This window comes from Periophthalmus magnuspinnatus, chromosome 3, assembly GCF_009829125.3.
Source record: "Periophthalmus magnuspinnatus isolate fPerMag1 chromosome 3, fPerMag1.2.pri, whole genome shotgun sequence".
Lineage (NCBI taxonomy): Eukaryota > Metazoa > Chordata > Actinopteri > Gobiiformes > Gobiidae > Periophthalmus > Periophthalmus magnuspinnatus.
This window is the reverse complement of record NC_047128.1, coordinates 29,699,596-29,985,704: the sequence shown is the minus strand read 5'-3', so window position 1 is coordinate 29,985,704 and position 286,109 is coordinate 29,699,596. Positions and strand designations below refer to the sequence as shown.

The following is a 286,109-nucleotide window of genomic DNA, read 5'->3' as shown; positions in this document are numbered from 1 at the left end:
CAGATCAGCTTTTATTCTTTAATTAATAGATGCTTAGGACTGTCAAGCTCTGGTTTGTTGTGATTATATTAAATGCTGGTCCTGTGTATTTACTTAATTGGTGACAGTGTTAATTTTAGTCACACTATATTAATAGAGAAACAATCCTTCAACATAAATTTAAATGATTGGATTTGAAAGAATATTTGCACCCCAAAACAACCATCTAAAGAATGCAACAACAGCTGTTTCAACTTCTCTTTGTTTAGACTATAGACAAACGTTATTTATCTGCTCTGTATGACTGAATTTATTAACTACAAGATGATTTGTTTTAGCTTTTATTCAAATCTATAAATACTTTCTCTGTAAGCAGTCCCATTTGGTAGTACAAAAGTGTTTTAATTGCAAATAATACACAAGCAAATCCTGTATGGTTAATTACAATGGAGACAGCACAAGGCAGATCTTTCTTTCTTTCTTCTTTCTTTATCTTTATTTATACACGGGAACCCAATGAGAGCACTTGGGCAGAAAAAATAAACAAAACAAACAAGTATACAAGTCCATATAAAACATTAAAAACAGGTGCAGGTGTGTGTATAAAAGTTTGTTACTAGATTATTAAATTGCGATTGTGTCACGGAAGTATCCAGTTTTGCTTCTCCTTGGAGTATATTCCATTTTTGTGAAGCAAAACAGCTAAAAGCCCGTTTTCCCGTTTCAGCTTTAGTCCCTAGCCTTATGCAGTCATGTGATCTGGTATTAAATGTTCCAGTATCAAAGCAGGTGAGGAATACTGGCAGTTTTTGAAGTAGTCCCTTATAGATACATTTCATACAGTGCTGTTCTCTTCTAACAGACAGTTATGGCCAACTCACTTTTTCATAGAGAACACAGTTATGGGTTTCAGATCCATCACCTGTAATAAAACGAAGGGCAGAGTGAAATAGAGGATAGAAACAATTTAAAAGCAGAGGCTGAAGTCTGCATGTACATCACATCCTCATAACCCAGTATGGAAAGAAAGGTTGCTTGACTATTTAATTTCTCTAATTTATTGGAATACAATATTTAAACTGTTACATAATTCACAGATGTTTTTAAAGGGTAAGTTTTCTTCAAGTGTTGAGTCTTACAATCGATGTATCTATACAGGTTTTGCAGCTTGCACGTCACTTAAATGTTTTTTAATGTAAAGGAAATGTAAAGTTTTCCTGACCAGCATTGCCGTGTAAAGAGGTTTTTACATAGACTCATGATCACCAGTTTAACCATTGGATTATGTAGCAGAGCAGAGGGAGGATCAGTGCTCCTTTGGGAGGTCAGTGCATATCTACTGGAGACACCACCCCAAATTGCTTAAGAGGAACTTGAGTGAAGATAAGTCCTCATTACAGCCCGGTGCACAAGAGCTTGTTGAATGATAAATATTACACATTGATTACACACAAATAGAAAGGCCCTCTTATCATCAGTGACTATTGTCTTGCTGATACTATCCTATAATTAAAGCTAACTGGCTCCTAGCGAGGCCTTTTTGTCAAGTGAATGAATTGCTTATTATTCCCACATGAATAAGGAGCAATCAAAGCACTGGGCTAAGGACATGCACACAGGGGTAGTCAATGCTTGGGAATATGAGAACAGTTCATTTGTGTTAGTTAAGAGGGCTTATCTATAACCTGCAACTGTTACTACACTTAATCATTTGGCCTGTGCAGGAATACATTATGCATAAAAACTTATCATCAGGGCCTGTACCATTTGTAAATTTGTGCTTGATTTTGCATATGAAGACTTTTAACATGAGTGAAAATGGATAGCTGCATGACAAGATCCCAAAATAGTATTGTATGACCAAAAACAACAGTCATATTGTAACTGGATCATGATCTCTTGGTAATGGTGTCAGAAAAACAAAGAAGTAACTGCAAAATGCTAAATAAGAAAGATTCTCCTCCAAAGGACACTCAAGCAGTTCATGTTACACCTATACTTAAAGCATTCAACACTAACATACTGGTGCTATGCTAATATCATTAATGTGATTCATACTGAAGACTAGGCCTCAGGTGTCTAACCCAACATGGGGTTCATGCACTGACCTCACCACACTGTCCTCTCCATCTTTCACTTGACACTGAATCACACCAAGGTCACCAAGAATTCATCTCCAAATTTGGATTAAAATACAACGGCTGTACATATCGAACGATCTTTTGCGCCTTTGGTTCATATATTATTTTTGACCAAGCGCTGGCCCACTTGACTGCTGTAACAAGGTATGATGTATTGAGCCCAAGGTGTTACCATAGAGACGGGGATCCTCTCCCACTTGTCATTAGGCCACAAACAAGCGCAGCCCAGCCTGTATCCTGCACTCATGTGGGGTTAATATAGTCCTGTTATTAGGTTTGTATCAGTATAATCTTTATACTGTTGTGAATTTTAGTAAAATGAATGTTAGATCTGTAAATGTATTTAGGTTACCATACACAGCACAGAGTGGGCCTTTGACTTAAAGTGGACCTATGCAAAACTCACTTTTCAGAGCTTTCAACCAGTTATAGTTGTTTCCCCCTCACATTTATTCACCCAAAGTTGTATTTGGAGTAATTTGTGTATGTTTGAGCTATAATCACTTATTTTCAAAAAAAACCTGTGCGAATCAACCACCATGTTGCATTTCGAGTGGGTGACTAAAGATAGATAAGACAAGAAGAAAATGAACCAGTGACGCCACCAGGTTTAACCTGGAAATAAATAAACTAAACAACTTCACTAAACTAATACATAAGGTGCACAGGTTCGCTCACTGAGGGAGGCAAGTGAGTTCCATTTTAAATAGTACCATTTATACATAAAGCTTGAGTCAGGACCTCTGACTGTTATAATTTCACTCACTATAAAAGGGCCAATATCATTTAATTCACTTGAACAGTTTAGTTCACAGGTTACAACTTTCCAGCCATTCAGTTACACTCATTCAGTTTCACATTAGGGCAGGACGTTAACAAAAAAGTGCAGACAAAGCAGGATGCACTGCAGGGTGTTGTTGACCCCCTCACCTGAGAAATAAGTTACAATGTTTTTCATTCTCATGTTAACAATTTAAACATACTTCTTCAAAACTCACAGCCATGTTCAGTCAGTGACATGAGCTCAGCCAGGCCATGGTGCACATGGACAGATCCGTAAAACATGAGCAGGCCATTGCCCACAGCAGAGGGCCATGAGGGCCCTGCAGGACGGGGCCCTCAGCTACACCTCTGGTCTCAATTTAACCCAAATGTAGCTTAAATCAACTGTCTTACCTAGCATCACGGAGGACAACACAGCAGGTAGAATTAAGCAAGTCAGAGAGAGACCAAAGACTGCTGGGAAACCTTTATAGTTTTTTGCTCCACTGCCACCTGCTGGTTACACCACAAAGGCCACCCTATTACACCTGTTTTCACCTTCACAGTTATACGCCCACTGCTCTGTACTTACTTCATTCTCCAATTTTATTTTAGATGATGAGCGTAGGATTCAGCTGCATCACATAGTAATTTTGGTACAAAAAAAACCCAAAACCTGCTGCTCGCCTCCATCGGAGGTGCCAACAGCTCTTTGTTGTGATGACGTTTACGGCAACGTCATTTTCCATTGGGCACCGCAGTTTTCACAGAATATGGAAGTCATTGGCCTTGTTACTTTTATTAAGTTGTTTTGGATGAATATTTGGATTTAAAATCTCCAAATTATAGCATAATGATCCCCGGGTATCATAGATTACAACTACATAGCAGACACAATCACAATACATCCTCTTTAATAAAATCATTGTAGAGAAGAATAATGCCCTGTGTTTATATCTAGTAAGTAAATGTGATGTTTGAGTGAGTCTATTTACTCAAACTAATCCAATTGCAGACACAGCTATTCATACAAAAATACAACTGGTACTACAACTTTTTGCTCCATTTCCCATGAGCCGCTAAACAGAGATCACATGTAGTCACAATGAAAAGCGACTGCAAATTGACCAGCGCATTGGAAATCAATGCAAAGTAAATGTACCCCCTAAGTACAAGTGAGCAGCCGATTGCTTCTATCAGTCCAACATTCTCTCACTTTTTTCACTTCTCTTTCACCTCTCTGTCCCTCATAACAGAAAAACAGCAAATGTAATGTCCAGATTTGGTTGTTTTGGATCTATGGCAGATTTAACCTTGAAATATCTTTCTGTATTTTAAAAAGTAAAATGCCTGTGTATTCTGTAATTGATCTTCAATTGTGTTTTTTTTAATAAGAACCTATTATTAAATCAAAGAAACCCACAAACTTGTAATAATTTTGTTGTTTGTGAAAAGGTCAATGCATAAAACAGCCTTTGCTATAAACCTTTACTAATGAATACATTAGACTATTCCACATGATATGTTAGGAACTCTGGATTATGAAATTACCAAATGCACAGTTTTAGTGTATAATTTTGCTTAAATATGTATACACAAAATCTTGTATACTTTCATTCTCTTGTCCACTTTGCACTACACTACACTCTGGTGTGAGACCGACCAAGTAGGGGTTAAACCCAATGTAACCATAAAAAGGAGCTGTTCATAAAATGGAGGAATAAGAAGCAGAAATAATATTTCAAGTATGATTAGTTCATCCGCGGGGCACCTTGTGTGGATAGACGAGGGGAGGGGGCAGCTAAGGAGAGGGGGGGGCATTGTGCACGGCAAGCAGTAAATTATATCTAGCCTTTGAATGATTCCTGCAGATCTTATTACGACAGTGAGGGTTTGGGGTGGGGGAGAGGAGTGTGGAGGGAGAGAAAAGCAGCAGAACAAATCGGATGAATTCTGTTCCAGCTGTCCGAGTGACGGGGGAGAGGAGTGGGCGTTTGGGAGGGGGTATTGCGCCTCAAAAACAATCATTGTCTATAATACATGCAAACATACAGACAGATTCTTTATAGTGTTTTGATCATTAAATCCACAGGAACATGCAGAGAAGCCAGCCTTACCCACAGACATCTCAGAGAGGAGCCTGTCCACCATTTGTCACTGTGGCGGCTGATATAGTGCCTGATAGCAGCATTAATGTGCACTGCTACAGAGGCAGACAAACAGAGATGCATTCACTTGTCTTTCAGTGCTTTCCAAATGTCCTTTTAAGCTCAAACAATATGTCTGAACCAATAAATATATAAATGTGTCCCTATGACTGCTGCAAAACTTTTCATGAAATATGCATTGACAGTGCTACTTGTCCACCCATACACTGTTCAGAATTCCTGGGCATCAAACTGAATTAAAGTAATTACACACCTATATAAATGACAAAATACCCCAAGACAGAGCTATAAAGTTACATTTACTATGTAAAAAAGACCAACTTTTCTTAAGTTGTAAAATTGCCAAATGATAGATAATAACATTTCTCTAAGCTTGTCTAATGTCTCTTTAGGCCAAACATTTCATTATTTCAATTATTGGTAAAGGAATGAGGTATAGAAGAAGAATTAAAGCATGGACATTTAATGTGGAACATTAATATCAGAGGAGGAGGCACAGAAATGAATGGAAAGAATTCTGTGCCCAGTCTCCCACTTTAATTGCAAATTTAAATTTCCTTTAATGGATTCTGACATCTCAAGTCACCAAAATCCATCATTCTGAAGGGTATTATTCCTCAATTAACCTGTCACCCCAATATAGCACCACCAGCAGTGGCACCAGCTTGAGTCTCTGCAGGCCTCCATGAGAAATGAGGAAATCTAATTATGTTTAAATATAAGGCCGATTGATAAAACTCATCTGTTCTACACAGGTATATATTTGTTTCCCCTCCTTGTTGTCCTTAAATTTGAATATATGTATGCAGCTGTATGTATGCAGTTGTATATATGCAGCTGTATATATAGTTGTATATATGCAGCTGTATATATGCAGTTGTATGTATGCAGTTGTATATATGCAGCTGTATATATAGTTGTATATATGCAGCTGTATATATGCAGCTGTATATATGCAGTTGTATGTATGCAGCTGTATGTATGAAGTTGTATATATGAAGTTGTATATATGCAGTTGTATATATGCAGTTGTATATATGCAGCTGTATATATAGTTGTATATATGCAGCTGTATGTATGCAGTTGTATATATGCAGCTGTATATATAGTTGTATATATGCAGCTGTATATATGCAGCTGTATATATGCAGCTGTATATATGCAGTTGTATGTATGCAGCTGTATGTATGAAGTTGTATATATGAAGTTGTATATATGCAGTTGTATATATGCAGTTGTATATATGCAGCTGTGTGCCTAGTAGGATATTGAACAGTGATTTAATGAAGTAAAACTGAGCAATACTTTTTCTCCCGCAGTCTGCCGTTGAATGTAAAAAACCTCCAAAGGACAATGTTTGCATAATCCTAAACCTAAACTTATTGTAACATGTTACCACAATGAATAAACTTATTACATTAATTGTACTGGTATTTTAATGACATAGTTATTTATTTACTTATTGAGAGCCACACACTGCACATCCAGATGCAGCTTTGACTGTAAGATGACAACAAGGCAATTAAGATAATTTTGAATTGTACATTGTTGTTTTCCATTTCTCTGGTTGTTGTTGTTCATAGAAGCAGGAGGCCAGCTCAGCTAAAGTTAGCCACTATGCTAACTAAGGAAACACGTGCTCCTCTGTAAATCCAGCTAAGACCAGCTCCTGTTAGCATAAAGTCCTCTAACTGTGGCTTTTGTATCTGTCAAGGCTAAATGATCTTGCAGCTGGGGTGAGTGATTAACATTTTATCATCAAATATCAAAATTAGCCTTTACTACAAATACGTATTACTTGCAGCATAAACGTAGCACTAACATTTGCAGGCTATTAGTAACATTGGTAGCCCAAAGTATCGCTGGAATATCGTGAAAAGTGTTTTAAATATCAAATAGGCGTTAAAATTAGTGTTACTTTACTTTTAGCCATGTGTTGTAATACTTTTCCAAGGTTAAACATATTTGTGATTGTCAGCAGCAGCATCTAATGGTGGTGTAGATCCTCCACATTCAATCTGTCAGTGCTATCCTCCTTCATTTGGATTCCCTTAATCCAACCCCAAATATACGACTTGCTCAGTGAGATAAGGCATACTGGGGAATGTTAGTGTAACCAGATGAATTAAACGGGCATCACCTCTATCAAGATCATCCTGCAGGTCAAGGTCCCGTGCAAAAGGATATGATGTGGCCAAGGCATTTTTCGTAAAGTGGCAATTTCTGTCATATTTAGACCTGCAGCTGGGCAGCATTTGGATTCCTATTGAGGCAGATATATCCTGTGCTTATCCTCAGAGGACACAACTGTCTTAAAGACATAATTACTGTATTTTATGGACTATAAATCACACTTTTTTCCATAGTATGTCGGTGGGTGTGACTTATACACAGATGCGATTTATATGTGAAATTATTAAAATGTATAATTTCATATCTTTCTTATTGTTACACACTGACACCTGCGTGAGGGCACTCACTTGTGTACCAGGCTTGTGTACCAGGCTTGTGTACCAGGCTTGTATACCAGTATGGCAGCCATCTACTTCTGGAGCGGCACTTCATCCACTTCTAGAGCAGACAGAGTTGTTCAGACACCAAAGATGAAGAATTCAATGGATTTAGTGATCTGAAGTGAGATCGAGAGTAAACTTGTTAGCTTTTTTTTTATGCTTTAGTTACCTGATTAACTGTTAATATCTTATGTTAACATATCAGACAGTTTGTTGTCTATGTGTTACGTTACAGCATGCTGTACTGCTATTATTGTTATTATTATAACTTGCCTTTAAAGATAAACTGTCTTTTCTTGGTCTTGGATTTTGTGAAATAAATTTTTCCCAAAACACGACTTATAGTCCAGTGTGACAAGTATATGTTTTTTTCTTCATTATTAGGCATTTTTTCGCTGGTGCGACGTAGTCCGGAAAATACAGTACAAATTACATTTTTTTTTTTTTTGTAAATGCAACAGTAATTTTATATATTTGTTTAATTTAGGTATCTCATAAGATGCCACCGGCAAGAAGACCAAAACGACATCTCCACAACATTTCCACTGCTCAGGTATTTAATAATTAAAACTTGCTGAAATAACATAATGATCATTGACCAGGCAAGCTTTTAACTTACCCATTTAGAGCTGAGCAAGGCAAGTTACATGTGAAGAATATAATGCTAGGTAGAATATAAATGGAGGTCATGGTGATGTTTTATGACGACTCTACAGCACTATACAATTAAATGGCATTTATTTCTGCTGAATTGCTGCCCTTTATGGAGGTTGGTCTCAAGAAGAAATGCTGCCTATCAGAGCAGAAACTTTATTAACCTGGTACAGGGTTACTAAAAGGAAGTGTGTCCTGAAAGCCTGACAGTTTCATCAGCGTTGTTTCTTGAATTAACATTTCGACATCAAAAAGCTCTTTGGCATTAGATTGGATTCATTAAATATTTTAAACAGCAACTTAAGTATCACATTTATGGAAAAAGTAGGAATATGAAATATTAGCAATGGCAGTAATTTCATTTTCATGTGCGTGCTTTTAGCCTAGGCATTCATAATTTATCTTGTTCTGTTTCACCTTTCTCCATATCATGTTTTGTTATAATCAGTGGTAATTGAAAGAAATTATGATTCCGGTGGCTACTTGCTTAGTTTGTCTTTGCAATTAAAAAATGACTGGTTTACTTCCTAATAACTAAGGCTGTTATGTGAACTTTTTGTAAAAACTTTTCCATCATATTCGACCTGTGCTTTAATGTTTTTTTGTTGTAGCTATGTCTGTGCCAAATGAGCTCTTCACAGTTATAAACAGGCAATCTGGTGCTTGTTTATAACTTTTCAATCACTTTGGCCTAAACTACATTGTTGCTTTCCTTACCGAAGTTTAATCTCAGCAAAATGCAGTTTTACATTCAAAACTGGTCAATCATCCCCCAAAAGCATGCAAGTTTTACTATCAAAAACTCTCAGACTTGCTCATTTGTTTTTCTGTGCTCTCTCAGTCATTTGACTTTGCAGCTCAGACGTCTTAGTCCTGCTTTCATTGACCTCAGAGAATCACTGGTTTAGTGCAGTTTTCCATTGGTGTTCATACTTTACACATATTTGCACTGGAAAAGCTTTGCTTTTGTCTAAAAGCTGTCCGTGTTGTATTATATGTCAGATATATAAATATATTTATATAAATATAAATGTACACATTACAATTCCAAAGTAGATTTTGCAGTATTTGATCAACAATATATATGCTGAAGAAAGTTGAAAGATTTTGGAATAGCAAATACATCAACACTACTTTTGTAGTGTTATATGTAATGTGCTCTTGAAAATCAAACAAGGCATTTCCACATCTCACAGTGTGTATATCTGTATGTAGTCTCTATATTCACACAGTCTGTCCTCTCGGCTGAAACTCTTCTCCCTGTTTGACACGTGTGTGAAATCCTTTGTTAGATTTTTGATGCTCACAAATTGTAGAATTTTGCTGTTATGTTTGAATTTCTATAGTGAAAGTGACAGTGTTTGAGCCGATGTCCGTTACTATGTGTTAACAGACCTGTATTCATTGATCATGTGTGTTTGTGAATGAGCTGTATCCAGTATTCTGAGAAAGAGCCTGAGAACTGTGTGAACTGATAACAAATGTTCCAAATGATTTGCTCACCAATGTCCCTGTTCAGATACATGTTTGAATCAAATGATCAAACTAAACCAAGTTTCCAAAAATATGCTAAAACAGAAACAAACTAACTGTAATATATGTTTATATAGAACTTTTAAGTCATTATGTAACGGTGGATTTAACATGAGGATTCAGATTGTGAATGCTGCTTGTATCCCCCCTTGCAGTTGTTACAAGTTCAAAATCAACTTTATTCAAATACAGTGGCTGGTATTAGATGTATAGGTGGCAGGTGGCAGTATCTGTTGTCTTTGTGCTGGTCAAACACCTTGAAGGAGATGGAGAGGAGAAGTGAGAGAAAGCTCAAAGCAGGAGCTGTTGTGGTCAGAGGATGTGGTAGACTGCCTGTGTTGGCTGATACTTGATCTGATGTTAATGTGCTGCTCTGTGTGTGGGAGGGAGCGAGCTGAAAGTAAGAGAGGGGAAGATGGGCAGATAATCCCGTCTGCCTGATGAGATTGAATGCTGGGATTGATTGATTGCCTAATCATAGGAGGAAATGGGCCTGAAAATGAATGGGACTCTGCCCTTGGCTTGCTGTGAAGCTGCCTGGTTGGTTTGGAGGATGTTAGCTGCAGAAAGACATGTCCTTAATGCGCATAGGACCTGATTTCATTTGTGTCTGATATACAGTTATATGATCCTGGCTAAATGATCAAATAAAAAGCAGGAGAGGGGAGAGCGAATGGGGATGTAAATCAAGCTTTATTGCTGGAGTATTACTTTTTCATCTCATCTGAAAGGGATGCTGTGAGAAAAGAGCAGGAGTAAAAATCATCAAGGTTTAAATTGATGGGAGTATGTGTAGATTCATAGTTCTGGATACAGATTGTGCAATACAAGAAATTAATGTCACAGGATAATTACAAGTATCTATTTGCACAGTAGTACAAAACCTCTACCTATCAAAATTTGTGCCATTCATTTGTGCTGACTTACACTGACCATGTACAGTCATAGACAATCTTCAATCATAAAAACATTCAGCAACAGATATGAGTGGATATTGGTTCAGTAATCTGGTTTTACATTTGTGGATTTGCTAGTCTGTGTATTACTATTTACATGCAAGCCTGCATACAGTATTGGATAGTGCAGTGTGTTGAACATGCCCTCTTTGTCTCCCTCTAGAGACACTTAAACATACTGCACTTACTAAAGCAGGATCTGAACAAAAGGCCTGTGCTTGTACAAAGCTGGAGTTGAATGAGCAGCAGCCCATTGAGCGAAGTGGTGGAGCCTTGGGCCATGTGATCAATGTCATTGATCGCCCGGTCAGTCCTGGAGTGTATAGACTTCTCTGTTTACATGCTTTCATTGCAACTATGTTGAAGTGAGCGTGCCCTAAGCTGCAGCTCACAAGCCTCTGAAAGCTGCCCCTGCTCATGTCATTGATTGACAAGTCAATTGTCTGCAAAGCCTTTGACAGGATGATTGAATGTTTTTTTTTTAAATTTAATTATTGAAATGTTTGCTAAATTAAAAATGAATTAAGAAGCCAAATATTGTCAGATAGAGTGCATGTGCACTTAAAATGTATATATTATTATCTACTACAGTACATCATCGCATCAATTTAGGACAGTAGACAAAGTGGAAATACACAAGTAATGAACAAATGTGTAGGAAATTCTAATGTAAAATTATTACAAATTCTTGTGGTAAAACAATCTATAAATTCTAATAAAAGATTTAGAGAATCTTTTATTAGAATTTATAGATCTTGTAGTTGGTGATATAGTTTGTTATAATTTGTGATGAGCAGTGAGTAGAGCCTCTTGTTGTCAGCTTACCTGTGGTTGTCTCAACACATTAAAAAGTGCATTGCCTTTTTACCAGAGTGCCTTTAATCTTTTGCCTCTTCCATGTCCCTTGGAAACGTGGTGAGGCTGATATGATAATGATGTGGACCTGTCCAGGGTATTAGAGTTAAGCTGGCTGATTAGGCTGCACATCGATTAGCCCATCACTCAGCACTGGCCAAGCTTGTGTCGGGCCCAATTGGGACAGGGCAACTGGGCAACCCTAGTGGAAAGATGATCTCATCCAGAGTGAGGTAAAAAAAAATCACTAATTCTGAAACGTTATTCTCTTTAATGCATTGTTAAAGAGCTAAAAGGGAAAAAGTCGAAGTTGCAACTACAGTGTCAAGTTGTATATAGAAACTGTCATTTTTCTGCTACCACAATAAGCATCCAACACAGGATATTCACAGTCATTTGGACCAAAGGAACAAGAAGACAGGAATGAAAAGCATTAAATACACTGGGTTCATTGGTATAAGCTGTTTGGTTGTATTACTAAATTCTGTCATACCATCTGATTTTTTTTATTTTTATTTCATTGTCAATAGGTTCAGATTTTTTTACATCCTTAATGCCACAGTATGTAACCTTTTGCCAAAAATATGTTTTTTCACTATGAATGTGTGAAAAATATAGAAAAACGTGCATACTTATTCTGAGCAGGCTTGCATCTCCACAAACTTATTTGACCAGGAGTGCCTCCTCCTGCTTGTTGCCAAGGAAATGTTGTTCCTTTGGCTCTAATATTTCACAGTATGGCATAAAGTGTATCTTATGGAGAGTGTTCTGAAGTATGGTTTTATCTTTCTATTTCTATGGAATTATGCAGTCGACACGACTTCCAGAAAACTACATACTATCACTTTAACAGTGAATGACTACAGTCACATAGACTATGTTTATTATGTATTTGAATTACACGAGAACCTGAGCGATTCAGAGGAACAAACGTGTGGAGATTGGGAGGTGGAGAAAAGGATCAGCCTAGGATAGGTTAGGACCCTTGCCTTGCTTGAATACTCTGAGGCCTTTAATCCTGGAACAAAGTCATCAGGATTCACAGCTACAGTACAGACCAATTAAAAGCTGAGTGCGAGCATACGTCTAGAGGAAGACATGATTTGCTACAAGAACCTGGTTCTTTTATCAGACCAGTAAGAACCGTCTGTAAGGCACCAGGGAATCAAAATGGCTGACAGATGTCAGTCTGATGATCAGATGTTCTATATAGAATCATTCATACAGAAACCTGCTGTTTATGAGCCCAAGTGAATCCTTATGAATTGTACTAATAGCATATTATTTTTACTGATTTGTTGGTAATTTAGGCTCAAAGAATCCTGCCCATACACATATGAACTCCTCTCTTTGTACTTTTCATTAGCTGCATGTCCACAGTGTATAGAAATCCCCATTTATCCCCCACAAAGCCCCATTTTACTCCAATTAGTTAGAGTCTGTCTATGTGTTGATTTAATGGTAGGATTGAATCGGGACAAAGGTTCAATTTTCAGCTTCTTGTTTATTGAAATAATTGATATTATGAGATTCTGGGTGATTAATGAGTTTATACCTGAGCTTGACACCCTTCCCTCAACCCAAAATCCTAGAATCCTCTCTCTCTCTGGAATCAACTAATTTCTCCTTGTAGAAAAAAAAAGATGGTCTAATCTTCGGTGGCACACACTTCATATTTCCTCCTCGTTGTACAGCATATTACATTTATTTATTTATTGCCCATTATTTAACCGGGAAGAATCTGTTTTTCAGGGGAGTCCTGGCGCACTTGAGGAGACTCTATTGTACATGTTTTAGTGAGCTAAATGTGTGTTGTTATCGTAACAATTAGTAATGCAATACTATTTCTAAAACTATTGGTAACACACACAAATAGCTGTTACTAGTGTGGAAACTTATACTTGGTGAAAGTGTTGATTGCAGTTTTGTTTATGTAAGGCAAACTTCTGCTTATCATTAATAATAGTTAGTACTAAATGCAAGGTAAGAACTTGTCATCTGGGTTTGTCATTAAACTTCAAGTGAAGAGCTATGCACACAAAAATTAAAAGGCAGTACGGATTCATCTAAGAAATGCTGAATGGAAAACTGTTATTTCAAGTAATATTTGTATCATGCAGTGTGAGAAACTGCACCATCACCTGCTGTTTGCCTGTCTGCCATTATTTGCAATGCTGATTGATGGCTCTTTCTGTGCCACTCTGCAGCTGTGGTTTGCTGCCTGTTTTGGCGTCTCGTTTTGGATTCATTTGGTCTTTTGCTCGGCTTCTATCACCTTCTTTGTGTCTCTGTAGGCTGGGAGCTGATATCATCCTTTGAAAAGGTAATGATCCGAGTGCGTAGATTCTGTATGTGTGCCGCACAGTGTAATGGCCTGGCTTTTTATTGCCTGCCGCATACTAATCCCAGAACTGAAGCAAGGAGATGACACCTGCAGGGAGCTGTGTGTGAGTTGCAGCCGCACATGAAAGAATGGCCATTAAAAATGATCAAAGAAATGACTGCACTTGGCTGCACAACAGCGCTCCCATGCCCAGATAGGTGTAGCTTCTGCTGCCCACGTGCACTTCACAGGCCACGCGCACACGCACTCACAGCTCCAACTAATTAGTATCTCTCTCTGATGGATATTTTCCAAGTGATCCTCAGTGGAAATGCCCTGTGCATAGTTGCCTTAGGCTTTCTGCAGATCTCGATGCACTGATGCTTGCAGAAGGAAATGGAGGACATGCGTGTGTTCAAAATGATCTGCCTGTTCTCCATACCCCCACCACAAATTATTCATGGACAGAAAACCACCAAGTGTCTAAAACCACTGTTATACCATACATACCTGTACTGTCAGAGATCTGCTCGCTCTCTTCATTGGGATCCCTGCAGGGTCCTGTTTGAGGAGGCACAAATAACATATTACAACAAATACTCCATTTGTATTTGCATTTTTTTATATTTGTAAATTTTTCCTGCATTAAAATAATTACACTATTTCATTTGGCATGACAGTCACTCCTCTGCCTTTTCTCATCAAATGCAAATTTGGAATATTCAATAAGCACAGCACAGAAAAAATACTTTTTTGGGTCAATTACATTTGGGTTTTTGCTTATTTGATTTGGCATTGCTTTCTCAGCCTTTAGTGAAAGATAAGATATCAGTGTATATGTGCATGGTTCTGTCATTATGGTTAAACTGTATTGTATTTGAGGTCCTCGTGGCTGTGAATATGATCCTATTCCTTTGTTTAACAGGCTTTAAGTGCTATTAGGATCAACACTTCAAGAAATCTAGGTCACAGTTATTACAGTTAAAAAAGAGAAATAGCCTCAAGTGTCTTACAAATAGACCCAGTTTATCTTTGTAATTATAAATGATATTATTTCTCTCAGTCTTCCTGCTGAGAACATATTGTGCATGAGAAATGGTTCAGAGATATAGCCCTTTATCCCTTTTGGCTGGATTCCCTCTCTCTAACGTGGTCCCTCCCTTGTTCTCCCTTAGTGATCCGTTTTAGAAGTGTGCAGCCACTGATTTGGTGGGTAATTTCAGTGGCTTTTCATGTGTGGGGGGTGAGAGATCCTCCTCTATTAGGTAGTGTCATCTTCTGATGTATGATGTATGCACAATCTGATGTTTATTCATGACTTCCAAGGCAATGACTGAGCTGGGCCCTATGATTTCCTTTAAAGGAACAAAACTGTGGGATTGAGCCTTGAGTTTTAAGGGCCACAGATCGGTCTTCTGCTGGCTCCCTGTCTCTCTCCTCTCTGTGGCTCAATCGCTCTCGTCTTACCAGCTCTTTTTAAATTTTCCCTCGATATTTTCTCTGTCAGATTTAATTTATTTGACCCTTAGCAAAAGATCACATGCCGTTATTTGCCTGTGATTTGCCTGCCTACTCGTCTGACCGCTCTACATAGGCAAAGTCTTTGAAATGATTAATTTGGATCCGTTTTCTAGTAAATTAATGAGACTGCATGCTTTGCTATTAGGAAAAAAGTCCGTGTGATCATTGTAATACAACATACATGTACACAAAGGAAATTCTCATCTAATGTGAATTGGTGTAAACTTAAGACATTTCAAGTTCAAGTCTCTATTTGGTGTCATGCAGGCACATCCATATTTTTAGTTGTTTTTTAGTAAAAGCTGGAGATTGGTCTCCACTTCCTGAAAAGAGTAGCTCAAACAGTGAACATTGGTTGTTCAGTCACAAACCTGTAAACATGCCATCGTGTTAACTAACGGATACATATGCCTATGTTAAACCATATTTCCTACGTTAAAGCCTGTATTAAAACATATTTCTATTTCACATTGTCTATTACGCAGAGACATATTTATTTATTTATTTATTATGTTATACTGTATGTAGAGCCCCTGTCTACATAATCTACCCTGCTTTGTTTTTGGAAATTCACTGAACATTAAGTGAGTCAAATGACTGCAATTTGTATTTAATGTTTCTAAAGTAGTGTTAATAACCCTAGACTATTGCCTTGAGCAGTGCATATTCTAACCTTATATGATAAATAATGCAAATGTGGCAACCTCTGCAAATGCCACCGAAAATGAGTTGCAAAGCTAAGAGAAGGCCAAAGAGCAGAGAGCTGAGATGGGCACATGAAAGAGCAGGAGCCAGGATAACTAACTGATTGTTGTGCCGTCAGGGATTTGCATGAAAAAGCTGACCTAATTGTGAACACTTAACTGCATCAAACACATAATACAGACACCGATTACAAAAGGCTGCTTGCATTAAAGGATTTGGGAGGCACAGAGGGGTAGTGTATGTGGCTCAGTCTTCTTGTATATGTTTTGTTTATAACCCTATATGAAGATCAGTCTGGTGCCTTGACCTGCATGAGTTACCTGTGCAGTAAAGCTGAAATATGTAGGCGGATGTTCAGATAAAGGCTGCCAACAGAATAACTTCCCATACATTATTCTTTCTTTTTAATAATGACTGATTTATGTTCCAAATTCCAAAACTTTGTGTAGAAGGTATAAAATGAAATTGAGTAGAGCTGATGAACACTGTGTTTTGTTTCCTGGTTGTTCAAGTGAATAAAATGTACTAAAACGGATATTTCCCAAAAAATGTTGTGACTTTAGGTAAGCACTTCAAGGGTAAGTTCCTTGTCCCAGCTCTAATAATCATCTCACCTTAATGAACATATCTTAACATGGGCTGGCTGACCTGTAAATGTTCAGCAGGAAGGCCATAAAAGGCATTTCGCTGTAAAAGGCACGTGGTTCTTGGCCATGATGGAGGTAATTCTTCAGATTTGCACAGAAAATACTGCATAATGTCTTGTAACAAAAATAAAAGTTGGTCTCAAGGTTTTCATTAGAATCCTCTTGTGTCAGTCATTCAGAAACAAGGCCTTCATTCTTCTCCATCCTTTTATACTTTTAAACAAGATCCACAAATAGAAAGTGTATCGTTTAATGGATTTCTTGAGCGCAAAAGCAAGGCAACTCTTTGTACAAGACACAATGCATAAGATGGCATTCGGATTGTACACCTTGAAAAAATTGTAGTTAGTCAAAGAGAAATGTTGCCATGCATCACTGACTGTATTTGACTTTTTGCATGTTTACAAGTGAAATTGATTTTTTTTTTTTTTCTAGTATCGCAGACCGTTCCACAACTTCTCAGGACTACTTTTTTGTTCTTCTTGGGAGGAAGTGTGTACAGCGTCACTATAATGCATGTTGTAATAATCACCACAAATTCAGTACATGCCTCAAATATAAATCAATACATGCCTGAAGTACATCAAATGAATCTCATCAAAATGTGACAAATTGTGCAGCTCTCTGTCTGTGCACAGGGCGATTACTGCAGACTATATGTGATCATGCTGCTTTCAAATGCCTAGCTAAAGACCACCATAAACAAAAGCACATTTATATTTAGTACAATTGTAGCATTTTCCAGTGTTGAGCAGTACAGCGGTTGTAGTCTTTATTAATCTGTGTTTGAGAGAGCTAGTGTTAACTGTCTGCTCCAGTAATGAGAGAGTGAGCTGTCAGAGCCACATAATAGCTCCCTCGCCTGGTGCCCAGTTCAGGCCCAATGGGACAGTGCAGCGACACACCATTTCTTCACACTTGTTTCATGTTCCTCCTCTCATTTGTGCTTCAGGCCTCCCCAAATCTCCTCCCTACCTTCTTTGACCCAGAATAAATTGTGTGCTTTATAGATGATAAAACAAAACCAGGTGAACATTCCTTATAAAAGACACGGGGTGAGACTTAAGGTAGGGCTGCAAGATAAAACACAATCAAATCCATGTCACAATTAGGATGGAAGTAGCAAAAGACTATAATATTAAACAACATAAAGTCCTCCATATAACATCCTGTTGTATTAAATATAAAACATGCAAATCTGCTGACTTCTACAGACATAAAATGCATGGGACTGTTGTCTTAGTTTAGCAGTTCATTTAAGTATTCTCACAAATGCTCCTGGGTGTGTTTAAAATGTGCACCTAAACAGAATCTTACTATTGAAACATAGATCTCAAATATAATCACAATGGCAGTGCTTGCCATAAAATCCCAGTTAGACTAACTTAGGCCTGACTTGTGTGAGAATATGAACTTACTTTATGCAAAAGGCAGGTACGTTTGTCTGAATGCGCAGTGGTTTTGAGTGTTAACGATCATTATCAACGGGCAAACCAACAAGTATATGTCCCTCAACACATTTGTGTATTAGATAGTTCTTATATTTGATAATAAATAAATAGTACAACGTGAGCTCTGAACTCAGCTTTTTCACAAATATTTTTGGTCACAGACTTTTGACAGTAGCAGTACAATGAAACAAATTGATAAAGTGGGTTGTTTTTTGTACATCTTTTCTTATAAATCAGTTGTTCAGATTTAATTAATATTGCTGGTATCCCTGTCTAAGATACTGAACCAGTGTTGCCCGCTTCTGTTACAGCTATAAAGGAATAGGCATCCACCAAATAACCATTCAACTCCCTTATGCTAATGTTAAGAGCTAGTTAAAATGCACTCGGCTGCTCGACAGCTGACCTTCACACTGTGTCCTGTGTGTGCACTGTTAACACTGCTCACAGTTGCAAAAGGTTTTTTGTACTGATCCTTTTTATTTTTTGTTGCTTAAATTACAAACATGTATTAATTTATAAATGATTAAATAGTGTAGATTCATGGAAAAGTATTTGTACATTTTGTAAAATGGTAACTGTACTCCTTAAGACTAAATATTGTAAGCTTTTTGTTTAAAGAACAAAAATTTTGCTGTTTGTAGGACGTCTCTAATTGTTGAGTAATCATACAGAAATGTCCGTGTTTTCCATGGGCTAACGCTAAAGCAATGCCTGAATTAGTCTTAATAAAGCATGAAGAAAGGCTTAACTCATATTGAATAAAGAATGTTTCCAGATCAGTACCTACAAATTTAAGAGGATACGGTAATAATTAAGTATGAATCAGTCTCAATAAATATTTTTTTCAATCATGAATTAAGTCTTGGATTCTAAACCCATAGTAGCATAGGCCCCGTGGCTGCTACACTTGCTTGGTTGTGCCTGCCTTGTTCTTGACCCTTAGCATGCTAGACTTCAGAGCGACGCGTGGTGGAGGTGTGTGATGCCAAACGAGTTTCTCGTTACCTCCGCCCACTCGGTTGGTACGGGCTTTTGGAAGAACTACAGCGACATCTGCATGTGCCATGGCTACAAAACGCCAAGCATATGCCCACCCTCTTTACTGGGTATTCATGCCCGCTGACTCAGTGTCTGTCAGCGCCCCTCCTCTTTGCCCCTGCAGCTCTTATTTCTCATATACTAAACATGGCTAATTGTGAAAGCCATGAAGCGCCCCTTCATTTGAATATTATGGCTTCGGGGGGAATTCACTTTAGCATAGAATTAGGTGTGGGATTAGAAAGAGGATGTTTAAACACACACGTCTGAGCAAAAGCGTTTCATATATATATATTTTATAACCAGGCTTTGTAATATAATTTTTGCATTAGTTGTGCATATTGCTAGTCCCAAAACAATACGTTGGATTAAAAAAGCTCTCTTTTGGCTAATGAAGGTTTCTCTCATACTGTTCTATATCTGTTTTATATCTGTTCTCTTATACGTTCTATATATCTATCTGTTCTGTTCTATAGGAAGTTAAGTCCTGTGGAATAAAGAGCTTCCAAGGCCCTAGATTCTGTTTGTTTTTGGTGAAATGTATCATTTGAAACAGCGGTTAAAGCAGCCTGTTTGATTTTGTATTATTGTATTCACACTTTATCTTTGTGTTATGCAACTTTTACTTTTTGCTTGATCATATTTATTATTGTTTTTTTTTATGCTGATTTTATTCTGAAGTTACAAGTATATTTGCTTTTTATAGATTATACGGCGCTCAATAAAACCATGTCCGATGGGATTTGCGCGGTAATTTCTTAATTAATAGTAAATTATCGTTTTGGCGAAGTTCCACAAAGCAGGCGTGCAGCCAGGAAGATTGTCTTCACATAATGAGTCGTATTTTTTGCTTTATTTGATTCTTTTTTCTTTCCACTCCCACCCTCTCCACCTCCTTTTGGCTGTGTGCCATAGCGATTTAATGATATGTAAATGAAATATGCATAAAACCATTCTGCGGAGAGATGATTAAGCACAGAGCACATTAACCAGTGCCTGCTACACTGTCCGTTGTCTTCTCTCCATTCCGTTTTGATCGTGCGCTAACGCCGCCTTTGATAATGAAAATCAATGCCATTAACAGACTAATTACTAAAATAACACAAATAAAATCCATTTGGAAAGAGAGGCATTCCAGGACGATTTTCCCATTCTCAGTTTTTGTAGGATCCAGGTCCAGGCATGGCAGATGTCTCCAGAGTGAGTGGATGCAGAGCAGACCAACACAGCACAGCTCCTCCAAAAAGCACTGACTGCCACTGCCACCGCACTTCTCTTTTCTCCCATGTTTGTGCGGACGGTGGCAATATTTGACTACTGCCACATAACGAAGGAAGAAAAATATTCCGCTTCTTGGTTTCTCTCTCTCTCTTTCTCACACTCCACCCCCATTCCCGTCTGCTTTCTCGGGCAAGCCATATTTTGTAATCCATTTGTGTAATGAAGAAGCTTGACAATTAAAATCCCCCATGGAATTAAAGAATAGGCTGATGATCCGGAGGTAATTAGCGGCGAAAGATTCCAATTTTTGCTTTTACCGCTAACAACAAAAGACAAATTGAATCGCTGGTCAAAGCGAGCGCGTGTATTGCTAATGCCGTGCCAAGGAAGATGCCATCTTCTAAGTATTTCTTGATTGCAGCAGATGCCAACATATTGTAGCAAGCACAAAGATGGTATAATCCCTCCCATTGGATGGCTTCGTCAATAATTGATGTGCTTCTTGACCAACAAAATCCAGGCAGAATACAAAAATCAGTGTGGGGTGCCAGTGGATAAATGACATTGCGTCGCTAATTAATGTTTTAATTCCCAGCGATTGAATAAATTAAAAATAATTTTGTCAAGGCGCTGCTGTTTTGTTTGAATCGAAGCTTTGGCTCAGTGGCTAATGCCAGCGGACTCTGGAAACCCAGAAATATTCCTTAGACCCAGGTTGGGAACTCAGACCAGTTGGTAAGTCCAAATTGCATTTGTTTATGATACTTGAGCGCTGGGGAAATTCCAGAAAGGGTGGAGTTTGCTGATTTCTGGCTGGCTGGCAAAAAGAGGGCAAAAAGTGTTGTAGCTGTGGGGTGTGGGTGTGGAACATGTCATGAGTTCCCACGGCCTCACTACCCCAGGACCTCCCCTTCTGCTCCTGCTCAGCAGAGCCTGGTCGTGTGCCTGCTGCACCCACTGCTCCAGCTCCTGTTGTGTCTGTGCCAGCCCTCTCGCCTGGCTCACTGCTGCTGCTGTGGCTGCTTTACTGAGCCTATGGAAATGCAAGGCTTTGAATATTGCTGTGAATATAGATGAATGAAACACCTGTATTTTGTGCTTTTGTTTAGCTTGGATCTGCGAAATCGATTTGTCCTCCAATGTGTGCATCCTCTCTGTGCAACTTTCCTGAAAATAAAAGGTCTGCATGTTTCTGAAGATGAATAAAACAGATTAATTGCTATCGTTATTCCCAGTCTAATTAGTTTTGTTTTGCATCTCATCTGGTACGACGCTCTGCTGTTGATCTGAGGGCACAGATCCTCACGTCTCTCTTCACCTGAACACTGGCTGTAGATGTGCTGGCACTCATCCAGAGAAACAAAGCGTTTTGCATTAGAGCCTCTTTTTGTCATGGTTATATATTCCTGTTGTTTTTTTTAATTGCGCACTTTTCATTGATGAGGTTAGTTTTGCTTTTATCCAGTACAGCTTGGTTTGAAGTAACTGAAGATCGTCTTGTTTATGCTAGCTGGATGACTTCTTGAGATCCTGTATTGCTGGACATTGTCATAACTTTTATTGTTGCCACGTGCATTATTACAGTCCTTTTTGGAGTCACAGAAGAAAACTTTGCAGCTGTCTGTCCAGGTGACTGGTTGGCACAGGATTCGCCAGGAGTTTGTAGAAACAGGAAAGTCCAAGTAGGAGGGGCCTCGTCTTGTGCATCTATTGTTTATATCACTTCTGCCATTCCTCACCTTCATGTTTTTTAGAGTTTTAGTCCCAGCTCAGTTTCACATTTAGAACCATCACTTGAATCGTAACTGTAAATATACAGCACCTTGTCTAACAGAGTTGCAAGTCTTCATTAGGCTGTCCAAAGATGAACCGGAGATTAATCAAACAGATTTGAATGTACCTGTATACGATAATTAACAAAAATAAATGATAAAAAATCCACATTTGCGACGAGACCACGAAGGCGCCAGGATGCGTCGGGCGTGCTGTCTACATCTAACCAGTGACCATAGAGAGTGAACACATGTCGGCCCTAGTTCACCACTGAATGGATGGCACTGTGCCAACTTGTGCCTGCCATCAACCGCATTCGCTGCTTGTTTCCCTCATTTGCCCATCCCCTTTCTTCCTCAGTCCCTCTCTTAGCAACCTCCTCCTCTCCCTAGCTCTCCTTCCACAACCAAACACCCTCAAACTGCTCCTCTATGCTCATCAAGCTTAATTAAGACATGGGTCTTGATGATGATTCCTGATTCACATAAGTTTGTTTTTTCTATAACCTTGCCTATTGCTTTTATGACTCTTTTCCCACTAGAAAGTGAAAAACAGCAATGTGAATTTTCTATTTGATATATCTACACAAAATGACTTTGAGCCAAAAGCATGAGGCTTTATATACTATTCTGTATGCTTACTAACCAGTCATTTAAGTCCCATTTCTCCTGTCTTTTCTTTTGTTTTAACATTTGATTTGGCCTCTGAGATATATGAAACTCAATTCCTTTGTCTTGTTTTTTTAAGATTCCTGATAATGGTTTGAACTGTAGATTTGTTCTGTCACCTTAATGTATACTTTATTATGGAAATACAGTAACTGATGGTAAAAGATTATTGCTTGACCTTACTTTAACCTTGTGGGTATACAACATTATACAATAAAAAAAAGTAATTGAGAAAACAAAATGAATCGAATGAATTATGTAGATTAATGATTTGCATAATTTCTTGCAAATGCAAATGATTGCGGCTGCATCTCTCTCAGGGTCCTCTGCACCATTCCACACATGAGTTCTTTCTTCTAAAACAATACTAAAAAGAAGGGGCTAGCTCGGTGCCAAGGGCGTGTGTTAAACTGTTGGAGGGAGAGTCAAAATTAGTAGCATATTTGTTCCAATTGTTAATTTTCCAAATCAAGTAATTCATATAGAAATTATATATTTCTTGCAAACTGTGCACATTTGGCATTTCTTTGATGTCTGTTTATGAGATTTGGAGGTGTCATTGTAGAGGAATTCCTTGTGAAGTATTTGTGCAACCAGAGGAGAACTGGCATGGAACAAGACAAAAGAGAAGGACAGGAGTGAGCGGTACAGAGATGACATCCCTTTACACAGCTAAACTCTGTAGACAGAGGGTCTGGATATACTATTCCAAAACTCTTTGTCTCAGCTATGTCTTCTGCACCAGGATTATTTTGTATCTGTCTGTAGTGTAGTCTTTTGTATAATATGTTTGTTGTTCTTTACATGGCCTGAATTGTGCATTTTTCTTCTGTACCCATTACATGAACACTATATCCATTACATAGACACTATAATGCATAGTAACAGCTGCTGGTCTATACTATGTGACTTATGCGTGTGCCAGCACCACCCCACAGCACAATGTGCCCGCCTCTTTTTGAGTCTGGGCATCTGGTCCCTCCTCGTTTGTGTGTACTAACGGACTTCTAGCTGCATCGTCAACATGCAGCTTAGCCTGCTCTTCTGTACATGCATGTGTGTTTAAGTGGAGCCTTTTTCATCGTTTTGGAGGAGATCGGAATATTACGTAAAGCATGGAAAAAGGACTTGGACATCCACACCTTATTTCTTTGTAATCTCTTGTCTTTGTTTTTTTTTTCTCTTTTGCTTCTTCGGAGGTGCTGTCGCTAATTAAAACCCAGAGCTTCTCTAATTACATTGTCATGGATGTTATACAGCCCTATGAAAATGTTCAAGGTTCACAGCAGGAATTCTTAATTTGCGTTCCTCTTTATTCTGTTGAAGCAGTGAAATGAGTTCTCTGTGTGCATGTTATTCATGCCAGCAATTATATCATTGTTATTATTCAACTGATGTGTTTCATTATTTTAATTAATGCCTCATTTTAATACAACAACTGGAACCTATTACGTATTTAAAAAGGTGCACCACACATTTCACACCAGTACAATATTATTCTCTAATATATTGACAATAAGTGACATCCAAAGATCAATCTTTTTTTGGTTTATTTTTAGTTTATGTTAATAGATTTATTTTACACTAAGCCACATAACATATAACAGATTTAGCAGAAAATGCAGTATAAAGTCTTGTCACACATCCTTTTGATGCAAACCAGCTTCACCAGCTCAAACTTATTTTTCAGCCTCTGCTGAAACCAGACAATAGCAGATATGCTAACAATGACAACTGAAATATCAGTCTGTTTCTAATACCCAGCAGTTCTCCCAATGACTATAATGACACAATATTATAATCCATCAATCTGCTATAAAACACTGCAGAACATTGTTTTATTTTTATTCATTTTTGATGTATGTTGTATGTGTTGTAATGTGTTTGTACATTATCAAAGCACAATCACATGATATATGTCAGAATTGTACAAAACAGACAAACAAAAACAGAAAGGACAGATCAGCCCCATGGATTAAGGATTTTACAAAGTTGACTGTTTAAAGCCATACATTCATACAAAAATATATGACATTTTTAAATGTAAATTCTTAAAAAGAAGGAAAAAAAATAGATCAGAATAATCCCAATCATTCATCTTCAGCATCATTTGCTATATTTATATTCCCTACAAATATCTTGAGAGGACCCCACATACCTTCAAATCTTTCCTAAGCAACCATTTCTTCTCTAACCTCCTCCCAAAAGAGTCCTACCTCAGGACATTGCCACATTCAGTGGAACAAAATTCCTTTAGCATCAGCACATTTTCTACATACAAATTCCTTAAAAGCTTTATAATATATTTTTACTATACAGCATAACAACACAACAGCATAACATTGATGCTTTGTATTGTGCAACTATAAGACACAATTATATATTGATGTTAATAAGTTGAGGTTTTGCTGCTATAGCCTTTCCGAGTCCCATCTAAGCTTTCAGTCAATGTGAAAAAGTGCAGTAAAACAGACGTGGTGTGTCATCCAGCTGGCACTTTTCCCTGAGTAAGAAGTTGAAGATTGTAGGGGAGAGAGTATATTACACTGACCTAGCCTCTTTTAATTACACTTCACAGTCTTCTATACCTCTGCCTCTCTGTCAGCTCTGTTTCACACCCAGCTTTACAGTTCAACACTTGGATAAACAGTGGAGCAAAAGTCACTGATCAGAAACAAAATGCTTGTGTGGGGCTCTTATATTTACCTATCTATTTGACTCCCTCTTTCAGTATGTATGTATTTCTTTGGAATCAACTTGTTTTGTATTTTGTTTTTTGTTTTTTGTTTAGAAATGTGCAGTTGTGAGGTACTTACTTGATTGCAAATGCATATTGCATTATGCATATTTCTTCCATCTCTTCTATTAGCTCTTTGCATAAACCAGACACTCAGGGAGACTTTGTAAACATGAGGGCTGGGCTGCGTACATGTTTTATTTTCCCATGTCGATCTTCTCACAGCAGATAAACCCAGTGTCTTGGCAGCATAATTACACAGGCACACATAACTGTGAGAGCTGTGCTTGGTGCTTGTTTATAGATGGGGATGTCTCCTGCCTGACTGCTCCTACTCCCCTTTCTGCAGCAGGTGCTACACAAGCACTCATTGCTTCACGCCTGATGGACAAGACACAAGTGCCAGAGGGTAAACATGTCCAGTGCTGCTTGTCTCTTTGTGAGGGGTTGCCATCTAAATGCACCACATGCCACTGTCAGTGCAAACATATGCATCATGTGCTCACACATCTTTAATGAGTCTAATCCTAAAACACTCTCTAGTGGAAAGGGGCCCAGGGCTCTGTTAAGCTGTTATGTTAACTATTGCATGAAATGTGTGCCAACGCTGTTGTGAGCAGATTACTGCATTATTTAGATAAGGTAATTAGGAGCTTTGCATTTGCTTCATAATTCATTTGTGTTAAATGCCCCTTATGTTGCAATTAATACTTAACAGCGACATCGTCACTTTGTGTTCTGCTGGGTGTTAGTTACCAGACAATACACTACACAAACAGGAGGAAACTGTCAGATAAGTTTTTAGATGATCTAAACTCAATAAATAATAGGAGCCTATGATCAATACAATACATACCTATAATTTATTTATTTTACTTTTATTGCCACAAATAAATTCACATGAACAGAATGGCCTTCACAGTGTTATATAATAAAACAAATGTTAAGACATTAGTGTCCTATTTGAAAAAGTCAATAATTGGACCCCACTTCGTTCCAAAGATTGTTATTTTTCAAATGTTTTTAATGGCACAGTTAACAAAAAACTAAATGGGAGTTAAGCACATTTTTGTACACCTGAAATTCATTTGGCTATAAAAAAAATCTGAGGATTCAGATTCTTTCAAACTTTATTTGCTAAACCATCTTCTCACCTCATGATATGCATTTGGAAAATATATATTTTCAAATATTTTTAACTCTTAAATATCTGACTTTCTGTCGTAAAGTCAATGAATTTCCAATCACAAAAACAGAAAAAGTGCATATTTCTTCCATATGCTTAAAACTGGATTAAAAATCATTCTTAGACCCTGGTGTATGTAAAATATTATAAGTCATAATGTTTTAAGAGGATTATAATTTTTTTTTTTTTTGACATTGGTCAATTTCATACAAAAGTCACTTTGTGGGAGTTAAGTACAGTTTTGTACACTTGAAATACATTTGCTATATTAAATATCAGAGGATTCACATTTTTAACCCAATGATGGCCAACATTTTGTCATGAAGTCACTGCATGTCTTAGTTCAAAAAGCAGATTATTTTAAATTAATTTAAAGCAAACTGGATATTTTTGGTGCTGGTTCTTACAGTCTGGTGTATACGAAAAATTAGCAGCAACAATTTTTTATATATTTTTTAAAATTTTCACTGATAGTTTAATAGTCAAAAATACACGTTACACTATGTACAAAAATCTTTTTTTTTTACCTGCTGTAATAAAACAGGCATCTCCACTTTTTCTATATCATTTGAACCTTTTGGCCCCAAATTAGTGCTCTGAGGTACATTTTTGCTGTTTGCATAATTTCCTGGATATTTAGGGCAAAGTAAAGAAATCCGACTTTTCCCATTGAAGTCCATACAAAATCGTGCTGTAAACATCATATAAGTAAATATGGGTGACTCTGTACATTTATTTTTACACCGACAGATGCTGTTGACATGTTTCTTTAAAAATGTGATTCTCTGAGTCTTGTAATAATGACAATAATCATTTGATTATTTGGACACTCCAGTCCGCTTTACATTGCAATATTCATTCACTCCACATTCAGTTGTGGCAAAATACTTCCATAAACACACTACATTCACACAAGGCAATGTGGTGAAAGTGTCTTGCCTAAGGACACAGATACAGTATACATTATTCCCATTGGTTTCCCATCCAGTACTAACTAAAATTAGATGAGCATTGGCAAAGAGGTATTGCTACTTTTAAACCCTAAACTGTCATTTTTTGCAATAATACATGAGTTTGACTGTTTCTAAACCTTTATTTAGTATTTTATACTAAATATACATTTCACACTTCTGCTGTTGCCCTTGCGTATGTACCTAGATCTTACAATTACCTCATCAGAAACTCATGTTTACAAAAAATACAGTCTTTTCACTAAAATACAGTCTAGACACCCAAACAAAACAAAACTGTATGTTTTTTTTAACATAATGACATAGTATGATATTTTCCATATAGTATAGTTTATGGATGAGCAGGTTTAGGACTTAAATATCTGATACTGTATCTCTGCTGTTCTTACAAATGCATAGTCAAATACAGTCTTTCACCTTTCTCTGGGACTAATATAGCTCCATGATGTCATGGAGCCCTGAGGGGAGGGGGTAGTACCAATGTCCCCCCAAAGCACTCGCATTTCAACCTCTCACCTTTATAGTGTTAAATTACTTCATTATTCAAAAAATATGCCATGACACTAATTTGAAGTTAGAGGGTTCCAAAAATATATAGAAATGAGATATGGCATGTGTTATACTTTGTATGGGGGAAGATTGAAAAAAAAAAAGGGGATTATAATGGAAGTCAGTGGGGAATTACAAACATTTCTGCTGCTGATCATATAATGACATCATCCTCCCAAAATATGCTAAAACATAAATGTTAGAACACTAATTTCAAGCTAAATGACTCAGGACATGCATGGAATTGATAAGAAAAGTCACCCAAATATGTGTCACTCACAAAATCAGCCAATTTGCATTAAAAGTGTAGAAGTTTTACCAAAAAAAAGGAAAAAGCCAAAAACCACAAAAATGTGGTTAGGTGTGGTAGAGGGTTAACTGCACAAGTCAGCCCACCTGTTTAAGTTCCAACTAAGTCAGTTCTTTATGATCAGACTGTGTTAAAACAAAGCTCTGATTAAAGTCTAACTTGTGTAACAGATCTTCAGACAGAGAAGTGCCTCTAGTTAGCTTTATTCTCCCAAGGACTGTTGTTGACATCATTTGAACCGTATCAATAAACTTTCCTCACACGAGGAATCAGGACTGAGAGGCAGCAATCAATACAGTTTGTATAAAACATATGCAATTAATTACTTTAACTTGATCACCATTTTTTTCATGGTAGTTTTTTGCTGTGGTCATAACTGACACAGAGCCGGCGCACACCCCTCCCTCCAGCCTAACTCCATCCTCTCTCTGCAGTCTTGTGTGCAGCGTGCTCTGGTGGCTAAAGGCGCTCGTTAAAGTCCATAACTTATCTCACGTTTGAAGCTAATGGGAAGAATACTGGCTGCAGTGAAAAATAAATTACATTTTCCCCCCCGCTCTCTTCCTGCCCTTCTAACCTGCAGCGTCATATAGCAGCGGTGAGAGTATGCATTACAGATCTTTAGCATTAGAATTTATCTGTGCTGCACAACGCTGACTGATGCATTTGGAAATAATGTACTTGAGCTGGGCTTTACAGGAACCCCTGTAACTAATGGACAGCTCTCGCCTGCAGCTGCCAATGTATATCATTCAGCCCCACTACCTCATCAAGAGCAACAGTTCTTGACAAGGCCCACTGCCAGAACTATCACTGACCGCCTACATTCAACATATCTGCTACAACACAGTATACTGCTGTATACTTCAGTCAATGGTGCATGTCAGCAGTGCCGTATATGCCTCTTTTAAAAGTCATGGGAGAAACAATGCAAAATGTAAGGGGTTAGCTTATTCATAGAGCAACAAGTCAAACTGAGTTAGCTCATGTGATTGACAGATAAACATCATAAATCATAATCCAGCACTAGTTTTGGTGTCTTTTGAAAGAACAAGACAATACATGGGAAAGAAAGGTAATATCTTCATGGGAAAAGAATGGTAATATTTTCATTTATCCTTAATAAAATCTCTCTCTCTCTCTCTCTCTCTCTCTCTCTCTCTATATATATATATATATATATATATATATATATATATATGTGTGTGTGTGTGTGTGTGTGTGTGTGTGTTTGACTTGCATGCATGACAGTAATTATTGAATCTTTACCTAACAATAGCTACTATAGAATAAAGCACAGTTCAGACAATTGATTGCATTCTGCTTGAAGTCGAAAAGGTCAATATTTTCCACACTTCCTTTTCCTGACGCTTTCCATGTGCCTCTGTGCCGCACATTTTTATTTAATGGTGTTTATGTTTTAATAGCTGCACCAGACACTAGCAGGCAGTCTCTAAAGTAATGTAAAGAACAAGGGATGGACCAGATGAATTCCTTCCACACAGAGGTCAGAAAGACAGAAAATGAATAGCAATGTGAATCCCCCAGCAGGCAGCGATGGAAACCGACTAATAAGAGCATAACAGAGGAGGAGAAGGGGGCCCCCGGGAGTCCGCATAAAGGTTTTCAGTACATTTTTAAAAGAAAGTGGTCTGAAAATATCATGATGCCTTGCTTTGAAATGCATCAGTAATCAGGGAAAGGAATTTGTTCGAGGATATGAAGGAGGATTGAAATTCCCCAGTTGTTTTAAAGAGCAGGGTTTGCAGGTGGAGGCTTGTGTGAGACGGGAGAGTATGGAATAACAAATGCCAGTTGCCAGAGGACGGTTATTACAGTTACCTGCTCTCAACAGGCCATGGCTTCAATTTAAAAGCTGCTGTGTTTTCTTTTTAATGAGCTCTGATACAGGCCTTTGTGATATTGCTTACTTCAAATTAGAATATCTATTACTATAGTACTACCTACTATACCAGTCTTAGACAAGAGAAAGTGTATTACTTTTCTTTGCTGTGCTGTGTTGTCATTAAATGCAGAATTATGTGCCGTTGCCTTTCCTGTCAAAAGCACATTTGGGATGTGTAAACTCTCAGTGGCCAAAACGTGATGTAATTATGCTTCTCTCTAATTGGAAAATGCATGGCTTGTTTAAGCATGAAGCATTTGTATTGGGCAAGTGCAATACAAGGTTATTTTTTACCCCTGTGGATGTGCGGAACTGAAACGTCAGCAGCTGTGCTTTAATCAAGTGATGTGCATACTGTGGTCTAAGCAATACTTTGTGGTGTATGTTTGAGATCTGATCAGAATGTTTCTAATTTAGAGTTGCAGATTTGTGTTTTAATTTAAAACTAGATTCTGTGTTTCTGCACCTCCTAGCAGACTTGGTGACAAACCATACAACACAATGAAGTTACCACTTGTGTAATTGGTACAATTGTGAGTGTAGCTTTTGTGCTTGTTTTATGGATAACTTGGGAAGGTTGCACCAATGCTCTACAAGCCTAGGAGTAAGTTAAGTAGCTTGACCAGATTTTTGTATCAGAAAGAAATTTTTTGCTGCTCATAAACAGTGACAAACATGCCTGGCCTCCACATCTCATACTAAGGTACTCTGTGATGTTAGTTAGCAGGGGCGAGGCTTGGAGCAGCTAACACTTGACCCTGTGAAGGAGAGGTTATGAACTTCATGTTTTTACCGTCAGAGTTATGGGCCTCCTTACCTCTCTCTCTCTGTCACTTGATGAGCGCAGAAAGAAGAGGTATTCATTTGGAACAAACAGTCAGTCATGACCTAACATCCCACCATTAACAGGTTGACAACACCAATGACAGAAATTCTCCCTAGCTGGTCCAATTTGATCTAATAGACACAGTAGGGTGCTTGACTAAAGTGGACATTTTCCACTGTACATTGGTGATTACTTCCTTCATGAAATTTTACAGCTTTTACAGTATTTATAATTTATCAAAATGCGTTGCCTGGACTGGCTGCCTTCAGCTGGCCTCATCAACCCAAAATGTGTCTTTCAGTTTTTCCCCAATAGCCACTAATAATACATCCGATTTTGGAGCAGTAAATTGTCCCATTACCCAATTGTGTGAGTGTATTTTTGCCACAATGTCTGATGGATATCCCCTCGGCCATTCCCCCTATTTTGATATTCCTGTTTTTCCAGTTTTCCTGTTTTTCTTCAAATAAACAGCTTTCAAACTTAGATAGACAGCGCTTCAAAGTTGGCCCACTCCTGGACAAATAAGGGATTACCATCGACTTTTAAACTTCACTTTTTAATTGGAATTATGGACATAATGTCTTTTAGAGTTTTTTGGAGCCTTGGTCACACAAAAACATGTGCAGCCTTTTGGTTGTACTATGTGTGATTAGCATGCTAATGATCAGCACTGCTCCCTGTGCAGATCCAGACAACTGGTGTACTTTAAGGGTGTCTGGAAATAACAAATAACCTGTTGTTCCTGAATTGTTCTGCTTCTATTGAATAAACTCTAATTTTCACTGCAATTTGTGAAAATACTGGCAGTTATCTTTTCTTTTATGTTTTGAAGTCTGCCTCCAGTCTGCCTTATTGCAGTTAATTATACTAATAGTCTATTCTCCTCTCCTCTTACCAAGATGATCTGCATACTTACTCCACAACCTCTTTTGATGATGGTTCTTGCTGTAGAGATCTGGGTTGTGCATTTAGGAGGCCTGTTGTTGGTGCTTTGTCACAGTGGTGAGAGATCAAAGGCTGTACTTAATGTTGAGCTTTAGGAAGAGCTGGAACACCAGTTCAGTGTGTGACAGAAGCCGATGATCAGGCCAGGCATAATAAGCAAAGTATTGCAGCCCCTTTAGGAACATATAACTCTACACCTCAGCTAATAACACTGTGATAAGAAGTCTTTCTAAGATCTCCTTACGCTAAAGTAACTGGAGATCTGCATATTCAAGTAATGATAATGCAAGACTTAACAAAACAAAGTGTCTGAAGACAACTAAAGTGCAAGGAGGAAAACTATTCTCATAAGCCCTTTACAAACAGCACATGCAGGTGATGTCTGGGAGCTGTTCCCAGCTCCTCTCCAGCTCTGTACAGTACATATATATCAGCATGGCTGCTATCAAAACTGAGAAAATTAGAAAGTAGTTTGTTGTACTGGTGGCACACATTGATATTTTCACAACATGTCCATGACCTAACACACACCTTAAATAAATAAGGAAGTGAAACTAAAGCTGTGGTGGAGCGCACAAAGCTTTACGTATAGTGCACTTCATTGACAGCTCCTTTGGACAAACAGTCGACTCACCGGCACGGCACTAAGGCCCTGGAAGTGTCATCTCCAGAAAAAAGTGAGTGTGACTGGGCAGAAATAACCCAGCACTCTGCATCTTAGGAAGCTGAGGTGCATCTAAACATGCTTTATAGTCACACAAATTGCAATTATACTCATTAACCTTCTGTAGAGATACAGTATGTTGTGGACTGTGTTGCTCTTAAAATTTTCCTGTGCAGAAATAGAGTGAATAACTTTTATAGCTTTTTTTATGTCATAATTTCTAGCTATCTTTGGTGTCACACATCCTCCATACAGTTGGCACTTATAAATTACAACATCTCAAATGATTCAGTATAATTAAACTATAATTGGAGCATATTTAACTTATACATGCATCTGATTGATTCAAGTGTGAGATTTAAACCAGAGTCTGCATATAAAATATTTAGAGTGCACTTTCAGGATTGCTCTTTTCAATTGTTGCATAATGTGTACTCTGTAACAATGTTAAATCTATAATGATAGCAATGTTAAAGCTGACTATTTATTTGTAATGCAACATTTCAATTGTGACCTCATTTCGATAACAGTAACACAAAGATGGGTGATTACTGTTACTGATTTCATGGATTAAAGTCATGTGAAATCGTCTCGTATGAATCATGATTCTTCTCATATCGCTTTGCTTCCTGCACCATCCTTCACAGTTTAGCTGTCTAGTTGCCAGCTCTTCCTCCTCTGTGGTAGTAATGCATTGGAGAGGAGAACCAAAGTCACACTACATTAGTTTGGTGGTGGCTGTTGCTTTAGGGAGCCATTACTCTTTCCTGACAGTATCAAAGAGAGTAGCAGTGCTGGGCTGAGCAGAGCCTCTCGCTCTCTCTCACCATGCGCCACTCGCAGGAAATTGCCTCATACTTCAACAGGCAGGAGGTGAAACGCCAGCCGCGGCGATGCATGTGTCACTTTGTGGGCTCAGGGCTTGGGTGGGAGTAAGCTTTGGCTTCACACACAAGTGCTGCCTGGGGAGCAGTGCAGGAGCGGTGCCTAGAGGAGATCGGACTGACCATTCCTTGCACTGCTCTGTGAAAAGGGGCTTTTGGTGCAGGTTTGGGAGGGCAAAGGCACAGCTGACACTGAACTGCATTTAGGTCAACACAATAAGGGGCATCCCTCACTATTGTTAAGGTTGGCAGGTCCATCCCCACTCTGACCAGGAAACTGAATAGAGCTGCTGTAGTGTCCTTGGGCAAGACACATCTGTGTACCCTGCCGCATGAAGGAGTCTGTGTTGTAGTGTATACATTTATATATTGTTTGTTTCTATTCATCTAGTATGAAACGTATAGTGCTGCTGAGACCAGAATGAGGCAGACCTTTATCATTATTATGTTGAAAGCTGAAACAAGGTTGTTATGAATTTAACAATAGCTTTGTCAGCACCCTGGTGTCTCTGATGCATTGGTTAATTATTCTATTGGTTGTATTAGACACTTTATCAAAAAGCCTGCAAGCTAAGCATCATGCTTGGGTGCAGGGTAGATTAATGGACTGCTGTGAGCAGACAGTACTGTGCCTGAGTTTAAGATTTTAAGGGCTGGATGGGAGGTAAAAATGTGTTGATGTGGTTGTATCTGATTTCTTTTTGCCAGAGTGCACCCATCTTTCTGTGCAGATGTCTCGAGAGGACAAATGTTTATTGCTATTATAAAGCAGCCTTTGTTGTGATGATGTGTGCTCTCTGTCCCCTTGTCGTTGTTTCAGCTCTCCTTTCATTTTGTGCAGGGCTGGGGGATTGGTGCAGCCCACCGCCTCTGCGGCTCTGTGATTAGAAAAAGAGGGAGGGGGAGTGCTTCTCAGCAGGACTCTCTGTTTTATATTCATCAAAAGAGCTGCCTTTGATTTGCTCCTTCTTTGACGTGTGACAGCCTGGACTGCAGCCTCACATTGCTGCTGAGGAAATGGTGCACTTACAGCACCTCCTTGACCCCCCCCCCACACGTGTCTGTCCTCGAGCTATGTCCCCCTATCCTAGCACTTTCCCCAGTCACCTCCACCCCTGTAGGCTACACCTCAGGTCTGTGCACCACCTTAATCATTTCTCCATTATCACTGATATTGCTGCTCTCCTTGAATAATCAGAATTTTTCCAAGGTCATCCTTCATGAGCATATGCCCCCTCCCCTTTTGCTCATCCCGCCAAATGAAACTGCCAGACAGGTTGTAAAAATACTGAGCTCACCAGCAGTGCTAAAGGATCTGAGTAATGTAACAAAGAGAATAACAACAGATTTATAACTCCAGAGATAAACCTGTATTAGCATGATCGTACTGGGGATAATGGAGTCATAGTGCTGATCAAAGTGATTAGCTTTGTTAATTGCTGAGAGTTATTTTATTGGTGAATACCTATTGAACTACAAATTTTAAGTAATTTGGACATTCATTGTACTCCATTTGAGTTAACTTATATTTTATTTTTTGATAAATTGACAGGTGACACAATTGCAGATATGCTTTTTGCTACATGCTTGTTGAGTACATCTTGGCCATTCATGTTTCATACAGTATAATGAATGCACTGGTAGTGCATGTGACCTTCAGCTTCCACACTTGGGGCTGTAATCTGGAGTGTCGTGTGTTGACTCAGAGGCACAGCCTATACCAGCGCATCAGTCTATGTGCGTAGTCTGTGATAGCTCAGACTGCAATCACACACAAATGCAAAGATATACACCCTCACTCTTTGTTCAGTTTTCACAGTGCTCTTCTCACATACGCTGTGTTTGAATAGGACATCTTGGCGCCTCAGAGACCTGGTTGGTTATTAACAGCATCAATTATTAAGGAAATTTTCAACTGAGCAAACAAATGTGCTAGAGACTGCCAGGCCCAGCATTCATTTGTGTGTGCATACTGTATGTTCCTTTTCTATTCTGTGTGACCAGGCAATAGTACAGTTAAAAAGGTTATACATGTCCAAGGTCATCTTTATACTTTAGCAGCACAGGGCACAACGGTCAACAACAGCCAAAGGGCACGGAGGCTTTGAGTGATATAAAAGTTGGATATTCTTATGCCTTGGAAATACACTGGAATGGTTATTGCAACTGTTTTTAAATAAATGTATCTGACATCTTAAATATATGTGACTTAGTTGATTAGCTAATGAACAGATGCAAAATTGTCATGGATAATGTGGTCTATGTGTGTATTGTAAAATGGCTATCACTTTGCTGTCTGCGTCTTTGCAAAATGTGGTGTACAAGTAACGGACTGTTAACAAAAAGTTTTGATTCCTTAATTCGGATCACATTTGGCCTTTTGGCTGCTGTTTGTTGGCACAGTGTGTCATTTGAGAGCAGTGACAGAGTTTTTACTTCATCACTAGCTGTTGCTCTTGAAAGCTTTTTGCTTAGTTGACCAATACTGGAATGCCAAATGAAGTGAGAAGGCATCAGAGTAATAGCGAGACACTGTATGAATAATAACAGAGAATGGAGGTCATTGCACCTCTCAACATGAAGGCACAGTTTTCATTTTACTGTCAGCCACGGCGAAGTTTGATTGGAGTTTGATGCTGTGCTCTCAGCATGTGATAGCCCTCCTCAGCCGATGACACCAGACGGTTCAAGGTGAGCACCAGCCCTGTCGACATGCATGCATCTTCTCACCGTTTCCCTAATGGTCCTTCACTTAGCTCTGAGGCATCCTCTTCAGCACTCAAGCCAACGTCACCCTCTGTCATTTCAGATGTTCTCTTGCCCCAGTAAGCAGACACTGATGTTTGGCTGTTTCTCCTGTGTGCAACACCACAGAAATTGCCTCACAAAGAAGGACCTGAGGAAATGAGAGAAAAAGGAAGTCAGTGTGGACTTGTCTTCAGTCTTTGAACATCTAAAGCTTCACTGCTGTGCTTTACTATTTTATAACCCAGATCAGCCATAGAGCTGTATCAGTACTTGTATCAGTACTTGTCCAAAGTTCTGTCTCTCATTGTTGATTTCCTTGGCCCAAAGCCGCCATGCTATCATTCATCTCATTATATGTTTTGGAGAAGTAATCTTTGCATGCTTACTTTTCATGCTTATTATTATTATTAGTCACATCTAGCCTTTCCCTAGCAGCTTCTGGCCATAGTCGAGGTGGTCCCAGGACATTCACCAAGAAAACTGGTAACTCTGCAAGTTAAGTCACAGTGGGGGGAAGTCAAACTAACCAAAGAAATGGGCATTTTGACTTGGATGAGGATTGAACCTACAGCCTACTTGCTGAGAGGCACAAACAAATAAAACACAACTGAGTTGGCCTCTCTCTCTCCATCTTTCCTATTTGTCAGAGCCACTTATCAGTGTAACGTCAGCTATGTAATGAAGTCTTGCTGAGCTGGCAGCGGGTGTTTGTTTGCATTCTTTTTTAAGTACACGGTCTATTGTGTTTTATTTGTGGTGTTTTTTTTGGTGTTTTTTTTTTTTTTCATTTTAAAGGGAGTGCATCACTATCTTGCCATCAGTTTATCTTTAGTCTGCATATCCATTGTCTGCCTTTCTCCTGCTGAAGTATTTGATATGGCTCCTGACATGGCTCAGGCTCGGTAGTGCACCTCCTTTGTTCTCGCTAGAAAGTGTGCTAAATTCAATAGAAGCCTGTAAATGGAAAAATGCTTCAAAGTCAGTGTCTCACCTGATGAAGCAACAGACATTCATAAATGAACACTTAACTTGCTAAAGTTTCTCTGCACTGGTGGAAGAAAACAGAAGATACTGTGTGTATTACATCAAGTCTCTGCGAGGTACATGGACTGTGTACCTGCTGACCATTTGATTTTTATGTTGAACTTTTGACACTTTTTTAAGTCAGGGACTTTGTGTGTCATAGTTTATTCTTTTTTACAGCAAGTTTACGAGCAACTTCACTTTTGGAGATGTGTGTTATGGTGCATGAAGTTGTCCTGACGTCCTCCTGGTTCAGTCTTGGCATGTGGGGTTGGACCTGGTTTAGTTTGACTTTAGTCCAATTAGTTATAATAGTTACAAGCACCATCACTGCATTGTTTACAGGCGACCATATGGTGCGGGTGCTCTGGCTTCAGAATCAAGCTTTGATGGGCTCTTGCCACAGGGCAGTCGGTGTCGTTCCTCAAAGAATATAAAGACAAATGGAAAACAATCATGATTTTGAATTATAGTACAGAGAAATTTAACAGCAATTTGTTTTTTTGTTTTCCAATTTGGAAAACAAAAAAACAAAAAGTGGATTTTTCCCGATTTTTCTCTTTTATGTTAATATTAGAAAACAAGAGTATTTTTCCAATTTTGAATTTCTCTTTTTAAGACAAAGCTCAAATGGTACCCAGACCTAACTGGACATATATTTTGTCATCCAGGGAGTCCTAACTGTAGTCAGCATTTGGTAAATGTGTGCGTTAGCTGTGAGAAGGGTGACCTATAGGAACTGGTCAGCCTTGATACTGCCACACCTGGACTTTCTGTATGACTTATTCTCAGTGATTAAAATAATATTAAAATATAAAATTTTGACATGTGCTAATCTCCAACAAGGTTAGAGAAGGTATGTGACAGTCTGGTGGTATGACCATCTAGGACTTGGGGAATGTTTCTGTGAATGAAGCTGTGACCTTGTTTTGTGCACATTTCTTTGTACCAATCAGCTGACTTTTATACTACTTATTATACTGCAACAGAATCTATAACCTCAGTTATACTCATACATTTCAGTGCTTTTCAGAGCAGTGTATTGGGTTGCAGTGAAGTGTTTACAATATTGTGTTGGCTCCAGCAGTTTGCTGTAGAGGATATTGTAAGAGCTTAGAGCACTACTCACTCATCCTGGCCATCAATCAAAGCTCCACCCTCTTTCTTTTCTTCAAACAGAATTTGCAGAGTCTGCCCTACAAGGCCACTTTAAATGCCCTATTGAAATGCTTATAATGACCACAGCCAATTAAATAGTTGATTTCATTATTCTCACGGTGTTCTGGGTGGAATTGTATAAATGTGTCGGGTCTGGTGTTTGTAGATGTCTGGAACCTCAAGGTTGCTAAAGTGAGTGTTTTTATGCCAGGGTTTCTAAGACTGTCTATTGAAATAAAGACACAATGAGCCAAAGAAAAACTTTTGTGAAGTAGAGATAAAGTGGATTCAAAATTAACATAAGAGCTTATTAGTAAAGTTAGTTAATTGATACCAAAAATGCTGTTTTGGGTGTTATTGAAATGTGCAAACAAAAAATATATAATTTCCCTGCAATTTTTTTTTTTTTTTACAGATCTGTCAAGGTGAACAGGATTATATTTTATACTCGTGATATGTATTCACCTTGTAAATTGTCGAAATTGTCAATCACATTTAGCTGACTTACTTGTAGGCCTTGTCATGCCATCTTTTCATTTAGACTGTCTGTAATAGAATTGGGCAGAATTAATTCCATAATAGCTGCACATTACATACAATGCATAAAGTTAAATAAACCAACTTAGAGGCCAGAATTTGTTCAGAAACTTGCGAATCTTAATCTTGTATTGCTCCAATTTCGCCAGGAGTTTATCCAGGAGTTTTGTCGAAGGTAAGTAAGTACAACTGTTATAAATCTATAATATAAAGGCATTCTGGTTTATTTCATAAAATGAAATGAGAAAAGCTGACTCAGCCCATGTCTGGCCTCAAAACCGAGGGGTCCAGGAAGCAGGTGGCATGATTGTAAAAGGATGCATTAAGCAATTAAAAACTGGGAGCTGGAATATGAAGTGATGCAACCATTTCCCCTATAATTGTCAGAGCCATCACAAGTGATTACTATGGAGCTAAGGAGGAGAGGAATGCCAACAGCCTATACATCAGCTTCCTGTTTTGACAGCTCCTCATAATCACAGTCAACTGAATCTACACAAATGTTGTCAATGTAAAAGACATCATCCGCTCACTGCTGTATTATGACCCAATAATTATATGTATCCCTGAGGTAATTAGGAGCTAATAAGATCCACCAGAATCAAATCTACCTTCATGAAGGCAGAGCTAAAAATGTCTCTGCACTGTAACTTTATCTACACATACTTGATCTGTGCTCTCTTATGCAAAAATAATTATGTATGCATCAATATTTGATGAACAACAAAGGTGTTGGTGCCCTGCAGAATTTTTCAGCTTGAGTTGTGGAGGGATTATGTTAACAGTGTTCACACAACCTCATCATGATTCATTTATACAAAAGCCAAGCCACCACTGTCTTTTACTCCTCTGAGCCTGTGCCTGCCAGATAGCCAGTGGAGAATGGACTTGAAAGCCAAGACGGTAAGATGACAAACAATTGTAACCTTTTGTGGGTGCTTGGTTTAAAAGCTGCAGGATTCTACCTCGCTTTGTGTGTCCTTTTCCAAGTTATATGGCTGCCCTCCCTCCATTCACTGCTGTTTTTTTGAAACATTTATTAATGCTAATTTATGCACCCTGGCTGGCACAAAACCAGCAGGGAGGGGTCTTCTCCCTTGATTACCAGCAGTGAGAGAGGGGGGGTCGCAGAGGGGAGACTGGTGCGAGTGTGACCTGGACAGACACCTCATTTAATTTAATACGTTGGAGCATGCAGCAGTGGTGGGGTGGGTTGGAAGGGGGGAGATAATCAAGAGGCTGGGCCCTTATAAATGTGCTCCGAGATGACATGGAAGAGATTGGATTTGGAAACGACGAGCCAAGGAGAGCAAAGCCAAGCGGAACACGATTGATTGATTCCATTCAAGTGATCGTATGTGCTGATGAGAAATGTGTTTATATATATATATATATATATATATATATATATATATATATATATATATATATATATATATATATATATATATATATATATATATATATATATATATATATATAAATAAATATATATGCATTTTTTTTTTTTTTTGAGAGACAGAGGAATGCAGGTTAGTATATCTTTAGTTTGTGAAATAGTTACCAGTTTTATTGTAAAAAGTGTGAACTGAAAGATGAGAAATGCCTGGGATCCAGAATACACACTTCTTTAATACTCTACTAAGACGTGAGTCTGGTCACTGGTGAATCTCCCCCTTTTCAAATGGCCGTGATTGACAGGTGGATTGGCCAATCAAAGACTCAGTCCGTCTGTATTGGAAAAAAAAAAATGAAAGGAAATAAAAAATCACAGGTGACTGAAAAACGTGGTGGATTTCTGTAGAATCAATGAGCGAAGCACTAAACTCTGTTAATCTGAGGTGAGATAAATTAGATTTATTTGTAAATCATAGGTGACCAATGAACATTTCACATGTGTCCCTGAAAAACACTAATGTGATTGCACAGTCATGTTTGTCTAGGCTTGAGACACAACATAGGAGGTTGGTGTCATTAGAACTCAGTGTTTAAAGCATTAATTATTTTCTTTGCAAAATTTTAGATGGTTAAACACACAGTGCAATTCACAGAAACAGAAAAAACACATGTATGCAGATCAGTGCAGTGTGTGTGCTAACCTCTGAATGGAACAGACAGTACAGTAAAAGAAACATTCAAATGTTTCAACTGGACAAAAAGAGAAGGAGAGAAGACGTTTTGCTGCTCGTCCAAGCCGCTTCTTCAGTTCTGGTCAGATTACTGGTGGACACCCTACATTTATCTGAAGGCAGCGTACACTTCACTTCTACAACTTTTTGTCCAGTCGACAGATTTGAAATTTTATTTTACTATAGATCATACCTGGACAACTGAGTGATTACACAGACAACAGACAAAACATTTTATTGTTGATACCTCTTAACTTAATATTTTTCAAACATGCAATCTGATCGCCTCTTCAAACATACTTGTAGACCCGAAGGCAAAGATTTCACTGTTAATAATGTCTATCAAGAATGAGAGTAATATGAAGATTAAAGGTGACACTTGAACCTTTGTTTTCTTCAAAAGATGTGCACTCACATCCCGGAGCGAGAGCACCTTTAAAATATGTGACCAATGCCTAGAACTCAGAGGTGACTCTGACAGGAAGATGATCAAATCTTTCTGTCTGCATGACTTCTCTGTGTCTCAGCGTTAATTGTTGAATGTGATTAAAGCAAACAAACTAAGCTTTATTAGATTACCAAGAAGGGCACTGAGTCTTTGCTTCTGATCTTTTTTCTTGTTAATGAAATGGTGTTTGAAAGTAATATAACATGTACTGATTTGATTTTGTAGAAAACTAAGGGTGAGTATGAGAGTTTATATATATATATATATATATATATATATATATATATATATATATATATATATATATATATATATATATATATATATATATATATATATATATATATATATATATATATATATATATATATGAGAGACAGAGAGGGAGAGAAAAAACATGGGGTAAAACAAAACTGTGGTTATTGATAAAAATATTCCAACAATGAAATAATGTGAGTATGGCTGCAGTCAGTCAGTCATGTGCTTCTGGGTGAAGAGGCTTGGTGCATCTTCTGAATACTCTTTAGTTGGTGAATGCTGTCAGCATAATCCTGCTTTTATATGGTCATTATTTGCATTTAGAATAGCATATAATCTTCCTAATTCAAGGTCTGCTTTTTGGTCAGGCTCTTATCTACACAAAGGCCAGTTCTTCAAAGGCCACAGGATCAAGCGTGTTCTCTCATTTTCATCTAAATTATGGTAGGAAGCTTGGTCACACTGAATAAATGTAGCGGCTAGCAAAGTGCAGCTGGTGGCGGCTTAAGCTTTAGCCACACATGACGCAGTACAAGAGGCTAACATGTCAGACATACTCAACACCGCTGTCTTTACTTCACACCTGTATGTATTCTTTGATGATCACTTGAAATCAAATGTAAAGACAGTTTGATCAAGTAACCTTGCATGTAGCATGTATGTCATGCATAAGCCTTAAATAGGATGTTCACATAAAATGTTAAATTGCTGACCATGAGCTAAAAAGACTTTGTTGCCTCGATCTTTGTTTAAATCATGATTGTGGATGATTAAAGTGAATATGTATTGTATGATGCTTTCAGCAGTATAATTGTGTCCTTACAATTGTTTTTCTATTTTGTGTGGCTGGTGGCAGGGGGAACTTGCCATGCACTTCACGTTGAGCGCAGAGTATGTTGCTATGGTGGTTGCTAGGGATTTAGCCTGGAGTGACGTTGCACGTCCAAATATTAAAGGTGTCCTACTGTTGCAGAGGCAGAGAACCTATGGGGAATGAACAATCACCTCACAGATTACAATGTACTCTTTAAGTGTCTTGTTTAAAATGTATTCTATAAAGGCAGCAAATACTCTAATGTGCTAATAGACAAAAAAAAGCGTTGCCTACCTTAATAGATTAAATTTATGTAATCTGGTTGTGCTAATTAGGGATACACCGATCTAGCTTTTTCAGCTCCGATGCCAATATCAATATTTTGGTTTGGTGTCAATATTTTGGTTGATATCAGGTATCTGCCCAGCGGGAAGGGACATTACCTTTAACAGCCTAGCTCTGGATTGGCTCTTTGGTTGCTATGATACTCATGGTGAGAATTCCAAATATGGACATTGACTCCAAATTTACCTCTATAACTGCTAGCCCCGATGAGCTTCATTTGACTGGAGGTTATGGGTGACATCCACATCTATGGTAGGGACCAAGAATGATCCTTTTCCCCCAAAAAACAGTTAACTTATTGCCAAATCTTATTACATAAAAATGAAATCGGCTGAACCAATATCATATTTGATCAAACAACATTTCCAGGATCAGCACCGATATCCGATCGGTGCATTCCTAATATTAATAGAAGGATGAAAAGAACTTTATTATCATCAAGTTAAATTACAACAAGATTATCTGTACCTTACTTCACCCTTAGCATAGTATTTATAATCATGTATGCAAATTATGTATCGAAGGTGCATAGAATTTGAAAGCGTTTAAGGGCACAACTTTCCTTCAGTTTTGTCTTAGTTGGATACAATATTATTTCTGATGTAGTCCTGTAGTGTAGTTGGTCTTGTTCTAGTTTAGATCTAGTCTACTTTACGCCTAAATATTATATGGAAGCACCATTTTAAGTGTGGTGTATAATATAAGTTATTTTATTTATTTCTTATTACCTCTACCACAGATGGGCCAGGCAGATTCTATAAGTCCTCTATATTTGTTTCCTTTTATTATAATACTGCACTAATGTTCTGTTGTATGGACAACAGAACTGATAAAGATTTAAGAACAAAGTAAAGAAGAAGGTAGAATAGTTTCATTCTCATTCACCTAAACTCTAAGCTCTCCCCTCCACTCTGCAGCACCATTCAGCTAATCTCTGGCAAGCTAGTTAGCCCCGAGGAAAGAGCCTGAACCCCAGATCAATAACTTTGGTCTTGTCTGTCTAATTGCTCATTGGCCGACATTGGCGACAGACTATATGTAAGTGCATGTTCCCTCGAGTGACTGACTTAGGCTCTATATCCACCACTTCACTCTTTGGCTCATCGTCTGCCCCTCTCTCATCTTCTTTTTCAGCAGATCTCGCCTGTGGTCGGCCATGTTCAGACTGGAGCAAACCTCTTCTCTGCAGCATATCTTTAGCCTGTATCTCTACAACACAAGACCAGCACAGGATCTCAACATGATGCACATCTCTCTCACCAGGCCCGTGTGCCGTGCTGGGCAGGTAAATATCTGGATTTAATGACGGACAGGGAGATTAGCCAGTTACTCTGCTCCGCAGTTTCAATGAGCGCTAGGAAATTAGCCAGTCTTGTTTGGAGGGCTTGGTGAACAAGTCATTACATTAGCCAATGCGGACACGCTTTATGAGCATGGAACAAGTTATGAGAGAGCAGTATTGATTTGGCTCATTGTGAATTATGTGAATAGATAAAAGTGTGAGTGTGCATATATATTATCCAATTATGTGCTCAGGTGCTAATGTAAAAATTCTGCTGAATAAATATGAAATAAACCTCTATCAGCATCCAACTTGCGTCCTCCTCAACACAAGTCATTTCCAGTATAATTGGGATGCCGTGTTTGCCTTTTTCTGATGAGACGATGCAATATTGTGATAGCGCTTCTCATCTTGGATTCAAATGTGTATTGATTAGCGGCGGGGCTTACTTGTTCAAATCACCGCTGCTCCACAGTCGCTACGTGCTTGCATATTTTTCTGTCCATGTTTCCACAATAGATTATCAACCGTATCTTAATGTGCCGCATGTGTGTAACTGTGTCGTTACATACAAGACACTCATTTGTATCCGTTCTCGTTCTCTTTTTCGACTAGTAGTGTGCTAATGTCATGATTTAAATGAAGTATTGATCAGTTTAGGAGGGGAGAATAGAGAGAGAGGGAGCGATTGTGAGGGAAAGAAAGCAGGGCTAGTGTTATCGGAGTGGATCGCACACAGAAACAGTGCTAACGGATGGGCTACGATTTAAAAAATTACATGAAATGGATTTAGATTTTTTAATCTGGACATATTTGTAAGAATTTTTTGTTTTTTACGGATTTCAGGATTCTGGAAAATCTTCAAGGAGCTAATAGCGGTGTTTCCAAGCAGAAAAGAAGCGGGAAAAGTATTTTGAGTATCCTTTGCTGTGTTGATTTTGTAGTTTTGAGCTTAGATGCCGTAGTCATGGTTGTCTTGTATCTAATTTTCTTCTTGCTGTATTTGTATCATTGTTGTGCAGCATAACATAGCTTCAGCTATCCAAGCTGAAGCTAGGTCTGTAGTCTTCTAACGTCTGACTTAACTTTCTCTCAAGCTCCCTCCTCCTCTCCTCCTCCTACTCTCTCTCTTTTACTGCTGGGGTGCCTCTCTCTCTGTCCTGCTTCAGAACATTCTCTCATGCCATTTATTACTGTATGTTTTGGATTAATTAACAGCCTCTGCACATTGTTCAAGCAGCTCTCAAGCTTCAACATTTTTTTACAGCTAAAATACCATTATCTGTGTATTTTATTATGACAACAACCCAACATCTTACATTTAGTCACATTATCAGCCTTTTATTCCTTAGTAATAATAATAATAATATGGTACAATATCAAATGAGACTCATTTGGTGTAGGGAAAGGACAGTATGGTGCATCAATACCCAACCACAGAAGCAGGTTGGCTACGCACAGAGGATAGGCTCTGTGTGCTGGATTGATTTTTCTCCTCCTCTCGCTGCCCTGCCTTCTTTTGTGGTTCAATAGCTGGACATCCAGCAGAAAGATCTCTCATTCGCAACCTGAAATGGAGGAGAGCTAGCTGGATCTCTCGAGGAAGACCACCATGCAGGCAAACCAGAGATTTAGACCATGAGCCAGAGGGCTGGATGCATCTGTGTCAGGTACAGTGCTTTCTGCTAGGCCTAGATTATTTCAGTAGGCCTCAGATCATGTATACCAAGACCACAAGCCTTCATTTTTCAATTGGGTATTACCTTTACTTGTAATGTAAGGAAATTGACAGCAGATGCAGTATTAGATAAGATGTGTATATTTATATCTATAATCAATTACTGTGTTTAGTTTAGTATAAGAAAATGCAACTGACCGCAATCTAATTTAATAACCAATTAGCGTATCATTCCATCTCCTCAATCACTGTGCTGTGTGTTGTTTACTTTGTAACTGCTGCTCATATCACCTGTTGCTAAGCCAAGGAGAGTACTCTGCTTCTGACTACTGCTTGCCAAGTTAGTGGATGATAATAATAATAATATAATAATACTAATGCATAGAGTGCATTTGCAGATTTTCAAAGTTGTTTTACAATTTTTGGAGTTATTCATTCACATTTAGACATCGTAAGGAACTGCTGTAGCCACAGCTGCCCTGGGGTAGACTGATAGGAGAACCTTTATTTGTCCCGTATTGGGGAAAGTCAGTGTTGTAATGCAACGTAGAAGAACAGCAGAAGGACAAAAAATGAAGTCAAATATCAAGAAATAGGCTTAAATCTAAATGCTCAATTAGAACATGAAAATAAATGTTGGAGACATTTAAGATAATTAAGATAAACATAAAACAGCATTGTGCAAGTACAGTAAAATTTACTGTACTTGACTACTTAACTATTATGTACAGTAAGTGGCTATGGTTATGTACAGTGCAGCATATGGACAACAGTATAATTCAGTATTGCACATATTATAATACAGTATTGCACTGATGATGAAAGCAAAGCCGCGTCATCAACGCTCTCAAACCCATCCTACCACTCACACACCACATTCATACACAGGCTTAGTGGGTGAAGTATGTGAAGGGTGAGGAAGAGTAGGGTTCAAACTTCTGACCTTTGGGTTGGTGGACCAGCGCCCTAACCACTGGGCCACTGATATGTGATCAAAATGTGCCTAAACTGTCATCATGGTTATGCATTTTTTTGTGCCCCAATGGGTTGTGGGTCAGACACTTTCTGGAAATAATTTACTTTTAGAATGTAGGGATGGGACAGACCCTCCTCCTCAGGTGTGTTTATTTAATGCTAATGCTGCTTTAATCTCCAAAGCATAGACGTCTCACTCTGACACTTAAACAGAACTAAATGGTTATATAGAGAGTGAAACATATTGGAGCAGACTTTGTGTTCTGGTAGTGGTCTCAGAAGCGGGGTATTGTGGAATGGCATTAATACATAACACATGATTGTATGTATAACTGCATTTCATTTATGCATGCTTTATGCAGGCTTGTCTGGGTGTAGGTAACATTTGTGTGCCTTGTTTGTATGTCACCTTTGTTGACTTTGTCTCTCTCCCTCTGCAGTGTTGTTCTGTCTGTTTTAATGACGCATATATCCTATCTCCAGTCACTGCCTAATCCCAGCGGCGCTGGCTCAGGAACAGATTACTACCTTCTGATGCCAGAGGGAAGATGAACATGGAGGAGGTGGAAGATTGAAGGGGAGAAGGGCACCACGTTGTGGATGGAGAGGTCCACAAGGTCAGAATGGGCATGTAAATGTGCACACACTTCCAAGTATTTTACATCTTAATTGTAAAGGCTATAGATCCCAAAACAAAAGAAATGTCTGATAGAAAATGTGTTTTCATACTATGTGATAATAGTAGAATACATTTGATCCTCCTGTTTAATTGTTAATGTCCTCTACCTGAAAGAGACCTACTTGAAATCTTTAGGTTTGGTCCTTTATGGTGTATAACATATACTGTAACTGCAGTACAGCATAGGGCCGGGTGATAGGATGATGAAAACTCAGTCTTGATCTATTTCCTGTGACAATATGCTATTTTGGTGAAATATCCATTTTGTTATCCGATGCCTCTCTGTTTAATGCAACTCTATGGTCAAACACACACTACATGTACATGCATGCCAGGAAAAATGGATAACTGGTCTTGTCCAGTTTAAATTTTTTTTTTCAAAATGCATGTAAACCCGGGAACTATGATTGAGGTGTCCTAGTCAATCAAGCCTGTGATCACCAAATGTGAAATTGTGCTGCCATTTGCTGCTGCCGGCCTCATCTGTTCTGTGTTATGTCTGTAGATTTTGTCTGTCTTTGTCACAGTGTTTTACTAATTGCCTGCTTACCTGTACTAACTTTTAGAACATTTTACTAATAACCAAACTAACTATTTATACAAACTTTGTATTTTATGTGTGGTGGCATTTTACATCTTGCCATAGGGACTGCAGTTGGAAACTAGCTGTATAGCTAATACTGGCGCATTTACAGAAATGTTGATTAATGTGCATTGTCCCTATTGAAATTAACTAATAAATAAATAGTTCATAGTTCAAATGTCAAAAATCCCAAGAACACATCTGGAGAAGCTGATATTTACCACTGTATGCAACAGCACAATTGAAATTACGTGTAGATTAGTAGAGGCGTTCAACTGCACTGGGTAAAAACAGCCAGAACTTGTACTTGACAAAATATGGCCTTTCCACCAAGCACATGCTATTTTGTTTTGGCCTGCTACGTGAAAGCGAAAATTGACAGCGCTTCGGTATGTTTATTTATGCTGCAGAGAGCAAATAACTTGTGAGTAATGCATTTTGTAGCATGTTTGAAAATCAAATGCTCAACGTAAATGAGCCAAAAGTGTGGCTATTTGTATTATACTTAGAGCTGGGCAATATGGGAAAAACAAGAATCACAATTTTTTCACCCCATATTGAATCTCGATCTTTGATCTTCTTCCTTCTTATTAAAAACATGGACCACGATAAAGAGCAAACAGTTTTATTTTGTGTTGACAGGACCAATAATTCCAGAGAAATCCACATTTAAAGTCTGTACAATATATTAAGCTCGCTACCTCTATCTACAGAGACACGTGCGATGTCCGTGCACTAAATCTGGTCTTAAGTTTCATTCATAAATGGTGAGAAAATAGTTGTTTACTCTGCCGAACTTGGATTATAATTATGAGAAGCACCAGAGGAGAGAAAGGGAAGAGAAAAGGTGAGGAGCTGTTGCTGGATCAGAGAGGGAGGAGAAATGGGAGCAAATACACCACACACATAGAGACAGAGGGAGAGACTGGACTTTTAGGCAAAATGTGCAGATTTAAGTCAAAACTTAAAGTCAAAAGACACGTGAGGAGATACAAAGAGACTGTGGCTCTAACTCAGAGCTTTCACATAAACAGAAGATTGTGACTCTTCCCTGGCACCACACACTAATACGGCCACAGAATTGGCTGTAGACCTGTTGATTAAAATGTGCTTTCTTATCCTCACGATTAACCACTGTTTAGATCGACATTCTGTTGATCTTTTGATTTTTGGCACAGCCCTAATTATTGTCATTATTAAAAGCTGCAAAGTTTTAGCGGTAATGCTAAATGACTAAATGCATCTGAATATCTCATGGGCCCCTGTTCACGCTCACTCAGTTGTTTGAGCTGCATGTAGACTGTGACAACAGTGGTCTGACAGATTTTGAGGCAAAAATGATTTGAATTGTTTTTTTAGTGCACGTAAAGTTTCCTGTAGATACAAATGTACGCAGAGTACAGACACTTCCTCCTATTGGTCAGCCTCTGGTGACTTATGATTTAACCAGTCATAGTGAAGTGTGGACCCTCAGAAGAGGCTTAGGTGTACTTTCCACTTAAGAGTGCTATACCTGATTTTATTGCCTTAAACATGAAATGAAAACCAGTATAAGTTCATTTTAAACAGTTTGCAGTGGTATAAATGTATTTGTCACTTCTGTGTGACGAGTTTATAAGCCTTTTTCACAGCTTTCAGAGGCCAGAGCAGCGTTTACTGTCACTTTAAAGCTAACAAACAATAACGTGCCAATGACACACTTGCTGTTTTGGAGAGAATAAAACGCTCTATAATTATATGTAGAAAGAAGACATCGATCTCGTTTTCACCCTAAGAGCTGCTTTTACAATATACCTGAAGGCTACTGAGGCGAAACAGATTTTACTTAATTACATGAAAAACAGCCCACCTATAGGAAAACCAACAGTACTCTCATAATAAACTTATTAAAACTGTAGAGACTGTTTAACTAACTGCTGGACCTAATCAGTTTGATTTATTTTAAACAAGTACTTCATTAGGTTACACATTTCTATAATTACACATTTCTATCATTTTAAAAGTGGTGCTGTGATTAATTAATTAATTCATGTTTTGTAAAGATAAACAGTCAATCAATAAATAAATAAAGGTTTCAATCTTTCTAGGGCTACCCATTGTCTGGGAGCTCTCTTCAAAGCACATGACTTTTAGGGACAAATGATTGTTAATAAAACATTTGATTGAGGGGGTATAGAGTGAGAACCATAAACTGGCTGGATTCTGCCCTTTAATTTCACCATCTCTGGAGAATTGCTTTTTGCTGTGTCGCAGGGAAGGTCCCGCATGCAGGCAGTTTAGCAGGCTGCCCATGGACTCAAATTGAATTTAGCTTGTGTGCTGTGTGCACTGTGTGTATGCACATGCGCATGTCTTTTTGTCGCACTGTCCGTGTGTCTGACTGAATAAATCATTTTTAGTGTGGCTGTGCAGAAATCAGCCTCACACAGAAATAGTGCCACTGTGCTTGCTTGTGTGTTTTGTCTATTCTCTAGTGATTATCGTTTTACTCTGGCTGCAAGCTCAGAGGATGTTATTTGCTCTTTACTTGTATTTGTTTATGGGCATCTTTTATTATTCCAAATGATACATTTTCTCCACAAACCACGAGTATTCAGCTTTTGCATCACCAGTTGTTGCTTAAACTTGTGGTAGTAATTTTCCTTGGACCATATGCTCATTGCACTTACAGAAGGAAGCCTAGGGAATGTTAAACAGTGGTTGTAGTGGCCTTTCAGAATGGCGAGTTTGTATCATTTCTCTGTATGTGTGTGTTTATGTGTGCAGGTTCTTGATGAAAGCCTAGAGCAGAGGCATATATCAGAGCTCTAGCACTAATAAAAGGCCAGCATGCTGTGCTCCTCTCCTTCTGGGAACAGCACTGCTTTTTACGGCTTCCCTGACAGCAAGATAAAGTGCCCTTCCAATTAGAAAAATATTTGGCCACATACCTACCAACAGCAATCCTGGCTTTTATTTTTTATACCATTTGATCAAGAATTGTTGCTATTTTTAACGTGTGCTTTCCTATCACCCGGTTCTGGGTTTGCATGTTAATATGCACCCCACGTGGTCTCATCTTGCAATATAATGAAATAACATTAACGGGATTTTGGTGTCATTCTTTTTATTTTGGCAATTCTTTCATACGTGAGAGGCTGGATGTGCTCCTGTTTTGGCATGGGATTGTTAGTGAAATGGTATGTGTTGTAGCATTTTGCATAAAGCAGTTCATGCGGCTGTGTGTGGCTGTGTTGATGTCATTTTTGTTTCCCCTGTCATCAATCTATGCCTCTTAGAAATATGTGTGTATGTACTTAACCATTGGCGAAGGATCCATCAGTTTAAGAATACTGTATTTTTTCCTAGTTTTTCAGGGTACATTAAAATTAAATTCTCTCTTGTTGTTGTGAAAAGAGGCACACGTAAAATATAATTGGCTGTAGGAGAGAACAAAGGGCTGGCTCCTCTCCCCTCCATACACACCCTAGCCCGGCATTAATACCAAGCATGCTGCATTGTTCTGCTGTCTGCAGCCATCCCCCTAGCCAGACACTCAGCTCTAGAGAAGTCACTTTTAATGTCTGATAATCAAGGTGAATTTTCAAAAAGCTGCCATTTTCAAATGATGGTGTATATATTATGTGTAGATGGGAGTTCAGGAGCAAGAGGAGCCCACTGAAAGAGAGAGAGCAAGCTGCAGCCATGCAAAGTGAAAGAGGGACACCTGAAGGCCTCAGATGTAACTGCACCTGAGAGCAGTTTAAAAAGGCGACCTTTGAAATAGAATATTACAATGATTGTTAATATTCACCTGATAATATCCTTTGTTTTCTGTCTATATGCTTTAAGTGACAAGTTGCTAGATTCTTACATTTCCATGGAACACAAAGACCAAAAACAACAATGTGTTTCTTCTGTGGCTCTGCCCTACAAAAAGGGAATGCATTGAGAGGCGCTGCCTGCTTTTTCCTGTGCTGAAGGCAGCTTTGTGCAGTTATTGGGGAATGAGGCAGCCAGCAGCAGAGCGCTGGAGCATCATTTCCCTGCTACAGGGCACAGACTCATCTCCCTCTCGCTCCTCCCTCTCTCTCCCCCTCCACTAGGTATGATTATTTCTCCTCTGCTCCACCGCACCATTCTATTCAGGTCCGCAGCTACCCCTCCCTCCTGTCATTTTTCATGGCATGTTTTTGCCCATGTGCAGCTCTGCACATTTGCTCTGTGCCTGTGCAATATGTTAAGGAAGTGAATATATGCAGTGTGCACAACATAATAAGTATATATTTATTTTCTTTGCTGGTGATTTAGTGTTTTTTTCCCAGTGGCTGAGAAAATGCAGGCTTCAGCCATGTATCTTAACAAACATGACTGCTGCGTATGCACTCGCCTCCAAGGCTTTTTACTCACCAGGGAAACCAAATTATACATCTGAGGCAGGGCTGGTTGTGTTTCGTGCTATGACTGTAAAAAACCTGCCCAGTGATGTTGATCTCACAAACATCTGTGATTTGTACTGTTCATGGTTTGATGCACAATAACAAAATTGGCATGCAATTTAATTGCATAGTGGATAATGTCCTATTCATTGCATGTTTTTTTAAATATCTGATTACACATTGCAGCATGCTTCTAACCTTTGTAACAGTGTAATACAACAAAGTACAATGTGTAAATATTTTTTTTTATCTAATCATAGGAGAGTAACCCAGTGAAATACTTCAATCAAGAAACATTTAAAAATGCCTAACTCCTAGTTACAGTGTCTCCCTTCTTTATATTGATACTTTGCAGGTGATATCATCAACATTCCCTGGGGATGTGATGCTATCTGTAAGCACTGCTCTGTATGAAACTGTGTTAGACTTTAATCTGAGCTTTATTTGAACACAATCTGACCAGAAATGGCTTATTTTGTTGTAATTATAACATGTAAGAAGATTTGTGCTCTTAAATAAGTCTATCACACATAAAATTATAGTCACAAGCTAGCTAACATTAGCCAAGAGTTTTTCAGTTACTCACCTGCACCTTTTTTGTTGAAAATCAAACTCCTAAACATCCTAAACCGTGAATGCTCATATTGATTGAGGCTCCTGAAAATGTGATGTTTAAAAATTTGTTGCATTTTTTCTTGAGTTTTCAGACTATTTTGAAGAGGTTTTAGCAATTATTGCTAATGTGTGGTTTGTGCCACCATGGTAACTGCTGAACATTCCACCATAGAGATACATGTAGAACGCCCCCAGTGTGATGTTAGTACAAAGTATCAATACATTAGAAATCATCAGAAAAAGGAAATTGTAACTGAAAATTGAAAACAAGATATCAACAAACAGTCACATTCAAAACATCTCTTGGCAACAGAAACACTTTTAATGTACAAATTACCTGAACCATTTTGTTTTTGTATGATTACATAATAAGCAGGCATTCAGATGTGTGAGAGATCATTTCTTTGTGGTAGTGGCAGCATATTTTCAGAGTGCGGGGCAGAATGGAGCAGAAGGCCAGAGGCGTTCTGTTGAAAAGATGTGAGGGGAATGAGGAGTGTGGAGAGACAGGCAGCCTTTGCCAGTCCTCAGTAGCAGAGCAGGTCTGGCTCTGTGCCAGTCTGGGCCGGGTGCCCACAGGGAGGCACTGTGTGGCTCTGATGATAGCACTGAGAGGTATGTAGTGACTAGAGACTCCAGGGGAGAGAGAGGAGCACATGTATGACTGTGGGGGTCTGCAGCTGACTGTGCAAGAGACTGGAGCTGCATTTGCATGTGAAGTGGTCACATAAGGATACAGTGACTATTCTGATGCAATTCATGCTTATATATTTTAAAAATGTATTTATATATTTGAAGGCCAGAGCAACCTCTCAGCAGCAAAACACCAAATAAACTCATTTACAAAAAAAATTGCATACCCCTGCATTAAACCACAGGCAACTGCATTATCATCTCCACCTGTGAATACTTTCTTGGCTCTACTCAGTCTTGAAGCTTATTTAAACAACCATTGTTAAATGTATGAATATTTTATTCTAAATAAATCTTGTCATGTTTTGCTGTTCTTTGTTACTATTTGAAGTCAAGTTATCTTTTATCTGGAGTTTTTATTAGTCCTGCATATGTAATCTGTATACATCTTCAAGACTCAAAACATTACTTGGTGACATTAGGTAATAATATAGAAATTGCTCCGTGTTTTTTAAGTCCATGTGAAACACCTTTGCCACACTCCTCATTTCAGCTCTCACATAGATTAGAACTCAAAAATGTTATTGAACTGAACACTAAATTACTAAGCTTTTGTGTCTAATGTAGTTAATCATTCAATTAAATCAGGAGTATGTGTATAACGTATGACAACTTGTTTTTCTTTATTTTTTTGTCTTGTTTTTCAGACTTGTGCTGAGTTCAAGCAATGGAAGCACTTGTTTGAAAGTATACTTGAGTTTCTTAGATTGTTTCTATACTTTCCTTATGTTGTGTTCAGTGCTGCTACCTCCACATTGGCCATCAGTATCATTATTTTTCCACTTTGTTTCCATTTATATACACACACACACATATTTTTTTATCTTTCGCCTCTTATTCTTTTCACTTTCGTACCCTAAAATATTCTTCACACCACTCAGCAGTTCCGCATGGCAGACGGCTCTAATATAATCTCTGTGTCTGAATTCTAATTTATACCGTCAGGATAAAATAAATAGTCTGCAGTTAATTATGGAGAGCCAGGTCCTGGCTTTGCCCCAGTGATTTATGAAGTGCACATAGGCATTCTGCATCGCATTTTTCTTAATTTATTTTTAATCTGTCTTTCAATTAATTTCACGCTGAATGTCTTAATGATTGCAAAAGGCTACGCTAATAACGCTGGGGAAGTAAAATGAACCAGTGCTAACCAACTTGGTTGAAAGCTTGGTGTTGTGTTGAAGACCTTGTTAAGTAAAACAGCTCAGTCTTTACATAGAACCAGATATTCACATGTTCATGAATTTTCTAATGAAAATAATACAATACAGTGCCAAATACAATGTCAATTGTTCAGTGATTGGCATATTCACACCCATCCTGCTGCGGCGTAAACAGCTTCATTCAGCGGATGCAGACTATGTCACTCAATTTGAGAACGACGCCCATTTCTCCAGTGATTTTGACACTGTATGATTGTCCAATTCACACATCTCACAGACTTTTCACAAATTCAACCCATAAATACAACTTGTATTCTCAGAAGAGCAGAGCATTTTTGTTCTTCCTTGTTAACACAAAATGTGGCTTAGCCATTACATATTCAGTCTGACTGTTAGCTAACTAAACTGTGTAAGGCTTTTTAGGAGTATGTGCTTCTTCCTGAGGCCTGTGCGCTCTGCCAGGGCTCCTACTGTTGTCCCTATGTGAGCAAAGCAGAAAAGCCACCATCTCGGACAAGAAAAGGCCTTATATGATTAGAAGCATTTCATCCATCGTTTCACCCGCTCTCAAATTAGACCAATCTCTCCTCTGTACTTGTTATGCACCATCATTTTATGCCAATTAGCATGATGCGCTGTTGTCTCTGTGCTTGGAAGGCCTGTGTGGGGTAGGCTCAATATAACAGTGGTGGTCAGTTACCAGACAGCTCACATCAGCCCAGGCCCATTAGGGACATCCACACACAGAGCTCCCTGCATTAGGATGCTCTCATTTACCGCCTCCACGTCCAGCCATTTATCTCTCTTTCCCTCTCTTGCTCTCTGTCTCTCTCTCTCTTACTCATTCTTTCCTCTCTCTCTTTTTAATTTTCCTCTCAAAAACAGATCCCACATTAAGCACCCAAGCATGGCCAGCTTGCAGTGCCTCTCCTGAAAGAGCAAAGGAATGATTTAATTTCTCCTCCTCTCTGTCTCTGTGGCCTCCTCTGGCTGCTCATACACACATCATTAGACACACAGGCCTCATTTTCATCTCCCTGTGAGGGCACACGCAGGGTTTTAACTAGTTCGCCTCACCACAGCCATTGTCGGCGATCAATACCTGTGGTCAGGACAGAGCATGCAGCGCTTCCTAAATAGGCCCTGCAAGTCCAACCATAAAACACCTCTGAGGCCATATATGCCACCTTGTAAATCCTTTTCCCTCACGCTTTGGTCTGTGTACCTGTGGTGAAGCCAGTGTTGCTTAGCTGCCATTGGATTGGTTACACATTTTACACTCATAATGACAGTTAAGAGGTCATGGCTCCAAAGCACAGCTAAATAGAGGTCGTTGCAGTTCACATAGATGGTAGTGGGTGGCAAGAAAGGTAGAGATACATTAGCATTAAACCTAAGTCGCAGAAAGTCGTGCTATTCTTTGCATGTTGCTCATATGAACATCTTGTTTTGATTACTGGCCTGTAGTGTGGGCGTCATTATCCATCTACTTTCCTGATTTGCTTTCTGACAGCTGTCTCTACATACAGTATTTAAGGCTGTGCTGGCGTGTGCACATAGATATCACCCATTTGAATATAATGTAAATCCTGCCTTATATTATTGCATTACTCAGTCTGATATATAAAACTGTGTTGAAATGTGAAAATGCAACAAGTGAATTTTTAGGAGGTGCTATTGTAATGTAGAGAATTACATAAAAAGATACTTGGTATGTAATCATGCACATCATCGAGGTCTGCAGAAGTTTAATTTAAACAGTGCAGTCCTCTGAATATAGACGTGCTAATGAGATTTTACTCACTTGGAACATAAATGAAACTTAGATAAGCTCAGAGGAATAGTCAGTACAAGTTTTCCTATATAGAGAGGCCCCCGTTTGAATTGTGGATAACAGGAGTGGAATAGGTGATGTATGGACCAGATGAGAGTTGGCCTGGGGGCTGGGAGACAGAGACAGAAAAATGGATGTTTTTCTCATTTTGCCTCGCCTCCGAGGCTCTCAGTTGGCCTGATTCCTACATTAACCAAACAGATAGCCAACAACTTTAATTACCTTTGCATCCAGCCGCTCTCCCTATGCACCACTCCCCTCCACGCCTGTGCAAATGAAAGAAAGAGAGGGATAGAAGGAAGCGAAGCATAATTACTTATTTTACTGGAGTGCGCCAGAATGCCTTTTGCCAAATGACTCTAATTCCAAATGGTTAACAAGATTTTTCTTTTTAATAGAGCTGAATCCATGTGACAGCAAATTGCTTTCCTATTTGGGACCTTAATGGCTTTTCATACTTTGCACTTCCAATAAGCAGTAAACTCGGAAATTAATATTGCACACTGTGTTATGATGCAAATGGGACTGAGATAGGAGGGCTGTACCTTCATGCAGAAACCTCTGATTAGATCCATAATTGCTCTGGTGGGATAATTCTGCCCGTTTGTTTGAGTTTATTTATTTATTTGTTTAAATTTGGTCTGCACGCTTCACTCTACCATCATTATCAGCAGCACATCTACATTAATGTTTGTTGCCTTTTACTCCAGAATCACTTTTAATTAGTTGTAGAGGATATTGATGTCATTTCCACAGCTGTCACATGGTATGAGACTGTTGCAAAATTCTCTACTGCGCTTTATTAAGAAGCAGCCATAATTCTGTCTGATTTTCTAGCAGGCTTTGCCCCTGAATGAGACAAGTACCTGGCATTAGGTTGTATCAGTCTAGCGTCAGCTGCCACAGTTTGAACTCATTTGTTCTCATTTGTGAACAGGCACATTCAGAAGAAATTTATATTTTTTGTACATTTTCATAATGAACTTTTGATCCAATATTTAATTTTCACTCTCTTGAATATAAATACTTGCTTTTGTCTCAGGACTGATACCTTTATACTTTTTAAATAGCATTTATTTATTTTTGGGCAGGGGGGCCTAAAATCTGGGATGTTTAATATTTTCTTCAAAAGTGTGTTCTGTATAGAGGGACTTTTGGCCTCAATCCAAAGATGATGAACTGGAGTTTACATATAGATTTTAAGCCATTTTTCAAAAAATAAAACCACTGTAAATGAAAATCCACTGCTGGTGACAGTGAAATGCCGACATGATTAGGCCTGCAGCAAAGAATCTGTTCTGCAGTTTTGAACAGGAAGTAAATTGAGCTATTATTATGTAATTTAATATCAATATATGGCACAAAACTTACTCAAGTAAATGTAACAGGTCACATGCCCATACATATTAAAGTGTAAATTACCATGGCAACCCTTAACATTCTCGCTGGCTTAGTCCCATTTCACCTGTCATCCTCGTAATTGGCACTGAGTCTTAATGCATATTTAGGAAGAAACCCATGATGATCATAATAAGACAATATTTATGAACGTGAAATCTGACAGCCAAGAGCAGGGAATGGAAGAAATTGAAGTTCATTAATCCTGAATATTAATGTAGCAACAGGATGTTTTAGGAACTGATGAAGGTAGGTTTTACAGATAAGCCCTCTCCATTCTCCAGTTTTCATTTGGTTTTAATTGGGTCACCCTCTCATCTCCTCTCTGCTCTTACACCCCCTTTTTGTACAACCTGGCTTAATTAGACCTACATTACAGTGACACAACCAAAACATTACATCTACTTCCAGAGAATGTTCTGTTTTTAGCTGTGTTTTTAGCGACGTAACGACACAACGCTGTGCTGCTGGAGTCATTAATGGCTGTGGGCTCACATAGGGTTGTATGGCAGCACTGAGAAAGTGGATAAAAGGTTTTATGGAAATAAAGGACAGCTCCTGAAGGAGGAGATAGCAGGCGTAATGACTGCTGTACCAGCAGCTGCTCATTACCAAGGTCAGTGGCATCAGGACCAGCCGAGATGTGCTAAGTGGGCCTGAGCTTTTAAATGACCGTGATTCCTGGCCATTGGCTCGCAGTTAGTCAAACTCTTCAGACACATGACAAGCTCTATTTGTGACGCTTCCACTGTCAAACAGAGCAAGAGGTTTATGGTACATTTTATTTCAGCTGTGGTGTAGAGAAAAATGTAGAGAATTACAGAGATATCAGATCTGATATCTTAAATTGTATACTAATACAATGTAAAACTAAATGCACTGTTTCTTTTAAAATGAAAACAATAAGTTCAAAGGTTCTCACTATGCTCTGGGTAATATTACTGGGAAATGCCATTGAAATTGATTATCAGAAATGCCTGGTCTGATAAGATAAGGAAGATAGACGGTTGATTTATTTGGTCAGCTCATACATAAACACACTAGAATAGCACTCATCTGCCCCTGGAGGCACCTGCGTTTTTAGAGTAAAAACACTTAGAGGATTGCCCCAGGCACCCCGGTACTGAAGAGCCTTGTCTTACTTATGAGAAACCCATGTACAAGCCACAGCACACTTGTTCTGGTCCAGTCTCCTCTTCAGACTAGTGCTACAACATGACCCATTCAGACCAGTTTAGAACACTGTAAAAGGCTTTTTTTAATTAATTTTTTTTTTTTTACCAGTGAACACAATCTCTTTTTAATAGAAATAGACTGCTGTATGATGGTGTTGTTCATTTACTTTAAACCTCTTGAATGCCAGTTCTATGTGATAGGGTTTGTGGTGATTAATCATTGATGGACACAGATTTTTCTTATTTGCTTAATAGGGTAACTGCTAATAAACCAGATCTAACCAGGCTATGACATCACATTTTGTTCACTGGAAAGTTTATCAACACACACAGGATAGCCTTTTGTGCTGGAGCTGTGGGTAAATAGCTGAAGGAGACATTTGAATGTCTTAATAGAAGTAACAGCAGCATCTCTAAATGTGTTGAGATGGAGGCGTGAGGAATGGGATCATTAAGGTAATGTGTTCAGGAAGCCAATGACTGCTGCTGTAACCTCTGCTGCTCAGGCTGATTTTCAGTAAGTGCACAATCTAAGGTCACCTTAATCAGAGAGCAGCACACTCACAACACACACATACTCACAGGGCCTCAATTACAATGAGAAATTGCCTTTAAATGAGTTGTGCAACACAAGCCATTTCTTTTTATGCATTTTTATGTCTGTTATGTGACTGCAATAATATAACTCATTTATCTGCAACAATAATACACATTGTTTGCAAAGAATTATGAACCCACAGTTTCAGTATTAATGCAAACTGCCTATTATAAATCACCCTCAGGAAGCAATCATAATGATATTTGTTGCCATTGGCCTAGCACAAAGGTATCATATTTATGTTGTTATGTAGTTTGATTGACATACTTTTGTTTTGTATAGGATATTTAATATGAAAACCCCAATAATACCTCCACAGAGACTCTTTTAGACGGTTTACTTTTCATTACAGTGATTCACTATCTTCATATCGGCCGCATGTAATGAGCAGCATGTAACACTCAAGGCTTTCATTTGTGTGTTTAGCTTCAACTGAAATGTTTTTAGGAATATAATGAAGTTAACCATTGACGTTTTTGTGTTATTTTGAGTTTTGAAGTGAGCCTAAACAAGTCTGTAATCACTTTTACCATGTCATCATTTAATATAAGTGGAAATATTCTACCATGTTTATACTTTTTATAGGTATTATAATGCTGTAAGATAGTTCTCTCTCTTTTGTGTCTTTATTGCTTATACCCTCTCCTCTCATGGCACCTGTGTGACTCTATGACCACACGGGCCTCTCTGAACAGTGGCATTCTCGCCTTTGGGCCTCACTTGCACACCTTGGAATGGATCTTTATTTACAACACAGAACTCGGAAACAGCTGGTCAATCCATTTAGCCTAAGGCCACTGATTTGTTCGTATTTACTACAACAGCCAAAGAAAAGCCTGGGTATTTTTTCCTCTCTCCTTCCTATTGATCCAGCGCTTAGAAAATCTGCCCTGCTGTCTAAACACTATTGATCCTTGCCTCTCAACGACAGGCTCTTGCACCAGTATATAAAGGGACTGGATGAATTGGAATTTCATTTCCGACAACTTGTTCCTGTTATTTTTACCCTTTTTCAGTGGTAGAGAGCGAGGCGGAACATGTGCCAGCAGACCACCACTCGCAGACAGTCGATCAGGGTTTCCCTTCGAGCGGGCAGAGGAATGGGGGACATGTCGGGCAGACTTTGTTACCAGTCTGGTTCCCTTGTTTCAAAGTTTCCCTCGTCAGTGAAAGATCACAAGACTCAGATTGTACTGTATGAGACGATATATTTGTACATTTATTCTTCCTTGTTAATGTGCCTGTCTGATGTTTTGACCATTTCCTCACAATGGTAAGATTTCAATCATAGTTTTACCTTAAACAGGCAAAGTGTTCATGTGCTTAACTAGTGCTGTGTGCCTCTACTGGGCCCACCTTCTATTATTCCCAGAAGACAGAGTGTTACATAAAAAGGGAGGTTGTGTTTTAATTAACTTCAATATTCAAGTAATGGCTGTGAAGCTGGCTCACATTTCATCTTAAGCACTTAATGTTAATGCATATTTTAATACATTATTGTTGCCATCATCATAATTCTTGTGATAACTGTAATTATTAGATTCATGGCAGAATTATAATTGTGTTCCCTGAAGGCACATATTTTGTAGTGAAATAGTTTTTGCTCATGTCTAAAGCTCCCAGCTGTTCCCTCTCCAAAAGAGTGAGCAGACGCTGATAAAGACAAACACACAAACACTGTGTCTGCGGCTGTGCTGTAAAACACTCCATCTGAATTGCATATCCGCCTTGCCACGGAGCTTGTCATAAGTTGTATTAAGAAAAATGGTCACACGGTTTGACATAAATTGGAAAATGACATTTGGAAAATGGGCGCTGCTGTGGAAATTAGAGATATTAAAATTATAAATCAGTGTCGAGAAGTGCAGAGGGTGTGGCAGCTTGGCTTCTTCTCTTCTGATTGCTTTTCTGTTCATCTTCTGCTGTCACATTTTTTTCTTGTTTCCATCCTGTGTTTGCTCGGTAACTCGTTGGAGCCTTGTTGTAAGGTTAGAGCCCTAGAAATATTTAGTAAATTAGAATTTTAAAAAGAGTAGCTCAAGGGTGTGTCCAGCTCTGTTATCTGAGTGAAAAGCAAACTTAACTGGTGGCTGCTGGGCTTGTGAGCTGCTTCACTGTCTTCACTAACCTTCTAATGGATCATCTTTGAGCTGTCATATGTATTATGCAAAGATAAAGTGTGCTGACACCTTTAAAACAGATTCCTTCAGTGCTCTCTCAGCCCTGTATCTTTTCTCTGGCTCTGTGGTGAGCAGCTTTCTGAGCTTCAGGTGGAGACAAGCCCCAGCCACACGCTGGATTAAAAGCTGGAGCTGCAAAGAAAGGTCAGTGGTGTGGCCCACACGTCTGGGAATACACAGAGATGTGTAACTTTCATACTCTGCTGGAGTCAAAGGGTCTGCCTCTACATGTGAACATGCACAATCTTCTTTATCCGGTTTCACAAAGAAATACGCTAGACAAAAAATGGCAGAGTGGCCTCCGTGTTGTCACCTTTGGCCTGCCTCCTGCCAAGGGAATATGGTGCTTTTTGAGGAGCCACATATGCTGCCTTTAAGATGTGGGTCAAAAGCATTTTCATCTGAGAAGAAAACATTCAATCTTAGTGTCCTTGATGGATAAATCTTCAATTCACTTGTACCCTCTGAGTGTTTATACAAAAGTCCAGAGTAATGCCGGGTCTTATAGAGATGTGAAAAGCAGGAGGTCACCCATTTATGAGCAATCACTTCCTCAGACCTGGTTTATGCCCCTGCCGCATGCTCTTCTGAGATTTTCATCTTGAATACCATAAAAACCTTGAATCCCACACACCCTCCCCAAATAGAGAGAATCGTTAGAAGAACAAACTGAGACTGCATTGTACACAGAATTACTTTCTGTGAAATATCAGGAAAAAAAAAAAAGAATAAGTAGGTTGGAAGAATTAAATCTATACACAATACATTTTCATTTGTAGAGTATCCATAACTATAAAATAATCCATTGAACTTTATGGCAAGTGCATAATGCTTGAATGTGCAACAGAAAGAATCTTGTATGCCACCTGCAAAATCTGAGAATGTGCTTTTTACATTGTGTAGATGTCGATTACAGTTTACTGATAGTCAAAGCCCATCTCATTAAATTTTTATGCCATTCCCCACAGCCAAATTTTCTCCATCAGCGACCAGCACTGTGCACATCAACAGTTCTGCACTTTATTCATTTGTGCCTTAAATTTCACTTGCACTTTCTTTCTTTTTTTATTAAATATTAAAGCAAGCATTTCCGTGGAGGTCAAGTCACATGTAAGACAAAAACTATTCCATTGGCCTTAGATGTCCCGTTGATTTAAACTGTAAATGTCTTACAATAGTTTAAAGGGCCCATACTATACTATTTTCTGATGTATGTTAAAATGTTGTTTCCTCACCAAAAATATACTTACATACTTGAGGTTGTGTTTTGTTTCATTCACACATGTTTAACACACACATCCTACATACTTAGGCTGTGTTCTTCCTTAAACAGAAAAAAAAACCTCTATTTGACTTTGTAATGTCATGTGGTAATACAGGAAATGCTCCACTGTGTTTTTAAACTCCACACACCTTCACTAGGATCATTTGGATAAGCCCTGGACTTTCCAGTCTCTACTAAACAAAATGTAAAAGGTAGCTGATAACTTGAAACCTACTGCTTCATGACATCATAAGGTGGATCAGAGCATTTTAAGCTTTGGAGACGTAGACAAATAATAAAGGCTTACTAAAACATGTGTGAATGAAAGAAAACACAACTCCAGGCATGTTTTTAATGAGGTAACAACATTCTAACATGGTTTAAAGCTCACAAAAGTTTGCATAATATACTACCTTTAATATGACTACAATATTTTAGTGGTAGTATTTTTAAAAAAAAGTAATACTTGAGTTAATAAAAAAAAAAAAAATCAACATGTGATCGCTGAAGGACAAGATTTCGGTTTCAAGTTTGTCAACAAGCATTTATTACACACCCAACACAGGTACATGGCGGTCTCTTTAGTCACCTTATGGCACTTTGGGATGTCAGTAAAATTGATTGATTTTAATAACACCTTTCCCTGCTGCTGTGGGATGGGTGATAAGCCTGACCTTTCTGCAAAGATGCTTGTAAAAAAAGTTGTAAATCACAGGTAGAGTAGTCTTTTTCTCCATCCAAACTTTTAGGAGCCATGCTTAAATTGTGTTTTGATGTCAAATTTGATGATTCATCAATTAAAATAAATCACAAATATTGCACAGTGTTTTGCAAACTTATTTATATAGAAGTATTGTCCCAGTTACTCAAAAGCTGGTGCAGGAACGTGGTCTATATAATATTAACATACATAGAACAGTGATTAAAACTCCATTCATCTGGTAGTGTCATGTTTCAAGCTTATATCCTGATCAAGGTGGTTCGTCAGCTATTTAAACAACGATTCAGCTTACTTTTCACATATTACCTTATCTTATAAAACTGTGCACCTTTACCTTTGTAATGATATTGATGAAGTTAAGTTAAAACATATGGCTGTAACTTGTGCGCTGATGAGACGTGAGCGTTCTTGAGGCCCGTGGCAGTTCTCAGTGTGTGGTGTGCGTGAGCCAAAGCAAGTGTTGAGCGCAGAGTTGATCTGTTTTTATACCGCAGTCTTCTCGCTGTGCTTTGGGACGGCAATAAAGTACGGCCTTCAAAGCACAGCCAAGCGCCACTTACTGCTGAGTGCTTCTCTGGTGGTTGGACGAGATTACCCTCAAAACAAAGTGCAGACAGGTTGATTAATAGAGGGGTCTGCAGAGGTGCGTGCCGCAGTATATTTTCACACTCCACCAACACTCGCTCATTTCATTCGCATGGACTTTTATGGGCTGATCCTGTCACTGAAGGAGTTTGTCACTTCATAAAAATGGTCCCCACCCTCACTGTCTTTAAGTAAAAAAAGTTATCAGAGCTGTTACAGTCATGTAGTTTTAACGTCCTGGGGGCACACTTTGACTCTTAAGGGCAGCGATGTTGACGTAACATATTGGACTATGATGTCTATGTATTGACGATTCATATTAAATGGGTAAATGGTACTTGAGCTGCTGGGGCAAAAAAATATTGCACGATATCCTTACTCCAGACAGTGACCATTTTGTATTGCTCCTTGCTCAAAGATAAATGTTGATCTTTGGAATTAGAAAACTTGGAACACTTGGAGCTTACAGAGGGTGTTTTGTCCAAGCTGCATGATAAGAGAAAACATGTATTTGCTAAACATTTTGACTGTAATTGCCATATGTAATGATAGCTGTATCTTTTTGCAGTATGTCTTTTCTCAAGTACACAACAACAGTATGAGCTTGGGTAAGGTTTGTACTGGCTGCACCTTAGTTAGTGGGCACAGATATAACCCTCAAATACTTCATAACTAAGAAAATAACAGGGGGAATATCACACATGGGTTTTATGAAAAATCCTTATGAGAAAAATAGTATAACACACAATAAAAATGAAAACAGTGAGGACAAAAACTCAAAAGCTCAAGAACTTTCATATGTCAGACAAACTTCCACACTATGCCATGGCTGTTGCCCCCTCCCGAGTCCTCACCTCTCACCCCTGCCAGCATCCACTCACATGCAACATTCCCTACTATTCCCTCCCTCCACATTATTTGATTGTTGGTGTGAGGGGCTCTTTCCATCCTTCCTCTTTTCCTTTTGCCATAGTCAGTCTTCAGTGTAATTCGTATATAATATTGCAATACAATTAGTCTGTTGTGAAGGATTAGGTGCTCCATTTTGAACTATACATAATTAATTGTATTGATGTGATGAGGGTATGGCAACAGGGAGGTGACTTTTGATCTGAAAACTATTTGAAACAGTTGGGTGGAAAGGCACTGGTGAGCAAGTCCTACGACAGCCAAGAGAGAGCAGAGGTGGCGTGCCATGTGGTCACCCCCTCATCGCATCACAAGCCCCTAATTAACTTCTGCTCCACATCACATCGCAATCAGCAAAACCACTAAGGAAATGTGATTTTATTTTTTTTCCTACCCTTCTCGCTGTTCAAAAGAGTTAAAATGCATATTAGCCTGGTGTTTTTAATTAACATTTTGTGCTTAGGAGGCATGTTAACAGTATCCCTTAATGAGCTTTGTGGAAGGCAGCCACGCAGAGGACAAAGGGCAACTTCCTCATGTGTTTGCTGATGCGCTGTTCTTTTATGCTAATACAATACGATTTGTAAGTAATTATGCTTTAACTCCTTATTCCATATCACCTGCCTTGATGTATTCTTATTTATTTCTTTGCTGAATTCTGCATATATAGCATTGAGCCTGTGTATATCTTTGAATGGTCTGTAGAGTCACTTAAGCCCTATAATAAAACTCAAATCAATGTATTCTTTCTGTCAGTCTCAAGCTATGTCATATGAAGCGTATTTTACATTGCGTTATTTTCCAGGTGGCTTTGGCCTACAGCTGCCTTGTGTATCTTTACTGTTTATGTCATAAATTACTTCACTCTGTCTCTCACTATACTCCACAGTTAAGTGATGGGTGATAGGTGTGCACAGGTCATAAAAACTTGGATTTATTACAAGCTTTTTTTTAGCATAGAGAAGGTTTCAACTGTGGTCATTTGGACACTGTATTGTGCAACAGGGGCATAACGACCCATAAGGATGTCAGAGAGAAACTGTCCTGCCCTTGGTTTCTAGCTAAAACTCTTCCCTTTGGGCCTGGACTTAAACTCAGAGTAAGATAAATCCCAGTGTTTCAAGCCAGTAATATCAAATTAAAAAGGGCTTCTGGATGGGAGAAGAAACATCTTAATCGCAAAAACAGTATCCAGATGACCACTGTTGAAATCTTCTCTGCATTGAACCGCTCCAGGACAAATGAGGAATTACATAATCTTTTTTTGTTTTATTTTGAAATTATTTTGAGAGTCAAAAATATAGAATATATACCACACCAATAAAGCTGGACATTTTGTTTTGATACATAAACTTCTATATTGTTCATTTGCAGTCAGTTGTTATAAATACACTAGTCTGTGCAGTTTTGTTCCTGCCTTTGACTGGAGGTAAATGTTTGTTTTGAGTGTCCTTTTGTGTTCAAAATGGGACAGGCCTGTTACTTCAATGTTAGCAGGAAGTTTTGAGTTCCTTGAATTTTTATTTATTTAATTTCAGTTCTAGCAGCATAGTGAATAATACATCTCAACTTGCTACATGTACTGTTTTTATCATTAGCATGCAGACCAAGTTATCTCAAGAATACTGAGTACCGGTGAATGTTTGTGATGTTATTTATTTATGTTGTTCCTTTCAATTATTCATTTGTTTATTTATTCATGGATGAACTAACCGAAATTGGAAAATTCATTTTTGCTGAAGGGCACTTGGCCTCTCGCTCCATCCCCTCCTGCACACAGGGGGAGTGGGGTGCCAGATCAGCCTTGTTAGTAATTGCTTTGTGAGGTGTTTCGCTAGACTCTCTGCAGGACATCATTTCTATCCAAGTAGACAGGTCAGCACAGAGCCTGAGACAGACAGGGAGCGAGGCGGGCAAATTGGTGTTCAGAAGTGCAAGAAGCAACACTCTGGAAGAGGATAAGACTATGTTATGACTGTTTTTTGTATAAAAAAAAAAGAATTCTAGATGATACGACATTCAGTGAGGTTACATTACAGGTTATAGACTGAGATAATCAGACAAGATGCTAGAAGGACATTTTGCCCTTGGTTGTATGTATCTCTCATGTCGTGCTGCCTGGCCTCTGTGCTGTTGTGTTTGTTGTAATTATATGGAGAGTAATTCTGTTCAATTTCACACTTGCACAAGCACGTAACAATTACAAGTCACTGAGTATTAAATGAGTGTGGTCTGTACATAGATGCATGTTTACATTGCAGACAGAGGCAAAACTTAATGGCACTTTTCTATTTTCAACATTTCTTAAAGTTGGAAAAGAAATACATCTTTATTATTATGTATTTCTTTGTAAGATAATAGTATATGCAATACTTGTGAACTCACCAACTTTAAGTACATTTTATTTGACAGGAAATTATAATTTCACATTTTTATCTGCGAAGTTAGAATTCAGTGACTGTGACAGATCAATGCAAGTGTTTGCCTTTGCTTAATGAATAGTGGTAAAGATCCAGCTAAAGTGTGCTTCATAACAGTGGTCACGCTCTCTTCAAGGTGTCAGCCCACAGAGCACAACCACAGAATGACAATTTGTATCATTTAATTAGAGAACGCCTCCCTCTGCACAGTTCATTTATTTTAATCTTGTTTATGTACCTTGATTGTTTCACAATAAAGCTTTTTAATTAGCTGCAATTGATTAAATTCCATTGATTCTGTATCCTTATTAAAGTGCCCCCCTTACTCACTGTTTGCCTGCTTTATTTTTCATAATTAATGGCGAGGTGAGGCGCTTTGGGGGAGGCACTAGTGGCAGTGTTGCACATTTTGTAATCATAACAATGGTTGGAATTATTTATTGGTTCAGCTGTCAAAAAGTAGCACAGTGACAAGCGTTTAATGAGTTTGTGGAGGCGCTAGGTGCTAGGTGTTGTTGATAGATGCAGATATGTGACAGGACTGTGGCTGCTGCTGAATAAGTGAAGAGAAGAGTTTAGCTGAGTGCACATGTTTTATAAGGTCAGCCTCAATGGCGCCCCCCCTGCTCTGACCTTGGCTCCTGGGTCTTTGCACGAATAACCCGCATTAGTGTGCAGACATGAATATGTGTGTCTGACTCCCCCACCCCATAAGATCTCATTCCCAACCTGCCCCCCTGTTTAATTTTGATTGATGACTCAGTTTATCTTTGGAATAACAATCTTGCGATTTTGCACACCGCCAACGACACTCTCCTCCCCACTCCCCCTTATCCTCTGCCCATCACTTCCACAGTAAGAAAATGATATTAGAAACAAAATGAGATTTGAAATTTTGTGTTTGACAAGCGACTTGATGAAAGGGTTTCATAGCCAAGCTTGATCCATGGAAATTTTATGCTAATAATACTGCTGGCCATGCAATCTAACTGGAAATTAATCAGAGGGCCTGGATGGAGGAGAGGAGAAAGGAGAAGAGGAAGGTGGCCTTCTCCATAAACACCCTCCCCCCGGTTGCTTCTCTGTGAATCTCATCTCAAATAGCCATAGGCTGTTGTCTGTGTGATGGGTGGAGAGGGAGGCTGAGTTAGGAGATTACACTGTAGCTTAGTACTGATTGATGCAGTAATGTATGCAGCCATGCAGCAAACTGCCATGTGAATTAGACCTATTGTCCTTTGTGCATTTGAGGACAAAAACGTTTAGTTAGTAAATAAAATTATTTTGCCAAGTTAGTTTCTATTCTGTATCACACTGATGTTTCCCTGCATTTTATCAACAAGGATGTCATTGCTATAAAGTACTTACAACAGAACAAAAAAGTAAACACTGAACATAGTCCTCAACATACTCAATTATCAGCTTAATTGAAATAAGTAAAATAGGTTATATATTAGCCGTAGAAGCAACATGCTAAAATTGATTTTCAGCATTTGGGGAAACAAAACTTGGAAATAATTTATCCCAGTATTTAAATCTCTTTCCATCTTTCACAATCTCACAGGCACACTCTTCCTCCACACTCTATTTATTTCTCTTCCTCTGCGTGCCCTGGGAGTCGCCATTACACTCTATCTCTAATGAAGTCATTATCAGATTTTGCTTGCCTAAAACAACACAATTAGTGCTAAGACCTTAATGATGTTTTCAAGTTAAATGCAAACTAATTGTGTTTCCCTCCACTTGTTTCTCATTTCCTCTCTGCTTCTCTTGCCTGACTTCTCCAGTTGCTGTAAAAGGAGTAAATGAATCACAGAAATGGTGGGTGAATGTGGCTGTGTTTGTGGGCGCATATTTATCCTCCATGTTACAAGTTTTTATGATTTATTGTCACCCCATGAGGCATGTGTTACAACAATCTTTATTTTTGTAATGCATCATCAGCTAGAGGGAAAACAATATTATCCAGTGTGAGCTATTGCGCTCTGGAGTATAATGATCTAATGTACACTATAGGTTCTGTCATTAAAGTGCCGGTGGGGTTGTGCAAAGACTAGAGCTACATCTGTCTGTCTCTGCAGCCCAGATCCCTGGACAAGTCCCGCACTCACAAACAGCCTCTGTCTTACTAGCATGGAAACTATAGACAGGTTTAGCCAGTGGTCTGGGTTAGATTATATTGTTAAACTTTATGAGGTGGTCGGGGTCTGGTTGCCAATTTTGCAGTGGATATAAATTGTTCTTCATCTTGCACAGGTTTAAGTCTGATGCTAAAAAGCCAGTTATTTTTACATCCATATTTTGTAGTCCATAACTTTTAAAACCTGATCTTTGGAGGAGGAGACTTTAGATGTATAACGGGAGAAGTTTATTTACTATTAGGACTTGGAGACATGAACACATTGTGGTTGCCCATTCAAGTCTGGCTGGATTATTATAACTTCTGATGACGTAGGCCAGACAGCACGGAGCTGAAGGTGTTCTTGGTGATTGTTTTTTTTTGTTTTTTTTTCTGTTAATTACCATATAATTTAGAAGAAACATTCAATTAAATGTTCATATTTATACAATGATTTTGAATCCAACCACTAGGGAGTGCTGTCTAAATGGAAAGTTGGTCAAGGTATGCGCCATCGCTAAACTCCAAATGGTAAGATCAGTTTGGTAATGCTCACATACAGAAGTAAGAACTCATTGGACATTCATATTTTTGCAGAACGCCTGTGAATGCCCAGACTCATGTTAGGTCCATACCCACACTAGTGACTAATTGTTTGTTATGTCAGTGCTCGTCGTACCCGCTTGCCTTTAATGGAGTGTACTGTGGTGATTCATCAGGCTGTCGAGTGAGCCCCACGTCAGTTAAAGTGGTGGAGTGTCAGTAGGGCCAGCGTGGAGCACACATGTGATTTACTGCCCTGCACTATACGCCTTTGCCTCAGAGCCACAGGTCGTCCCAACCCTCTCCCTGCCACCAGGATTGATTACTAACACAACTGGCTCATGACACTTGCCATCTTCTGGAAACCTTTTAGTGCTGTTTTATAGATGGTTAGCACCCCTCATTTGGCTATTTATACATTTGTAAGTGGCCATGAAATATAGATCTGTCTTGATGGGTGTCAACATCCGGAATGGGAGAACCGTGACAACTTGTTATGTAGAAGATGAAGCAGGCACATGACGGAGCATTTTTTTCAAACATCACTAAATAAGTCTGCTTGTTTTTTTGTTTTTATAATTTATTAAACTTTTTTTTTAATTTATTTATTTGTTCACATTTTGGATCTGATATTTGAAAATTGTAGACAATTGAGTTGGCATGTCAGTACACAGAGAGCAAGTGTCACACATTGTCAGTGACTGCCAATGTATTCAAAGTGAATATTGGGAGGTGTTTCAGTGTGTAAAAAAAGCTTAACAGTAACATGACGTGTGACCTGTCAAGCACATACATATAACTTTTACTCCATTCACAGCACTGTTCTCGTAGATAATTAGGTGCTGGAACTTGCTCGGTGTGATTTGCTGGTTAATTGAATAGTTAACACATTAGAGGAAGGCCCTGTGCCGATTGGAGTTGACACCTGTCTGGGAGCTGTTCTCTCCTGACCCGGGACACTTCCTGCTCTGTCTCAAACACATGTCATCCTGGAGAAAATGCCAAATTAGGGCCAGTGGAGAAATGAATGCATTGCGGCAGGTGCAGCAGGTGGAGAGATGGCTCGGGGGTGAAAGAAGGCAGGTGCCTCTCGGCTCTGTCCTTCAAGGGGATTTGTAAAGCTCCGGGCTCCCATCATTACTTTACCCCAGGCAGTTTTATTTCCATAGATATGGGACGGAAAAGTGACAAAGTGACAGCTTTGTGTGTATGTGTGCAGACCTCTGTGCTGGCAGGCACTCCCCAGGGCCCTCCTCTCTCAGTGCACTATTCAGGAGTTGAGTATGCATCATACAAGGGTGTGTCAACCCAGTCAAGATGTCCCCAATTCATCTTAGACGGCTATGCAAGAGCTTAACTGAAAGCATCTACTTTGTTGTTTTATTGAATCTCCTCTTTGTTTAGTTTCCTTATGACCTTATTATGTTACATGCAGCTGACAACAGTGTTGTTATACACCACTTGTAGCACGCTGAAATCAATAGAACAAAAGCAGAGATTGTAGTTGCTTCTCGTCTATCAGTGAAAAGTAAGACTGAGCGTGTGGTGATGCCACATATCAGAGTTACAGGTTCAAGCCTCAGTTCAGGCCGCATCATTCTCCACCTCTCTTCCTTAGATCCTGTGTATCAATATTCGCACAAATCATTGGCTCTGACATTGGTGTAATTATTTTTTCCCAATACTACCCAAGATATTGTCAAACGCTACATTGCTATTCAAAAGTGGACATTCATCTGAGACCCTAATGTCATTAATGCTTTTACGAGACCATCCTCCTTCAAGTCCACCTCCTTTATTGCCATCCTCCACAGTCCATTTGTGCCGTGTGTGGGCCAGGTACTCAATATAAGGATCATTTCAGGTCGTTGCCCTCGTGTGGAATCAGATGTTTAACTGGCCGTCTGGAGTGAGGCGGGGGCATCTTAACCAGCACCTTACCAAAGGTCTCATGTTCACTCAGCCACTGGGGCTGCTGTTAGTACACCCGCCACCTGCCAATAGGCATTAGGGAGGATTTAGTAATTAAGTGATAGGCTGAGGACTAAATTGGGTGTTTGTGGGCTGGCGAGCCACCCTGAGGCCCTCACAGCCATGCAGATAGGGGATTCTAATTGCCAGGAATATTGATCAGCATGGTGAGGGGGGCACAGGGAATTCACTAGCCATCGATTAGCTGTTACCAGACCTCACTCGTCGATGCAAAAGGGAGGTGAGCATCGTAAAGGCTGCAGGCTTCTCTCACGCTCTACCACACACACATTTCCATGCTGAGGCAGAGAGGGTGACAGAGCAACATGTGGTCAGCACTAATGTGGTCCTCAAATATGTTAGGGCCCACATTTTACTCCATTAGTTGAAAAATATTTATATTACATAAACGCATGACCTACCTAAAATTAGCATTATCGCACCATTTTAACAAATCTATGTATTATTTTTATTCTATATATTGAAGGCGTGTGTGTATGGGGTGTGTGTGGGTGTGTGTGTATATATATATATATATATATATATATATATATATATATATATATATATATATATATATATATATATATATATATATATATATATATATATATATATATATATATATATAAATGGAGGTAATAAATTCAACATGGAGACAAAAGGTCACTATACAATTCAATTAGGCAGCGATACACTGTTAAATATTTAATGTGCTGAATTTGGCATGGGTTCAACATACACATTTGTGATGAAGGTCAGTAGAATCAGAGCTAGTGGCAATTGGTTCCTGGTGAAGACTTGCTAATGACTTACAGTTTGCAGTTATTTTTAATGGTATTTTTGTTCTTGTTCAACTTTGCTGAAATGCAGAAACAGCAAGGATTTCTGCGCAGCACTCTCTAACCTGAGTCATTTAGAGCCTATTACAAAACATCAATATATTGATTGAAGTAAGTGTCTCAGTGTACTGCTCTGTAAACACATGGTTGGTTTGCTTGTGCATGTTTTATCTGCTCCAATCTTATCAGCCTTTAAATCTGTTCTTTTCAAGAGGCCACTGATTCATACGTTTACCTTTGATTTGCTTGGGTAATTCTTCAAAATACTTAACAGGTAGTCCAAGTGTGTGCATTATGAATTAAAGTCCAAGGTCAAAGACAATGTCAGGGTTGTGTGGTTACATAGAAAGGATGGTCAACTGAAAAGATAAGATCCAGTATTTAGCATTACTTATCCTAAATATTAAAAATCAGTCAGTTCTTTGCAGTCTTTCAGTTGTGAACAATTTTAGCAAAATAGATTGTATTTATGTCTACATTGCTTGTATAAATTAGTTATAATACATAATAAATTGTTTTAGCAGCCAGCTTGTTGCTCTTCTTGATTGAAATGTTGATAAGGGAAGTTAGATAATATACCAAAGGCCTTGTTGTAATTTACAAGACTGAAAACTTTAGCTCTACCTGGAATCTATGGTCCCATATCATTTTTGAGCTGTTTCTCAAGGTCATTCTGTAATCTGTAAGGTTTCCTGTGCTTGTCGTGTGATTGGAGTCTTGATACAGCCTTTTTCACTACAAGACACCCTCCAGCCATGCTCACAAATTGAATTAGTTTCAATCAGAATTTCTGTTTGAAAAACTCGTAATTATTTTTAACCCCAGTGGATGCTACAAGAAATGAGTCCGATCTTTACAAGCCATACAGGTTTGACGATGTGAGTCCCTAGACCAGCCATAGGGACAGGAGCCTGAAGCACTGCAATTTACCAAGCATTCATCTGCTACTGAATTAAACCAGAGCACATCTGATATCCTTTAGAAACTCAAAGAAATGGAAATGTTTCTGTCCAAATTAGCGTCACAAATTAATATCTTTAATCCCAATTTGAATTTTCTCATGCCTATAAGGTGTATCAGTCATCTGCTCACCTGCGCTAAGTCTCAAGTGCCCGATTAGGACGGGACATGAATGGGGAGCATAGATGAACCCAATTAGTCTAGATTATATTTTTATACCGACTTGATGGAGACGGTTTAGAATAGGGCTCAAGGATTTTTTTATTTTTATTTTTTAACAAACAGTGCAATTATAATTAGATTTGTAATTTAAGTTTTAATAGTTGTATTCTGTTGAACTTGCATATTTTAAACATGTCCAGACGGAATCACTAATCCAAGAATCAAATACATCTCAGAACATGTTTGCAGAGGTCTAAACTACAAGGTTAGCAGTTTTCATAGATAATAAGACAGGATATTTTGTCATTTGCAGAGGAGTTAAATAATTACAACCTTTGCAATAGCTTGGAGGCATTACGGCAAACATAAAATATTTAGCAATGGAGCACACTTGCCCAGGTTAGCCATCTAACCACATTTTACATGGTCAACCAGGAGATCAAACTCAGTTGCCCGACTCAAACAGCTTAGCATATGTCATCTTAGTGTTTGCATTGCTGTGTTGATTTAAAATTCAGCAGTGGACATTGTGTTTTCTTGAACTTTGGGAGACTTATAGATTTCCTTTTGTACTTTTGAGTCCTGTTGTTATTTGCTCCCCATTAAAGTGAAATTTCTCTTTTCAGATGCCTAAACTTGTCATAGAAAAGTGAATTTGAGGACAAGATGATAATGATCAGCTCTAGGAACACACCAGTGATCCGCTCTTAAGCAGCAGCAGTCAAACCCGCCAGCCCCCTGCCAAGCCCTGAGCACAGTTATGATACTGGGGTTTCATAATAATACCATATCTTAGCTTTAGATGGCTAGGGCTGATCATGCTGCTCCCAGTCCCTTCACAGAGCATTGTGGTCATTAGCCAATGCTACAAAGCCCAACAGTAACCTCCAGAGAGGTCACACTGATCCTTAATGCTCCACTTCAGTGCAGATCCTGCTGTAAAGAAGGGGATAACTTTTGTTTTCTTTGTATTCTTAAAGCTGATTAAAATAGGATGTCTGTTTGGGAATTTTAGGCAGGTCAGAGAGATTTGAGGGTATTTCTTGAAATTGGACGATCAAAATCCAAGAGCTTATAGTGTTACTGCCTTTATAAAGTGTTATTTTATCGATTGTTGGTCACTTTATTTAAGACATATTTAAGACATATTTGTTGCTAGCATTTATTAATTATGTTAAATGTTATGTTTGACCAATGTATAACAACTACTTTTCATTGACATGTGATTTTGTAAAAAGCTAAATATTCCAACGTACTGTCCAGTCAGCTGGCCTCCACCTGTTGTCTACTGTTTGACCAGTAGAATAAATTTTAGACCAGATCCTCTGCCTAAAGACAGTGATACTTTGATTATGCACTCCATAGACATATTCAAGATTCTAAAGCCTTTTCTTATTATTGTGTTATGAGACATTTTATATCATGATAATAAGTCATAACCTGAAGCACATATTAAGATTATCTGTCAGACCAGATTGTTGTGTATATTGTCAATGTCAGATGGAAGCAACAGCAGTGCACCCTTATAATTGGTTTAAGAAAAGATTCTTTGTCATTTTGGAGTCAGTAAACTCAGCTGGAAGGAATGAAGTCCGAGCCCGTTACCTACTGCGCTCCCACACATCCAAACGACCAAAACCGATTACTCTGTGCTGTGTGTATTTGTGTATTTCCTGTTTTTACGTTTTGCCTTTAGAAATAATTGCTGTTTCTTGTGTGGCTGCATCAGAGGATAATGATTCTCAGTGACTGCAAGGAAGCTGCACGGTGGAAGACGGGAGGAGAGCAACTCATTTTCACAAACTAAACACGTGTGAGTTTGTGCCTTAATGCTTTTGTGTTTAGTGGGTTATTTTTAGGTGAGCACGTTGCATTGGGGTCATAATAATTGTGCTTTGTGCTTTGGTGCTATGCTTCTGTATGACTGTAATGCGATGTGTGTGTACTACATGTATGGTTGTCCTTTTGTACAGATTAGCCGGTGAGCGCTGCTGAAGGATAACAGACTTGGGAGCACACGAGGGGCTGCTGGCCGATCACAGAGGGATTATGGGGGATATGGAGCTGTAGAGCATTCCCGCGGCCCGCCTCCAGTTAGACTCATCTCCGCCACGCTTTCCTACACTCACACACACACACGCACACACAACTTTAATTGCCTTTGCTTCTTTCATTACTTTTATTGCCTCTCCTCTGCATTGCGTGCTCCCTGGGCTTGCAGAAAGGTCATTGTGATGGCGCTGGTGTGTGCTCAGCCCTCCATCTCTCTCCTCTGCTGACGACTTACAGGAAATAGCTTTGGGGCTGGAGCCGAGGGGAATAAGGGACACAGAGATGTAGGATCTGACTGGGTTGTGCAGATTAATTCATTATTTTAGCTGTTGAATTAAATCTATAGTAGAAAATTTGAAAATGCCACTGGATGTGTCTCTACTATGAAATGAGCGTTAGCGAAAGGTAGAGATCTAATCATGTCCTCACTGTTATTACCTTTTAAATAAACCCAGGTGCCAGGTTCATAATCATTAAAATGTGACAAAGTATCTAGATTGGTGGAATGTGTTAATCACTTTGTGATATCTTGACTTCAAACAAGTGAAGAGCTGACAGCATTCAAATGAGTACAGGCTGAACAGGCTTTTTATAGACTTGAATGAAGTTCTTCTTCTTAAGTTGGATTATTAAACTTCAGTAACGCAGTGCTGGAAAAATAAGAAAATTAGCAAAGAAGTGAAGTGTACTGAAATACACATTTTTGAAAGAAAAAAAAAAAAAGTTCATGAAATTATATTGGTCTGTAATTCAAAGTGTGCAGATAGCTTTAGACACTCCTGAATCTCAACTATTAGGTGCATCCACTCACAGCTTATCATTTTGTTCTTGACGCTTTGCAAACCCCAGAAAATGAAGGACAAAATTGTTAATGTGCCCTCAATTTGTATTCATTTTATATAGACAAAAATACTTTTTGCACTTATGCACTAATGATTTGTTTTTCCCCATATTTACCCCCCTATCTTGTACTCTTTCAATGCAGCGTGCAGGATTCAGCATTTTTCCCAAGTAGAATTTTGTCCACAATATGTTTTTGACCATCAACAGTCAACTGCTGAACCTTAATACTGCACTGCCACTGAGGTTATGCTACATTTGCACAATAATTGGTTTCTATCCCAACAATAGCTAATGCACATTTTTATCATATCCCAACCACTGCTGCGGGCTAGCAAATGAAAAACTGGCACTGGAAAGAAAAAGAGCAAAGCCACAAAGATCATCCATCTTCGCAGGAAAGAGAAAGTGGACAGAGGGGAGTTATTTGTATGAGCTGTAGTCCCAAATGTGAGCGCAGTGGTTGAAGTAGTGTAAACATTAGCTCATGTGTACATCGGCATACACCTGCAGAACACACAGCAGATTGAGGTCAGGACATCTTAAACCAAGCCTGACGAGAAGTGATTGCATAGCTTCTATTCAGTAATATGGTAAATGAATCTTAAAGGCAAAACTCAAGGTGATGTTGAAAATGCAGTACAAAGAAGGGCTGGGATAAGCAGACTAACTTGCTCTTAAAAGAATTAATTTTGATATCAAGGTGTTAGTATTGAATCACAGTATTTTGAGCAGTGGTGGAAAGAGTACTGCAAATTTGTATTGAAGCAAACGTTCAGTTACATGGCTAAAAATATAAAGTACTGCTTCCAAAATTGTAGTTAAATAAAAGTAAAAAGTACAGATGAAAAATACTAGTCATAGTACTAGTTACCAGTTCCTTTTGACAGATATTTGGCAGCATTTGGAGTATTCTATATAAATTAAACAATTCAAAGCTGAATTTAATCATTTTAAGTCATAATCTGCATTTTCTCTGAGCTCTGACCAATCCGAACAAACGATGCAGTGATGTTTGTTGGTTTAGAAAGGAGGAGATACAACGAGACAGCCGTCATATGATTTTAAACGTAACTGACTACAATTACATGGCTAGAATTATACTCAATTACAAGTACATGTACAATTTTTTTTTTTAAAACACAGTCAAACTATCCTTATTTTTAAATCTACTCTTTTACAGTAATGTGATTATTTGTAGTTAGTTGTTTTTCACCCCTGATTTTGAGATATATTTTATGGTATAATAAAAAGAATGTACATTAATTTATTTATTTGGATGATTATGCTTAACTATGTAATAATCTAAAAACATTGGCATTTAATTAATAACTATAGTCTAAATTAAAATGTAGAAATAGAAATATTTTACTGTGTGCTAAATTCTTCTGAACTTGTTTGACTTCCTGAAATACTTTAGTATGATAATACTATACTGTATATTGTGCTATTAGTGACTAGCAGCACACTTGCATGACAAAACTTTTTCTAAACCAAAAGTTGTAGACCGGGTTCTTTTAAGTAATCATTGAAGTTCTTTGTTTAGTTTCGAGTGAATTTGAAAAGCCCAATTTTGCCTTCTTGTTAGAGTGTCCTTCCACCCACCTCCTTCTGACACAGTCAAACTATCCTTATTAGCACTACTTTTCTATGCATTCCCTAAGTTTACAAGTGAAAATGTTGCAGACTCTTGCCTGGTGTGTGCAGTTTGAGTGACTTTAAGGCTTTGATTTGCTTTCTGTGTTAAACGTTGCTTTGGCAAAGATTCAAAACCTAAAAATCTATACAGTATATGCTTTACTTTTCCTCCCGACAACTTGAGAAACGGTGTCAGTGACAAAGTTGTGAGCTTTCAAACTGAGGGCTTGTGGAGTGGCCTGTCTGATGCACCGGTCAATACTAACACTCACCGCTACATCACAGGCAGTATCAGAGAAAGCAAAGCTGCAGCTGAACTTGCAGGATTTTATTGGCTGTCATGTTGATGTGTCTTGTTTTGGGATTAGCATAGGCCACAATGTGTTTGTGTGACTAATGGCCTGTGTTTTCTGCAGCCCTGAGAGCCCCCAAACAGCCTGTACATCAGTATTTGAAGTCCAGCTCTTCTCTCTGGGGTCCTACCTCTGGGCCACTAATGCAATAGAGCAGAAACTCTCTTTTACATACAGCCATGTTCAGCACTCCTCCAATGACCGCCAAGAGAAATCTGCTAAGGTCTTGTGTCCTTGCTCTCCTCTAGCCCACCTTTAGCTGATGGCTAAAGCTTGTTAACACTAAAGACACATTAGTGCAGCTGGCTGGGAAATGCACAGCCTGGCACTGGGAATGGTAATCAAAGGCCATAGTGGGTACAAGTCATACTTCCTTCTGGAGGTCACACAGTTTCCTAAAGCAACACCAGGACATTATACATTTTCTGACCAGGCAGAAGCTTAACTTATGTTTACAGCCATTACTAGTAAAGTAGTAGAGTTTAATGTATTAGATTCTATATAACTGGTAGAACAGGCATGAATAGCATAATACTATTTAGAACTTTGAGTCTTTGAGATAGAAAATAAACTAAATTTTACATGAATTTATTTCCCTGGGTTTCACAACAAAAAATACTAATATTGTAAGTACCTCATAGCTGAAAACATCTATTTTCTTTATGTCCAGTTTGTGTTAGCTGACATTTGCCTTCAACACATTGCAATCTGATATGCCTCTCAAATGTAAAAGCAGGGGGAAATTGGAGCTGGTTGGAGGGATAAGATAGTTGATGGTGGAAGGACACAGGCTGATGGAAAGCATTTGAAAAAGCTCTGAAGCCAATCTGCCATGTGTTGACTGTACTGATTAGGGGCTTGTGCTAAGAAGAGCCTCTCGATCCCCTCATTTGCTGTGTTTACCTTGAGGCTCAGCACCTCACACAGCAGCAGCGCCAGACCACATGCCATTTCCCAGCCTTCACATTTTCAACCTTACGATATCGCTTTCATCACACAGACAACAAGAGTTGCTCAGGCCAAGTAAAAATCAATAGCGTACTTGCTTTTAATTACAGACAACAGAGTTAAGTAACTAATTGGTCCAGTCTGTCAAGATTTATGTATATTTCTATAGAAGTGCTTCTGGCAGAGTATTTGTGCGTGTGCATCTTGTTATCAGGATGCATATTGGATCAATTGACAGACTTGTAAAGCCAGCTGTTGGTGTGAATACAGCTAAGTTACAGTTTAAATGTTCTTCTGACATAGAACAAGTGGAATTTAAAATTAAATAAGATGAATAATAAGATAAAGAGACTGGCTTGTGAGAGAACTGGCATAAAGTGTTTATTTATGGTATTTTAAGGCCAGGCTAGCGTCCAGGGGCTGAGGGAGCCTGCACACAGGCTTTCCCCAACTCCCCAGCTTTCATTAAGTGTCATTACCAGTACTTTGAGAGCGCTGGTCAGGCTGAGACCCAACATCCCCTCTCAGATATTGGGCCATGCATATGGATGGATTTCTGATCCCTCTTATCCACCACTGAGGAGTGGGAATTAGGCCAGCGAGAAGGAGAGCACTGAGCTTAAAGGGTGCATCCATATCTGGCACTAATGGCAAAGATGGGGCTATTACTTCAACAGAGGGAAAGAGGGTTTATGCTTGGTTTGTTGTGTGTCTTATGGGGTATCTAATTGTGACCTAAGCTTTTCTTTTTATGCAAAACAGAACATGTTTTCTTGTGAATCAAATATTTTATGATCTTGTGTTTTTCAGTTGTAGAATCTTCCACATCAGTGTCTTAAAAGTGCATTTGTAGTGGCGTGTGGTCATTAGTAATTCTCTGTTCCAGTTCACTTACTTTGAGAACATCGGCAGATTGATGGGGAGCTTGTTGTGTTTATTTGTATATCCATAAATGAAATATTCATATTGTCCGCTTTTCCAAGCAGACGTTATCCAGATTTTGTGTAAATGGTACTCAGTATTAGATTTTCACAACAGATTGCTGTTATTAAGGGGAAAAGCCAACTCCTTTGAGCAGTCATCTTCCTGGGAGGCAATCTATTTCTTTTTCATGCAGCAGAGTGCTGGACCAGGCTCTTAATGCACTGAAGCAAAAGTGCCTCGGTCCACAACCTTTCACGCCTTCAGTGCTCCTTTATGTGATTGAATACTTAATAACTATGAGTCGCCATCCAAAGCTTTTTTTGTTGGTCTTTCTGAGCACTTGTGTTCTTTTTGTCTGTGGGGTGGTTGTACCTGCCCAGTGCTGTGTCTGCTTGCCCCAGACACAAAGTCAACTGCTAGCCCACCTCTCCTGCAGCCCCCTCTGACTTTCATCTTTGTCTTCTGCCTCTCTCACTCTTTGTATGCCTGACTGTTGGCCTGTCTTAGTCCATACATCAGAATTTGAGGGCTTGGGACCAGCGTTTCATCTTCCTGTGTACACAGTCACACAAACACACAGCTCACTGCTCATTAGCGTGTCCCTTGCTCAGTGCTCTGGCACAATGTGACCCTGCCTAATTGTGTAGCATGCTCATTTGTTCTCACTGCATGATGTGACGATTGCTTATTTATTCTCCTCAGGGCTCCCGTCCCACATTAAAATGATTGACTCATTTCATTCATTGCACATTTTCAGGCTTTATTTGATAAGCTCATCTCCCTCGTCTTCCTACTCTCATGCTTAAACTTTTAATGTTACCTTCGCACATTTTTATCCGGATGAGCGATAGTTTCTTGGACTAATTATGTGTGTTATAAAATGTTGCCTGTGTGATTGTGTTCATTCTGCTGGACTTGAGCAGCACAAAAGGGTGAGCATTAATGATGTAGCGGAATAGCTAAGGAGCCAATTGTGTACACAAAGCTGGCAGACGCGGTCAACAAGAAGCTTAAGAGGGATTGGGACATTGTGGGAGCACAGCCAGAATAAGCACCACCAATTTGCATTTGGTTACAATTTACATCTGGTCTGAGACTTGTTTTTCTAATGAAAAACCCATAAACCTCTTGGTCCATTCGTGTAATGAGGGAGTGTTTTGACACCGAATGGGGCTTAACAAGTGGCAGCTGATTGGGGATTTAAGAAGCATTGTTACAGCATCGTGTTTGTTCTTGTGATTTTGCAGAAGCTGAAGTCAATCTCATCTCCCTGTGGCCACTGCACCCATTGGTATAAGGGACACAATGCTACAGTATTTCTACAGGTCAGTTCATACAACAAAAAATCTGCCAGTAACAAAACAGCTTAAATATTACTCTAAATCAAAATTATACATCGAAAAAGTTATAAAACAATCACCAAATCTCAGCCCACAGGGGCAAAAGTAAACATTATAGCAAACATACTTTCTGACGTTTTCTCTCTTTCTGGGTAATATAATATCTGCCTGTAAGTTTTCCCCTGTTATTTGATTAATTTAGTTTGTTGCTACATTGTTTTATTATATTGACGACCTCTCAAATGAAAAGCACTAGGTATGACTAGGCTTGCAGCAGTATTTCTTTGTTTGATCAAAAAACATTTAAGTGCATCTTTTGTTTTTAGTAATCTGTCTGCTCTTTGATCTGTTTGATTGCATGTGTTCTCTTAACACCATCTTTTTCTGCTTTAGATGTGCGCTGACAGCTGAGGTCTGAAAAAGTGGAGAAGTCTCTTTACAAAGTGTGTTTCTAAAAAAACTGCAAAACCATGGAGCATTGGAGATATTTTCTAGATCATTATCATAATCTCTTTATCAACAATGCAAGCAAGTATCAAAGCAAACGTTGCAAAAGTTGAATGTTAAGTTTCTAAAGTTCATAGTTGCAGTATTTAATGATTAGCCAACTATAGTGATTGAAAACAGTACCATGTCTCCAACATTTCATAGCTGCATATTTATATCTTTTCTATGTATAGGTCATGTCATGTTCCATTTTAATTCCATGTAAATCGATAGTATAATGAACTAAAATGAGCTGTGATCTTTGCCAGTTACTGCATACTTTATTTCAAAATTTAAAAAAATACAGTGGAGTTTCTGTTTCAAACCCCGCACAGCCTGCTGAGGCCAAAATCTTAATGAATATGGGCAGATAGACAAGAAATTGCAGCCAAATAAAAGAATAATAAAGGCATGTGAACCCTAACAAGTGTGCCTTTGTTCTTCCACTCCACCCACCAGAAGTTGGCCGCGTGAAAGCAGGCATTGTTGCAGCTTTGAGGGCAGCTCTGAGAGTTCCATGCCCATCGGCCTTCAATCACATGGGATGTCTGAGTTTGACAGTATAAAGTCTTTCTTCTACAACAAAATAAGACCCCTAAGCAATAGTGGATGAGCTCTTAGTAACCGTGCAGTCCACAGGGAGGCAGACCAAGAATGCTATTACAGTATATACACAATGTTAGTTAGGACTGAGACAATGGAGAGTGAAAAACCATGCTGGATACTGCAGTTCCCTGGATTTTGTAATAAAAAAAAACTGCTTAGAAAAATATGAACAAGTTTTTGAGTTGATATTTGGTTAATGATGGTTTAAAAGTTCAAACTTAAATTGATTTTGTATCTCCCTTGTTTATTAGATTTATAGATGAGATGCAAAAAAGGTCATCTATAGAAAAAATATACTCAACTGGAGCTACAAGAAATATTTTAGAAGTAGTACTACTATTAGCAGAGTAGTTAGACAGGTTAAAGTGTTGTTTGGATTCTAATTCTTATTTTACTTTGGGTTTCATGTAGAATTTAAAGTAGTGTTACATTTTGTCACAGTATTTTTGACATTACAAAAAGAAAAAAAAACATTCCCACTATACAGATTGGACCCCAACTAAAAATAATATTGATTTGCCTGAAACCATGTAACTTCTGCTTTGAATGTAAATATTTCAGTAAAACCACAATTTTACTGTCAAACCAACTAATAAGTGATGTACAACTTTTCCCAAGCAGTCCCAAAAGAAAATAACATTAATCACTAACTCCCTGTGGTTGTCCTTCACCAGGTTTCACAAGATTGTGTCCTGCCAATGTGAAGTGGAGTACAGCAAGTTCCTAAGCCACTCCATCAGTGCAAGTAGTTATTAAGTGGACAAGGACAACCAACAACAGGCATACATACATTGTCTCCTGTTTCCATCATAAACCACATGTGGGTTCAGAGCTGGTGAAGGTAAGGGACTGCACAAGAGGAGGTTGGGGGGCCTGGGGGGTTGGTGGGGGCTACAACATTCAAAATTCAATCAAGTGAAGGCCGTCTCCAGCAGTGTAACAGGGAATAGAGAGAGAGACAGAGGAAGGAGGGGGTCAGCTGAAGTTTCCATTGGGCCCGCTGCGCTCCTAATGCAGCCTTGGATGTAATTGGGTCCCAGAAGGCTGTTCATTATCGGGGGTGAGAGAGGCAACAAAACATAGAAGGGTGGAAAGAGAAAGTAAATGTCTTTCTTTGCCTCTGTCCCAGCACCATTATGAGACAGGAGTTAATTAAAAGAGCAGTTGATGCCTCTGTTTTTCTCATCAATCTCACTTGTGCTCTTATTAAGTTTGTAATGACAGCCCAGCTTGTCCCCCTCCTGCCACCAGACGCTCAACAAAAGGGCAAGAATGAGAGCAGTGTGGGGGCACTTACTGTGAGGGACAGCTAATCTCCACAATACTTGTAATGGTCAACGACCAACATTCAACAGAATCCCTATATGAAATCCCAGGCTGGCTATAACATGTAGTCACAGGAGAGGAGCTATACTGATGTGTCTTTATTTAGGGTGTGGCAGAGGGGCTCATTTAAAGGCGTGGCTCTGTACCCTAATCCCTCCGCTCCTATCGCCAGCGCCTTCGGAGGCCATTTTAATTCCCTCCGTCATTAAAGGGACCTTCCCTCGAAAGCTTTGGTAAAGGTGACTGCTGACACTGTCATTCACAAGGACTATTTCAAAATGTCAGCCCATAGCTGAGATTTGTCTCATTAAAATTGGCGGAGTCCATTATATGCGTCCCTCCTCTGCCTGCCATACTCAATCAAGGCAACTGGGAGAATGAGGGTGTCAAGGGAGTGTTCAGAATCATTTCTATTTGCATAAGCTTTACAGAGAAGCGGACTGTGCCTGACCAACAAGAAAAGGAGAGTTCCAAAGACAAAAACATTGCCTCAGTGCATTTGAACAAAATCACAGCCAGGACAGCTCCTATCCCTCCAAATTGATACCAGCTACTCAGAAAGGCTTGTGCTGAGAGACTTCAAGAAATGTCAGCATAACCATGATGAAGCCAGTGGAAGACCATCCAGGCTTTTGTTCAACAGTCTTGTGACCTGAGGATTTACATACAGCTTCAATAAAGCCAGAAACAAGATCCACCCACATATTGTTTGGCTCCTCATCTAAAGCATATCAACGTCTTTACAGCTGAAGGCTTTCAGAGCCCTGCGATCGCTCATGTAGATGTGTGACATCTGTGGCTGCCAGTGTCTGACTGAAGAAGGGACTGACTCAAACTGAAGGGTCCATTATTTTTTTATTTTATTTTTATTTCAACTCACACCAACAATAGAGTAACAACACAAACTACCATATTTGTTTTATGTTTACGAATGGGGACCAATGAGGTTACAGTTATACAGTTTATTATACTTTATTTTTCAATTTGGTATTTACAAAAAATCCAAAACACTGCAGTTTTAGCAAAAAAATATTCTAACATTGGGGATCAAATTAATAAAATATGATTATTGATGTGTATTTTAACAGTAACAGTGGATGTGTTTAAAGTCTTTTTCAAAAATATTACTACATATTCCCCAATTTATTACAGATAAACTAACACTATTTGACTGTCTTAAGCGCTTTTTGTGAATACAAATCAGAAAGATTATATTTTGAAGAGACTGGATTGGTCCTGGTGTTTTAATATTGTGGCTTATACAAGTTCACACTCTAGTGGTTGGAAATGAAATTGCAAGTGATTTATCCAATCACAAGAATGCAGTAGCAAGCACATGAAAATCATTGAGTTTGTGTTCCCCCGTATTGCAATCCCCCTCCCCCCATTTATTCAGTCTAAGCAATCTACAGGCCAAAACGGGCGGGCGTTCTTTTTGGCGTCATAGGAGCTTCGTCTTTTCTTCCAGGTGTGCAAATCTTGACACCCCTAAAAACAGTAACAAACATATTAATAATGACAATAAAGTACTTTTCATATCAATTGCCAAATCTCTTTATGTTTCATGTTACTTGGGCAGTGCTTGACTCAAAGCAGCAGAGCTTTTCCAGAGTGGAGTCTTCAGAGAGTATTGTGATGGGGAGCTTGACTCTTCTGACAGCACAATCTATCATCTTTAATTACAACTTTGTGACACACTGACACTGGCTACACTTCTCTTATTTCTCTGTCACACATGCACACACAGCAGCAATTACAACCATCAGGCCATAACCCTCTTCTGTCACTGTGTCCCTGTCTACCATGCTCTGCAGGTGGAATTATTGCAGTTCAATAACGCTACACAAGTTTAGATAAAACTGAATCAGTAATGGTCTGTACAAAGTGAATGTGTTTATTAAGGGTATCTACACTACTCTTACTTTACACTTTAACAGTGAGCTCTAGGCATCACTGGGTTGGTTTGTGACATATCAGCAAATGAAACAAGTAAACCGCCTATATTTTGATATATTCTGACATGAATGAAAAACAATTTTAGCTATCTTATTTTGGATTTTCTATTTTTAAGCTGAAAAAAAGTATCACATTTTTCACTCATACTTTTTTTTATCTTCATATTGATCGTTCTTGTCCAATTCAAAACAAATAAGAATGCCTTTCAAAATTCATTAACTGAACATAAAAAAATACAGACTTTTAAACCTTGCTAATTAACACATACAATTGTCAAACTTCTCTGTTCCAAACCACATACTTTTACTGACAGAGGATTAGCTGGAGATAGGACCTGATGATTAAAAATTACTGAATCTCAATCAAAATTTGATTAATTGCCCATTTTTAGTAGTCATTAAATGTGAAGGAGACATTACTGAAACCAGAAGCTGAAGCCCTGGGAGCAAGTGATGTTGAAAATCACACACCCAGCTTCTATTTACTTGTATTTCTTTTCTTTATCTTGGTGTGTAGTAACTTTCAGTTGGCCTGTCACTATTACTATCACATCAATTCAACTAGATAAATCCACTGGTTAATTAACACTTAAAGCCCCCTTTTTTTCAAAAATAAATTTTTATAACCATACTTCTGCCTGTAAAGCCTTCAAATGGGTGTGAAATTAATTTTTTGGTCTAATTTGAAAATGAAGGTTCTCTGCCTTTCTCAGCTCTGCTATGGCACAATTTAAATTGCTGCTGTAATAGGGGTCAGCCAAGAGTCAATATTATTTCTTTTGTCACGTCTGCGGGGACCAAAGGTGAGAAAAGCTCATCATGAAGAGTGAGAGAGGTGTAGCGGAGCGAGTGCAGGAGGGAGGGTTGATGATATGGATTGGCAACGAGTAGGTAAATTAAACGTTTCTATCTTGGCTCTGGAAATAAAGGCCACAGGGAAGGTGTGGTTGAACAAGGCCTCTGTGTTGTATAGTGCAGAGCAGACTTACCTGACACTGCCCGGGTTGCTCTTCCTTTCCTGCTCCTCTCGACGGGCCCGCATCTGCTCTTGTGCCATGGCCATCTCCTCCTCCATGTTGGTAATCTCCTCTTTGGCACGGCGACGGTTTTCCTAAAATATAAAAAAAATGTAAATGTTGCTAATTATACTCTCTGTAGATATATTACACACTATTATGTATATCATTATTGTAACTACTTTGGTTGGCTTTTACCTGTCTACTTTTGCCTGCATGTTTGATGCTGTAAAACATTGGTCCAAGTTCAGCAAGCCACTCTCCATCAACTGCTGTTACACACTGCATGTATTCCTGCAATAAAGGAACCACACAAGTTACAGTTCAACATTGTACAAATTAAATGATCACAAATGTACTATGTGAAACAAGTGCTAACCTTGGTTGTCATGACAAGTTCGTGGTAAATGATGTAGTCAGGGGTGTAGCCCATTCCAAACAGAGAGCTGGTGGGATGGAGGTGACACGGCATGCCCGTCCTCACATTCACATATTCACCAATGCCCTAGAAGCAAAATTATAAATAGTCAATACAAACATGACAGATTAGCATCTTTTAACTTGCATATTGTAGGGTAATGGTATTCATCAACAGTATAGGAAACCCTTTGCAATGTCTGTCATATAATAACACATAAAATAAAGTAAAATCCGTTATGTGAGCTCCTAATCTATTAATTAACCTAAAAATCAAGTGTAATTGTAGCTCGTACCTTGAGCTTGGCTGCCTGGTGAAAGTAAGCAGCACAGATACACTTCCTGATCACGTCCCAGTCAGAGCCAGAGGACGCCAAATTCATCCTCTGTTGTACCATGATGTCCTTTAACTGTGAGCGCACCTCCCGCACCTAAACAAAAATATGTTACTTTATGGAAGATAATAGTATTGTCTTAATAGTCTTAGTTGGTTAGAAAAAAATAATTTCAAATCAAATACATGTTTCATTCAAATAGCTGAAAAGAGCCATCTGTGTCATACAAACCTTGCGCATGGCCTTGGTGTGAATAAAGTGCTCGTTGCACCAGATGCTGGAGTAATTATTGTTCTTCCACTGCATGTACACATTAAGGTAAGTCAGATGGTCACTCTCTGGGACAGCAAACTTTTCCCTCACTTGATCACTTTCCTCCTCACGACCCTTTGGAAAACAACAGAACATTTTTAAGCATTGTTATATATTTATATCTATTCTTTCTTCATTTCAAAGTAAAAAAAAATATAAAGATATGTTAACTCTTTTAAATGCTAAAATTGCATTAATGACATTTTCATCATGCGCAGGATTTTCATTTAGGGCTGTAAGAGTCTTACTTTTGGTCGGTAAAATATCGCAGGCACAGAAAGCATGGACACAATGATGAGGATGTCTGCGCTGCAGCCCATGTCACATGACACAATGAGCATTTTGGACAGAGCTGGGTCCAGAGGAAACTCCACCATCAGTCGCCCAGTGGGTGTCAATGCCCCTGAAAAGGTAACAGCAGACTATTACAGTATTTATGAGAGCATGATGAAGTGTAAAGTACATATAAAGCGCACGAGATGTTAAGAGACAGGTATGAAGGACAGGCATTAGTGCTTGGCTTCTCAAAAAATGTGAGGAGAAATAGTCAGTAAAAGGCTTATTTATCTAATTATTTATCAGATGGAGCACTGCTGACACTTAAAATACTCAAGAGGAAAACCGCAAAGATCAAAAACTTTCAGTTCTGATTTAAATGATTAGATGTCACCATCTAAGAAGCTTACAAGAAGGAAAGGCAGAGACAGCAAAGTCAGTTTGGGGCAGGTAAAGCTTAATCAGAGATAATCTGCTGTTAACACACCATACAGTGAATCCTCAAAGTCCCCCTTATCCCAAATCCCTAAATCCCAAGGAATCTCAGAGGATGAGACTGAAATGAGATCCAGCCAGTCAAATCAAACACAGGATCAGTTACTAGGCAATTACTCCACAGGCTGAACCTCACGACCTCCTTCACTGGGCCACCTCTCAAAGTCTTAGTTTTCACTGCACTGTCTGCACTGCACTTTACAGTCTTTCAGTTGTACATTGTATCATGCAGTGTGAAATATCTATTATTTGCTTCTCACCGGTGTTGTCAAGAGCACCAAGGATCCAGAGCTGGTACATAGAGTTTAGCATGTTGTCCTCAGGCGGTGGGTCCATAAAGTGGAAGAGGAGAAGGTCCTGCACTCCAAGAGACTTGAGCAGCAGAACTACGTTGGCAAGGTTAGTCCTCTGAATTTCTGGGATGGTGGTGGTTAACATTTCATTCTTGTATGCACTCTGAGTGTAGAGTCTATAAATAATCAGACAAGAATTTAAATTTTGTATTTGTTTTTCATCTCATAGAATATTAATAGGATACCAGAGGTTACCTGTAACACTGTCCTGGACCAGTACGACCCGCTCGACCTGCACGCTGGTTAGCGTTAGCCTGGCTGATAGGATACACTTGAAGAGCATCCATACCAATGCGAGGATTAAACACCTGTGAACAGTCACATTTAGGTCAAATTTTGGCATAGTCAGTGTAGTCCTGTGTACTTTGTGATGCATTACTTACCTTTAATTTACAGTATCCTGAATCAACCACAAACATAATACCATCCACAGTGAGGGAGGTCTCTGCAATGTTTGTAGCCACTATACATTTTCTGACACCATCTGGAGCCTAAAATGAAAAATGTCCCTTGTCAATAAACAATTTTCCGTCAATATTAAGTTAGTTAGTTAATGCAGATAGGGATAGGTGGAATTGACAAAAATACGGTAAATGTCTTTATTTTCAGGGGGGAATATCCCACAACAATATTCAGACAATGTTAGTTTTGGGTTGTTTTTTTTTTATCAAAGATTTTTTTTTTTTTCTGTACTACCAATATTACATTAATCTGCCTACCTCTAAATGCAGATAACCACTAACCTTTTGGAAGATTTTGGCCTGGAGGTCAGAGGGCAGCTGTGAATATATGGGGAGTACAGCCAGAGGGGGAGCATTGTCCAAATCCCCTAACCTCTCCACAATCTGATCTGATGTCACCTTCACAAAGAATGAAAAATGTTTAAATGACCAAAATCAATCTGTGCATCTAGAAGGGACAAATATGTATTATGTATATCACAAACCTCAATATCCTCCTGTCCAGGCATAAAAATAAGAATGTCGCCTATCAAGCCACTCAAATGAATCTGCAGGGCTTGTTTCACTGCAGCTTCTACATAGTCCTCTTGAGGAGTCTGCACAGAACAAAGCAACATGAAACCAATTACAATTACAAGTATTACCAACAAATGCATATAAATACTATAAATATATATACAGATTAAACTGTCAAACCTTGCTGAACAAAATGTCCACTGGAAACGTTCTTCCTGGAATGTGAAATATTGGAACATTGCCAAAAAATGCAGCAAATTTATCCGAGTCCATAGTAGCAGACGTAACAATTAGTTTCAAGTCAGTGCGTCGTGACACAACCTACAATTCAAAGGATCATAGTTTAAATATTGGGGTTCATTAAATATATGCTGCTCTAACCTATGTTTTGTATTTGGTGTTATACAGTAGAAGGGCACTGACCTCTCTGAGCAGCCCAAACAGGACATCGGTATTGAGGGAGCGCTCATGAGCCTCATCCATGATCACTGCACTGTAATGGTCCAAGTCGGACTCTCTCAGTGACTCTCTGAGCAGAATACCATCAGTCATGTACTTTATCACTGTCTGCTCAGATGTGCAGTCCTCAAATCGAATAGCATAGCCCACCTGAGAGGAAAAATAACAAGTCAGACATCTTGTCACTAGATGGCAGTGTTGCAGTTTGAATGTTGTATTGGCTAAATGTCTAGTACTAAGCCAAAGCACATTTAATATAAAAAATACAGATGAATAACATTTTTCTTTTTAACAGATTTTTTAGAAAAAGAAAATTAGTCTCACCTCTTCTCCCAGGTTGCTGCCAATTTCTTCACTCACTCGTTTAGCAACACTCATAGCTGCCACTCTTCTGGGTTGAGTGCATCCCACCATGCCATAACTTGTGTAACCATCTTCATGCAAGTATTGAGTTAACTGGGTGGTTTTGCCACTTCCTGTCTCTCCAACAACAATAACTATGCTATTATCCCTGGAAGGTCATCAGGAGAATCGGGTTAACACAATATAAATTAAATTGAGCATTTAATATCAACTTTTGTGTCCATACCTTATGATGTTAAGAAGTTGTTGTCTCACAGCAAAAATGGGTAGGTATTGCCTCTGCTCTGTAATACTCTTCTTTTTAGCAAATTCACTGGTGGCCTCACTCTTTTCTTTCATGTGCTCGGCAAATTTCTGCTCAGCTCTGGCAGATGGACACAAGTTAATGTATTTAGCATATATCATATTTGAATCTCTGTTCTTTTAACAGTTACCTGTAATCTACTTTCCCATCTTCCCCGATGACCCTGGCTCCAGACTCATCCTCTTCAGTCTTCTTGATCCCCATAATATCTCCCAGCTTAGTTCCAGCCAACTCCCAGTGTTTATGTTGTGCCTAAAACATTATTATTGAAAATAAGTTACATGGTTTTGCACAGCATTTTTTAGATCAAAGAACCAAACAGCACATTTGTCAATCTGACATGTTGGGTCTATAGTAGAAATGTCATTGACTGACAAGTTAGCATAATCGGATGAATTATTCATCAAAGTGACAAAGTTGGCCAGCCCTGGCATTATCATCCTGACAGGTCTGAACAAACAAAACCCATTAACATTTCTCCAACGTAAAGATATCATTCTTACATTTGTATTGTTTACTTCCATAAACAACAAACTTAGTAAATTAGATCAGCTATAACAAATGGGCAAAGAAAAGTTTTGTAGATTTAACACATGCATTAGTCCATTTTACATGATGATTTTAATTACCTTTTTGCGTTCCTTTTGCTCCCTGTGTTTACGAACAAGTTGGCTGCCTTTGCGAGAGATGATGGCCATGTCTGACGTCGGATCTCTAACAGGGATAACTGGCTCTGGCTACAGAGGAAAAAAATAATTCACATTTCAAAAACAATGTATCAAATGGAGGGACTGTTCATGATACTTATGCTCTTACTTACCTGTTTGGTGAAGACTATTCTCCCATCTAAGAAAGGAGGAACCAAATTGTGCACTTGTAAGTGCACCTTGGCAGCATTATCCTCTTCAAAATCTTCATCCACTTCCAGCCTTTGAACAACACCACTGGTCAGCATACGGTTGGTCTCCCATCTTTCATTATCCTGAAATAAGTAATACGACATGTAGATACAATTCCACAAATGACTAATAACACATTTAAATAGGCAACAATTATTAGATTACCTCATTGATCTGTCGCTTTTGGGCAGAAATCCTTTTCTGGGTTTGTTTCTGGAGAATTTGTTCCCTTTTCTTCACATATTCATCTGATGTAGAAGTGAAAGGGTTGTGGAATTCATCATATCCTTCATCCATCATGTACCAATCTCTATCCGCTTGCTACAAAACATTACACAAGAAGTAAAATTATGGATACTAAGACATAATCATTTCTACCTAATAATGAGAAAGGAGGACCGTTACCTTCTGATCTTCCTCCCACTGTTCTTGTTCATCCTCATTATCAAATGGAATTCCACTTTCACCATCTCCTTTTTTACCTACAAACATTGGTGCAATAAGTTAAGCACCTAATACTCACACCAAAATTAAAAAAATCATAACCACATTGTACCTTTTCCTTGTGATAAACGGGGAGTTGAACCAAAATGTCTTCTGTCATTGGCCCATTCATTGTACTTGTATGAAGGGGTTGGGAGAGGTGTGTCATCAGGGTAACGGCCTTTGACTGACCTATATACAGACCAGACATTTTTTCAGGGTATAAAGGGCAGAGTTTCTAAGTAAACATTAATCTCAGGAGTGACCCGCTAATATTTCTGTTAATAGAATATAGTAAAAGCCAAAAGTAAAATCTGTCAGCTGAACAAAAAAGTTACAGGAGTGAAGACGTTTCTGACCAGAAATGAAGAAGTGGCTTGGATGAGCAGTGAAACGTCTTCACTCTTACAACTTTTATGTCCAGCTGACAGATTTTACTTTTGGCTTTTACTTTGGATCAGCTGGACGGCTGAGGTATTATACAGACATCTTAATGGAATAATTTATCACTTTTCAGCCAAAAACGGTATACAATCTATGGACATAATGAACTGTTGTAAAAGGTTTGTTTAGACTATGCAAATAACTTATCATAGATGTTTACCTGTCCCTCCGCTCACTCTCTCTGCCAGACCTATGGCTTCTCTCGGAGCGGTCTGAATCTCGGTGTGAAGGAGCAGGAGAGGGAGACTCCCATTGGGAATGTCGAGTGCTGGCATAACCGCTGTCATCCTCCTCCCAGTTGGATCTGGAAGGTGTGTCTGTTTTCAAAAAGTGAAGTTATGTTGTTGGGTTAAAAACTCGGTTATGTACAAAAAAAAGTAAAACAAAAAACGCCAGCCTACCTCTGGAGTGGGACTGTGGAGTCATTGGCTCATCTCTCCTGCTACCGCGGCTAATTCGCTCTGACCAGCCATCTCTCTGTGAGCGGTCACTTCTGTCACTGCGGTCACCACGCTCCGAGCGCCCCCTGCTGCTTTCTCTGTCATCTAAAAATGATGAACAAGAACAAGAACATTTAATAAAGCATTTAATATTTACAATAGAATAAAACAAATTAAAACAGTAAAAAACAACAACTCTACATTCATGAAGTTTGACATGTTCACACACACCTCGTTCACTGCGCCTGTCCCTGTGTTTGTCTCTACTTCGCTCCCTGTCTTTCTCCCGTTTCCTGTCCTCTTTTGATGAGGCATAAACTCCATGTTCGCGACGGTCTTTCTCTCGCTGCTCATGTCTGCGGCGGAACTCCTCACTGACTCCTCCAGGGTTGGACGGCGTTTCAGAGCCAGTCACACGATACTTTCTGCTATAAGTGAAATAAAAATACAAACATAAGCCATACAGACATTAAAAGATACACTTACATTCATAAGGAAGAATGAATAAATTAATAATAAATGTAGATTGAGAATAACAATATTCTATAGTTGCTTTAATCTAGCATTTAATAACACTGTTTTTACTGTACATTATTTCTTTACCTTTCCTTCTTGGTGTCTTTACTTTTGTCATCATCCTCCTCGTCGGAGCCAGAATCACTTTTTCCCTCGTCCCAGTCTTTGTAGGATGAAACTTTAGATTTCTTGGAGTTTTGTTCTTCATCTGAACCATCAGCTTTTTCCTTTAAATCTCGCTCTTTCCTTTTCTGAGCAGCTAACAGATCCAAGCCCAACAGAGATGTCCGTGGAGTGGGTGCCCGAAAAACGTGAGCTTCTGGAGCAGCACTCTTCTTCTTTACGATCAGTCCCCCAACCTGAGAAGACGGATCTGACCCAGCGAGTCTGTGCATGGACACATCCTCATCCATGGTCTGTGGATGAACAATCACAAAAGGTGGTTGATATGACAATTATATTACAATATGTATTTGTTACTCATATTGATCACAATTTTCTTTTCTTTTTTTTACTGATTTTGTTGAAAACCGATAAAAATGGCTTTCTATTTTAATTTCCCTGAACATAAATAACACAGACTTTTAGCCACTGCCAAATATAAAAATAATTCTGCTCCAAACCACATGCTTTTTCTGGCAGAGAAATGGCTGAGGACCTGTCGATGAAAATGGTAAGAGCTTATCACTGACAATTAAAGTAGACAAAATCGACTAAATCAGATGAATTGTCCAGTCCAACGCTACTGTATTTTAATGGGTCAATCTATTAAAATTTGGACAATCTAGTTTACTCTAGTTTTCTGTCATAAAACCAAAAAAAACATACAGAGCTACGAGATATAATCATCATAATAAATCTGCAATAAACGCAAAAGGATACAATAACAAAAAACAACAAAAAAAACACAACTAGTGCCTTGATAAGTTAGTTGAAGTACTACGCACCGGAGGCTACGACGAACAACAACAACCAAAGGCTTCCCACAGGTCACGTTATGCACAAAAATCAATCCACTCTTCAGTCAACATATGGTAGTACAATTCAATATCACAGATTAAAAAGAAACGTAAATTAAACACAATCAGAATAATATTTCGTAAGAACAACGTGAATGTTTACAGCTGCGGAGGCCGCCATTTCAATCCCACAATCCCTCCTCTTCTTCTTCGACAGGTTTGTCATTCTGCTTATAGACACATTACTGCCCCCTTGTGTTGTCTTGGATAGACTCCTTTTAAACTCACTCCCCTGTACAGACTAAACATTGTGTTTATAGTACAATGTACAAAAAAAGTTGTTGTTTTTGTTTTTTTTTAACCTTCTGTTAAACTATTTTTAAAGAAATGTTTGGTTTCTATGGTTCAGTATAAAACAGTCTACTTTAAAATATCAAACAATAAAATAGACATAGGCATTGGGTCTACTGTATTCACCTTTGAGTTAATACAGTAATGCCTGATAAACAATTTTATGTTGTAAAGGGAATTTGTGCCTCAAATAATAAAACCATAGACTGTAGTCTATGAGGAAAACAACATTATGGCCTAATTCCTGTAAAATATGCAGAAAATGTGGTTTGAGATTATGTTCAGTTCTAATCTGATTAACAACAAATTTCTTTACAATGTGGCTAAAAGATTAAACTGACACACTGACAACACTGAAAATAGTTTTATTTGTGTTTTCTAAATTTTGGGGTAGAGGGTCCACCAGCTTGTCTATTTGGAGATGTTGCTTTGTCTGGAATGTTCCACAGTATGACATGTTCCACTGTGTGGCATTTACCTTATATATCTATCATTCATCCAGTTACAGACAGATATTTTAAAAACATGCATTCTTTCTGTGAGCATGGTCGCCTCCCCATAGATCTGACCTGTAACTTAGCCTGATGGTGCTTGTCTCCATTTAGAATTTAGATTTTCCCACACTCTGGGACCCTCAAATAAATGCCTATGACTCCATGGAGACAAGAAGGTGGCAGACCCTCAAATACATTTCCATAACTGATACAAAAGTCACTGGCTGTGAGCAGCGCAACTCCAAACATCTTATGTAGGGCTGATTCCGTGGACTTTGGCACAAGTTATCAGCTACACGCACGCGGTCTTATGCGACGCTCTTATCAGCAGGTCTACATTTTAGCCTACAGCCTAGGCAGGCCTAGCCACTCTTAAAGGTGCACCATGTAATAATAAGCCACTTTGCACTGTTGTTAATAAGCCACTTTGCACTGTTGTTCTGATGCTGCTATTGTACATATTTTCTCCCTTTTAGTATTTCATTAGATTTTTTTAAGCATATCTTTTTAACTTTGTGCATGCCCTTATTTGTATTTGTATTTGTATTTATTCAGTGTGTTTATGTTGCACTTTTTCACCGTATCAAGTTCCTAGTTTGTGAACTGTGTTCACAGACTATGGCAATAAAAGTCTTCTGATTCTGATTCTGATTCTGGTGTAACTTTTGAGGTAGGGGGATGTGTCACCATAGCGATCCTATCACCTTGTCTGGAATGTTCCACCGGCCTATCCACTACTTCCATGGGAGCAAGATGGTAACTCAACCAGGCCAAATTATTTGTCAGGTCTGTGGAGAGGTGACGCTGACCTGCTCACAGTTAGAATGCATATTTTTAGGCAATGAAAAAAACTAGCCTAATTTTATAAACATTCCATGCAAAGCAATAACATCTCTATATTAAAACAGTCCATCTTATCTATTAAAAAAGCCTTTGTGAAGCTCCCACTCTGGCGAGCATCAAGTGGTCAATTCTGATTGGTTGCGACGCCACAGCGTGAGTTCTGATTGGTCAGTGAGGCAGGTCCCGCCCCAGGCTCAGTTACGGCGCACGCCATTGGCTGGTTTCACATGTCTGCTGATGTGCCGCTTATGGATTTTCAAGTAAAGGTTTCATGGATCTATCTCACCAGCCGTCGTTTTCGTAATTCTCCTTGGCATTAACATTGGCGTTTCTTTCAGTGTTTTTCATACTTTATATGGACACTATTGTTATTTTTATAAGCGAAGGTCTCAGAGTCGAAATTGTTGCTTGTTTCCTCTGGTTATCTAACCCGGTGAAGAGAAGCTAACAGTTAGCATCTCAAACCACTCTGTGCGGAAGCTTTTTATTGCGTTAAAATGGGAGAAGAAGCCAACGACAAACTTTTAAACGCAGACGATGGACCTGGTAATGAAAAAAGTGCAGTAGAAGATGTTAAGTATTACACGTTAGAGGACATAAGAGTGCATAATATGAGCAATGACACATGGCTCATTATCCACGAGAAAGTATATGACATCACAAGTTTCCTTGAAGAGGTATGTGCTGTGTTTTCAACTGCGTACTCAATTATGTCTAATTTTACTCCAAATGACCAAATTACTAGCAAACTGTAAACTGTAATTGTGTGTCTAAGGTGTTAACGGGACACCGACATAACCTGAGGTGACCTATGGATGCCGACCGGGACAAACAAGTTTTGCTAACTGTCATTTGAAATAGTCAATATATAACATGCTAACTGACTCAAGTAATTTGCCTAAATATATAAGCCATTTAATTCAAGCTTTGTTTAAATCCACCTTCAAAAACAAACGCTTCTGTCACGCTCTTACAAATGGGATATTGTACTTGACTCCTCTGTGTGTCAATAAGTATTCAACAAATAACTACCATTTCAGTAATTCTCATAGTTATGATTGTATACTATTGCAGTCAACCCTGTTATGTGTTCACAGCATCCTGGTGGTGAGGAGGTTTTGCTGGAGCAGGCTGGTGCAGATGCCACAGAGAGTTTTGAAGATGTGGGGCATTCCACTGATGCCAGGGAGATGCTGGAGCAGTACTATGTAGGAGAGCTACACCCAGTAAGTGCAACACATTTGGCATCATTTGACTTTTGTATTAAATTTTCAAGTCTTCAGTTTTGCTGTCACATGACAGTAATGATGATGATGACAGCAAGAAACAATGCTATTTAAGAATGTGTCGGGAATCAATACTTACAGGTAAAGATGTATATAATAATGAGTGTTTTCTCTTTACTGACTGTATCAGGGCACTGATGTTGCCCTCACTGCAATCAGCCAGAGAATGAAGGCTACACTTTTAGGACTGGACCTCCTTTCACGCGCATATCCTAACTCAGGGGTGTCAAACTCAAATTCACAAAGGGCCAAAATTAAAAACTAGGACTAAGTCGCAGGCAAAACTAAATATTTATTGAAAATTTCAACAACATCTGCATGTTTTTCAGAAGGGGTGGATTAAATGTGATTGAAGTGACAGGTAGCAGACGCTAATGAGTGTCAACAGAAGTGGTAGGGGCAAAGTATTCTGGGATTTGTAGTATTAGCGGTGCACGTGCTGTACTGGCACGGAGGCCAGCGGGCCGGCTCTAATACATATTTGATATGATCTCGTGGGCCAAATATAATTGTATAAAGGACCTGCGGACCTGAGTCTGACATGTCTGTCCTAACTCGTCACCCCATACAATGCCATATTATTATGTTGGTAAATATTCCCTGTGCATTTACATTACATTCCTCCAAAGAATTGAATTGTGAAAGGCATGAATGAGAAAGGGAGTTACTGGGGGTACCAGGAAATTACTTGCAGCATCCACACTCTGTTCTGTGTATGTGGGAGAGTGTGGTCCTGCTTGACACTCTGGAGGAAAGCAAGGTGCACAACATGCTGCCGTTAGTGATAAGGAGAGAGGGACTATATCATAGCGACCAAGATCATGGTTTAAGATCTGGACATGGGTCCTCAGGCACTGGTGGAAGGATGGATGCAGTGGTAACATGTCTCGATGAGAACAAGTCTAGAAATACAAATAATGTTACCACAAGATGGCAAAGGGTGACAAGGTGTCCTGTTAAATTGACAGTCATTATAATTGCTCTTATTTTTTTGTTTTTACAGGATGACAGGAAAAAGGAAAAGCCAAAGGTATGTTCTAATGAGTAATGTAATATATACATATATATGTAATGTAATCTATTTTGATTTTTTTAGGAGGTTAATGTCACAAATCCAGGAGAAAGCGGGTAAGGGATTATAATCTTTTATTATTTTACAAGAGTTTTACATCAAGAGTCTATCAGTGATATTCCATGTGCTTTTTGTCTCTTTGTAGCAGCAATTGGTCCACCTGGTTGATATCTGCTGTTGCTGCAGCTGTTGTAGGGGTGGTGTATCGTTACTTTATATTTGAACACAAGTCCTCCTGAGGTCTGCTAAGTGCATTCACATCTTGCTTGTTGCATCTGAAAGCCTTGAAATGTTGACCAAAACCTCTTCCTCCTGAATGCACAATATTTGTGTAGGTCTTTTATTCGCAGAGGATTAGACTGTTCATGTCTTGCTGAGAGCATTGGGAACTGCAGGATGGTCTGGAATAATTGCCGTGTGTTTTTAAATGTCTGTCACTATATTGGGTGGTACTTAAGTCTTAACTTATGCATTTGACTCTGATTACCTTATGCTCTTAGCGTATGCTCATACCATTTATCTGCCTGTGAATGATTTTACTTTTCAATTTTCAATTTTTTTGTAAACTGAAAGCCATTATTGAAATAAATGAAAATATTTATCATAATGCAAAAGATTATATAACTTAAAAAGGATCAACTTTTGTTCTTTTAATACACTGGTGAATGGTATAATTGATTTAAGTGATTAATTAAGATTGACTTGTTCATTTTTAGATACATTTTCAGCAGATATTTCCCTTGTGTTTAGGTGAAAGTACCTGGCAGCTCTGTGTTCACTTAAACATATGCATTGTCTTTAAAAATATACATGATGTTCAATTCATCCAGAGAGAATAGTTGTACATTCATTTGCTTGTTTTAGACTATACATGTTATTTAAAACCTTATTGTATAGAGCTTCACTATGGAACATAACATGCTGCTATTTTTGCTATGTTCAATTCACCTGCCGTTACGTTTCTGAATAAACAAAATTTAATGAACTGTGTTTTGACCTTTTTGTCTGCAAAGTGAAATATGAATGAGCACATTGAGTATGTATCTTGACCTTCACCTGATGAGGACTTATGACACAGTGCTATCTATTAATTCTTATCTGACAGTTTCACACTTTATGTAGTGAGTGGAATAGATGGCCATAACAAATAATAATTAATTGGGGATGGCCAATTATATAAATACGCTGGAGTGTAAGGGTCACTTAAAAATATAAATTATGTGGATGCTATGAGAATAAAGTAACATTTTGACATTAAAGTTGTATTTTAATGAGAATATAGGTTAAAGCCTGAAAAAGTTGTTGAAAAAGAATAAAGTAACAAAAAAAAAGGATAAATCTTACCAAAAATAAAGTCGCATTTAATGATTTAGGCCCTGAGCAAATACAAACTACAAAAGACTGGAGCTTGGATGAGTTAAAGTTTACATAAATGCCCCTTAAGGAGGTCAAAATTGGAAATGTTCATATTTTAGAAGTCCCGTGTGAGTTGAAGTATATTAGATTATCCCACCCTCCGGTCTGCTCTGCTTTGCTTCACTACTGTCCTAAACATGGGGACTTTGCACAATCACAGTTCAAAGATGTGTTGCTGTGGATAACTTCAGCCCCTCGTTATGGGCATGTGGAGCCGGGCGCACTGGGCAGCCTCGATTTACGCACCGATTATAATATAGCCTCATCTCTATTGCTACAGCGCTGTCCTGTTTCTGTCTCCAAATGTGCGATTCAGTCCAACACACAGAGTTGAAGCTGGTTTCAGTCTGTCACCCTGAATTCTTTATGCAGAATCGACCTCCGCAAACTGTTCTGCTGTTCCTCAGTGATGGGTGTGGAGCAGTGTGTACAGCCCGTATCCATGGATGTTCCACCGCAGTGTAAACAAGTGTAAACAAGCGTAAACAAGTGTAAACAAGCGTAAACAAGCTTCAACAAGTGTAGAAAGCTCAACGTCAAGGGAACAGAGTTGGTGAAAATGCGCACAGACTTCTACACCTGTATTTGGCTGTGGATCAGAGCGCGGCCGGTGCCCAGGAGTGTGCAGAGGCGCTTGGGGGTCATCCTTAAGAAAATTATTCAATAGTTGTTAATGTTTAAAAGGATAATGTTGTATGTCCATTGTACATAGGTTTTTTATTTCAGTTTTTAACTCTTTAAGGGCCATTCTTTTGCACTCTGATCGTGGTGGCAAATTGCCCCTCTGTGTTTTGACATGTCAGTCCCTAAATGTGGATAAAATAACTCTTTACTCTCGTAAAATTACATTTTTAAAGAGACTCTAATACTCTGTGGTACATAAAGACTGCAAGCAAAAAGGGAAAAAATGATCTTGGTTATCATGTAGAGTAATACTTAGGTCTGAACACAAGATGGCGCTGCGACCATGTTTTATTTTGAGCCTCAGTGTAAATAGTTTCGCTTCACTCAGACATGAATAATTGAAAACACAGGACAGCTGAGTGCTAAAAGAGGGTTCAAGTAACTTTGATTATTACAGATTGTATGTACTGTATAATCATGCACACAGATTCAGTAAAAATGTCCTGAGACCCTGTAAATACTTTAGTGATGTTGACAATCAGCAGGGCAAATGACAGGGTCTATGAGAGAGCATATTGTACCAGTGAGTGTTCATGAAACCAGCAGCCACCTTCTCTGTGACCAAACCGCTTGTTATTTCCATCAGCACAGACCCTCTCAGAGGGGCTGGGCTGCTAATGAACAACACCCCACTGTCCTCGGAGACTGACTCTGCAAAAATCTCTTGAAAGCCTTGAAAAAAAACAAAAACAAACATGTGGCAGTAACAAACATGAAGGGCCGTGGTATTTTATGGAGGTACAAATGATTAAAGCTTATTGGCGTACATACCATTTTATTTGATTTATTTTCTGGCAGCTGGTCATTGTAATTATCAATTTATCACATTTCAACTATACCAAAAGTCTAAATCTTCCAGAACATAAATGTACTACTTTTTAATTTTAAAGAGTACAAGGGATTCAGACGGTTGACTCCTACACTCACAACTGAGACCCCAACTTGCCATGCCTAAGCAATTAAAACATTTGAAAAATATTGATACAATATTTGATAGTTTCATGCATTTCATGAACTTTCCATTAAGAAAATTAATGACTATAGTTAACAAGACAACTCTTATGGTTTGTCATTACAGCTGATGTCAATACCCTTAGAACATAAAGTGAATGTGTAGTGTCCCTGAGGAAGAATGAAGAATGGTGCATTAACTGGTAGCATTAATGACATACTTTATTTACACAATTATTCAAATTAGATTTACATAAACATACAAAAATTAAGATTTTTTGTGATTTGTTTTAACAATGCATCTAACAAGAGTCATCTAAATCCAGCCGTGAGTCATGGGTAACAGCCCTGCTCTGTGCCTAAAAATGGCAACATAAAAATTACCTTTTCTATTGTTTGTTGCTCAGCATTTATTTTGAACCAGGACTGCGTACATTAAAAGCAACCTTGTGGATGGATATAATTAATATCTCACAATCACATCCAAAGCAGCTGCGGGTACCAGAGTTATCTCCAGTTGGCACAAATGTGGTGACCTTTCTACAGTGTAACTGCTTAATTACTTTTCTTAGGTACATGAAACAGCACAACTTAAAAGGTTAACTACTCTCAGCTGATATGCCAAGGCCTTAAACTGGCAGCACGCTCGATGGACTCAATCCTTCAAAGTGCTCCTAATCTCAATGCCAGTTTGCCAATATTTCATATCTGGTCCTGGTAATGGATTTATAAATATCTGATATCCAAATTTTAAAGTAAGAAACACTGACATTTGCAAACACATTACAGTATATAAAAACAGTGGCTTTACATAGATTTGTCAACTATAAAACAACTAAAAGGGTGAATTAAGAGACCATTTACAGTGGGTTCAAATGCAGAGTAAAACAAAAAATCCTAATAAGTTATCCAGACAAAAGTTAACATGTTCCACTTAACGGAACAGAAACCATGACTGAAACTAAATAAAAATATAAAACAAAAATATCAAATTATGAAGCTTGAAGCTGTATATGTTTTCATTACATTGCCACTAGTGTGTTGCAGTTTATTTCTTACTGTTCATTATCAGGTTTGCAGAGTGAGGCAGGACACTGGCAAATTCACAGGGGAAGATTCTCTACAGTTCTGAGGGCTGCTCTTGTAATGTTAAGGTCCTATGCCAAGGACAGTAAAGTGGTTGTGGACGATACGCTGGCCGACCGCCCATGTACACTGTTGTTATTGTCAAAAATATTAGACATAAACTGAATCTGGGATGTAGAGTAGCACCCAAAGATGTGGGCCAGCTTTGGGCATAGGGCCAGGGTGAGCTTCTGCAGGATGTGGTAGAATTTCCTGCGGAAACTTTGGTTTATCCAGAAATAGAAGATACAGTTTAGAAAGCCATTGGAGGTTGGCAGCCACACCACAACAAATTCTGCCCACTCCGGTACACTTCTCCCAGAGAGTGCTGCAAGACAGACAAGAGTGACATGAGGACAGGTAGCAACTGCCTGACAACAGCATGGATACAGTCATCAAAGAGGCTGGAGAGGGAGCATGAGTACATCTATTTTTTCTCATATAAAGAAAGAAGACTGCATTTTTTTTGGTAAAAGGTTGTAATCAGGCTTAATGCAGTAGGCTATATAACTAGTGTGCCTACTGCTCTCTGGAGAAAAGTCACAATAACTGTAAGATGAACTTTAATCATTGTCATTCTTCCTGTATTTCATCAAAAAAGAAGTGTAAATTACCCACTGGATCATTAGTCTACATACCATTATAGATCATAGCGGCCATACAAGGAGTCCAGCAGGTGTAGTATGCGGCCATGACGGGCACGAGCACCCTGGATGCCACATTAGGCCTGCTGCGGCGCGCACAGTCGTATTGGCGCAGTTTCAGTCTCTGTCTTTTGGCTGCGCACCACACTCTCAGGTTGCAGTAGGTCATAATAATAGAACAAGGGAAAAAGATCAAACTAGTCAGGCTCAGGGAGTAAAGCACATTTGTGGAGTACGAGGGATTACACACCAGTGAAGCCGTGGAAAAGTGCACTTGGATAATGTCTGTTGGCAGAGATATTGGGAGGAGCAAAAATGGGGGAAAGCACCATGAAAAGGCTATGAGCAGCAGAGTCCTTTTTCTGGTCAAAATGGCACAGTATTTGAGCGGGTAAAACACTGCTACGTATCTTTCCAGGCTGATAGTTGCCAGTGTGTACATGCAGGTGGAGTAGATTGTAGCGTTGCAAAAAGCCACCACGTGACAAAGCGCATCTGGCCCTTCGTTATAGCCCTTGACCAGACTCACCCACAGATTGAGAGGCATGACCAGAAGTCCAAAAGCAGAGTCTGCAGCGGTCAGGGACAGCAGGAGGTGCCGGGAGTTCCTCGACCACCCGGTCACAGAGGAGGAGATGACCAGGAGAACTGCAATATTCCCCAGAGTAATCATCACGCCCAGAGCCACTATTACGCAGACTTTAATGGAGCGGTGAGCGAGCTCCAGTGATCTCTCAGTGTTGGATGAATTGGAGTCATCAGGAAAAGACGACAAGTTAAAGTTTAGATGCATTTTTTTTTTTTACTCATAAAGCCATGAGTGCGACCAAATCGTTAGCCATACAGTACAGAAAGTTGTAAAGCTGCTGCTGCTGACGTTGCGATGGTCCACTGCAGGGTAAAGATCAGCTTCACACCTGCAGCAATCAGTGCAGGGTGGAACCTTTTCAAAACCTCACACAGGACTCATCATGGTGAACTTCTAAAAGCACAAATGCATGTCTTTATTGGCTTGGACTACTTTTCATTGTTCTTAAAATGAACCAGGCCTAGTAGATTTAAGGCAGTCCTATTCCAGGTGATTTTAATAGCTCCATGAGTCAGGTTTAAAGCCTTTTTGGAGCTCTGCAGTGACGCCTACTCCGGTTCTGGAAGTACATTTTCCCTTCATTTGTTGAGCTCCATTGCCTGATGTCCTATTAGGCTGCTGCCATTTTGCTGAACAGAAAAAGTAAAGCAAAAAGTTGAATAGTATTTATCTTAAAATCTATTGCATTCATTTGCCCAACCTGTTTGCAGTCCAGTAGTTATAAATTTGAGTTTTACGTTATATTACACATCACCTGATTCCTTATAGGGTGTATGATATGGTAAAAATGGCCTTTTGTGTAGTTTGTGTCGTGTTCCTGCTGGTATCAGATGATTTGAGGGAGTAGGTCTTAGCCAATCAGGGATGAAAGGAATAGCTACACCAATAACTATAATTTTCCCTGTGCCAAATGGGAACCTGAGGACATGGGTAGTTTTCCAAAGGCCTAAAATGACCCCTCCATAAGACAGACCACATTCTTTGATTTCTTTGTAGGTTACGTCCATGTTTACCATTTTATTTTACTTGTTTGATTCTTCTGTTTTGTTGCAGCAGTTTTGTTACACCAGATGTTCTCTACAGATGTTTCTACGGTTGTTTTCTCAAAAGTTAAATATAAAGTGTCGTACTCATTCATATTTATATGTTGAACAGGCTGCTTGTGCATGTCACTGATGGAACTTCATCTTGGCAGGTTTAATCAACAACAATAGGGCAAGTCTGTCAAACACTTACACACTGTCACCAGCACAGGATTTAAAGACTGACATCTCACAACCAATCACAGTCCAATTTCTGACTATTTCACCTCATCAGTGTCAGTCTCCTGTCCTCCTCCATTCAGGGAAGAAAGAGCATCAACAGCTCCAAAGTGGCAGCTGGCCGATGCCAAAAGAGAAAGTTTATGACAAAAGAGGGCAAAAGAAAAACTGTCATTTAAAGTATAAGCCAAGAGACAAACAATTCATAGTTAGCCAATGTGTGGTTTATGTATCTATGTATCTATGTATCTATTTCTATGGTTTTGGAGGATTCAGTCTTCAGCCATATCTCATTTGATAAAACATTTTGTCCTTATAGATAGGACAATTCTGGTCCCAATTCATAGACATATATTTCATTTATATTATTATTATTATTATTATTATTATTATTATTATTATTATTATTATTATTATTATTATTATTATTATTATTATTATTATTTTATTGTATTACTGCATGGCTATTTTTTACATACAGCTTTTTTAAATGGATCCCAGGAAGATTAACTGTACAGCTAATGGGGAATCCTAATAAATAAATTAATTAATTAACAATAAAAACAACAGTACATTTTTTATATTGACAGACACAAAGGCAAGAATATGCATTTTCCCCCAAATTGCATAGGATTATATTCCTGTGTCATGTAGATCATAATTGGAAAAGCTACTCTACATTAAAAAAAAAAAAAAAGTTAATGAATATAAAATGGGATCCCAAGGTGCCATTTTATAACCTTGGGGTCCCACTGGAGGAGTTGGAGGACATGTCTGGGGTGAGGGAAGTCTGGGAGTCTCTGCTTATACTGCTATCCCCATGACCTGGCCCCAGATAAGTGGAAGAAAATGGATGGATGGATAAGATAAAATGCAGATCAACAGAACAAAATTGATTCCTGAAAGAAGCTATACTGAATTTAACATGTATGTTTGTTGAAAACCCGTGAAAAACGTACTTTCAGGTATGACTTTGACTGGTACAGGCTACAGGCTACTTTGCAATAGCATTAATGAGAACACACATTGCTGCTAATAATGTGTCTATAATCTATTTGACTGTGTAAAATCAAAGTTGTGAGAGATGAGAAAATGTCATAAACCATAAAAGACCTCCCTAATCACCAGTTATATCTTAAGATTCTAGCTACTACTAATAAGTGAATCCCCGCCCAGCACAGAGCAGCCTGCACTGTGGGGAAAACCTCGTCTATAAAAGTATACATGGATGGACCATGATATACATTTATACAGCACAGTCCTCTGCTGCTACCAGCAGATCCCACAGGGTAAGAACCTGACAGCTTTCTCTGTTTGATATATGTGTTTTGCTGCGTCTTAATGAGCACATCTCTCCAGGAGGTGTCTAAAATGAAGCTGGAGGAGGGGTAAAAATTTGCACTCTTTTTCTCACTAGACTTCTTCATCTTGAAGTCAATTACAAGCACCTACCTGGTTCTGTCCTATATAGTGCTAGACGGTCACAGATACGTCTTGACTTTCACACTTATAGATGCCATTGCTTTTCAGGACTTCACTTTAAATTTGCAGAGATATTTCAGGATGTAATAATACATAATCAGCAGGCTAGCCAAAAAATGTTTACTCTCTTCATTGTATGTTCAATATAGTTCCTACTAGGCCCAAATAATGATCCACTTTTGCTATTAAGAGGACACAGTTTATGTTAAATTCAAAATTGCTGATCAAAATAATAGTAATTGTATCATTAACACAAAAACTACTAGATCAAAACATGATAACAAGGTACTCACTGGACAAGGTTTTTTTTTTTTTTTTTTTTAGCTCATTTTGATTTCTATCTCGAATCTAGAAATCAATCTTTGAATCCTCATCACGATGACACTGATTACCTTTGAAACCTTTACGTCCTTGGACCACGCTTAGATGTTGAGCCTTAACATCGATATATTGAATCATGACTCCATGTTCCCTTCTTAATAACTATGTGCATAGACTCAGTATTTCTTTGTATTTTTATAATATGAGTCAAATTTGTACTACTACTACTACTGTATATGGCTTGTTTTGCCAGATGTCCTCTCAATATACTTTTCCTGTCTTTATCTTCTCAGTATGAAGTATAAAGATTTCTATGCATATTTCCCAAGGTGCATGTGGAAATTTTGCTGGTCCCATGTGAAAATGTTGTGCTTGAACCAGAGCGGATAGATTGTGTACAATTGAATATCCTGTGAGTGGGTGGGCTCCTCCATTGAGCACCCACAGCACAGCAGCATCCTGATGTGCACAGAGCCATTGATCTGATCTGAACTGCATATGTGTGGGCAACTTCATTCTCTGAGTGAGGGATGACGTAAGATATCGAGGATACTGTTAAGCCCAGAGCTTGATGGCTGATTATGTTCACTGTTTGTCTCCTGATAAGGGCTTTTGTGCACGGGCAGCAGTGTTTAGTCCTTGTTGGTCTTCTCTGTATCTGTAAAAAATAAATACAAACACATTTACATTACCAGGGAAGCAGTTAGCAAGAAACACAACATAATTTAAACTGTGATAAACCTGTGATTGAGTATTGTTTTTAGACTTCCTTTGTGTCCTTCAAATGCTGTACACAATGAAGCTTTTATCTACAATTTGACTCCAGCAGCTTGGAAAGATGATAAACCTGTAGTCAGTCATTCGCAGTGGGAGTATATGTATTACACTAAGTCAATTAGCATGCCACACTCATTTGTATGGTCATATTCCTTTTTACAGTGCAGGTTGTTACTCCTCAAAAAACTGTGTAATTTAAGCAGATCATATTGACCCTGTTACACAATGTTTGTATGTCACCATGCCTCTGCCTCTCCGCTTTGTGCAAAAATATCCAAACCAGGATTCAGTGTCAGTCTTGCATAAGAGCTGTTTTACCTTTCATTTGAAGAGACCTGACTGGTCATTCAATAGAAGCACATATTCACTTTAGTGTTCTGAGCATCATTATGGATTTTAGGAACTGCACAAGAACCTTTGGGTCTTGTTATAGAGGTTGGGCACACTGAATGGAACTTGTGTGAAAAGTGTTTGGTTGTACAGTGTAATCACAGTGTCGAAAGGGTGAAATTATGATGCCTACTATCAAAGTATCGATCTAAACTGGAATACACGACTTCTGAATGTTTGTCGCCAGTTGGTTAAATGTTATTAAATATTTTAACTAAGTAGCATTAACAGTTCATAAGCAATGTAGCTTCAGTTTGGCTGAATACCTTCAGTATCTTTGTGAGTGGAGATGGAAAGTATTGAGAATATGTTACCAAAATGACTTCTCATGTTATAGGATCAAATACAGCAATTATTAAGAAAATGTATTCATAAGGAGAAACAGTGGATGTATAAACCAACAGAAAAGACCAAAGAGATTTGGAGCTTGTAAAGTTAGTTGGTATGACAATCCAAGAACACAGTTATTCTGTGATGTATTGTTAGAAAAGTCAGCACGTATTTATTTTTGTGTTTCAACTGAAACCAGCAAACTTAATAAGTTATTTAAAACTACTTTTAACCTCCTGTTACATTACTAAATCCACTTTATATCTTTGCTGCTGGTTGCCGCTTACTCGACACATTTCAGAGGTGTAGCCTTGTTGGTCAGCAGCAAATAGGCTTTATTTTAGCTCCGGCTGCTCCCTTCTGACTTGGTATGAATGGAATCTGCCACATCCACTTCCCTAGGCTCCCCCAGTTCACTGTATCTTTCACTGACAGTGCATAATTCTGCACCTCCTTTAATTTAGTATCTTAGCTTTGTCTATGGCCCCTGTTGTGATAAAGATTAGAGTAGGTCTATGCATTATTCTCTAATGTGTTTTAATGTCAGAGGTGCAGCATTCATCATTGTAAGGGCTACATGTGCAAAAAGCTTCAGATGATTCTTCCTTTTTTAATATCTGCTCTGAGTATAGTGGAAAGGCAGGTCTACAAATAATGGCCTATGTGAGAGTAGTATGGATTCTTAATGCCTCATAAAGCAGTCTGTTCACTAATTATTTAAGCTGGGCTCTGTAATTCATTATCAGTGTTGCTATTAAGGTGGTTTCTTTTTTAGTTTAGTGTATCTCTTTAGTACTATATTGCTTAATATGCAAGTAATATGAGATTGGAATAATTAATTGGTACCTTTAAATATTTAATCTAAGCTTGTGCCACTAGATTCTGACTTGACAGGTTCCCGCTGCTACAATAGGGCCCAGGTGCCAGTGGGTCGGAGACTGAAGGAAGTGCTCAAGCACACCAACGCCGACACATGTACTTCAGTCTATTTGAGCAAAAATACAGACTGCTTCATTTTTAAAAAACATGCAGCACTTTGTGCATTTATGGATAGAAAATATGTTTGTGCTTTTCCCTCAACTGGATTTCACTTAGAAGATAGTTTTCTGATTCGCTGTTGTGACACTTCGACCAATCATCTTGGAGTGTTCATTTGTCCTGATAGGTCCTGATCACTTTCAGTGTGAGTCATCCCAGATTGGTAATATGCAGATCTCAATTCAAAGTGCTACATATCAATATGGTATGAGCCAGATTATATTTGATCAGTCCATAGGGCTCATAATGGCAGGTATACACTCGAGTCAGTCATGCACTATACATTATGTAATAGATGAGTGAGATAGATGCTGACATATGCACTGAGAGACAACTATTTTACACAGTCATTTACACAACACACAAGTAACTATTTATGACCCTATAAAGGTGAAATATGTAACTTTTCTGCCAGGGGTCCATCATCCACTTGTCTACATGGAGATATTATTGCTTTGCTCAGAATGTTCCACAGTATGACATTATATGATCTTTATGAAGACAACCAGATGGTGCCACCATTTTTTCTTTTTTTTTTTTTTCTTTTTTTTTGCATTAAAACACTTATAACTGAAATATATTTGTATATTACCATACTGCGGAACATTCCAGGAAAAGCAGCATCTTATGAAGAAGCAGCAGGTGGCAAACCCCCCACCACAAAAGTTACATAGCGCTCCTTTATAGGCATGTCTTTAAAGTTGACCTGTACAGTAGTGCTACTACTATATCACTATGCGCCCCATAACACAACATAATCATATGTTTGCCATTTTAAACAAATGCATTTTTCAGTCCTAACTATGTTATTTTCACAAGCGTACGTCTGAACAGCTAGTCTGTTTCTTTTTATCACTTGTTCCTGTTGGTAGTGCAGAAATATTTATTGGATTGTCGTCACCCAAATGTGCGTCAACCTTTTATGTGAACTTATTTGCAGTGAATAGAAATGAGCTGCAGGAAAGAAAAGTGTGACTCAAATAACCTTTTATAATCACAGACAGACGCTGTATTTTCTGCAGCATGTGTGGCTCAGTAAACTAAATGATTACTGCATTAATAGGGAACGTAAACAGCATATCAACTGTTCATCAAAGCACTGCCACTTATTAAGCTGCATGACAAATGGCCATGCAGCTACTTAGTATGTCAGTAAAGGTGGAGGTCACTTTGCAGTTTGTTTTTTAAATGTGATTTGGCCTACTTGTTTACATGCAGATTGATACTTTTATTGATATTCCCGGCCAAGCAATAACGTCACCATATGAAGACAAGTAAGTGACAGACCCTCCATCGGATAATTTAAATAGTGCACCTTTAAAAAGACCATAAAACTGGATCATTGTCATGTTTACTCTCATACATTGGTGTGCGTGGTCCAGATCAGCTGTCAGCCTGATAATGAACACTTATTAAACCTGCCTGTTTGCAGTGCACCACTTCATTTATCATGCCAGCACCAAATCTGATTGCTATACAACTGATGAAATATTACTGAAGAAAGACAGGCAGCGCTGAATAACAGTGATCTCAATCTTTAGTTTGAATTTAGTATTAAAGATGTGGTCAGTGTGGAGTTACATGCTGAACTGACGAGCAGAGATTATTGAAAAAAGTGAGTTCATAAAAATTCCGATTGATGAAAAATCAAGTAACGGAAAGCGTTTTCAAGGTTTAAACAATCTGTAGAAATGAATCACATCATAACACGAAGCTTTGAATCAGGAAAAATCTTAATAACATTCAGGAAATTGAGTTGCCAAGCGCCTTTATCAGAATCTTTCTAAGGAACTAGAGGTGATGAAAAAACATGATGCCCACTGACAATGAACAGTGTTGACAGACTTTGTTTTTTATTTATTTATTTGTTTGTATGAATCAATCAATTATAAGTGATTACCACTGGTTCTTCAGAAAGATCCTACTGAGATGAATGTGCTCATTTTCTTTCCTCCGGGCCACATGTGTATAAGATCATGTTTGTTGTGTGCAAATACAGTAGTCCCCTTAAGTCCCTTCTGTTGTTTATCTACACTGTGAACAGGTGCCTGCTGCTCCTGTCTTCTTGCAGTATGTTGTCTTGTTTGTAATAGCTATACTCCAGCTCGTTTTAAGCCTAAAGCTACAACATGTAGTGGAAGAGATAAGCAATTTGTCTAATATTACTGTGATTCTAGCTTTCATCTTTTATATATTTATCTTACCTTCACAGACACACAAAGCATGAGCTGTGGAGGGAACAGTGTGTCCAAGTTTACTGGGACGTCAGTGGTGAGTCACAACACAAGAGAGCCCTTTGTACCTATAAACCATGAAGACCTATGAAGACCTATTAAGAAACTGCACGCAAGATACAAAATGATATCGAGTCCTCTAGTTCACTGTAGGTAGCACTGAAAAGAAATGTTTTTGATAACTGGTAATGTCTTATTTTCTTTCAGCCAGACAACCTTATTAGTGAGATGTTTTTTTTTGTTTTTGTTTTTGAAAGGTTGAAAAATGATGTAGGGAAATATTTCTATTTAATCAGATACTGTTTGTACATCACCTATGCACTCAGGAGATTACATTATACTTATTTTTCTTTTATTTTCTTCTTTAGCCACACCCATAATTAGCTCCATTAGCTAATATCTTTAATATCTTTATATAAAGATCTTTATCTTTATATAAAGATATTAAAGATATTAGCTAATGGCTAATATATATATATATATATATATATATATATATATATATATATATATATATATATATATATATATATATATATATATATATATATATATATATATATATATATATATATATATATATATATATATATATATATATATATATATATATATATATAATAATATTTTCACACACACACATGTATATAATATATATTGGAAAAAGTAGTTCTGTGCTCTTATTGAAATATAATAATATAGATAGAATAAAGAAGATTTAGACACAGTTCTGTGTTAACTTCAGGAAGATGCTAACGTTAATGCATTTCCACTGATAACCCACCTGCTTCACCACAATTCTTTGCTCTGTTTGTCACTGTCTCTTTTTCGATAATAAAGTTAACACAGAGACATTGTCCACACGGCTCATACAGTATGTAACAGCCTGTAGCATTTATTCTAATACTGTACTTACTATTCTGCTGCTGTCCAGTGGCTTATTATTGCAATGTTCTGCTCACACAAAGGGGGTCTATAATGAGGCGATTACTAATGAATGATTTAGACTGAGCAGCAGTCATAATGAATATGGATGTGGCCATCAGGGCTGCTGTTGACTTTGGGCTTTAGATGTATGGATACTCAGTAACGTGTGGTTTCCCACTGCCACACTGTCCCATGTGTCACACATTTGACAACTCACATCCCCTCCATTTACTATCAGGACACTTCCACTGCATCTGTGTTTCATCTGATGCAAAGCTACCAATACAGTTACAACACACACGCAGGGTAGTATATAATGTTGGTGTTAAAAATACAATTTAAATACAATTGAATTTTGAATCCTATTTACATTATGTGAATATTTGTATCATAGGAGGAATCCTAAAATAGCCTATTTATTATAAACACAACTACCGGCAATTTAAATGGAAAGTAATACAATCACTAATTCATCTTAGGAGAATTTAGGAGAAGACCATTCTCCTATGTAACTTTAATCTGACTAAACAACATAGTAATACTGTACAGATTTAAAGAAACCCACACAAATACTGTTATGAAGAATTTGGGAAAGCTCAGCTAATTATCTCTGAAGCTGGAGCTCTACACACTACTGTGTGTGTGTATATGTAATACATATAAATGAACAGCTGTCCCTCATTTACACTTGTAAATGTTGTTTTAATCAGCAACATTAACATATTGACACCATCTGAACACGCCTCTGCAGACAGGTGCTTGGTAAGTTGTATGATTAACACTTAACAGCTAATGGTGTGACCAACTGCATCCATTTTTATAATCTTCCTCTGAGGACGGTTATACACAAACTCTAAGAGTAAAATTGAATAGTGTATTTTTAAATGGTAAACACTGTGGTGTCAAGGGCAGAGTATATGAATGAGAGAGGTTTATGAAGATATGTTTCTTGAAAAGTAACTGCAGTGATATTTCAATAACAAACCTTCAACTGCAAATATATATTGGGCCCATTGTAGCTAACTAACCTTCATGTTATATAATTATTTGCTTCTTAATGTCTACTTGTATGTATGTATGTATGTGTGGATATATGGATTTAAAATAGTGATAAATAATAGTTGCAGCATCAGTGTCAGATGCAGGTAGAGCCTTTTGGCTTCTCCTGACATATTGTCAAGCACTGACCCTTTCTGCAATGAGTGAATAGAGTCAAAGCTTTAAAAAACACCAAATTAATAATTTAAAGTTTTTGAAACTTAGAAAAGACTAATACATTTACAATAGGAAAAATCATCATAATGATATTACAGATCCAGAGCTGACTTACCCACAGAGTTGCCAGTTTGTGCCGAGGTCGTGCCTTTTGTTTTGTTAGATTGCATCAATGCCTTGGCTTAAGTATTGAACTTAAAACACTAAAAGAAGCTAAAAAGGCATCAAAATAAAACACTGTCTAATGTACACCTTCCCTGCACAGATATAGCCCACATTATGTTGCGGTCAAACAGAGCAGACAGTTGCTTTAAGAATGAGTAGCAGTGATAAGACATTAGTCAGTTTTTGGGCTGTCAGCCACATGGAGGATATGAGTTGCCAGTTTCTTTTGAGCAGAGCTGTTTGTGCTGGAGGGAGCAGAACAGGCTTCTTCAGGGGCAGGCTCCCGGGCATCTGCTGCAGCACGGCACGGTAACAGTAACCTTGACCTGAATGTCTGCGAGAAAGAAGAGAGATATGCCATAGAAAAGATTAATATAACAATTTGCTCCGTATATTTTTATTTAAACACAGAATATTTAGTATTTTTCAAACACAAATTCAGTTATTTTACATGGAAATGAATAAAGTATTAGCTGATGGACATAAATGTAGAATAGTTGCCCATTCAGCTTTACCATTTGCATACTTTTTTATAAACGTGATAAATATTTCACTTCCATTTTCATGATATATTGCTACACATCGTTTCCTCGATTAGTCCTTTTCTTTTCCCTTGCTCCTCATTTCATTCATAGACATCTTTTATTATACTCCAAGTGCTTTACAAAAGGTACATTGTGCACATTTAGAATTGGGACTGGAGAATATTGATATGACTCCTGGCGTTTAATTTGACTCTAAGTGAGTGTTTGAAATGTCATTCCCTTTATAACTCTTACCTATCTGTGATTCAATCTCAGAGTGTTTGGATTTAAACAGCTTGAAGATTAAATGCCAAAAGAAATGCTGGAATTTTATCCAATAAGAGAGATTTTTTCCTTTTTGTGATTTGACATATTTACAGGTTCAGATCTTCTATAACTCAAGATGTGTTTTGATATGAGCTTAGTAGATCAAAATGTGTAGATCAAGGTGGTATATTCGCTTCCTGCATTTACTTTGCAGTTTGGTTTGAAGATACTGATTCTAAATGCTTTCACTAAACTTGAAAAGAGAGATAAAAGAAAGTCTCCCTGCGTGTTATAAAATATCCTCTTGGCGCCCTTCACCTGTGTACAGGTCAGCCTTTGGCCCATGTTGATGCTTGTTATTCCCAGCAGGTTGTGGTGCCTTCATAAATGTGATCCCTTTGGTCTGAGGTCAGGCTCATCCCAGCTGGACGCCTTATCCCAGCCCATCAAACAGGTAACACTCACACACCACCACAACACCCGCATTTTAAAGCGAACATTTTCAGAACTTTTGACCACATAAATGATAAATGAAATGTTCAATGAAATTAATATGGCTTTTTTTTTTACCAGGATATCTAAGGCTTTTATTTAAATGTTCTGGGTAGTTTGTGTTTTTATTGGGCCACATTTCAAGAATGGCTACAGACAGAATGTGTAGATTTTCATTTTAGTCATTTCTTCATAAGATCAGTAGCATTCCACAGTGTTGCGAAACACTGAGTTATAATTAGGGCTGGGACGAGACATGGAGTTAGGACCAAGAGGAATGACACAGAATGAGATTTTGACACACAATTTAAAACAAATAAATCATGTGATTTAGTTCACAATTTTGGCCTCAACATTTCTGATTTACTTTTTATATTGTTTTATGTTTTGGTTGTCATTGTAGCACTGCTTTTTGGACCTACAGCTTCTTATGACGTGTAACTCACCAGCTCCTAACCCCTTTTTTGTCCAGTCTAAATGTAAACACATCATTGCAAGATCTTTTGTCTTTCAAGGTCTTGCAAGATCCATTTTGAACCAGATCTTTTGGGATTATTTTACTTAAGATATTTTGTTCATGTAGTTATTTTGGGCGATGTATGTGAGGTGATGTCCAAAGGTAAGTTGCCATCTGGATGATAAATATTTAGATAGCAGATGTTTTGAATGTTAGTAATACTTTGATTACTAATAATCTATAATGTGCTGTAGACTGGTTGTCTGTGATTCATACCTGAAATAGCTCTTCTATACAGCAGTGTAGTCTGTCTAATATGACCATGGACTCCCATTGTTAGATTATAGTTGTGAATCACTAAAGCAGCATTTTTTTTTCTATAGTTTCCATATATAGGGCTATATATAGATCCTGCCTGACAGTATGGCAGGTGAACTATAGAGGCGTTCCCTTGTGATACTAACTGACCTGCTTTTGTCCTATCATCAGATGTATGAGTGTAATGTGCATTAACCACTGAAACCACTTGTTTTTCATTTCCCCTGAATTTAATTGCAGCTCCTACTATGTTTGAACACATGTCATATCAGCCTGTCACCATCGACCCAAATTTATGCTGGGATCCTCAGCTGTTTGCTATGAGCTAAAGCACTCAGTCTGGACATCAGCTCTATAACAAATACAGCTACTATCTGCTCCCTGGTTTGGACAGGAGGACAGCATCTTTACACCCACACAAGAGCAAAGGCACACCAGGCATCCTCTAGGAGTGACACCTAATCTTCCCCAGGTGTTCAATATAGCTGATGGAGCACAGACAGGAGCAGAATATTGAACTTACTCTACATGTGATCTGAAGCACACACTTGACCCACAGAAATTCAATACTATTGATCTTGCGGCATTGTTGTACAGGCCAAATGTTATAGAACAGATCCAAACTGTGCCAATTCTGTTCCTGACTGCCAAAAACACTGCTTATTAAGAGCTTTAAAAGTTTTCAACTAGAGACGGGTTGGATCAATACAAACATTGTGAGAAAATCACATTTTCAAGCTTGACACCAATTAAAGCCTTTTCCTTGTCCTTTGTGTGATTAATTAATGATAGAGAGTGCATTGGGACTGATTTTGAAAGCCTGACTACCTGATGGGGCCCATATATCACAATAGGCTTGTCAATAATGGATATTCAGAAAACAAAAAAAATCCAAAAAGACTAGCACACTGATACATTTCAACAAATCTGGACTCACTCAGAAGTGAAGTGTTCCCTCATCAGTAGCTATTCAAAGCTGTATTTTGATTACTTCATCCATGTTTGAGTAATCCTATTGTCCTGTATTTGAGGCTCGAGTGTCCAGAAAATTTCAATTTACACCATCTCCTTGTCTCCACCCACTGCTCTCTACTTACTTGTGATTATATGTAGGATTCAAAAGGTCACAGAGCAGTTTTTAAACAATGAAAGCATCCACATAATGCCATTTACAATGAACAAAATGTAAAATAATGGTTTATAGTTTAAATAGTTAAATAGTAGTTGAATAATATCAGTGAAAAGAATGAAGGGCTTAGAGGTTTGGATCTGAAGGTGAGAGGACAGGGGCATTCACAAGGGCATTCACAAGGGCATTATGCAGTGTCTCAGATTCAGCGAGGCAATCCTTTTTTAGAAGGTTGAAGGGGTACAGCAGGAGATTCCGATAATAAGAAGCCAGATCCAGGAAACTCTTAATGTTCGAGATGCAAGTGGAACATTCCATTCTCTCCAATCTTGTGGCCCAGGAAAGCAACCTCGGGCCTCATGAAGCAGCATTTGTGGGGGTGGAGTTTGAGTCCAGCTGCTCTAATCCACTCCGGGACCTGTTTGAAGGAACACAATGCAGACACAAAAGAGTCTCCATGTACCAAGATGTTGTCCAGGTAAACAACACACTCCTGACTGGGAATGCCAGCCAGAACTTTGTCCATGAGTCTCTCAGAAGTTGTTGGGACATTGCAATGGCAGAAAGGGAGAACTTTGAACTGCCATAGTCCCTGGACGTGGGGAAGGTGGTTTTTGGACACCTATTTCTACAGGTGGCATGTGGGTGTAGGTGCAATGAGGCCTTCGGTGTGATTTGCAAGTGTCCTGAGCTGTTCACTGGCAAAGCACACTGAAGGTGGAGCAGGACTGGAAACTTCTCTTCAAAGCCTCAAGTAAAGCTCTGTCCTCACATCTGTCTTCAGGACTCAGGAGGAGCAGACTAGACAAAACATCCCCAGTGAGACACATTGCTAATTGGAGAACTCTCTCTTCCATGGACCATCTCCCAACAAAAGCAGTGACATTAGCAGCACATAAACAGTTACAAGAACAAAAACTGTCAAGCCTGAATTAAACACAAAATATCATTAACCCTAACCCTAAACGCCTGACAAAAAAGCTAAAATGGCCCATTTTCACAGTACTCCCTGGCTCTCGTTGCCTTAACAGTGCGGATCTTAACTTACCATTTCATTCATTCTCTATGGGGAATTAGCTGAGTCGAGCAAAAATGAATCAATATTTAAAGATCATGCAGTGGACAGTGAGGATGGATAATCTCTGACGGCGTGTTAAAACCTTTAATATGATGTAACTGCCTCACCGGAGGCAGCTTCTGTGTTTATAAAAGCAGGGGTTTCTGTCTCAAAGTATAAATTATCAGAAACTACAACTTAAAAAGTAAAGACAAAAGTACATCATTTAGGTTAGCATTAGCTTACACAGACTTTTATAAACAAATAGTTTATAAAGGTCATGTTGTCAGTGATTATTCATCTGTAACTCGTTGTCCACTGAGCATTCATTACTTTTTTATTTACTATACATAGCTAATTCTCCATAGAGAAAGAATCAAACGGTAAGTGAAGACTGGAACTAGTGATATTGTGAAAAGGGCCCATATGTCTTCTTTAAAATAGACCCTCAATTCTTCAAGATGTCTTGTGCAGAAAAAGCTCATTTGAGAAAGCCATTCAAATGGGATACAGATTTCAGAGCCAAGTTGTTCATTCATTCAGGATGTCATCATGGATTTCGGATTTATTTTGAGGAATGAAACCCAATCCCCCATGTGTAAACCTGCTGCAGTCTTACACTTCTGTGTCAGCAGCTCCAGTGCCTGACCTGGTTTTCTGTTACCTCTGCAGCTCAAAGCCATATGGTTCAACGTAATGTTATAGTAATTGTCCAGTATTTGGGAAAAAAATAAATAAATAATAATAATCCTGTTGTTTTTTTTTTTTTAGGAAAATGATGAAAGAATAGAACAAGTTTGACTCAAACATAAATGTGGGCACAGATACAGAGAAATCATATTTAGACTTCTTGTACTCTACTGAGCTCTATTGTCTGTCATGGAAAAACAAAATGCCCTGTTTCTTGACAATACTGTCTTGAGTTTTTATGATTCAAACAGAACTATTTATACAAACCAAACATGATATTAAAATGTGGGTCATTGACAGTTTCTTTGATACTTCAAATGAATAGTCAATATCCCAAAACACATGCACACTGTATATTTCATGAAAAAGCATCCCTCATTGTAAATTATAGATCTTAACGCTGGATAACACATTTTGAGTATTTATTAAAGATAGAAAGATTTGTGGAATAGACCCAAGAAAATTACAAACCACAATGGGAGCTGTTACTAAGAAAAATGTTATTATGTGAACAGGTTGTTAGGTGTGTGTAGCACTGGCCCAGAGGCGCAGAGCATCAACAGCAGTGTCTCTGTATAAATACAATGTGATGGCCATTGATGAGCTGTAATCTCACCAGAAAATAAAACAAAAGTGGACTCTCCCTGGTGTGTGGAGGGGTCCATCTAACTGGACAGGAACACCGAACAATTACTATATCATTTAGGAACTAATTTGCAGCAGAATTGCTTTGTGAATTTAGTGGTGTAAACCATCAAGCTTGAATAAATGTCAATTGAATTCAATGGAAGGGTATTGCATAGGTATTTCAAATTAAAGTAGATCTATTGTTTGTGAACAGTATGGTATTACTTGGGCTCTACACTTTTGCAACAAGAATACTTATTTTGAACATTGAACTCTTTTTGTCAACCAGTTAATCTTAGTTTGAGACTGACTGAATCCTTTTGCACTTGAATAATTGTTTGTAAATGGTGTTTTTGTGCTTTGCTGATCCTATCCATCCTCTTCTGAATTAATGTTTGCTTCTGTTAAGAGCACTTGTATTCAATCAAAACAGGAGTATATTCCCAGAAGAGGCAGTGACTTTGAGTGGATACACATGGGAAAACATTTAATGGAGTCTCAGAGCTATTATTAAGCCCTAATGGACAATAAGCCACAGTGTGTCTGTACGCTTCCGTCTCGCTCTAGCACATAATTATATCATTACTGATTTACACAGAAATGAATGGGTTAACACTTAGCTGAAGAAATGAGCCTTTATAATGAATTACACGCTGTAGGGATTAATTAAACAAACATCTTCACAACACTAGTCTCTGCATAGCCCAAAGGCAAATACACACAAAAACATGGTTCATATTCAACCTCCTCTCCTCTGGTGTAGCTCTAAAAGTAGCAAGGCTAAACAAAGAGGGGAAATCTATTTGCTTATTTCCTGCTTTCAGCTGGTCTCTTTTTGAAAATCGAAAGGACACAAGGACTGCTTGTCCTGCGGCAGAACCTTCCCCATGGTTTCAGTCAATGGCACCACATGATACATTCAGTGTATGTCCAATCCCTCCTATACCTGAAACTTGACACCCTTCACATGTCTGCATACAGGAAGGAGCTATAACATCATTAGAAGATCAGTCAGGCAGAAGGGAGAGCTGACATAAAGTAAGAATTTGCACAGCTTCCACTATGGACCATGTAAAATGAGAACATACATGACATTAATGTATTAACTTCATTACGTGATGATCACTGAAAAAGAGTTAACGGACTGTCTCCCAGACACAGTAGGACAATCTCACTCAGTGCACAGCAAAAGCTTCACACAATGGCTTATACTCATAATACAAGTCAGAGCTTTATAATAAAAATGTTAAGTGTGTTTTCAACATTGGAGTTTACAGTTGTCTTGGTTTGGTTGGAAGCTCATGTTTTGCCATAGTTAAAATTAAATATTTATACTTCCAAAAGCATTAACATACTACACAGCTCATGAGCAAGATTTTTGTCATTTTCATTGTATAAGTGGACTAAAGCACTTAATTAAAAGTCTTATAACAGAAATGTAAATGCGGTAATTTGATTCTTTTAATAAACCATTTAACCTGGATGGATGTGATGCAGCATGACCACAGTGCGCACGTCTGATGTTGCTCACAGTGGTCCATGGGACACTCAGGGAGTTTGTGTGTTTGCTCAGACTCGTGAAAAATTAGAGGGAACATTGGTGATGATAAACATTAAAATGCATTTAATGAAAAGATTTTGACTTAGAAATGGTGTTCTCATTCCCAAACTGATGAACTATATTAAAGAAGACCTAGATTACCTGTGTCTGCTCTATAGCTATAATCTATGGCACTTATGGATCATTATGTTATGATTTGCACTTTTTAAATTGCAACATTCATTTAAAACAACTTAAAGAAAGAAATAAGTTCACTAACCTCAAAAAACTGCAGTGACCAGTGGGAGCTGACGTTACTGTCAAAATAAGTTTTGCATTACAGGTCTGTTTTAATTCATTATATGCAGCATACACAAGGTTTAGAGAAGCAAAATGTATGTACTCAAGAAGAAGTAAAATATGTTGAAATAAAATCCTCAAATGTACTATTTAGGCAAGTCACTCCAGTCAGCTTGCGCTTGTTGACAGAATGTGTAACCTGTGCCTGGTTTGAGAGCACTAATCCTGGTTACATAAAAGATGTGACAGGAAACTAGAATTTCCCAACAAAGGCAGAGAGTACTGCATAATCACCAGCCTGGACCTTTCCCCTGGTCACAGTGGAAGTGCTTTATAATTCTTTTCATTGAAAACGACTTCCTTTAATGGAATGTTACTTTTTTTTACATGCTTTTTTAACTGTTGAAATAGGCAAGATTTTTCAGTGCTGTACAGTGCATTTGGTCCAGGGGTACTTTTGTGTGCTAATGTGCCCCTTGGTCATCCACTATTTTTACTAGCTTACATAACAAGCTGCTTTGTATATTGTTGCAAGATTTTCTATCTTGTAAATTGCAAAAATAAAATAGATGAATGTCAAATTTTTGTAAGGCTATTTTGCAAAGCACTTTATGTATCATGGTTAATTCTATACCACTGTGACATATTTGTACACTCTCAAAAATAATGCATTGGAAAAAGTACAAAAACTTTAATTTATAGAAGTTGTGGAAGTAGTATAAAGTTAACACTTTAATCCTGGTGGTGTGTTTAATCATAGATCAGTCCTGTTTCATTCATTTCAGTTTGGTCCATATTGATTTAAGATAAGATAAGAATTATAGGGCTGCCCATAATGACAAAAAAATCCCAGTATCTGGTCAACTTAGTCAGTTTTTTTTCTACAATGTTTATGTCCAGTTTTACCATTTGCATATGTACTTTTCAATATGATTTGTATTTTATAGAGCTCTTAAACAGCCTTCTCTAATGCAGTTTGCAGTTGTACATTGTTTGTGCTGTGATAAAGCCTACTGTGATTAATAGAGACACATTCACACGCTCCGTTCGGCAGAAAAACTATTGACGGATGTATTTATCCACTTTGTCAGCTTTGACGCATTGCTCTTCTGTTTTGGGTTCGCAGTTGGATGCTGATACTGTCAGCGGCCAATAAAACCAAATATCTTGTTGTGAATGCTCTCTCGCTCTTCCTCTCTCACTCACACACACACACGCACACACACACACAGCTGTGGGATAGTGCTTTGTGAAAATGGCCCATACTCAATCATGCAGACAGCAAAAATAAATATTATTCTGCCACAAACCATCTGTCTTGTGAGGATAGTTGGATGACTTTTGTTAGGAAGGGTGATACTGATAATTCTTTAGGGTTTTACCACACAATAGACGAAGGAGAACATCCATGTGAATCAATATAAATGTAAATTCACGCACAGATTCAATAGGAATTGTTCATGTATGTTCACCAATGCCATTTTGCTGCACTTGAGTCCCAATGTCATTTAAACATAACGTCTGCTCAATCATTAAAAGAACAACATGTTTGAGATAAATAAATGTATGTTTTGTATAAATGTTGTTTTGTCCAGAGTATAACATTAAACCAGCAGGTGATGCCACTCAGCCAAGGCCGCCCCGCCCACAGTAATACAATAGGTATATATTTTTCAGCTTCCTCATTATTAGAAATACCTTTTAGTTGAGTAAATCCAAGTTATACAAGTTTAAAATCTGTGGATGTTTAATGTCATTCCATACAATAACAACCCAAGGGAGACAAGCAGGTGGCAGGGACCCCAGAAAAGTTACCTATAGCATCTTTCACCAATATCTAGAAACTGTACAGAAAATATGTAACAGATTTTTTTTCTTCTGTTGTTCTGTTTACTTTTGTCTATAGTGGTTTCATCTAGGACATTTGTGCAGAAATTAATTTTTAAAATAAAGAAATGCATAAAGACTGAAACTTGGCAATGATAACAAACATGAAAACTTAATTTCCTGAAATAAATGAATAAATACATTGTTTGGAAAAAAATTATTAATAATTAATATATGTTGTTACAGTAGTGTAATTACAGTAATGGATGCATATTATTACTGTGCCCTCCGATGGTGCTCTTGGTTGTTCTTTTTGTTGATACAGCACAAGGCAACACACTGTACAAAATTAACTCCATTAATCTCCTGTCACAGGGTTAGTCACTGGAGTCCTCAAGTTATTTACTTGCTAAAACAAATGGAATGAGCTGTGACTTCATTTGTTTTTTAACCTTATAGTACAATTTCATGAATTCGACACATAATATTTGAATGCTGAGCTCTTTTTTGGGTGTGGCATATAGTTCACATGACATCACAACATTGTATAATCCTTGTATAATAAACTAGAGCTGGAGACAGGTTAGAATTTCATGGTAGAATTCGCTGTTTAACTGTCAGATTGCAGATTTATCAACCTTGTCTTTGGTAATTATTATGTGATTTATACACCTCTACTTGAAACAAAAACAGAATGTTTTATCTGTTAAATGAAATTCGTTTCTGTTTTTTACTTCTGAAAGCTATTATTCTACCTCAAAAAGCACGACTGTAATGAGTTTAAAGAACCAGTCCCAAACACATAATGACAAGGTTCAACATTTGTGGATCAAAAAACATTTATCTCCCATTGAGTTACATGGACCCCTGCCATCCATCTGAGATTATGATATCATCAATTATAGAAGATGAACACAGCCTATTGAACATGTTTAATGGGGTTATTATAAATGGACGTCTCCTACAATAACCCCTCTACACTGTGGTTGGACACCAGCTGAAAACGCCAGAAAGACATAACTATTCCTTATACAGCGGGTGTGTCTGAAAAACTTCTGGGACTTTTCAGTTTGAGATTCCAGCCTTTTTGAAACCTAGACACTTTAAGACAGAAACCGGCCCACCAGAAAGACAAAACCTCAAGCCATAAACAAAGTAATGTGGCTTACTCCATTCAGTGTAGTGAAGAATGCAGTGAACGTTACACTGGAGAAACTAAACAGCCAAGAGAAAGTACCAGCTCGAGAGCTCCTCTGGACCCCAGTCCGTCGTACTTCTCCATCTCAAAGACATTAACCACTCCTTTGAAGATCATGAGGTTCAGATCTGAGCCAGAGAAAAGAAATGGTTTGCGAGGGGAGTTAAAGAAGCTATTTTTGTTAGGAAAGACAATTCTTCCTTGAACAGGAATGGAGGTCTTAGATACCCATTATCCCCCATCTATAACTTCATCATCAGACCCAAAGCAAACAAAGGAAACAAAGATAACAATAGAGTGAGCCAGTAGGGCCATTAAAGCTTGAATGTAGGACATTAGGCTGTAAGCAGTTTCAGTGTAGTTAGCTCCTCCCTTCAGATTGATATAAGGCAGTGTCCACCGGCAATCTGACCAGAACTGAAGAAGCAGCTTGGATGAGCAACACCTTCACTCCTACAACATTTTGTCCAGCTGACAGATTAAATTTTTGCTTTTAGTATACATAAAGACACATGCGCTTTTTTCTCACTGTCTGACCTGAAAGCAGACTAATCATTTCCAGTTTTAGGTCAATTAGGATTACTAAAATGATTTCTATTTGCTAAATGCCAAAATAATGAGAGAAGGATTTTTCAGACAATTTTCCATTACTTTCTTCAAAGTCAGAAGTTTACATACATGAAGATTACTATGCATTTAAACAATTTGGGAAAAACCCAGATGATGATGTCATGTCTTTGGAAACTTCTAATAGGTTTATTGACAACATCTGAGTTACTTCGAGACCCACCTCTGTATTTGAAGTCACACCTGAAACACACACTGCTTCTTTGTGTAACATCATGTGAAAATCAAAAGAAATCAGCCAAAATACCAGGAAGAGAATTGTGGAAAAAAAAAAGTCTGGTTTATCGTTGGGTGCAATTTCCAGATGCCTGAAGGTGCCATGTCCATCTGTTAAAAAGTCCACCTCTCGTTATTCTGGCATTTAGCAAAAATAAATAATTTTGGTAAGTTTAATTGATCTAAAACAGGAAATGTTTAGACAGTGTGGAAAAAAAGCATATGTGTCTTTTTATGTAGTGCATGTAAACCTCTGGTTTCAACTTTATATGGAGATGGTTTATAAAAAAAATATTAATCAGGGAAACATAACATTAAACGGAACTCCACAGGTTTAAATTGGTCATTTTTGTGACTGATATTAAATAAAAATTAAGGATAAAATTAAAATTAAGATTAGAAACTTTATAGAAATTTCCAGGGTCAAGAGATCATCATTCATATGCTCCATCCAACAGTGAGTCAGGAGTTCACAAATTAAAAGTATTCACAGATCAATACTTAAATAAGATAACCAACTGTCCAAAACAGCACAAATAGGGCTGGATGTGGTGTAATCATTTAATGTAACTCATATGGGCATTGTTTTAGCATTCTCAGTTTCAGTGAAAAAAGATTTTATGGTTTCAAAAAATAGACAAGTCGATCAATAATGTGGAGGATGTGACCTCAGAGTCAATGAAGAAGCTTACAGATTGCATTAATAACCAAGTGAGAATGTTAGCATGCATGCCAGTCCTGTCTGCACTGTACAGGTTTGTCCTGCATTTGTTTGTTGTGGATCTATGTGACATGGTAATAAACCGCAAACCAAAAAAAAAAAAAGTCAGCGCTTTACAGAACAAGTTGAGACAATTATAGACTATTTTTGATACAAAATGTCAAAATGGACATGCATTAACCATAACCATTTGTCACACTGTATTAATATTTTGGACAATGGAATATTCAAATAGACAATGCCAATTCCACATCCTATTAAGGTTTCACAATTAGATATGTTACTGCTGTTCTAATTTTGGGCTTTACAAAAATAAATTGAATTGAATCATATTGCCCCTACTCATTTTGATTCTGAATGCTTCTCAAAAACAAAGATTCCAATTACAAATAAGAATAATACATTTTATTTTTCAGCTCTGCAGCCTAGAGAAGAAATGATGGAGAGAATGAAGTGGTACAGCACTGAGACAAATGTAAGTAGGCGGACAGCAAGGCAGAACAAACAAACCAGACTGCAGAGCCAGCCGACAAAAACATAGCCAAAAACAACAAAAACAGCAAAACAAGAGGGTTAAACGTTTGCGCTGGAGAGAACACATTTGAAATTCAGAATGTGTTGAAATGGCAGGTGCATGGACACAGGTGGGACCGTTTAGAGAGGAGTATGAGCTCAGGTGGAGAGAGAGGCAGGACCCAGTATAGCTCTATGGAGAAACATCTGAGGAGGCATAGCTGATAAACACAGCTATTTATTTAAAAGATGAAAGTCAAGCATAATGGTATTTTTGGCTTGAGCAGATGTCATTTTCTGATAGGAGGAGTCACGCTGTACTGTAAACCTGAACACTGTGAATTATATAGTAAAACTGTCATCATGTTTACCATAAAGATTTGACACTAAGGTATAGTATGATTTGTTTAAAATACTCGTGATTCATCTGAATAATCTAGTCTTCAATTAAAATAATACTAATCGGATTTGTAATTTATAATAAGATAAGATAAGATAAGATAAGATATGCCTTTATTAGTCCCACAGTGGGGAAATTCTAGAGTAATAATTATAATAATAACGCCTTGGATTTATCTAGCACCTTTTAAGACACTCAAAGTCGTAGTATTGTTGTATTGTAGCCACAACTGCCCTGGGCTAGATTGTGTCTTGCATAAGGGCACAGTGGCAGAACTCCGTCCGAACTGGAATGTGCAAGAGAATAATCAACTAATCGTAATACTGAGCGCTGACTGGTAAGCTACTAAAATAAATGTTAGTTACAGCCCCAGTGGTGACATAAATGTAATATTAATTTGCCTGTTGTTTTCCTCTGTCGGGGCTTTGTCTCTGTTGATCTGTGCAAGAGAGAGGCAAATGTTGGTGACATTTTCTGATGCAGACTCTTATCACCAGATGCTGCGTTCAGAATGTCTTATCACACAGTCCAAAGCTCCAATTATAATAGCATGTTTGTTTACTGTGGACCCTGTGAATCCCAATGGTAAATGCCTCTCAATTATTAGCTGGTGCTAAGTAAAAAGCCCCACATGTTTAATCTCTCTACATTGTGCTGTTTATAGTTTGTGTAATGACATTATTCTCATTTTACAGTGCTGACTTACTTCAGTTGAGAATCTGGATAAATGGCTTGTGGGTTTGTAGTCTAATTACAATGCAGCCATTACTCACCCTTCCACTTGTAGCCTTGCAGTATAATTTTTCAGCTCAAGTGTAGTTTTTTTCCCGGCAGATGTCAAAATGAACAGGTCCTCTTTGACCTCGCAATGACACATCAGGGGCAGTCATCTATTGTACAATACAGGCTGCTTATGAAAACACAGTCCTGAGTGCAGAACTGTGTCAAGATATCACAGTAACTTTAAAAATACAACTTTGCTTTGTACCGACCCAACTCCCTGCTGGCCTCGAAGTGATACAAAATCTACTCAAAATTAGGGCTGTGCATTATATAGCAACTGAGTTAAAATCTAGGTACATTTAGGAAGCACAATGTCCACTGTAAAAAACAATATTCTCTTATTTAAAAGGAAAAAAAAAAAACAGTTAGCCCATGTTTGTTGTTATGGTAACTGTCCCAATTTTAATCACTTTGAAACCCATGGATTATGTATAATTGTCATTTTTAATTTGCATGTTCACCAACTCCGTGTATTCAATGTGGTTAATGAATCTTGATGACCCCACGTTGAACACTCCCACCTGAGTACACAATGCTACTGCATATAACCTGCTTAGCACATAATTGACAATCACAACACAACAGAAACACACTGCAGCCCTTGAAGACTGATTGTTTTAATCTTTTTGCATTATCTCCATTCTGTTGTGAGCCCAACATAAGTATTACATTTTGCACATAGATATCACTATGTAGAATACTGCAATTGGTCTTTTGGAGGAAAAGTATTATTTTATACAGCAGCCAGGGCACTGTCTGCTTCTATGGGGCGGTTTTATTAGTTTGATTCACCTCACTGCTTATTGAAGGCGACATATACTGCATGAAATACTGCATACAGATATACAGATCAATAAGAGGCTCTTGTGATCACGTTTTGACATTTCTGTGATACCTGCTTTATTGACTGGGAGTTATTACTGTGGCAAAGCAGTTCATTAGATTTGAAGTTATTGCCACATATTTTCTGTTTGGAGTTCTAGGAAATAAGAAATTTAGAACTCACACTATCTTAAACATGTTTTAAAATAGTGCTATGAACCTATACGAATATTTAAGTAGCCTATAATCGTGTTTTCTCTTTGGTTTAACTTTCTGGTTTAATATTATAGAGATTGTTGCCTTTCTTTTACTGCTATAGGTTTTTATCTAATCCATTGTTTTTAATAGTTTTATTGTTTAGTAATAAGGGCAAATTATTTTATCATTCCCTGTTTAAATAAAAAAAAATAATGCATTAACCAGAGTGGTGTGTCACACTTAGTAACCCGGCAAATATTTATTATTATTATTATTATTATTTTGTACATTTGATACATTTTGCTTTGTGCTTTTTTGCCTAAAGCATTTAAAACAACACTATCATTGCACTCCTGCCCAGACACAAGCATAAAATGCCAAACTGTTAAGCTAAATAGCCAATAATAAAGCTAATTAAATACTGTAAAACAGATGGCTTGTTGATGTCTAAAGCATTACATTAAAGACACTAATCTCTCCACCTTGGCTACATATTTTCTACATTTTGTTGGAGGACACTTTACAGTTATTGTCAGCCAGGAAATGAGAAAGATGCTAGTCCTACACAGAAACAACAACTATAATCACACTGAAGTCAATGCCAAACGCCACGCAAACTCATTCAAGCAGATGGCAGCTAACCAAAACCTAGATTTAATAGAAAGATTATATTGGATGTGGTCTGTTTTAAAGGAAATAAAGACAAGAAAGGTCAATGTAAAAAAAAAAAAAAAATGTTATAAATACTTTCTTGTGACAACATGGACATGATCACTTTTTAAAATGAGATACTAATTATTTTTGCATTGTCTTGGGTACACACCAAATTTAAATAATAACTTTTTGTACAGGTATTCACTAGTTTCTTCCCTCCTCCAGTTTTATAATGAGGCCCAATTGTCAGGCAGAACATGTTGTTTGCACTGATTGGCGAGAATGCCACTAGGATTGACTATAACCGTGAAATAAGTACCAAACTTAACGGGGCCTTTTGAATAGGATTTGTCGGAGCAGATGCACAGTGAAGCTATTTCCAACTATGTATATCATACACTGTTTACTTTTTACTTGACCACCTTTTCTCTCTTTCACTTTTCATGCCAAGTACCACTTTTATAATATTTGAATTTTTGAGTACCATCAGCAACCCAAAGAAGAACAAAAATAAATAAAGACAGTCTCTGGCTAAAACATACTCACGCTGCAGAGGCCCCCACCAGTGGTACTCATACCACAGCTTGAAAAACATTACTCTAAAGACATGTGCCAATAAATGAGCCTTTGAAATAGCACCCAGGCCTTTTTTGGGGATAGGCTCCTGGCTCAAGTGTCTTGCTCAAGGGCATCCTCTGATTAGATTTTCATAATCGAGCACTACTGCTGCTGATAATTATGCAGATCAATTCACTCTATAGGAAGCTATTAATATCCCATGGGTGGGTATAACCAAATGAAGGAAAGTTGAATATTTTTACAATTAGCTGTCCACCTCACTCATGTTTTGATTCGTCACAATCAAAGTCCCTATGGTGCCAATTGCCAATGACTTTTAGAGATGTCTCATCACCACGGCTGTAAAAACAACACAGTAACAGTACAATGTTCATTTGATGTTGTGTATTTCTCTCCATCAGGCTCTTGTCAAAGGAAGCATCCTTCATTACTGCAGTATCTTCTCATCTTGACCTCATTCTTCAGGTGTGTGCACAATGAGGCACATGGCATGTGTTGTGCATGTCATCCACAAAGCGCCCTGGGACTAGCAGCAACAACATCACAAAGCACTATAGCGATGCAAGAATTTCAAAGCTATGTATATGGCACCCTAGGGAAACCATCGACAGCTAATTACCAGCAAGATTCCTTTTCTGTATCACTTATTAGTCATTTCCTCATTATACACGAACCAGGAATATAAAGTATGATTGTTTTGTTTTGTTATCCAGCCTTTAGCAAAATCCACCCTGAAGGTATATCGATGTAAAGGGAAGCCAAGCTGAGTTTAAAGGCAACAAAGATCATCAGGAACTACTGCACCCTGTCCCGAGGTGGCCATTTTCCATTTGTTTTATTGCAAGTAAGAAATGAGTGGTTAATTGTAGCCATAAATCAGTGGACACGGCACTAAACAAGATCTTTGGGAGAGAGAGTGATACTGCCCATCTCGTTGACCTAAGGATTGCAGTACTGTCGAACACAAAACAGATAGTCTTAGCTTAAATAGGTAAATATAACTATATAAGCATATTCCACCAAAACAAGTGGCCTGATCATTCTCTGTCATACTGTGCCAATGTCCTACACCGCCATTCACTGTCTTTGTCCCTGAATCTGACAAAAAAAAAGAAAAAAATATGAAGGTCTTCGCCCCCCCACAAGTAGACATCACCATGGAAACGGGTGTTATTCAGTGCTCTCGACAATAGACGTTAAATGAAAGGAGCTGTCTGATGGAGATAAAAGAGTGGGCTCGCCTCAGTCAGGGCATTTTTCCATCACCACACCACAACATGAGAAATAGAACTGGAATTTTACTGTCATTTTAATAAGGGGGGTTTGAGTTGTACTGAGCAGATTACTGAGACCAGCCTAACTCTCCCAGATCTAAACTCTGCAAAAATGTCTTAAACGTCTTAAAGTTTATTGGGATATAATTGTTGAATCATAAATTTTAAAGTGTGGTACACTTTAAAATAGTAACATATTTCTCTAATACCACATTCATTTGCCATTTAAAAAGCTGTATATCACCAAAATGAAATCTATCTTTTTTATCTTTCATTCAAGAAAAGAACCGTGGAGACAAACACAGTTAAATGATGAAATTTATTAGCCTATAACTGCAAGACAAAGAGCATAAACTACAATAATAGAGGGTTGTGCAAATGCAGGCTTGCATATCAGCATATTATCAAATCCAAAAGAAATGACTGCACAGCACAGCTCTGTGATGAAAATAAGCATGCAACAGATCCCTTTTGTCCCTTTTGACTTAATCAAATATTGTACATACATGGACACATTTACTGTCCATGTGCTGCAGCTTGAGTTGCATATTAGGGTTGTGTGCTGTAAACTCTATTCTGATTAGCTCTGGATGGATAAGACACAGAGTGGATGGGGATTTGAAGACAGCTTTCGGGTTCAAAACCTATGACTGGCTAATTTAGTCTGACAATAGAGTGTGCAGAGATAAGGAAATATGCAGCTCACTGGATTCTCACAGCTTTTTTTTTATTCCACAGTGAAATATGGCCACAAGGACTACGTCTTATAGACTCCAGTGTCTGTTAACTATTACCACCACTTAAGCACAAATAAAATGTATTTTAAAGATCTTTATACAATGATTTTCAAAATGGCAAGAGAGAGTTCGGTGAGATGCAATTAGGATGAATGGGTCTGAAGGTGAAGCCACTAAACTAAATGTAAGCCAAAATTGAGTTTTAGGACGAGAATGTATCAGTGTAAAATCATGGCCCATAAAAAGGTTCCTGGATGAGGGTAATGAGGCATTTGAGCTGTGTAGCTCATAACCTGAGGCTAAGCAGTAATACAAGTAATGGATTAAAGTGGGAATTTCCATGTAAGGCACGGCTCACACTGATGCCTTTAAGATATTCATAGGAGAGGAAACAGGATCTATTGGCCTTTAAGCAAAAGAAACACTTTGTTATTGGTTTTCTTAATTCTATACAGCCAAAGTCGAAGAAGAATCACGTAGGTTTCATCAAGAAGGAATTTGGCCATGGGATGTGGCCACTCCTATTCTTAATTCAGTTCAATTCTTAATACCTTTCTTGTATTCTTTATCTTGCAGTCAAATGATAAATATTTGTGCTGTTATAACCATAAAATCTGGAACACATTAACATGGCATTAAAACAACTGGCTTTAAATACATGAAAATATATTAAATTATCATATACACAAATGAAGGTAGCATATAGTATATTTCTTATCTTTACAATTTCTATGTAGTGTGGAGATTCTCTGCATTTTTATCATATTGTAAATTCACAAGATCAGCTATGAAGCCAACGTCCCCATTGGTCCTCAACATTCTAGAGTCTTCAAGCAGGCCTCTGAATGTTGGTCTCCTGATAGGTCCACCAAATCAATACGTCCCGTTGTATAATCCGTAGTGAAAGAAGCCTCGATAGTGATCTTCAAAGGGGTTGGAGTCCATCGCTCTCTGTGTGTTAGGGGCATTCAGGGAAATTCAATATTGTGTATCTGGCAATGCGCTGGAGGACACATCAAAGTCAGATTCATATTTGGAGTATGTCCTGTTTCACAAAAACAAGACTGACTTCCTTTGCTTTTAATGACAGCAGTAGTAGCATGATGTGTTCAGAAATCGAGCCATTCATAAAACAACACACTGCTGATATACAAAGCACCAGAGTCCTAAGCACCTAAAAAGATGGGAGATTTGCAGCCTTATTTTATGGGTAACAGTAAGGACTAAAAAGGAAAAAAATAATAATATACAAAATCCATAGCTTCAGCAGTTTTTAGCATTAGAGCCATTTAAGGCCATTTGTGATCAGAAGACCATGACTGCTGAAAACAACTACAAAAATGTTATTGGAAATGTAAACAAGAAAATTTAAATGCTAAATCACTACAGGCAAAGTGTGCCCAGAGATAAACAAAACCAGGAAGAGGTGAGTTAAATATGTATTTTCTAGAGTCTACTAAATACTAAAAACACTGAACAATCAGCCTCTCCTGTAGAAATGCTGTTCATGCTCCTGTAGCTTGGGTTGTTGGTGTGGTATAGAGATCTGGATTCCTACATCATAAATCAAAAGTTTGGGGAAATCCACAACGTTTGCCATTAGCTGGGATCTTAAAATCTCCATTGGCCGTGTGGGATTTGATTGGGGTGTGATGACAATATCTCAGGCTCTATAGTTGAAGAACAAACTGAACATCTGCCTTGGCGTGAACACTGATGGCCTTCGTGTAAACCTTTCCTCTTTTGTGACTTGGCATTATGAGCGGGACAAAAGAAGAGCAGCTCAGAGAGTCATTATGCTGCTGTGTTGTGTCGGTTCAAGACTGTTACACATCAAAACAAAACAAATGTGTTGCTCTGCACACACAGCCATGGAAATGTGGATAAATTCATTTTTACACCAATCTGGCAACCCTCATAGTCATTATTTTTCTGGAGTCTAGAGGGATAATGTAGCTTTAGAATGGACAAGAAATTGTCAGACATAATTTACTGTAATTTTTGTTGTATGGCAAGTTGAGTAGTTTTATTTTTTGTCTATATATATATTTTTTTTTAAATTCATACTATAACTATTATTATTTCTATTAAACTTTGAGGAGATTTTTTTACCGGCAACCCTACCACATTGCATAATCTTATGTTATTCTTTATAGGGCTTAAGTATATATATAAGAATTGTACTGACTTTGGTGGCAGCGAATAAAATATACTGATCAATAAATTATTTCTCAAACGTTTGGCCTGCATGCATGAAAAAAATCCAAGGAGAAATCCTCGAGGACGCATGTGGTGAGAGGCAGATGAATGGAACATGTCCCAGATCCACATGGCACAGACAAACCCACAGCTTCTGGCTTTTATGTAAACATCTTGATCGAAGGAAACTGAGTCTCACAAAGGAATCATTTCTGAAGTCTTTTTGCCACACTGGTTATAGCTGGCATTTACTCTGTGGGGGTGGTGGCAACAGGGCTGAGGATGGGTGTGGTTAAGTCCCGTACAGGAGACATTGGGGCGATGGCCTTGTGGCTGTAGTACTCCACCACTTGTTTAGGGACCTCCGCCAGGACACATTTGGCCAGAGCCGCTGGTGAGGCCTGAGGCAAAACACAAAAGAACATGTGTGAGAGTCATCTCTCATCCTAGCCTCAACCTGAATACAAAATAAGGTAGACTATATTGCCCCTGTAGGGAAATTTTGATTTCAGCATATAATATTATAACCCATTCAAACAATAGCACTGGGGAAATCTGTCAGGAGCAGTAGGTGACTCTTGAGCAGCACTTGAGGAGCTTAGTCAGGAAGCTTTGTGTTGTGTTAGCTTATGAATGTTCTGTTTGTGAGCCTTTGACACAGGGGCCTGGATAATTTATTTTATTTACACATAAACACAGGCTCATCATGTAATTTCCTAAGAATTATATAAAAGGAAAATACAGAACCTTCATATTGTGATTTGTAGACCTTAACCACTTTTCCACCAGGCTCTAATTAGAAATATCCACACACATTAATAAATTGTTAAGATTGTGTCTTAACAGTTATGTCCATGTTGACCTGGACATATTTCATCTCTGAATGATACTAAATCATTTTCCCATTCACACTTCATCGGATAGTTATGAAGGTCACATGGAAAGCCAATGCACTGAAGTAATGTGTCTGAAATGTCAGTGGCAGCCACCATTCATTTTGAAAGACATTTCTGGGTCTGCTTCACCTTTATCAAAGTCATTTTCCACAAACCTGCACGATCCATTTGAAACAACAGTATGGAGGTGTTACTGTTTATCTATATATTTTTTTTTTTTAAAAATGAGCTATGACTAAATAGAAAAGAGTGAGTGAAAAGAAAGCTCACAGAAAGCACTAAAGGACTGACAGATTTACCGTTTTGAATTCCCTGAAGGGCACAAACTGCACAATATCTCTTAGCACAGGCTCTCCCTTTGGTGAGCGAAGGACTCCATCATCACCGTCCAAGATTTGCATGTCTGTGAAGTCTGCATTGCCCACACCCACAATAATGATGGACAAGGGCTGGTAGGAGCCTCGCACAATGGCCTCACGAGTGTCTGCCATGTCTGTGACCACACCATCAGTGAGGATGAGCAAAATGTGGTATCGCTAGAGAAGAAAAAATAACAGAACAAAAAACAGAATTCAAAACCACAAAATGATAATGGTTGGTGCAGTCTGAAGTAGGGCTTTAATGTTGCTTTGAATGATTTAAAAGCTTCCAGTGAGTAGGCTTTTAAGTGTAGAGCCCTTAAAACAAATGATTTTTTTTAAAAAGAAATAAAGAAAAGGAAAAGGGAGATGGAGGAATTGAAGAATAGCAATTTATATGCACAGAAGGAGTAAAAGATACTAAAATGTAACAGCTAGTCAGGAAAATTACTCCTACTGAGCAGATGTTTGCCATAAAGACCACAATTATTTTTTCCATTTACCTTCTTTTGTACAGTAGTGTTTTGAAATTTGGACATTATTTCTATGATGGATGCCTTACCTCATTATTTTTTTCATGCTTGGGGCTGAAACAAGGATTAAACTGCCTTGTGTCCCCTTGTAGCTGGTTTGTTTTCTCACTATGTATTCTCTAATTATTTTGGCATATAAATATAAACTAGCAGTTCAAGTTATAAAATAATGTATAATTTTCTTGACAGATTAACTTTGACAAGAAAACTCCAGGCTCCAGTTTGTCACTGGAAAGGCTCCAGTGACAAACGGTGTGTATTTTATATTCAAAAGTTTCTAAAGTTGCTGAGCAGTCTGAGGGAGATCTATAATTCAGATAATGCAACGGAGCTCGATGTCTTTTCCAATTTTGCTGTAGGGCATTGTTGCTTTAAACATGGAGGTGAACTAGAGGATACAATAGGAAGAATTCAGCTGTAGAGACCACAACAAAGCCTTGTTTTACATCTATATATTTGTGCAGGACACTCACTGAGGCATCTTTTATGTTGCCATCTCCGGCTGCCAGCTTTCCTATCCTATTAATTATTGGAGAGACGTTGGTGGGACCGTACAACTGGATCTTAGGAAGGCAGTTCTGATAGGCCTCAACTACCCCTTGGATCTCTAATCAAAGACACAACAGGAGACATGACTGCAGTTGTAACATACAAGGAGGTAAACAAGAGACAGGCAATTTCAAGTTAGTATCTTGTGGTATATGAAAAGAAAGTATGCTTACTACTTCCAAATACATCAAGTAGTGCAAGAGAATAATAATAATAATAAACACAGCATTTGAAAATATATTGGTACTATTAGATAATCTTAAGTGTGTACTATGTAACTTTTCTGATGAGGGGTAGGATTAAAACTTGTATGTCTTGCATTTATTCAGTTACAGACCATGAAAATCAGCAGATAATGGAGATAAGTTATGTGCCATACTATGGAAGATTGCTGGCAAAGCAATAACATCTCCATGGGACAAACAGTTCCATCAGAAAAGTTACATATTGCACCTATAACAAATGAAAAAATCCTATCATTTCAGATTGTACAGAAAAAAAAAAATGCACATGTGATCTTTTGCCTGAGAGGATTATTTTTCTGTCTCCTACCAAGCAATGACACACATATTTTTGATGAATCCTTTCTGGAAACAAACCAGTTGAATTACCTGGTTTTGGACAGTCAAAATAGAGTAATTTGTGACAAATATACGAACTGCAATATAAATATGGAGATTTGTCCCACCTTCACATTCATCATCCTCCGGGTTGAAATTGATTGCAAAGTCATGAGACACCTGTTTTGGGAAAAGACCAGAGACAAACCATACACATTGAAATACATAAGGCACATGAGTTTAACGGAGCTGCCTTACATTATAACCTGAATGATCACAGCAAAGATTTCTGACAGAAGGCTGCTGGTACTCATCTTGTATGCAGACTATTCTTGCCATCCAAAGCATCAGATTGGTTCTGATGTTTGTCAAAGCTGTTTATTTGGCACAAATGAAATCCCTCCTCTTGATGCCTCCTCTCACAAGAAACTGTTTTTTTCACACCACCAACTGTCAGACAGATCAGCGACAATTGAATGCTCTCCAGCACCAGTTTAAGTAATTTTTACAAGTTATTCTGGGATTAAATGTGACAAATCCAGGAATCATCATAAAAGTTATGTGTATTTTCCACAATAGCTGCAGGGGAATTGGCATTCATCACTGTTAACTTATTAAAGTGCAGAAATGTAATAACTGATTCAGTGCTGTCAGTGCTACTTAGTACAAAAGTATCTGTTAAATGGATTATGCTGATCAGAATATGTATTGTAGGTGTGAAAGAAAACTATACACTGTTTTGTTTTTCAGCATCTATCAAGAGCTCTTTGAGGTAATAGAGGCTGCACTTTGAAATAGAAGAACCATATTATGAGGGCAGAAATAGGTATTGTTTAGTTAGTCTATTACGTCAAAGGAATTCATGATTTTATGGACTGATAAAATGTTACCTTTCTCAATGGTTTCTTCACTCCAGCTCCACACAGCTAATTAAGTATGGGAATCAAAGGGTACTTTTTAATAATATACAATACGTCTTTTGTCCCTCATGCTCAATATTTTAAAAGTGACTTTATTTTTGACTGGCAACTACTGCAGTTTTAGTGGTTATAGCTCTGTGATTGGCTCAATTCAGGTCCAACTTCTATTTTCTTCTGCCTCTGAATAAAATCTAATCTCATACATAACATATTCTAAAGATAGCAATTTGATACTCATTTGCTGGTTTTACAAAAAAAAACAAAAAACAAAACAACAAAACAACACAAAAGACCTTGATAATGTTTTTCTAACATGCTGATATTTCAAGAGTTAAGTTATTCAATACGTTTCCTTAATGTCTATAAATGAAATATATGACTCATTAGCATTCATTATAATTAATACTTGCAAACTGACAAAACTGGTCATAAAAGGGTCAGAGAAATCTGCTAGCTCAGTATGTACAAGAATGCATGAATATAAAGTAGTGTGTCAGAGAGAGGGTCAGTCATTAAGAGAAATGCTCACCTCATAATTTGGAGGAATTCTTGCACCAAAGCCCAAAGCAGAGAATCTTTTATCACTAAAAAGATACAAAACCATCATCTTTAACAGTAAAAATATTCATCTGTGCATTTCACAAATGTTCAAATCCTGAACCACAGTTTTAAATGGGTCCCTTGGCTCTGTGCAGTGGCCAGAGCTTGCACCTGCTTAAAGAGCTTTGTGCTGTCTATATATTTTTTCATTCTTCTTGCTGTATTGCTCCTGCTGCTTTGTAAATGCAGAGAGCCAGAAAAGCCACAAATGCAAAGGGTAACACTGTTTAGAGCAAAGATGTGTGAAATTCCACTGACAGATGACTTTGAAGTGTTTTATGTGAAACCCAGAAGCTCTCTAATGCCATATAGCACCATATGGAGTAGTGTGAATGCACACTTCACTTTAATGTATGCTTAAAATGTATGCGCCTTTTCACTTTCTGAAATATGTGTGCATGATACATGTCAATATACATTTCATTAGAAAAACAAACAAACTTTGATTTCACCTCTAGAGTCTTACTTACAAACTGCAAACCAATATGTATTTTTTACCTCAGATATTTCAGATACAGTGTTTGTTTCCAAATACAAAATTGGAATTCTAAATACGTGTTTTGGTACATATATTTCATTACTTTTAAAGTATTTTTTACTACTTACATAGTTACTCCCTTACACCTCTGTCACGTGAGGCTGTAAGTCCCTCCATACCTGCTTTTTTTCAGCTGGCTTGCTTCTACTACTGATTTTTGTGGTGAATAAAAACTGATGGATTTTAACATGCAAAGAATTCATTAATCTTTCCTCACTTCACTCGTTAATTCCTTTCTTATTTCTACCTTGTACTTCTATGAAAAACTTTTGACTTTTTTTTTTTTTTGACTCTTGACCTGTCTCCAATGTGATAGAGAAATCCTATTATATCTTTACTCTATGTGCACAGCTAGTCCTTCTTTTGTCACTTTTCCAGCAATGTGAAGAGAGAGAGAGCTGTACCGGGTATAAAAGATCTCTCAGTGAGGTAAACTCTACCCACACAGACAAAAAGCCCTGTAATGCACTCACAGCCCACATCACCTATATCCACTGAAGGCTAAAAGGTCTGGATGCGTGCCCACGTGCTACAACAATACAATCCACCTTTCAAGAGAACAACTACCTACATTCATATCCCAGCTATACTAGACGTATGTGTAAATCAGTGTAACAAATCTCTATAACACTGTCTTATGGGCTGCTACATTTAGACAGATGCCTAGTATTTTTAATCTATAAAAACAATCAATACATAGCATATATACATGTGGTACATAATTGAACACATAATACTTGAGCATGAGTAATGGATAATGTCTTCACCGTACTCCTTCAAAACAATACACTTTTCGAGCAAGTCCATGAGAAAGAAGTCATGAGAATCATTTTAGATACACAAGTTGTTATGGTCTAATCTGCCAGCCTTACTGAGCAGGTTAGTATGTGAGCATCTGAAATAATGTCATTATTTGACTCACCAGTGCATTAAAAAGTCCATATGTAAGGCTGAATGGCATAAACTAATAGCAGCAATTTATGTTTGAATATAAATAATGTTTGAATACAAATACCACTGTCCACTTTTGTCCGCTGAGGGTTGTGCGGCTGAGCAATCTCATGGCGCTATAATTAGCCCGACAGCACACTTGTGGGTATCCAGTGGGAGATCTGCATAAATCAGTAGTAAGTTAATCCTCATCTGGATTAGTTCGAGAGTTGAGAGAAGGGTTTTTCCTTTTAAATAGTGCATTTAATAGTAATTTGCCATTACGTTGGCCTGTATGGAAAATATGCATACTTAATACATGTCCTCTTTCACTTTTCCAGTTGCTTTAAGTGTCTAATGAGTTGGACACACTGACAACACACTGTTACACCTTTTTTTTTTGGTATTGTTTTTTGAAGTGGTTGCTATCTCAGTGTTATCCCCTGTCTCAGCATGTGTCCGTCTCAGGCTAATGATGAGAGTATGTGAGCTGTGGAGGACTAGAGGCAAAGAGCTTGCTGTGAGAAAACGGTAGCATCCAGTTATCCGCAGGGGAAACCGTATAGCCAAGAACCACGGTGACTAAAGAGACTGTGAAGAGCTATGAAACTGTTACAGGAACAACTCTGCAGGCGTATTTTAAAGTTTAATTACAATGTACTACTAGATGTGTGATTATAAAGTGTTATTTTTAATCATTTAGAAGCATGCATCTAAGGAGGACTATCAATATTCTATAGGAGTGGTGGCTGAGTGTAGGTTAGATTTATGCTTATGTTATGTTAAACTTTTCTGTGGAGGGTTTGCGACCTGCTTCTGTCTATGGAGATGTTATTTCTTTGCCTAGAATGTTACTTGCATGGCAGTATCGTGCAAGATCATTCAAGTTTTAAAAATACTACGTTTGAAATACATGTTAGTTCATTTAGTTCTATCCTAATTTTGGGATTATACTTGATTGTGTATTTCTATTGTTATGACCAATTTATTTAGTCTGTTTGAGACTGGGGGCACAAGGGAAGCCAAACATTTTCTTTTGATGATACTTGTAAAAACTCATAAACTGATATTTGGTATTATGTAATAAAGGTACTACTGCTAGCGTGTTATTTTTGAGGAATTATGTGACTATTAGTGGAAGGAAAAGCTAAGAACATGCATATGATCTCCATGTCCTTGTGTCAAGTACCAGTTAAGGACATCCAGGTCTGAATCAACCTCATGCATTAGTCATTACTTTACAAGCACAATCATTTCTCATACATATCTTAGCACTGGACACATTAGATTAACCTTCTGTTACTGCTAAGAACAAATATAATAATACAAGAATAACAATGTGAACGACAAACAAGAAGACCAACCAGTAAATGCAGATGCTACTTTATGCAAATTACACTGAATTTATTTATGAGATGTGGGTCAGGGGGCAGCAGTAAAACTCATCATCAAAAATAATATAATAACCCTTCCATTCCACTGTTTCTATTATGTTCTTTTGCTTGGATGAGAGCTACTGAGACATATAATGAAGCCAGTCAGCCATTACAGCCTGATGAGGTCTAGTGCAGAGACATTGTAGCTATATTGTTCTAATAGAAATGACATCCATAGCAGGAGTCTTTCTTTCCGTGAACGTTTAATCCCTCTCCTACACACTCATCCTTTAAAAACTGCACTGTTAGATGTTCTCAGCAGAAAAAAAAAAACTCTTCAAAAGACAAAAAAAAAAAGATTTGTAAAAAATAGAAAGGTGTAAGTCACTGACCTGTCGTAGTCTTGGCAAATCTCCCCGACAGCGATGAGGGCCTTCAGGTACTCGTTGGGCTGGTACGGGTTTATGTAGTGCAACGAACAACTGTTTCTGGGGTCGCCATTGGACGCTGTGAAGTCAATAGCAACCTGGGAAGGAAAAACATGGGAGATGGTTAACCTACTCCAATTAACAACATAAACTTGTATAATCTGCATCTTTATGTAACGGTAAGTTACAAATAATGGAGATACACAGAAAATAAAACAGTCTGAAAGTAAATTTTGTTATTTTTGTGAGTTTTTTTATGTTTTGTGTGGTATTTTCTGTTGATACTGATGATGCTGTTTAGCAAATAAACTATTTTAATTCTTTGCATGTACTAGAGCGCATCATTTAACCTACAAAGCTCCTTCAGTGCACAAAAACAGAAAGGAAAAGAGCATTTGCCTGTAGCATATAGTAAGATACAAGCATACATAGCAGACACAAACAAAGCTCCACAACAGCAAAAGCAACCTCTACTCAGTTTACCGTAAAGTGAATCTGCATTCCTCCCATGATGTAATCCAAGAAGGAGTACACTCTATGGAGCTGGAAAAGAGAAAGAGGGAGAGCTCAGAGACAGGATGTTTGGGTGAATCCCACTCTCCAGCTTTCATAGTCAGCTGCTCTATAGCCCTGGAGCATCTGATAATTAAAGTGGTATTAACTTTAAGACAATCTGCCGTGTGCCATGACATACTACACAAAATGTACCGTTATATATTCGGCCAGAACACACAGCTTGGTAGTTTTTATGCTTTAAAATGTGTTGCATTTAATAAGTCACTGTTTATTACTTTATTACATTACTGCTTTATATCATAGTATTGTAAAAGTACTGTTTCTGACCTCATACAATTCAGCAGCTGATTAAGTTGTAAAAAAATCTTCTAGTTTTAAAAATATTAGGTAAGGTAGAGTATGCACAGTGGGTATTCTTAACCATACTATTTCAACCCAAAGATCTGAGCATGCAGTGCCAATAATAGAGAATCTTTGTTTAATATTTCACATTCTTTTCTAAGGTTTTACATATGAATCTTTCTAAAATGTAACCAGTTTTTTGCGACTTTAATTCAAACGATTTTCATGAAATTGTGCCATATCCAATACTACTCCACACTACATTTTGCAGTCTGTTGACAGTAAGATATGGTTTTATGAGATTTGTAAAGCAGTAACATTTGTCAAAGTGCCAACTCTTTGCAAATCAAGTTGGTATTATCGAATAACACACTAAAATATGCTGTGGTTTGCAGATTTACATATTTTTACCTTGAGTTCACTGAGGATAACGACTCCTGAATTTTTATAATGTCTCTTCTTCTGTTTGTACTTGGGATTGACACAGTCCCATGTTACCTTTATGAGAAAAGTTAAAAGTCAGTTGACAATAAGCCCCACAACAGGCGTTTGGAGGAGAATGGCTGTAATGGTTTTCGTTCACTGACCTTATTTCCACTTGAAAATTTCTGCATCTCCTTGAAATTGGTGTAGAACTCGCCGATGAAGTCGTGCTTGCCCCTGGAGTCATAATCCCACACAAGGCACTGGGCACAAAGACAATATTGCAAAATTCAACATTATACTGTAAAATGTGAATGCTACATTCTGCACATTGGGCATTTGTGTAGAGTGCACCAGTTTAACAAGTGCAGGCCATACAATGTTTACATGCTGTAAACAGTATGCAATAGGCCTTTATATTTAATTGAGTTTATTGGTTTATTTTAACAGGGACCATGTGCAAATACATAAACCTCATAAAAGAAGAGATGCTTTACATCAAATTTAGCTAAAGATAGGCTCGATCTACAGTCCCCAGCCAGGTTATAAACAATTAAAATACATCTAAGTGTCCATCAATTTACAATCAAACCATGCATTCTCCCATTCTTTCATTTAAACACATCATACTCCATATTTACACATTTAAAAGTACTCAAATATTATGTAAAAAATGACCATATAAGATACCACATGCTAATCAGTGTTGACAGAGCTGACTCCCTAAAAGGACTTTTCTAACATCATAAGAGAAGTCGCTCAGGTCAGAGGAGAGGTTCAGTCTGTCCGGGAGCTTCTTCCATTCTTTACTGTCCTTGAATGAGAAGGCTGTCTGTGAGACTTTAAGACTTTGATTTAGAAGTGAAGAAAATAATTAACTTTATGTATGATCTTATGTATAATCTTGCATTTTCATTCATTTGAACTGAACAACCAAAATAAACAGACAGTATAGTTAATTACTGGTGTTGACAGTATTAATGTGACCTAATCTAAATGTAAAATGTTCATAATTAATCTGTGCTGACGCTATGGGTTGCCTTCTCACTTCGGTCATAGATTCCTGTCTGTATTATGCTGTAGTATTAGTAAAAGAGTATAATTCTATTTTAGAACTGGTTTCTGTAAATTGTACTGTCTTTACTTGACCCCTAGAGGCATCATCATAAACTCCCCGTATTGATTGTGAATAACTGACAATGCAGGGTTGCCGGCACTGGGTCGATTTCTCAGTGGGACTTTTTACCTTGAGCTTTCTGTCTTCATCACAGCTGCACAATGATATCAGAGACACTTTGAACGGCTCCCAAACGGGATTCAGGTTGTTCTTAATCACCTGGTTGAATAGACAGAGGCAAAAATAACAAGCGAGATTACAGCAATTGACAAAACGCAAGTAAAAATGAGATGGAAGAAAATGTACCTCAGTTCTGTGTACAAGTTGTTCTGTTTCATCGTCATTTATTTTGTAGATTTCCAAAAAGGGGTCTGATTTACTAAAGAGGTCCTGCAAAAGATCACAAGTCTTTAGGCATTACTGACATTTACAGTATTACCAAAGGTGCCTATGCGTGAATGTGTTATCAAACATACAGTGAAATGCCTGGTAATTTGATGTTTATTAGTGGATTGGTGGAGAGATAACAGAGAAAATAAGTTAATTCTTTCTGTGATTAAAGGTCAGAAGAAAATTGTCCACTCAGGGAGTCGAGGGTGGTCGAGCTAATTTTGTAATCATTCTGCCCTGTGAAATTATAGTTATTATATGCAATTATTCCTGTGGCTGCAGCTATTGACACTGCATTTAGTAAACCAATACAAGAAGTAATAGCCCAAGAATTGTGCCTTTCAGCTTTGCTACACTGTGGAAGTTCTATATTGACAAGTGGAAGACATGCCTCTGTTTTTGTAATAAAGTTAATTGATTTAGATGAGTGCAAAAGCAGGAAATACAAAGTAGAAATATAACAGCATGAGTCACTCAGATAAAATTGTTTTTGCCAAAAATCTTGAAGACATAAGAACAGAATGTTGAGCTGAGTAGGAGTTTGCACAGTATGACCCAAGAAACATTTGCATTCAGACTCTATACAAACGTGTGGGCCCCTCTAAATTAGCTCTTAGTATGCAAGCTTGGCCTTTGTCGGCGAGCACTTGACATCACTGAATATTGTATGGCATTACAGAAAAAATACTATATATACACAGTTCCAATTTGGTGGGAAATACATTTTCATTTTGCAGAAATCCAGATTTTTGATGTTACTTCTGTCAAGAGGTTTAGGTTTCCATATAGAGAGACATCTTTGGTGTATCTAATAAATAATCAAATTTTAAATTCAGAAAACTGAAAAGACGTTTTTTTTTTTTTCTTTGCACATTTCAAAGTAGGTGCATTTGTCGGCCAGTCCATGTCAGGCCCTTTCAATAGTGCCCTTTGCTTAGACATATTTGGCATTGTTAGGCTGCATGAGTAGTGCACAAATACATAGAGTTAAAGGGTATAACAGGCTGAATCTTGAGGTCAATTAAGTCTTCAGGCAGAGGAAAACAAAGTGAATATATGAAGTAAACATTCTCACAGTGGCCTTTGTGTGCACATTCAATGACAGAGCTAATGCTGCGTCCCAACCACATTAGGCAGACACATCTCCTCAGGGTCACCCGCACACTCATTCACATATAAGCACACAAAAAGAGAAACGTTGCTTCCTATTTCTGTTGTCATGACAACTACTAGCCAGTGGCATCAGTGGGGCGGACTGATCGGATGGTAATGTCAAAATGAACAAGAGATTCCATGTAAATGGTGTCAATTTTATCACTGCACTGTTTATCTCAGTGAGTGTGAATGTGGGATTGTTTAGCATTTACAGCAGGTTGAGGTGTGATAACACTGCTCATACAAACCAGTGGCAGATTTTCAATATCCACTTTAATAATATTGTAAAACTGTAAGAATTAATCACTTTAAATTACGACAGACAAAATTTTTGTATTAAATGTGGTCATTTTTTGTCATTTAAACTAGTCTATATCATACACACTAATAAGGAGTAACCTATTTCAAATGCATGGGAATCACTTTCGGTGTCAAGAAGAGAATAATGGCATAATAAAGTGCCATCCTTGTACAGTAAAGCATAAGACAGGTGCAAGAACAGGGAATGATTCATTAAAGTGTGACTGGATACCCAAAGACAAAGCAAATGTCACATTCATGGGAGAGATTCTCTAAAATAGGAACTATTATAATCACTACTCCAGTCTGGTATATCTGTCTACATTTTAATTAAAGAATGCAAGACACAGAGCTATCTTTTTAGTGGCACAAATTGGAGGTAAAATCAAGGATAACCAAGGAGCTATACAGTCAGAGGACTCTCTGGAAATGGGAAGTGGCTTCTGCTCTCCTGAGTTCTAAGTGGATATAAGCTCCTGCTGATTTTCAGATTGAAATATACCTTCAGCAAGATTCAACAGAGGAGAAGTGGGGACTGAGGACGGCTAAGGTCAAAACAAGCCATAAAATGTAATCACATGCCTTATATCCATTTCTTTCTCAGAAAGAACAGTGTATTTCCACATTATGTCATGCATTGTTGCTATAGGGCTATTTTTGTATAGAACATTTTACAGATGAGGTAAAAAACATAAACCAAAATACTACAAAATATTGTTCTACATGAAGAGTCAGTAATCCATTCTATTGTATATTATGTATATATATATATAATGTATTTTATGTGCATATGGTAATTTTCTATGAAAATACATTTTATAGCATAATGGGGAAAATGGAAAGTGTGTAAAATCTCTGCTCCGTTATGTAGGCTTTTATTTCACAAATAGGTCAGATCCAGTATCACTGGATCAATATTACAATTTCTGCAGTATACTGTACCTCTCATATGAAATAAGGAATAAATAGTTGGGATTTCCGTCACAAACACACATTCTCCTTACCTTATCATCAAGCTTCTTGGCACAGAATGCAAGCTCTACATATCCGTTGTTCCCAGAAATTTCCTCTGCATGCACCTGAAAGGAAATACAATCCTTTTTGTTTTTCATTTATATCCATGTATTAGAATATTGATGAAATCAAAAAGTGTTAAGATTAAAAAGCTAAAATTGTGAAACATATAAACAACAAAGATCTAGTATATAGGTATTGTCTAACGTTTGGTCACTGAAAGATAAGGAGGTCATTTTTATCTGTTGATCAAAGCGCTGGTGTGGGGTGTATAAATTAGACCACAAGTCAACATTCTGTCATCTCAGTTTGATCATATGTTGCAGAAAAACAGGCAACAAAGAGTTTGACCAGCAATAGATGTAGGTTAAGAGCAAGGGCTGCTTGGTCTAATCAGGCCAATTTGGTGGTTTTAATTCATTCACCTCAAATTCATGGATTTCAATCAAGGGCATTTTGAACATAATCTATTAGTGAAAGGAACAACAGACAAATTATAAACAAAAATGTTTTCTGTGTATGGGTATTCACATTATTCCTGTGGGGTGAACATGGTGCACTTCCAATCCGGCTCTTTGACCCTTTAATCTCAAAACTGTAAGCAGTTTCCCTTTTCCGGATGATGCAGGATTTGCTTCTACCTTGAAGTTAAAAGAGACCAGCATTGGCAGCATTTGCCAAACACCAGACCCAGCTTCTCACTCCTGACACAGAACAGTCTGTTCTTTGTTCCAGACTTGGAAGAGAAACTAACAAACACTTATGGAGAGACAATACTGAGGCTGGAGCTGTGAACACTACAGGTCAGAGTGGATACAGTTGGTGCTTGACAGGGATTGACAGTGAAACCCACAACAGAGAAAACCTGTGCTTTTATCAAACTGCTGGTCTTGACAGGGCCAAAGGGAACACAAATCAAAGAGGTGTGTGAGCAGGTGAATTGCCCATTACTGCCTCGTCAAGGTGAGGTTAAAGAATTTAATTTTAGAAAAAGCCACAGATTCGAGTCTGTTGTTACAGTGTAATCTGTGTTTAGAGTGAAACAACAGACCATAATGACCACTGTAGAACCATGAATTAAGCCACTGCAATAAGAATTCATAATTCTTCAAGAATGTTGCCATAATCTTAAAATGTCTATTCAACTCAGAATCATAACAAATAATGGATATTTACATTATAATTCTGTTCACACCTTGCTACTTGTCATCGTGCAGTTGATTAAGTTTGCTATGCTAAATAAAGCTTATGCATTATTATTATTATTATTACTTACAAGTTAATTTACATTATTCTTAAATAATACTATTTTAAATTACTTTAAATTAACCTACCGTCATGGTAGACTTGCCGGCATATTTTCCATACTTCAGCAGCAATGGCTTCACCATCCTTTTCTGAGCCACAATCTGCAAAGAAGAGGATTAAGTAGATGTAATAGTAATAGTAGCTGTAGATGTAAAGAGTGGTGCAGTGATTCATCAAATGAGTCACTTCTTTGGTTTGATAAAACCGACCAGGACCAGGTGCAGCGACTGGAACTGAGAAAAAGAACTGTTGTTTTTAATATAAGAATTATCAAAGAGACCCATGATAATGAACAAATGATGGCAAAGCTAATATAAGTTATGCGTTTTTCACTTTTCAATTTGTTTTAAAATCATGTGAGCTCCCAAATTAAATCCTAAACTGCAACACATAAAACTATATTCAGTCAGTACTTGGTATACATACCAAGTCTTTCACAAACAGTGTGATTCACAACATTTACATTTTGTTTCAATCAATAGAAATGAAAAAAAACCTAAAGACATACCTGCCCCAGTGTACACTCGACTGCACCTAAAAAGTCATCATCTCGAGTCCCGATGCTGTGGGTACCGTGGATGTCATAGACTTCAAATCGCAGCTTTTGAACCTCTTCAAAGTAATAGTCCAAACAGAAAACTTTGCCAAACACTGGATGTAAGTTGCTCTTGATGACTTCTGACCTGTCAAGCTAAAAAGAGAACACACTGAATGAAACCGTGACATTGGTATGTGTATAACTTTTGTTGAAAAAAATCATCCAATCAAAGGTAGATTTTTTTAAGGTAGTGAAGGCTCTAAAATACACTACATACAAACTACAAACATCTAATGGTCTTTTAAGAATATAGATTTTTCTATTGCTCTTAGGATAAATAACTGTGCTTAGCTATTTTGTATAACTACTGCTATAGTTCATTATTGTTCTGAGTTCATATGATATCTTTACATGACCTCAGTACAGGACATAGATATATGTCAAGACAAATACATGATATTCAAATCTATCTAATAGTAAAGTAATTAAATAGGACAAGAACGACTGATGAGGGTGATGTCATGACTTGTTACCCAGACAACACCCCAGAAGGATGGTCGCCGCAGTCTGATGGGACTGTGCGAGGTGCCACGAGGGCTGGGTGACCTGTGCACCAACAAAGAGGAAGTCTAAACCATGGTAGCCTCGTACTATAGTTTGGATATAAAACTCATTGTATAGGCGTAAACATTCAGTCTCTGCATGGAAATGTGAACACAGACTCCTTATACAAAGACTAACGAACACGAGAGGTAAGGGCTGTTTTCCAACACTTTCTTTAAGGCAAACCATAGGACAAATATTGTTTCACTTCACTCAAAGAAGATGACATGAAGAAGGGAGGGCTCTGACATTTAATCTCATCAAGCAGAATATGTCCATGCTTATTTTTGACTGGATGACAAGTAAAAGCTGAGCACTAGGTCCCATCTGCTCATGATGTAGGATTGTGCTGCTCACTGTTCGTCTCCGCTCACGTTTGCACTGTCCAATTTGTCTCAGGGGTGAATCACAGAGGCCTGGCATGGGTGGTATATGTCATTATATAAATTTGCATGACAAGGAGTAGGAATCGTCAGCCCATTTAGAAACATCAGATGTTTGATGTCTTAATATGGCAAAACAATCAAATAAAAGGGCAAGAAGAAAAGACAGATATTTTTCTTCACTTTCCGCCACTGATGTAACTGCACACTTTCAATGTTTGATGATAGATAAGAAAAGGATCTTTTAACGTGTCACTCCAGAAGAGATCTATGCAGGAGGTGAACTCTGAGATCAGATTACAGTGAAAGCCATAAAATACGATTGATATCATTTTCATCTTCATTACACCACTCAGTGACCACCTGCGCAGCCAGGACAGAGGGGGTTTACACCATCAGGGAAGACTCTTTCATCTCATAGTAATGGCTAATACTCTAAATATCTTTATAGAGAATACTATTTGACCCTAAACAAAAGTATGCATGTTCTAATCTCTCTCTTCTCTCTCCATCTGACTTTTGAAGGCTGTCTGAGATACTGGTAACATTTTATTGATTACTTTCATTTTGATTTGACCAAAATGACTTGTCCCGATCTTGTCTTTATTTCAACTTGACTCAGATATGATTGAGACTCAGGGTGTTTTAAATTTTACAATCCACTCCCCATTTATTGAACGTAATGCCTGGCCAGTGCGAATATTCCACTACTGTAATGTTTACTAGTTACCAGTTACTTTATTTTGCATTTAACACCAATATCTGAGACTACACACTTTTTGATTTGGTTATATATAAAAGATAATAGTAATAATTTATTATTGATTAAAGTGTAATTGTAAAGTTTTACCAGAGACTTGTGTTACTATTTCCAACTGGTTGACATCACGAGCAAAGTCAAGGCGTCTCATCAGCACCATTCATCCCTGTTTCTGCTATTGTCTCCCTCTGCCTTCTCCACATTGTGCCATCTGGAGGGAGAGATTTGAGCTGAGCCAGATGAGTGTTTGTTGATGAAAGCTAATCAGTGCTGCAGAGAATAGGTTATATTGAAAGCTGTGATGCATGTTCTCTATTGGTCTACAACCACCACCAAGGAGAGATCTCTGGCTTGGAAAATGACTCAGTAATCGTTTTACAATCAGATCTTCTTGATATATTTGCATCCAAATTAAGGTTCTGTGACAAATTTAGAAGTATAAACAAAGACTTGAAAAAAAATAAATTATACTGTCATGGAACTGTTTTTCCATGTGTTAACACTGCAGTTTGTCTAATGCTAAATGGTACTCACTCTTAGGGCCAGTGGCGAAATGCTCAGTTTGGTCTATGGGGGGGACAATAAATCGATGGAAATTAGAACCATCCTTTGAAGGCGGTTGTAATGATACCTAATCATAAATTCATTAACTATGTTATTTTGATGAACTGTGAGGATACTGTCCACATTCTGATATAGAAATAGGTCTTACCATAATTTGCTATTTTGTGTAAAGCATTAATGCAAGGAGCAAGGAGAGAGGGGGACAGTAAGAGGGCATTATATATATGTGTGTGTAGATAGATAGATACATATACACACAATTATTATTATTATTTTTTGCTTTTATTGTGGCCACAGCTGCACTGTTGACTGCTTAGCTTCTGAGATCAGACGAAATCAGGCTTTGACAAGAAGGTTTGGCCACAAATCAGTCTAATGTATAGTCAGGTATGACACTAAAGCTGTTTGACATGAGTTTAGACAGACTGACAAAGTGTGAGGGCAGCTACTGACTAAATAAGCCTCACACCATACCACTTGACGCAGATAAATAATTTGATCAGAAGTTTTCTCCTCTTTGGCATTTTTTAAGAGATTGCCATGATGGTTAAGTTCATATATGATCCAAGTGAGATGACAACAGTATTAAATCTTCTGGATGCAGTAATCTGTGTAATGTAGTAATATATAGAAGGAAGAAGTCTCTAACACTTCAAAAGTTTGGCAAGCTGTGCACGCTCTCTCTCTCTCTCACACACACCTGCCCTAGAGTCGGATGTGTAAACTTTTCCTTTGGAATATAAAAAAATAACTTTATTTGGTTGTTAAAAATAGCCCTCTTGTATATTCATGCTACACTTAGCCTGGGTCAGTCACCTCATCTGTTACACGGCTTCCACAAATTAACCACAGTGCATTCAGCCTCTCATAATAGTCTACCACATCCATGCAGCAGCCCAAACATCACATTCCGACAAATGAGTCCCAGGAGGAATGCATTTGGCAGTTATGCTCAAGCACTGAAATGCAGCTTTTCCAGCTAAAAGTTCTGATACCAAATCATGTTTTCAACTAAAGATTTCAACTATAGATTTTCATTTTTACTTACACAAATGAAATTCATCTCGGAACCAATTTTAAAAACTCTACTATTTTTCTGAAAACATAAGCTTAATCTTCTATATAAGCTGTTTATCCAGCTCTGCACTCTGCAACAAAAAACTATATATACACAGTTTGTTATTATGTACACTTGGTGATTGACAAAGCCAATTGTCTGCCTGTAAAGCACAGCAAATCTATTACTTTTAATTGTAAAACAGACAGCTGCCAAGTGAAAAGAGAAGTAAAGAAAACAGCTGCAAGTTTACTTAACCATTAACACATTTGTTTCACTGGTTGCACTTTGGGGTCATGTGACGCACTTTTGGGATTTTTCCACAAATACCAAGTGTTTTGTGCTCAAGTTACCTTGACCTTTCCACCAAATAATAACCAAACAGTAAAAAAGAGAGCAATATAACTGACACAAATTCTTACTCATGTTTGTTTTTGTTATGTTTTTTACTCAAGAAGTTCATACTCCTTTGAAAATGTCTGATGTTAAGAACGGTTGGGCCTGGGCAGTACTTGGATGGTCGACTGCTGGCCACAGCCTCACTTGTGTCAGTGTGATCTAGGGTAGCTGTGGCTACATCAGCTTACCATCACTAAATGTGGAGTGAATGAATAATGCAATGTAAAGCTCTCTTTGAATGTCCATCATAAACAGAATGCATTATTTTTAATGCCACTAACACTAAAGTGGAAATTCAGTTACAAACATCTTAATGATTCCAATATAAAACATAGTAAATGCTACAAAATATTATTTGGTTATTATTGTACCTGTCAATTCCTTCTTTTCTATTCCAGAGCTTTATCTACTGTGTCAGATGTCATGTATTGTGAAACCTATACTCATGCATCGGAGGTCATGGAAAAGCAGTTGCATGTGCACCAGCATAAGGGAATTCAAGCGGTAGAAAAATGACATACCTCTGACCATTGCCCATTGGTCTGTACCATGAGGATCACACAAGGGTCGGACTTGTTGAGCGTGTCCCTGTCCAGCAGAGCCTTACAGGACACGCGTAGTTCCACTTTGGACACACAGGTAGCCGGGCCGCTCAAACCAGTCGCTGGGGAAGTGGCCTCCTGGATGTCATTCATCTTGGCTCAGAGTTCAGAGGACAGCAGAGATGAGCTAAGTAAAGTGAAGGAGGGGGTCCGTGGAGGAATCTTACTGACGATGTGTGGAGGCTGCCTTTTTGACTTAGATGTCACAGAAAGAGAGAGAGCCCTGTTAAATCCCAAGAGACAAAAGCTGTTACAGGAAGAATCACCTTGAGAGGCGTATTATCTTACCTCAGGTCATGAAGGTTGTGTTATTGGAATGTTGGAGTCAGGTTATTGCATCGATGGATTTTGGACATGCATGTGTCACTTTACATTAGGGCTGTGAAACACATATTAGTTAATTAAACAGCTTACAATGATCTATCAAAGTAGACAACACAATCACTCTCAAGCTATTCTATTTTTATTTTTTTTTAAACAATTTTCTGTATTTAAACTGCCAAAACTGCTCCAAAAGGTGTATCATTAAAGCTTTCGATCTGTTCTTTCTTAACATCTTCTTTTAATGAAACATTACTTAGGCTACTGACGGCATGATAAATGGACTATAAAATGTAGATAGATGTAAATCAGGCTTACAGCTGGAGTGGCTCAACTAATGTGTCCTTGAGCAAGAATATTTTGCGTCAGATTTTGCCCCGATAAAAAACCCACATGACAGTGGATACGATTTTCTGCAGCGTTTCAGCCCAACGTGAACATTTAGCACCATGGACAGCGCCCTGCGCTTTTGCTTTAAACATGTTACACTTGTAAAATACAAACGTTTCCGTCAGCTCAAGGGAACAGGAAGCCATCACATTAAAAACAGTTGTAAGTAAATAAATTATAGATAAAACTACAAATCTACAAGTTAAACCTATGAATGAATGCGTTGACATAAAGTCTTCTTATCGATACTTAATCAGTGTCATTACTTATGTCTCTTATATCTCCATATACTTATATCTCCTCACTACAAGTAACGTTAAGTTCGCGTTAAACCAAAAGTCCCTCTGTACCTGTCCGTGATGCTCTTGAAGGTAGTGCACTTGTTTAGCGGTGACTCGCTGATGTTGTCCGCTCAAACTCATGGGCTCGACTGAGGAGGAGCGCGCTCTGGGCGGAGGAGAGTGGAGACAGTGCACTGATGTAAGGCGCTGCTCCACACTCGCACTCTTATGATAGTTCAAAAGTGAATTTGGTATACCGAGGAACAGTCCACTTCTCTATGGATAGAAGCCACAGTCTCACTTAGGCAATGCAGACTATTACTATTACTGTGCAGTAAACGCACAAAAGGCTATCTCAGTTACAAATGAGACTATCACGCAGACGTATTTGAAGTCCTAAGGGACCACACAGGTGTGTATAGACATTGCGTGGGTTTGTTTGTACCAGAAGTGCCCTGGGCAGTTTCATTACATGCGTTAGTAGACCTGGAAAGGGTACGCATACACTGCACACAGACATGATCCAGCTGTTGGATCATCTGTATGTGTTAAATAACCTATTACTTAAAGAACTGACTGGTTGCATAATGCATCGTTTTCTCTTCAACCTCTTACAGTCCACCCACTAATGTATTGTTTTCATGAATGTATTTCTAGACATTACATAACATTTATTGAGCAACAAAACAGTTCTCAAGTTTCATCAAACCATACAACAGGAGGGGTTTTATTTATTATCAGTATTGGTACAATGTTACAGGTAAACCAGGGCCAGAGCTGCTTATTTCAGTACCTCCACATCTCCACAAGTGATAAAGGCTTTGAAATAACAAGTGTCCTTCAGAGTCAGGAACTTTTTTTTTTATTTCTGCTTTACACCTGTACATTTGTGTTTGATTTTTGAAGATGTTTGAACAGAGAAATGGTTTACAGGCTTCTCAGTGGTACGATGTGAAGCTTTTTTGGGTCTATTAATTATCTGCTTTGATGATCATCAGATTATCAAACCTTTCGACACAAACTGGTTTACCACCACTGCAGAAGCCTCAGTAATGAGACATCTATGCCTGCAGCATCTCAGACTCTGCATTACCCTAACCGCCACGGTCCTGTGCATGTTCACCCTCACTGCCTGTTTGTCCATGGGTGCTCCAAGTAAAAACCGCCTGCTTTGGGGCACACACCTGAGCCCAGTTACGCCACAGCTCCAAACAACTGCCATCTGCTGCTGTGTCAGAGCAGCACCCCACAGGACACTCATCTTTACACATGGATTAGCCACTCCAAATCTCCCACTGCCTCTCACCTCTGTGGCACTAGTTTAGATAAAACATATTAATTTCCTGTACAGTCACTTTGCACTTACACTTCACACATGTATCATTTATAAATATCAAGTCAGTTTTAAATATGTCTCAGTAGCATTTTTTTTTTTTTTGGTTGACAAAAAATCCACAATTTATATAAGATACCACAAGTTGCTGAATCTAAGCTAAGTTTACAAAGCACATTTTTTATTAATGTAACATCTGGTGAAACCTAAGTTCTTAAACATTTAGTCATGACATTTAAAAAAATATATAAACTATTACTCATGCATTGTCTATTCTAATAATTGATTACTGGGCCGTTTCAAAAGGACTCTGAAATATTAAACTTGCCTTTACATACTTTACCTTAGCAAATTTAAGATGAGGTGAAGATCTAAACAAAAACTCAAGCCTGTTTTTAACGTAATGTAGTCCAAGGCTACGACCACTCCTTTAAGACTATAATATTCAATAGAATATCCTAATATCACTTTAATCAGTAAATGTCTTGACAGCGCATGTCAAGAATGAATGGGACCATCCATTAGAGTTCAAGCCATAAAGTGCAAGTCATTCTCTAACCAAAACGACTTGACTGGCCATTCACCTTCATTAACTGAATTATTTATTTGCATTTGGACTGTCTGAACACAAGGGACAAAACAGATGCAAAGACAAGGGCAAAAACAAGTTTAAGTTCCTTGAATACAAGCATCTAACTGAATACAATTAGAATGAATTAGACTGTGCAAGGCATTAGAACCTCCATCCTGGCTTCAAATCTAGAAGCTTCAAATACATTTTTCAGATTTTGTTTGAACCAAAATTTGTTAATAACAATTTGAATGCAAAGCTACGCTACTTGGCACCTGCTTCATCGATTTAAGATCATTAACCTGGCAAAGACAGTGAAGGTTAACAACCTGCCTAGATTAAGACTACAATTTATAAGACTGAGGGGGTTAAGCCACCCTTGAAACGCTCAACATTAGCAAACCTACTTTGCAGCTCTGGCGCCATCTACTGGAGGTAAAACGTGCAGGTTTAAAACGTGCATATTTTAATGCATTTGCCCTAAAGCCTTAAAAGTAAGTCACAAATTCTCCATAAGATATTTTAACAATTTATTTTGCAAAGTTTTATGATCATTTTCACTTCTTTTTCTCCACATCCTGCTCTGCAGCTTCCTTTGCTCTCTTTGCACGAATACCAAATAGACGTGCATTGGCACGAGCCATACGCAGGCTGGCAAAAGCCTTGAAGTTCTTCTCATCTTCCGAGATAATGCGGGCCTTCTCTTTCTTGTGCATCTGAGGAAAAAGAGCCATTGTTTAACTACATGAAACAAAATGTGTCAAGAGCAATTTGGATAGCGCTTTAATTTACCATTTTAATGGGCATAACTGGACCAGAAAGTTGAGTGGCCATTTTAAGTTCCTCCTCCTGTGCAAAAAAAATATATATACATCTCATTTGGTGAGATTAACAGCGTTTCTCACATTCCATGTTAAACAAGAGTCACAGTAGCACATTTTGGGTAGGGTGAGTAGCATCTATCCCAAACAAGAGACTGCTGTAAAAAATATGACTAGGCAACAACCTGTTGGCATAATGGCATCAACTTCTAATGTCCAGGCTTTGAAAATGCGCTTTGCCATAGTGTACTCACAGTGCTGTCTCCCTTCTTAGGAGCAGTAGCCTTCCTGGGGAACAAGATGAGCTTGGAGCGGTACTCCTTCAGACGCTGCACATTGGCCTGAAGAGATTCTGTGGATCTGTTACGGCGGCGAGGGTCAACAGCAATGCCAATGGTGCGGGCAGTCTTTTTGTGGATGCCAGCCGCCTTTAGAAAATAAAGTAGATGCACATTTAATTTGAAGTATGTTGATCATTGCTTATTTAGCACAACACGGCATAAGCAGTACATAAAGCAGTCATCAGAAAAAGGGTTCAAAGTTTTCATCAAAAAAATACAGAGATTCCGGAGATTTGTCATCATCTGACTGCAACAGACATAATGAATATTTGATGCCTCCAACCAGGAGATCTGTCCCTTCATTGGTATTAGACTCAGAAAAAGAATTCAAAGAACCAATAAGTTAACTATACAGTTTAAATAATTTCCACTACAAAAAAGGCAACAAGAGAAAAGTGATGAGTCTTATACCTCAAACCAGAATACAGAGCATTAGAACCATTGATAGTTCTAGGTTTAAACATTCAGTTTATCATGGCAGCTCTTCCAAAAAAAAAAAAAAAAAGTTTACCTTGAGCTCCTCGAGAGTGAACCCACGTCCAGCGCGAACCTTGGTGTGATATCTGACTGTAGGACATCTAACCTGAGGCCTCAGAGGTCCAGCAACAGGACGGGGGGCAATACGCCGAGCCTTAGCCTGACGGGCCTTTCGCCTAATTGAAAAAACAAAAAATGATGATATGCAAGATTGCAGAACTCAATTCACTGGAGATACACCAATAAGGAAGGTCATTATTCCCCAAAGACTCCCATTATCCAAAATGTAGCCCGTAACGAGCTTAAATCATATAAAAGCAAGTCCTATATCCAGCTATATATCAAGTCTTATATCCAGCTGTGGCCTTCCATCAAACCATGTAGCTGTATTAAAACAACAATTACAACATTGTGGTGGCTAATGTTATTAGCATTCTGCTGCCCCATGCGTCTCTTCTAGTGCTTACCTGCGGATCTTTCTAGCTGGCTGGTTGAACCATGTGCGCACTCTTTTTTGCCAGTCTTTGTGGAAGTGGGGATTCAGGATCATTCCATTCCGGCTGGGGGCCATGACTGCCTATTTCCCTGCAACAAACCATAGGACACTGACATGAGCTGGCGGCTGACATGCCGGCACACATCACTCGATGCTCCGTAATGCTAATAAGCTAACACAAGCTCCAATGTGAGTTTAGACAGAGCAGAACTTAACAGCCCTTATAAAATAATTGTCGGCACATCAGGCTTTGGGCTGATAGTGAAAACACATCTTCGTTAAACCCCCAAATCACTAAAAACGGCAATACATGCTAACCACAAAATGAGATGGTTACTGGTAGAACACCTATCTCTACCACAGCTAAATGAAAGTATTATGTGTAAAAAGAAATACTATTTCAGACGACCAACAAAACCCGCAATTGTACAATGTATGCGATGCCCTATTGCACCGCTTAATTGTGGAGGATTGTTAAAGATTGTACAAAATCGTTGGAGAAAACGGCAAAGTACCTACAAGGGAGGAAAATGGCCGAAGGAAAAAGGAAGTGACGTTGTCGTGGCTCGTGGGTTATGGATCAGCCAGCCAATCACTGAACCTGTCTCGCGCATTCACTGCCGGGCTCGGCTTTACAACGGATTTTGGAACGTATTCTTTTTTTACTCATTATATGATTTAACTTTCTAAAAATTATCACGCGTTTAGAAAGGCGAGTGTCAAATTAACCACCGATAGATTTTGTCAAAATGCTTTTATTTATACCCTGGCCCAAATAAAGTGCACTAAGTAACTTTTCTGGTGAGGGCGTTTGTCCACATAGTTTAGTACTGCTTTCCCTGGGATGATTCACAGCAGGCCTATAGCATGAAACTTATCTAGCCTAATTGCAGCCATGACGACAAGCAGGTGACACCACTAAGCACGTGACACCACCCGGCACGTGACACCACCAGGCACAGTTCCAGGTCAAATTAGTGGAGACCCCGCCCACTCAAACTAAGGTTATTTTTTTCATAAAACAAATAAAATCAGCAATAACTCCCAGACATGCAAGACAAGCAGCTGGCGGATCCCCAAAAGTTACACAGTTGTATCCAGTGCACCTTTAAAGTAGCACCTACAGAGGCACTAAAAACAATTCAGTTGTGTAGGCTCCTTCACAATATTTAAAAGGTTTAGATGCATTTATTGATGTCTAATGCATTAATCATTGTGGTTTAAAAGCAATTATTTATTTTATGATGAAAATTATGTCTATCATCCATAATTTACAGGAAGTTTAATTTTTGATGATATGGATATCTCCTAATTTTATATTTTTATTAGTATTATTTTATAATTAGCAAGGTCTATTTTAAGTTCATAACATCAGATTTTTATAGACACTAAATATAGTGGTTCATGTACTGTGGATATACTTCATTAATCATTTATCCTATCTCAGCCAATCTTCCACGGAGGGCAAAGGTCAAGGTGGTGCAGTGCTAGTACAATGCACTGAAGGGTTAGTCATGCATGCAAGAGACATGCGTATGCTGATAAAAAATAATAATAAATTAAAAATTAAAGAATATTTAGGAAAAATACTTTATATAAAAGTTTATTAGGTCTACATGAAACGCTTTCCCCATGTACAACATAAAACAATAGGCCTATGACTATTATTTCCACTGAAAATATTACTATTGAGAGATACAGAAATGATTTAGCCTACTTCAATAGTTTCTGTATCAAAATAAATACTTCAGAGATGTTTAGAAGCTGGGTTAGTAAACATGTTTATATTGCTTGGTGATTGCCACGATTATGACAATTACAGGTTTTCAACAACAGTCTTAATCCTCAAGTGACTTAACAAATTTATCGTAGGCGGATTGATCCATGAGACCATCAAGTTCTTCAGGCTTTTCAATGCTCATCTTGATTAGCCATCCTATGAAAAGAACACATTTTAATTAAAACAAAATTGTAAAATGAACATAAGTTCCTCATTGCTTTTAAACTCATAAATGCTGATGGAACTACCTTCTCCATAACAGTCTTTGTTTACAAGTCCTGGGTTTTCTGCCAGTTCTGTGTTGATTTCAGAAACTTCACCTGTGAGGGGTGAGTATAATTCACTGGCAGCCTTTACACTTTCCAAGGCACCAAATTCCTCTAAAACACAAATGAAAATGTTAATTATGTTTCCCAGGAACAAAGGTCTACACTTGTACGTACCCATTTGTTCAAGTTTTTGGCCAACTTCTGGGAGCCCACAGTACACCACGTCTCCCAGTGCTTCCTGCAATAATATGCATTTAAAAGGGTTGTTTCTAAATATAAGAATGTAATGAGTGATATTAAGTTATATGCAATGATATTGTGGTCAATTACTACTGAATACTTTTAGCTGAGTTGTACATGTTATCAACTGACCCAAACAGTCATAAAACATTATTCTTGCTGGTACAGTAAAGCTGAGAACAAAGGCTTGTACAAAAGTTCAACTACTTGAGTGCATATCTAAAATTAGATAGGCATACTCAAGAGGGCCCCTCTGAACAGTGCAATAAATCAATAAATACAATGACATATCTCCTATAACCTACCTGGGCATAATTACTGATGCCAACAGTGCCAATGCTTCCCTCTACCCGCACCCATTCATGTTTATCTGTGAACTTTAGAGCTGTGTGGAGAACAAAATACATATATTTTAAGAATTGTTCAATAATGAAATGAACAACACTCAAGACAAAACAAGTTGGAGGCTATATTTAGCCTTTAACTTATGTGCCGCTGCTGGTGTAACTAGTTTGAGCAAAGTGTGCAATCAAAACCTGACTGTCAATGTGATGCCCAAAGGAAAAACTCTGCTGAATACTTCCACCAGAGCAGAACTTCCAACAAGTTTCAACTAGTTAGTGTTCTTGATACGTTGTTTCGAGAAGCGAAAAACACTAATTTGTTGCGTGCTACAATCACGGGACTGCCAATTACATGTTCATCTCATTGTATTTAAGACTAGAGTAGCCCACTACAGACAAACATGCAAAGTTTAATAATGGCCAAAGCAAACACGTGGTTACGCGAAAAAACAAGCAGTGAGTTTTCTCACACCTCTGCACCACTGTAGCAAAGTGACAACCAGGGGTTTTGCAGACAGGAATGCGAGGTCATTCCACATGTTAATGTCATGCGACAGCTTCACTGTGAAAGCAACTTTATTGTGTTTTACCTGTGGACAGCGTCGAGCTGGAGCTCAGCGCCCGCGATGCGTCGCTCCTCAAAAGCAGACGAGCAGCTGAAAACTGCCCTGTCTGCAAGGGCTGAACGAGTCTGGGAGACAACTTTACAGACAGGCTTCGCAATACTGCTCTCATCGCCATCTTCTCTCTGTTTGGCCACTCTTTAAACGAGTGCACACATACACTTGGCCGCGGGAGCGCGCACCATCTCTCTCTCTCTCTCTCTGTGCGGAGGGCGTGCTTTTACTTCATCCACTGCTCTGAGAGCAACAGAGCTGCAACAAGTGCTTACACCAACAAATGTGCACAGTGACCAGCCATGACAGTTATAGTGAAATAAAAAAACACAGTATAAATCTATACATTTATAATCAGTTTATTCAATTATTAAGCAGTTTTGGACTTGGCAACATTCAGTCCGATAAAAAAGTTTTCCTGTGTTATAATAAAGCCCTACTTTCAGGCTACCAATGTTTTGTTTGTTCACAGTCCAGGAGATATTGCAATTATGTCAAAATGATAATAAAAAAAACCAACATCCTTATTGTTAAAACCATATACTTCCCTTGAAGAAATTTAAGAACCAAACCCTGGACACACACACAAACAAAACAAAGACTGCAGCGGTTTCAATTGACCACAGTGAGGAAAAGTCAGATCTTGTTGCAGTGAGGCAGAGGTGTCAGACAGAAGTGCCCTCTGCAGGTGCTGAGGCCTTGTTATCATCCGGCTTCATAGCGGGGAAGAGCAGCACCTCCTGGTGGACAAAATTAGTAAGTATGATGCTGAGAGAAATGCACAAGGGGAATTTAGAATGTTACACCATTATAATATATTGATCATTTGTCTATGAAAGCAAAACTTTAATAATATTTACCCTCATCTGTTTAAATTAGGTCAGAGTTTTTGTGTTTATCATGTGAACTACAACCACAAATTGGTCAATTTGTTCTACAAGGGTTAAAAATGAAAACATACGTATCCAACTTGTTCAACCCTTGAACCTGTTTATATTCTATTCAAAAAATCCACAAAATTGAACAGCCCGCTTTACAAAGAATATTGTATTTTCTATATTATATTTTTGATTATAATATACAGCTGGATCATTATTCACATATTTGAATACATTGTTTCTCTTTTTTTTGTTCAATCACAGGTAAATGTACATTACAGAGTACTGACTGTAATGAGTGTGTGGGTTAGGTTTAGGGTCATCTCTGCACTTATGACCATGATTGATTTACCTTGATATTGTTTGAGTCAGTGAGGAACATGGTAAGACGATCTATTCCCATGCCCCACCCAGCTGTGGGAGGCAGACCATATTCCAGTGCAGTGCAGAAGTTGTCATCTATAAACATGGCTTCATCATCACCCTCAGCTTTAGCCTGTTACAAAAAAGCTGTTAACAGTAAAGTCTAACATGATATAAGGCATTATTACATAGTAGGTATATCAATAACATACCTGGGCTTGCTGCTCGAACAGCTCTCTCTGTCTAATAGGGTCATTCAACTCAGTGTACGCGTTGCAGATTTCTTTCTTCATCACAAAGAGCTCAAAACGCTCTGTTAAGCCCTTTTGTGACCTATGCCTATGAGCAAGCATCAGGTCAGTCAGAATTTCTAATAATATTATAAATAATTCAGTAAATATTTATGTACCATTTAGCAAGAGGGCTCATGATTTGAGGATGATCACAGATGAATGTTGGATTGATGCATGTGACTTCAAGGAAATCACCTACCAACTAGAAATTTTTTTTAAAATTTATATATATATATATTAGCAATTCAACTCAATTGCTGATCAAAAAGGCATGAATGAAAAAAGCACCTTGTCAAGGAGACGTGCTGTGGTTCGTGGTGGTGGACATTCGACCCCCTTTTGGGCACACAAGTCATCAAAAAATTTACGCGTCTCTAAAAATTCAAAAGGGACCAATTTAATTAATGTCACAAAAAAAAGGAATATTCAAACAGAATTGTAAATAGAGGATATAGAGGATTCAGCGTATTACGATACTTGCCGTCAGAGTTATAGGAGTCAGTAGGTGGGAATTTGACTCCCATAATCTTCTCAAGATCATGTGTCATGCTTACTCTTCTGAATGGTGGGGTGAAGTCAATCTCAAAGGCCTGACCCTCTGGTCCATCAGGGTGATAGGTGACTTTGTATCCACCAGTGATGTGCTTCACCATTCCTGAAAGAAAGAAAATGTGTAAGAGCAAAACATGTCTTGCTCCAGAAGAGCAACTCTCAGTCAAAATAAGTCTGTGTTCTGTCTGCATCTATTTATAGAGTTTTATTGTCTGACAATCAGGAAGTGGATGTTAGCATGCTAGTTGCCCCATACTTGCCTCTGGGAATTGTGAAAAGCACTTATAAACTCATTGCAGTGAATAATTACGATGTTTGAAGTGTATAAAGTGAGTGAATAATAACTTGGACCACGCAAACCTTTTAAAATGGACTAGTTCAGTTTTTCACATTTTTAAAGACAGTAAAAATCAGGTACAGTGCATTTAATAAAATAGCAAATACAAATTTCAAGAGCAATGTGTGTTTGTTTGTTTTTTTACCTGAGAGGAGTTTCTCTGTGATTTCCATAAGATCGTGGTAATCTGCATAAGCCATGTAGAACTCACAGGTGGTGAATTCTGGGTTATGGGTAAGGTCAATGCCTTCATTTCTAAACTGACGCCCAATTTCATAAACTCTGTCCATCCCTCCAACTACAAGCATCTGTGAAAATACAGATTTATAGTTTCCACCCTATATTAAAATGTCTTTCACATTTGGAAATAGAGAGTAATCAAATATGAGTCACCTTATGGTACAACTCGGGTGCGATTCTCATGTACAGATTCATATCCAGCTCATTATGGTAAGTAACAAATGGACGGGCGACTGCTCCACCAGGAATAAGATTCATCATTGGGGTCTCAATCTTGAGGGTAAAAACAAAACAGATATATGCAGCTTGTGCTCACAATATGACAGATATTAGTGAAACATCATTCCATATTCTGTCATTTTTACCTCTAAAAATCCCATCTGGTCCAGAAAGTTGCGCAGGTAAGTAATGATCTTGGCACGGGTTAAAAACTTCTGCCTTACATAGTCATTCAGGATCAGATCCAAATAGCGCTGACGGAATCGCGTTTCCTAAAAGAAATTGCCAGTTCTAATTGCCAGACAAGAAAACGAGTATTAAATTGGGCTTAAATTATTCAGCAATACCTTGTCTTTGAGGCCGAAGTGAAGGTGAGGCAACATGTGTAAGCATGGTGACAATAGAGTCATTTCAGTGGGAATAATGCTCAACTCCCCCTTTTTGGTTTTCCCTGGATTCCCACGAACACCAATGATGTCCCCACGCCGGAGCTTGTTGTTAATAGCAACAAAGTCCTCTTCAGACTTATAGTTTCTGGTAGCAAAACAAACAAAAATGTATTTAAAAATAACAGAACAAAAGAGAAACAAAAACTATGGGTATAGTTTTAGTTTCAATTTTAGTCACTGGTCAAGTCATAATGAAACTGATACAAGTTCCACTTAACTGCAGCAGTCTATCTAACAAAGCATACACCCAGCGCATATAGTTGAGCACTGGTAGTTCATAGCCATCATGTCAAAATATATTACAACCCAATTACAGTTTATACCTTGAGTTTGCCATAACTTGCAGCTTCACCCCTTCACCTCGTAGATCATAGAAAAGCAGTTTAGCACCTGATGCTCTCTTGGCATGTACTCGGCCTGACAATAAAAAGAGAAAGTGAGATAAAAATATTTTCTATAAAAATGTAAATAATACTAAGTCCAAATGGTGCGTACCAGATACATTTAGGACAACATCGGATAGCTGGTCCCCTGGTTGTAGATGGTTATATTTCTCTATGAACTCCGTCAGAGACAAGTCTACATGATACTTGTGGGGGTATGGGTCCTCTTCAGTGCCCTTCAGTGCCTGGATTGCTTGGGAGCGAATCTTGAAGTATTGCTATATAAAAACACCAAAAATACATTTAATTTGACATTGGCCAGGTTAAACTTAAGCAACTTGGTCATACCAGTGCACTCTATGATGAATAAAAATGAAAGTAATCCTTACATTTGGGTCAAGGGTTTCTTCATCCAATAAATCATGGGCATCATTGTTAGTTTCCTTCTTTTGTTCCACATGTTCCTTGATTTTAGCCTCTTTCTCAGCAGCCTTTTTCTCAGCTTTCATTCGCCTCTTCAACTCACTGGCCAGAAAAGAGCAACAACAGTTATAACATATATATATATATAAACACAATACATTTCAGAATGGGAAGCTGTGAAAAATCAAGTGCACTTCAAGCATACAATGGAGATGTTATAGCACTAGTGACAAAAGGTTGGTAGTATTTCTCATTATGACAGAACAGCCACCAACCTTTTGTCACCTTTCCATCGATTCCCACAGATTTGAGCAGGCCCTGCAGTGGCACATGGGGGTGCATATTTTAACCATTGCCCATTGACCCCAAAGGCTTGGCACAGCTGCTGTCTGGCTACTCTGACCACACACAGCATGCTGGCTACCACACTCAGCAGACAAACCTGGAGAAATAGATAAACGCTCACTGTATAAGACTCAAGCAACAATGGACGGTCTGCTGGTACAACAACAAACAACGTGCCTGCAAAAACGTGAACGGATGGTAAATGTATAGGCTATAATAAGACCCTAAAGTACATTTTTTAGATTAACTGCCAACATCGGCTAACGAGAAAGCAGTAAAATCAACTCGAACAACTGAAAAGCAACTGAACTGTAACTGACACATTTCAAATCATACACAAGCTATGTAAATATAGCTAGTATCATAGACGTTAACGATGTCTATGGCCAGTACAGCATTTAATTCATGCATGTAACGATGGATTAGCTAACATTTATAGAAGAGAAACGCAAACGTGGAAAGGGTATTGCTTCAAGTGGGTTTTGGATATTGTAGTTTCGACACGTTACAGAATAAATGAAGAATATCCGAAGCAAGTCCCAAACAAAACTACATCTCCCATGATCACAACCACAAAGACTTCTGGGAAATGTAACCCATACGGAGCCCGCGACTAGTTGCGGTACTTCAACATGATGTAACATTTAGTAATATTCTGTATGGGATAATGCTATTTACATCACATAAAAACAACAGCTCCTGTAGCTTGCAAGATTGTTGTTGTGAGTGTATTTGAGATAAAATACTGAACTCACTTCTTGCTGAGTTTTTCCCCGTCCGCCGCTGTCACTTCTGCCATGATGTAGCCGCTCAGTGCCGCTGCGCTCTGAATGCTCGGCGGAAGTACACATGCGTCTAACACAAGGCCATGGCTGAGTCCTATTTCTGAGGACCTACTTCCTCAAGCCTAACTCCTCGATTCCTCAACTATGAATGCCGCCCACTAAGAAGAGGGAGCCATAGAGGAGCGAGGACGGCGAGTTTCAATTGGCTTTATCTCGTCTGTGGGCGGGACTCACAACGGATCAATGGATCTATTAAAATAAGAGTCTTGTTTAGGAGGGGAGTGAACTGAAATGCGACGCACTCAGGGCCAACGTGTTCGAGCAACGTAGAAGAGTGAAAAAGTTTGAATAAATCATTTAAAAATCATAGACTGTATAATAGAATATGTACAGTCTATGTTTCAAATAATATCAACTAATATAACACCACACCAGTCTGGTTGTGTGTAATTGCAATATAAGGTAAAATGGAATGACAAAACAATACTTTTATGATGTAGTAGGCTAATGTTTAATAGAGCAACTAAAACACACTTACAACATAAAAACATTAAGTGTCATTAATGTCATTAAGTGTCATTAAGAGCTGTAATCCTCTAATGAAAACGGCGCAGTAATGTAAGGCTTGCAAAGTTCTGCTAACCAATTCTTTCTTAATGTACTGTAAGGCTTTGTCAAAGCATGCATCTGATTAAGGTACATTATGCTGTTGTCATTGTGTGAAAAGAGTAAAAAAAAAAAAAAAAAATCCTATCACATAGTAATCACCAAGATACTGTAAATCAAATTTATGTAAAGGTATATAATTTTTGTTTATAATAATTACCACTTTGGTCAAAGAAATAGCAAATATCATTCAGCAACATAATAACAATTACATATAATATTCATGGAATTAAAATACTGTAGGCCTGTCATATTTCCTTTAAGACATATTGAAGATAATTATAGCCAATTAAAGATTTTATAAATTAATTCATTATAATAAAATTATTAATGGAAACGTTTTGCACAAATAAATTAGACTTCAACAAAAAACACAAAAACAATATAAAGTAAAAAGGTTTAGATCAAAAATGTACAATAACATTTTAAAACACTGGACACATTCAATCCATCATTGGTAAATTCCCAATAAGCCCTTTTCTAAGGCTTCCTTTAAGAATAAGGTACCTTAAAGTTGTCTCTGAGAAACTGTGACAAAGACCAAAAAAGCCAGTTCTAATTTTCTGTATTTCACTGTGTAACATGTTATAAGCAAATACTTCTAAGTGTTATTATGAGACCAGCCCTTAGTCCCTGCAATCGTGTCCAGTCAAACAGCACTCGATTAAACAGGATGTAAAGGCAAAGGGTGGAAAATGGAAAATTGTTATATAAGCCATAAAACTGGCAAACCATCAGCAATGTGCTGATTTTAAAACCATGTGTTATTTAGTCATTTGTTAGTCACAAACTGCTGACAATCAGATGTAATATCAAACAATTCACATATAATTACATTAACAGAGCCAACATTCATTTACTATCTCCACTAAACGTGGTGAATATGCTATCAACTAAACACTTATGCCACTTTAGTATAGATGTGGTGGATGTTGCTTGACAACATAAAAGTGAAAATATTTCCTCTACGTTTTACAATAATGGTGTTAATGCAAAAATATTATATATGCGGAGTGTTATGGTGCTATGATTTCCACATTAACTAAGCTGTTGCGCATTACCTGTAAAATATAGTCTGCCATGCTCCTCTTGTTTTTATGTGATCATATTTTGGGGCTTATCAATGGAAAGACAATGAAATCCCCTTTGTGCTGTAGCAGATAGTTGTCACATAACTTAAAGTGCTGGTGACTAAATTAAAACTTCAGTGTGAATAGTGTCTTCTTTGAAACAGATTGAGCCCAAATCTAGTAACTTGTTTGTGATATTACAAAGTGCCATATGAAGACAAAAAGAAGTAAATGTTCATTCAATGACAAAAATACTGAGTTTTGTTATGCATTCACCCCACATTTCTAGTTTGCACAGAATAAAGGGAAACTGGGGAGCACACGTGAACATGACTAATAAGGAAAAACAGATTATCCTGTCACAAAGTTACATTGTATTAAGGATATTGAGAATACAGGGGCTCCAATTCAGTCAAACATTTTTAGAGAAACCTTACTCCTTGCTGTGCTTCAAATTCTTCTCATAAGAGTCTTCCCAGGTTTAATAGGACTAATTAATAACAAAATCCGTATTTGTCATTTTGGGAACAAAATGCTACTGATGTAGCAGTTAGAATGAACGTGTTAAGCTGTTTGCAGAATCCTGTAAGCTAACCAGCAGCTCGTCCATCTTCTCCATGTTCTGAGAGGCAGTCATTCTGTTCTGGACAGAGGCGCTCTGGCTCAACAGGGACTGGATCCGAGCCTCACTCTCCCTCTGGTTTTGACCAGACTGGCTTATGGCAATGATCTGATCTGACACAGTGTTTCCAGCTGGATTTATTAGTTGACCACATTCTGTAGAACCGATAAAAAGAAAAAAACAAATATGTGACAAATTCTTCAAATGGAATTGTGCCAAATAGTTCTCAGTTTCTTACCATTCTGAATCCCAAACATGAAGAGTCCAGGCTGTTGTGTCTGGTTTGGCTGATTGATGTTGCCGCTGACTGCAGTTTGGAATAATGCTCCTGGTTGTTGAACAGGAGAATTGGTGGTTGTCTGAAGGGTTGCTACACTATTTTGTGCTGTGAACAGCGATGACTGTGCAATCTCCAGATCCTGCTGTAGAGATGTCATGTTTGATGGAGGCATGAAAAGGCCCACAGACGACTCTTGTCGAGTGCCTGCTGTGTTGCCCAGCTGCATCGGCTGCTGCTCCTGAAAGATAATCTGCTGCCGTGGGTCAGAGGGGTTCCCTAAAGCCATGGGCTCAGAACGGTCTGTCTGTGTCACATTAATCTGGGTCTGACCACTGAACAGCAAGCTGGATGCCTGGTCCTGGGTAGACATGGGGTTGTTGCAAAATAAAAGGCCTGGCTGCTGTGGCTGTTGCTGTGGGTTTGCTGTCAGTGGATTTGCAGAGGGGTGCGCTGGGATATTCTGAAACAGGGTAGCTTGCTGTGCTGATTGTGAGTGTGGCTGTGATGGTGGAGGAGGCTGCTGCTCCATGGGACTTCTCTGTTGAATGGGTGAGAGCTGTGTCTGAGCCTGATATACTGGTGGTTCAGGGTTTGGGGTTTGAAGAGTATTGAGGAAGGCCATCTGCTGCTGCTGCTGAGGGCTGTTAGCTGTGAGTTGAGAGGAAAGGGAGGTCTGTGGGAGGAAGAGGGTTGAGGTGGAGGGCTGTTGCTCTGGAGACTGCAGGACCGACATGGAGTTTTGGAAGAGTGTTGCCTGGACCTGCTCTTGAGAGGACTTTTGAAACAGTGTCCCCTGTGGTGTAGAAGTTTCAGTCAATGCAGATGAACTATGAAACATGGGTGGTGAAGGATGGGAGGAAGACTGCTGCAGAAAGTTTGTCTGAATAGGCAGAAGCTCATTGCTTTGGAACATGGGCACCTGCTGCTGTGGCCCCTGTTGAAAAAGAGAGGGCTGGTTTGGAGCAACTTGTGGGGAGCCTTGCTGCTCATTTTTCCCCTGCCCCGCATCCTGAAACACACACTGCATCTGGATCTGGGACTGAAACAGCTGCTGCTGGATACTATCTAAAACCTGCTGCTGTTGTAGTTGCTGAATTTGTTGATTTTGGAGTTGTTGCTGGTGTTGTATATGCTGCTGTTTAGACAGTGAGTTGTCGGGTTGCGATATCCTGCAATAACCTTTGGCTTTAAGCTGTCTTACAGCCTCTTCTAACTGGGCCACTTCATCTGAAGGGAAGACAGCCATTTGTGGTGGCTGAGGGGTGGCATCCCCACAGAGCCTACCCACTCCTGCGGGGCCACTGCTAGACTGGTCTTGCCTTACACTCTCCCTAGGCTTCAGGAGGAACTGCTGTTGAACCAGAGAGTCTCCAGAAGGCACAGAAAAGCTGGGTGGGGCGATATCCTGTTTTTGAATGGTGCTTAATTGCTCAGTGTTGGTGAAAGTCTGGCCTTGATCCGGGTCCCCTGTTGTCTGCTGAAGACTACTGGAGTAGGGTCTGTTCTTATTTAGAGCACCAGAAGTGATATTTGCATTTGGTTGTGAACAAAGACCATTCTGCTGACAAAGGAAAAATAAAGGTAAACCAAACAAAAAATGTAAATAAAATATAAACAAAATTGTACAGTTATACATAAAAGTTACCTTGAACATTCCAGCATTTTGCAAGTTACTGGTAACCTCCATTGGAGTAACCTCTTCAGTCTTTACCAAAGGTAACATAGACGCTACTAAGGCAGGTTCTAAAACAGCAAAGATGTATTGGTATTTCTATAGCACATCCACATAAAAGCAAAAACAAAGACAAATTACAAACCATTTTGATTATCAAAAGAGCATTCCTTGGTTGGAGAAACCGTCTCCTTTTTAACAGAAACATCTGTTTTCCCTGTAACAACATTTACAAGTGTTTAATCTTCTTTGGCCTGCAGATGGAGCCATTGACCAAATTAACTGGTTGTTTGAAAACAAACCTGAATCGGGAGTGTATGTGAATGGCTGGATATCATTAGATCTCCCAGCATTGGTCACCACATAAATACCCACACAAACTGTACAGGTGATCGACTGGGTCTGGTATGGAGGGACCTTTACTACCAAGTGGTTCTAAAACAACAAAGGGAATAAATCAATATTCTATTTAAAAACAGAGATACTTATAGAATATTAAATGTCTGTAAAGTATTACAGTACAAAGTATGTATAGTCATATTCATCCTCTTCACAAACATTGAAGAGGATTAACATAAAGCTGTAAATACTCTTGTAATTTGCTTGACAAAGGTTTGAGTTAATTAGTGCTTCAGAACATTGTTGAAATATTCAGCAGTTTATTAGCAGTGGCCATTCTCAATAATGTCCTAATAGTAAAATTGATCGTAGAATTGTGGTTCAAAGACTGTTACACATTACAAAGTACCTGATGAAACAGTTCCATGTCAATTTCAGCTTCTGCCTTCCATGAAGTTTCATCTAAATTTTAATATAGTATATTTAGAACAATAAACAACTGTACTATTCTAAAATTAAAAACATGTATTTAAAATATGTATACCTTACCAGAAACATTCTCATGAAATATGACTTTAGTGTCTTTTAGAAAGTTCTTTCCAATAATGAAGATCTCTTCTCCACCTTGTACAGAACAACTGTGCAAAGATTTTTTGAGGATTTCAGGAAGTCCAGCAGGCTGAGCTATAAAAAAATAAATAAATAATGCATCATGAATTTTGCAGACAGTCAAAGACGCTTTACAATTTCAGGCATTATTCAGCAACCTCTACCGATGCCCATCTGCACCAAAAGAGGACTTTAACATGATTCAACAGGTCAAGTTTAAGTCATCGCTGTTAAGTCAGAGTGAAGCTCAGCTCAGGTCTAAAAGTGCAGTCCAGTTTGAAGCATTAGCGCAGTATTTTAAACCTAAATGAACTGACATTCACTTACTACACAGTATAGGTGATGACGGAGTCTGAAGTGTCAGCATTGATCCATCAGGACGAGGGATGTTGACACGAAACACCAGTCGAGCACGGGTGCTCTTTTTTTTAGACCCTGCCACACCAATACGAGCTTCCACATCAGCATTACGCAGCTTAAGAATTCCAACACAGTCCACACTGTAAAAGAAATATGTTTTTAATGTTGTAACGTATGATGAAGTAGTCAAACACATTGTTAGTTGAGCTTACGCCAACGTCATGCTGGTACTAGGATCTAGAGGTACTTCAATGACAGTTGTGCCCCCAATGTCCACTTCGGTGCAAGCAGTGGTATTGCGTCCAGTTACACGACATGCCTGATAAAATCCATGAGGCTTCACTCGTCCTGAATCATTAGCCACAAAAACTTGTAGAACCACAGGGTCGGTCACTCCTTCCAGCTGTATCCGGCAAAACACAGACACAACATTCTATCAAAACTGAAACTCGTGCTCAAAATACATCATAAAATACAAGATATATCTTCCATCCATTTTCTTCAGGCTCTGTCCGACGTGGAGGGGCAGCAGCTTTACTCCGAGATCCTCCCGTGTGACCGAGCTCCTCACCCTATGTCTAAGGGAGCACCAAGCCACCCTGCAAAGGAAACGTTTTGGCCGCTTGTATCTGCGATTTTTTCCTTTCGGTCATTACCTGTTCAGGAACGTAGATTGACCGGTAAGTCGAGAGCTTTCCATTTCGTCTCAGCTCCTTCTTTACCACAATAGTCCGATACTGCGACCACATCACCCCAGATGCTGCACCGTTCCGCCTGTCAATCTCAGACTCCACCCTTCTTTCACTCGTGAACAAGACCCCAAGATACTTAAATTTCTTCACTTGAGGCAAGGACTCACCACCCACCCGGAGAGGGCAAGTCACCTTTTTCGGGTCGAGAACCATGGCCTTGGATTTGGAGGAGCTGATTCTCATCCCAGTCGCTTCACACTCAGCTGCAAACTGCCCCAGTGCCTGCTCCAGGTCCAGGCTTGATGAAGCCATCAGGACAACAACATCTGCAAATAGCAAAGATGAGATCCTGTGGTTTCTGAACCGGACCCCCTCCAGCCCCTGGCTGCACCTAGAATTTTGTCCATAAATACAATGAACAGAACCAGTGACAAAGGGCAGCTCTGGCGGAGTCCAACATGAACTAGGGACAAGTCCAACTTACTGCCAGCAATGCTGCACCTGCTCCGCTTATACAGGCACCGGACAGTGCTTAGCAAAGGGTCCTGGACCTCATACTCCTGGAGCACCCCCCAAAAGACACCACGAGGGACATGGTCGAATGCCTTCTCCAGATCCCCAAAGCACATCTGGACTGGTTGGGCAAACTCCCATGGGCAAACCCTCGGGGACCTGATGGAGAGCCTAGAACTGGTCCAGTGTCCCGCGACTGGGATGAAAACCACCCTGCTCCTCCTGAATCCGAGGTTCAACTATCGGTAAGATTCTTCACTCCAGTACCTCTCCAGTAGACTTTACCGGGAAGACTGAGGAGAATGATTCCCCTGTAGTTGGAACACACCCTCCGGTCCCCCTTCTTAAACAGAGGGACCACCACCTTGGTCTGCCAGTGTAGCAGTACTATCCCCGGCCACCACGTGATGTTGCCAAGACAGCCCCACAACATTTAGAGACTGAAGATACTTTTGAGGGATCTCATGGAGCCTTGCCAAGGAGTTTGCCAACCACCTCAGTGACTTCAGCCAGGGTGATGGATGAGTCCGCCTCCGGGTCCCCAGTCTCTGCTTCCTCTTCGGAGGATGTGACGGTGGGATTGAGGAGATCCTCAAAGTATTCCTTCCACAGTGCAACAACATCCCAGTCGAGGTCGGCAGCTCTCCACCCGCACTGTAAACTGTGTTGGTGACGCACTGCTTCTCCCTCCTGAAGTGTCGGATGGTTTGCCAGAATCTCTTTGAAGCTGACCACTCCTCCTCCATGGCCTCCTATAGTTTTCATATGGTCTCCAAAAAGATTTACTCTAAAGATAATCAAGTCTTATTTTTGTGACACTTCATGCCAGTGTCTTTGACTATGTGAGCATTAAATGTTGTTTTTTTTTTTTTTTTGTCTTTGAGATAGTACCCAGTCTGTGTATATTAAGTTAAAAACCTGCCTGTAATGTATTTAATTCATTGTTAATTGTTGAACCATCACCTTTACAGTGGGGAAGCCCTGTTGAGTCCGGTCTTTCACTGAGCCTCTGCTGCCTTCAGTCAGGTAGCGAGCCCGATGCTGGGTCTCTGGCTGGACGAGGATCTTCAGCTCCTTCCCTTCACTCTTTGCTGGGTACTGCAGTGAAAGAGTTCCTCCTTTTGGATTAGATGTTTGAGTGCCATCTTCAGAACTACAACAAATACAGCATTTGGTATAATTATAAAATACATAAACTATCAACGTTATCATATCAGCAATGACTTGTTGTTGAGTTGTGCAATGTGGACTAAGGAGGTGAGGCTCATCATGCCCCTTCCACTTTGCTTTGATCTAACCACTCAGTCATATTATGGTGGGAAATTTAGAGTTAGCAAATTGCTGATATTTCACTTGAGCAATCCTAAATAACAATGTTTTTTAATAACAGCAATGTAAGCAACTAAACTAGGTAAGAGTCAAGTAGATTACATCTAAGTTATGAGGATGATGAAGTATGTGTCTTGCAAAAATGTTCTTTTTGTTACACTATTTCATGAAATTATTAAATCAAAACAGGATGGAACCAACCTTCCTTTTGGTCCAGATTTGTCAGAACCAAGTTGCGAGAGGACAAAGTGTGGACCTTTAGCACTGTCTGCATCAAACACGTCCCGATTAGAGCCCTGTTTAGACTTAGGACCGGGCCTTTGACGGGGGGTACGTTTGCGAGACTTTCGAGGCACTTCTGTGTTATCATTGTAGGAGGCTGTACTCATCATGCTGAAGTTTGAAAGAGAATCCTCCATCCAGATGCTGTTGCTCTGCTCTGAATCTCCAAATGTTTCATCTTGACATGACATGCGACTATTATCTAACAGATCTTGAGGAGGTGGAGAGATGTTGAGCACCGTTCTGCGTTTTGTGGGGCTTATCTGGTGCATGTCCTGGGATGTAACTCCTACGTCACTGCCTGCCCTGCAGTTAGCGCCACTGCTGATGTTAACATTGATGCTCTCAAGCCCGATTCCTTCAGTAAGAGGCCTTCCACTCCTGTCTTCCTCTGGCTCAACATTGCTGTTGTATGCTGCTGCCTGGTCACTACCTGGATGCATGGATAACCTGCTCGATGTGGTGAGGCCACTGCAGTTGCCTTCGGTGGTCATGGAGGACATAATATCTACAGTGCAAAACAATATAACATTAATAAAGGCTTCTCAATTATGATTGGCTAGCAGTCCCATTTAATTGGTATATATAGATAGGGCTTTGTTTTTTCCAATACATAATTCAATGTGATATTTAAAAAGTACAAACAAGAATCCTAATACTTTGTGACATAATAGGGAGACAATTTTCATAATCGATGTCATTATGATTCTATGTGTTGTCAATTTCTGACATTATATTTCTGATATATATCAATATTGCAAAGCATGCCAAATTTATTTTTCTTGTTTTGCTTTTGGACAAAGTTCAGGTGCTGGGACTGAACGTAGCCACAGAGACAAAATAAACAAGCTTCTGACCTATGAAGCAGAGAACTGCAGACCATTTTAAATGCAGACACTCCCTGCTTCAGAGGGAACTTCCTGGAATAAAAATAAGACAGCGAATGAGCAATAAGAGCTGAACAGCATCAAATATTCAGATTCAAAAAGGGCAAGTTTGTGGGAAGAAAAAAAAGCTCCAGTATGCTCATAATTCAAAAAAGTGTTTCAGGGGAATCAGGGGGTCAGGAGGAAAAATTACACTGTGAAAAACAACTACATAGATTTAGCCTGCAATAACAGGTGCTTTGCTCGTTAGCAGTTAAAGCTAAGTTCTGAATTGCTCTTTCTCCCAGAAAAGAAACACCATACATCTTCATGACTTTGTGGCTCAAAACAAAGCTTTGGGTATAGATGTGCTGCAAATGAAAACTTTCACATGTTAAAGCATGTTCAAGCAACACCGTCATGTGAGGATCACAGACGGGATGCCTGCCTGGCTGTGAGCAGCAGGTGTATGCCTGCAGGTGCAGATTGCTGCATAAGCTGCCCACGTTGGGGAAGTGGGTTGGACTTTGCCTACACAGGATGCACAGAGAACAAAGAGGATTGTACCTGTCGGTAGGGCTTCAGAAGGAGGTGAACTTGCCACTCCACCACTCTTTTGACTCATAACTTTGAGCTTCTGTTGACTGGGGCTTTGCAACTGCCACTGTCCAGGAAGAGGACCACACAACACCTCTGTGGAAAGTGAAAGCAGGAGAGGTTAACAATAGTATATCAACATAAAGCATGATGAGGTTATAAAGTTTCTGTATGCTATGGACGTTCTGTATTCTGTATCCATAGGCCATCCTATTACAGAGTGCCAGTAGGCGTAAGATCAAAAGCATGACAACACTTTTACTAGAAGCTTGATTCATCATCCAAATATTATCATACGAACTTCAAGAGGACATTACAGTCGCATGACTCTCCTCTGCCAACTGCCAGGTTTAATTACTTGCAGCTGAGCTGGGTCTGGTGTGTATATCAGATACTTAACCCTCCCATTGTCACCACTCATTGTGTACAAAGGACAAACCTGGGATGTACTGACTCCAGCCATGCCCCTTCATTCCTAAAGCCCTCCTTTCTATTGCAGTGAGATGTTAAAAAGTGGGGAATGTTGGTTCCCAAAACAGGAGCTTAAGTCCAAACTCAGTAAGAACTCACATACAGGGCGCCAGTGTGTTGTTGGTTATTTGCTAAATTCTCCAAACAAAATCAGTTACACATAAGCCCGCACACACACCCTGCATCTCTGCAAAAAACACTCTCTGCCTGTGTGTCCATACGTAAAACACTTAAATCCACAGTCGCACACAGCTAACAGAAGGACAGCACATGCAGAAACATGTGCTCTGAGTGAGTGAGCTGCCTTTCCAGTAAACAGATGCCAACCACACACAAAATATAGACTTGGTGATCCCACAGTGGTCTTAGTGACTGGTCAGTTCAGTCTATTCGCACACAAGACATTACAAATAAATTAAAAAAATATACAACTCTTCATTTGCTTAGAAGGAAACATTGTATTTTTCACACATGAAAAGTTTTAAGAGCTGCCCAGCTTTGTTTGCAGAGAAGTGAACTAGTCTGACTCACATACCATGTGATGTTTTCATTTCAATTTAAGACTGCAGCCTTGTTGACCAGACCACTGACCACTGTGGAAAAAACATTTTCTGTTTGTCTGCAATATTTATATAGCTCAAACTGTCAAATACAAACCTGAATAATTATGAACAACTATCTTTGTCTGACACATCGAAATGTTTTCTTAGGCTTTTGTGTTTGTTACACATAAATAAGCACACAAGCTAAAATGTAATAACATTTATTCAGGATATATTTATGCCTGGATACATTTATAAGGCAGTATGTTTGTATGGCAAGATGTACAGGCAAAAGGTGAAAAAAGGCACTCACCATCTGAATGGCAGGACTTTCACTCCCATTCATTTGCCTCACATTCTTGCTGCCTGCTCTTACTAGCCTTGGCACCTGGGGCGTGGCGCTGCTTTGGCTGGGTGACTGATTTAACTCCCCCTTTCCCCCCTGTTCTCCCCTTTCTCCACTCCACCTATTGCGTCTCTCTGGGATTGCTTTGTTTACTGTGTGCGCAGACCCTTCTCAACCTGCTCAACAGGTTAGTGCCTTTGTCATGTGCAATCACAATCTAAAGATTGTAATCTTTACAAATCATTTAATTTACTAAAAAAAGCAATAGAAGAAAAGAGTGAGCTGGTTTGCATTTAATTAGCTCACCATGTTTGTTTGTTGTTTTTTTAAAGAAAGTAAGGTAGAAAAACAGTGAAGGTGCTGGCCCTTGCCACAATCCATGTACAACAACCCTGTAATGTTTACAGCCAAGCTTACATGAAAGCTGCCAAAGACTCCATAGTAACATAGATCAGGGGACCAGTCTTCAGAGCAGTGCTTCCCGTGTGAGATCATTTGCAAAATGCACAAATAAATCTTTTGTGAGAAAAAACATGTGGCACGTGACTCAAGAAAACATAAAATGACAACACAAATCTATTTCATGGCTGGTCTAGATAAAGATAAAATCTGGTGAATATTTTTGAGGGTATCTGCCATTAGCCTAAATGCTCCAACACAGGCCAATATTTAGGGTCGCCACCTGACTTAAGGACATACATGAAGTGTGCAGACACCAGAAGATGGCAGTACACAAAATGAGACTACACTGTGTTGCCAAAAACTATATGAAAACACATAGTAAAATGAAGATTTAGGTTATGATGCAATGACTACTACTGTACAGGAGTCTATCGGTTTTTGTCAGTGACTTTAAACTACAAAGGAAACAAACAGTGCACACTGTCAGACAACATTATGCAATGAGGAAGTTCTATGTAATCTTGCTACCAATGTGAACAGGAATACATATGGTGTTCCTGTTGCCATATACTGTGAAGGCCTTAAGGTAATTGGCGCCTAAAAAGCCTCTATTGATATAAATACCCTTAAAGCATGGTTAGGCTTGATATCAAACACACAGTAAAGCAGGCTCAGTGTGCATACAGCTCTTTGAGTTGAGCCAATCCTGAAGTAACCAGGCGCAACCTCCAGGCATCAGTTTACACGACTCGCTTTCAACAAACACCCACCACAAGCCTGACTTCAAAACAGCCCAAGAGTTTCTACTACCAGTGCCAACACAGGAAGCTCCTGGATCTACAGTCCATAAACTGTAAACTGACTTAAGAAATGTTTAGATGGCAACATGCCAGCAATGATGAACACAAATGTATATGCTTTAGTCTAGCCAGAAGTAATCATTTATAAGTAATTATAATTACAATATATTAATGTATGACTTCAATACCATTGAATTATCAATCAAATGATATAATTATATATACACACGAGAGAGAGAGAGAGAGAGAGAGATTCAGAGATTCAGACTTGTGACTTCTCAATAGAGAGCAGTTGAGGATGAAAAGTAAAACATTTAAGTTCTACAGTATTTGTTTTTTTTTAAAGCTCTGTGTGAGAAATGTATCAGTTCTTAATAAGCTAACTAAATAGCTTATATAAATCAAGGAAGTTCTGAAAAAAAAAATCTTTCGACATGTTTCAGGCAGGTCCGGACTTGCATGAAAAGCGGGAAGACGCTCTGTCATAATAGTCAATGCAATTTTATTTAAAAGTCAAAAGTAAGAATGGCATTCACAAATTTACTCACATCTAATCTAAATGACCACTATACAGTTCCATTTGCAAAGTTAATGTTAAATGCTTCAAACATTAAAAACAGTAAGCTATTGTTCAAAGTGCAATAATGAATACATCTAGTTGGAACATGGCACTAAGTAAATAAGTCAGATTGATTTTAGTTAATTGCCACCAATTTTGATTATGAAGCTCTTTCTATCATATCTGTGTAATTCTTTGTCCTCCATGTATGATCCATAGCAAAAGAAAAAACTAAGTTTTACCCAGTTGACAGAACTGAATTCTATCTTTCTGCCATAGTAAAAGACAGAAAGAAAGAGAAGGAATCTAAACCACAACCTTCCAACAATTTAAATACACGACTGTCTTTATTTACAAATACACAGCTAACCCTAAATAAGTCAGTCCAATATTATTTATATCACTGATACAAATCTATCGTTAAAATTACTACTTTTCCTCAATTACAACTATTAAGGCTGTGAATTACAGTAAGTACAGTGTGTATTAGTGGTTCATGGGTAGAATACTAAAGTAATTCACTGAAATTTCTTATTTCTCATTTATTTTAGAGAAATTTCAAAGGAAAGGGAATACAAATCTACATATCCTAAGAAAAGCAGATGATCTAAAGTTCTTGTATCTTTCTGTATTTTTGCCAGTTATACCAATTGTCATATAGCCAATATGGTCAACAAACAAACAGAAGAAGCACGGAAATGAAACACTTAAATGCTTAAAGTGAATTGGGAAGAAGTGGGACTTATTTTAACCCACCTGAGTAGAGTGAACCCCAGTGCACTCTACTGCTACACCTACGCATCTGATGTGAAATAAAATTGCTCATGAGGCTTTAAAACCTGTAATAGACTTGGCTAAGGTTTTAGTAAATGATGTTATATAATATGTGTATTTAAGCTATCAAACAAACACTCCACCGACTTAATGCTTTTCTTTGAGGCAAAACGTGTTGTGAAGACCCATTATAAACACAGGGTGATTGTTTATGTGTATCATTTGGCAATTCTCCTGTAAATAAGCACAGAGATGAAGTGTGCCCAATGCTTAGCACACTTGTTTGAGAGCATATTCAATTTGTGTATGCTACAAATAACGCTCAGCTCTCTTCACTATATAGAACAAAGACAGGATGCTCGAGAAAATGCCAAGTGTAAAGCTGCTACTCTCTTGAATCCTGCCTGTCTACCAAGGAAGCATGACTCAGAAAAACAAATGAAAACACAGCACATGTAGAGCAAGTTGAACTGTCTGTTGTCCATTGAGTTTAATGCATTTCCTAAATTCATGAAATATTAGAACCAAATGGTATAGAAAGTATATTGAAAACACTCAAAGAGGTCAGTATGCAATGATTGAATACACTAACATTGTGAAGAGTACATATGATTTAATAATGAAATGCCTTGCACTTATAAACATTTGGAATTTATCCAACTGTGTCAGAAGACAGCATACAAAGTTACAAGGGCTCAATGGCACCGTTTCAACAAAAACTGAATATGATATGCTTCTCACCAAGAGGACCGTAATAAGTTTGGGTTGAGTTACAACTACTTTACAGCAACTACTTTCTGCTGTTTCACTATTCAACCAAGATATAATATAGGACTACTGCAAAATAAACATTTGCTTTGATTTACTAATCACAAACGTTCTATTTAAGCTTTGATGGAGCTAGAAGATTGTCTATCATTAGGTCAACATTTTCAAGTAGTTGCACTAAACTTTACACTGCAGTTGTATTGAAATTGTTTCTATAGATCAATTATAAAAACTAAAAACCAGACTAAACAAAGACACAAGGGCTAAACCAGGGCAAAATACTAGCTTATATATTTTTGACTACAGACTGTAGTCTATTAGAGCATGGAAGCAAGGAAAGCATTGGCTGTTTTAAGGTACATTGTTTGCAAAAGTAGTTTGCAACTAATGCTTAAATATGATTCTGCTTCTCAGAACCCAATACAAATCAACCACACTCCAAATAAAACAGCCTTGCTCCTTACCAGAGGTCATATACTCTGCAACATGACTGTACCCTTTTGCTAAAAACTAGCAAACATTTATTAGACATTATTTCACAGTCAGTGAGAATTCCAATGGCTAATGGTGGTGTTTTGATTCTGCATACTGCACACGTTCTCCGGCAATCACTGTTCTGTGGCCCTCGCCATGACATCACCACAGCAACGGGTAAATAAATGCTCAACTACTGTGAGTAAAATGCAGGGACTTGCTTTATTTAAAACATAGAAATAACAAATATTTGAGGCATTTACAAACAGTGATCAGGCTTTTCACATTTACAGGTAAGACATTTCAGTTTGTAGTTGTGGTATAAGCTCATTACACAACTTGGAGCCGTGTGTTATGTAGTTTAATGTATTCTGCGTCATGCGTTTAAAACTACATAACACACGGCTCCTCATTGTTTAATGCTTACATAATGCGCAACTTTGCTTTGCAGTATAAAAGTATCCAAGTGCGTAGCCTGCTAACCCACAATAATCCAAAGAGACAAAGGTCAGTCCCACCCCACAAGGACACATGGTTCACTCCACCATAGTTGTGCTAAAACTAACTTTGAACAGCACTGATGTGGGTAACTTATTGTAAAGTGAAGAGTACCTGAAATGATGAGGCGATGATAGAAAAGGACATCTGAATATAATAGGTTAAAAAGCTTTGAAACTGATGAGTCGCAATCACACCACAGGTGTGCAATAAATACCTAAGAAGGCACTCTTCTGACCTAGACCTGATTAGGCTTTTTATTAGGGTAAGGAGTTAATAATAAATGAGATTTAGGGAAAGAAAAGAGGAAGGAGATATCACTGAAATACTTTATACTTTACTATTTGTGTACTGTTTATACTCTGAAATTAGCATTGAAATTGATAAGGACAAGGTACAATAAATAGATAGATTTGGGGTTTGTGGAAAGAAAAAATGCATTTCTCACTAAAGTTTGAATATGAAAACGAATACAACAAATAGCACAATAGTAATGGCTAGCATGAGATGCTGAAAAATGATTTATTTATCAAACAAAAGGGCCTCTAAAGTGCACAAAGTTCAGTCAGGTATGTCACAACTGACTTTAGTTTAAGTTTTGATGGGACTCAAAGTGCTGGCTATAATGTTTACTGCCTCAGGTTAAAAGCTCAGAGACTATGTTACCAACACCATAGTACATGGCACATTTGATCCTAATGGTATGTTTGTTAAAGAAACATATTTTTGTGTGCTGTGAACTGTACATAGCGTATACTTGTGCTTTCTTGTGATCTCCTGACTCTCTTTTATCATATAATAGGAACATGCTTTCAATGCAATCAAGTGTTTTATACGCATGCTGCCAAGTTTACTTAACACAGACAAGTCAATATTAATAAAGTGCTATTTAAGCTCAGGTTTAAACATAGAGAGCAGCCACAGGGTTAATCAGTGACCAGACTGTGGAGGGGCAAAATAGAGGGAGACAAATAAGCAGAGAAGTGCACTTTCACACACAGACAAACTGTTAACCCACTTTTATTTTCTACATCTTATAGAAACTAACCTTTTCAAATGATCTTCAGTTATAGTCGTAGTTACAGTTATATTTATAGTGATACTGACTGTATATAACAACAGCAGTCCACTGGCTGATGATGCTATTTAATGCAGAGTGAAAACTTGTGAAAAAGGGATGTCTTCCAGGCCTCAAACAAAGACGCGTGGTCTGATTCAGGTTTAAATATTAAACATTTACTTTGTTGTTTTTTCATATTTGTTTCATTGTTTAAGCCAAATAAAATCCAATGGAACGTTCTACACAAGTGTTTTATTGCTTAAAAAAAAAAAAAAAAAAAAAAAAAAACCTTGAAAATACCTTGTTTAGGCACACCATTCACGTGTAGGCCTATCCTGGAAGAAAAAAATAAATAAAAAATCGCCTACATAAAAATAAGTGGACTCAGTAGCGCCGCCTACAGGGCGCGTCCGCACGTCAGGGGGCGGAGGTGGTATGTGTGGTTCCATGAAGAGAACATAAAGGATAAAGGACAAGATAAGAGGACTGTGCTATGCGCTTCATGTTGGCAATGGCTCACATAGAAAAAAAAACAACAAAACTAAACTGGTCGGACCGGTGTGCGCCAAGAGGGCCACGGCACAATGGACAGGGGCTCGGGCGCCTGCAGTGTTCTCAACGAAAGTTGGGTTAAAAAAGTGACTATGCAGCGCACAATAATGGTTATACAACAGGCTGTAATAATCTAAATGAACACATAGGCTGGACGTATCGCTAAATGGACTAATCCTTCAAGTTGGATACATGTTGTAGGCTTCTTTGGCATTTTATAGAAGTAAGTAGCGTGTATCGATCTATCGCCACAAAAAAAAGTCATGAATGAAATGTCCTACCTGTAGAGCAGGACGAAGGCGTGGGAGAGTACAGGTCGAGTTCCCCGCTGAAGAGCGACGTAAAGTCAGAGGGCATCGCAATCCCTCCCCGTCAGGAAACCGGACACCGACCGACAAACACCGCGCGATGAGCTGATCCAAACCGTGTTTTCAGTCTGCTGTCCGAGTTCAAAAAGGTAAACTTGTGCTCTGAAACCACGGGTCAAACGTAAGCCATGCAGCTGTGAGTGTGTCGGTGTATCCGCTGTGACTTCCACTCGGTCCGCCTTCCCCGCGTGTTTGTTGTCATTTACGGGAGTCACGCCCCTCAGTGACGAAATCCAAAAAAGAGCTCACGTGTTAAGATGTTTTGGACAGAAGTATTTCTTCATAATTGGGAAAAATGATCCTTAATCAAATCGAGTATTCAGCCTCTGCTCAGCATATTTATTTAATACAACTTCTGTACGGCGCAACAGCGGCCGTACAGTGAGAGCGCCACATGGAGAGGAGCGCGTAACAGACATCACATCCTGTCTACAAAATAAAACTATTATTTCTACACAGGGAGTAAGAGCGCTGCTTTTATGAACAATGCTTAACATCACGTTTAGTCTAATGACGTTTGTGTTCAGGCCATGGATGAATGATCAAAGTTCTCATTGGGTCTACTATCACGGTTCTCTTTATAGGCCCCAGTGTATAACCGATACACTTAAAATATCTTTGTGCAGTAGTCCTGGAGGGTAAAACACACACAAACACACAAACACACACACACACACGCAGGACATTGAGCTCCCCCGTCTCTTAAACTCTATTCGTAAGCATGTGATCTACATATTTTGCACAAAAAACGAAAATAACAGTGTATTTCATATTGTATACGATCTTTTCACTGCATCTCAATATTTAACATTTATGCAAAATTTACATATGCAGTAAAACAATGACATTTAAGTATGAGGTAAAATGATGCGCACAGCTAATGAAAAAGCATGAACAGTATAATATGCCAGTTTATACTATACTTTGACATTTCATCCTTCATTATTGACCCTAGAAGAAATGGTTGGTATTCCATTACTTGAAGGTGGTTTGTGATTGGGGCCATCACAACTTTGTTTCTTGCATTTTATCCCAAACAAACTGCACAACTTAATCAGCATCAGGTCCACTATTTCCTCCTCTTCTGATGGCTGTAGAAATATAAATATATTAAAATAATGAATTCACGTTGTTATGACGGATTATGATTTGGGGATTTTTACCTTGTGATGTATTTGTTCTTGACTGAATGCCACAAGTATGACAGAAATAAAGAGATTCAGCACAACAAATGTCATGAATACGATGCATGACCCAATGAGGAAAGCTCCAAGTACTGGGTTGTAATTCAAAACCTATGAAAAAACATACATTGTTTTAGAAACTATTCTATTATGTGCAATTCAATGCATTACAACCAATTACCTCTTCATAGTTGAAAATGCCGAGCTGTAAGCTGACCATGGTCTGACCAGCGTCCAAAAGAGTTCTGTAGGAGTGCAGTTTCCAGCCGTACATCAGGTTGGACTGAAATTATGTAAAACAAACAAAGAACTGTTCTTAGCATAGGGGTAAACTGGTAATAACCAATATAGTGACAATGTTACAACAAATGGTTGGGCAACTTGGGCAACTTTTGAAACTGTACTCCTAACTGGTACACCTAACCCTTATCCATTTCTATACTGTTTGCATCCCAATTTCAGTTGATTTGTTTGTTCTTTATATCTCCATGTTACATACACGCACGCACACACCCACACGCACATACATACATATACACATATACATACATACATATACACATACACATACATACATATACATACATACATATATACACATACATACACACATACATACACACATACACACATACACACACATACATACATATATACACATACAAACATACATACAAACATGTCTATTTGCCATTTGGTAAAATTGTAGTGTGGGAAAGTTCTCACAGCAATAGAGTAGGCAAGGAACATGATGGTTATGACCACCAGGAAGCCTGAAATATCAGTCCAGGCGCGCTGCAGTGTGGCGGTGATCATGTGCAGCTTGGGGTTCAGCCTCAGCAGGTGCCAGAGTTTGACTGTAGCCAGCAGCACCAGGAATGCAATCAGATACCCCAGCACTGCATCAGCCTTGGCTGTTTCACGGAAACTGGCAAATCTACAAGGTATTACAACAATTGGTTTGTATTTATCTATTTGTGGAATAATACTGTAGTGTACTATAAAACAATACAGATTCAGCACAGTTAAGTTCCTGAGGTGTAGTTAATGACAAAAATCCTAAATCATAAATGTAATCCCATGGCACCAACAGTAGTTCTAATATCATGTCTGGTTGAAGAATTCCCTTGTTTAACTTACTGGTCTTTGTGGTTCTGATAATACTCCATGTCTCTTTTCCCCAGTAAAGTCCTCTTGATGAACACAGAAAGGGCACTCCAGCTCAGGACAATAATGGCCAGTTCAAGCAAGTTCCACTTACTTTTAAAATAAGACCATTTTTGCTGCTTTATTAACTTCCCCTGTAAGAAACAAAGATAAATGTGCCGCCAATGTAGTAAGTAAAAATAGTACACCCATTGATACCAATCATACCTGAACAAACATATAGTAAAGTATAAAAATAAAGTAAATAGCTTCAGAGGCCATTACAAAGATATGCAAACCACCAGTAGACTGATACAGACGGACGTTTTGAAGTTCACAGCGAAACTGAAAAGCTCCTGTAATAAACACAAGATTTAGAATTTTGTATTTGACAAAGTGGTGATTTTTAGTGACCCACCAATGGCTGTGGTCTCCAGCATCAGTGTAACAATGCAGAACAGATTCACATTTGCATTATACACAGTGAATTCAACAAAGATGGCTTGAGTGTATGCATCAAACCAGGTGTTGTCAAACAGATATTGCAGGGTTCTTCAAAAGAAAAGAAAAGAAAAATATATGTTAAACAAAGACACACACACACACACACACACATTTTATATATATATATATATATATATATATATATATATATATATATATATATATATATATATATATATATATATATATATATATATATATATATATATATATATATATATATATATATATATATATATATATATATATATATGTGTGTATATATGTATATATATATTCATATTCAAATTCACTAAATATGTTATTTATTTATTTGAAGGACAGTGTGCAGATACATTAAAAAGATGGCTGCACCAGATTTAGTGAAATACTAATTTTCATCTTTCAAATTGCTAGCCCCCACCAATATTTACTCTGTTAACATGTTTCGCAGCTCATCCAAGCCGCTTCAGATCACTGGTGAACATGGCTTTTTATATATATATATATATATATATATATATATATATATATATATATATATATATATATATATATATATATATATATATATATATATATATATATATATATATATATATATATATATATATATATATATATATATATGTGTATATATATATATATATACACTGAAACTAACACACCTGTCGTTTATAGTTTCTGTAGGCCTGGTCTGGTCTAATTAGCTACCCTAAGTGTAAACTGTGTCTGCGTCATACTTAGCATAATCATTCAGACTTCTAATGAGTGTGCTCACACCTATATGCATACTGGCTTGCCCTATTGTTTTCTTTGTCTTGATTAGACATCTGTTTATTAGCCTTAGACATCATCTATCTCCTATTTAGAATTCCATCCTCAGTCTCCACAATTTATTCAATGTAGACAATATACTATGCTGAACAGTCATTATTATTGGCTCAGTTATGATTGCCATGTATGTTTTATAGCCTAAAGCTAGCCTTTTAACGTATTTCTTTGTCTGAACAACCAAATATTATGCCATGTACCTGCTGGAGTTTTGGTAATTTGGGCAAAGATCCACCGCAAACCCTCCACCTCTGTAGAATACCACATTTCCCCAGATGGGATAGGCCCGAAGCTTCCCCTGAGATTGATATTTCCATGGGCTTTCCAGATGTTGTGTATCATTATCAGGCACATTGTAGGTCCAGCCTGGGCCATAGGAGCCCATGTCCTCCAACTCCCATGAATAGGGAGCATGACAATCTGATACATACTTCTTCATGCTTGACGCAACATGACAAGATTTCTGCTGAACTCTGACTTGGCGAAGACGGGCGTTGCCGACCAGCTTTGAGTTACCATCTGTTATAAAACCTGTACAAAAAAGATGAGACATAACATTAACATGTCAGAAACTTGTCTTTATATGCAATGAAGAAGCAATGCAGTTTACTTCTGCAATTAAGATATTCAAAAACTAACCAAACCTGATATGCCTCTGCATGTACTTTCCATTTTGTTGACAGATTAATGTGCCTCAACATGAAACACAGTGACATATAACTCACAGGTATGAGTCATTTCATAACATGCGTACCTGGATAGTCTCCAAAAAGGTTGCTCAATAGCGTTGTGTTTGCCCAACCAAACACGTCCTGAATACTCATAGTGTCTGAGATGCCTTTGCTGAAGCTTTGACGAATGTGTTGAGTCAGGAAGTAAGCATTAGGGTCTCTCTGTCCATAAGCCACTAAGAGGAGCATCCACATAAATCCAGTGTACGCTGAAAATAAAAGCAATAGCGATTGACATTGTAGCGATATAGTGGCTCATTTTCTGGTGCATATCAATGTATTTTTCATACCTACAATCTCCCTTATAAGGATGAATACTTTTTGCTCTTTTATCATATTGTTCCTCATCTTCTCAATATCAGTTGGAGGGGGTGGTTGGTAAAAACTACAGGTGCTGTCTCTTCTTGCAGCACGCACAGTATCTGGGTCATCTAAAAGCAATTTCAATTTTAAAATACAAATGTTCAAATTGAATGTTACACAAAATAGATATCCAGCATCTAATCATTTTTATTCTTAATGTAATAATACAAACTTGATGCTACTATATGTCAGTGTGTTGAATTTGAACTAATATTGGGTACTACCATTGGGTGTCACACCTGAATTTATAACAAGTCCATCCAGCTGAGGTTCTCCATATTCTTCTTGATCAACCTTTTTTAGAACAAGAGCAAAGAAAGCTGCAAACCCCAGAACCTATAAAACGATTTGAGGTTAATTTGAAGTGCAATTTACATTTTTCAATCTTTTTCAAAGAGACTTACTTTCAATGGTTGGGTAATAAATAGACTCTCAAAAAAGGAGACGACCATTGAGATGAGCCAGCTTATTGAGCGATCTTTCCCATATGTCAACCCATACATCATTGTGAAGTATCCAGACACACTACTGGTCGCGATCACTAATATCCACCCTACAAAGACAAACCACCAGGGAAGCCCGCCTTTCTTCTTCGGATCTCCACTGATGCTTTCTTCAGGATTGGAGCTGACGTCTAGCTGCTCTCCCTCCAGACACGACATTGGGAGATGGTACTCCAGTAGAGACTTCATGCCATGGACCTGCTGCAGTGCACGGTTGTAGTTGTTGGAGCTGGGAAAACGAGATGGTCCCAACAAACCCAGTTCTTTTTCTACATGGCACAGTTGCCTGTACAGATATCGGTTGTAGCTTGTAGTGTTCTTTTGGGCACTATTAGATGTTTTATCTGAGTCTTCCCACATACTGGATCCTATCAGAGGAATATTTATTTATATGTTTTAAAAAAAAAATCTATCAATCACTGCCAGAAAATACATCCAAGACTGCCACTTTGACACTGAAAATATTTACATGTGTTGTGTTCTTTTTGTAAATATTGTTGTTGTCAGTTTTATATACTCACTGATACTCTTTGCATTACAACAATTTACCTTGCAAGCTGACTGAGCCCAAAGACAGGATCATAGTGCGCTCCTTTTTCACCGTGTCATTGTAGAAATCTTCAGAGGGTCTATTATGCTGTTTGATTATGTCTTCCACCAAAGACAGCAGAGTATTGATATCACACTGTTGCCCAGATTTGAGGTCTAAATGGGGAAGCGGGCTTTTCATGGCCTTTGACAGGGACTGTGCAATTCGTTTTATGTCCTACAAAAGAACAAAAGATTAAAAAAAGTATAAACATTAGCTTTGCTCTCAAAATCATTTTGCATCTTCATACCTTGATCACAGTCTCTGGTGTGATGTCCTTTAGCTCTTTCTGAGGAGAGCTCTGAGAAGGGGACACTTTACCAATTTTCCCCTGTTTGGACATTTCTGTCTTGCTTTTTTCTCGAGGACGAGTGTTTCTGAAAATACTCACAATGAGCAGATTTATGGGAAACATGATGATTGAACTTTGAATCCCAATCATCACTTGCTGCCATGTGAACTCAATGTGTCCTGCCAAAAACATTATTAAACATAAATAAATTACCAATGTATTAATTAACTAAAATGCACATATTTTATTATAATTACAAATTACTGTTGTATAATTAATTGTAATTCATGGAGTTTAAGTAGTTATATATGTATAAAATTTACCCAGGTCCATTGTCTGTTCAGAGGGATCTGTTGGAATGCCCCAGAACATGATACTTGTGAGCATGGTGCACAATAGCAGAGAGAAGCAGCAGGAGACACGCTGTACCCGGGTGAACGTGCTGCAGGGAGGACGACTGATGACCGAAAACCAAATGTGTCCATCGCGGAAATCCTTGGCAGTTTTCATGAAAAATAGGTTACTAGAGAGAAAAACAAATGTTAAAATACAAAACATAATGCAGTGGTTTCTTTTCAGACTGTAATGAAAATGACATTTACCTAAATCTCTTCAGGTCCATTTCCGTTGCCACCGGGAAAACCTTATCAAGCGTGCACTCTCCCACATCTATGGCCAACCAGGAGTTACACAGAAAGTGCCACTTCTGACCAGTCTCCACGTCTTGTACCATAACTTTATTGACATACCTGAAAAAAACATGTCACCGCCACTGAAGTCTAGAAATTGTATTTACTTCATTCATCAACAGAATCAAAATAAATAAAAGTACCATGCAGGGTGGGCTCCTGAGTTGTCATGCCAGAGTCGTATACTCTGCAGGTCCCCCAGTGAAAAATGAGTAGTTAGCAAAAACATGTCCACTCCACCTCTCTCAAATACAGGTTTCTCTGTATCTGTCAGGTGGTGGGGCTCGCTCTCGCCCTCTGTGCCCTGTAATGTTATTGTCACCTACATATGGACAGTTGATTGAGTTGATTGAAGCATAAACATAAAAAATAGCACAACAGATTTCACTTATCATCACTAACACACGGAACTTACTTGAGAGGAAGTAGATGCACCGTGCCGATGTCCAGTGCTGACATTGATCATATAGCGATATTCTGCCAAAGGATCATTATCTTCTAGTAAGGTTATCTTGACCTTAAAACAAAAAACATAGTTACCGGTAAATTCAACTAAAAACAAATAAAGAAAATAAACTACATTTTAATTTAATTTCCATTTCATCCAGAAGCTTACTTTAGCTGAATCCTGGATGTCCTTCCTCCGTGCCCATACCACAACCATAAGATAAGCAGCAAAAATGGCTCCAACAAAACAAACCACTACAGGGTTGGTAGTAAAAGTGGCAAAAAGTTCTGCAGTACGTGACACATCAACCAAGTTTGGCATGACAAAAAAGGAGCTTCCAAAAAATGTCAAGTGATTGCAGAAGCACTGAGTTACTACATGTGTGGTGAGTGGCCCAACCTGCAAAGGGAAATAAATTACTTCAATTATATTAAAAATGCTTTTTATTGAACACAAAGCTTTTTAGTACTTACCCTGCAGCCATCTTCACTCCAAAATGACTCAGTTTCATTCCAGTACTTACACTGTGCAGCAATAGTGACAACATTAACAGTGGCATTGACTGATTTGATTCCAGGTTCGACAATGGGCTTTATAACAAGATAATACACGCCAACTTCTCCAGCTCGATCCTTTGGCCCCACAACCCAGGTATACTTTTCCTCTGTAGGATAAATACAATTTGTTATAAAATGTAAATAAATACAGAATATGAATTCACCAAAAGTGTCTTTATATCATAGATTTAACTCAATAGAGATACCTTCTTTTGTGTCTTTTATAGGGAGTTGTGCTTTGGTGACATATTTCTCAAAAGTTGGATAAGATTTGTATCCCAGAAATGCTACAAAAGAAATGTCTTCAGATGGCTCCATTCTCAGCACTAGTGTTACATCAGGTGAGGGAACGTCTATTATCAAAGTGCTGAAATTGGCCAAGTCTAGCTCAGTGCTGTTCTCCTGTCCCACATCAAGTCTGGGAAGGAAAATCTAGGAACAACAAACACAAGTAAACAAGTGTTAGATTTTAAAATACCAAAAGTATTATTATCTGATGTATCACACATTACCTCTATCTCCTCTGGTAAGTCGTGGACAGCAATGACACCGCCATCCATTCTGGTTAGAGAGACTGAGCCTACTGTCCCAGTAATGTTTTCGTCTTTCCAAGCATATGGATTCTTTGTGAAACTCATCATCTGTTAATCATAAATCCGTTGTTGTAAAGATTTTTTAACAAACGTTAAACTACTGTATTTAATTCTGTATTGATATTTATTTGGTACATACCCTTACATCCACTGGTTCTTCTGGTGAGACAATGGCCGCTGGGAGGGCAGGAAAATTAAATCTAGAGGATGTATTCTTCTGTACATTGATATTCTGATTCTCCATAGTCTGTGGGGTTATCCTTCATACAAACACAGCATATTCAAGATAAATAATTGGCATTTCCATAACTCATGTTATCAGAGGAAAACTCTGTACCTGTTGACGTACACACTGATCTGTCCAGAATCAATAATGGTAGGCTCTCCATCCAGTCTTTTATTCATGAGTAAAGCATTTTGTACATTGTTGATTCCAGTTAGGAGAAACTCTGACACTTTTTTCTAAAAAAACAAACGGATCATTTTAATTGAAATATTCCTCAGCATGAGTATCTGGGTATGTTTGAACTTTACATTAGCTGAAACATTTAAAATATTGCTGGCTGCTTCTACAATAGGTGTAGCTGCTTGCACCACTTCTTTGCCTTCTTCTGCAGTGTATTGATTGACACTGATAATGTTCAGAGAGGCACTGAGGTCCAGCAACAATGAACTCGCTTCTTCCTGCAAAAACAACAACATGGTGTATTTTTTTTATAGCCTTATGTAGATTAACAAGTCTATATTTCAAAAAGTCCATAGATGAATATGAACTGTATAACCAATGCTGCCTTCCTCTGTGTTTTTGCCTTTCATTTTTCAGCTTTAGGGAGTTTAATACCTGAGCAGTAGGTGTGAGTTCATCTGAGAGTTGGGTGAGACCAGCCACAGCTCTTGCCGTCACCTGGACCCCCTGTGTGGTATTACTGGGAGACCCATGTAGGACTTTGGTCATTTTGGTCAACATTTGTTCCCTTAACTGTAAGAACACCACACATGGTTGAAAGGTGCAATTGCCAGTTTAAACTATTTATGATACATATTTACTACCTTCTTTTTTGAATCCTTGTGCTTCTCTTTGGATTCTATGTTGAGCATATCTGAGACTGATGTGAATATCTGCCCCAGAGCTTCACCAGAGAGTAGGCCCTGCTGCTCTAACTGATTCACTGTGTCATCTACTGCAGAGTGAAGGGCTTCCACTGAGCTCTCTGTGTCTACAACCTTAGGAAAGATTGACAATAAAACATGCACTCAACTGAAAAACAGAGGATCTAATTGCAGAATACAGACCTGTGTGGATATGTTGGTGACTGCTTTCTGGTTTGCATTTTTGACAGTCACCATTAGAGACAAACTGTAGTTGTTGTTCATATCTCCAAGTGGCAGGAAGACTGACTTTATTTCATGTGCATCACTGCATTTAAGGTGTTTCCCTAGAAAAATAACATGTCAAAGACAAAGGCCATTATTTGTTATATATCTATGTAACAGCTATGTATTGTCCCATCTATTGCAACCCACATTTGTCAACATGCATCCTGTAAGCAGACTGATCTCTGACAAAAGAAATCAAATATTTAGTAGTGCAACTTTCTTACCCATGTCTGTTTTGATGCAGTAGACACAGCCTGAGGAGCATGACAAACTTGTTTGGCACATAATGTTAAAAGCATCCAGCACTGTCCCAGCAGATGGAGAGATGCGACATGAAACAGTGTCTACCGCAGGGCTGGATGTTACAGGTGGAGTTGGGGGTGGTTGAGACTCTGGTATTGGGAGAGTATACTTGGCAAATCCAGCCTCAGTTTTTCCTGCATAACATACATTTTTATTTTATACAATACATTTAGACACAGAATAAACAGCATAGCTATATATTTATCTGTATCTTAAGATTATACCATAAGCAACCACAACAATGGGTTGCATAGTATCTCTGGACATTTCCAAGTGTTGACTGTTAACAATATATTCAGTGTTTCCATCCTGCTTTTCAGTGGGAGGCCTTCTGCTCACTTTAGAGTAACATTTTTCAAGGTTGCTCTAGAAATAAAATAAATAAGATGTTAGCTTATGTTGTACTTTATATACTTAAAAGAAAAAAAAACTTACAGCCAATGGTGTTTGGTCCTCCAAATACCATACTACATCTGGGCAGCTCTTTTCACAGTGCAATTTCATAGTAACAGGAGTAATTACATTTAATGAAGTGCAATTATCACATCTACAAAACAGAAAAAGATAAAGATACTTTTAAAGATACGTTTATTTTGAATGATTTTTAATTGTTGAAAGGTGGCATTTTTTACCTTATTGTTACGTTTGTGAATTCCCTTGGAGAAACAGTGATACACTTGGAAGCTGCTGCAACTTTAACTGGACTTCTAAACCAACTTGTCTTTCTTGCAATCAAAGTGTATCGAGCAAATTCAAAAGGGTTTGGAAGACACTCTTTTTCAATTGTGTAAGATTTATGGCCTGTTTCGTTCACACATTGGCAGGCGCCTTCTGTAGCCAAAAACAAATGTCAGTATTGAACATGAAAACAATAAAAACAATGATTTAAAAACAATCCATACTGCATTTCCAACTAAATTTAATTCCTTCGCTGGGTAGCGATGAAGATTCTCCTTTTAGATGAACACTTTGACTGTAGTCAACCAGAGTAGAAGGAGAAGTGCTAATTTTAAAATCACCAAAATCATCTTCCACCTGCAAAAGATAATATTTCAATCTCTCATGTTAAAACTGAAAATAATAACAGCGTGTTAGTAATTATCTCCATAACTCACTGGATCTTCCTGTTGGCCTGTGTAATTACGACATGCTAGTAGTATCTTGTCAAGATCCACATCAGCATCCACAGCTGAGAAGGCATTCATGGCCTGCACTTTAACTCGTAAAGATCCTTCAACCCAAAGAAACAGAATATAAATGTTTAAATATTAATTTAATAAATGTTTTAATCTTTGCTAATGCTGTTTTATAACAGCACAACATACCTTCAAGCGGAGAGGAGAAGACATATGCTTGTGTGCTACCATTGAGCATGTTTCTAGTTTCAGAAATAGTGTCTTGAGCTCCTGTCAGAGTGAATAGGAGCTGCGCTGGGGCACCATGCTCCAGAGAAACATTAATAATGAGATCAGAGGAGTCCGGGCACTGGCCGTCCTCTGCCTCCACAAAAGCCTGCAGACCCTCAATCGCCTGAAGCAGACACAGCTGCAGATTTGTGGATATTGCCGTAGTTGTAATCTTATTAGAAGCTGATATAGTCAGGTTGTGGCAGCCCTGTCCAAGTTGTTCAACAGAAGCAATGTCTAGAGTTATATTGTACGGTGTGACGCCACTGTCCACAGAAGAGTTAGTGATCAGGTGAGTATTGTGCTCAACTGTATAGGTAACATTTGTACCTTATTAAAAACACAAAGCAGACAATTACTTTAATTGTCACCAACAGTATCTATTACACAATATGTAAATGACATACCTGCTTCAAGGAAAACTTGAATTTGTACTGGCCTGCCATACGCCGCATTGCATTTGCTTTCATTAATTGAAATGTTTTGGCCAAAGCATTTGACCACACCAAACTCTCCCAGTGGCTCCTGAATAATTATTGCTCTCTGTGCTGTAACATGCCAGTCACTTGTGGTGCATTCAACACTGACTATAAAAAATCCAGGTCTAGCAAATTTGTGAATGACAGTACTCTCCATCCTGAAAAGTGTAAAATGCATAGAAGACAAGATAAGATAAAAGTATTATTGTTATAACATTATGTTCATTGTATGTTCATTGACTATGTGATACTCACTCTTCTGGGCTGTATGGATCAATTGTATGACCATCTCCAGCGTTGACTGTACATGTGAGATTTCCTTCAAATGGATGCAAAAGCCACTTGACAGTAATGGTAACATTATCAAACACAGCTGCCAGCTTACTTATTAATAGGGAGAGACCTGAACAGAAGAAAGACATCTTAAGTAATTTATGTTTTGTAATCTTTCATTTGTCTTTACTGCAAATGTGACCATGTTTGCAGTGGTATTCCACAGAGAGATAACTTCCAAACGCAGGACACGGCTCTCCAAATGTGCTCACATCCACAGGAGCCTGGCAGGCCTGCAGTCCATGACAGTTGGCTAAAAGAAAAGGTGCACACTTGTTATGTTTGTGTGAATATGTTTAGATATACTAAACCAATAATTCTATAATTTTTTATAAAACTCTTTACAGCAAATCGCAAATGCCACAATGAACAGTTAAGGCACACAAAACTTAATGTTTTTAGTGCATGAAAGCGGATTAGTGATACACGTATTATGGGTGCATTGTTCCCTTATACATTGCCAGAGGCAATGTATAAGGGTGTTTCAGTGACTTATATGTTGTGCTTACATAATAGCTATTCAGAATATATAGAATGTAATCCAAATGTCACACGTAAAATATTACTTATTTTTTAACTCATCCTACCAGTTACGGAATCCACAACATCGATCCAGCTGCATTCTTCCTGGGAGGCTGTAAGCGAGGCTGCATGGTGGGATCTGCAGTAATGTATGGTTTTTCTGCCAAAAAAACTGTCATCTATTTCTATTACTTGACCAGAGCCACATTGCAATGTAGCATTTTGGCCTTCACAAGCAATAGATCTTCCTGAATCTGTAAAGAAAAATATTTTTATTTCACATATAAAGACATATTATTGTCTTATGAATTTAAGGTGACATACCAAACTGGCAGATAAAATTATATTCTTGGGTACAATTGTCTGTAGCTTCCCATTGAAAACCTGAATGTCTCTGTATATATCCGCAAGCTGACGCTGGCTCTGGTGTGTTCACCCAATTATTGTAGCTGACATCTGAGCCATCCAGCCAAGAAAGGGAGCCTGTAATAGAGAACAGTTTTAATTTATTAGTAAAAAGGAGATTTATAATCATTTATAAACTTGTAATGGATGTAATGTATCATGTTCATGTTCATTACAAGTAAAACCATATGTAAACCACAAAAAACTATCAAGGCAATAACAGATAAGATAAATGAATGAGAAGTAGTAGTCAAATAATGACAAATATCTATGGGCTTTTTTACAGTCCATGTGACTGGAGGATCTTGTGTAACTGAGCCTGCTGTTTCAGGAAGATATCAGATAGAGGCAGGAGTGAAGACGTGTGTAAACAAATGATTGAATGTTCTTTACCACAGACATACAAACTGCAGAGTTGTTTAGAAGCTGTGGTTAGGTAGATAGTATTATAGCAGTGGATGCACTACAATTAGTATTAACAACTGTGAAGTATACATTTGAAGTAAACTTACTTAACCTTCAAATAATTAATTTAATTCTTGATAAGTAACAATATGTCTAACTTCTGGCAATGATATATATGTATTTAATATCAGACACAAAATGTTTGATTTTTTAAGATAATATCACTATGAACTAAAAAAAACTAAAGCAATCAATCACAACTGAACCTGCTGTCGCTGTCAATAAAAAACACTTTTAGGTCTATTGCAAAGATTTAGTCATAGGACTTGTTTTAGTGAGGAGGTCATTTTTCATTCTGATTGCATAATTGGCTTGAGACACACTTAAAACACAAAATTTAAACATATTTTAAATAAATCAACATTTCATTTTACATCAGTAAACATTTTAACATAAAACAATATATAATAATCTAGAAAATGTTTATAGAATTTTCAAGAAAGATTCTATCAAAACTATGACCATAATTATGCAGAAAAAAATATAAAATACTCTCACCATCACCAGTAGTGTCTAGAGTAAAGTTTGGAGCGGCTGGTGCCAGTCCAAGCCACCAGTCCTTCGCAGGGTGCAGATGCTTCTGTAGAAACTGCTGCGTTTCATCATTGAGAATAAAAGCGAGGTGTCCACCACCACGCTCACACCAGGACTGGGCTCTGAGGAAGGGACGCTGTAGACCAACAAATTCAAAGCACGATCCGTCAAAGCTCTCCTGGTGATCTGGACAGGAAAGGTCATCAGTTAGTTCCTCAGCATAACAGGCACAGCTGAGAAAGACGACCACTACAAGAGCAACCCTAGGGATGTGGTGTCCGCACATGTCTGTAAGCACACTGACCACACTGACGAGGATCCTGGTTTTAAGAGTGCCATCAGCAATGGCACCATGCTGGTAATTACTATATTTGGACAGCAGTCTTGATTGATGCTTGCCTTTGTGCTGGAGACATCGTTCTTAAGGACAAACAAAGCTCAGATGTGCAATGAAAAGAGGAACAAACCCCATTGTAAACAGCAATAGCCTCCACTACAGTAAATCCTGACAACCTGCACAAAGAGATAAGCCCCTCTTTCAAGCTTGATTTCATACAAATGTCACCTTCTCACACATAACACTATTTAGCAGCAGTATCAATCTTTGTTTATGGTCAAAATATGTAATAAAATAAAATAATAGCAAGTATGCAATCAAGTGGTTTGATTTGGGTTGGTAGTGGTCTATGCACTTTTTAAATGACTGAATAAATGAATGAATGAATACGTGAATGAATGATTGAATGAATGAATAAAAGTTCTTGGAAGAATTTTAAAAAGTGTATAAAACGTGTATGAAATGTGTGTATTGTATTGTTGACATACCCGGATGTTGACGTCATAAGAGCGAGCCCCATGCTACCTCTGGACGACATGACATGCTAACACTTGCTAAAAACAATTTACTTTTTTACTTGCATCGTTCAAAATAAATTGCTGTAACGATGCTTGCATGTAAACGGACCTTCGGGAACACAATGATTTCAGCACATCGTATTTTGTGTAGAAAAGTAAATGAACTTTGCGAAGCTGTTATTAGCGTTACCTAACCGAGCGCTAATGACAGCTGCCACTGACCTGTTCTGCCCTTTTTTTCTCTCCCAGGTTGTATTTTCTGGTCAGACACACAGATGTCTGTCCACACAAACAGAGGGAGAAGTTCGGATTGTGAAAATATTAAAAGAGAAGTTTCCTTTAGCCTCTTCGCTCAAAGTTGTGGATATATCAGGTAAACAATCAACACATGCAAAAGGTCATAGGGGACAATCTTGTGAACTGTTCTCCCGCCGAATAACTTTTCACTGTTGTTGTTTTATCACAAATGATAAATTATTGACCTAAAATCCATTCATTTAATGTCTACTATACTGTCAATAAAGCATTTCGTTGTAAATGTAAACTTATTTCAGAATATGTTCTTATTTTTAGGTGGATGTGGAGCAATGTATGAGATTCATATTGAGTCCAGTGAGTTCAAAGGAAAAAGAACTGTTCAACAACACCAATTAGTCAACCAGGTAATGTTTACTCTAACAATCTAAAGAGCTTCACTTTTAGCAGGGCCGGTCCAGCCTATAAGCAGAGTATGTAACTGCTTAGGGCCCCGAGGCCACAAGAGGGCCCCCAAGAGCCCATACATTTATACGTTTTACTGGAAACAGCGTTTGTGTCTTTACAGCAGAGTAAATATCCCCCACAAGCGATTTTATACACATTTGTATATACATTTGTTTTATATCTATAGTAGCAAAATATCTGCTGCTGCTACATGTGTTTGTTGAGCAAGGACCCTTTATAATGTAAATTTAAGCCCACTGTCGCCAACTGGAACACATTCAAATCCACCAAAAATTTGTTTAGGATTTCAAAAATGTTGACTCCCCCTTATGTTTGTGTACTGTTCTTGTGACTATGGTAGCTGTGACAGTCTGGCGGTTTTCAGTTGGTCATATAAATACAAATACAAGGTGAGGAGAGCAGAGTCATAATGTTGTCAAATGTGAATCACCAATAGTTGAGCCAGGATACGTCTGCTGCCGGGGGATCCAAATACAAATTCAGCTTAGGGCCCCCTGAAAGCGAGGCCGGCCCTGACTTTTAGTATTGATCGAACATCAAAAACTTCACTGGCCAGAGGTGCAAAATGTCCATAGAGATACATTGGTAAAAACAGAATAAAAAAGTAAAAGAGCTTTGACACAACCCAATAAACTGCTGGGTTACACAGTATAGTCAGTATACTTTTAAAAAAAAATGGATTTCTGGTTTGGATTTCTGTTGACAAAACTGTTACTCAACAATGAACATGCTAAAATAAATGTTAATGAAATATAAATTCAGTTGGAGATCCCTGTTATGCTTTACCTGGAATGTTCCACAGTATGTAATGTAACTTATCTGTCTTGTTTAATCAATTACTAGTATGTATTCTTTAAAAAAAAAAAACAACTTAACAACAAATCTAACCTGTAACTTGGTTGATGGCGTCACCTGCTTGCCTCTATGCTATACTGGAGAACATTCCAGGCAAAGCAGTAACACATCAACAAGCAGAAAAGTTACATAATGCACCTTTGACATTCATTGGTCTGATCCTGATACCAATATCCAATTCACTATTGTTTTGAAGAACAATTAATGCAATGGTTATGCCGTTTTCACTTTTATACTGTATTATTTCCTGTATAATTTTGTGATATCTCATATACTTTTGAATGTACATAAATGTCTTTTCTTTCTTTGTAGGCACTCAAAGATGAGATACAAGGAATGCATGGTCTTAGAATATTCACTGAAGTCCCAAAGAATTAAACTCTTGAGGAGATTCTTATGTTAATTGTAGACTATAACTTTATTTACATATCAGAATGTACCAGAGTAAACTTGTCTTTGTGTATGCGTAATAATGATATTCATTGCCAAAAATACTTTTGCATTCACCTCTGAGGATTTTTCTCTGAAATTATGAGCCAGTGAAGCTAGGAAACGCACAAAATAAAAAGCTGCTTTTTTTGTAAGAAGTTTAGGCTGTGATGTTGTATAGTAAACTGTCATGTCTTCACAACTACCTACATAACAACTCTGAATAAGGTAACACTATAAAAATGTGTTAAATATGTTATGTTAATGTTAAATAAATTACTTGGTTACATGCACCTACATCTTATATTGATTTATTCTCTTTGTGTTTCACTTCAGCAGATTATTTTCTTAATCTGGTAAACACCTCTTCACTTTTATATGGATTTTGAAAATTGTATCATTGTGTATTTTATTGTGATAATGACTTTCTAGGAAAGAGTTGAGTTATTAACAGGATTTTTCCCTTGCTTACATGTACATATTTTGTCCAGAAGGTGGCAGTACGCTTAGCTACCACATAACTCGAAACTTTCAATAAAATGGCAACATTTTACGGCGCATCTCAACATTAATTGCATAAAATAAAATGCACGTGATCTTTTGCTTCTCTGAAACCTACCAATGAGTAGGCTATATTTGTTATTTTGCCAGGATGTGTTATAAAGTTTTGTCCGCACTTACCAGCAGGTGGTGCAGTTTTTGTTGATATATTTAATTCAAATAAAAATGATAAACTGTATTTAAACTATAATGTTCATTTTGAAATCTGTATGTTTATGTAATATTGCATTCATTTAGGGATGGAGGCGCTATGTCATGCGTAAATCACATTGTCAGTGGCCTCTCAGTGGACCTGCTGCATTTGAGGTGGCGCAGAGACACAGGTTCACTAGTCTCCAACATGGCTAAAGAAGGATCTGAGACCACTGCGGAAACCCAGCATATGATAGAGAAGCAGTTAAGCAAAGAAAATGAACACGTGGAGTCATCCTGTGATGGCAAAGAGATGCGAGTGGTGATCTTGTCAGGCTTTGGTGGTCTCAACAAACTCCGGGTGACCAAGAAAGCGATGCCAGAGCCTGCGGATGGAGAAGTGAAGATACGCGTAAAAGCATGGTGAATATAACGACATGTATTTGTTTTGTGTGGTAGATGGACGTTTTCATCCCGCACGCCTATAATGAACGCTTTATTATCCCAGCGGAATCAACATACTGAAACATGCTGTAGCCATGAAGCCACAGGTCTTTGCTAGTGATGAGTAGATTACATCCCGTAACTACAGTGTTTACTTGACATTCAGTCACTTTTTTCTGGATGACGAGACGACCTAAGATTGCAATACAAAGAGAGGATTACCAGAGAAAATATGAGAGAAATGCTCTGGAGATGATCCCTGTTTATCTGTAAAGCTGTGGGCAACTGAGTCATTCTTTCAAAGGCTTCTACAAATCAAACAGTGCTAACAGTTTAAACTGAAAGGGGTAAATAAATGTTTTTTCATTTAATTTTTTTTAGTGGTTTAAATTTCTTGGATCTTATGGTGCGTCAAGGAATTATTGACAGCCCCCCAAAGCTACCTGTGGTACCTGGCTTTGAGTGCTGTGGAATAGTAGAGTCCATGGGGGAAAACACAGAAGGATTTGAGGTTAGTGACATGATCAGATATTTTGCTATGATATAATTGAGGCTACTACTTTGTATCACTTTATACCTTTCAGATTGGTGACAGAGTAATGGCATTTGTAAACTATAATGCCTGGGCAGAAGTAGTGTGCACATCAGTGGATTTTGTTTACAAAATGCCAAATGAAATGAGTTTTGCTGAAGCTGCAGCATTTTCTCTCAACTATGTTGCTGCATACATGATGCTTTTTGAAGTTGCAAATTTGCGAGAGGGGATGTCAGTGCTGGTGCACTCAGCTGGAGGGAGTGTAGTAAGTATACCTATTATAATTTTCACTTCTTGAAACATTTTATTTTTGCTTGGCTTTTATGTGACAATAACATTATTGCATCACATAATGTTATCAAAACACATAATAGTTGTTTTATGTGATGATTTATTTTCCTTTAATTTATTTACTCACTGTTCAGTGCAGAAATATGCTGATAAGGTGTGAATGCTTACTTTTTCTCAGGGTCAAGCTGTGGCTCAGCTGTGCTCCACTGTGCCCAACGTGACAGTTTTTGGGATTGCATCATGTTTCAAACATTCATCCATCAAAAACTCTGTGACTCACCTTTTCGACAGAAACATCGATTATGTACACGAGGTTAAAGTGTAAGCATTCTCTATATGACGATTTGTATAACTCATCTGCACATTTGTAATTGTTATCCAAGACGTGTGCTTTGTCGACGTGGCCCTCTTTGAGCACTGGGATAGCAGGATGCAGATGTTACCTTTGCCTTATTTGGACCTGTGTGGTCACAGTCCCCATGGCAACTCACAGCTCATCTCAGGGAGCAACAGCTTTATGTTGGACAGAGGTGTGGACTGAGTGTGTGGACCAGCCAAGCCAATTAGGGTGCTGCTTTAATCTCCTACTTAACCATTCATAACAAAATCTGCTGTTTGGATAAACTTTGTATACGCAGTAGGCCTATCTTTTACTATTTTTGTAATATCTATTTATATTTTGAGTCTAATGTATAAGCCTAATCATTGTGCTGCACTTAGTACACACTATCAGTCATTAGGCTCATTGAAGTGCACATTCTTCATAGGATCAACCTCAGAGTGCAGATTGTCCTTAGAAAAAGCATGCTCATTGAAATCACAAGACTGCCACACGGTTGGAGGAGGCAGGTGTCCAAAAAGCAAAGATTTAATAAATGCTGTCATTTTTCAAAGACCTTTTACATATTGCACTTTGTTATAATTGATGTTTTATAAAATTAACATTTCACTATTTTTCTAATTCCTTCTATTTTTTTCAATTAATTTACCTTTACTTTGATCTACATGTTCTAGGATTTCTCCTGAGGGAGTGGACATTGTGTTGGACTGCCTATCTGGAGAAAACACAGGAAAAAGTCTAAATTTATTGAAACCATTGGGTACATATATCCTTTATGGTAAGAAAAAATGTTTTGGCATACTGCGTGTGTGAGTGTAGTTTTCAATTAGTTTGGAATTACAGAAATTATAAGGTCATAGCCAAGATGTGTTATTGTCATGATTGCCATAATTTTCTAATTTTACACTTTGGATCCCCGTATGAATACATATGTAGCTGAAGGTGTATGAATAAATGCTATGCATATTAAAGATGAAGAGCTGCTATTTCCCTGCCAGCACACTGGCTATTAATGGTCAGTTACATTTGCCCACCTATTAGCACAACACCAATCCTATTATATTTGCTTTTTCAGGCGCATCAAACATGGTAACTGGGGAGACAAAGAGTTTCTTCAGCTTAGCAAAATCGGTGAGTCAGAGATACAGTGGGTCATTGTGCAATACACCACCCGCTAATGTCGAAAAGTTCTAAATACTAAATAATTGTTTGTGCTTGAATTTGTTCCACCTGGGACTAAGTATATAATCATTACATCTGATCAAGTGTTCAAGGTTTTATGACAAAAAAGGACTTGTGTACTCTATGGCTTCTGTAAGTTGTCATACCCTCTTTTTTATTATTGTTATCATCATGTTTTACTTTATTCCAGTGGTGGCAAGTGGAAAAAGTGAACCCAATCAAACTTTATGAAGAGAACAAAGTCATAGCAGGATTCTCACTGCTTAATCTGCTCTTCAAGCAAAAGAAATGTGATTTGGTGAGGTCAGTGATGGAAAAACTGTTGGGTCTTTATAATGAACAGAAGATAAAGCCAGTGGTGGACTCCCTTTGGGCTGTAGAGGAGGTAAGATAAGATCTCACTTTGTGACAATGTTATGCAACATTTGCCATTTGTCTTTTTAATTCAACCACCACAAGTCACAAGCAAAATGTATTCCTTGTGCCAGTCAACACTGGATAAATATCAATAGTATTGCCAAGATTATCTAGGCTTAAAATATTATGGTTAGTGTCAATGTATGCACAAAATGTCCAGTGGCTGAATATTGTGTAGTGTGCACACAAACTAATGTGCACGGGAGACTACAGCCACAATATGCCAAATATTGGCACGCCGCTCTAGCCATTCAGAAGAAGCATTCCCCATGAACAAAATTGTTAGTGAGGAGAATGTGCTATGTTGTGTCAGAGGCACTGTTCCCTTATTTTTCTAAATGTCTGAATTAAAATTCTTTATTTGAAAAATAATTACATACTTAACTAAATACAAAAATGATTCATGAATATCACATATCTAATGTTGTGGATTGAATTGTTCCATTGATACACCATTAAACACCATTGTAAATACCATAGTAGCACAAACTGCTTTATTGTCACAGGTGAAAGAGGCTATGCAGAGAATCCATGACAGGGGAAATATAGGAAAACTTATTCTGGATGTTGATAAGCCTCCTACACCTTTGGTATGTACAAATATTGATGTGTATGTATGTGTGGATGTGTAAGAATACATAATATAGTTACACAGATGTTTCTTCTAATGACTTGTTTGTAATATTGTTACAAGATGGCCAGTGACAGCACAGAGACGAGTGAAGCAGGAGAGGAAGAAGAGGAGACAGAAGGAGACAACGACATTAAGGAACGGATGCCTTTCATCCATTAGATAGTGAAATAAAGAAAAAGCGCCTAGATACTGAGGTCTTCAAGCAGTGTTTACTAGTCTGTGCATGCACGAGTGTACTACGTACATTTATCTGTATCTTGTCCTTTTGTTGATGTTAATGTGATTTTAGTTACATGGGGAAATTGCACTAGTTCAGTATAGCAACTTGTGAAGTACCGATTAATTGCCTGCTTTAGCTGCAAATTAGAGATTCATAGTAGAGATTGACTGCGGGCATCTCTGTGCATTATGCAATTGATATTCATTCAGTAAACCAAATGTCTGTACTGTTTACAAACATACATCAGTGTTTCAAATAACAAAATCATATTATAAGTCATCTACAGGACAGGATAGGATCAGAGATGTAGTGGACATATCAAGTCTAGCCAAACATATCTAAATAGAATTTTCAGTGCCTTTAAGCTGCAACACAGGTGAATACTTGAATTATGTCAAAAGTAGTACACTAATATGAGTAAGACATACAGGCATTCTGTTTTTACGGTGATGATATACATTCTCAACATTCAATTCAAATTAATTAAAAGCCTACTTGGGATATTTGAGAAAGTCGAGGAATTTACATATTTTGTATTTTGACCAGAAAAAAATTATTAAAAATAAAAAATCAGGGAAATAAAATTGTGTTTCTATATATACACACAACCTACTTCCGTACATGGAACCAGTATTTGTTGTGTGTTAGTGAGATTGTAAAGATTGTAAAGATTTCTCATGTTGCCTTACAAAAAGTAAAAAAAAAAATGCTCTAGTGTTATTGTTCTTTGTTGTACTGTATTTTTGTGCATTTGTTTTTCTTTAATAAATGTCACTGCAATTTTACAGGAATAAGTTCTATGTGTATGAACAAGCTCAAATGACTGTTTACCTGTGAAGTAAAGCCTATCTGATAATTGTGTGCAAATAACCAACATAGACATCATATAATTGTAATGAACTGAACAAAGGGGCAATAATATACTGTTACAATTGCATTATTATAATTAGAAGAGAAAGCAAATGGGTCACTTCCTGCAATTTGTACCTCCCTCTATGAGTGCTTTTGAGTGCTCTTTTATCATACAGCTCAAATACCCCTCCTTCCTTCAGTGTACAGCAATCACACCAAAAATAACTAGAGCTGATAAAAGCAAGACTTTATTACTACTTTAATAGTTTATAGCACAGAGAATTCTATGCAATAATAGGATAGATTTCACATTTGGAAAATTTAAAACGCTATCCATGGGTTTGAATAATGAAAAATTAGAACTGTGGCCATAGCAATGAACCATTTAAAACAAAATATTATCTTAAAATAATAGTATCTCAGTCCTTAAAATATTGCATTTAACAGGAAGCTGAAACCCATGAATAAAGATGTTCTGTTATTCTACTGGGTTTGCAATTACAGCTTCTGTTAATAATAATAATAATAATAATAATAATAATAATAATAATAATAATAATAATAATTATTATTATTATTATGCTGTTGTTAATAATAATAATCGTATTATTATGTTGTTGTTGTTAATAATAATAATAATAATAATAATTATTATTATTATTATTATGCTGTTGTTAATAATAATAATCGTATTATTATGTTGTTGTTGTTAATAATAATAATAATAATAATAATAATAATAATCTTATTGTTGTTGTTGTTGCCTCACACAAATAAATATGTTCTTTATCTTATCTGTATTTTTAGCTTTATGTTTTATTATTATTTGCCTCTCCCACTTCTTCCTGATATTTAGAAAAAAAATAAGGGTCTGAGCCAGAGCAGCAGAGTAAAGGAAGCCTTATGAAAGGCATACAGAGTGCTAGTATATAACTCCCTTCAGTGCAGTACAAGGTGTGCTACTGTGTGTCTATACCTCTGGACTCAGGCATGGCACGTCTCACCCTCCCAGTCTTTCTTGTCCTTTATTTCTCTTTGCTTCACATAAACTTTGGCCAACCAACTCGAACCAGAAAAGTGTCCGCTCGCCAAGCAGGTAATCATACTTCTCAGATTTTCTGTAGTTAGTATTTGTTGAATTGTCAATTATCTGTTTTCTACTTTCCATGGGGGTGCAGTTGCAGATGAAGAGGATGTCAAGTCCCAGCTTGAGAAATTGTGGCTGGAGGTGAATTCACTGAAAGAGATGCAAGCATTACAGACAGGTATTTTTGAAGTAAACAACTTTATTTGATAAGGTTTAGGCTACACTGGGTCAGTTTTGCACTATGTAATTTATTAGCACCAGTAGAGGGCAGAAATACTTGTCAAGTATAAGTACTTGGTTGGGTATAATAGTAAATTAAACTCTCAGCATGCATTTAGTAAGTTGGAAATGCATAATATACTTTGTTCAAGACATTTGCATAGCCTAAATAAAAGAGATTCATATTATTTACAGTTTGTCTTCGTGGAATCAAAGCTCACAGAAAATGCTATCTCACTATTGACGTGCCCAAACATTACCATGAAGCAAATGAGGACTGTATTGCACAAGGAGGAACTCTTGCAACACCAAGGGACATGATGGAAAACAATGAGCTGAGAGACTATGCAAAGAGGAGTGCTCCGGGAACCAAGGATTTTTGGATTGGAGTAGCAGACATAGTGAAAGAAGGCCAGTACATTGATGTCAACAGCCAGCCCATCAGCTACTTTAACTGGGACCGTACCAAAAAACAGCCCACAGGAAACAAGAGGGAGAGCTGTGTGGCCCTGTCAGTGGCTGCCCAAGGAAAGTGGTATGATGAAGTGTGTCGCAGTTTGAAAAAGTACATCTGCGAGTATATCATTCCCTAGAGTATCATGCAAAGTTGCTACACGTAGGCCTGCTGTCTACATTGGGTAATCGATTTAGGCTACATCATGTGGGTCATAAAAACACTTGAGCTTGTTTAGTTGACAGAATATTCTGGACCTTTTCTTTCCAAAATCAGCCATTGCTTTATGTAGGCTATAGACAATTTTATTTCACTACTTTACATTTGACATTTGACCTCAGTTAGGCTAGCCTATTCCTGTTAAACGAGAATGGTTTCTATGCAAGTGCGCGCACACGTCCGCAGAGGGAGCTTCATGTCAACAGCCTGTTGAACACTGTACACATCACGATGCATTTTGTCACTGTCCTGAACGGTCTGTTGCAGAAATCTAAACATTTTTGTAGCTCTAGAAAAAGAGTATCTTAATAAAGTACTTTGATAGTGCGAATGTTGTGTGGGAGAGTTTATTTATATTTCCTTACTATTTCAGTTTTGGTTGGTCCTTTTATTGTTACGCACGCATCACGCAGCTCGTCAGGATGGACGTGACGCCAAAGTCTCGCGGAGTAAACGCCGGCCATTTTTTACCATTTATAACAAGACACTTTGTGCTTGTAGTGTAACTCTGTTGCGACCACTTTGACTATACCTCAAAGTAGAGCATTGTTTTACCTTGCTATTAAACCGACCACAACCACCTGCCATGTCTGCGCCACTCGCTGCAAAGTTAATTCGCTGACATCCGCACAGGGATAGATGCTTGTCTAAACTGTCGCACAAATGGAAATGGTGCCTAGCGAAGACAACCAGTTTGTTCCAAAAGAGGTGAGATGATTACAGAGCTAATGTAGGTCTGGAGACAACTCCATCACAGTTTGTGTGCACATAAGGTGAGATAAGGGTTTGTTAGTTTGTGCACTTAATGCACAATTAAAAGCTAACAGCTAGGCCAATAATGTTAGGCTATCATGACATGGCTAAGAGCTAACGAAAGTTAGCTGCTACTTTGGTTACATCAAACGGTTTAATTTTGTTGTCAGTGTTTAGCTTTAGAGTGTTTTGTATAGTATTGGCTATTGAAACAAACATTGAATCATGATAGGCGTAGATGTTTGATTGTTTTATTTTCTTTAACAGAGATGACGTTTGTCAACATCAGTGCTAAGCTAGTAAGCCAACTTATCTAGCCAGTCGGCTGAAGCTATCTAGCAACCACGGCTGGCATTGAATACTGTATTGCAATTAATCTTAATGTTTTAAAGTTATGAAAGGACGATAGTGACATTATATGGACGTGTCATTTTCATTTGCTGTCAGCATTACATTTTTGCTCGTTTTCTGTGACAACCACGTGCTGGTATTGTCTCATTACCATGTCTTTTCAGATTTGTTTTGTTGTGAGCTCTGTTAAATTCATTTAACGTTAGCGTTAGCATTAGCACATCGTCGGTCAAACAGGGTAACACTGGTAGCGTACATTTATCGCCTTTACCTGGAAGTCTGCACCAGACCCGTGTTTCATTTTTAACTGGTTGCGCAATGTAAATTCCACATAACGGAAATACCATTAATTAATAACTTATTAATGTTGTTTTACATAATTACACATAACACTACCACCTCTATCCAGGATAAAAACATATTCTATATCTACTATCATTAGGGGATGTTTTGGAGTTGCAGACAGGTGATTTTTGATGAAATGAAGAGGCGCTGCCAGGTACCATTGATGCTTGTGTCCGATGTAGCACCAATAAAGTTTGATATTATCTGAATCATGTGGCAGAAACGCCATTGCTATAACTTGGTTAATGATGCATGGACAATAACAAAGCTTCTTCAACTGTAGTTATTCTTGTTTTTTTCTGATTGTCTGTGACTGAATCTGTTGCAAAGGTTTGAGCTACAGGGATGATACTTTTGCTGCATCCTACAATATACTTTTTATAATTTACAATTTACCAAATTTATAAATTTAACATGCCTGAAGATTTTGTCAAATACAGTGCAGATTTTTTTGAGCATGAGTTGAAACAAACAAAAAAGAAAAATTGTTTCAGTTTCAAGATTTTTTGTGTATTCAGAGTCTGACTTCCTGATTTTGTTTTGCTGTCCATGCATAGCAGATACAGAATGCAGCAGATGAGTTGAGAGTACTGTGTATAATTCAGGACACCACCAGTGCAAAGACTGTGAATGAAAAGCTCACTCTTAATCTGCCGGCCTCCACCACTCTGTCCAAACTTCATGAAGATGTGGCCCATAAAGCGGGATATGTCCCTGGCACCTTTGAACTTGTGTGGGGAAATATACCAGACACGGTAAGCAAACATTTGTATGGAATAATAAGATGCCAACTGTTTTATCATTATGCTAATGCTAACACTTCAGATGGAAACATTCTATATTCTATTATAGTTCTGCATATGCAGAAATAAGAATATTCCCCTTATTTGTTTAGTGCAATCCCTTTCTTAAATGAACCCAGACTAATCCTGCTGCTGACCCAAGCCAGGTGCTGTGCCTGTTGTTATCTCACTGAGTAGGTCATTGGATTAAGCTTCTGTATGTTTCCACAGCAGCAGTTTGCTCACTTGCAGTCTACTTGCTCAACAGTCCTATGGTTTTGTTGACATGCTTACTTCTGATGATAATTTTCTAACATATTTGTGGGATCCAGTCTCTGAAAATGATTTTAATGTGTGTTTAATACCTTTTTGTGAGTTTTAACAGTTGTTATGTCTGAGTGCAAGATACTCATGTAAGTACCTTTTTAAGAAAGATTAACTTATGTAACATGTTTGTTGTTTTTAGCCATCACTGGACCACACCAGTGATATGTCCCTCATGAACTCTGGGTTTGAACCTGGGGGAAAGAGGAATTATCTTCATCTTACTGACAAAGATGGAGAGCAGCCACACATTGCATCAGTGAGTCAAAGTATAATTTGCTGATATTTTGTTATGGACAACATACTTATTTTTTCATTATTATATATGTTTTTAGGAGGAAACCGGAACAGCCGAAAGCAGTGGGTTGGAGGATAGTTCTCAGGAGCGCTTTATTGGACCTTTACCTAGAGATGGCACTGTGGGGTGCAGTGGTGACTATAGCAGCCCATCGTATTCCTACTCTTCAATTCTCAACAAGTCTGAAACAGGTTGGAATTTCTATATGTGTGTTTGTGGGAATTGTGTTTACAGATGTCACAAACGGCATTTGTTATGGATTTTGTGAAACATAGTTTATGAATTAATTTTACATTACATAATGTATTCTTGTATCTATAGGTTATGTTGGATTAGTCAACCAAGCTATGACCTGCTATTTGAACAGCCTTCTCCAGACACTGTTTATGACTCCAGAGTTCAGAAATGCTCTGTACAAGTAAGAATACTTCAGTCAAAATGTAATGAGAGCAAAGCCCAAATTGTTGACATCAATACGGCTTTTTACTTTGCATTTAGCTGGGAGTTTGAAGAATCAGAAGAGGACCCAGTTACCAGCATTCCATATCAGCTGCAGCGGTTATTTGTTCTGCTTCAAACCAGTAAGAAACGTGCGATTGAGACCACTGATGTGACCCGAAGCTTTGGTTGGGACAGCAGTGAAGGTGAGAAAGCAGTATGAGTGTTTTGGTTATTTGGGAGCTGCATATGACAAACCTCCATTTACCATTTTATATCCTCAGCTTGGCAACAACATGATGTGCAAGAGCTATGCAGGGTTATGTTTGATGCTCTTGAGCAAAAGTGGAAGCAGACGGAGCAGGTCAGTGTTTTTGTGATCCAAATCAAAGATCACACTCAAACATATACAGTAATTTAAATTCCCATTATTTTGTTTTGACTAAACATGAATGAGCTAATCATGATAAGAGTTATAATTTTTCAAGTATTTTCCTTTCATATATCAAACAAAGCTGCATTGTTAATATAAAACTACTGATACTCATGCTTTCCACCCTCAGGCTGACCTGATCAACCAGCTGTACCAGGGGAAGCTGAAGGATTATGTTCGTTGTTTGGAGTGTGGCTATGAGAGCTGGAGGAATGATACTTACCTGGACATCCCGCTTGTAATTAGACCCTTTGGAGCCAGCCAGGCCTACGGCAGTGTAGTACGTTCTGATTCTCATAGAATCTCAACACAATGTTATAATTTTGTTACAGCACTCATTTGCCTAACTTTCTAAGCTGAACAAAATTGTGCGTGTTTTTTCGATAGGAGGAAGCTTTACAGGCATTTATCCAGCCTGAAACCCTGGATGGACCCAATCAATACTTTTGTGAGCGTTGCAAGAAAAAATGTGATGCCCGGAAGGTGAGCAGTATGAAAATGTCATATGCACTGTTCAAAAAGAGCACTGTTATATTATTAATTTCTCTGACTTCAGGGTCTGAGATTTCTGCACTTTCCATACCTGCTGACACTCCAGCTGAAGCGCTTTGACTTTGACTACACCACTATGCATCGCATTAAACTCAATGACCGCATGACTTTTCCAGAGGAACTTGATATGAGCCCGTTCATTGATGTCGAGGATGAGGTACCCAACAACAGTTTGAGACTTTTATTTCAACTGAAACAATTTTGACAATCTTGATGATTGCATACATTTTATAAAATGACTTGTATCTTTTATTAATTTATATACTTGTATGTTTATATAGATATAGAGTTCTCATCCAAGTAATTTGATATAGTTATACATTCTTGATAAATTATCAAGAATGGATAAATATATAATTTGAGTGACTTTTTTTTCTTTCAGAAGTCCCCACAGACAGAGAGCTGTACTGACAGTGGAGCAGAGAATGAAGGCAGTTGCCACAGTGACCAGATGAGTAATGACTTTTCCACTGATGACTGTGTGGATGAAGGCATCTGTCTGGACAGTAGCAGCAGCAGCAGCACAGAAAGGGTGTTGAAACCAAAGGTAATTCATAAAAGTAACAGCACACAAGTCCCATTGTTTTTCATTCTATAATGTTAAAGCTGATTATTTTCTGTCAGAGTCTGCTGACCTATGAGCTGTTTTCTGTCATGGTTCATTCGGGGAGTGCTGCAGGGGGGCACTACTATGCCTGCATCAGGTCCTTCACTGATGGCCAGTGGTACAGTTTTAATGATCAGCATGTCAGTAAGGTCAGGCACAGCTATTTTGTATTGAATACACACCAAACGTATGGCATTGCAGTCTTTCAACTTTGTAAATGCTGTTCCTCAGATCACTCAAGATGACATCAGAAAAACTTACGGGGGTTCCTCAGGAAGCAGAGGCTACTACTCAAGTGCTTTTGCCAGGTTAGCTGCATATTTTGGTGCATTTTGCCTTTTTTGTTTCAACATGCTAATAAATGAAATTTTGTTTTTCTTTCTGCAGTTCAACAAATGCATACATGCTGATTTACAGATTAAAAGATCCCACAAGGAATGCAAGTATGACAAACTATTATATAGTTTATTAAAATTGTTAATTGGCTTCTATTAATGTTTTCTAATGTAACTCAGAGTATTTAGCTGTGGAAGACTTCCCAGAGCACATAACACGCCTAGTACAGAAAGAGAAGGAGTCAGAGGAGCAGGAGAAGAGACAAAGAGAGATTGAGCGCAACACTTGTAAGGTATAAACCTGATCAGTTGAGCTGCCAGATGCATCCATTTTGGGAAAAAGGTTAATGTTTTCTTTGCAATTAGATCAAGCTTTTCTGCATGCACCCAGTGAAGATGATGATGGAGAGCAAGCTTGAAGTGCACAAAGACAAAACTCTCAGTGAAGCAACAGAAATGGCCTACAAGGTTTGTTTTATTTATTTTCCCTTACAGTTACTGATGTGATCAACTATGTGTTCTGTTACTAAGCTGATGGAGCTCCAAGGGGTGGTGCCCCTGGACTGTTGTCGATTGGTGAAGTATGATGAGTTTCACGAGTATCTGGAGCGCTCTTATGAAGGAGAGGAGGACACACCCATGGGACTGCTGCTCGGAGGGGTCAAGTCCTCTTACATGTTTGACTTGCTTCTAGAAACCCGAAGACCAGAGCAAGTCTTTCAGCCCTACAAACCTGGAGGCAAGCTGCATGTTGCATACTTAAACTACTGTTTTATAGCTTTACAAAGTTCAGGGGATGTTTTATCAATAACTCAATGCAAATTGTTTTCTCTGTATTTACAATAGAAGTGATGGTGAAAGTTCATGTTGTGGATCTAAAAAGTGAGACCATAGCTTCTCCAGTCAGTGTTCGGGCATACCTGAACCAGACCATCACTGAATTCAAGCAGCTTATTGCACAGGTACATTGTTCTTTCATTGTTCGGTGTGTTAGACTTTCTGGAAGTCAGTTTAAGTAAGAACTGTGATAAGACCTGGTTTTATTTTGGTAGACATGGGAAGAATGTATTATGTATGCACCTTCTCTTTTCAGGCTACAGGGCTAACTGCAGAAACCATGCGTGTGGTCCTGGAGCGCTGCTACAATGACCTCCGGCTACTCTATGTACCCAACAAGACACTGAAAGCTGAGGGCTTCTTCAGAAGCAACAAGGTGATTATTTTTGTTCTATATACCTGTGCTATAATAATTTGACGACTTTTATCAATAATGATGATAATCTGATGTCTATCTTTAGGTTTTTGTGGAGAGCTCTGAGACGGCAGATCATCAGGTTGCATTTACTGACTCACTCCTGTGGAAACTTTTGGACCGTCATGGAAATACGATCCGGCTGTTAGTTTTACTGCCCCAACAGTCTCCTGGCACTTTGGCTAATAGGACTCTTTGCCAAAAGGCAGGAAGTGACTCTGATATGCCCTTTGACGACTCAAAGGGTAACAGCAAGTCTGTGGAGGCTATCTTGGAGGAGAGTACAGAAAAGTTAAAGAACTTGTCTCTGCAGCAGCAGCAGCAGCAGCAGGGATCCAGCAACAGTGACAGCCAAAAGAGTTCTGACACCAGTGACTTTGAACACATTGAGTCTCCCATGCAAGACGCCGACTCAAACTCTTCCTTGTGTGTTGCTGCGGACAACAGAGAGCTGGAGAACCGGATCAGGGCCGCAGCAGGCAGTGGCGTGTCTGACCCGGAGACCCCATTTGCCTCTGAGGAGAGGTCGGACTCTGAGGTCATTAATGACCGCAGCACCAGCTCCGTCGACAGTGACATCTTGAGCTCCAGCCACAGCAGTGACACTTTGTGTAACGCAGATAGTGGAACCATCCAACTGGCCAACGGCTTAGACTCTCACAGCATCACAAGCAGCCGACGCTCTAAAGCTCATGAGGGCAAAAAGGAAACCTGGGACACAGCCGAAGAAGACTCAGGAACAGACAGCGAGTACGATGACAATGGAAAGAGCAAAGCAGAGGCCCAGTACCTGTACTTCAAAGCAGAGCCATGCTCGCAAGAAGACTCTACATGGGACTCACAGAAATGTATGTATTGAGTGACATGCTTTAAATCTACTCTAATTACATTTTTCCATTATGTATATTGTAATGTAATATATATTATTTCAGGTTTGGTGGTTCATGTGGACAAAAGGATAACATTAGCAGCCTTTAAACTGAACCTGGAGCCTTATGTGGGAGTCCCCTCCACACAATTCAAAGTTTTCCGAGTCTATGCCAACAACCAGGAGTTTGAGAGTGTGCGACTGAATGAAACGCTTTCCTCATTCTCTGATGACAACAAGGTCAGGGGTTTCATTTGTTTTGTGTCAATACTTTAGGTTATTGTGTGTGTCAATGCTTACATTGAAATGTTCTCTAGATCACTATACGGCTTGGAAGAGCACTTAAAAAAGGTGAATACAGAGTGAAAGTGTATCAACTACTTGTGAATGAACCAGAGGTAAGAAACTCCAGGTTGTCTTGTCTATAAGCAATACCCTGTTTAAAATGCTTTTCTTGGTCACAGCCTTGCAAGTTCCTGTTGGACACAGTGTTTGCCAAGGGGATGACTGTCAGACAGTCCAAAGAAGAGCTACTTCCTCAGTTAAAAGAGCAGGTCAAGCTCAACCTCAGTATTGACAGGTAAGGTGCTCCATATAATCAAGATTCCTAATTTTTTTTGCTATAAAGAAGACATCATTTTAAACCAACTTTTATCATGTTATTATAGTACAACATTCTACATTGATCAGTTATGTGTCTTAAAATGATCAAAGCGTAAAATAATGTGTGTCATAGGTTCAAATAAAGCACAGGAAAAAAGCTCAATATATCACATACTTTTTTTTAGAGTTCGTCTCAGGAAAAAGACATGGAAGAACCCAGGCACAGTGTTTCTGGACTACCATGTCTATGAGGAGGACATTAGCATCTCTTCCAACTGGGAGGTTTTCCTGGAAGTCCTCCATGGTAGCATTTATTATCTGAGGATTTATATAAATTGTGATCACAATTCTCATCTTTATCCCAAATATTTCTTCCCCTATTAGTGATTGCATGCATGTTTCTGTTTTTTAGAACCAGAGAAAATGAAGTCCATGTCACAGTTGGCTGTTCTGACTCGGAGATGGAGCCCTACCACAATGAAACTTGGTTCTTTCCAAGAAGTTATTCTGGAAAGTAGTAGTGTAGAGGAACTGAAAGAAAAGGTAAATCATTTTATTATACTCTTATCTTGTACTGTATTTGTATGCAAATTATTCTGTATACTTTTTGCAGCTAAGCCAACTCAGTCAAATCCCTCTTGAAAATCTGGAATTTGCAAAGGTAAGAATTTTCTGTTGCATTGAAGATAAAGTACATCGGCTATAATTCTTTGCTGGAGGGTTTAGGACTGATGTGTCCATGTGCCATTTTCCAGGGAAGAGGGACATTTCCGTGTGACATCTCTGTGCTGGAAATTCACCAGGATTTGGACTGGAATCCCAAAGTCTCTACTCTGAATGTGTGGCCTCTCTACATCTGTGATGACGGAGCTGTGGTCTTCTACAGGTAATGGTCCAAGATTTCCAGAGATTATTTGGTGGTTTGAAAGCTCTATATGAACTGCATGTAATCTGTTCTTGCATGTACTCTGTAGGGACAGTACAGAGGAACTCCTGGAGCTGTCTGAAGATGAGCGCAGTGAGTTGATGAAGAAGGAAAGCAGTCGTTTGCTGAAAACAGGGCAACGTGTCAGCTACTCCCCACGCAAAGAGAAGGCCCTCAAGATCTACCTGGATGGAGGCCCTGCCAAAGACACAGGGCAGGACTGAAGCACAAACACTACTCCAGGGGTCTTGGGCTACTACAGTGGAACAGGACTTGGTGAGAGCATTGGACCCACGCACATCAAATGCTGTTTTGAAGCTGGTCTCTCTCCCCCTTTTTCTGAATAGAGGATTGACTCTGTTGTACACTATAGTGTATTTTACTGTAAAGTGTAAAGGGAAGAACCATTACAGAAAACATCAATGCTGTACAGAAGAATCATTGACATGCAGGTTTTTGAGGTGGATGCTGGCGTTGGGACTGTGATATTGAGCCACAAGGCGTCCATCATTAAGGGTGTCATTTTACCCATTTCTCCTTCTTTTTTTCCTTTTTATTTATGGGAGACATTGATTTAGTATCGTCTATTATTTCATGCAGTTTTGTTTGCTCATACTTAAATTATTCTAAAGACAAATGATCAGTATGAACTGTATGCCAACAGCACGCTTCAGTTACATTTCTTCTATAAAATAATTTATTTTAATCAAAAGCAACAATTTGACATGTTCTGAAGTACTCCAGGTGCTAGTCCATATCTGCATCTTTTTCATTTAGAAGCCTAATTCCTTTGTTTCTATGCCATGTGATCTGGCTTTCTCTCCACACGTTTGTGCTTGATGGAACACAACATGTCTGCCTGTGTACCTGCTCTGAGGACTCAAGTTCAGCGTCACAGTCCCCTGGGTTTCTGATGCTGCCACCAGCTATTCACTGTAGAAAAGCCAATATATAAATATGTTTGTTGTTTATTTCTTTGAAATTAAAACCCTGTGTGAAATAGTTTATGATGATTTTAGAAATTAATTAAAATGATTTTTTTCATACAAGGTTTTCTGTCAGTTGTAATGGTTTCTATATTTTTCAAGAAAGGCAGAAAATGTAGCGTGAAAATATCAGATGGGTTCTTACTTACAATGAAAACAGTATGCCAATGTTATAAGCTATGTATATTAGTTCATACTGAAATGTGCAAGACTGATTGGTCAAACTGCAGAAATTTGAATGAAGATACAGTTATATATAAATTGACAGCTTAAAATATTAAACATTGATTTTTTTTTCTTACACCATATTCTGGTCAGCTATAGCAATAAATAAGCATACAAAGGATAACAGTAGCAGCTTTATATGGCATTGGCACCACATTGTAAATTAGATTTGCATATGTTAAGGTACTGAACTGGAAAATCCAAGGTAGGTGATCGATATAACAATGTAATTGAAGTGCATAATCTCAGGAAGTGTACAATAAATACCCCCCTTTTTTTTTTAGTTGACCTGGTTGATGAATATGCTGAAGAGATCCAAAGTAAAGTGCTTTCAAGCATTCCCTTGTAGTGAGATGGGGATCTACCCATTTGCTCATATTTACAAATGCTGTTTAGATAATATAGTCTATTTCTGAGTAGAGATTGTCCGTCATGTCTTCTTCACTTGAGTCCTCTCCTTTTAGGCACATGGACCCTCGTCTGTTCAGTGGTAGAAGAAACTCATTTTCAGACAATTTACAGAACATACACATTTTCGGAAGAATTTAAAGCACAGTTGTCTGATTGCTCACCCTAAATGCTGACAGTGGAGATCCCCAACACACGGGCAGTGTTTTCTCGGGCCTTCATCCTGAGGGTCGCGGGACAGCAGCTCCATGAGGTGGTTAGAGGCACTAAAGCACTGCTCGCGCTCTATGGGCTTTGACAAGCAGATTGGGAAAAGCAGTGCTATGAAGAGACACAAAGTTATTGCTGACCTTTTTCACTGTTGGTGATGGAAAAGAGGTGAATCTCCCATACAATACCTTTATGGAAAGCACAGCAGAGATCAGGATTGCAGTCACTCTGTGTTTGACATGTGCTGCCAGCGTCTCCTTTAGAGGCACTTTCAGTGCACTGACCCCACACACATGTGTGGTCATCACAGCACTCCACATCCCTGGTGCATGGCTAAAAACAATTATACATGAAAACAATAATTATATCATTTCTACACAATAAATATAAAAATAGGATAGAACAGAGGCTGAAATACCTTCTACTTTTAAACCTTTGCTACAACACCATTTGTAAAGTGGCCAGACCAGTGTCTATAATGGGAGCCTTTCTCACTGTGCAGCTGTGAATCAGCAATAACTGTAGACTATATCTGCACAGTACAAAATCTGTGTATCCATGAATTTCAGAATGATGGAAATCTAGCACCATTGCCGGCAATTAACAATTCAAAAACACCTATAAGCAGGAAGCTTAAACCAATAAATATTGTTTGCTGCTTTTGACAATGAACAGACCTAGACCTCAGCACAACACAGTGTTCTGAATACCACACTCCAATTACACTTGTGAACACACTGCAATGCAGTCAAGGGTGACCCGTCTGCACTGCCAGGATGTTGTGCAATGTGCATGTAAACTGCATGTGCATGTAAACAAATGTTTTGAAGTCATATTTTACTTACCACATCAAGAGCTTTGCAGGACATGCATTTAGAGCGCTGTGCTTGAGAGAAGCAATATTCTCCCTTTCCACAATCATCATCAGTAATGCAGCCCTAAAGAATACAGTAATATGGACCAGTAAGAGACACTGAACCTTGATGAGCAAGAGGCCAACTGTTCATAGGGTCATTTTTAGGCATATAACACTTATTTTTATGTTACTTATATCTAACTTACATGGTAAATATTGTTATCCAAGTCACTGGGTTGGTGGTCACTTGAGGTTATGTTTGTATCCTATACGAGGTAAAATGAAGTTAAATTATAAGTTAATTATAGTAGTGGGTGTGTTTGTCATTACGCAGTTTGCAAACTCACCAGGTGAGCTGAATACTGGACTGGCTTGATAAGGTTATTAGAAGTTGAGTCATTTGGAGGACTTGAGGGAATGCTGGGAGGAGGTGGGGTGACACTGTCATTTAACTAGGGAAAAAACATACCTTTAAAATGGTGGCATGCATGATGATGAGAGGCTCAACTGGCAGTCTACCTGGTGAGACTCGGGGCTCTGCTGCAGCTGATTCTCTTTCATGTGGCTGTCGAGATCCGTCTGTCCTCGAGAGAAAACATCTCCCAGGATGTGATTGAGGCCCGAGTCCACGATGTCAGGGAGGATGCCCCGGACAGGCGCTGCGAGCAGCAAAATAATCAGAGAGAAAGCGCACATCCTGCCACTGGTGCTGATGCTGCGGCTGCACTGAAGGCAGGGCGTGGAGGCTGCTGGGAAACGGACCCATGTGATCACGGGTCACTGCTGCCCTCTACTCCTCCACATCAGGTAGACTGAATATATAAATATACTTTAGGTAGACTTGTGTGTGTTCAAATGCATGTTTTATAGTTTAGTTTTGTTTTTGTTTTGTTTTTTCTTGAAATGTGTTGGATCCTTTTATAGGCGTTAATGATTTTTAATGTATTATTTGTTATTATTTATTATTTTGAATGTATTTTTGTATGGTTGTAGTTTTGTAGTATGACCACGAGATGGCGCTACAGCACGCATGATAACAGGGCCTATCTAAAGCGTGCTTTGAGCAGGCTTGCTGTGGCTTGACTTTTCCTGTTGATCTAATCCTGCTTTGAGTTTCTGCTGACACCTTGAAAAGTCAGAAATGTTGACCAAATTGTTTCTCAGGGGCATCAACTGTCCCGGGCCAAAAGGTAGGACTCTGATTAAATGAAAAGTAGTTTTTATTTTATATTTTATATGTAGAGCAGTAAGTTTTCCTTTTTACTTGTTATGATGGCATTTTTTCCAACAGGTCAGTCAGATCTTGCTTCCTTTTGAACGCTTGAGTAAGAGAAGGCGTGGAGCAGGCTGTGTCAGACTGAGCACCGCCCATTGACTCTGAGCTACTACATTTCTCTTACAAACGCCGCTGCTGGTTAGATTGACTAGGGGCCGACCTTATTCACCCATAAAGACCAGTAAATTGACCTGATATCTCTGGGAAATAAATGAAACCACTGAAGCTGAGACAAGGTAAGAGTTTTTCTCAATTATCATTACCTGGAGATATTAAAATTATCTTATTGCACAATAACGCATGGAATGATAGAAACATAGAAGACTTGTTATCCAAACCAGAAAGGCAAGATCACTTACAATCATAAGTGTTCTATATTAAATATGTCTAATGTAATGAGGGATTAAAGTTCTCATTGGCAGAAGCAGCTTTCAGGAGCATTCATCTGTTTTGTTTTGTTTTTATTTTTCATTATGGCTGATGACAAACCAGCATTTGTGTAATCTGCAGACCCATAAAACACCTTTTCTACACAAGTCACTTTTGAAAGGAGGCTTTTCAAACATTTCTGCAAAACAGGCACTGCCGTTAAATGGACTCATAGTTTAGTTGTTGTGTATTTAGTCCTACCACAAACATAGTGTAACCCGGCTGGTACATGTTAATGAACCTGACCCACTTATCTTTTCAGTCACTGCAGTTTACCTCACCTGTGAGGGGCCTGGCCTGCCCCTGGGCTGGTAATGGCCCAAACTGCATTATAGAGAAAGGTGTGGTGTTGACAGTATGTACAGAGCTTCACTGTATAGAAGTGACATGAAGTTACATGCTAATGCTTTTGTAGGGAAGGGTCATTGTCTACACTAACACTGATGGCATCCTTACACTCCTGTGTTTGATGGAAGACTGCTCGATTAACACACGTGGTATGTAGAAAAAGAAATAGATTATGTACAAAACAGTAAGTCAAAGATGCAAATTATAACTTTCCTGATGGAGCATTGGCCACATGCTTATCTCTATCGAAATTTAGATTTTTATTTTTTTTTCTATCAGGTGGTACTACATTACATCTTGAGTCAGTGTTAGTACCACTTACCCCAGCCTCAGCCAATGAATGTGCTGAAGTCACAGGCCAAGAGACGTAACCTCAGTCTGATTTTGATTGAAGGCGAAAAGATTGTTCTAATATTCTACACTTAGACATACATCTTACATCTCTTGACCTCATTAACGTTTAAATATTACTGTACCAACCTTTGTTTGTAAGTTGTTTAGTTAATACCTAATAACTGCACTACTTACTAACATCAACATACAAGAATCAAAGTTTAGTTCTCTGTCTGGCCAACTTTTACAATAACAGTTTCCTTTTCTGTGGCCTTGTCTATGATAAATAATATAATGTCTTTTGTTAACTCTTCTCTTAAAAATAATAGCAAAATGTATTTATTATTATTATTATTTTTTGGGGGGGAAATTAATTTGTTGCAATAAATATGTAAATATACAAACATTTTTTAACTTAATTGCTTTATTTTAACTAACTAGCCAGTATTAAAGAAGCACACCAAATATCTCAGGATGTTTTCTATGAATGACATTGACTATTTACCATCAAACTGACCTTTGTACACTTGCAATCATTTGAGGCGAATACAGTTGTTGTCCACTGAGCCCACTTGTGTTGATACATTCAAAGGTCATGTGATGCTTCTGTAACATAACACTCCTCTATTTTGAATCTGTTTTTAGCAATTGTTGGCTTACTGCGATTTCTATTCCTGCTAGGCTGTAATCCTGTCTCCCAGTCCTTCACCCTGCCCCTGTTTGAATGAATAATCTTTGGAAGAGCCAGGCAGTTTTGCACCGCTGTGTTCTCATGATCAAACGCAAAATATCTAATCTGATATGGAGAATCTAGGTCAGAATAACTGGTCAGAGATAATTGTTTCGGAGTGATTTTGGCTCAGTTCTCCTTTTTGCTCTGCGTGTCTTGATAAATCATTGTCCAGTGAAGTCATGTGGCGCTCACACCTCCAGACAGTCCACACAAGCCCCTAGAGCGTACTGCCTTTCTGTAAATGAGTAGTTTTCACAAATGAAGATGACGGACACTTTTACAACCATCTGACATTGTATTTATCTCACCCATAAAACATTTTTTAACTGGTTTTTAGATTGCAGGAGTGACTGGTGGAGGCCAGAGCTGAAGTCCTCATGAAGTTTATGCTGTTTTGGAGACACACTGGCTGCTTATCAGGCCAACAGAGGGTTCCTTCCTGGTTTTCTTCCGTCTGCTCTGTAATTACTGTTACTCGTTGGCTTTGCTACACATTTTCCAGGACTTCCAATGTTGCCCTGTGCCGTCCGGCTTCCTATTGTACTCCCAAAGCCTGGAGCTATGTGCGCTGAAAAAACATTGTCACTGGTGGTGGGACACTTTGGTGTTGTTTCATTCAGACTTTGGCTGCAGTTTGTTGTACTGTATTAGCATCTATCTTTTAGTCGACTAATTTACTGTCAATTAAAACACTGCACATGGACATAATAGCCCTTTTAAGTAGCCGACTAGTGGTTATTTTACCAATTAGTCAAATGATTATTTCTATTGTGCCCTGAAGATTTCTATTCAGTTAAAATGAAAATATGCCAAATTGAGGCTGCTTTCCTGTATTTATGTTTTGTATAAGTGACCATTATTACAATTAAGTGTTGCTGCCAAAATATGTATTAATATTGCTTTCAAAATGAAATTAATTTTATAATTTATTTATAATTTCCCAATTAGATTATCACTACAAACTGGGTAGCTATGTGTATTACCTGCTACTTACTTTGAACTAAATCTCATATAGTTTTTCTTGGAAACTGGGGCTACTGTCATTTCTTTCCCGTTGTCACTTCTTTCTAGTTTTTGCTTTATTAACATGCCTTTTTTCCCCCAAACCACTTTTCCTGAAAAGAGTGAAACCTCAAATATGCAGCATGCTATTACGGCATATGACACACTATAATTTGAGTAAATCCTTCATAAGCCCGTGTGTATTATTTTAATGTTGTGGGTCTGTGTATGTGTACATGTGCGTGCTTCTTCACTTTCTGAGCTGTCCAGGTGAGACAGGTACATTTTTCAGATTCTTCACATTCTTCATGTTTAATATATGACGCTGACCCCTCACTGAAAAACACAATACTTTTACCTGCACATCTTTAAAACTCTAGAATAAAGCGGCACAATTAATCACAATTGAATCAAAATCACAAACTCTGTAATTATTTAGATAATATAATATGATTCTTGTATTAGTTTATCAGTTCATATTTCGTCTTCTTTCAGGTGTTAATTGTTCCTGGAGTTGTTCACATCGTGCAGTCTTACACAATGCTCAGCCCTACTCTACAGTGTCCGTTCTTCAACCCCTCACAGATACATGAGGTTTCTTCAGACAGCTTCAGTCAATGGGGCTATTCTTCAGACTGACCATAGATCTAAAAAGTGACTGTAAACTCCCTGATCCTCTTAATCATTTTATGCTGGGACGTTGATGTGTGGTGGGAGGGTTTGTCCTGTATTCTTTCCACTTTGTCTGTCATTATTGTATTTTTACAGCCGTTCTGTGGGTGAGCTCCGTCTGCCCACAAGTGACTTTCCATGCAGTCAGGCCTGAGATGGTGAAGTCATAGGACTCGGTCTCAGACAGTGTTGTGTGAGCAGCAGTGACTTAGGTCTGCAACAGTCCATGGTACCTTTTCATCTGACATATCTAACAGATGGTTCCAATAATTATAATGGCCTCTTCTCAATCTTGAAAGCAAAATGAAATCGTTTGAAGTTTTAAATCAAGGCAAAAGTTCCTGAAGCAGCGCAACTGAGCAACTTTGAATTGAAATAAATTGAAAAGAATACTTAACTTAATAATTTAATTGTTTAATTTATCTGAACTATAAACCCAATCCATGTTTTGGGAAAAACTACAAAGGTTTGTTAAGGTTGTTAAATCAAAAAAGAAGATAAGGTGAAGGCTAAAAGTACAGAAGACATGAGCACTACAGTGCAGCGCCCAGGGACTCATCTCCAGAGCGAGGTCAGGCTTGGTCAGGACGACCTTAGCTGGAGGATATACATCATGTAATTTAACAAAAACATACACTCTTGATCTCTATTTTCTAGAAGGTCTTAAGACAGAAAAGATGGCATTCAAATCTTTTATTGCTCCCAGGACTCATTTTTACAAGTGCAATTCAGCTGTTATAAACTACTATTTCAGCGAGGCAGCCTTCAGGACAGAACCACTGTATTGTATTTTCTATGTAGCTGAAAAGGAGATCATATTAACCTGTACATAGAAATGTGTGCAGACTTTGGACTCACTCTCAATGGGTAAACTGGCCTAGTCCTGGACCATTATTGTACCCAGCATCCTCACCATATGCTAAAATTCAAAGCACTTTCTCTTTTTAAGCTTGTGTCATGTCTGAAGAATTAATTTTCTTCCCTCAAATATGACGTTTCTGTCTATGTCATCTTGGGGCACTCGTTGATAGTTTGAGAGAAAAAGAACATGGTGAATGTGGTTTTTGTGAATAGCAGAGTGCTGAGGCCACTGGCTGGGCTGGTGAAGAGGTGGGCTCCTGCTGATGCGGCTGCTCTGTGATCCACGTGGCACAGCGTTTTGTCTCTGTAGGGAGTAGCCTCAGGGGACAGGGACCTGGAAGTATGTGTGCCTTTATAGAGAAGTGTAATTATTTGATTTAACAGTTAGTTCTGCAAACATGAACAATAAACACTAGTGTGAACTTTGAGGTACATTTAAAACAAAGATGAACTGAGATTCAGCTATTTCTAATCATCAAAGATCAGCTCGGCCCTTTTTATCCAGAGGTCTACAGTCAGTCCTCTGTCATTAAAAGCAGGTGGTTTAGAGCAGAGTTCAGACTATAGCAGAACAAGTTTGACTATTTTTTGTTTTGTTTTAAATAGCACTGATTAAATATAAAATTGTGATGTCGCCTTGCCCTACATTTGGAGTTTTTAAATGTTTTGGAAAAGTTATATGTAGCATTGCACATGTAGAATCGCTATAGTGCTCAAACTTGGTGCTATGGTTTAATTAAAATTGTGACTTTAAGAATTGGTTTATTTTAGAATTATGATTGAAAAGTCATGGAAAACTTTGGGGAAAACGTGCACTTTATCCAAAACATGAGAATACAAACTCAAATGGCATGACGATCTTATCAGAGCTGGCTAATATAAGGCTAAGTCCATGTTTTGTTATTGTGTAACATTGATTGCCGGGAGGAATGCTTGTCTCTGTTTTTGTGCCGTTCAACAGATAAGGAGAGTACAAAGGCAGAAGTGAAAGAGGGAGATCACATTGGTCGGTGGGGCTGCAGGCTTGTGTTATGTACTATCTTTGACCATAGCTAGAGCTTATGCACATTTAGAACAACAGTCACATTTTGCCACCTGAGGCCCATGTGCTGGTGCTGACAGTGGGGGGATTACTGCTGGGGTCCCTGAAAATCCAGCATGACCTGCCCATCCTGCTCCACGGGATGTTAAAGAATCAAAAACAGTTTCTCTAAAAACTGGGGGAAGCTGTTGTCTCCACCCATGAGAGCTCACACGCTAAATGCAGAAAATTCACTTTGATGTTTCAGACATGGATATTTTGGCCTCATGTGCAAAAGACTTGATGGTTGATTGGAGAAAATATTAATTTCACCTTTGCTTGCTATGGAATGTATACACAGATGAATATTAATCAGAAAAATCCTTTATATCATGCATACATTCAGTCCAAACACTATTTATGAATGTGCTTTTGTGTGGGTGGGGAAATTACCAAAATATACATTATGTTTTCCTGCCTGGGTTTCTCAAAGTCTGGGACTGGTACTAATGGTCTGTCATACTAATTGCTTAGCCTGTTAAAGTCTACTCTTTTTTCTTTAGTCAACTTTAAATACTTCTTTGAAATGTATAGTTGTGTTGATACTTGTTTGTGAAAGGTAAATTTCCAAAATGCCAGTTGGTAGTTTAGTAAGTACTAATTTAAAACCTTTTTAAAGGACCAAGCCTTGTCTGTTAAGCCTGACAAGTTGCTTATCTACAGTAGAGTGACTCCTTAATATTATATCAGTGCCGTGCCTTAAGATGGAATGTTTTGTTAACAGATAATAAGAGAGTTTGTTCACCAGTCGGAATCCATTTATTATTGAAAACTGGAGCCATAGGCTAAATAAAACACATCTGCCTTGTCTACAGTAGTGTTGCAATAAACAATGAAAAATGTTGAAGTAATGAAGTGAATCAGAGCTAATCATAGAGCATGAGGAGACAAGTGTTGCCTCTAGCGATTGTGCAGAAGTCTTACCCCATGACATCAGACCTTGTGTGTTTCTTCTGCAGACGGGGGCAGCATGAAGTAGCAGAGGGAGTAGCCAAATCTGGAGGAGGACTGAACTCTGCAGCAGCACCTTCAATTCTCCACATGCCCCATCACAGGACCACGGCCATGGGGGAGACGGACGAGGACAGTGTGATCAAGCTGTTTGAGAACTTTGTGCAGGCGTCCACATGTAAGGGCGCGCTGCAGGCCTTCAATGTGATGTGCCGAAAACTGGAACTAGACCCATCAGACAGCAGCACGTTCTACGCTGAGCTGAAGGCCAAAGTCACCTGCTGGAAAGCCAAAGCGCTATGGGCCAAACTGGACAAGAGAATGTCCCATAAGGAGTATAGGAAAGGACAAGCTGCTGTAGGCACAAGGGTAGGTTCATTGCATTTTATATCTATATATTCTATCGATCTGGATGTAAATTTGACAGATTTCTAATTAATAAACAATAACTAATTTTAAGTTAAGTCTTTCTCTATGTTAAGAGAGTTGTAGCCTTTGTGATGTTTGTTTTAAAAATAGATCTAAAGAATATTTAAAGGGGGGAAAAAAAAAACACTAAAAAGTATGTGCTTAGTCCAATCCTGTTTGTCCACTCTTTGGTTTTATAGTTGGTAATTTTGAAACTTGTACTTAGCTGAAGAGGTTTCTAATATTTGCAAATACTTTATATATTTACTAGCTTAAAAATACACTATACAGTTCAATAGATAACTCATGAAGAGTTACCTAATGAACTGTATAATGTTGTTACATAAGTCACAGTACAGATACAGGGGTAAAAAAAAAAGGAAAAGTAAAGTAAAATATCACATGAAAAAAAAGTTCCCGTTTAAAAAAATGTACTTTAAGAGTAAAAAGTAAAAGTGTTGTTAATTTGTTAAAGTGTTAATTGTAAGTGATATTGATTAAAAGAAGCCCAACAGTTGCAATATGAATACATTTCTTTCTCTTTTTTTTTAGGATTTTTTAAGTATTTAGTTGTGTTTCTCAAAGCCAAAGCTTGAATTCAAAACTTTTAGTCAGGATGTTACCACAAACATTGTAAGAATAACCCCTCAAATCATAAGTACTTTTTACTTTTCAGTTCTGTTCAAAAATATAGTGGAGTAGAAAGTAAAGTACAGATACCTAAAACATATACTTAAGTACAGTACTTTACTACTTTTACTTCATTACCACCTTCCACCACTGGCTATAAGGCGTCCAAGAAGTCAAAACAGTAGATGCAGGTGTTTTATTACAAGTTACTCTGGGGGTTCTTCTGTCCTCAGTATGCATGGTGCTGTACAGACAGTAAAACATCAGCCAGGCCTTGTAGCTGTAAATGTGATGAGAGGGCCTTGTGCAGTGTGATTACCTGTCCGCCATCAGCCCAGAGCACCATGAAAGAGTGTTTTTATTGCACGCGCAGACAGACAGCATCGCTCAACAGCTCAAATTATTTGGCTTGCGATTTACCACAGTTCGAGGTATGCAGTTTGATCGGCTCATCCTTAGCAGTGGAGACCAAAAATATCTGGTGTCTGTGGGATTTTATAGTTTTGCCAGCGCTGACACAAAATGAGAGAAAATTGTGTTGTAGATGGGAAATATAGACTAAGTAAAACACAAGTCCTTGAAGAGTACACACAAAGGTATCATATTTTTCTGGAAGCTAAAGATTCTGGACTCTAAAGTGCACAATCACACAGTATTAATACAAATTCAATTCAGATGCAGCTTTAGATAAGAATTGTTTAGTTACCTAGCTTACGTTCTTGCAAAACACACCAAGGTAACCAAATCCATAATGAAAAAACAGTGCTCCATTCTCCCTTTTCCCCCGGCGCTATGTTGATCACTCACTCTTTTGTGCAAGAACGGGTTTAAAGGATGTGATGTCACTTCAGTTTTACAGCCTGACACATCTGGACTCGGTGACATGTAACTATAAAGAACTAACAAGTCTAACAGAACCTGTCAAATGAATGCAGTCGGTTTAAGACGTTTCATCGGGTTTCACTGATTCAGATTCACACATAAACTCTATTGAGATGCCATTTGTTCATTTGTTTTAGCAATAATTGATTATTCAGGTCACATTTTTGCAAGAACTAGAAAATAATAACGTATTCTAAATTCAATATGCACTCAAAATGTAAAGGCAAATGTAAAGCACTTTTGTATCTTGCTTTTTATCTCACATTAGCTTTACTTTATCATAATGAAAGCATGATTTTATAAACTACACTTACCAAAAATGTATTAGCAATGAAAGAAAATGTGTCAATAATTGTTAAGTTGCGCTTCTCACAATAATTGCAACACTTAAATTTAATATTGTAATTGAGATTTGCGGCAGAGCAGTCGCATGGGCCTCATATATATTGTTATATTGTTTTATATTTTACGAATGGCAACTCGAATTATCAGCACAAGCGTGTATCCGTGATAACATCAGTGGATGGAAACAGGATAAAGCATACCTCTAACCTCTGTCAGTGATGGAATACGGAAACACCACATCTGTGAAAACAAACTAATATGTGATTCAACCTGAAACAGCACTTTCTATGGAGTGGAGGGACTACTGTTCAAATGTTGTTCAAGCAAGCATTTGTCTGTAAGCTGGATCCACATAAGCCAGCATATTCTTAATGCTTTTCCCAAGACCCATTAATTAACCGGTGTCAGTATTTGAATCACCGCATAATAGGAGACAGAACATTTTGAGATAAGAGAAGTAAAAGGGAGTTCTTGTTTGTGTCTCGTGCCTATAACCCCTGGACACTCACGGTGAAACTGCCTTACTCATCCCCCACATCCAAGCAGAAACGTAACAACACGCTCAGCAAGTATCTCTATGGAGCCGAACATCTTTCATGGAGTGCGTGGCTCAGGAGTTTAAACAGCTGGCAGAAGGCGCAGTGTACAAAGCTGATATTGTGTCCTCAGTGATAGTGGACATCCAGGACACCAGAAAGGCTGGAGTCCTGTCTAAATATCTGATATGTTTGGGACAAGCAGGTAGTGCCACTAGGCCAAGTTACAGGTCAGCCCTGATAACAGCATTCCACGTGCTCTTTTCAATTAGATTTTTAGAAAGAAAAAAAAACTTAAAACGATCTGTAATTGAATACATGCTAGATATGTTAAATGCCATACTGTCAAAGATTACATAAACATTACAAAAACAAAAACATCTTGATTGAGACAAGGAGCACTCCACCATCACCAGAAAAGTTAGTTACATAGTGAAATGGAACTTTATCTTTTGCACATTTCTACTCAATATTACATTAAACCTCATGCATTTGTTTATCATCAGCCAGAGACATGAGTAAGAGCCTAGAAATGAAAAACACAGTTGATTTGGTGATAGGTACCAAGAGCAAACATTCTTTTGGACAATTATTTATGCAGTGTTATGTTTGTAGTGCCTAGAAACACTCATCTTTCATCCACACTTGTGCTCAAACCTCCCAGGTACTTGAGGATCACCACTTAAGTATTAGAGCATTTAAGTCAAGTGTACTTATGTGAGATTTAACACAGGAAGTGGAGTAAAACTGTGATTTTCCCCTAAGAAGAAATCTGCTAACTCTATAGTATGAAATTTGTAATTATGTTCATGTACTATTTTGTCTTTAGTGCCTGATCATTGGAGGAGGGCCCTGTGGCTTACGGACGGCCATTGAGCTTGCACTGATGGGAGCCAAAGTGGTGGTAATAGAAAAAAGAGACTCTTTCTCCAGACATAATGTGCTGCACCTTTGGCCTTTCACCATTCATGACCTACGAGGACTCGGGGCTAAGAAGTTTTATGGAAAATTTTGTGCTGGAGCTATAGACCATATAAGTGAGCATCATTTTAAACACAATATTCTCTTAACCATATTTAGATAGATAGATTAGATAGATACGGTTTTGTACTTTTGATAAACCTTCGATTACTATAACATCACATCTGTAGAGTGATTTCCTGGTTTGTATAATGTAAGGCTTGCTTGTTATACAATGCCCAGTTATGGTGGAAATCAAAATCAAGAATTTTGTGGAAAAGAGCAGAAGTATGTAATATTGTAGGAAATGGTTAGCAACTGTGAGTAAATTATATTTAATGTTATGCTCACTTACATCTTTATTTTTTTAATATTTATTTCAAATTAAGGCAAAATCATGTTGCTAGCAGAATTCTTTTAATAATGTTTTGGGTCCAACAGGTATCCAGCAGCTGCAACTCATCCTGCTGAAGGTGGCCCTGCTTGTCGCTGTAGAGTTTCATATCAACACAGAGTTTGTCAAACTGCTGGAACCTCCCGAGGATGAGGAAAATAAGGGTATTTGGATGTCAGCCTCATGGGACATGTCTCCAAGGAGTGTTGGATTTCATCAACAGCAACAAACAGATGAATAGTCCGTTATATATAGCATTAGTGTTAATTTATGTTTTGGGAAGTTCTTTGAGAGACCGTGTACACTTCCTAAATTACAAGCTGGTTTCTTTGTTCCCTAAAACGTTTGACCTATTTTATGATACTTAGATAAGTCTATATTTACTGACCATTTTACACATCATAATTGCTTTCTTTCTGTAAATCTGTAATACTATATGAGATACTGTTGTGTTTTTGGAAATTGTTTGCCCATAGTTCTCTTGTATCAGCTGCTGCTCACTGGATATTATAACTGTTTTGGACCATTTTATGTAACTCTAGAAATGGTGTAAAAACTGAAAGCTCAGACCAGCCCATGTCACATTCATAGTGTAGCCTACATATAACGATAAGAGCCTTTTCAGTATAACTCTGGCCATTGTCACGCACAAACCTGAGCAGAAATAACTTGCCTAGGGCTGTCAGGTGTACTCTCTTCAGTTATAATGGCTGTACAATGATAACAAGAGCCTTGCTTAATTTTAAACCTACACTTATCCCTCCTGTTCTTGTGTGACAAACTTAGACTTGGCCTTGACGTCATGGAATGCATTTTTGACATGGTGCTATTACTTAACACTCTGCCAGGAACTGCTGTGCCTATCTAATGCCGCCATCCAAAAGTCAACATAGAAACTGATGGTTACATTATATTCAAGCCAAGATATATATTTTCTTTTAGATAATATATATATTCTTTTAAATAATATATTGTTTCAGAATTGTGCATGACTTCATATGATGTATTGTTAAACCGAGGCAACAAAACAGGTTTGAACCTTGCCCAGGAGCATATTGTTTTTGTTGTTGTTGTTGTTGTTTCTCAGGGCAAGACACATTCCTTTCAGTATGTGTCGCAAGTTGCCCCTTGTAAATAAAGTAATGGGATAAGACAGGAAATAAAAACACATCTCCATTACAGAGATTGGCTGGCGTGCAGCAATCCGTCCTGCTGATCATCCTGTGGCCAACTTTGACTTTGATGTGATAGTGGGAGCCGATGGACGTCGCAATACTCTTGATGGTCAGTGATAATGTAATCATAATACATCACTTATCGTATGTTTAAATCCTTTCACATCAAGCTTTGTTTGATCAATCCATTCTTCCTTTGGTACAACTTAAATCTTTTATTACGATGATGGCATTAGGTTTTGTTTCGCTTGATTGCTTCATAAGAATGATTTTTGATGACCTCTTCTTCACCTTTCTCTGACTCTGGGCCAGACCTTACTCTACTGCTGACTCTCTGCTGACTAATGCGATGTTTTACTCCTCAGTCTTGCAGTTTATACAGATGTCTGAGTTGTCAGTGCACTATTTATTACACATCTTGTTTCCACGCAATGATAAAGACAAATAAAGGCTTATAATTTACTGTAAGTTGGTCACTCAGTAGGTAGAACAAAAAATAGCATTGAAAGTCTCACAGGTTGAACTCAAATTCAAAAGCTCCTCTGGATGTCCTCTGAGACTCAATTAAATCAAGAAAATGTGCGCACGCTGTAGTTGAGAACAGACATACCTTCCATAAAGCAGATCTTAGCCTCGCTGCTAGAACTAGTGCTAACTTACTGGATGGATGCCATGTTATGTCTCATTGTTGTGGTTTCTCTCTTTAAAATGTTGTCATCGAGCAACCATTTTACACCAGATACTTATTCCTAAAAAGGGCATTTCTGGGCCAGTGTTGAATGTGTAGCTCATTTTCCAAATTGTGAATAAGCCTTAGGGAGATGCTTTTCCTTTGCTGTCAGCCCGATTTGGACCAGAGCTCTTTGCCCTGGTAGTATTGGATATATTGTATATATTGGACTGTCCTTTGATAATAAGTACTTCAGTAAACAATTGAGTGAAGAGGAAAATGATAACATTGTCTCATTGCTAAAGCAGATGTTACCACACTAACATATACTGGATAAAGGGAACTTAAAACAACAAATATTTCTCTGTCAACATGTGACTGTGATTCAATGTCAGTCTTCTAAAGCTTTGCTAATGGCAGAAAACCAGTAACAACCAGACAACATTGAGAAAAACTACTACTATCAATAGTAGTTAATCATTGCTAATCATTTTAAATTAGCAATGATTAAATACGTAGTCAGTTGTTTGTAAATTGGCTTTTGTTACAGCTCCACGCCTTCTATTTATAGTGTGTGCTTATTATAAGGTGTTGCTAAGTTGACAGTTGCTTTACCATTATTCGTGTACAAAGACCTCTTTTGTTATAAAACTACTACGTTGTAATTAAGATTTAGGTGCGGATTTAAGGAAGCCAAGATTACTGCAGAATTTTTCATGCGTTCATTCTATATTATCTCTTATATACCTGTATTTACCCTTTTCATAGGTTTCAAAAGAAAGGAGTTTAGAGGGAAGCTGGCCATTGCCATCACTGCAAACTTCATCAACAGAAACACAACAGCTGAGGCCAAGGTGGAGGAGATCAGTGGAGTGGCTTTTATTTTTAACCAGAAGTTTTTCATGGATCTCAAAGAAGAAACAGGTACGTGTGAAAGATTAGTAAAACAGACAAAACAAATATAACAGAGAGTAAAGCTTGTATTACAACTGATAAACTAGAAAAGAATAGAAATAGAATGACTTAGATCTTGAAGGGAGATAATTTGTTTTTGTTTTGAATGAACAGAAAACAAATGATTATAAGTCAAACGCTAAATTCTATGGAGAGGCCACACTGCAGCTGCTGAGTGAATTCACAGAAATAGGACATTTAGTTTTTGAAAGCATATTATCTACAGTATTTATTTATTCTAATATTTGATGATTTGCTATAGAAACATATCATTCGTTGCAGGTGTAGATTTGGAGAACATTGTGTACTACAAAGACAACACACATTATTTTGTCATGACTGCCAAGAAACAGAGTCTGTTGGACAAAGGAGTTCTCATAAATGTAAGTATTCTAGTTATCCCATATCAAAGTTCACTAGGCATAACTTTCCAGTAAATTATATGTTTTGCTCAATAGGATTACATAGACACACAGATGTTGCTTAGCAGTGAAAACGTCAACCAGGAAGCTCTTCTCTGCTACGCCCGGGAGGCAGCTGACTTTGGCACCAACTATCAACTTCCTACGCTGGATTTCGCCTTGAACCACTGCGGCCAGCCAGATGTAGCAATGTTTGACTTTACGAGCATGTACGCCTCTGAGAACGCTGCTCTGGTCCGGGAGAGGTTTGGACACCAGCTGCTCGTGGCACTGGTTGGTGATAGTCTCCTTGAGGTAAAGAATAAATCAAGTTTAACATGAAATATAATTGTAGGGCTACACACAAAAAAAACATGACTAATTTGACACAAAGCCAATTCATTTATTGTATGAAACTAAATAAATATAAAACTGTTTTAAACTTTTACAATAATGAATTAATTGTAATATTCAATGTTATTTATTTATCCCTGTGTGGAAAAGTAACTAGTAATTATAATTATGATTATGATTGTGAGTTTGAGTGTGGTTATGATTATGATTAAGGCTATGATTGTGTTTGTGATTGTGGTTTTGGTTATGGTTATTGTTATGATTATGATTGTTATGATTATGATTATTTATCTTTGTCTTTCTCTATTGCAGCCCTTCTGGCCCATGGGAACAGGTTGTGCTCGAGGTTTTCTGGCTGCATTTGATCTTGTCTGGATGGTCAAGAGCTGGGCTGAGGGCCGGCCTGTCCTGGAGGTGCTGGCAGAGAGGTACAAATAAATGTGTTCTTTTTCACCAGTTTTATATGACATGGAAAATGTGTGACTTAAAACATTAAGTTTTAATATGTTGTCTCTTACAGAGAAAGTCTTTACAGATTACTTCATCAGACGACACCTGAAAACATTGCTAAAATCTTTGATCAGTACACCATTGACCCTGGAACCCGTTACCCCAACCTGAATGTGTCCTCCGTCAGACCTCACCAGGTTTTTATACATCTTCACTTTGGCTTTCTTTTTTTCCATAGTAATAGACAAATTCATTCAAACTTCTCTTTCCATTTTATCAGGTGCGTCAGTTGTACATTAGTGGAGAAATGAAGAACTGCTCTCTGGAGCGGGCTGCTACCATTCGTCGACCAGTCAATCTCTGCAGACGAGGTTAGTGTCCGTGAGGTGGTTTGTTTATGCCAGGTGTTGCCTGAGTGTAGGCCATATTTAGTAATAAAGCATTTTTAAAATTAGGTTAAGGCCTTCGTTTTTTAGAATGTACACATCTTCATCAACCCTCTGAACCTATCTCCTTTGAGGGCACCAGTCACATCTCATGTTTATTTTTACATGTGGTCTGTGTGGGAGGTTTTTTAAAAGAGAATCTACAGGATGTGGCGAGAAAGTCAAACACATGCTACTACTCTGAACTAGCATATATGACGTGAATGAACTATATATAACATAAACATGAAGAATACAGTATGCCACGCAAAAGAAACCTTTCCCTTTATCTCCACTGGGAATTTACTTTTACATTTACTTTTAAATGAGTAAACTCACGCTGTTTAGTCTCAAATCAGGTTGAACTAATAATCTTACGTGTCTGGGGGGTTATGAACTATCTGTTTGTGCCCCATTTCAGATGTTACATGTCCTTTTGTCTTCATTAATACTTGATGCAACATGTAATATTTCTGGTGGAATGCTTTGGAATGTTCCACTGTCTGGCATTAAACGTATCTATCTCCATGGCCACAAAACAATAACATCTCATGTTTTTATTTTGATATCTGTCTTTTATAGAGTCTGAGATTCGACCAGCGAGACTCCTCACCTGGTGCCAGAGGCAGACAGAGGGCTACAGAGGAGTGGAAATCACTGACTTGAGCTCATCTTGGCTCAGTGGCATGGCCTTTTGTGCCCTCATTCACCGTTTCAAACCTCAGCTCATGTACGTATACTGTGTCTTCACTGGCCTGGAGCATGGCATAACTGTAGTATTAATATTGTAATTTTATATGAGACCAGATCACTATGTTCTGATTTACTCATAACAAGATGTGTTTGATAGCAACATGCTGTAAAGTCTCCCACGGGTATGCTAAATATGATAGGTATGATACTTTTTTTTAAAAGGGCAGGGTTGGCACATACACAGGGGCATGTGAAAATACTTTAAATCAAGTAACTTGTTTATTTTCTATTGGTCAAGAACAAAATGACCGATACTAGAGTAGTAACTTCAATGCAAGATATAACAAGTTTATTACTGTTAATGCTAGCGTTACAAAATATGCATGTTACTACATGGACAAATAAAACAAAGCACATCTTGCGTCATCATGACGTTGTATTATACTGAATATTGTTAGCAGACGAGAAAGTAGGTTTGTCTGAATAAAAGCCAGGATTTTCCTAAACCCTTACAAAATGCCACCATTGTTTGTGTGCAGTTGCCAGGTTACTGCTATTTATACGGTGGTCTGGGATTTGTCAGTAAACTCTTTCCATCTCTGTAATTTACCACCATTTGTTTTAAGCTTTTACAAACATTTAAAGATATATAATTCCAAAAATCCTGATTCTTTAATTCTCCATTTAAAGTTAGTATTTTACATTTTTGGTTTCTGACACTGACACAAACATTTTTTGCATGTGTTTTTCATACTGTACCTGTATTTAGTAACTTGATCCTAAAACTGATAATGAGTAAAGGCTGTATAATTAACAAAGACTATGACATTGTTTTTTTCAGAGATTTTAGTACCTTAAATGAGGAAGACCCAGCAACAAATCTTCAGCTTGCTTTTGACATAAGCGAACATGAATTTGGGATACGGCCATTTACAACTGGGAAGGAGTTATGTGCAAATCAAGAGCTGGATAAGACCAAGATGATCACCTACCTGTCCAAATTTTATGAGCTTTTCCGTGGCACACCTTTACCCACATCAGGTACAAACCCTATACAATGTACAAACCATAACATTTCGACCGCTAACATGAGGAAAGGCAAAGCACAGACTCTCTCTCTCGTTTGCTTTACTGTGGCAGTGCTTGTTGGGTTAGATTTGTTTAGAAGTAAAAATCTGTGAACATTGACTGATGCGTGTAGATGTTGATTTTGACTAAAAATAAAAAGGTGGATCATGACCTTAAAGGTGCATTATGTCACTTTTCTGGTCTTGTCTGCCACTTGTTTGCTGCTTGTTCCTTGCATTTATTATTTTTTTATGTTTATTACTTAAAAAGTTGCATTCTTACAGATAAGATAGATAAGTTAAATGCCAAAATGGTAAAGCAATAACCTGTCTCTGGCAATAAAGCTACATATTAAATCCTTTCAGCAATAACCTCCCGTAACAATCATTTTATCAAATTGTTAAGCTTCAATAATAAAATTGTCATTACTGTGCAAAGTTCAGGTGCCCCCTAATAAATAACATTTGTTTTTGTTTCTGTTGTTCTGAGCTTAATAAAAATACATAAAGGAAATTCCAGGACGAAATTGTATCAAATTTCCTTTTGACTTCCTGAGGAGAACCGCTCATAGTGTATCATTCTGTTAGCAAAGTCTTGAGGCATGACAGGAATGCACTTCAGCCAAAAGTATGGTTTGATGCTGAAACTTTTACTGAACTGGAAACACATATGCTTCTTCTTACAGATTTAATGCTACTTTATATGATGTATTTGAACCTCAGTTGTCATGTACCAATATTAAGTAATTGAAACTTCTAGAACATTTAGGGACATTAAGTGGAATTGGAGACAGCTTACATCATGTGCGTTCCTTAAAATTACATTTATGTAATGTTATGATGCGACATTTATGGCTTGTAATGTTGAAAAGGCATACAGTATATAAATTATATGTTTCAGGTCCTAAAGGAGTGGATGAAAATGGTGAAGATTATCCATCTAAAGAAGTCAGGAGTAATAATAATGTGCTCAATCTTGGATTGACAAGAAAGAGGATTCCAAAGGTTAGTAGATTCAGTTAGTGCCTGTTTTCTATTAAATGAAAATATCAGATTACTGTACATTCTGTGTTCAGCATACTGCCTTGATGGTTAGACGGATGTTTAAATGAATATCTTGTTCTTCCAGGATGAAAAGAAAACTGACAGTGCAGACAATATTTACAAAAGGAGACGGAAATTTGGTTATTTAGAAGAGGTTTGTTCATGTTTTTTATATAAAATAAATAAGCAGTTCTATATACACTAACTGTTTGTCTCTATTTAGGCCACCAATCTTTCCAGTAATAGATCTGCCATACTGGATGATACTGAGCCCAAAGAGAACAAAGTGCGCTCGATGGCTTCACAGCTACTGGCCAAATTTGAAAATAAGCCCAACTCCACCATTCGAAGACAGGTAAACTCTTTATTTTGTGACGACTTTCTCTACATTTCAGTCAATATCTTCATTCTTGCTGTAATGTCTGGCATAGCATTCAGCCTTCTTTATTCTTTGCCTTCATGTTTTTCTCTTTTCCTAAAGTTTCTGCCAAACTGTATTGACTTGACAGAGATTCTGAACATCAGGCTCAGACCTGTCCCCGCCCCGAAACCTCCTCCTCCAGTTATAGAGGTAGTTTACAGAAGCAAAACTCAAAACCTTTGATGGACTCACGCTAATGGACTATATAACAAATCTTAGGCCAGTCTGTGCACTGCAAGAATTACAACACATTATCTGTGCTAGTTGATTTTTTTGGTGCCTTGACTCACTGTCTGGCATGTTGTTCGTGTTTAATGTTCTTTTGTAGAAGTGCAGAAGTCAGTGGTTGTTAAGAAGTGATCTCACATTTTGTTTGATCACTTTCAGTCAGCTATTACATCACCACATATGTTCCTGAGACCGACTGGCTCTGTGGACAGGCCCCTCCAGCCTGCATCGGAGCAGCTGTTTTGTGTAGTGAAGCTTAGACATGTCGATCACACACATGCCCAGACCATGCCCCCTGCTCGGCCTGAGAGCCCGCCTGTTTCCTCCTGCCCCTCCACTGTCCAGGTCATGTCCAGACTCCTGCAGCGCCTCAGAGAAGTGGACGAACACATCTCTGAGGTGAATCTCTCTTCTTTCCAAATCTTCTGCTGCTATTTTCTCTTCCTGTGTTGCCACTTTTGTCTTTCTCATCTTTTAAAAGACCACAAACATGCCTGTAATAGTAGATCATGCTTGAATATATATGCATTAGCAGCACGTATAACGTGCAGTCTGACGATGAAGTCAGACTCTAATTATGATAAAAACGGCAAAAGCAAGTCTGAGCTCTTGGCAAGACCTTGAAAAAAGGCACACAGATGGATTATTGGACAGAAAGAGTGTGTGTGGAACAGATCTGCAAAGGCCAAGCTGCCAGAAGACCACAGAGGGTTACTCTATATAAGTACTTTTGTTTTAAATTAAGTAATGGCTTAAAAGATTTTTATTTTTTTTTGTAAAATATATCAGTTCATGTAATTTCTTCATTTTAAAATAGCTTTACCATGTATTGCCTTTTTCTTTTTTCACCACAATTGAATCATTCTAGCTTGCAGTAATTTAATCCATATTTGGAAATAAAAATACAACCACAGGACTTTCATAGTCCTGTTCATAGTGCCAACAGTGAGATGCTTAACTGTACTCTATGATCACTGCTTGAATATATAAATGTTATCTTAAATTAAACTGTGAAGATGAAGAAGTTGTTTGTGCCAAATGTCTGGATCACTTTCCTCCAGTTGTGAGACTCCATCAAGTGTGGTGTGAATTTGAAGCAATAGTTCTGCTCTCTTAGCACACACAACCCGGTTATTGGTCTCCTCCCAATAATAAATGTTTAGTAGGTGTCAAATCCAGCTTCTTCTGAGAGAGAGAACAGAGGAGGGCGCTCATTGTCTGGCTTACTAAGAAGTTATTAGACTGTAATATTGTAGGCACACAGAGCAGGATTGATGTAATGTGACTTGCAGTAAAACACTGTTTGGACCCGACTTGTCTTCATCTTCTTCGTGTCATGTTACAGATTAAGGCACAGACACAACAAACAAGAGAGTTTCATACAAAGTCAATTAAAGAAAAGGCAGTTCACCTCACTGGGCTGTTTTCAAGTGAAAGTCCAGCTGCCCCAAAGGTGACGTGTGTCTCAGGATCACATCTTTAGCATGTCTCCTGTGCTTACACTAATTGCTTTGGACATGTGAAGCATTCTATCGCCTTGATCAGTTTTATTTAGTTTTATTCAAGAAATGAATTTGCCATTTATGTACACAATAAAATCCATACACATTTTATTCCTGTGCAGGGCTCTCAGATATTGACAGAAGTTTGCATGTTTACTTGATTCATATTTATTGAAATATTACAGCTGCAAAATGAACAAATATCAACTGCATTTTACCGTAGCCACAGATAAATACATCATCATTAATCCAACACAGGCCATAAATACACTGCATGTGAGTTTGCCATACCCCTGTTTGAGCCTTGTGTTTTTAATCAGCAGCCGCTACGACAGAACACAAGTGGGTGTTTTTGTGGTGGCACTTTGTGGGTTCCTCCATACTCCACCCGTCCCAAACAGTTCCTTTTACTACTGCAGCCAGATGTTATGGCCGCCACACAACCAAATATATGAGTATATTCTTGTCCACAATTATTCCCTAAGGAACAATTATACCATGTAATTGCTTATAAAATTTTGTATTTTTAAAGGTATATATCTGGCTGTCTAATTTAAAGTCCTATTGTTCAGCTACAGTGCCATCATCAGAACACCCACATAGATCTAAACTGTATGTCGATGTTTGTTTTATCGCCCACACCACGTTTTTTTATGCATGTAATAGGCCCTGAATTATGACCCAAGTGGTATTGCTGTAGTCTTGCTCACCTTACGTTCCTGAAGCCAGAACTAGATAATATGACAACATAATATTACTTCAACTTTATTTTTTATTATTTTAAACTAAAATGTATACTGTGTTTCAAATCATGTAACTTACTTTGACTTGATTGATTTTTACAGGGTGGCATTCGAAGGACAATCCCCCAGACTGCAGACAGGTGTCGCTCTTGTGACAGACGTGTTTATCTGGTGGAGAGAGTGAGTGCTGAAGGACTGTTCTTTCACAGAGAGTGTTTCCGATGCTCCTCCTGTAACTCCACTCTGAGGCTGGGGGCACACACCTTTGACACTGAGCAAGGTGCAAATCTCTTATGATTTTGAGCCTAATATTTGCCATAAGAAAAATAATTATTGACCACATGACATTTGTGCTGATGTGACTGTGATCCTACAGGAAAACTTTACTGTCAGCTTCATTTTGATCAGCGAAACAATGGGACACATCTGAGGAGGACATTCTCCCAGAGATCGGTAAGTGCATCACCTAGTACTACAATAAACTAGAGCTGGAAGATTTTAGAACAATTGGTGATTTTTATTAAGTATTGTGGCTGCAATTAGATCTACTATTTCGAAATTTGATAATTCTGCAAAATGAAACAGTGATTTAACTTGTGGACCCACTACAAACCAAACTGAAACTGCCCGACCTGCTCTTACGCAGATCAAACATACCACTGTGTTATACCACCACTAACTCAGTACTTATACTCTTCCTTGTCTGTTCTCTCAGATTCACAATGGGGGTGAAGTTGTGGAGAACTGTGTATTCCAGGAGCAGACCAGGACTGCAGTGGTCCCACAGAGTCCTTCTTCAGGTACTTGGTGCTCGTGGGCCCAAAAACAGTTGCTGCGGCCTTTGAGTGTGACGCGTGCTGTGTGCAACGCCCCTCAGTACTTATCAAACTGTGTGCGCAGTACTACGCATGCCCTGGCCACTCACCTCACAGAATACGCCCAGGAATACACCTTCCTCTTTGAGCTTATGACTGTCAGCGTGCCATTGCTGCTAGTTTTACCAGAGGTACTTCACCAAATGCACACAGAAGCAGTACCTGAAGGACCCAACACAGTACAGACAGTTGTGCAATGGCTACAGCAGCAGTTTTGACTCATGTAGCTTTACTATTAAAATTTCAGTGTCGATTCACTGGGGACCATTTAGCATCTTTTAAATGTTTACTTGCCTTTTAAACTTACCACAGACACTGTATGTTTTACATGCACAAGATGATAGGTCATACATTCTGTTTTTATTTCTATATAAATACAGTTTTAACTATAAGTCCTACCTATGCAATGCAGGCCATGTCTTTTGGATTTAATTGATAATACTGAAAAATGTAATTGTCTTGCTGTAAAACATGCCCTGCAGTTAAATGCTTTATACTGACTCAGGTTAACGTGACACTGTGGTGCACTTTATCTTCAGGAACTGCTTTATTGTATAAGTAAGTGCAACCATTGATTTGGATGTAGTGGTGTGGCATGCATTTGGTTGTGTTTCTTTTGATGTTAATAATGAAACAGTCTTGTGTTTTAAGTTGTTTGGAAACCAAAGACTGAGGATTTGTTGCGGATACGGAATTAGTTTTACTCTTCTGCCATCTACTGTTCATTATCAGTAACACAATAACAAATCCCATTTCCTTTATACACAACTATGCACACATGCTCAGTACCACTAGTTATCCACAGGATACAGACAAAAGAGATGGCGTTACATTCTCTGGCATTCTTGAATGTTGTGCCTTTCTTGCCAACCAAAGGCCTCTGACAATCAGATTTTCTTCTGACCAGTGACTTTAAAGTAAATGTCTTACATGCACTTTAAATTTGTATTTTATTGTTTGAATGTGTAAAATATTACTCATTTGACTTGGTAATGTCAAATATCAAAGAATTATTTGCAGACTATGCAAAAGAAAGTTTTTTTCCTCCTCATTTGTTGTTTTTTTTTGTGTGTGTGTTTACTTATTTCTTTTCATATTTCTCACTTTTATGACGAGCGTGCAGATGATCCTGATGAAGACTGACAGGTATTCAAGGTGATTATTGTCATATAGTCACATGCTTGATCACTAAGAAACAATGGTCTCGTTCTTTATGCATCTGTATGGCTAATTTTGTACTAATTGTAAAATATGTTTTGAGTGTTGTGTGTAACACTTGCAGTGTCCATTGGCTTTTCTTTCCCAGTTTTTTCAATAACTGAAAAAAAAATAAAATAAAATGTGACCTCCAATTTTGTCTGTATACTAAAATACATGCTCACACTTAAGATCAAAGCTGAAATAATATAAAGTCTATTTCTCCTGTTTTGCAAGCAATGCTGAGGATCAGTTGCTCCTTTGACTATGAAGATGTGAAAATACATTCTGAGCTGTGAAACGCTTTCTTCACAAAACATCAAGTGTCGTTCTTGTTTATTGTGCCTTTGTCCCTCATCAGTGGACTTTCTGACTCCTCAAGTCTTCCTGAAGCAGAAGATAGTGTTCTGGCTTTGCTCCTCAGGAATGCACTCACAGGTCACAATGATTACACCACTCTCCAGCTCATACTGAATCCCTGCAAAGAGTAATGCAGCACCTGTTGTGAACGTTTTAGAAAATAGTCTAACATCACAAAAACTAGTAACTGCTCCCAAAATACAATATCAAATATATGTGAGGAGCTATAAACAAAAGTCATGAAAAGTAATGGTAAAAAGTAGAAGTAACTTGTGTCTGTAGATGTTTAAAAATGTCATCCACAGTTTTGTTGATACTTTTTCTTCTTACACATTAGAGCGGCTACTTCTTAACTGCATTAAAAAGTAGAAAGTGGTTTGACAACATCATTGCGTTGGAGTTGCAAGGTGATTGGTCAAGTAAAACTGGGAAAGAGCAGATCATTCGGAGCATTCATCCTTGTCATGATCTGGTCCTGGTTTCTAGTCGAGGTTTAGTTCATGGTTTAGTCCTGGTCCCTCAGTCTCTTCTCTTGGACCTGGTTTGATAAGATTAGCCTATTCGTCACATATGACTGAATAGTTGTTCAAAATGTGCATGAAAGACTTTTTTACTCTTAAGGTTTTTATTTTTTTTAAATACATTGCTCAAGTTTTCTTTTTTTTTTATGTGATACTTTTACTTTAGTAGCCAGTACTTTTTGTTCCTTTGTATCATACTGCCTGTACTTCCACCACTATTAAAATCTCAATGTAAGCTCATAATTGTTTAAATTAATAAAAGTGCATAATGTGCAAACATGAATGTGTTTGATTCAGTTTTTCTGTGAGTGCCATAAATCACTGGCATATAATCGACAGTTTTAATAAACAGACATTTCCCTTTAACTGCAAAGCACTTCTGTGTTGGAAAGATTAGCACTAAACAGAGCAATCAGGAGATGAAATTGAAGTGAAATTACAGGCGCTGTGAAAGTTGATGAAAAAACACACATGCATCTAAAAATAAAAGACCATTATTTTAGCAGTTTTCATCAATTTAATGCATGATTAAAATGCAAAATTTGTGTTTTGTGCCACCTTTTCGTTCTGCGTGATCTTTCAATTGCAAATATCCCACAATGTTTTTTCAGGAGGCGTCACGCAGGACCAGTGCGTGGGCTAAATATAGTCTATAGGGCATGTTATAGGCAAACCTGATTCTGCTGCCCAGGTTCCATTGAGTTACTATGTTTTGAACACATGCTTTGTGGTGGCCTTAGTGAATTCCACCTGCAGAAATACCACATTCTCGCAGTTTTCAATCATCTGCGCGTGTTTTATTAACCAAACGCATTAAGTGAAAGAACGCAAAGAACCTTGAACAAATCATATGTGGACGGGTGCGCGCGTGTCTCTGGATTTTAACACAAACATGTGAAATTACATTTGGAAAAGTCAATCAGGGGAACAAACAAGGCAGCCTTCAGCACAGCCAACATCCTTCACATTTTTCCTTTTATTCGAATTCTCCCCAAAAATTCCATCAGCTCGTGTCTGTGCTTGTCCATGTTAAATATGCAGCTTCTAATTGCATTGCTATGAATTCACTCTGACATTGCAATGCGTTTTCATAGGCGTATTATTTTGTTAATTTGGAGCATAGAATATTTGAAACTTACGTTTTAATTCATTTGAATAACTGTGTGTGTAGGCTATAGTCTATACTATATGTAGGATTTACACTGTTTTCCTCACACACATTGTGAGATGTGCCTATTACACTTGTTTTAATGCTTGGCATGGCAGACATTAAACCATGTTTTCTGTGATATTCACCAGGAATCTGATGCCTTGCTTTCATGAAAACCAGCAAAAATGTAGTGCTGTCATGTAATGCTGCAGTTCATTTCCTTCCCATGGCAACTGAAAAGTGCATCTCTAGACATGATGAGGCCCAGTCTAATGCAACCCAAATATTTGTGACCACATCAAAAGAACAGAAACATACTGTACATCTTCAGCTGACCGAACAACAGTGCTGACACCACTGTCACTCCCTATACATGAGTTTGACCATCACCAAGTCTCCTCCTCTGCTGCCCTTTGCTTCATCATCACCTCTTCTCTCCATCTCTGCCCCAGTGCCCAGTCCACCTTGTCTTCACTACCAGTGTTGCTCTGCACCTTCTGACTCCTATATCTACTTTTTTTTTGCTGTCAAAATCTAAATGCCAAAGTCTATTATTCTAATCCATTTATTTGGGTTCAAATTGAATTTCCTACAATCTCTTGTTTTTCCAAATTAACTTGGATTCAAACAACTAAATTTCATTGAGATACAGGGAAACAATTTTGCCCAGGGAAATGACAAATGCATAGTGTATGTTATGTATCATTTTGGAAATGGCAAACCACAATAGAGGGACAGAAGCAGAGAGTTCAGGGAGAATACAGGGACCAGGAGCATGTCCTTAACAACACTCACTCATTGTATCTGAAGTATTTTAATGTTCTACACTGAAAACAAAAACATAAAATAATGAGCCCAATAAGCAATAGAGCTTTCTTTTGATACAACTCTTTTATTCACAAATGGACAACTGAATACATATTCATTCAATTACATTATTGTATATTTATTACACAGTATGCATGCAATTTTTTTGTATTTTTTAAAACATATGTGCTAAACTGCTGCATGTGGTAGGTCAAAATATATTTCCCTTTAGATTTTTATATTTACTTAGTCATAAATTTGAGCCCATAGGATATTTTTTCAACAGGACAGTGGGCTGCATTGTGGTACGTCTGATAATGATAAAACATTATAACTTTTTTTTTTTATCTGGCTTAAATCCATTTCAGGTTTGCCCTGGCCACATCACTGGGGCCTGATGTTTATTTTTACTTTTTCTATGCATCTCTGTCTTCGGACATTTGAAGCCTGGACTGTGACAATGCATTTCAATAGGCCATTGTTCTGGACCACTATCATCAGTAAAAGCTCAGGACCATGGCCATACACCAAACAGCAGAAATGATCACATATAATCACTCAGCATACACCAAGGTGTCTTCAGTGGGAGCATTTCCAGCTATTAGGTGAAATTACACTCTTTATATTCAGCTGTATTCATATCAAATGTGCCTGCCCACACATGCTTCGCCCAAAAGCCCCAACTGGCCTTGACAGAGGTTCAGACAAACAACTTTAAGATGTTGTAAAGGATATTCGAGCCAGAATGGCCAACATACAAATGTAACAGTGATAGGGGACATATTGCTGTGTCCTTGAGCAAAATATACATTATATTTCCAGGGTTGTTGGATGTTTGTTGTGATGCATGCAGTCAGCATTCAATACAACTGTGCGGAAAAAATACACCTTTCACCCAATATGAGTGAGTAAATACATATAACTAAGATTGCAGTTTACCAAGCTTGAACTTTTGGTGACTTAAGAAGACGTGCAAGTGATGTACCAGACTAAACAACACTGCAGCCTGGCTCTAAAACTACAGAGATATAAACCCATGTACTAAAACAGCAGCAGTGTGATATGAACAAATCCCTCCAAATATACACTCTACTTGCACAAAATTTGCATCCCTACAAATTATTTCAAAGCCTCAATGACAGATCATTCATTGCATCATTTTAAAAATAAATATCATGTTTTTTCTGTCTGAAGAAGTAGTAACTGGCCTTCACTTTTCATAACATTTAAGCTTGAATTAAATTAAAATATATTTTCATTCACTTTAAATACATTGAATACTTTGAATAAGTAAAGTGGACTGTTCATACCCCAGTGAATGGGAGCGTGGCTTTTCAAGGCACTGGTATGCACTTGTTACACTTTGAATATTTCCCATGTCAAGACCTTGCAAGAAAATGGCTCTGGAGCAAACCAGGTAGTAGACAAATATTTATCATTTTAATGGGACCAGTACAATGGAATATTTAAAAACAAAAATGTTTTTGTTGATATAATGTCATATTATGACATTAACTGAATAAAAACAAATATTTCACCTTGATTGCAGATTGGCGAGATCAATTAATAGGTCACAAAGAGTATAGAAGAAATGTAGAGAAATATTTGTTTGTTTTCCTCTTTTAAACTCAAAATATGTTGTATACTAACAGGTACTATGACTACAAGTCTGGAAATAGTTAACTGCTTTTATCTACCTCAGTAACTAGTTTATTTTGGGTTATATATTCAAGCAAACATCTGGCACATGTCTCAGTCTCATCAGACAAACTTAGAGCCGGTCATGTAGATCTGAACCTGAACACAACACAGATCTAATTGTATTGTTTCAGAGAGTTAGTGGTTTAGGGACAGTATGTCTTAGCTGGCAGTAGCACAAATGCTGTCAGTGCTGTCAAATTTTATAAATACCAAGCCTCTGTAGACTTTCAAAGGGATAAGTTAGTGAATTTCCAACTGAGCCAACACCGTACACTATTACATACTATACTATTACATAATATACTGTGCCAGTTATTCTTCCCTCATTCACCATCAGGTATGGAAAATGATAAAGTTACACCTGTACTTCAAAATAAAACTACTCAAGTATTCAATGTTAAAATGCACAATAAAAATAGTACTTGAGAATAAGATTAGTGACTGTACCAAACAAATAATGCATTACAATCACTACATAACTTTAAGAGTTACTGCCACCCATTTTTTCCTCAAAGATTACACATCTTTAATGTTTTAATCACAGTCAGCCTATAGTTATCTTTATGTGCCATAATGTAATTATTATTTTACTTACTGTCTGAAATCGAACGGTCTAATGCTTGGGTTAAACATGCACAGACAAGTGTTAGTGGTGCTGTGAATGGATGTGCCAGTCTGTCACAAGTTGTTTCTCCTGAAGGAACGGTGTCAAAACACCCTGCCTCTAATGACTGGCTTGTTCAGACAGGTCCATCATCTGGTGTCTGTCAGCAGCAAACTCAAATGCTCCTCACTTTCATTTATCAAAAGTAGATTTATACATAGGACTTAAAGCAACAGCCAGGCCAGAGTACACCTGAATGAAACCGAGCGTTTGGTTAAGCCTAGACTAGTCCAAATGATCATGACAGTAAGGAGCAAAAAATGCTTTGGTCCAGAAGAAAATGTAAAAAAAAAAAAAGCTTATAAACACCTGTTGCACAACAGTTTAGCACAACTTACTTACAAATGCAAGTATTTAAACCAGGCATGCTGGGCTTACATCTAAAACCATCATCTGAAACAAGGCAGCCTAAACCACATCATTCACGTTTATCAGAGCTACAGCAGATGAGCAGACGCACTGTCTTGGGGTCTAGGTGCCACAAAGATCAGAGTGACTGGATGAAATGAGATTTTCGCAGTGTCCATGAAGGCCACATTCCCCTTGCTTTTGCCCCGACCCCGGCCCCAGTCTCTGGCCGCTCCCTGTGGCTGTTGCCCGGGCTCTCACGGCTCTCTCGGCTCTCGGCTCTCTGTTGGACCCTGTGCTCCGGAGCTCGGGATGACGCCACCTCTAGCCCCGCCCCCGACGCAAACTCGCTCTTCGCGTTCATTTCATTCCTCTTCTCATTCCGAGCATTCTTCGCATCTCTGACAGTGCGCGAAGCGATTCACCTACACCTTCCTGGCTGGCCCAGAAACTCACGAAAAACTTCAATTTATAAAAAAAACATATTTAGTAAAATCCCATCACCAAAAAGGGACAATTTTATAAGAAAAATCAGTGAGCAGGTAAGTTTAGTTGTAGACTTGTACTCGTGTGTCCTATAAAAGAAGCTTTCTTTCAGTTGCGCGCGTACTCCTCACATGGCGCAGTAGAGATCCGCCTGTGTCCAATGTCCAGCGCTCAGATAAATGGCCGATTTGTGATCGCTGTTGCAACACCCCTGCTTTTGGCATAGCGATAATCTTTGGCATTTTTGACATTTTTTAAAAGGAAGTCTGTCTGTTATCGCCTGTAAAAGCCCGAGAGCCGTTTTTTCCAGTCCTAAACCTGGACAATCACAGCATTTACCGCTTTAAACTAAAGATTGTGAACATTTTGAAAAAGATGATCGCTCAAAATGCTGCTATGTTTGCTCTCCGTAGTTGGTGTGCACTCATCCTGGAGTTGTCCGGGATTTCCTCGGAGGATTTTCGGATCATCACCTTGAAAACACCGCGGAAAGAACAGACTTGTTGCTTCAGTGACTTTCCTCCTTTTCGTTTTGCACAAAGTTTTGTGTAAGTACAATGTCTTTGTTACAGTGGCCCTGGGAACCTTATGTTGTGACTCTTTACTCTGTAGGAGTGGACGTGTGCACAAAAATGCTTTAATGCTTTGTCCAAAATATTGTGCATGTGTTTTGGCCATTGGGCTGAGTAAAAGTAGAAGTATTTAATCAATATGAGCCTAGGTTATAACTATATAAATTCTCTTTTAATGCAAAGTAGTAGACGCCATCTATGTATAGTTGTGGTTTAGTATCTGTTGCTTATTTGATACAGCGTCTCCGTCATTGTTTTCTTTTCCTTCCTTGCGTTTGGGAAGTGCGTACTCAGCTAAAACACCAGTCTAATCACAGAGCAGTCCTGGAGCCAATCCCAGTGTGTTACAACTTTTACTCCTCGCAATGATGTAAAGAGCAGAACGCTAGGAAATGTGCAGCACATGGGAATATGTATAAGGGCAAAAGTTTTTATTAGAGCCATACAATTAGCTCCAAAAGTGGTTGTAAAGTATGTAACACCACACTCTGAAAGTTCTCCTCTCTGTGCTAAACTGGCTCCATTGTTTTCAATTACACCCTGCTGAACGAATAAATCACTTGCTGTAATATTGACACTCAAAAAATATGATAACAAGTAAGTGTTTTATGCTAAGTGGTTTAAAGGCACGTTCAGTGTAATTCATGAGCCTCCAGCATTAGTTAAAACAGGGAGAACTTTTATCTTACCACAACTTTTGGCTCTGGGCTAACTCTTCTGTAAACCTGATGATGTCATATACCTTAAAATGATATATAATTATAATCTACAAAGCTACTTGATGTATACGCTGGCCGTTTTTATAATATAACTGTAGTCAGCCTATTTTTGCTTGTGAACAGCATGAGATTCCACTTGTTGCTGTTGCAGGATAAAATATATAAGCTATAATTTGTTTTTAATGAGTTAGTTTGATTATACATTTGTTGGTAGTTTTTTAATAATGCATTTTAGTAATGTTAATACTGTCACAGAAACAGTTAAAGTTGTATTTGACTTGGTTTATACAGCTCAAACCTGTTTCTGCCCATGTCATGCTACTTGCCTTGCCTTATCTTGCTTGGTTTATGTATACTCTAAAAGGTCAGCAAAAACACTATTATTTTCTTGATATTATAATTTGTTGAAATATCTGTATAGAGTTTAGACAATAGCAATGTGCTGCAGTGTTAGTCTGAATAAACTACCTAATCCTAATTGTATGATGGTGGTTAGACCTGGGCTCATGATGCATTGTTGTAGCAGATCCTGTTTGGTCACGTTGAGGTTTGAGGGCAGGAGTAGTGTGCGATGAGTGAACATAAGCCCAAAGTGTTTCTGTCAGATAAAAGTTGAGCTCCCTCCTTTAATACTCAGCATCATTTGTTGTTGTTGTTTTTTTTAATAGGGAGATTGATATCAGCAGGTTCAAAGTTGTGCACGGTGTTATGAGGCACTGTTGCTCATTGCTTTAGTTAGATTATTATATTTAAAATTATCTGTTGAAAATATTGTTTTGGAAGCTTCTAATGGCATAGTAATTAGGCAGCACAATATGAATTTGTGATATGAATTTACAATTTAACCTACCTTTATATTTTAATTGAAACACTAACATGCCGTTTCACTGTTTATAAAATTCATGCGGGCAAATATCTGTGAGCAGTAATTAAATCAGTGTCATTAATGTTGTAATTAAATGAAAATCTGCATTGGGCTGGAGTCACTAAACATTAGCTGCTTCAGAAAAGGCTGTGGTGCTGGCTGCAGGCTGTGTGCCCTGAGGTAAACCCTGGGAGGCTGAAAGGGAATTTTAGAGTGAGCACCTCTGCAGCAGCAGTCTGAGCAGGGCCCGCTGAGGCCGGCCCAGTGTGCCACCAAAAAGGAAACTCTGGCACACAGCCACTGACGTCACCTGCGTAAATCTGCCCCAGAGCTGTGGCAATAAAACCACTGCCAGATCCTGGATGCGCTTTAGCCCTGCTGCACACCTTAACTCTATGCCGCTTTGTCTACTTGCATTTACATAGGTTTAAAAGTTGCATAAAATCGTATTCTTAAGCCATATTTTATCATGCAGGTATATTCTAATAAATTAAATGTGTATCACTGATGCACTGATTTTTTTAGTTTTAGACATTGCAGAATGCTTTACATTTAGCACCACATAAAAGGACTCCTTAAACGTTTTGAAGTCCAACCATTTTATTATTGCAACCTTCTGTTCCACATGGAAAATGCACATCAACCAGCATAATCTCCCCACCCATGTGATTTTGAAGCTATTAGTTCCAATGAGAGGAAATGGGCTGTATTTTATACTATACAATATAGTTTTATTTGCAAAAAAAAAAAGAAGCCAACATTTATTTTATGGTCAAGGGCCAAAGCTGCTAGATAATTTATAGAGAAGAAATTATGAGTCAGAATATTGAAATAACCAAACCACAGAAGTTTGTAACCACAGTAAACGTAATCTGTCACGGTACTTCTGCTTTTTCTGCATCCGGGTAGTTGTGTCCAAGCTTTCAGAACTCGTGAACAAAGCCACAGTCAGTTCATTTAGTGAACGGGTGCATAATTTGTGGCCTGTATTCAAAAGTGGGTTATTCAGTCGTGTTGGCACTGTACTGCCCTGTCAATGTCATAAATTCCCAAAGGAGCTTTCATAAATGTGTGTGATTTTGTTATCATGGTTGGCACAAATCTGCCTGAAGATACCCAAAATCAGCCAAGGCACACAACAACTCAGGGCTAAGATACTGGCATTGTTCAAATTGTGTCAGAAAATATAGTCTGGAGGTGTCTTCCATAATAGACCAAATGTGTCTATACAACAGGCTGTAGTTCTGGTAATAGAAATACTCTGAAATATATATTTTAAAGCAGTTAATTATTTTGAAAAAAAGAAAATCATTAAAGTATAACTAAAATTTATAATGACAAATAATAATTGCTAATTAATTAATGCAGTCTGAGCTTTGCAGCTTTGTGTGTCCTTAAATTAAAATAAGGTTTAAGCCAGTTTAGTTCAGTTGTCATCCACATCAATGCACACACACTCATCATTTCAAGCTTTTTAGGATATGCTGTTCCAACATTTATTGAAAACAAAATTGTAATAGAACTCCAATAGTAATTCAATCTTGAAATTAATGAATGTGTTAGATAAATGATGAAGAAACTTATTAAAATTGTAAACGCTGTCTTTCAGATGACATTAAATGAAATGTTTTGCAATTATTCAAATGTAAAAAAGGCTGTTTTAACTGGCAAAAACTGTCCTGGTTATGAAAAGTAACCGCTAGTTTATTTTTCCATAGTAATAGTATATATACAATAGTGCAATGATACTGATAGAACAGCAAGCATTTGAGCTATGTGTACTTGGACTCCAATGGACAGGAGGTTGTAATCCATCTGCCAAAAGCAAACAAGGGGAAGAGCAGGCGAGGAAAAGTGAACAAGGAGATAAATGAGGAGAGGAGCTCATCAGCGTGATTTGTTTTTTCATGCCCCTCCGCACGCGTCCAGCCTGTGCCTCCGCCTCGCACGGCTCTCATAACTGTCAGGAGATCCACTATCTGACCAACCTTTCTTTACAGCTTTAATTTCCTGAGCTTTATGCACTTTGCCTGTGCCACACACCGCCTTGACACAGTGTGAGGAATGCACTACACAGTTTGGACTGCAAATATCATCCAAGCTGTCTGTGCTTTTTCAATGGGAAATTGTTAGATTTTATACTTTTGAGCTAGTTAGTAAATGTGAAAAAAAACATATTAGCAGAGTCCTGTGTGGAAATCATTAAGGAACCCTTAAGCTAAATCTTTAGCTGGTTTGTCCTGGAGTGCCACATCTGAAGCTGCCCGGGTCATGCTGTTGCTACCTGTTTGTGTCTGCTGCAGGTAGAGAAAGCTGCTTTGACACAACCCACAAATCAATCCCATTCTCCGCTACAAACAAAGATTGATCCCGAAGTGGCCCAATGGTTGCTGGGTGCTCCTGCGATCCAGGGCTGCCGATTTGAGACACTGTCCATAAGCCTGTCTGGTTCAAAGAGGCATGAAATAAACACTGTATCATTTTCAATAACAGAGACAGCATAGCACGTCCAAAGATCTTTTTAAATTACTATTGAAAATCTTGTTTATTCAGTCTTCTACTCCCCTAAAACAAAATCATGGTGCTATACAGAATCAGTAGCAGTGGAATTCTATCCATCTATAAGATGAATGGGATTTTGTCTTCATAGCTTCAAATGTAACTTGCCAAATCAAATGCTTGTCTTTAATTAAACCAGTCAATGAAGTGTGCTTCTCTCTAAAGAGCACATTTTCACCTTAATTTTTGCCTATTTGATTTTATTTACTTCGTGCCTTAGCCTTACCTTGACTGGGAAAGCTCCGTAAATATATTCAATTCAAGATATTTGGTAATTAGAATTTTTCCAATACATAAAGGTCTTTAACCTGTTAAATAAAAGCAGACATCTCTTCTGTAAACAAGCTTTGCAAACACTTGACAAATTTGTTTTATTGACAGAAACTAAATGGATTTTGTGTTACTAACAGAGGTTTTGTGTGCCTCTCTGGTCTGATATGCCCTGCTCAAATGACATTGCAGTTGTAATTATGCAAAAGCGAGTATATTTATTTGTAAGATGCTGAAAATGTTGAGTTTTCTGAAATCACATTGTAATTATGATTTTACACAGTGTGGCCTTAACTACAGTGGGCCATTATAGGGAGCACAAAAGTCATTCACGGAATCATTATTGCACCCTCTGAGATAGCGGCACAAAAGAACCCCACATGGAAAATTGCATTTGAGACCTCTCATCTGCTATTTCATTACCTTGCTCTGTCTGATGGTTGAAATGGGTTCTCTTAATTTAAGAAGCTGGATTCCTGCTTGGTGAGTGGTTTATGTAATCTCACGGTAAGTGTAATTTCCCATAATGCCGTGTCACAGCTACTACTCTGCTTAGCTACCGTCCCTCACTTATTCCACCTCAGGCCATCTTCACCTTGCATTTCACAAATAAGGCCATCTCTATGGTGCAGCGTCAGTAAAGACAGAAGTATGCAATTACCGTGTGCCACGAGTGTCTCTATGGTTGTCATTCATATTGTCCCCTCATAGACTTAATTGGTTCAGATTCTGAAGCTCTAAGTTACTGGCTACTTTGGCAACTCCTGATTATTTGCATTTTCGCTGGTATCTCTATGCAGAAGAATTTGTTTTGATGGCACTGAACAAAATAGGCAGCAGATAGCATTTGTGACAGAAAAAACATCATTAGTAAAGAATGCAAATGGCCAATTTAAAGATACAGAAGACCAAACTAGGTTTAATCATGATTTCTTTTTCAAACAGAGGCATTGTACCTGTCTTAAAAATGTGAAATACTAGTTAATTTTAAGTTGATTTTAAGCTCTTCCAAAGTTATTCCTCCCTTAACATATTCCTTGAGTTTATTCTTGTGTCAGAGACAGTTGCTGTGATAGAAAATCTACCTGCATGCTAATAAAGTCCAGATTATTGGACAATAAAATGCTTTCTAATTAGATTCAGACAGCACACAGCTGACTTATTTTGACCTGATAAGCTGCTTATATAGCCTCTTTTTCACTGGCACGATTCGCTTGAAGTTGGACTATTTGGTTTCCATTCTCCAGGCACGGCTCCAGGTACAGGGGCAGGGCCTTGCTTCATGAGACACTGACGTCGCCCAAACATAACTAAAATTTCTTAATGAATAAATTGCATCTGCGTTATACTCATAACTATAAGGCTGTCCTAAGCAATTCACATTTATCTCATATGTCTGCACCAAATTTTAACATTTCTTTATGTAATGCACTGGGTTTGGCTCATGTTAGATGCATTATGCACTGGAGATATAACATGTTCGATCTTTATACGTGAGTGATGTGCATCGATAAACAAAAAACAGCTGTTAGTTGTGCACTAGCTTTGTTTTGTGGAGCATGAGAAATCATTATTTTATGTTTACATTTCTTTTTGCCAATTCGTTTTCACCTGACTCTGCGTTCTCTCTTTTCCAGTCATCTCTTTGGTTGTTAAACATGCCCGGATCAGATAAAAGGAACATGCTTACAAGCCTTACCAACCCCAGACTCCTCTGGGGGCTAGTACCCTCCAGGGTCTGCTTTAGACCCCTCAAACTGAGCAGTATGGTTCACTTTAGACAGTGGAGACACTTGCGGCATGTACCGATCCGCTCCACAGCAAACCAGTGGAAACAAGGCTTATCTGCGATGGGGCAAAACAAATTTGGCTCAAATAGATGGGGAAATCTGGTATAGCCCCTTTAATTTGACTTGTTTGTCCTTCTTCACTCATACTTTCTGCTAAACAGAATTTATGCACATCTTATAGAAAATGTGTTCTAGCAGCATAACACTTTTGAGGATGACTCATCCTGTAAGTGTGCAGTGTTAACCCTAAAACATAATACACACTGGGTAACAAAGGCTTATGTAATTTAATGTGTTATATCGTAATGGTGCACTCTTGTGCAATGTCTGGTAATCCTCACATCCGCACACTATATTCAAATCCACTGGCCTTTGTTATCTCAATAATAGTAAAGCAACAACACACAATCACAGCAAAACATACCTCATTATGGTTATGTTATGATCATCTGTCTTCTCATAGGGGACCTCTCCTGGGCTGCTTTGGTGATGAGTCAGGGTACATCCTCGGTAATTGCAGCACTAACGTAACAGAGCATGAAGGACATGACCAATTGTTACACATTCTAAATATTGAAATTGTAGTATTTTCTTTATATTAGACAAAGTTTAAAACACATACCAAGAAAAGAAAATTAATGTTAGCTGGAGAGATGTTCTCACGCTAATCTAAAAGTTGGTGTATTGATTTCTGGTGCTTTGAGTATTTCTTATATGAAGAGTGACTGTGAGGTGGTTGGCAATGGTGATGGGGGCTGTGACCAGTCTGGCCACCGCACTTCTGACAGTCTGCCCCACAGCAGCTGTGACTACAGAATAAATATATCTTTGGACCAGGAGGAACAATAATTATACCAATACCAAAGAGTTACACTACTTTGAGCAGCTGCAAAAGCACTATATTAGACTCAAAACTATATTAGACTCAAATATGCCCCTTACTTATTAAGTTTAAAAAATGCAATCACATAAGTGAGAGTAAATATGTGATGTAGAAGTTTCTATGCAGTTTTTAGGCAGGAAACTTTCAAGTGCGGTAACATTGCCCCAAAAAGGTTTACATTTTGTTATACAACCATATTTAACTTTTTTAAATGTAACATTTGCTATTTCATTCACTTTGTAACCTATTGCTGGACTGAATTTGTAAGTTATTACCATAATAATTAATCTTTAGTCATTTGTATGGGAGGCACATGTTTAGTGGTATTTTTCCCCTCCCTCATTGGTTCGTGAATCCATTCTGCAGCGTCAGCAGTCGCCTCACAAAACACAGATTCAGTAAAAGCTCTGCTCTGACTGCTCTGGGAGGTTTTTCCCCAACAGCTTGCTCCCCTCCCCCCTTTTTCCCTCACGGTCCAGCCTGCTGGAAGAAACATATGCTAGTATTCCCACTTCCTGACAGCTTGTGCGACTTGAATGGGATCGTGCACCGAGAGGAAGCAGTTGTCTGGAGTAAGAGGAGAGATTGAGAAAAGACAGGAACCTCGCACACTGCTCAGTGGAGTTTCTGTACAGTAAATTGTATGAAAGGAAGCTTACGATGACTATGAATGATCATGTGGGAAGACATTTTGAAAGAAAAGTAAAAAAGTTTCTCATATTTAAACTTAAATTAGTGTTATTTTTTAGGAATTTTGAAGCATTAGTATGTTTTTTTTTAAAAAGCACAAAATGGTCTCAGGTATACCAGAATAGATAGAAGCTTCCAGTTGCAATCTAAATCAATGACTCTCAACCATAGGGCCGGGGCCTATGATAGGGCCACGAGCACCATCTTGGGGGCAGCAAATTGATCTAATATATTTAATATGTGAATGGGTTCCAGGTTACTGTATTGAAAAAGTTATGCCCCAAGTTTGAAAAGGTTAGGAACCCTTGCTCTAAATGTACTGTACCGTGAAGTCCTTTTTTACTGTGTAAATTTGATTTCCTTAATAAAGAAAACATTATGCTGTTCTTTGGGTTTTCAGTATGAAACTACACCGTACATAGATTATTAATTTACATTTCATTCATTGTTAGCTGCAATAGTGATCTAAGATAATAGAAACAGTTCAATTGATTTCATGTTTCAATTTCAAAACCTTAACGCTGATAGACTTCACCTCTTGATAATGGTATTCCAGCATAACAAGCAGCGGACTGTCATTTACATGTTTTTATGGCTGAAAAGGGGCTAAATCTTGATCTTTTTTTTTTTTTTTCTCAAAGATTGATGTTTTTTAATGTAATAAAATACATTTTTGTAGTACATTATTTGTTTAAGTTTTCCTGAACATATATTTAATCTGGGTGGAGTGAAAATAATGATATTATTATGTTATGATGATAACGCTAAGGTAAAATTCTTTATAGTTGAAGAGTTTCAATATATTTTTATACCAAACTTATTGATAATGGTATTACTTGGTATAGTAGGTGAATGGCAAAAGGACATAGTTAGAACATGGTTAAAAGCTCATTTTACATAATATGTTCACTTTAATGATTTTGTGATATAAACTGGGTTTGATTTATTGACAATAACTTTTTTGAGACTCTGTAAAAGATGCCACACGTTTTGCCTCCATCGTTCAGAGATGTGTTTCAGAATACCTCAAATTCTTTTATACACTATACAACACCACAAGGACAAGTTATGTTCATTTGTTACAGTAAGACTCATTGTGCATCCTTGGTAAGGTTTTAGCTAGAGCTGCTGCATGTCAGTGTTTTCTTTATTTCACCTAGTGTTGGTCTGGGATAGGTTTTATTATTGAACAGTGCATTTTTGTCTCTATTTTGCAGCTTTAGTTTTTGTTGGTTGTGCTGTATGATTTTCTGGGTGACTATATGTCCATCGTTGTAACTGTTGACTGAGTTTCGTCTTTCTTTTTTACCTTTGGGATTTCCAGGTCTCCCCCTAGTTTGCTCCAGGCTTAAGCTTGGAGAGCCCCACTGCCACCATTGACCCGAGCAGTTGGAGCGGCAGCGAGAGTCCTGCCGAAGACCTGGAGAGGATGAGCGACTCGACAGACAAGCCTGCGGACAATGATGCGGAGGGAGTGTGGAGCCCGGACATAGAGCAGAGCTTCCAGGAAGCACTGGCCATCTACCCCCCCTGTGGGCGCAGGAAGATCATACTGTCAGATGAGGGCAAGATGTATGGTGAGTACTGCTGTCATCAACAATGTGACTCAACCAAGTGTTATTACATGAGCCAGTCTCCAATCTCTGAAATCTTTGCAATGGCAGCCTCTTAGTTTCCTCAAGTGCACGTTTTTTGTTGTACATTTAAGTGCAACTGCATGAACTATTAGTCAGGAGCAGATGGTAGTGCGGTTACCACCAGCTGTGCACCCCCCGCCCCCATCCCTGGTTTTGGCTGATGTCATGCAAACAGGGAACATTTTCTGTCTTTGCACTTGGACTGTCTCGCAGCCTGTCAGTGTCAAGTGAAAGCCGAAGGCCCCTAAGAGCATTAGCAGCTGCCCGGTGACCCCGATGGCCAAAATGAAATGTACATTTTTAGAGCTACTACAGCAAAGATGAGAGCTAAGACAACTTCAATGCAATTCAAACATTCATGCACATAATCTTTCTATATTGTTGTATGTTCATTGATAAAATCTGCTATTCTCTTATTATACAGCCCAACTACTACTGTTGTTACTCAACAGTAGTTTTCTGTTGTTTGATTTTGATTATAGATTTGTAAATAGGATAGATATAGGTGTCAGTGTGTATATACATATATACACTCTCACCCTCTGTATAGTGGGGCAGACTACAGAATAAACACAAAAACTCTCATGGCATCTGAGTTGGAGGTTGGCCACAAGGAGACAGGTATTTTGTGGCGGAGAGACCCTGGGGATGGCATTGTGTTCCATACACAGCTCATCATAAGAGGAGCCGCCCTGAGTGCCCTTAAGCCCTTTGTTATCCCGGGCTAGAGTGCAGTTAATTAGCAACCGTCTCTATAGCAACTGTGCGTGCTACAAAACAATTTCTAATTTCTGCTTCTTAGCTTATTGTGGTGTTTACCTGAAGTGGCTCGCAGGCATCATGCTTATTCCTTGCATCTTATTGTGAAGATACAGGTTATGCATAGTTGCCATCACCTGCTACTGCAGTCATGGCAGGAGTATTTTGAAAAGTAAAATCAAACTCAATTCTGATCCTCAAGCCAAAGGCCCAAGACTGCTATGGCATAATGCACCTGCTGTGCTCGGCTGCATTCATTTATCCCTGAAATAGAGTTGATAAATGAAACAACACGCCTCACACAAATTGTATGTTTATTCATTGCCTCGTGTATTTGCACTAACCTTGCAAGTTAAATGGTATTTGTGATTTTTTGCCATGCAGTTTATTCCATCTTTGAACAAACGAATGTGTTATACACAGTTCTTTTATGATACTGCTCATAATTTTCATGAAGGTAATTTGTGTTATTTTTCACTTTTGCATGTTTTGCATCTATTTTATCATTATTCAATATATTTAAACATATCTTCCCAATTTTGATATGAAGCGCAGAGCAGTGGAGATGTCAATGACTATATATTTTGATGCATAGCTGTTCAGTGATGGTTGTATTGGGGTACAACCCTGGGTTTCTGTGACATGTCAGCAGTGCTGCAGCACAGACCCCTCCTATTTGGACTAACCCTGGGCTCAGACTGCACACGGTCCAACTTCGGTCCGGTGCCCGCAAGAATTCTGTATAATTAAAAGTAGCACGAGGAGTTCAGACCGCGCACCAAGCAGTCTGGTCATGCCGGCAGAGGTGCCGCGGCGCTCCAGATTAATTCCTTTGGGAGTCTACTTTGCCGAATGTTGGGGGCCACCACAAGCTTTTTCCCTTAATAAATAAATAGTTATCGCACAAACACGTGGTTTTGTGCATGCAGCTTCAAAGACAGTGACTACAACAGCACAGCTCTGGTCCTCGTGTGAATGTCACACCGCAACAAAACCGCTCCCACACTGGAGTCGCAGCTGGACTGGTTGCAGTCTGAGCGATGCGTAAGTGGTACTTGGTTTGCACAGATGCCACAGATAAGTTAGGTGTAATGAGCAGACCTGGCGTGGCCTGTAGGCCCAGCTCTGTGCTCCTCTGGGGCTTGTCTCTTAGGGCCGAGCACGCTCCAAGTCAGAGCGCCTGGACCACATCCTCCCTGCTGTGTGGATAATGAGGAATTCTGGGATCAGCTCAGGCTCCTCAGTCACCTGCATTCACTCAGAAGAGTGTGAGGAACTTCATGGCAGGAGAGGCATCACACTCCTCCAGAATAATCCCTCATTTGTTCCCCTGCTATTGTCAGACTAGCACTAGAGCTTTTTCACACACATGGTGGTAAAAAAGTCCAATTATTTTATTTCTTCTGAAAAGCAGCGTCTTACAAAAGTGTAAATAGCATTGATGCAGGTGAAGGGAAGATTAATGTCATTGTGAACAAGAATATATTTAACATTTATATATTTTTGGCTTATTAAGACATTCATTAATATTATGTTTTTGTATGGACTATAGAATAATCATATGCTGATGTCAATCTCAAGTCTGAATAAATGAAATCAATATTTGAGTAAATATTAAATAGTACACCAAAAGTTTGTGCAGCTCGATTATGGCAAAATATAAAATATGAATTGCAATAATATAAATCATATTTGCAATCTTACGGAGAAGGTAGAGCATCATCACACCTAAAAAGAATATAATGAACAGATAAAATGTGGTAAAGGTACTCTATAAGCAAAGGTACAATCCTACTTTTCCACTCAAGGAGAAATGTGTGCATTGAATACACTTAAGAATGAAAGTTAAACATCTTGATTACTTGATTATATTTTTTTATAATCTGAAATCTGACAGACATGGTAAAACACTGGCAGTTTTTTAATATATTTAACCACGGCTGACCACTTCAGCCTTTTGTTCTGTGTGCCTCTGAGTTGATCAAGTCACACAATGGAATTATTTGTGGATCCCAGTGAAGTGCAATTGATTTGAAGTCTGCATATTATTTAATGTTGGTCGTTCACTGAGCAAACTCATGTTGGATCTTCATGGCTCAGAGTGCTGGTCTCTGGAAGTGTGTTCACTGAAGATGTTGTGATATTTCTCTGGCTTTGATTCGAAACAGAAAGAAGGTGTAATGGTGCAAGGAGATGCCTCTGAGATTGCAAGTTATTTTTTGTATGATAATAAACATTTAGAAACTACATTTTATGCATAAGTGAATTTAATCACATATTAAATGGTTGTAGTTTCTCAAATGCTCTCAGTTTTACTTTAAAGAACAAACCAGAGACACATGCTGTTATTTGCTTGTATCTTTTCACACTAAACTCATTTACATGCCAGATTAGCAGTAGTAATTCCTTGCACAGCAGAGTGAATTCACCAGAGATTAGTGAATTCTCAAATTCACAAGAACTGATTAGATAGAGTTGGTCTAGGATGTTCAGACCCAAACACAAGATGGACCAGTTGGGCAGTTGGGAAAGGCTTTATAGACGATAGCAACGAGTGCCTAACAAGACGGTAACACAAGTAGCTACAGCGGTTGATGGAAAGTCCACACTGGCAAAGTTTGATAGACCCAGTAATGAGAAAGTTAGAAACTTTTAAGTGCTTTTATCACTTTAGGCTATACATGTTATTACATAAAGGCACATGAATTCTTGATAAATACCCCTCAATGTGTATATTCAGCCAAGGTGTTAACCTCCCAGTCTAAAGTCTGAGGAAAAGGGAGACAGTTGTATCAGGAGAACATCTGACTTAAAGTGTATGTCAGATCAAAATACAAGTTACTGTTCAGTGGTGATTGCTATCCTGATGAAACCTGAAAAGAGGGTTCTGTGGAGTGTTTGGTCCTGGCGTGTGTGTCTGTGAAGCAGGACTGTGGGTGTGTCTCACTCTGAGGTCTGTATCAGGCCCTGTGAGCCAGGCTGCTGGTTTCAGGTTTCATGTTCCCAACAGGCTGCTTTTGTTTGGCTAAAACACACACTGCTCTGGCTTCTTAAAGAGCCAGTGTCGTCCACTCCAAGGAAATCTTCATGGTGATTACGTCACGTCCCTATGATGAAACACTTCTGATGGGACGATCTGGTTCTGATAGGACAATTTTATGTAATCAACATTTGAATGGAATTTGAATGCTGCCATTATTGTCCCATCCAGAACGTTGTGGCCACACTGTAACAAGGAATCGATTTTTTCTTTGTGAGGTCACAGAATAGTGAAGTATTTTGACACCACATGTAAAACAGCAATGCAGAATAAAATGCATAAAGAAATATCTTACACCTTTAAATATATGGACTGCTTAAATTTCATGTGAATTTCTTCTATAAGCAGAGCAAACAGGGTTAGTCTTAGTAGTACCCCATTTAGACATGGAACACAAAAGGCGACATTAACAAATAAACTCTTGTTGTCCCATTAACCATCATGATTATTTTGAATAACTTACCTCTGCAAATTAAGTCAGATACATCAATGTGATGTTCCTAGTAACACCTAATAACAATACATTTCTGAATTGCTGAGTGATGAAGATCTTCTGTATTCGGGTAATTTCACACAATTTATTTCATACATTTTTTGGGGGGCAAAAGGCTTAGCTTTGACTTTTAGCTGGTGCTAAAATAACTTAAAGAGTAGAGCTGCATGAAAATGTAGGATACAGTAATACAACTCATGCAATTTGATTTGTATCCCAATATATCAGTCACACTGATATTTTGGATCTATTGGGTTCTTTCATTCACTGCACTGGTATCAGCTGATATAACCACCGATCACTGGTAGTTTTCAGATTCTGATTGTGATGATGTCATACTCCCAGATCGGGGTAAAAGCCAGATTTCCATATTGACAACAAGAAATATCAAAAAATATATACATTTTAGTATTTAATTTAGCAAAATAGCTTATCTACCACCAGTATTAATGAGATTACATTTTGAGAACCACATTGATTGACCCTCAGTTTTATGTATTAGTCCAGAGTTCTGTAAATTGATTGTTCACGGCTTGTCAAAATTCTCCAAACAATTTTGTGATCTGGCTTGGTCATGTACAAAAGAAAGTACAAGGAAGCTTATCATGAGCACAAACTTTGACTTTTCATCTCTACATATTGTCCACTGTCAGCATGTTTTCCTTTTGTGCTCAGATGCCGAATTGATCCCAAAAGATTGAAAATATTGATTTGCCTCTGTGTCTGACTTGGTGGCAGAAGGGGGGCCTGCACCTTCCTGACTGTGTTCACACTTTGCCCGGACGCACAGCGGCTACTCGTGAGACACATAATTACAGCTGTCCGTTCAGATTAGTCCAGATGCCTGTCCAACTGTGCCTTCATTCCCTGGCCATTTATTTCCTGCTTTGCTGTCTCCTGAGACGCAAACCTCAGCACGATGACCTCCGTTATAATGTATGTGATGATAAACACAGTGGCTCTAATTGATAGAGTGATTCAGTCAAGGACCAGCGGTGCAAATTGGTCCCCTGTGAGCATAATGTGCAGAGTTGGGATGAGCAGCTTGGTACTTCGGCCGCGGCACAGAGCCTCAGAGTGAGGAGGGAGGAAATGGACTGAGCTGGCCCGCTGGGTGATAAAGAGCCTGGTCTTTTGGTCTTTTGGTTCCATCTCAATGCTTCTCCAGCTCAGAAGAGGGCTGTTGTAATGCGCTCTCGCTGTCTCCAGGAAGGCTCCGGTTAGTGACCTGCTGCTTTGTGATGTCTTGTAAGATTTTGAGAGAACACCTCACCTTTAATCCCCCACTGTTAAACCAACACATTAGCTCAACTGCTCGTGACCCAGGACCTGCAATAAAGCCTTTTATCCGGCTCAATAAGGTCAACACAAGCTAAGTATCGATTTCTTTTGGTGTCCACTAAAAAATGGATTTTTAAAGAGCTGTTAATTACAGCCTCACACTGTCTTTTAAGAACAGGATTGTGTCATAGATACATTTTGTGTGATGTATCAAACTTGACTTGAATGTTAGTTTACATCTGAACACATTTGGGACAACAGACAAGATTCTACAGAACAATCCTATGTATATTTTATGGAAGTATTGGAATAGTTCCTTACTACAAAATATGGAGGTTAAAGTTATTTGACAGACTTGAATAAAATATTATCTTACATATCAGTTTTCTTAAATGGACAGCTCCAATATGTTGTATACTGGAGCAGAGTGCGTACACAGTACCAAGTGTCTGGTGTGGAACAGTGCAAAGTCCAAAGATTACAAGGAGATGACTCTGTCTCACCTCGTACAGGAAACACCTGGAGGATCCAGTGACTACACTGTATTTTTAGTTCTAATGGTGTCTGTATGACATACTACATTATTATGTTCCTAATTCATGGCAGTGTTCTCTGTTCCTGTGAAATTCTTCATCAAACAGAGCCATGTTGTCATCTCACTATTGGTCTTTATAGCATGGGCCAGCTTCATGTTAACCCTGTATTGATTGTTCTTACAGTGTCACTTTTTCTTTGTAACCACATTTTACACATTTCTGTCACTTGGCAAGTGGTGGTTTCTGTTTGATAAAACATGTGAAAAGCTTACAGCTCCTGGGCTGGATGCCTTCATGTTGTTGGTTTATACTATTGTCATGCTAATGCTTCCCCGAGACCTTTGAGCCATCTATCACAGATGAAAAGAGCTGCCAGTGTGCAGCCAAATACTACACAAAATGTCATCCTGTCAATAAATATGCCCCAAAATGTAAGAATTTTTAAAATTAAAATAAATAGAAATATCTGTGGTTAAAAATAGTAATAAAATAACACATTTCTCAGCACCCACAAAAATATCTTAGAGCGCTTCTTATCATATAATATAGTATAATGTATATAATTATATTATATTATAAATAAACTATTCTCATTCTTTTATGGCAGTAACTCTCTGAAAAGTCTTCAATAGCACAAATGCTACATTTTAATGTGTTCAAGTTGTTACACATATGTGTTTACATCCAAATATCTGAGCTACTTTGAAATGAAAGGGTAGACCAATGAAAAGGAGCTAGAATGTGAAAGAATGTATATTTGCAGGTATTTTTGGTAAATATTGGCAGACTGTAATGATAAATACTAATCAAACTTATATAGCGCTTTTTATACACTCAGAATGCTTGTATTGTCATTTGTCGATGTATCAAATGTATCAATGTAAAAATAAATGTGTAAAAAGCATTTTTCAGCAGTTGTGTTTTTGCAAACACAAGTTGGGAAAAAAGTGGGACAGCCGGGACCCGTGAGCTTTGTCAGTCTGGTGAAAAGAATGAATAATTCAATAGTAAGCAAGCTTTCAGCTGCCCATTTGTGGGCTTTGATCTAGGAATCAGGAGTTTGCATGAATGCCTGTATTGTCATGTTATGGTTCCACTGTGTGTAATTCATTGATTATTGAAAGTAGAGACACTATGCTGTGTCTGAGCGAGTTTACACTGTTGCCACAGTGGTCATGCAGACAGGTTGTTTATCAATGAGGTTCACAGCAGCACCTAAATGTTCAATGTGAAGATGCACATTGTACTTGTTCCCTTTTATATCGTAATGAGTCTCTCTTCTTACACATGATAACAATTCATAAGAATCATTTTCTTCTCACTCTCTGTCACCTATACCATATCTTGTTTATGGTAAAGACCTTTGTCCGAATCACCTAAAAGAAATATTATTAACACGTGAGACTAATACAGCCCCATTGTCCCATAATAATTGTGAGATCTAATTGAAAATGAACTGAATGTTCATGAAAAATGTGTCATTATGTCGTTGCATTTCAGAGAAGATCAGAGCTAGCCCAGAGCTTCGGTTTGTGTACAGCTGGACCCACAATGAGAGTGGCTCCTTAACTATAATTTGTGTAATAGTTTTGGTTGGCGCCATGTTATTACCATATGAAAAGGCTAAGCAGGGGTCATGTGCATTGGTACATCAATTAGAGTCGACTGAGGGCAGAAGAATGTTTGGAGCTGTTGTTAATTGGAAATCTTTACAAAGCTATGCTTCAATTATAATTTACTCCATTCTGCACTGTTTTAAACCTGATATATTCACTGCCATTATTTTCTGTAACACTATGAACAGCCAGCCCTGTTTCCTTTCAAAGCCCCCAGCTTTGAAGAAAATGAGATTGAATTAGATTAATTGAAAAGGCTGTACTGCTGCAAGTTTTTTCATGCTAATGTCACATGGTGTGTTCACAGTGCTAGGGTCTGGTTAGACAGAGAGTATTAACTCCAAAATGATTAAATACATGATCAAAATGTTTACATTTTTTACTAATGTTATACATACCACATTACGAAAATACGTAATTTTTATATAACAGAAAATGATTGAAAGATGATAATTAAACTAAAAGCAAAGGTTTTGAAACATTAAAACTGTTTAGTTTATTGTGATAATGTTTCTAATTTTTTCTGTTTTTCTGTGTGCAGGCCGAAATGAGCTGATTGCCAGATACATAAAGCTGCGAACTGGGAAGACGAGGACTCGGAAACAGGTGAGGGGAAAGAAGCAAGGTTAGACAGCGCAACAAAGCAGCTGCTCACTCTCAACAGCCTGTGGGCCCATCCTGCGTATTACTAGAAAATACAGATTTCATTATGTGGCATGAAACTATTAAGTATGTATATCAAAAAGTTTACATAATTTGAATCCTGACCCTTTTCACCAGAAAGAGAACAACCAACAACAACTAAATAAAGATCAACCAAAAGCAACAAATGAAGGACCACTTGAACCACTAGTGGAAAGACAAATAACCTCATTCTAAAGAGTGTAACTGAAAAAAACACACATGTCTACAGTGTGTATGTGTCATCCATATTCACACTTTGCGTGGCTAGTGATTACATTTTATTGATAAATTCAAGTTATTTTATTTATGCCATTTGTGCAGAGGTAGAGTACTTTCAAATGCACAGTGGAAATCAGAGCTAAGGGCTGTTTTTTTCATTATCTATTACTGTTGCAGTTTTTAAAAAATATGTTTATTAATTGTGTTTCATTGTTTTACTTAGTATTACACACAAACCAAGTACTCTATGGGCCTCATATATCACAACTGCTAGGGCAAAAGTTTAGTACATTGTTGAGGCAGGTGTGAATTTTACCTAGGACACTACACTTTTACTGTTTGTAAAATAGAATTTTTTTTCCCCACTGTGAATCAAAGATGAAATAGCGTGTTGGTTTCAAGGCAGTGATAATAACACTACACGCTTAACCCGCAGCACTTTGGATTTGACTTTCAGTCCTATTTCACTGAACTGGAGTGTTTCACAGCAGCTTCACTTGTCGTCTCATGTCCCTAAAGACCTAACCACAGAGAGTTTTGGGTCTAACCAGTGTGTAGATGGATGCTGGATGAGACACATCACCTGTCTCTGCTCTGCTCCAATGCAACAGATGTGTGTGTCTAGTGACCCGTCATCCCACTCCCACTTCAAAGTCTGCACCCCGTATGCATCCCAATTGAAGATAATCTCTCCCACAGTCACCAACACTAGTTGGCTGCTCTTAAGAATTTCCCTGTGTCCATCTGGCCCAATGTATCTGATTGATGCTCCTTTGGTGGATGTTACAATTGCTATGCACAGACTCAGACTTGGCTCTGGATTTATGTCCAGGGAGCACATAGAATTCTGTGCCTTCATGATGTGCTCACAATCAGTATTATAAGAATCTTTTAGGTTTTAAATGTTTGATGGATTACCAACAGACATCGACATCCCTCTCACTGAGAACGTGCTATTTTATCAAGGAAAAAAATAAATAAATAGGCTACTGTAGAAGGGATGAAGGTACATTTTTTATTTCATTAAACAGTTAAAAAAGGAATACGATTTTAGGTGGTGGCAATTTGCAAAAACATTTTTCTTTTAGCACCCAGATAATGATTCATGTACATTAAGTAGCTGTATGCTGTCTTTAGAACAGCACAAAGCAAAGAACTACAACTATATGCTTCTTCTGAGAGCATGATGAAGGCTGGGGTAGTGTCTGTGAATCACAATATGACCAAAATACCATATCAGCACAGGAATCAGAACTTATATTATTGATATATGAGGCCCAATGTAGGCTATGTTTTCGATCACCCTCCCAGAGCCTCCATGATAACAATTTATGTATTGAGAAATTGTTGACCATGGTCATTGACTCAAATGGGCTCCATGTCATGGTGTTCAATCTTCTATTTGAAAATATTTTTCCCTCTATCTTAGCCTCACATTGAACATTGGTGACATGACTAGGTCCCACAAGAACACCAGAGCAGCAGATTCTCATTCAGCACACACCGGACCACATCTGCCTCCTGCTAATATGTTCTAAACAGGCCTTTATTGTTCTTAATCAGTTAACTTAAATGGTACAACACCTCATAACGTTCATTCAACATTGTTAGCCAGCTCTGTAGCTTGGAGCTGCATCTGACCTTCGTGAAAATAAAACAAAAGACATGTGTAATCCACCTTTTGATTTCCCCCTTTTGTCTTTTTGAAATGGAGGTGTCTAGTCACATACAGGTCTTAGCAAGAAAGAAAGTTCGAGAAATCCAAGCTGCCATTAAGGTACGTCTAGCTTTGCCCAGTCGCAGGGGGCTTTTCATTGCCATGGTTACAGGCTCTTCCTTTGTCTCCTCCCCCTCCCTTCCTTTTCGCCCCTCCCTCCCCGACCCCCGCAGGTGTCTAGTCACATTCAGGTTCTTGCCAGAAGGAAATCTCGTGAGTTTCATTCCAAGCTAAAGGTATGCGCTTCCTGCTTCTGGGCTTGTGCTTGCAAACTTTTCTGTGTCCTGTAGTGGTCTAGTAAATAACTGTCACTAACATGTCATGTCATGTCAATTAAATGTCTGTTCCTTATATGTATAATTTGATGTACTTACAACTAGCAGCAATAATTATTATTATTAAGTACATATTTAACCACAAAATAAAACATAGCAATGCATACTATATACTACTGAAACAAATGGCAAGTGGTGGGTTTTGCCATAAATTAGTTTTCCATTTCATGATGAAAGGTATGTCTGATAATCATAGTTCAACTCTAAAAGTGAAAGGCAAAGTGTAATCAACATTCACTATTCACACATAGTACTTCAGTTATTATTCATTATGACAATTCCATTCATTTTCACAATTTCCTTCATAATTGAAATGAATGAATTAAATGGTCTCATAATTTCATAATTATATGTCATTGTTGTATACATTGCATGTTGCATTTTATCTTACTTTCAATGTCAAAAATGTGCATTTGGGAAGCATGCTAGCCGTGGCTGTGGCTCAGAGCTGGAGGTCTGCCTACATGTCTTTCGAAGCTGCACAGGTTAAATAGAAAAGGGAGCATGGCAAAAGGCTTTGTGTTAAAAAAAATTAGATTACCCCTTAACCTCTTTTGACACAGTAACCCAACTTTTCCCTGCTGTCAAAGCCTCTGTAGCAGACACATTCAGAGCTCTTGCTGTTTCTAAAATGCTTTATCCTTCTCCCCTGAATCTCTTGTTCATCCTGGCTTTTTACAATGCCATGGCTGTCATTGCCTTTCCTTCCTCCTAATTCAGATGTTGTCATTTCGGGGCGTTCTTGTCAGCTATTTCAGTAAAATTCAGGGGGGAAAACTCACTAAAGAAAAGCTTTTGAGAGTGGCACATTAAGACTTGGGGATGGCTTTGTGAAAGACGGGGTAATCTTGAATAATATTGACCTGTAATTTGAGGTATTTTATAAAGTATATCAAAGAAGACCTACCATAGGCCTTCTTTTTCCTATTTTTGGGTGGAAGGCGACTTTAAATTTTGACTTTCACACTTTGCTCTTCTCACACAGTATTCACCAGGAATTAATGACCCCTTATTAACGTGCATGTGCGGGTTAGAGTGTCTGTTTTAGAGGGGGATAGGCAGACAGGCCGTGAGCCACATGAATGCCTGGTTCTTTCTGTCTGAGAAAAAACAGGCGGCTTTTGTATGACTCCCTGTCTTGTCTCATTTAAAGCAAATTAGACTCCAGTGGCATAGAGAAATACAAAAGTGCCCTGCGTTTTAGAGGGTCATCAATGGAAGACCCGCTGCTTCCAGTAATCTCTCCTGGATTACATTAGACAGTATGGCATCTACTGTATAAGAAAAATCACTAATAGGCTGAATGGGTAGAGACAAATCTGAAAAAGTGAAATCATTTTTGTAATATTTATGTAGAAAACAATGGAGTAAATAGCAAATGTATATACTTGCATACTGGATGACAATAGCTCAGTTGATATAGTGTTTGTCCACTGATCCAAAGGTTGCTGGTTCGAATCCCACTCTTGACATAAACATCACTGAGTGAGAGGTCAGATCCACTAACCCACAGGTTGGCGGTGCGATTTTAACCCACACAGATGAATGCTGTCACTGTGGTGTTGTGTCCTTGGGCAAAACACTTAACCCACCTTACCCCCAATGTCTATGTACACTGGTGTGTGAATGGGTGAGCAATGTAAAGAGTGCCTCGTGAAAAGCGTTATAAAAAAAATGTGACCATTTACCATACATTAATTTTAGTTTTAGTTAATTGCAAACCACCATAACAGAAGTGGAATATGTATAAAAATATTTTTTCAGTCAATATGATTGATCCATTTATATATTTTATACTTGTTTTGAAATAAATTACATTTTCCACATAAGTCTTCTTGTTTAGATAAAGCTGTGGATAATGTAATACAATGGAATGTATAGTGTTGTTTAAGATATTTCACTCTAGTTGTTTATATTGATAGACACTGCAACTTTTCAAATTAATCTTGTTTTTTTTCATTCAGGTTACAAGTATGGTAAGTTTGTTTAATTTTGTCACTTTGAATGCATTGACCCCTTCCTTGAGAAAACCCTGCCTTGTCCTGTGTTTAGTAGCTCTCCTTGGTAGTGGCACAATAGATGCTGCACTGTTTTCAGTTCATTTGCATCTCATTTTTGCCTTTCTTTGTGTAGTGTTTTCACTTGACTCTTCTCCACCAGCTTCAGTTACCAGCATGCTTTACCTTTAGCCAGTGCCACAGTGAGTCTGCATGACTTTTCTTGGAGGCTTGTGGGTGCCAACTCTGCAGCAGTGTCTATTTGTGAAATTTTTAGTCACTTGTTGTGACTATAATGTATCTGTCAATTTTGCGCACCACCAAGGTAGTGCCGATACATTGGCCTTCCTTTCAACATAAGAAATTCTTTGCCTTTACAATTTGATTCAGAGTTTTAAAAAAGTATTTATGTGGTACATTGGTCAATAAGTTTTTAATGGCATACCACCTCCATTCTTTGTATATAGGAATTCAGTTTTCATTCTTTTTCGTAATCTAAAACCATGCGACACTTAAACACTGGTGCATTTCTTTTAACCTGCTGCTGTTGAATGTGCTGAGAAAGGTCAGTGTGGCTGGTGGCTGCTGCCTCGGCGAATGCTAAGCCTTTTGTGACTGCTGTTAAAGGATCAAGCCGTGAAGGACAAAGCGCTCCAGAGCATGGCCTCCATGTCGTCTGCTCAGATCGTCTCTGCTACGGCCATTCACAACAAGCTGGGGCTGCCAGGCATCCCTCGCCCAGCCTTCCCCGGAGCAGGGGTGAGTGTCTCCAGTGCACCCCAACATTCATCTGTCATTCAGCTACACACTGCACCCAGAGGCCACCACTCCAACTCAAATCACATTACACAGCGATGCCTTGCCTCTATCAGATAAGCTCAAGATCAAAGACTGCTAGTCAAGATAACTACTGACACTAAACATGAGCTAAGAGCCTTTTGATCTAGTCCGTAACACATGTACACAATTGGACATAGCTCATCTTTGTTAATTCAGTCTCTATAATATTGTAACTCTTCAGTTATGGCAGGGCATGATATCAGCTGGGCAGCCGGGATCCTCACAGGAGTAAGTTAGACTAAAACAATATATTTCTGCACTAAATGAAGATTTTCATTTATAAAAGTATTTCATCTAAAACAACTGACTTATTTTCTTTTACAGCATTAAACCATTTTCACAACAAGCATATCCAATCCAGCCAACAGTTACAACGGCCATTTCAAGTAAGACCTAGTTTTTTATTTACACTTCAAAATGTTCAACTTAAACAAGAACACTTGTTTAAACACTCACAGTTGTTGTGTGATTGTTGTAAATCATAGGATTTTAAACATTGATTGTTGTGGGTGTTTTAGGTTATGAGCCCTTAGCAGCTCAGGCTCCAGCAGCACCTGCCTGGCAGGGACGTTCCATTGGGACATCCAAACTGCGACTGGTGGAGTTCTCTGCTTTTCTAGAACAACAGAGAGACCCAGATTCTGTAAGAAACACAATAACATGAACATTATTTTATTAGCACAACAAGTTTTTTTATTTGTTAGTGTGAAGTGAATCACTATAAAGCTAAAAAAAAATGTATGTATGATATTGATATGACATTTTTCAGAACTTCATCCATAACATAAAACGGCGTTTTTTCAAGAATCAAACACTACTAAACTATAACAGTTATTCTCTTTTCTTTTTTTTTTGCAGTACAACAAACATCTATTTGTACATATTGGTCAGACAAACCACTCTTACAGTGATGCTCTCTTGGAGTCCGTAGACATCCGGCAAATTTATGACAAATTTCCTGAGAAAAAAGGAGGGCTAAAAGAGCTTTATGGAAAGGGTCCTCAGAATTCATTTTTCCTTATAAAATTTTGGGTAAGTATTTTCCCATTCATGAGGGTCACTGGCCAGTCTATGCATAGATTAATTATTGTGTAACCTATGAAAAACCAATGCACTCTAGAAGGCAATAGATTAGGCCAGAAAGGAAAAGCTGATTTCTCAATTAATAAGCTCCTAAACTTGTGTAGTGGGTATATAAATTACAATAACTGTTATTCTTAGCGGCAGACAGCAAATTACAGATTCAAACCGGGTTCATGAAAAGTGGACTGCTTGTAAGCATTGTACACATTGAAGACTACTCCTTGTTTATTGAATACACTAGCTATATTTGGACTGGCACTTTTGATCAGAGCACTCACTAATTCAATGTAATATGATGGAACAATAGTGTGACCCGGTTGTGGACATTCAATAGAGTCTAAACACTGCTTGTATTTTCCTATCTGGTGCAAAATGCTAACTAGCGGCAAGCAACAAAGTAAGGGCTCGTGTTCTTGGGCCAAGTCCTCTCACATTCTTTTTGAAGTGGCCGACAGATCTAAAATTCAAATTAAAGGCCGAATCTCCACAATAATGAATGTATAACTGCGGAGGTTAATGAAGGAGAAGGATGGGGTCTTTTTGTGGTCGTAATGAAGCGGATATGCAGGGCAGACAGAGGCCACACTCTCCAATAGAGCAGCTCAACCTTGTAAATCAGTCTTTAAACACAAGTTCATTTAACACCCTGCACAAGTCTGTTTCCATCCCTGAAACAGATTTGTTTCTACATGATTTCTTACAATTAAATCCAACAAATAGTCACTGATTATTATCAAGCATTTTCAAATTGACCAGTGCAAATACAATGTGAAGTCTTAAAATGATTATTTAATTATTTAATTTGTATTAAATGAAAGGCAACGATTATGGTGAACGCAAATGGAGAAGAAGTAGTAGTCAATAGTGATGCTTTTAGGAGTTTCGCTTCGTCATGAAACCACAAAACACATTTGATAATTTCCAAATGTGCAAAAATAATGGTAACTTTTGAAGAGAGTGTATATATTGGGTGGCACAGTGGTATGCTAGGACTTTCCTCTAAAAGAAATTGTGCTTTGTTGGTTAAATAAAATACACTTTCTCTGATTGACAGGCGGATTTAAACTGCAACATCCAGGATGAAAATGGATCATTTTATGGTGTCACAAGTCAATACGAAAGTTCTGAGAACATGACGATCACATGTTCCACAAAAGTCTGCTCCTTCGGCAAACAGGTGGTGGAGAAAGTCGAGGTACGGCCTTCAGTAAACAATGTTCACTGATATGACCAATGACAGGAATGAATATAAGTAATTTGTTATTTTATGTATGTATTTGGGTTTAGACTGAATATGCTCGCTTTGAAAATGGCCGCTTCATCTATCGCATTAGCAGATCTCCCATGTGTGAATACATGATCAACTTCATCCATAAGCTCAAGCATCTCCCGGAGAAATACATGATGAACAGTGTGCTGGAGAACTTCACTATCTTAATGGTAACTTCTCAACCCCAAAGTCAAGCCTGTTTTTTTAAATGTGCAGTGGCTTCAGTTAGACTAAAAATGTGTGTGGTGAGGTGAACTCGAGGCTGGTCCCACATTCCTGTAATTCCTGACGGGATGAGGCGCAGTGTGAGGAGACTCATTATCAGCAGGAGACAAGGGATAAAGGGGCAGGGACCTCTGTTGAGACATCACATGAGGTCTTCAAATGTCATTTAACACGGACACCCTTATGAAAAAAGCAACACAAATGTTTATACAGCATAGAAATTTACATATTAGTTGCCTTTTACAACATGGGTTTAAACAAAATGTGTTTTTTTTATATTAATAACTATACATTCAGCTGAATACTTATTATTTAAATGTTTTTTGTGCAATTCCAGTATACATGAATGATGAAAAACAAAAAACTCTGCCCTTAGCTTGAGTTAAAATGTCATAAAGTTTTTAAATTACAAGAATAGTTGACTCATACATTTAGACAGTGTACATTTTCGATAGAAGTATCAGTTCAGAGATTTGAATATTTACATATATATTTTCTGAAAATCAGTGGAAAAAGAGTAAAGTGTATTATAAATATAATGTGTCCTTTTATATACTCGAGAAATCAATAATAATTGTCATTTATCTCGTGTTGACTATAAAAGTAAAAGTATCACGATAAGAAATTTGTGAAAATCAAGAGTTTTTAGTGATGAACTCTTAGATAATGCACTGAAGGCAGCTATTTTGTTGCAGGTGGTGACAAACAGAGACACACAGGAGACGCTGCTGTGCATGGCGTGTGTGTTTGAGGTCTCCAACAGCGAACATGGAGCTCAGCATCACCTTTACAGACTGGTGAGGGAGTGAGTGAGCACTCCTTCTATAGACTTTACCCCATTGGCAGTGCCTCGACTAAAGTCCTGCATACATGGCTTTTTTCGTCATGATTTGGGTGACATCCATTGCCATTAATTTTTTGTATTTGACTGCAGCTGTGAATTAAGGTACAGTTGTTTTATGTTTTAAAAAAGGAAATCACATTTTGTTTGGTATGATTATTGATAAATGTTTATAAATAGTAAATGGAAATCTATGTGATGTTCTCTGTTTCATGTATAGAAGAGAAAAAAAAATACTGGCACTTTTTAAGTGGTCTTAAATGTTTTTTGTAGCTCTGTTTAGCCAATAAGTATTGTCTATAAACTCAAATTCCACAGCTGTCAGTAGATTTCCCAAAGAAAACAGAGTGCTATTGTAACTGTATTTAAAACCACACAATAACATAACAAAAATCAGGCAGCCTTTCAGATTTATTTCATAATATGCACTCCACGTCTTGTACACTAACTGCAATGGACTGTGAAATACATTAGGTTTTATTTGACATACATTTTAGGCACTTGTCATTATGATATAAGATCTGTTATATTAGAAGGGATTACTTCAACATTTCAAACACATGCACAATATTATATTTTTAAGTCATATTCTAACCTGGTTTAGGTCTTAAAAATGCCCCTCTTAATTTACTTTATGAGCTAGATCTGTTTGTCATTGTAAATTGAAAACAGAAATAAAATTAACAATCCTCCTTAAAATTCTAGTTTGGCATGTACCAAATTTTAAGTTTTTCAGGTGAATGCTCTAACAAAATTCTCAGTTGTGGAAAAGCGCTCACTTGGGCTTGCCTTAGTCATGCACATGTTTTGGACTAGTTCACGGTGCCCTGTTGACCACCTTAAACCTTGTAAATGTGAGTGCTGTGCTCATGTTTTTGAGTGGCCTTTGCAGCTGTAGCTGTGTGAACACCAAACCATGCCTCTATAAACATGATAGTGATGATAAGTGCATTGAGATAGAAACACAAACTTGCCAAAGGTAAAAAGTACTGTGCCTTAAATGTACTCTACCCTTTATTTCATGAATAATGGTGTTGAAAACTAAGTCATTGGCTGTGTATTATTGGCATTTAGATAAATTACTGTATGTACGGTATTTGTAGTCCACACTTTAATGTTGGTTTGACATAATACATGATATGAATAGTATTTTATAGACCAACCACTGTACCACCTGGTTACTGAGGACATATTGGCATTTACAAGTACAATAGACAGTCTGAGACACTCCAGTATGTCCTCTGTGGTAGCAGAAAGTGCCTTTGGTTTGAGGACTATCTTTAAGCTTAAAACAGATCATACAAATGAACCAAAATCACAAGTGGCATCAGTCACCACAATGCCTTGTTATATGCTGGGACAAATATTCAATGTGTTACACTGAAAACATTTACTGCACTAATTAATCCAGTATGTCTCTTTGTTGTTTTTTCCAAGCTGACTCCCACCCTCCGTGCCATAATAGTGGTGGTTGATATTGAGAAATTGGGTTATTCTGATGACAATATTCAGATGATATTACAGTAATCCCAATGTGCCTGTAACTGTCTGGTTAGGGTTCAAGTTACACACAAAACATGTTTGGATTTTTTCCCCCCAAATTGTGTTATTGTAGACAACACAATTTTGCATATCTATCTTAACATAACAGGAGAACAGACATATTTTGGCATTTTGTCTTCATACCCTTTGGCTACATGACCTTAGGCAACATAATCCTTGAATAAATACTCTTGAATGTCCAGTATTTTAATGTGTAAATGTATTTATTGATAGCATATCTTTTGTGATATATCAGCGATGCATTCTTCTTTAACATTTTATGACATTGTAACAAGTTACTTTTAGAATGGTTCTGAAACTATAAATATGTTAAAAGACACAACACAGGGAAAGTCACTGTGGACACTTGCAGGTTCAGGTGTTTAAGGGTGGTTATAACAGACTGTATTCCCTTTATATTCAGTCTGCACTGTGTTGTACTGAAACCCTATAAATACCAAATCAATATAGACATTAATGTTGGGCTAAATAAAGCCTTAAACATTGAAACTGATCCATTTTAATATCTAAATGTGGACGAGGCCATTGTTTGTTTATAATGTGTTTGTGTTTTTATACAAAATAGTATTTTCATCATAGAAAACCCAAAGTCAGGAGTAGTCTCTGGTGAAGTAAAATTAAAATGTTCTGTGTTTTACAGTGTCATGTGAACACTGCAGGCTTTTCTTTTATGTACCCTGTGTATTTTTTACTTTCATTTCTTTGTGGAAACAGTTTCTTGTTGATGTGTTAGTGTACAGTTGTACTTGGTTTTGTGTTGTCATTACTGTTTATATGTTGCAAGCCCAATACGATTGCAATGCTTACACTGCTGGAACACTTATATCATCATTTCAAACACTAAAGGCCTTAAGACCCAATCCCAATTATTTCGAGGAAATTTAGAAACTTCTTCACTACCTTGAAGATTGTAGCTAAATGTTTATTAGCATAATTATAGTAGGGAGGATTTGAAGTATTTTGCATACAGAATTGCCCAACATTCATTCTATTTTTTACTTTTTGAATAAAGGTTCTTTGTACAAGCTTTTCTTGACACAGAATGCAGTGGTATCTTTTCTTATAACACAGTAAACCATTGAAAAGAAAGAAAAATAAATCTCCAAGTCAATGTGCTGCATTTGATCTTGTCTCTGCTTTGTAACATGATACTTTATTGATAACGGTAAATATTTTGTAGCTATAGATCTTTGGTATGTATGGAAAATTGAGGTTAAATAAATTGTGTAAATTGGGGGAAAATCAATATTGTATGTGTGCTGCTTTTGATGTACGTGGTGAAATGTTTATAAAGAGTAGGCTGATCTCAGTCAGAACTGAACCTCAACAGCAGATGGAGTTTGTCTTTCAGTTTTTCACAATCTGAACAGAACTAGTGTCTGTACAGGTGTGGCCACAAGGGGGAGACACTGTAAAGGGAAAAAAAAAAAAAATGACTGGCAATCATTAAAAAAAATATATGTTGACAGAATTACATTTTCTTTCACAGCGGAGCAATTAGAAATTAGAATAAGCTACGCGGCGTAGGGCCTATTATGAATATCACATCAAATGTCCCATTTAGGCCTAAATTAAATGTTTTGTAAATGTATACATATTTGAGACATAACAATTGAAGTTGGTAAAAATGAGAGCTATCGCTTTTTCATATTGATGACTCAAGACGATGAAGACTTATCGCTCTAAATGGTCACTTTATGGAACTTTATTTTGTCCATTGTTTGCTCATGGCTCGCTCTCACTGGTGTTACAGAATCACGTGACCACAACAATCTGTGCACTGGAGTTGTAAAGTTTCCATCAATCCCAAGTGCATCGGAGTGACATGACAGGCTTCTGACAGGACCAGATCTCGAACCAGACACATCATGACGGAGGAAAATCACATCTCCGTGTGGGTTTGCCGCGTAGAGAAGCTTGTGTTGGGCTTGTCCAAGAGAACCAGCTGTGCAGATGTGATCCGGGTCCTTCTGAAGGATCAGAACCCAGAGATGGGACTTTCTCACACGCCTCAGTCCTACTGCATTGTGGAGAAATGGAGGGGCTTTGAGAGGGTTCTGCCAAACAAGACCAAAATCTGGCGACTATGGCTCGCATGGGGACAAGAGCAGAAAAATGTAAAGTTTGTACAAGTGAAGTGCGATGCGTCCTTCTCCAGTCACGCTCCCCGAAGCGCAGAGGCGCGCGTGGTACGCAGCAAGCAGAGCCCGTGTGTTACCAGTGGGTCCATACGTGACCCGGTGGGAGTCTGTCCGGAGAACCAGCGGCGCATTGTCAGAAAGGCCTTCAGAAAACTGGAGAAAATCAACAAGAGGCGCGCGCGTAAGGACGCATCGTGTGCAGAAAGAATGGAGACGTTGGTGCACGTGGTCCTCTCCCAGGACCACACCATCCGACAGCAGGTGCAAAGACTCGCGGAACTGGATGCAGAAATAGAGCTGCGCGAGGCAAAAGTGCACCTGGAGCGGGTTCAGCGGCACGGGGCTAACTACCTTCAGGAAACATACCTGAGCGGTGACGCAGCGTGCGTCAAAACAGAGACGTTTTGCTCAACGAAAATTAAGCAGTTTGAAGACTACTTAACAACATGTGAGGCTCTCGTGCGGCTACATGAGGAGATCAGTGAACACGAAACTCAGATTGACCGGCTGACCGCTCAGATCCAGGTGGAGCTGCACCTGCACTGGATGAAACGGAAGCAGCAGCAGGTGACCCCAAGGGTCAGCCTATGCGAGTCGAGTCCGCAGTCAAGCCTCATTCACGAAAGTCAACTGCTGCTAGAAGAGGAGCGGATCAAAACTCAACTGGAAGCCAGCTGGTACATTGGCCTGCGCCTGGAGACAGACTTGGAGTCTGTTCAGGACGATTTAGAACTGTCCGGGGACATTTGTGCAGCAAAAACGAAGGAGATAAGAGATTTACTACAGAAAGTGGACCTAGCAGATGTGCAAAACACCGAGGGAGGAGGAATAGCTACGGTGGTCAGTTTGGGCAGTCAGACGGAGTGGGTGGAGCAAGCCAGGGGACTCTCCAAGGCGCACGACATAAACGACAACGACTCAGATACGGGCCTGAGCTCCTTGCACAGCCAGGACTCAGACCAGGCTCAGTGGGAGGCCGTTGTGTAGTCAGCAGTCTTATGGTTAGAAGGAACAACACTGCACTTAGGCTAATAGTATTTGATTTTGTACATCTAGGCTAGGAACAAATAAACCACTTTATAATATAAACGTTAAACGTGTCGATGTTTCCTAATTTAAACTACATTGGTTTACTTTGTGAGGCCTGTCATTTCAATACTGGCGCTACAGTTAACCACATCTGTCTGACCAAATGTATATGACTGAAGTGAAGCGGAAAAACGACGGCAATGAACTACAGTAGAAGAGACACCTTATCTGGACCTCCCTTGAGACATAAACATAGCTTCTATTACAATAACCACATTTATTAAATTACATTGGATCTTGCAATTTGCATCCACCATGTTGTTTATAATTATGTGAAAACCACAACCGTATATATTACAGTCTTTTATGTAGTTCTCTAATTACTGTATTGAAAATGGGTATAACGCTGTTTCTCAGTATATACTATGACAGAAACTGAAGGCTCTGTATACATGTCTGGCATCACATAAAAGACCACGCCATGGTTCCCAAGTGTACTGAGTTACAACAGTTGTGTGATATTGTTTTCAGTCACAGCCGCTTCAAACACAATCAGTGTTACTATGAGTCTGTTCACTCAAGTGTCAAGTTTTTATGATGTACCCAGGACACATACAGGACAAGATCCAATCTTGCATCAGAATCACCAAAAATTTTAACATTTTATTTTGAAACTTTTAACTTAACTTGATGCCTCTTTCACTATACCAACAATTAAGTCTATATATATTTGCACAACAATTTAAGTTGTATTGTTTTATCTGTGTAGCTAAACTGCAGCCTGGGGCCCGGGCCTGGGTTTTAGGGTTTTAAAGATTTGATTTCCAACTACTTCATAGAAAACTCTTTTGGAGGAAGATAATGGATATCTGTGGATCTATTACTATTCTCAAAGAGACTGCAGTCAAAGCAGGACATTGCCCTGTGAGATTTGTACTCTACCCTCTCATGTGGTCATCTTTTCTTCTGACATTTTGTCACTGTAGAAAGCATTAATTGTTGTGACCTGGTAAAGAAAAGAAAGATCCAATTCTGTCGCATGCAGCTGGGGATCAGTGGATTCTCTCAGGACCAAATGAACACATTCCTGTTCTTTTGTCTCTGGAACACTGTGAAGTGTTTCCCATGTGAAACCAAATGTCAATTTGTGATTATGTAGGGTTTCCAACACTCTTCAGCCTCTCAACAGAAACCCAGGAATCTGGAGTGGTATTTTCTCAAGCTCTGAGGTCAGATTATAACCCCCACAATAGATGAAAACGCATTTAAAACCACAATACGTAAATTTTTAGCCAAAAATGTGACCAAAATAAAACCACGTTGTTTTTTTTGTTTGTTTTTTGTTTTGTTTTTTTTGTTGTTTTTTTTTACTTTTTTGTTTGTTTTTCATTTTGGTTATGTGTATTGTACTGAAATACATGTGTCTATTCTCAGCCACCTCCAGAAAGTATAAAAATAAGAGGCAAATTATTAAAATTTGAATAAAACTTTGGTAGTCAAGAAAATTGTGATTATTAAATTACACCAATTTCTCTCACATTAA

The 286,109-nt window shown here is 38.3% G+C and overlaps 17 protein-coding genes, 1 long non-coding RNA gene and 1 other non-coding gene across 35 annotated transcripts; 9 read left to right on the top strand and 10 right to left on the bottom strand.

Moving 5' to 3' along the window:
* Positions 1-87,016: 87,016 nt before the first annotated feature.
* Positions 87,017-96,883, bottom strand: dhx38 (DEAH (Asp-Glu-Ala-His) box polypeptide 38). 2 transcript variants are annotated; one of them, XM_033983196.2, is made up of 27 exons: positions 96,799-96,883; positions 95,764-96,092; positions 95,392-95,588; positions 95,122-95,265; positions 94,881-95,037; positions 94,350-94,468; positions 94,199-94,275; positions 93,959-94,114; positions 93,715-93,876; positions 93,524-93,631; positions 93,025-93,146; positions 92,817-92,954; positions 92,552-92,738; positions 92,192-92,377; positions 91,949-92,089; positions 91,738-91,848; positions 91,535-91,651; positions 91,175-91,282; positions 90,987-91,099; positions 90,699-90,907; positions 89,916-90,070; positions 89,587-89,742; positions 89,317-89,451; positions 88,983-89,108; positions 88,802-88,897; positions 88,577-88,698; positions 87,017-87,120 (listed from the first exon to the last, which is right to left on the bottom strand). In XM_033983196.2, exons 1-27 carry the CDS (start codon positions 96,859-96,861, stop codon positions 87,039-87,041), a joined length of 3,816 nt encoding a protein of 1,271 aa, XP_033839087.2. In that variant the 5' UTR covers positions 96,862-96,883; the 3' UTR covers positions 87,017-87,038. The 2 variants fall into 2 exon arrangements, with proteins under 2 accessions (XP_033839087.2, XP_033839090.2); XM_033983199.2 differs by having other exon boundaries at positions 95,392-95,585; positions 96,799-96,833.
* Positions 96,884-98,534: 1,651 nt separating this feature from the next.
* LOC117393655 (cytochrome b5) lies at positions 98,535-101,664 on the top strand. The gene is made up of 5 exons (XM_033991645.2): positions 98,535-99,000; positions 99,421-99,549; positions 100,613-100,639; positions 100,706-100,737; positions 100,827-101,664. The coding sequence occupies exons 1-5, from the start codon at positions 98,821-98,823 to the stop codon at positions 100,918-100,920; spliced, it is 462 nt and encodes a 153-aa protein (XP_033847536.1). The 5' UTR covers positions 98,535-98,820; the 3' UTR covers positions 100,921-101,664.
* A 2,270-nt stretch (positions 101,665-103,934) lies between these two features.
* zgc:162592 (uncharacterized protein LOC561993 homolog) lies at positions 103,935-106,425 on the bottom strand. Its single transcript, XM_033987968.2, has 2 exons — positions 105,496-106,425; positions 103,935-105,185 (listed from the first exon to the last, which is right to left on the bottom strand). Exons 1-2 carry the CDS (start codon positions 106,292-106,294, stop codon positions 104,890-104,892), a joined length of 1,095 nt encoding a protein of 364 aa, XP_033843859.1. The 5' UTR covers positions 106,295-106,425; the 3' UTR covers positions 103,935-104,889.
* On the top strand, positions 106,086-117,433 carry LOC129457170 (uncharacterized). Its single transcript, XR_008649125.1, has 3 exons — positions 106,086-106,213; positions 113,903-113,961; positions 117,389-117,433. It is a non-coding gene; the product is annotated as an uncharacterized LOC129457170 (long non-coding RNA).
* An 18,943-nt stretch (positions 117,434-136,376) lies between these two features.
* Positions 136,377-155,633, bottom strand: cpne7 (copine VII). The gene is made up of 15 exons (XM_033985461.2): positions 155,460-155,633; positions 151,143-151,325; positions 150,661-150,735; positions 149,317-149,391; positions 146,774-146,857; positions 146,597-146,686; positions 145,515-145,613; positions 145,339-145,425; positions 144,553-144,612; positions 144,034-144,167; positions 140,727-140,781; positions 139,406-139,457; positions 138,642-138,775; positions 137,576-137,812; positions 136,377-136,781 (listed from the first exon to the last, which is right to left on the bottom strand). Exons 1-15 carry the CDS (start codon positions 155,631-155,633, stop codon positions 136,629-136,631), a joined length of 1,692 nt encoding a protein of 563 aa, XP_033841352.1. The 3' UTR covers positions 136,377-136,628.
* A 3,316-nt stretch (positions 155,634-158,949) lies between these two features.
* Positions 158,950-161,188, bottom strand: rpl13 (ribosomal protein L13). Of its 2 annotated transcripts, none has more exons than XM_033982935.2 (6): positions 161,087-161,188; positions 160,543-160,660; positions 160,110-160,251; positions 159,512-159,685; positions 159,229-159,285; positions 158,950-159,152 (listed from the first exon to the last, which is right to left on the bottom strand). In XM_033982935.2, the coding sequence occupies exons 2-6, from the start codon at positions 160,644-160,646 to the stop codon at positions 158,994-158,996; spliced, it is 636 nt and encodes a 211-aa protein (XP_033838826.1). In that variant the 5' UTR covers positions 160,647-160,660; positions 161,087-161,188; the 3' UTR covers positions 158,950-158,993. The 2 variants fall into 2 exon arrangements, with proteins under 2 accessions (XP_033838826.1, XP_055088477.1); XM_055232502.1 differs by having other exon boundaries at positions 161,091-161,114.
* Positions 159,761-159,840, bottom strand: LOC117393944 (small nucleolar RNA MBII-202). Its single transcript, XR_004543322.1, has one exon. It is a non-coding gene; the product is annotated as a small nucleolar RNA MBII-202 (small nucleolar RNA).
* Positions 161,189-162,336: 1,148 nt separating the features above from the next.
* gcshb (glycine cleavage system protein H (aminomethyl carrier), b) lies at positions 162,337-164,008 on the bottom strand. Its single transcript, XM_033982947.2, has 5 exons — positions 163,795-164,008; positions 163,166-163,245; positions 162,795-162,858; positions 162,600-162,731; positions 162,337-162,507 (listed from the first exon to the last, which is right to left on the bottom strand). Exons 1-5 carry the CDS (start codon positions 163,943-163,945, stop codon positions 162,410-162,412), a joined length of 525 nt encoding a protein of 174 aa, XP_033838838.1. The 5' UTR covers positions 163,946-164,008; the 3' UTR covers positions 162,337-162,409.
* Positions 164,009-164,164: 156 nt separating this feature from the next.
* Positions 164,165-169,264, bottom strand: kars1 (lysyl-tRNA synthetase 1). Of its 2 annotated transcripts, XM_033982918.2 has the most exons (15): positions 169,059-169,179; positions 168,234-168,400; positions 167,925-168,060; positions 167,648-167,813; positions 167,476-167,569; positions 167,051-167,237; positions 166,850-166,975; positions 166,638-166,757; positions 166,390-166,552; positions 165,837-166,010; positions 165,644-165,729; positions 165,472-165,557; positions 165,275-165,401; positions 165,052-165,195; positions 164,165-164,561 (listed from the first exon to the last, which is right to left on the bottom strand). In XM_033982918.2, exons 1-15 carry the CDS (start codon positions 169,152-169,154, stop codon positions 164,487-164,489), a joined length of 1,947 nt encoding a protein of 648 aa, XP_033838809.1. In that variant the 5' UTR covers positions 169,155-169,179; the 3' UTR covers positions 164,165-164,486. The 2 variants fall into 2 exon arrangements, with proteins under 2 accessions (XP_033838809.1, XP_033838818.1); XM_033982927.2 differs by lacking the exon at positions 168,234-168,400 and having other exon boundaries at positions 169,059-169,264.
* A 315-nt stretch (positions 169,265-169,579) lies between these two features.
* Positions 169,580-186,779, bottom strand: nfat5b (nuclear factor of activated T cells 5b). 2 transcript variants are annotated; one of them, XM_033984071.2, is made up of 13 exons: positions 186,513-186,779; positions 178,956-179,081; positions 177,442-178,030; positions 176,875-177,064; positions 174,919-175,109; positions 174,674-174,846; positions 174,287-174,421; positions 174,147-174,199; positions 173,701-173,833; positions 173,544-173,615; positions 173,372-173,469; positions 171,685-173,287; positions 169,580-171,601 (listed from the first exon to the last, which is right to left on the bottom strand). In XM_033984071.2, the coding sequence occupies exons 1-13, from the start codon at positions 186,586-186,588 to the stop codon at positions 171,375-171,377; spliced, it is 3,666 nt and encodes a 1,221-aa protein (XP_033839962.1). In that variant the 5' UTR covers positions 186,589-186,779; the 3' UTR covers positions 169,580-171,374. The 2 variants fall into 2 exon arrangements, with proteins under 2 accessions (XP_033839962.1, XP_033839968.1); XM_033984077.2 differs by having other exon boundaries at positions 171,685-173,284; positions 186,513-186,773.
* Positions 186,780-187,457: 678 nt separating this feature from the next.
* LOC117393881 (polycystic kidney disease protein 1-like 2) lies at positions 187,458-201,121 on the bottom strand. The gene is made up of 41 exons (XM_055229906.1): positions 200,800-201,121; positions 199,756-199,914; positions 199,497-199,685; positions 199,052-199,162; positions 198,832-198,979; positions 198,505-198,734; positions 198,017-198,427; positions 197,807-197,922; positions 197,594-197,726; positions 197,324-197,522; positions 197,127-197,238; positions 196,916-197,057; positions 196,613-196,825; positions 196,305-196,447; positions 196,062-196,235; positions 195,853-195,990; positions 195,546-195,695; positions 195,349-195,473; positions 195,151-195,271; positions 194,931-195,059; positions 194,625-194,850; positions 194,335-194,525; positions 194,030-194,260; positions 193,829-193,930; positions 193,557-193,735; positions 193,327-193,473; positions 193,048-193,247; positions 192,683-192,903; positions 192,393-192,609; positions 191,745-192,211; positions 191,580-191,676; positions 191,268-191,408; positions 191,001-191,186; positions 190,447-190,777; positions 189,348-189,481; positions 189,158-189,285; positions 188,924-189,084; positions 188,510-188,720; positions 187,965-188,066; positions 187,763-187,894; positions 187,458-187,690 (listed from the first exon to the last, which is right to left on the bottom strand). The coding sequence occupies exons 1-41, from the start codon at positions 201,119-201,121 to the stop codon at positions 187,532-187,534; spliced, it is 7,428 nt and encodes a 2,475-aa protein (XP_055085881.1). The 3' UTR covers positions 187,458-187,531.
* A 551-nt stretch (positions 201,122-201,672) lies between these two features.
* bola3 (bolA family member 3) lies at positions 201,673-203,984 on the top strand. Its single transcript, XM_033988008.2, has 4 exons — positions 201,673-201,845; positions 201,940-202,063; positions 202,264-202,352; positions 203,581-203,984. Exons 1-4 carry the CDS (start codon positions 201,780-201,782, stop codon positions 203,644-203,646), a joined length of 345 nt encoding a protein of 114 aa, XP_033843899.1. The 5' UTR covers positions 201,673-201,779; the 3' UTR covers positions 203,647-203,984.
* Positions 203,985-204,509: 525 nt separating this feature from the next.
* vat1l (vesicle amine transport 1-like) lies at positions 204,510-209,142 on the top strand. The gene is made up of 9 exons (XM_033988419.2): positions 204,510-204,813; positions 205,216-205,345; positions 205,419-205,634; positions 205,839-205,981; positions 206,675-206,778; positions 207,076-207,131; positions 207,373-207,567; positions 208,106-208,189; positions 208,294-209,142. The coding sequence occupies exons 1-9, from the start codon at positions 204,599-204,601 to the stop codon at positions 208,390-208,392; spliced, it is 1,242 nt and encodes a 413-aa protein (XP_033844310.2). The 5' UTR covers positions 204,510-204,598; the 3' UTR covers positions 208,393-209,142.
* Positions 209,143-210,239: 1,097 nt separating this feature from the next.
* Positions 210,240-211,608, top strand: clec3a (C-type lectin domain family 3, member A). The gene is made up of 3 exons (XM_033991477.2): positions 210,240-210,401; positions 210,484-210,570; positions 210,807-211,608. The coding sequence occupies exons 1-3, from the start codon at positions 210,296-210,298 to the stop codon at positions 211,202-211,204; spliced, it is 591 nt and encodes a 196-aa protein (XP_033847368.1). The 5' UTR covers positions 210,240-210,295; the 3' UTR covers positions 211,205-211,608.
* An 82-nt stretch (positions 211,609-211,690) lies between these two features.
* usp47 (ubiquitin specific peptidase 47) lies at positions 211,691-221,199 on the top strand. Of its 3 annotated transcripts, XM_055229661.1 has the most exons (29): positions 211,691-211,992; positions 212,831-212,887; positions 213,291-213,488; positions 213,982-214,098; positions 214,175-214,328; positions 214,459-214,555; positions 214,636-214,781; positions 214,860-214,939; positions 215,139-215,288; positions 215,396-215,491; positions 215,565-215,717; positions 215,943-216,107; positions 216,185-216,316; positions 216,399-216,475; positions 216,555-216,610; positions 216,683-216,795; positions 216,869-216,970; positions 217,034-217,241; positions 217,349-217,464; positions 217,596-217,715; positions 217,801-218,602; positions 218,687-218,862; positions 218,940-219,020; positions 219,087-219,202; positions 219,411-219,529; positions 219,638-219,768; positions 219,839-219,886; positions 219,981-220,111; positions 220,200-221,199. In XM_055229661.1, the coding sequence occupies exons 1-29, from the start codon at positions 211,948-211,950 to the stop codon at positions 220,372-220,374; spliced, it is 4,161 nt and encodes a 1,386-aa protein (XP_055085636.1). In that variant the 5' UTR covers positions 211,691-211,947; the 3' UTR covers positions 220,375-221,199. The 3 variants fall into 3 exon arrangements, with proteins under 3 accessions (XP_055085636.1, XP_033847356.1, XP_033847346.1); XM_033991465.2 differs by lacking the exon at positions 212,831-212,887 and having other exon boundaries at positions 211,692-211,992; positions 213,294-213,488; XM_033991455.2 differs by lacking the exon at positions 212,831-212,887 and having other exon boundaries at positions 211,692-211,992.
* On the bottom strand, positions 221,193-223,557 carry dkk3a (dickkopf WNT signaling pathway inhibitor 3a). The gene is made up of 7 exons (XM_033991888.2): positions 223,355-223,557; positions 223,183-223,287; positions 223,042-223,101; positions 222,825-222,917; positions 222,168-222,312; positions 221,934-222,090; positions 221,193-221,841 (listed from the first exon to the last, which is right to left on the bottom strand). Exons 1-7 carry the CDS (start codon positions 223,529-223,531, stop codon positions 221,754-221,756), a joined length of 825 nt encoding a protein of 274 aa, XP_033847779.1. The 5' UTR covers positions 223,532-223,557; the 3' UTR covers positions 221,193-221,753.
* A 659-nt stretch (positions 223,558-224,216) lies between these two features.
* On the top strand, positions 224,217-248,039 carry mical2a (microtubule associated monooxygenase, calponin and LIM domain containing 2a). 7 transcript variants are annotated; one of them, XM_055229358.1, is made up of 24 exons: positions 224,217-224,347; positions 230,530-230,890; positions 234,152-234,359; positions 234,724-234,840; positions 235,859-235,960; positions 237,290-237,445; positions 237,758-237,858; positions 237,934-238,191; positions 238,543-238,658; positions 238,751-238,877; positions 238,961-239,051; positions 239,688-239,835; positions 240,640-240,839; positions 241,767-241,870; positions 241,995-242,063; positions 242,133-242,264; positions 242,391-242,480; positions 242,718-242,957; positions 243,904-244,011; positions 244,906-245,083; positions 245,180-245,256; positions 245,519-245,603; positions 246,802-246,833; positions 247,573-248,039. In XM_055229358.1, exons 2-23 carry the CDS (start codon positions 230,612-230,614, stop codon positions 246,819-246,821), a joined length of 3,006 nt encoding a protein of 1,001 aa, XP_055085333.1. In that variant the 5' UTR covers positions 224,217-224,347; positions 230,530-230,611; the 3' UTR covers positions 246,822-246,833; positions 247,573-248,039. The 7 variants fall into 7 exon arrangements, with proteins under 7 accessions (XP_055085333.1, XP_055085331.1, XP_055085323.1 ...); XM_055229356.1 differs by lacking the exon at positions 247,573-248,039 and adding an exon at positions 247,113-247,131; XM_055229348.1 differs by lacking the exon at positions 246,802-246,833 and having other exon boundaries at positions 247,113-248,039.
* A 4,719-nt stretch (positions 248,040-252,758) lies between these two features.
* On the top strand, positions 252,759-282,638 carry tead1b (TEA domain family member 1b). Of its 5 annotated transcripts, XM_033987033.2 has the most exons (15): positions 252,759-252,968; positions 253,326-253,460; positions 262,585-262,837; positions 271,164-271,228; positions 273,240-273,302; positions 273,416-273,478; positions 275,542-275,553; positions 276,202-276,333; positions 276,596-276,642; positions 276,739-276,800; positions 276,933-277,057; positions 277,273-277,446; positions 278,552-278,692; positions 278,785-278,937; positions 279,688-282,638. In XM_033987033.2, the coding sequence occupies exons 3-15, from the start codon at positions 262,690-262,692 to the stop codon at positions 279,799-279,801; spliced, it is 1,299 nt and encodes a 432-aa protein (XP_033842924.1). In that variant the 5' UTR covers positions 252,759-252,968; positions 253,326-253,460; positions 262,585-262,689; the 3' UTR covers positions 279,802-282,638. The 5 variants fall into 5 exon arrangements, with proteins under 5 accessions (XP_033842924.1, XP_033842932.1, XP_033842940.1 ...); XM_033987041.2 differs by lacking the exon at positions 275,542-275,553; XM_033987049.2 differs by lacking the exon at positions 273,240-273,302 and having other exon boundaries at positions 252,760-252,968.
* Positions 282,639-283,231: 593 nt separating this feature from the next.
* Positions 283,232-285,755, top strand: rassf10b (Ras association domain family member 10b). The gene has a single exon (XM_033988986.2). It carries the CDS (start codon positions 283,265-283,267, stop codon positions 284,522-284,524), a length of 1,260 nt encoding a protein of 419 aa, XP_033844877.1. The 5' UTR covers positions 283,232-283,264; the 3' UTR covers positions 284,525-285,755.
* The last annotated feature ends 354 nt before the right edge of the window (positions 285,756-286,109 follow it).

Coding starts and splice junctions, on each gene's coding strand:
- dhx38 (XM_033983196.2), bottom strand. CDS start 96,861: ATGACAAACCTGTCGAAGAAGAAGAGGAGGGATTGTGGGATTGAAATG. Junction 92,090..92,191: donor TGTTTGGGCTGCTCAGAGAG/GTCAGTGCCCTT, acceptor TTTGAATTGTAG/GTTGTGTCACGACGCACTGA. Junction 91,283..91,534: donor AGGCCAAAATCTTCCAAAAG/GTTAGTGGTTAT, acceptor TTTTCATTTTAG/GCTCCAGATGGTGTCAGAAA.
- LOC117393655 (XM_033991645.2), top strand. CDS start 98,821: ATGGGAGAAGAAGCCAACGACAAACTTTTAAACGCAGACGATGGACCT. Junction 99,001..99,420: donor TCACAAGTTTCCTTGAAGAG/GTATGTGCTGTG, acceptor ATGTGTTCACAG/CATCCTGGTGGTGAGGAGGT. Junction 99,550..100,612: donor ATGTAGGAGAGCTACACCCA/GTAAGTGCAACA, acceptor TTGTTTTTACAG/GATGACAGGAAAAAGGAAAA.
- zgc:162592 (XM_033987968.2), bottom strand. CDS start 106,294: ATGCATCTAAACTTTAACTTGTCGTCTTTTCCTGATGACTCCAATTCA. Junction 105,186..105,495: donor GGCCGCTATGATCTATAATG/GTATGTAGACTA, acceptor TCTGTCTTGCAG/CACTCTCTGGGAGAAGTGTA.
- cpne7 (XM_033985461.2), bottom strand. CDS start 155,633: ATGAATGACATCCAGGAGGCCACTTCCCCAGCGACTGGTTTGAGCGGC. Junction 149,392..150,660: donor CCGGCAAGTCTACCATGACG/GTAGGTTAATTT, acceptor ATTTCCTTTCAG/GTGCATGCAGAGGAAATTTC. Junction 136,782..137,575: donor CCTTCAGGGAATTCAAAACG/GTAAATCTGTCA, acceptor GTTTTGCCTCAG/GCCTCACCAGCGGCTCTGGC.
- rpl13 (XM_033982935.2), bottom strand. CDS start 160,646: ATGGCCCCCAGCCGGAATGGAATGATCCTGAATCCCCACTTCCACAAA. Junction 160,252..160,542: donor CCAGCTAGAAAGATCCGCAG/GTAAGCACTAGA, acceptor TTTTTCAATTAG/GCGAAAGGCCCGTCAGGCTA. Junction 159,286..159,511: donor CTAAGAAGGGAGACAGCACT/GTGAGTACACTA, acceptor TTTTTTGCACAG/GAGGAGGAACTTAAAATGGC.
- gcshb (XM_033982947.2), bottom strand. CDS start 163,945: ATGGCGATGAGAGCAGTATTGCGAAGCCTGTCTGTAAAGTTGTCTCCC. Junction 162,859..163,165: donor GCATCAGTAATTATGCCCAG/GTAGGTTATAGG, acceptor ATATTATTGCAG/GAAGCACTGGGAGACGTGGT. Junction 162,508..162,599: donor CAAAGACTGTTATGGAGAAG/GTAGTTCCATCA, acceptor TTCTTTTCATAG/GATGGCTAATCAAGATGAGC.
- kars1 (XM_033982918.2), bottom strand. CDS start 169,154: ATGTGTACTTCCGCCGAGCATTCAGAGCGCAGCGGCACTGAGCGGCTA. Junction 167,570..167,647: donor TGTTGTCCTAAATGTATCTG/GTACGCACCATT, acceptor TTTTATTGTCAG/GCCGAGTACATGCCAAGAGA. Junction 167,238..167,475: donor CAAGTTATGGCAAACTCAAG/GTATAAACTGTA, acceptor TTTTGCTACCAG/AAACTATAAGTCTGAAGAGG.
- nfat5b (XM_033984071.2), bottom strand. CDS start 186,588: ATGCCCTCTGACTTTACGTCGCTCTTCAGCGGGGAACTCGACCTGTAC. Junction 173,616..173,700: donor CACATACACTCCCGATTCAG/GTTTGTTTTCAA, acceptor ATGTTGTTACAG/GGAAAACAGATGTTTCTGTT. Junction 173,470..173,543: donor CTCTTTTGATAATCAAAATG/GTTTGTAATTTG, acceptor TTGCTGTTTTAG/AACCTGCCTTAGTAGCGTCT.
- LOC117393881 (XM_055229906.1), bottom strand. CDS start 201,121: ATGTGCGGACACCACATCCCTAGGGTTGCTCTTGTAGTGGTCGTCTTT. Junction 191,677..191,744: donor TTATTACCCAACCATTGAAA/GTAAGTCTCTTT, acceptor ATCGTTTTATAG/GTTCTGGGGTTTGCAGCTTT. Junction 189,286..189,347: donor GCTGGAGACCACAGCCATTG/GTGGGTCACTAA, acceptor TGTTTATTACAG/GAGCTTTTCAGTTTCGCTGT.
- bola3 (XM_033988008.2), top strand. CDS start 201,780: ATGCTTGCATGTAAACGGACCTTCGGGAACACAATGATTTCAGCACAT. Junction 201,846..201,939: donor ATCGTATTTTGTGTAGAAAA/GTAAATGAACTT, acceptor TTTCTCTCCCAG/GTTGTATTTTCTGGTCAGAC. Junction 202,064..202,263: donor CAAAGTTGTGGATATATCAG/GTAAACAATCAA, acceptor TCTTATTTTTAG/GTGGATGTGGAGCAATGTAT.
- vat1l (XM_033988419.2), top strand. CDS start 204,599: ATGGCTAAAGAAGGATCTGAGACCACTGCGGAAACCCAGCATATGATA. Junction 205,346..205,418: donor AAAACACAGAAGGATTTGAG/GTTAGTGACATG, acceptor TATACCTTTCAG/ATTGGTGACAGAGTAATGGC. Junction 206,779..207,075: donor GGGTACATATATCCTTTATG/GTAAGAAAAAAT, acceptor TTGCTTTTTCAG/GCGCATCAAACATGGTAACT.
- clec3a (XM_033991477.2), top strand. CDS start 210,296: ATGGCACGTCTCACCCTCCCAGTCTTTCTTGTCCTTTATTTCTCTTTG. Junction 210,402..210,483: donor AGTGTCCGCTCGCCAAGCAG/GTAATCATACTT, acceptor ATGGGGGTGCAG/TTGCAGATGAAGAGGATGTC. Junction 210,571..210,806: donor GATGCAAGCATTACAGACAG/GTATTTTTGAAG, acceptor TATTATTTACAG/TTTGTCTTCGTGGAATCAAA.
- usp47 (XM_055229661.1), top strand. CDS start 211,948: ATGGAAATGGTGCCTAGCGAAGACAACCAGTTTGTTCCAAAAGAG. Junction 216,317..216,398: donor ATGATCAGCATGTCAGTAAG/GTCAGGCACAGC, acceptor GCTGTTCCTCAG/ATCACTCAAGATGACATCAG. Junction 216,796..216,868: donor TTGAGCGCAACACTTGTAAG/GTATAAACCTGA, acceptor CTTTGCAATTAG/ATCAAGCTTTTCTGCATGCA.
- dkk3a (XM_033991888.2), bottom strand. CDS start 223,531: ATGTGCGCTTTCTCTCTGATTATTTTGCTGCTCGCAGCGCCTGTCCGG. Junction 222,918..223,041: donor TGGATAACAATATTTACCAT/GTAAGTTAGATA, acceptor TGTATTCTTTAG/GGCTGCATTACTGATGATGA. Junction 222,313..222,824: donor CCTGCAAAGCTCTTGATGTG/GTAAGTAAAATA, acceptor AATTGTTTTTAG/CCATGCACCAGGGATGTGGA.
- mical2a (XM_033984877.2), top strand. CDS start 230,612: ATGCCCCATCACAGGACCACGGCCATGGGGGAGACGGACGAGGACAGT. Junction 230,891..234,151: donor AAGCTGCTGTAGGCACAAGG/GTAGGTTCATTG, acceptor TTTTGTCTTTAG/TGCCTGATCATTGGAGGAGG. Junction 239,836..240,639: donor CGTTTCAAACCTCAGCTCAT/GTACGTATACTG, acceptor TGTTTTTTTCAG/AGATTTTAGTACCTTAAATG.
- tead1b (XM_033987033.2), top strand. CDS start 262,690: ATGAGCGACTCGACAGACAAGCCTGCGGACAATGATGCGGAGGGAGTG. Junction 262,838..271,163: donor AGATGAGGGCAAGATGTATG/GTGAGTACTGCT, acceptor TTCTGTGTGCAG/GCCGAAATGAGCTGATTGCC. Junction 278,693..278,784: donor AGGTGGTGGAGAAAGTCGAG/GTACGGCCTTCA, acceptor ATTTGGGTTTAG/ACTGAATATGCTCGCTTTGA.
- rassf10b (XM_033988986.2), top strand. CDS start 283,265: ATGACGGAGGAAAATCACATCTCCGTGTGGGTTTGCCGCGTAGAGAAG.